Below are 286506 nucleotides of genomic sequence, written 5' to 3'. Positions count from 1 at the left end.
ACCGCCCTCAAGTGGCCGTTCTTCCGCCGCTGCCATTCGCTGCGGAGGGAAGACCCAGGGGCCAGACCACGAGGCTTCCCGGCGCAGTGAAAAAGGAGTGCCGAAATGGCGCTCCTTTTCAAAACGCAGAAGTGGTGCCAAGAGGGGCGAAGCATGCCCTCGCGGCGTCACTTCCGCCATGACATGTCTGGACACTATGCGTCCAAGACGTCAAAATGGCGGCGCCCATGTGGATGGGTGCCATTTATGATGCGCTCCGCGCGTGTTGGGACCAGGAACGGTTAGGAAGGGGCGACTCTTCCTAACCCTAGCACACCCCTTCCTAACCCTAGCACGCATGGAGCGCATCATAAGTGACGGTTTCTAACCCGCCTGAGTGACCTTGGGCAAGTCATTTCTCTCAGCCTCAGGGGAAGGCAAAGGCAAACCCACTCTGAGCAAAACTTGTCAAGAAAACATTATGATAGATTTGCCTTAGGGTCACTGTAAGTCAGAAATAACTTGAAACCACACAACAACAACAACAACAACAACAACAACAACAACTACTACTAAATAAAGTAATAACAAAGCTTATTAAAACAACGGTAGTGACAACACAGAAGCTAATGTATTCTGCAGGGAACTGAGGGGGGTATTAGTGAAACAATTATACCCTTTCGAAATTACCAGTATCATTTCTGACAGCTAACCTTTGTATAGTTCAAAGCTCCTCTTTCCTTCTGAATGGTTCTTCTGAGGAGTGTAGCTCAGAATACATTGCAGATCATTCATATAAGGCTCTAGGGAAAATTTCTCATTAATGGCATTATTAATAATTGTCACTAAAAAGACCCTAATAGCATCCGATGTAAATGTAGTCATATGACTCTACCTTTATTATTGAGAAAGGACAGATGCATCATTAAGTCCCACAGGTCTTTTTCTTGGATCTGTACAAAGTGAAGCTTTTCCTCTCAGAAGCATAAAATCTGAAGGAAATGAAAAGCTGTTAATTATAAATTCAAGATTTAAAAGTCTTGTTTTTCAATTAATAGTCAGTGAGGAAGGACTGGGTTCATAACTCCTTTTAAGTTAGTGCAGCTTCCTAATTTACTGAACCCATTAAGATGTTCAAGATGAAAAACTAATCTAATCTATTGCATTAAGAATCCAACCCTGCTGGCTCATACTCTAGGCCTTGTCTTCTCAAAAATATTCCCTGTCCTCCAACTGTCCGAATTTGGCAAGAAAAGTTGTAATGCCCATGATGCCAAGTATTGTGGAACTTGGCTTTTCTCAATTGCCTCTTCTTGTGCTACAACCCCTCCACACCTGGTAAGCTGTCCACTCTGCTGATAAAACTGTTGCTGCAGCAGGGGTGGACAACTGATATAGGTCTGTGGGCCACTTTTATATTCCAGAACCCCCTGGGGGACATGTATATTATAACAAAAATAAAATTAAAAACTCAAACTGGCTAGAAGTTCTCCTCTCATTCTCAAAATAAGCATTTTTTTTTTTTACGTCAAACAGTACAGGGAGGCCTTGAAGCAGCTATAAAAGGTAAGTGACTAGGCTTCCAGGAGCAGCAATACCCCCTCCCTTTTTGGCCATTAAAAATGATGTTTCTAGAGGTGTGAAAGGCCATAAAAACATCATTGGGGGGAGGAGGGACATTTGCCTCCAGCGCTGTACTTTGCTCAGCCCTGGTGCACAAAGCATTCACTAAAGTTTCCAAGAAGAGTGAATCCTGCTAGAATATTCGGAGCCTTTTCATGATGGGTCATGTGACATTTTCAATGTTATGATAAGAACAATCCTGCCAGAAGGTACTCAGTATATTCTTAAGTATTGTGTTTATATTCATCTGCAGTTTTCCCGTTCCTGCTCTTTCTTTTTTAAAAAAATGTCCCTCAGGCTATGTAATTCTTTTGTTGGATTTTATGAAGTCTTTTGTGTTCTTCATTAGTGCTGTCAGACACCAAGATCTAAAGTTTTCTTCCATTCTGTTTAGGGTTCTAAATGATACTGAATTTGATGCTAAAGAACAAAGCATAGGCATGTTATAATGTCACATGCTATGTGCACAAATTGTACTCAGACAACACTGTGCAGCTTTGCTCCCCCATCCCACCCCTTGAAGAATTCCTGCAGATGCCTCTTACACTCATAATTTATTCTCTACACTACAGTAATGTGCAGTGCTGCCTTGGCATTCTGATTTCAAACTACAGTTGGCTCCCCATATCATCCTGTATCCATGGATTATACCATTCATGGTTTAAAATACCACCCCTGAAAAAAAATCCAAACCAAAAACCTTGATTTTGTCATTTCATATGAGGGGCACCCTTTTACTACTCCAGTGTAGAAAATGAGACTTGAACTTTCACAGAAGTCAGTATCCATGGGAGAGTCCTGGAACCAAATCTCAGCAAACACCAAGAGCTCATTTTATTCTCTTGCCATTATGGGAGATATATGGTATCACACAATTTTAGGAGGGCATTGTGTTTGTACCTGTGGAGCTGGGGCAGTTGAAAATAGTAATATTTATAAGGGGAAGAAAGGTAGCCGTGTTAGAGAGAAAAGGGAAGAGTGTGTGTGAGAAAGACAGGCGTAATCAAACTTTTTATTAGACAATAAGACTTGATTCAGCATTAATTCACATACTTAGGTCACCCCTTCAATGAGAGGTTTTCCTTTCAGGAAACCATAACTGATAAAACAATAACCGATTACCATGAGAATAAAATAGCATGAAACCAGATAGAAATCTAAATTATTTTAACAGCAACATCCAACTTTGATAAATATATTTAGTAACTTTACAATAGCTTTAGTTTAAAATGACAGGGTTTGAAATTATAAATACTTTTAATATCTCTGCAACCTCCTTTCTAATAGAGGTCACCCTTATTAAAACTCGTCTTAACCTGATATTTGCTGGAGCAGGGAGAAGATTCACTTGCCTTCCAGAATTGGAGAGGTCAAAGTAATATATTGGAAGACCACAGACCTGGCGCACACTCTCAGCTACCTCATGCAAGATGGGATGATTCAGTCCTATAAACACCTTTAAGTCCCATGGGCATTTAATGGGAGAATCAAGCATTTATATTAGTCTCTTCCACGGAACTCTATTGTGATTTGTAAGTGATTAACTTTGAATATTTGCATAAAATAACATATGGCTTTTTTCTTTCTTTCAGATTTCTTTTTGATTTATTGAAAATTACACATGATTTTGTCCCCTTTTCTGCCAAATATGTGGTGCAGTGAACTGGTGCCATGGCATCACAAGGAGCATTACTTTGCGATCTTTCAGCCAATAACATAAGTATATCTACACAGAATCATAGAATCATAGGATATTATCCCATTGACAAATAACCTGACTGCTCCCTAATGGGATGCAGGTGGGTTGCAGGATGCAGTCAGTATTATCACACGTAATTTGCCACTACTGCCACTAGGTGACTGCATCACAGCTGCATCCTGGGCTCAGAGTGTCTTTCACTGTCAAACAGCTCTTACTGCCAGGATGTTCCTCCTAAGGTTTAGGTGGAACCTCTTTTCCTGTAGTTTGCATCCATTGTTCCGTATCCTATTCTCTTTAGCAGCAGAAAACAAGCTTGCTCCATCCTCAGTATGACATCCCTTCAAATAGTTAAACAGGGCTATCATATCACCTCTTAATCTTCTCTTCTCCAGGCAAAACATACCTAGCTCCCTAAGTCACTCCTCATGGGTAATGGTTTCTCATGTTATGGAGCAAAAGAGTGTACCATGAGGGCACCATTTGAGTGGTAATCCTGTTCTCTAATTTAAAAACACTAGTTCCACGCTCAGTGTCTTCATGCGAATATTCCCACTTAGAACATCAGCAGCATATTGTTACTCCAGTTCTCCCTGAGAACATTTTGTGGCACACCTCGCCACTTTTCAACTCTCATGGCTTCCTATTTGTATTCACTGCATGTATGACACTTCTATATAACCTTGATGAATTAAAAAATGGCTTATCAATATTCAATCATGCTACCTCATTTGTCCATTTTTTCCTTCTTTCTGACATTTCCAAGTTGAAATTGGTACTGGTCTAAGTAAATGGGATTAAAATTGCATATTCTCCCTTTTAAACTAAAATTAAATCAGTCTGCCAGTCATGTCATGCTAAAACACCCCAGTTTAGGAGGGGTGCTATAATGTATAGTGGCGGATGTAATATTAGCAAGTGTTTCTTTTCATTACCATGCTGGTCTTCTGGCATCTTATCAAACATCTGATTTAATATTTCAGTGGGAAAGTGAAGCAGTGGCAGGTGTAGTCTGTCCAATGTCGTTTAGTATTAAAATTAAATTTTCAGACTTGCCAGTAGCTTTCATGAGGCTTTATCACAGAGTGATAAGGAATCTGTTTCTTGGAGTTTCTCACATTTGTGTTGTACATCTGTTTGGTTCATCATCTCTTCATTTGGAAATCCATTCAAAAAAAAAACAACAATTTTTGAATGCAGCTAAGCAGTTAACAGTGCCGCTTTCCTTTGGAGTCACTTCCATTTCATAATAGTAGCTGAACAGACTGGAGATGTGGAAACCTATCTACCCCATTCTCACTGAATTTCTCAATTTCCCACTATTATTCTCACTTCATTCCTATTTCTGTATCAGGTTGCAAGTTATTCCTCACCTGCACAGAAACTTGTGTGTGCATGCCTTTACTCTGCATGTCTCTCTAAGAGTTTAGGCATAACATGTATTTATATAATTGCCTGTTTGTTGGTCTCTGAACACCTTCTCTCTTCCTGAATTAGTAAGCATGCAAATAGTCTGCATCTCTCTCCCTGCCATATGTTTGAAGAATGCATGTTACAGAACCTCTCAGTACACTGTGTTATGAAACCCGTAATATTGGTTAATGAACATACTTCCTATGTTTTTGCAAAGATGACTAACCAAATTATTTTCCTGTTAGACCCAGTATGAGGATAGAGGTGGGGTGGAACAGATTGTTGCTCACCATCTACTTGTGAATGCTAATTATTCTGCTTGTTAGATACATTGCTATTTCACATCCCCCCACATATTTTCAATATGTACTTTGCCATTGTCTATTGCTGGCTAAAGACTTTACCTCATGAGAAAAGAAATGGAACCAGTTGGGAGAGTAGTGGCTTTCTCCATACCACTCTGCATGAAGTCATAGCACTTTTGTTCTTTTCCTGAGGGGAGACAGTCATCCAAATGTGCCTTTTGCTGAATGGGATCCATTCAACAAAAGGCACGTTTTGGTGATGGTCTCCCCTTGGGAAGAGAATGGAAGGGTTACAAGGGCATGTGGGGCCACTACTCTCCTGATCATTTTCGCCTTTCTTTTCTCATGTGTTAAAGCCTTAAGACTTATGGAATCACATGCAATCCAACAACATTTGTGGGTTGCATGATTCCCACCTCTGTTCAAAGGCATTCGTGCATGTTCTTCAATTGTATGACTTTTGGATTGTGCATATTTTAAAAATGTTATACATGCTTTTCTGCACATTATCCTTTGCAGGCCATACATATAAATGCCTTTTTTAGGCAAGACGTCTTCTGTTCTGGTGGCAGTCTTGGAAAATACAAAATTAATAATTTCAAATGGAAATATAATTCCAGTTATTTTCCTTATCTAAATGAATCATAGATCTGGGTTTCTACTATCATGGTTTGGGGAGTAAAGCTACATCCAACATCGGTACAGCTAATAGTCTGAACATGAAGCTTCTGAAAGTAAACATCTCAGACGTGTCACTTTCAGAGCTAAATTATTCAATCAGCTCACCACATTTGCAGATTTGAATTTTATGGATTTTATTATTCACAGATTTAATTGATATATTCTTTCTAGGAATCTCTAGGTCCTCCAGCATGACTCTGCTGGAAGTTGACCATAGAGTTATGCTGGAGGACCTAGAGATTCCTAGAAGAAACACATCTCAATTTGTAGGACCTCCAGAATAGTTCTATGGTCAGCTTCTGTTGGATGACCCAGAGATTCCTAGAGAGATGTCCTCTTGGGTTAAAAAAAAATGACTTTTTTGTTTTTAGTTTCCCCACTTCATGAGGGTCCTGTTCCTTTGACCCCAGTGACTGTGGAGGGACCACTGTATTGCATTTTTAAAACTTCAAGGTACAATTATCTAAGTTAAAATGAGCAATAAACACATGGCACCATCATCTCGAAATGTTGCTCACCATTTAAGAGTATTGCTTCCTTTCAATGCATTGTGGTCGTTGTAGTTATTCTTTAATTTGTGTGTGTGTGTGTGTGTGTGTATTACAATTAAAAACATAATAATGATACATGAAAAATAGACAGAACCATGCCTCAAGGAGTTAAATTGAAGCTGAGGTGACTCATCAACAAGCTGGGAATGTGAAAACATGAAGTAGAATTCAGTGTGGACAGATGTCATTATGTTGTTGTTCCTTACAGTTGAAGAGAAGGAGAAAAGGTTAAGTTAAAGGAATTGTGATGCAAAAGTGTATTGACCTGCAATGAGGGATGGATGGATATGTCTGTGTCACTTTCCCCCATATTCATGCATAATTCCATCTCATCCATGCACCCTCTCCTTTTCTACATTAATCTACTTTTCTTTTCTTTTTTACAAAATGCATGAAATGTCATATTTAAATATGCTCTTAAAAATATGCATTTTAAAACATATTGGCTGAGATCCTGCAACCACACTAGCAGATTGTAAAGTTCTATTAGGGATAATGGTATGTCTTCCCCCTTTCTCACATACTCTACCTGTTTTGTGGCTGCTACAGCTATTAGGGCATAGATTGGAATTATAGTATGAAGTGGTGTCCAGCTGCATTATTTCTAAAGTATAGATGACCCCCAAGATAGGCAAGATCATGAAGGTTTTCAATCATTTTTTACAATTTTTCACACTTCAGAATTGAAACAGTGTATTTTGTGCAAAATACCCTTCTTTATATACAAAAATGTAGGGGGTTACATACACACCCCAGTTTTACAAACACTTAATGTGCAATTATTATTATTATTGTTGTTGTTGTTGTTGTTGTTGTTGTTGTTGTTTTGCAGAAAGACCTGAATTACAAAAAAAGAAAAAAAAATGTCACGATGAGCGGCCATTTTCTCAGTTGTGTGTGTAAAGATGGGAATCCACTCTTTCTGACTCAGAATGGCAAAAATTATTAAAATCCCTATTATTGTGGTTGTTATTATTCGTTACATTTCTAAAGTGTTTCTAAGCATACCATTCAGGGAAGGACCAGCCTTTTCTGCTGCATATATTGCAGATGAGTTTGTCAATTTAAATACTGGTATGCTATGATAATTCATGCTGCCAAATCATGTTGTTTAAAGAAGGTTACTGTTTTCATCCAAGTGGGAACAAAATGAAAATGAGAACCTATTTTCAGAGGACACTTACAGCTTCTCTTCATATACCAGTAATTATTGCATGCCAACCTTATTGCTCAGCAAATAAAATAAAATAAATAAATAAATAAATAAATAAATAAATATGATTATAAATTACTGCTAATTTTGAAAAGTCTATCCAGATTATACAGTTTTAAGATTACATATTAACTAGTATTCTTTTATTATCCCCATTTTAATTGAATTGGATTATCTTCACTGTGGTAAAAAGCAAAGCTTCTTATTAGATTTGCCTCCTGGATCCATCTATTACTGCAGAGAAATTATTCTTCTCAGCCAGTACTTATTGCTCAGTTGGCAGTTCTGTAGCCAAGCCATGTTCTTAAAGAGTCACACAGGGCATTCACATCCTAAAAAATATTTATTTGGAAACTTTTATCTTTAGTGGAATTTAGTTTCAAGTCAGCAGGAGTATGCAACTCACAACTTGGGAAAAATGACTCTGCATTGAAACTATACATTTATTTTATCAAAGACATACTAGGTGGATCATTTTCACAAATATATACAAATGTGTTTTGAGCCTGTAGTTTCACCGATCCATTTTTAGTCTCATCAACCAGATTAAAGGGGAAGTCAAAAAACAGATTGAACCATTCTATGAGTAACATGGATTTTATTAAATGCACTGATCATTGATAGATGCAGAAAATTAATTAAAGCAAAGAAAAGCTCAAGGCAGAATTTCTTGTGTTGTAAGGGCTTCCAGAAATGCAAGGAATGTGTTGCAGAGGCCAAAGTTCTTGAGACGCCTGTCCACTTTCAGCCATGAGAAGAAAGCCAAAGTAAAGTTGCATGGGTATAGACTACAGGTTTTCCCCCCGATGCAGCCAGAACAGATAAACAAAACAGACATAGCAAAGAATATCCCTCTACTTCAGTGCCTTAAAAGTGAAGGAAGGGAGATAATGCCTGATTAATATTCCAGCTAGAAGTGTGTATGAACTACCTGATCTCTAGAATGCTACACACAGAATAAGGAATTCAGCACACACCTGAAATCCCAGCCGCAACACCCTTTCATGTACATGACAACTTCTAGCATGACTTCTGTAAACAAATCATACACTTACCTATCTTCCTGACAATTTCTTTTGTATGTTGGACCAGTACAAGGTGCATAAAAATGCCACATTTCATCTCCTCTGCTTTGAATTTGTCTGTCTTTCAAGTCTTAGCATATTTTTTTTTCCATAAGGATATCATTCTGCAGTCACATTTTCCAGAAGAAGACTTTGTGCTTTCAGAGACAGCATAACTTACCTTTTGTCTTTCAGAGATCCTTGCCCTTTTTAACCATTATGGAAAGGCTGGGGGTAAATGGCAGAGCACATACTCTAAAGGCAGGAAGTCCTAGGGGATGTTGGATTGCAGACAATGAAAAGCACTGTTTGTTTCACCATCATCTTTTGTGAGCTGAGTGTGTGCCATAAAATTCTCCTTGCTAGCTTACTATGAGTAGTGGAGGCTTTGATGCCCCCTAATAGTGCTTGGTGAGTTTTCTTTTGGGAAACACTATCTGTCATTATTGATCTCTTTTAGGAGCACTGAAAAAGCTTCCAAATACTAAGGATAATCTGGAATAGTATAAGATCCCACTATTATATCATAATCAAATAGTTAAATCCTTGAAAGTGGGTGGTAGTTCATAAAAGAAAGGCATTTACTGAAAGAGTTAAGCTCAGTCTCATGTCATGTTAAGTCAGTTAAAAACTGAGACTGACTGGGCATGGGATTACTGCCCTCCCTATCATTCTCTTAGTCTTTGTCAGAGGAAAAAACAGGCAATGGCAAGGTGGCTACATTTGCTGACAATGCCAAATTATTTATGGTGATTAGAACAAAAGTGGTTTGGAAACCTACTACAGTTTTCCAAACTGTGGGAATGAGCATTAAAAACAGATATGGTTCAGTATGAAGGAATGCTCATTGTTGTGTGTCAAGCTAAAAATCCTTCTTTCAGGTATGTACCCATAGGATCTGAGTTGATGATGTTATGGTTTCATGTTATGGAAGCCTCCTTGGGTACCATTCTGGGAGAAAAGCAGCATATACATGAAACAAACAAACAAATAAATAATAGCAACGGATCAAGAAAGAGATCTTGGTGTTGTGGTGGACAACTCAATGGAACCATCAACTCCACGTGTCTGCTGTAAAAGAAGACAAGTTCTATGCCAGCCAAAATTAGAAAAGAAGTGGGAAATGAAACCACCTTTTGCAAATCTGTGTCACCCGTACACTTAGTTCTGGTTACTGCATTGTTACTACATAGTAATATTATAGATTTGGAACCAGCATGATGTAGTGTAGCAAATTCTGGAGACCAGGATTCAAATCCCCACTTGGCCATGGAAACCACTGGGTAACCTTGAGCAAGTCACATCCTCCCAGCCTCAGAGGAAGGCAAAGGTAAACCCACTCTGAACAAATCAAGCCAAGGAAACCACATGCTAGGTTCACCTTAGGGGTGTCATAAATTAGGAATGACCTGAAGGCACACAACAACAACAACAACAACAACAACAGCATTAGAACGGATGCCGAAAATGGGGGACATTATTAAATAGTTGAAACTATTCCCCTGTAAAGAAACATTGCAATGTTGGGAGTGATTTACCTTAGGGGGGAAAGGGCAAGGAAGGGGAGAAATGGTAGAAGTAATTGAAATCCTGTGTTATATTGATGAACTTGAAGTTCCCCCATAACACCAGAATGCTATGTTGGGGAATGTGTGGTCATGAGCTACATGTATCCCAAATCCTCTTTGTGGCTCTCTGTACCCCTCAGGTTTCATTTCTTTGGCTTCCAGGTCACTTTCTGATGTAGAAAAAAGGCCTCCAGCTAAGGTGGTGGTGATGGATAACATGGCAAAATTGTCTCCCACTCTCTAGAGGGGGTGCAGGATTTTTTGCTTTGTTTTGTTGTTGTTTTTGATGTTTTGTGGTATATGTGAGGTCTCTTAGGGATCCTGATAGTTGTCTGCCATTGTTATACAGAAACAATTGCCCATTCAAAATTCCAACATGCATTTTGGATCTGAAAACTTTCACTCAAATTTTCCATGGTTGTAAATAACCATCTGTGAGGGAATGCCGCAAAACAGCAAGTAATCACTGTATAAGGTTAAAAATGAGCTCTCACTCACCATTTTGAGATAAATGGAGATGTCCCTGCAAGGTTAAGAGATATGCTTGCTGCATGAGAGCTGCTAAGGATATTTCTGAAGCCTTTACCCATCTGTCACTTAACAGAGGATACCTCTTATATGGAAGAGGAGTAATAGGAGGTATTTTCTTCTTGCAGAACATATAAGTACAATCAGACCTCCTTATCCAGGAATTTAGTATTTATGGATTCTACTATCCATGCCTTGAAAAGATCTTTAAAATATTCAGAAGCGAACCTTGATTTTACAATTTTTATAAGGGTACAACAATTTATATAATGGGGATTGAGCATCAATGGGTTTTGGTGTCCATGGGTGGGTGGGTGGGGTCTGGAATGAAGACACAGTGGATTTCAACCTATAAGCCAAAGTCTCTGTGCATAACAGGGGTAGCAAAGTGTAGTCTATGGGCTTCATGCAGAATCCAAACCCATTTTGAGCTCCCCAAGAGTTGCCCTATATTTCTTCCTATTTGCTTTATGGCCTGGTTTATGGCCTGATTTCCTGTGTTCAAAACAGTACAGAGAGTTGAAACAGGGCATAGTTGTTTCCAGCCTCACATAGGATGTGGGAGAAAGGGTGGGATAGAGGATGGGTGGATGGATGGATGGTGACAGTATAGCCCTCTGAGATTCCAACAGTGGGCAGTGTGATCTCCACAATTCCCTAGTAGTTACCTAGCCCTAATGCAGAGGCATATTTGCATTGCCATATGATCCACCATGTCTTTGCCTCTCTCTCAGTCTTTGAAAAGGAAACATTGCACAATTGAGGGCATTCTGTTTAGGAACCACCACCACCCCACATTACAACTTATTCTAGGTGTCAAGGAGTGGCACACATCCTGTTCCTGTAGTATGGGTGTGCCATGGTGGAAGACGTATCAGTCTGAGTGTACAGGCTTTTTATGTACAGGCTTTTTAACAAGGAAACACCTGTATCAGAGTTAGATATCATTGCTATTTTGGACAAAAACTTCCAGAATCCCCTAAGGAGTATGGCCACCAGACACTAAGAGTCACAATCCCCAAAAGGAACATTTGTAAACCTATCAAGATTTATGTCACAAAGCACAGCTCACCAATTATATCCCTTGTTTTTAAAGAAAAGATCATTTCACAAGAGAGCACCCAAACGGTAATGTGATCTTTTAAAAAGATGTGGCACTTAATGCATTATTGCCCATTACTCACATCTTGTGCATATTTGCTCTCTGCAGCAAATATTACCATTGGGGTCATCCTCAAAGTGCCTATTGCTGGCAATTACTTGCTAGGAAAATTCAATATAATATTAATGAATAGAGTAGTGGGGAGGGGAGGCTGTCAGTATAAAGCACTAGTATAGAAAACCCATATCTGGTCGAGTTTTTATCTGCTGGAGCCAGAGCCATGTTTCATTTTCTCAGTGTCTCCCAAGTGCTGCCTGGGAACGGATGGATTCGGTAGGTATTTACTGATATGTGAAAAATTAACTTCCTATTCACTGTCTGGAATTTGCTCTGCCAGTGGGGGCTGGGAATTGATGTTTGGGGAGAATGATTAGTGTCCCTCACAAAAGTAAGACAATGGTTGTTGTGACCCTGGCTTGGCCTTTCTTATACCTCATTTTACATCCTGATCCATAGAAGCAGCTGAGCTGACTTTTTCACTCTTTTGTGTGGATGCTGATGGAGGGAGTGGCAGTCTGCAAGTTAAGTCACCAAAGACTTTAGAAAAAAGTCTTTCACAAAACCACCACATAAGAAGTTGGTGTGTGTGGTCTGATGTTAGGAATATCTCACCTTTGTCTGGAGTTGTAGCTTCCTCCTTGGATAGTACCAGAATAGCAACAAGAGCAACATGTAGAGAGTTTGACTATGGGCAAATCTCTTTGATGGAACAAAAAGTTAAACATATTGAGCCATGAATGCACCTCCTTGCATCATAGCCATCAGGTAAATGCTTGGAGACAAAGGAAGGCAGATATTAAAATATGTGTGAAGTGAATAGAAAGGTTATTGACATCATATGCAGTGGACTTCATGTTGGGTATAAATCTGTTTCAGAGCTTTAGCAGCACTGCTACATACCAAAAATGATTTCAGTCAGACATGCTCATTTCAATGTAAGCTTAGTAGCAGCAACCGTTTTTGTTGTTGTTGTATGCCTCCAAGCCATTTTTGACTTATGGTGACCCTGAGGCAAACCTATCATAGCATTTTCTGGGCAAGATTTATTCAGAGAAGGTTTGACATAGCTATCCTCTGAAGCTGAGAGATTGTGCTCAAGGTCACCCGTTGGGTTCAATTTCTGCACTATATAAGTGAGTGAAAATTAGCCATATTTCTAGAATTTAGGTCAGTGTCACATCTCCAATCCAGCTTAATATTACAATTTCTGTTTTGGTATTTCTCAGCTCCTGTGATCAGTAACTAGGGCCTAGTTCCCATTAAGTCAAACCATTTCATGGTAGTGAAACCTGGCAGGCATCATGTGATTGAATATTCCCAGATAGATAGTTAAGTGACCTTGAGGTGCCCCACATCCCCACAAGCATACAAGTGGTATTTGAGTTTTAAAAGAATTTTTAAAAAATGGTGTGGTGACGCACACCTCCAAGGTCCAGCAAGAGGTGCATGTGGCCCTTGGAATTGAGGTAGTTCTCCATCCTGCATGAGGAGATGATCATTTCATGATCTGGCACATTCATCCGTGACAGAGGTGTGTGACTGAAAGTCTTGGCTGGCCATGGAATTGGTGGAAGCTTCAATAACACAGAAAGCTGGCCATAAGGGCAAGCAAAACATTGTGTGCAATTGTGCGTTTTCCCCATTTAAACATGGAACAGATTGTGGTACAGGGAAAGAGTTTCCTGATTTGAGCATTGAAAAGTAATATAAAGTTTATATAAGGTAACCCATTTTCTTCTCCATCATTCCACAGTCCATCATCCTAGCAGTTTGCTCTCAACATTGCTTGCTTCCTGTATCAACTGAGCTGTAGGAGATGGGAGAGGAGCTGAGATGACTTGACCCTTAGCACTTCATTAAACAAACCCAGCAGGCAAATGAAAAGACACATGCTTTTTTTCTCCCTCTGCATGACTCCCATTCTGTTCAGGTTGTAAAAGCATGGAAGAGTGTTGTAAAAGCATGATTTTTGAAAAAAAACAGACTATTTCACCTTGGTAAATAGGACACTTTTACAATACTTTTATGACCTCTCCCATGGTTTTACAACTGAAAGAGAATGAAAGAGAACAACATCATGCAGAGAGAGAGAAAAAACATGCATATCTTTTTGTTTGCCTGCCAGGTTTGTTTAATAATGTGATAAGGCTCTTCATGTGAGGAGGTAACATGAAGAGGATTTGACTCCTTTCATCCACATGATTCCTTTGATGTTAAAATTTTGCTCATCCTTAGCTGATTTCAACAAACTCAGGAAAATACTGGGGGTAATCCTGTAGTCAGTAATGGTAAAAGAGAAGGAAGTTCAGGATGGATGGGAGTTTCTCAAAAGGGAGATACGGAAGGCACAATTTCAGAGTTCCAATGAGAAGGAACAATGGCAGGTGTCTCAAGAAATCGGGATGGATGGAAATCAACAAGGAGGAATTCAAGCAAAGAGCTAGCACATGTAGGGGTAAAGTCAGAAAAGAAAAAACACAGAATGAACTCGGGCTTGCTAGAGCTGTTAACAACAACAAAAAGGGTTTTTATGGAGTATTTCCATAGCAAAAGAAGGAAGAAGGATATGGTAGGGCCACTGCATAGAGAAGATAGAGAAATGCTAACAGGAGACAGAGAAAAGGCAGAATTATTCAACACCTTCTTTGCCTCAGTCTTCTCAGAAAAAGAAAATAGTGCTCAGCCTATGGAAAATAAAGCAGAGGGCACAACAGGAGAAATGTAGCACAGAATAAGTAAAGAGGAAGTACAGGAATGCCTGGTTAATCTAAATCTGGTTAATATAAACACATTTAAGTCTCCAGGACCAGATGAACTACATCAAAGGGTATTAAAAGAATTGGCAAATGTAATCTCAGAACCATTGGCAATATTTCTGGAGAACTGGAGAAGTCCCAGCAGACTGGAGGAGAGTAAATGTTGTCCCTATCTTCAAAATGGGAAAAAAAGAGGATCCCAACAATTATCGTCCAGTTAGTCTGACATCAATACCAGGAAAGATTCTAGAGCAGATCATTAAACAGAGTCTGTGAACATTTAGAAAGCAATTCTATAATCACAAAAAGTCAACATGGGTTTCTGAGAAACAAGTCATGCCAGACTAATTTGATCTCTCTCTCTCTCTCTCTCTCTCTCTCTCTCTCTCTCTCTCTCTCTCTCTCTCTTTTGATAAAATTACCAGCTTGGTAGACAAAGGGAATGCTACAGATATAGTATATCTTGATTTCAGTAAGGCCTTTGACAAGGTCCCCCATGATATTCTTGCAAACAAGCTAGTAAAATGTGGGCTAGACAATAGAACTGTTAGGTGGATTTGTAATTGGTTGGCTGGCCAAACCCAAAAGGTGCTCAAAAATGGCTCCTCTTCATCATGGACAGAGGTGACTAGTAGAGTGCCACAGGGTTGTGTCCTGGGTCCAGTGCTTTTCAACATCTTTATCAATGACTTCGATGAAGGAATAGAGGGCATGTTTATCAAATTTGCAGATGACACCAGATTAGGAGGAATAGTGAATACCCGAGAGTACAGGATCAAATTTCAAAATGACCTGAACAGATTAGAAAGCTGGGCCAAAACTAACAAAATGTACTTCAGAAGGGAGAAATGTAAGATACTGCACTTAGGTAGAAAAAATGAAATGCATAGATATAAGATGGGGGACACCTGGCTTAAGGAGACTACATGTGAAAGGAATCTAGGAGTCCTAGTAGACCACAAGTTGAACATGAATCAACAGTGTGATGTGGCAGCTAAAAAGGCAAATGCGATTTTAGGCTGCATCAATAGATGTATATTGTCTAGATCAAGGGAAGTAATAGTGCCACTGTATTCTGCTTTGATCAGGCCCCACCTGGAATACTATGTCTAGTTCTGGGCACCACAATTCAAAAAGGATGTTGAAAAATTGGAGTGTTTCCAAAAGATGGCCACCAAAATGGTGAAGGTTCTGGAAACCATGCCTTATGAGGAAAGGCTTAAGGAGCTGGGTATGTTTAGCCTGGAGAAGAGAAGGTTAAGAGGTGATATGATAGCCCTGTTTAAGTATTTGAAGGGATGTTACATTGAGATAGAGCAAGCTTGTTTCTACTGCTCCAGATGCTAGAACATGGAACAATGGATGCAAGCTCACACCTCTCAGAAAATTAATCTTGTTATCACAATTGATTCTGCATGGAATGTGAAGTTATGTACATTTATTTCAACAGAAACATTCTTTGAGGTGGCAAACACAAAGACATGACCTTGCACCTGGCTCAAGCTGCAGAAGAAATGGGGCTCTAGGGAATGTAGCATCCTTGTGTAGATGCAGAAAGCCAAAGAAAAGAAGATCTTACAAAATGATGGTTAACTTTAAGCATCTCTCCTGAATAAATAACCTCTTCTCCACAGACGGATTCAGCATGTAAGATTTCCTTTGATTGCATTTAGCCATGTTATAAGTTGTAACAAAAGGGAAAAGGCATAAAGCATCCCATCCATAGAAATAATTACTGTGTTATGCAAGGCTCTGCAGGGATCAAATAGGGAAGCTCTTAAAGAACATAAGAAGTAAAGGGATGCAGCCAGTTTTAAAAAGAAGTTAAAATCATTCCATTTTCACATGTGTAGGAGGATAACACAATCAAATAATACTTTAAAAAAAAACATTTTTAGGGAATATAAAATGAGCATCTGCTGAATTGCAGAAGAAGGCCATTGTCATTTAATTTCTTATTTGTTGCAAGATTTTCCCCCCATAAATTCCTAAAGCTTGATACTCAATTTTTAAAAGAGGCATGGAAATCTTACGGGCTTCCAGATATTGTTTTACAACAACTCCCAGCATCCCTAGCCAACATAGTCAATGATGAAAGCTGCAGTTTTCACACATCTGGACAGCTGTGTGATTTTCAATTCTGCTTATAAACAATTTATGCATTGTGTTTTCACCTAAAGATGCCATAGTAATCCACTGCAGATCAATTTGAGTAGGAGATTTAAAGATCCATCACCCTGAAATCCAAAGAGGAACAGGTTTTTTTTTTTTTTTTTGGTGTGGATGTAAATAAACATAGAGCTCATCCAGACCAGTTTTCCAATCTGTGAAATGTACTAAGAAATTTAAACAGATGTAGTAAATGGCTTTGTCACAGTCAGTGTTGTGTAACTTTTATAAAGTGTAGCAAGTTGGTGTAGAGAGGAAGGAAAATAAGTTATCATTGGGATCAAATTCCTTACCCCTCCTCTCCGTAATGCAGCAGCCCAGCAGGTCCTCTTCCCCAAGATATAAAGAGAGGATTCATGTGGAGTTGTTAATGAATATATCCTGGAAATTGTGTGTCTGTTGCTCAGTGCATGCATGCCCACCTAAAGAATATGTGTTTTATAACAGCATGGGAGGTGGAAGCAGGGAAGATCCTCCCCAAATTATGATGCTATAAATCTAAAAAAGAGAGAGAGAGAGAGAGAGAAAGATCATCAAAATGCTTGTCTCCCAGGTCAACAACCTCAAGTGATTATTTGTGGAAGATGAGATAGACTTCAAGGGGAGACAGTCACCAGAATCCTGTTAGTACCTTATGCCAGTGTAATGGTGTGTTACACTGGCATAATGGTATACTTTGCTAGTGTAATGGTGTGTTAAACTGGCTTAATGGTGTGTTACACTGGAGAAATACTGTGTTTCACTGGTATAAGACACTTTTTGAAGATGTGAATAGTAACAGAGGGATTGGCAGAGAAAGCCACCTTCCTTGGAGAGCTGCCCTGACATTGCCTGGCTTGCTTTTGTTCCTGAGAGACAGATTTTGATGTTGCCCCCCCAACTCTCTTCACTGTGCCTATGGATATTTTACCCTTGCCACCACACTGTCACCTATGCCAGTGTATTTATGCTCATCAATAGAGCTGTAGCTTCAGTGTGCTGAAACATTCTGTGAAGTGATATATACTCCCTTGGGCTTGGCCTATATACTCTTCTTCAGATACAGTGCAAGCACACATTGGAGTCTCCTTAAAACTTCATATGATGGAAGCTAAGAAACAAGGGTGGCCATATGTCCTCCTTTTCCTAGACATGTCCTACATTTCAGCCTTCTGTCCAGGAGGGATCCAAACTGTCTTCCATTTTGAGCATGACTAAGAAGCATGAATTTATATTTATATTAGTGTTTTTAGCTCTTGTTTTGTAATGGCCTACATTTTACAGTGACTTGTCCTCCTTTGCTGTTATGACATCTGGTCACCTTGTAAGAAACAGCATTTCAGCACAGAGCAGGAAAAGCAAGAATGAAAAAGAAACATAGAAAATACTGAGGCATACTTACATTTTAGCATATATATAGCACTGTGTCATATGCTTTTTCTGTACATTTTCTGCTTATTATACCACACAAAGAGTGGAACAATTCATGTATATAGTTCAAGAATAGGGGGGAAATAATTACAGAAAAACTATCGAAGAGGCAGTGAAGAGGATGACAGTAGTCCTTTGATGGAGTGTGCATGGAGTGGCTTACAGCTGATTCATACATCACTGTTGACTACTGATATATCAGAAGTTTATGTTTGCTTTGCTTGTTCACTGACCTTTCTCTCACACTTCTGACATTTACTATATAGCAGCCCCCCAATCCAGTGTAAACTAGTTTCTACTAAACCACATTCAAATGGCATAGGCTAGTTGTGACTAACTTCTTTCACTGATCTCATCAGAACTTGGTTGCAATTTAATTTTAACTAGATTAGAGCCAGTAAATTCATTCCAACTAAAGGGTCATTTAGTAATATTGCACAGTACCGGGATCCCTGTTAACAGTTCTGGGCTACGATTGTTAACCCCAAATGAAGTACATTCATTCAATCATGGGAAACCTGGTGACCCTGCAGTTAAGTTCCTGCTCTAGTTGGACATTTCTATTTAAGCTGTATGCCTCAATTTTTGAAGTTTTTCCAGTAGGTTTATGTAGACTTTAAGCAATCTAGTGGACATGATGGGATCCTGCTGAGCCTTAACAGCTAATAGCCAAAAGAACAAACAGCCATCTCCAGGGGCTACTACTTGAAACCTACCAAAGAGGAAGGATCTGTAAAAGTTCCAGGTGGTATAGAAGCATGAGTAGAGTTGCCACACTAAATCAATCAACTACTTCAACTACTTTTGTTGAATGGAAACTATGAAAACCTTTGGATTGGGAAATCATGTTTGGAATAGTTGGCAAGAATATTGGTGTGGAGAGTTGTTCTTCCAAATAGAACTATGAGGTATCCTGAAAATTCCCTTAGCCTTTAAGTTGGAAGTAGTTCAGTGAAATAAGCATGTTTTCCCACCCCTATCTGTTCAGACTGTGGGTTCTTTGCCATTTGTTAGCTGGTCTGTACCTGTTTTAAATTCCCTTTTAATCATCTTCTTGCTGCCTGGGTGACAAACACATGACCAATGGTAAAAACCATACAGGCAGAGTCAGCATTAGCACTTCATGTAAGCATTCTTAAGTACCGGAACCTCAGATTTTTATACAGTAGACTGAGCAGGCTCTCTGTTAATCTTTTAGGCTATTTATGATAAGCAGTCATAGATGTATAAACATACAATTTACCCTTAGGGGGAAGCATAGACATATATTGACATATATTCACTACGTTACAGCCAGATAAGGTGTTCCATTTGCATAAGGACTACTTTATCCAGAATACATAGAGGAACATTTCCACCTTAAACAACACAGCTTAACCCTTTACCCACTAAGAAATACACTCTTATCTCTTGAGGAACTATACATTTCTAAACAGGCATTTGTAGAAAAAAAAAAACCATACAGATATCCAAGCGGTTAATAACCCTATATCTAGCAGCATTTATCATATAAACATCTATAATGGCATCTATAATTCATAATGGGAATATATCTGTTCAGATAATAAGCATAGCTAACCTATTTGAGAGAAGAGTATCTCTTACCAGCATGGTCTCAACAGAGAACTAGAAATAGTAATATCAGTGGTATCAATCTGCTTTACAGTCACATCTATGTAGGAGGTGGATGTTCTTACACAGAAACCAAACTATCTGGCTTCTATCTCATCTTTACTTTTTTTATATCTTCCATAGCCTATCAGCTTATTTATTTTATCCACTAGGATAAAACACACTTACAGGTCTCTATTTATATAAACAATCAGGAGCTTATCACATGAAGAAATAAGCCGGTCAATTTAGGATCTGGGATGCTCCCAGATGTTATCAGACCTAAATGTAGCCATGATGCCAACACCCGGATGCATCCCGGGTCAAAGCCTCACTCAAGCAGGACTTTTTCAAAGTCAGAGAGTTTCCAACTTCAGAAAATGACCAGCTGAACAAGGCTTCAACTTGGGATGCATCCAGGCAGCAGCACTATGACGGCAAGATTGGCAGTGCTTTAGGTCTGATAACATCTGGGGGCATCCCGGATCCTGAATTGAACGCAGATGAGGTAAACCAGCTTAATTCTTTGTGTGATAAGCAACTCACTCTCTTCCTTTAAGCTGATACAACAGGTACACTTGGCTCTTGGCTGCCTTCCATTGGATTGCATCAGCCATCAGTTTACCAGTTGTTTCCTTTAGTAGAACACCTATCTTGGGTCCATTATAAGTCAATTCACTACTTTTGTTTTCTTATCATTGTGGAAAGGTAGGTTGGCTTCATGCTGAGAATTAGGCTCTCTTGGTGACCTGTGTGAACACACACCCACAGAGTACACAGAGCTTCCTGCATCATATTTTATGCTCTTTAAATATACTATTCACGTTTCTGGGTCTTAAGTGTTACAGACTAGAACCCAAATCAGTATGCAACCTGTATCAATAGGAAAGTGGTAATGAGAAAACTTTCAAAAGTCAATAATAAAATTCCTGAGAAACAGCACCACATAATGACAGAACTTTATTTTTAAAAATCATTGTCCCAATGGTCAGCCTTTCTTTCCTTATGTAGTACTCTGCTTACATTGCAAAATCATCATATAACATTGTTTCTCAGAGGCATTTATGATCCCATTCTGCATTCTAATTCTAAGAATTATTTTAGCACACATTCCTCCAAGTCAACATGTGTCAGCCAGGAGGCAATTGTACCTTGATTTCCCCCCTGCCTTTTGGCCAGAGCAAAGGTCATAGTGTTGGAAGCTCTTGTGTGCTAGGAGACAATATATAAATACTCTGAATAAATACATAAAGGTCCAATGAATGTGGGTGCTAAATTTTCAAGCAGACCCAGTATTAAACACCAATAGGACACGCACCTCTGTTGCAAGGTCTTGGCTTAGTCCAAACAGATGCAGCCGGCATATTGGATCAAGCTGAGTGGGGAGCCCTCCAAACCAATCCTGCCTCTAATTTGTCCAGTAATATAGGATTCAGATGGATGTCCATGCAGCACATCTATTCCAGTTGTGCAGCAGATGAAGCACATGTTTCCCAAACATCTGAGCAGTACTGCTTCAGTTTTGGCTAAATTCCATTTAGTTCAGATGCTCATACATTTGACTACAACTTCTAGGCACAACTTCAAAATCCTGCAGCTAGCCCTGGTGGCTTAGTTAGAATAATACAGATTGTGAGGTCATCAGAATGCTGATGCTGCCTTAAGCACAAAGCTCTGGAGCCTCTCTCCCAGTGACAGGGATGTGTAAGTCACTCAATCCCAATTCATTGTGCTTCTCCAAAGATCCTGAGGCTTCTTTTTTGTTTGTTTGTTTCTCACAAGGGGATTTGTATTCCCCCCCACACACACATTAAAAATGATGTGCATTTTTGTGTGGATTTTCCTGGATGATTAGTGCATGTGTGAATTTTCAGCTGCACATATTTTTAGCTACTGACATTTTTCAAATACAGTTATAGGTTTTGTGGTTATTTTATTTCTTTGAATGGTACAGCAAAGACTTGCAAATGTGTGTATTTTGGAGGCAAGGTGCCATTCCTCACACAATGAGTCTTGGGAGGTACAAAACTGACACTTTCGTTGAAATTTTCAAAACAGGTGAGGTTCTTTCCCTTTGTCATTACTCACCAACTGAGGATCCCAGTTGCTCCTTCCTATTTTCTCTGGTTGCTGAGATGCGCACTCTGGATGTCACTGAAACTATTGGTGTGACAGATGATTGTGGAGATGAGTGTATTGGGCCAGTGAAGCATTTAACTGTGTATCTGTCAGGGGGAATCCTCTGTTGGATTGCACAGATTTTCAGCCCAGTGGAGATGGAAGTTCCTTAATTATTATACATGGTGAAGGCCTTCACAAGGCTTTAGTGTTGATACTCCATAAATACATCAGGAAAGGCAGAAAAAACATGCACTGTAGCTAGAAAATGGCAAGATTCTGTGGTGTCTAGGTTTCCTATTCTTTTAACACGAGCCATTAAATAAAATTGAGGTGCCCTTCCTCTGTTCAATGCAGTCCATTCTCTCTTTTCTGGCCACTTTTAAAATCCCTTTCCTGGTTAAAAAAAATTAAAGTATTGAAAGATAATTTTTTTCTCAAGGCCTGCTGAGGAATACACCAAATATCTAGTACTGTGTGTACTATTTAATATAAAGGTGGGATTGATTTTATCAGATAAGGTGCCATTAATTTACAATGAAATCTTATGCATGCCTACTTAGAGGTATAATAATAATAATAAATAAAAGCTTTATTTATATACCGCCCTTCTAAAAAATCAGGGCAGTGTACAACATATTAAACAATACAATACAATAATACAATAAAAATAAGAATACATTCAATTAAAAACATCAATAAAACAATTCCAGCCAGCTTGCCTTTGCTGACGAGAAGAGGAGGGGGAGGTATTCAGGGCACACATTAGGGGTATGCCTGCTTGAACAAAAAGGTCTTCACCCCTTTTTTAAACTGGGCCAGGGAGGTGGCCAAGCGGAGCTCAACGGGCAGAGAGTTCCAGAGGTTGGGGGCTGAGGTGGTAAAGGCCCTCCTAGAGGTGGAAGCTAATCTGACCACTGGAACCCTTAACAGTTGCTGCCCAGATGTTCTGAGTGTGCGGGGCGGATTGTATGGAGAGAGGCGGTCCTCTAGGTACCCTGGACCCAAGCCATTTAGGGCTTTATAGGTAATAACCAACACCTTGTATTGCGCCCGGAAGCGAATAGGCAGCCAGTGCAGATGTTTAAGCACTGGTGTTATATGACTGGCCCTGGACGTGCCAGTGACCAGTCGGGCTGCCATATTCTGCACTAGTTGCAGCTTCCGGGTATGGTACAAGGGTTGCCCCATGTAGAGCGCGTTGCAGAAATCCAAGTGAGAGGTTACCAGAGCGTGTACTACAGTTTCAAGGTCCCTCTGGCCCAGGTAGGGACGCAGCTGGCGTATCAGCCGAAGCTGATAACAGGTGCTCCTGACCGTCGCATCCACCTGAGATGTAAGGTGGAGGGATGAGTCAAGGAGCACCCCCAGACTGCGTACTGAGTCCTTCACAGGAAGCGTGATCCCGTTCAGGACAGGTGGAACCACCGCCATCCCCGGGCCAGGAGAACCTATCACGAGTACCTCCGTTTTCTCTGGATTCAGGCTGAGTCTGTTTTCCCTCATCCAGCCCATTACTGACTCCAGACAGGCCACGAGAGGAGAAATGCCATCCCCGGTCACTGCATCAGTCGGAGACATAGAGAAGACTATTTGGGTGTCATTAGCGTACTGATAACCCCGCGCCCCATGTCTCCGGATGATCTCTCCCAGCGGTTTCATGTAAATGTTAAAGAGCATGGGAGACAGAATGGCTCCTTGAGGGACCCCAGATATAAGGGCCCTCTCATCGGAGCACACGTCTCCCAGCTGCACCATCTGGAACCTCCCAGAGAGGTAGGACCGGAACCACTGAAGCGCAGTGCCCCCGATTCCCACCTCTGCCAGGCGCTCCAGAAGGATACCATGGTCTATGGTATCGAAAGCCGCTGAGATGTCCAAGAGCACTAACAGGGACACGCTACCCCTGTCCATGCCCAGACGGAGATCATCGACCAAGGCGACCATAGCAGTCTCAACCCCGTAGCCCGCCCGTATAACCCATTAAATTCAATGAAACTTGCTTCCAGGTGAAATGGAATGAGATTGCAGCCTTAAAAAAGTAAATCATGTTTCTATAGGAAAAAGGGATATGGCACTGCTGTTTTCAAACCTAAACATCCATTATTTTAATGGTTATGGGTGACACCTATTTTATTTATTAATATTATTCTAAGAATTTTTATATCCCATCTTTTCAGTGAATTAAGCTTTAAAATCAGAATTAAAATTCATGAAAAATATTAAAATCACAGCTTAAAATACATTTAAAAAGAGCAGAATCAGCTGTAAAAGATTCTCCCTGAATGGTAAAGTTATAAGCATCTTCCTTCATAAAATGAGTGTGCTGGCTTTAAACCAGGGCTGAACAAAGTATAGTTGTACCTCTGGCGGCCTGCATTCATCATTCCTAGCTAGCATAGCCAAAAGTGAGTAATGGAACATCATTTGGAAGGTTACATGCTGCTCAGCCAGGCTTTATATATCAGTAAGTTCCAGAGAGAGGACACCCTTCCAAAAAAGAATTTGTGCTATTGAGACTAATACTACTGGTTCTAACCACCATATCTCTGAAGATAATACTCTCTGGACCACAGCCTCATTTGGAGAATCCCAAAGTTTAAAAGAAGCTGATATTCAAAAAGGAGGGAAGTGCTCATTGACTTTAAATCAGGGAAGCATGCCAATATCAATTCCTCTGTTCAAAAAGTGAGATCAACAGGTGTTTAGGGCTATGTTTTAATCTGGTTAAACAATGTCAGTGTAAGTTGTATGATTTACTAAAACTTCATCACAATAAATTCTCTTAAAATATGTAGATACACCTTTGGGAAGGTTAATAATTAATTTTACCATCCTCACCAGAGTCTATATTGAAATCTTACAGACATTTGAAATGATGCCTTCAGCCAGAGCCAGAATTATTATTTACAGAACTGTCTTTGAAATACAGACAGCAAAATGTTTACCTTTTTCTTCAAATTAGTGTTTTGTAACCTTTGACTCCCCAGAAATTTCAGAGTTCAGCTCCCTGAAGCTCCAGACACCTAGTCCAATGGTGATGAATTCTTGGAGCTGTTACCCTAAAAGGTGGTGTTGGTGGTGAATCCTCACCAACAGTGTCAGCATTTTCTTAAAATTTGGGGGAAATTATAGCTCAAAGGGAGGCTTGCAAGAGGAGGGTAACTTCAGGGATCTTTTCACTGATGTATACCAGTACTAATTGCAGATAGACTCCAGTTTGCAGTAAATAGGAGGATTTTATTTAGAAATGCACAAAGGTGTGTGCAAACATACAAAACCAATGGAACCTTAGGAACCAAACAAGGCTAACAGAAAGACAGGGAAAGCTGGAGAGCAAGAAGTTGGGAATTACCAGTCCTGAAAACAGGTCCACAGAAAATGGAATGGCTCAGATGGTGTCCAAGGGTTACACAGAGAGAGTGGGACCCTGGATGGTTTAACAGAGCTGGATATGGGGACAACATTGCTATGCTGGGGTAAATATTTATATCCTATCTCATACCCTTGAGAGGTGCTTGATGTTACCACACGGTGTAACAAAGGTTTTATGGTTTCCCCATGAAACTGACAATGGGGATACGATCAGCTGATGGCTTTAACTCTGGAGTGACAAAACATTTATTAGATTTGAGACAATCTTTGGATAGTCAAACAGAAATGATGAATAGGGACACATCATGAGATAAGTGGAGGTATGGTCTTTGACTGCTTTTCTGATTGGATTTCTTTTGTCTATATTGCAAGAGGAAATGTGAAGTGCCTGGGAGGTGGATGGAGTGATCAGCACACCAATTTAGCATTTATTTTAGTTCTGTCTAGGTTTCCCACATGTCCTTAGGTCAGTATGACTCCTTCCAAGTTTTCACATGACTTCTCAAAATATGCCTGACTCTAGATATTAATTATGAAACCCCATATCCAGTGAGAAGGGAGTAGGGTATGCTAACATATCTGAAGTTCATAATAATAATAATAATAATAATAATAATAATAATAATAATGTTGAGAACCACTGCTTTGGTTTATTAGAACTCAGTATCATGTAGGAAGAGATGGGGAGAATTAAATCAGGGTGGGGCAACTGTGGCCCTCCAGAGATCACTGAACTGCAATTATCATCATCTTACACTATTGGCCATGTTAGCTCATGCAGATGGGAGTTGCAATCCAACCCAGGAGGATCTCACATTACACACTTCTGTTGTACTTGATTTTATGGATGATAGGCATATGTTCATAGAGAAGTCCAGTTTATGCCACCAGGAGTCAAACCGCACAGTTATGGAACTATAATTCCACTTTTACTATCATGACAACATCATGTGGTCTCCTAGTGTTGGTAATTTGATAACCAACTCCTCTGAAGAAACTTGCTAAAAGAAATCCTATGATAGGTATCCAACAATTTCAACAAGGGCACAAAAGGAGCTCTTGGCTGGGACTTCCAATATTCCTCCTTGAACTAGATGTCATAGGATTCCATAAGATGAAACTATAGCATTTAAAGTAGCATTGCAGTGTTATAAATGTGTAGTGTAAAGGGGCCCCTGGACAGTATTGTTTCATGCTGAGTAGAATTTTCTGAATTCTACCATATAGGACTTTTTAAAAAATGGAATAACCCTTTAGCTAGACATAAGTAAAGAAACCAAAACTTGGGAGGGTGTTTATTGGAAAGACCTATAAAAGTGCATACCTTCTAATGTCTTTGAAACATTAGAAATGCAAAGCATATTCACTGCTTTCCCCTTCAGGGAAAAATTCATCTCTCACGCACTCATATATATTCTCATTCATTCATTCACTCATTCATTGTGAGCTTGTCTGATTCCCATATTAGATATAGATTGCTGTCATGGACATGCACCAAAGCAAGAGCAAATATCCTGAGCAATTTTTATTATTATTATATTTTTGCTGAACTGAAAGGGGTGGGGGCTATTTTAATGGTGTTATTTTTAATGCTTGTCCATATTTATTCATAGGACCTCTGTTTCCTGGGAAACACCATGAGGAAGCTCTTTGTTTTTAATTCAGAGGTTTTTCATAGCTTTATAAAAGGCTGCTAGGTCTTTACCCTCCACCATTATGCTAGAAAGTTGACTGTACATTATTCAGTGGTTTTACTCTTGATTTGCAAGTTTCATTCTATTCTAAACATATTTTTAGAAGTATTGTTATTGCAGAAAATTGTTCTTTAGTTCAGAAAACCACAATGCTTTTTTGTACTTTTTGGAAGTATATATAACAGCTAGTTATATTAAACTGTCCAGAATGGGAAACAGTCCCTCTATATCCACTAACACATGCAAGTATTATTCTCTCAACAGTGTACATAGAGTTTATACTTAAATAATAATATCGACAATAGCTATCTAGAAAGTTACATGAAAATTGTGCTCTGATTTGCATGTCACAAAAACACATCGTCCAGTTTTTGACGTGTTATGATTTGCAAACCAACCATTGCTAACAAGCCATAGTTAGTTTACTGCCACAAACCATAATCTGAAACCATTATTTTTGTGCAGGTGTGTTTTGCTTATAAATTCTGGCTCATTTAGACCACAGATTGTTGTAACAACCCACTCTACAGCCATAGCTTATTGCTGGCTTGTTTCACTTGCTTCCCACTCAGAAACAGATGCTAACAGAAGAAGAAGAAAAGTAAAGAGAAGGAAATCATACATGGGGATAGGAAGCCAATTCCTTTGATTATCTGTTGTTTCATTTGTAGCTCAAAAAACCACACCATGGTACATGGAAATAGAATATATGCTACAAAACTATGCAAACTTAGCTTATTGTCTTCTTTACATTTTATCATATCGTTTACAGCAAATCGTTCAGATATTCCATTTCTAATAAAGATGCTTTCCATTGGCACAAAACCCTTCTCCAGCAAGTCTACCCAAGTACAGTCGGCCCTTCTTATATACAGATTTTTTTATACATGGATTCAAGCATCCATGGTTTGAAAATGTTCAAAAAAAGTATAAATTTCAATTATCAAACATTGATTTTCCATTTTTTATAAGGGACACCATTTTGCTCTGTCATTATATTTAATGGGACTTGAGCATACACGGATTTTGTTATACACAGGAGATCTTGGAACCAAACCCCAGCGTATAACAAGGCTCCACTGTACATGTCAAATGTCCAGCTGATATATTATCCTACTTGAGAGTATGTATTTTCCCTGGAAGAAGATTAACCATCCATTATGAAGCCAAGCCCTCCCTCCAGTCCATCTGCCTTGGTCCAGGCCTCGGAGGTAGAGAGGAACTGCTGGACCTCTTACCCTTTCCCTCCACCACTCTCTTCTCCTTCTGTGTCATGTCTTTTTAGATTGTAAGCCCGAGGGCAGGGAACCGTCTAACTAAAAAGATTGTATGTACAATGCTGTGTAAATTTACAGCACTTCATAAATAAAGGTTAATAATAATAATAATAATAATAATATGACAATCACAAGATAGATGCTGGAAAATAAAGCAAAGAAAGCTGGTTCACATTATCATTGTGAACATGGAGTAATATGCAGCACAGCAATTTGTGTACAGTTACAATTTGGGAAGTTACTGTGAAGATTCAGGCTTGTTTCCTAAGACTAACTTTGGGGGATTATTTTTATGGAATGCTTTTCACCTTCCCCCATTCCTGAAGTGAGAAATTTCTCTGTGAATATTACCCGTAATAGCTGAGAAATTCATATTCCTCTGCTATTATTATGCAATTCCTTTGCTAAATTCACAAATCAAGATGAAACAAATGGTGATGTAGAGCCATGGTAACATGGAAGTTATCATTTGAAGTTATATGAAAGAGCACTAGTTATCCATGGCAAGCACCCAAGTTTTTGTTCTGCTGTTGCCTTTGGTTCTGCAATATTATTAAAAACAAAAATAATTACCAAACCAATTAGTCCTGAGATGATAATGGGTCAAGGATACTATGCCAGTCATATTTGTTTCAGCATTCAGGAAATGCTGCCATGTGCAAAAATAAAGTCAAATGAGAAAAGTCAAGGGACAGAAAAAACAGAAATTTTAAAACTATAAATATCACTAAACAGGAGAAACAAGACCCCCCCCCCCAAGGCCTTGTCTTCTCTTGTTCAAAGTTAACCTTTTTAGGACTGTAGATAACAGCCGTTCTCTTTTAGCATATCCCATTCAAATATTCCTTCATTTATATCTTAAAGCATTTCACTTCCCATAAATTTTAGGTGATGTGTTATATTACTCCATGGTTATTCTTGAAATAATCATCCATTAGGATCAGAGCCCAGCTAAAACTCTGTCCACGTTGAAATAATTCTGCTAAAATGAAAATTAACCACCCCTAAAAGATAGCAGTCACAACATTTTAAATCTAGTTTTGACTAAATCATGGGGAACAGATCATAGTGTAATTTTAATAGAAAGAAACCAACAACTCATATGGGATCAAATGATATGGCAAAGCCATTATCTGCATGTTCTGCTGGTAATCCTCCCAGATGTGCTTGGCTAGCTACTACTAGAAATAAAGGCCTCAGTCCAATTATATTTGCTTCTGAATTTGAATACACACCAAAAGGAATGAAATGTGGTATGATGCAATGATAACAATTGCATATATATCTGAATTTGTTGTTAATCTGGTGTCACATTAATTCTGACCAATGGCCATCATATCTTAGAGTTTTCTTAGTGGGTACCTTAAAATGTATTTTGTTTTTGAGTTTACTACCTCATTGGCAGAGCCTGCATGGTGTAATAGTTTGAATGTTGGTCTATAAATCTGGAGATGAGGGTTTGAATCCCTCTTTAGCCATGGAAAGCCCCTGGGTGGCCTTGGGGCAGTCACAGTCTCTCAGCCTCAGAGGATGGCAAAGACAAACAACAACAACAATAACAACAACAACAAAAGTGTAATAAGTGTGTGTTTTTTCAGCAAGGATCTGCTAACTTTGAACCAACCATTCCTTGATAAACAATAAGGATGCAGGTGTATTCTCTCTGTGTTGTTTTCCTTTTTTCTACACTTTGAAAATTGGGAGTGACTAATGATCAAGATGGAAAGGTAGTTCTTGCTGTATGCTTTTAATCTCCCCAGGAGGCCTTGACTGCTATCTAAACAGCCTAGAACTTGTCCCAGAGTCTCTTCAGAGTGACCTGCCCTATTAAATGTCATTGGGCCTTGATCCTTGCAGGAATGCAGCACCATATCTCTCAGTGCCAGCTACCTTGTTGCCTAGCAACACTCAAAACAGAGCAAAACCTACTGTTTAAAGTGGAATGTAAAAATTAAGAGGGAATGAAAATTCCACTTGCTCTTGTTATTCAACTGATAGAGGATGTTTTCATGTTTACGAAGTGTTCATGTTCATGTCCTTAATAGGGCCGCTGCATCTTGTAGATTTGTGTGGTCTTCCTTAGCTGCTCTATTCTTAATCTTACTATTAATCTGCATGGTAACACCTTCTTTAGGCCAGAAGAGATCTGAAACACACACACACACACACACACATGGAGAGAGAGAGAGAGACTATGCAAACATTTGCAAAACTCACCATCTAATCTAAATCTGAATCTTCAGAGCCCACCTTCTAACGTGAACTGTACTACTGGACATACCAGTAAACCCAGTCCCATTGTGGCATTAGACTTGCCAGTTTAAGTGGATGTGTAAGTAGGGTTGCCATAACCCGGCTGCAACCGGGATTGTCCCGGTTTTGGTGGCACCGGGCCCCTCCCGTCCCGGGTGCTGCCAAAAACTGGGACAACCCCGGTTGCAGCCAGGTTGCGCCGCGGCCAGGGCCTTGCTGCTCTCCTCCTCCTCCACCGCGCATGGCTGTGCGGTGGAGGCGGAGGAAGAGGAGGGCCGTGCGGCCCGGGGCAGAGGAGGCAAAGGTGGAGGCGGCACCTCCTGCACGCAGCCGCGCCACCTTCCCTGCCTCCCCACAGCCTCCTCCCTCCTTCCCAGCCTCTGAGGAGGCCGAGGCCTCCGCAGAGGCCGAGAAGGAACACGGGGGGCCACTGCGATTGCCGCGATCGCAGGCGACCTCCTCCCTCCTTCCCGGCCTCTGAAGGGGCCGAAGCCTCCACAGAGGCTGGGAAGGAGCGCGGTGGCCTCTTCCCTCCTTCCCAGCCTCTGAAGAGGCCGAGGCCTCCGCAGAGGCCGGGAAGGAGCACAGTTTCGCATGTTGTCCTACATTTGTCCTACATTTGTCCCGGTTTGGAGGTCCTGACTTATGGCAACTCTATGTGTAAGGAGCAAAGTGGCCTTCACCCGCCCACCTCTGCCATTGCTTTTCTCACATGGAGAGTGATGACCTGAAGAGGAAAGTCTCTTTTGTGCATAGAGCTTCTTCATGTGACCCAAATAGTCATGTTTTCAGGGTTCTGGAAAAATAAGTCATCTAGATTGCATGGAGATCCTCCAAATGTGGAGAAAGCTCCTCTCTTCAGACTGCCACCCACCATACATAGAGCATAATGGTGGAGTCAATTGAGTTTGTATACTCCCTTTCCTTGCCTGTTTTCTTAACTGGAAAATATAATTCCAGAATGGAACTTCCAATGCTAGCTGAAACTAGCTGAAACTGCTCAGTTTTTTATTGCTTCCCTGCTCTATATCTCTCACTGTGGTCAGGTGTTTCCCATTCCTATTTCTCAAGATAGGCCTAGACATTTGGCTTATTGAAGTGAAGGACCCGATGATTTCCCATACATCTTTCTATATACAGAACTCAACTGGTCTGGCTGCTGCATCTTATTCTAGCACTGGAAATGATATAGTGTCCTCCATTGCTTTTGAGGGCATCAGGCTAACTTAAGGAATACAAATGATCGGATGTAAAGGCAATGCTAATAACTCTAAAACTGTAAATAATGCATAAGTTTAACTAATGAGAGGAGCTAATAAAATTACATTTAGCAGTTTGCTTGCTCGCCAAATCTGCAATAAAATAATTGTGCTTGCTTAAAAATAAGATTAAAATGTGCAATATAATAACAAGAACAACTTTTATTTCTAACTGCTTTAGAAATAAAAGAAAATATAATAATAAAAAAGAAGATTATGGTCAAACCAAAATTCTCCATATTCCTTTCTTTGTCATGTGCATGCACACCTATGCACACACAGAGATGAATTACTAGATAATGTATTTTGAAAAATGGATCATAGTGAGAAATCAAGACCATCATAACAGTGAAAGGCAATGGGGAGTGACAAGAAGAATAGGTTTTACTACCTAGGCGCGCACGCGCGCACACACACACACACACATATTACTACCCCAAAGTAACAAATTAAAAGAAAGGCACACGGAAGATTATGCTAAGATAATCAACAAGGCAAAGGTTTGAACAGCTAAAAGAAAAAGGCTCATAGAGATCAGACCCAGGGATTGTGCAAACAAGGGCCATGGCAACCATACACCAAAGCCCCTATCCAGCCTTTCCAGGGTGTGAAAAGCAGCCGCAAAAAGCAGCTCCTTTCTGCACCCTGCAAAGGGTGTGATAGCCATGGCTATACGGCACTCTTTCAGGGCTGCATTGTGCGGATGCAGTGCCAGAGGAGCGCTGTTAAGTTGAATACAGTGTGGTATGGGGTGCGGCATCACAGCACCCTGGAGGCAGAGCTGGGGCATACATCGTGGAGACATTACGCCCCGACTCTGCCCTCCAGCTGGCCTTTCAGGCTGGTGTGTCTCAGATGGCAATCAACAACTACAGCTCTGTCAAGTATCTGTTAATAACTGTTCTGGTAAATGAATTAAGAGCTGCAGGAGACAATGGACCATACAGACTCTACTTTCAAGTTGTGAATAAACAAAGCTCAGCCCTTTACTTTCCCCTCTGTGCCACACCATCTTGGTGTTTACATTATATGGCCACTGTACTGGAGATCTTTCCTGCATTTTCTTGCCTTAATTTTAACTATCTGAGTCAGATCAAATCACTCCAAACTGACTGTGCCTCTGTGGAACTAAATTCAGTCTCATTTGATATGATTGGAGATTGTACAAATCTGTCCAAATTTACACAATTTGCTTGGGAATTTCTGACTTGGCTGAACTGGTTGCATAGCCCTAATTAAAATTATTCTTAGTGGTGCTGTTCCTCTTTGTCACTCGCTTTTGTTTTTCCAACTAGCTTTTACCCATCATTGAAATGTTAGCAAAGTTTTCAAAGAATACGCAAACTACTTTTTCTTTCTCTTGGCACACTTCCATTTGTCTTTTCAGTGGTGCATTTAGGCAATCTTAGGCTCCAGGGCCTTACCACAAGTAAGCACATATTCTTTAGAGAATAATATGTATAATTTTACTTGATGTGGTAAAACAAATCTACTGGGTTTACCATATATAATGCTTATTCTGCTGGTTGGAGCCCTGGATGTCTGCTCCCCAATCCTGCCCTGGTGGCACCATTGTTTCATAAAGAGCACACTTCCATTCTATGGAAACATCACTGTACTGCTACATTATGTTGTCAACATTAAGGCTGGATACTATTAACCATACTGCACATGTGGTCCCTTATATAATGCATGATGGCATTACAGATGGGAAGAATATTAACCATAAACTGTTTCTTTGCTGGAAAATGGGTTTCCTGACACCCAGGAAATCTCATCAGGAAGAAGAATACAGTGGTCATATTCTTGCTCAGTTTAAACCCAGTATTTGCATGTCCCAAAATATTTGGAAAATCATTCTGTGCATATGTATATATTGATTTTTTGTATTAGAATTGTGTGGATTCTCTCTCTCTCTCTTTCACACACACACACACACACACACACACACACACACACACCTGTTTCTAGACTGTCAGTGAAAACTCTAGCAATCTGCCATAATAAAACTATTACTGAAAGAAAGAAAAAAAACTTGCACAAAAAAACAATATTGCTGCAAAGAAAGTATAGCTACACGTCATACAAGGCGGCTATTTTTTTGCATTGAGAAATGACAATCTTGCACAAATGGCACAAGTGGCTATCTGGAAACAGTTTATTTTCTGCATACATACCATTCGTGTGTGTGTGTGTGTGTGTGTGTGTGTGTGTGTGTATCTGTACAGAATAACTTCCCAAAACACATTGAGATGTGTGAACACTCAGCAAGAAGTACACAAAAGTGTTAATTTTCTCCACAACAGAGAGAAAACTGTGGGAGTTATTTGTCCTTACTTGCAAAGATGACATAGAGGAATATTAACATCCCTAGGTGACATTAACTTGCTGTGGCCTCCACAAGTGGTTATATTGCCACATGCTTGATTATACTGCAAAAGGTTAGAAGTTTTAGCAGCCACAAATAATGAGCTGCCCAAGTGGCTGCACCAGATGTAGAAGTTGTAGAAATTCAGAATTTCAGGTAATACCAACAGGTAAATTCTGCAAGGCTGAAGCATAGCTTCTTCTATAAAAGATAAGTAGGATGATGTCCCAGCAGCCCATCTCTGTCTGATAATATTCACTATTGGTGAGAGGCAGGAGAATCAATACTGTACAGTTTCAGTGGCTCTGTTCTTCCACCAAAAAAAGACATCAAAGAGAAAAGAAGATGCCTGCAAAGAGGAAAAAAAGTGCTCTGTCTTGAAAAGAATGCTTTCTAAAGAGGCATACAGTACATGGGCTTTGCCTGGATGCACAGCAGATGCAGCCTGAACACGAGGCATGATAAGGCAACCTCTTCAGTAGCTATAGAGGGGTCATGAAAGTACAGCAAATTGTTAGGAGTTTAATTTGTTCTTGTTGTATTTTTTACTGCCAGGGAGAAAGAGAGGTGTTTGTGGGATTTTCTGCCCCATGCCAAAATAGCTTGCCTGGATTTAGGCATGACATACCATTGAAATGGGTGAATTAGGAAGAATGATTTGTTGCTCTGTCTCAGGTAATAAAATGCTTTGGATAGCTGTGCAGGTAGAAGGATGTACTTGTAGATTTACAGTGTATACATTTTCTTTTGGGTTTTGTTTTTTTTTAAATTGGGAGAAGTAGCTAATACCCCAGAGGACAGGATCAAAATTCAAAATGACCTGAATAGATTAGAATGTTGGGCCAAAACTAACAAAATGAACTTCAGCAAGGAGAAATGTAAAGTATTGCACTTAGTCAGAAAAAATGAAATGCATAGATATATGAGGGGGACACCTGGCTTAACAACAGCACACATGAAAGGGATCTAGGAGTCCTAGGAGTCCATAAGTTGAACATGAGTCAACAGTGTGATGTGGCAGCTAAAAAGACCAATTTGATTCTAGACTGCATCAATAGAAGAATAGTGTCTAGATCAATGGAGGTTATAGTGCCATCCAATTCTGCTTTGGTCAGGCCTCACCTAGAATATTGTGTGCAATTCTAGGCACCAAAATTCAAAAAGGACGTTGACAAGCTGGATTGTGACCAGAGGAGGGTGACCAACATGTTAAAGGGTCTGGAAACCATGCCTTATGAGGAGAGACTTAGGGGCTGTGCAGACCACCCCTAAGGGGTGGCCTGCAGCCACCTTCAGATGTGCCAGTTCGGGACCACAGCAATCACATGCAGCATCCCTGATCTGACCTTCCATGAGGCAAAAACGGAGCTGCAAAAAGTGTCTCCTTTTTACACCCTGGAAAGGATGCAATAGCCACGGCGAACGGCTTTAAGGCACTCCTTTGGCGCTGCATCGTGTGGAAGCAGCGCCAGAGGAGCACTGTGATGCTGCATGCTGTATGGAGCAGTGCGTGGCCTCACACCGCCCTGGGGGAAGAGTCGGGGTGTGCGTCATGTGGATGCCATGCCTCAACTCCACCCCCAGGCTGGTCTTTATGGCTGGTGTGCACAGCCCCTATGGGAGCTGGATCTGTTTAACCTGGAGAAGAGATGGTTAAGAGGTAATATGTTAGCCCTGTATAAGTATTTGAAGAGTGTCACAGTGAGGATGAAGCAATCTTGTTTTCTGTTGCTCTAGAGAATGGGACCCAGAACAGTGGGTGCAAGCTACATGAAAAGAGATTCCACCTAAACATTAGGAGGAACTTCCTGACAGTAACAGTGGAACACATTTCCTCAGAGTGTGGTGGAGTCTCCTTCTCTGGAGGTTTTTAAACAAATAGTGGATGGCCATCTGTCGGAGATGCTTTCAATGTGTATTCCTGAATGGCAGGGGGTTGAACCGGTTGGCCCTTGTGGTCTCTTCCAACCTCATGATTCTATGATTCTAGGTTGAATACCTTGATCTCAGGAACTAATCCTGCTTCTTCAGTCCTCAAGTCAAAAGAAGCTGTTTGAACATAATGTGCGTTTATGCATACACATTATTTTCTGTTGCTGCCATTGCTGTCAACTGAGTTGGAATGACTTTTGTAGACACTCCAAGGAATCTGCCAGTCCCACTCCTCTCCTCTCTCCTTCCCCTCTCAGTTGTCACTACAGACTGTCCCCAGGCCTCAGGTTTTGGGTTCTGAAATCTCAGGGACTGGGATGCTCTTGACCAGGCACAGACAATGGGAATGCTGAACTGAAGGATGGTCCTTGGAAAATTGGACCCTGTGAAAAATCTTCATGAATTGTTTCAGCTCAGGTCCCACCCCACTTGCATTTCAAGCCATGGTGTCTTGTTTAGAACTGAGGATTGGATTGAGTGGATTAATAAGATATCAAAGGCATCTGTGACTGAATCTGAATCTGTGGCGTTTAGACATTGTTAGTTTAAAAGTAACCACAACAAGAGTGTCAGCTGAATTATCTTGCTTAGATTTATGTATATTGTTTCTCACAAAGGTGCTTGGCTGACAACCTATTCTACCATTGTATGGATGTTCAGTTATATATTTTTTGGTGGTGCAGGCAGACCTGAGAATCTATGTGTAATATGTAAATATTGTCATGTACATATATCCATGTACGGGAGGCTGAATAGGATAGGAATACAAGAATATGTACATATCACATAACATGTGTATGTTACTAGTAGTGTAGCACATGGGGAGAGAAATTCTAAAGTAGGGATGGAGAACATGTGCCCAGATGTTGTTGGAATATAACTTCCATCAGTCCTAGACAGCATGGCCACTGGTGAGGAATCAGTGATGAAAGGTACAACCCAATAACACCTGGTAGGCCACATCTTTCCTATATTTGGTTTAAGCCTTCATTCTCCATCTCTCATCTCACTATAAATCCCCTCCCCATGCAACAATTAAAATTAGCGGAAAATATCCCATTAGCCCTAAGATCATGCATTTGAGCCTGGTGTGTAATCTTTTTTGGAAACATGATGTTATTATTAATCATATTGTTATCATAATATGTACTTCAGGCTAAGAATTTACATGAATTCCAGATGGGGTCTTTTTCTTTTCTTTTTCTTTTTAAAGATTCCATCTTTTTAAAAGCACCATTTCCCTTAAATGTGAGTCTTAAGACTTTATTGCATAAATGTGACATCCTTATGGTGAGAGTTGCATGGGGATGTCCTTTTAAAATGTGTTATACTTTTTCTATCTTCCCTTCCCATTCATGTTCTTCGATAAACAAAACAAAAACAAAATAAGGCCCCCATTTCCCATTTCTTCTAAATGATTGCTTTTGGTGAAGGCATTTAGCTGAAAGAGATGTGGACTGATAGCAAAGCTTGGACCTTAAAAAAGCACTGTAGGGATAACAAAGAAAGTGCAATCAGCTTGTCAATACAGGTTGGATTCAGATTGATTCTGGTGATAGAGAGGGATAATAGACATGCATTTTGCAATTGAAACCCCACAAAATGTTTTTAACGTGCCCCCTAGTGGTTGTACTTAATTTTGTGTTGACTAATTGCAATGTTTCTGGCAGAGCATTTTTGTGTGTACAGGTATCCTTTGCACAATATAGAATTCTAAATTTTTCTTCTTCCCAATACACCAAATGCAAGGATTGCAATATTTTCACATTATAAGTAGGAATTTGTGAGAAAGCTGATATCAGTCCAGGATGTAATGGACTTGCTGTTTGAATGCCCCCTGGTTGGCTACAGTAACTTCAAGAAAAATAGACCTATTTGAGAAGTGTGCATAGAAAAGTGTGCACATTTCAGATGCACGCACATACACAAATCAATTGTACAGTTTAAAATATATGCACAAACAAGTCGTATTTGGGAAAAAATAAGCAGAAAGAAAGAATGGGGTTGATCTAAACCTTTATGGGAAGATAACTAATATAACTAGGCAGGTTTATAACTATATACACCCATGTATAATTATAAACAAATATTTGTTGTTGTTGTTGTTGTTGTGTGCTTTCAAGCTGCTTCCAACTTAGGGCAAACCTAAGGTGAACCTATCATGGAGCTGTCTCGGCAAGATTCTTTCAGAGGAGCTATGCCATTCCCTTCCCTTCAGTTCTGCATCCATAAACAAATAATTATGCATATGCACAAAAATAAAGTCTGGATTTTCCACCTCCATACCTACCTAGTTACAGTTATAGTGTTATATTTTTGTTGTTTTCTGCCTTCAAGTTGTTTCTGATTTATGGTGACCCTAAGGTGACCCTATTATGGAGTTTTCTAGGGCCGAGAGCATGTGACGTGTGGCTCAAAGGCATCTAGTGGGTTTCTATGGCCAAGCAGGGATTCAAACCTTTATATTCAGAGTCCATGCTGGCTCTCTATTGTTTTATATGTATTGTTAGATATAGTTATAACATATCTATAGTTATAACATTATACACACACAGAGAGAGAGAGAGAGAGAGAGTACTAGGGGGGTATGGAGGCAAAAAATCTAGACTTTATATCAATGTGCATACATAATTATTTGTTTATGGGCTCAGAGTTCATAAATCACTGACAGCAACAAGTCCACAAAAATGAAAAAGAATTATTTTGATACAGTCATATATAGTCGGCCCTTCATATCTGGGGGTGGATGGATTCTGTTCTGGACACAAACACACACACACACACACACACACACACACAATGGATAACAAAAAATGCAGGACCTCAAGTCCCAATTGTTCCCAATGGCACTGAGCTTTGTGTGCTGTCATTAAGTTGAATAGAGCCGGCCATCTGCAGATGCTCAAATTCATGGATGGCAAGAGCCAACTCTATGGTTGTTCGAGAATAAAGATATATAACTGAAAACCAACATTGAAATTGACCATGCAATTATATTTCTGATTTCTGTGTATGGTTGTGAAAGCTGGAGAGGGGAGAAAGTTGATAGGCTTTATTGGCCCTCATTCATTGGTGTTAAATTATGGATGCCTTCAACACACCAAGCCCTTGTTCAACACAGCAAACTCTTTTTTACAGAAAGATCATCATTATTTTTGTGCATTTTCAAAGGAAGCGAAAGTGTGGGCAAGTGATTTAGGATTTCATCTAGAACAGAGATGGGCAACTATAACGAGAGCTCCCATCAATTCTGGTTATTATTTTGGCTGGTTTTGTTCTTTTTTGGAAGATGTGGGGAACTGGAATAGAAATGCCTATGTGTTTTTAGTGGTTTGGAGCCATTTGGGGAGGTTGGATAAAAAAAAACCTACTTGGAAAAAATGTTTTTGGGGTCTATGGTTTTGGGCATAATTCAAGGGAAATACTTAGGGGCTCCAGGGACCACATGTGGCCCATAGGATGGACTTTTCCCATCCCTGATCTAGAAGCTTTCCTTGCCCATTCTATATCTTTTCAGAATTAATGCACCAGCACTTTGACTAGAGGAAGTTTTCTTAAGACAATTATGTATTTACTTATCTGTAAGGCTTATATACTGCCTTACCTTGAAAACATGCAGGGAAGTTTACAGATGGCTCCTAGGCGGTCTCTTATCAAGGCAGCTCACAAGGCCAGACCTAGTTAGTCTCAGCAGTAGAATGTTTGTATCATGACCACCCCAACTACCATTTCTGTTTCCTCCTTCCAGAATGGTCACATCGGTAATTCCACCAGTCAGAGATCAGGCAGTGAATGACATCACAAAACTATGTATCTTCAGATAAATTCTAAAGAGGGTGAGCACAATAAAAGTAAGACAGTACAGTACTATTAAAAGTGGAAGTCCACAGATCATTGACTATCCATGAGCCATCTGTGCTGGTCCACAGCAATTTTTCAGGAAACCATGTGACTACTATAATAATATGGCACAAATATGGTACTGCTATATTGAAAGGGATGGGAATTGGTGGTCCGCCACATCAGATACTCTGACAGGAATCACTGTAAGAGCTAAAGAAGGTGGTCAGTGATAATGCCTGTATTCATGCATCTACTATCAATGCACATGAAGATTTACAGAATAACATCAGTTAAAAAAATAAGTGGCATCTGTCCTGAGGAACATAAATAAGTGGTCTCTATCCTGAGGAACAATTTGGATGGCAGAATGGCTAAGGAGAAGACAGAAAGTGAAGAATGGAGGAAGTAGATGATAGTTCTTATAAGAGCAACATTCATCAAAACCAAAGCCCAGCTCTAGATTAGAACATTACTACATAATGCGGCTGCCCAATTCATCAGGCAGGCCATGTTGCCACCGGGAGCTTTACTGCTGCAAGGCTGTGAACAGGTTTGGTCATGCCCCAGTGTGCCTTGCTGGGGTGCTCAGGCCTGAGATTGGTGGCCAGGGTGGAAATGGGAGGGACATCTGCCTCCCGAGGCCTCTCCGGGAGGCATGGGGTCCCTCTCTATGGTCTCCCCGGGACCTCCAGGGCGGCCAATTCGTCGACTGGCCTTGGGGGCGGGGCAACTTCCCTCCTGGCTCCTCCCACATACTGGCTTATTTAAGGCCACGTGGCTTCCTGCTTGGAGCCATTTTGCTGCTCGCTGCTATTGCTGCTTGGTGCCATCTGCTGCTTGGTGCCATTTGCTGCTCGATGCTGTTGCTGCTCAGTGCCACCTGCTGCTCGATGCCCTCTGCTGCTTGGCTCACCCACCCACCCTCCCTTGGGTGCATGGTTTTTCATGTCACAACTTCAGGGGCGGCAGCATAGGTTGTGGATCTGGTGAGCATGGTTTCCAGGGCTGCGTAGCACTGGTTCGGGAGTCCTTTTGGGACACGTGAGCGCTGAGGGCATGTGTTGTGGCCATTGTGGGGGCCACAGCATGACAGCGTCTCCTGGTGACTAGGGGCTTGATTAAATATATGCGATCGGATGGTTGCATGGATGGATATATGGCGTTCCCTTAGCCCCTAGGCCATCCTGAAGCCTGGCCGTTACCAGGTATTACGGTTCATCATACAACAGCGGGTTGTATGATGATCCAGATCCAGACCTCATGCTTTGGGCCAACCCTACTTTGCTAGCTGGTTGCTTAATAAAGTTGTGGCCTTTCCTCCATATAGCTGGCTCCTGTTTTTCTTGCAGCGGCGGCCTGCCAGGCAATATCCATATAACATGCAGCAATGGTCCCATATGGGAAATAAATTATCTGGCTCCCTCTTTTCCACCTGCCTGCCTTCCTGCCTTTGATTCCTGCTTCTTTTTTTTTTTTTTTAAGTTTCCTCTGATTCTGAAACACATGTAAGGTGACATACTGGGACACATACTAATTATGTCGATATAATTATTGGCCTCTGATGAACAGTTTTCGTTACCCTTGAGACTAGAAGCTGCAGTGATGTTAGTTTTTATGCTTACAATGCCATACCAAGATACCCCTTTTACAAAGTAACTTAGCAACTGAAAAAGTTGTGTTTTTTAAATAAAACATGTTATTTATTTATTTATGCTAATTACTTATCTTCACTGGCTGGGATAGTGTTGTCTTTTTCCTACTTACCCAATGTATAATTATTCCTTATATAATGTAGCATCTTACTGCAATTATAGAATTCTCCTTTGGCAGCAGGGTTACTATTTATTTTTTTACTTTTAAAAACATGAAACAGTGCAGGGCAGGAGTCTGCTTGTTCAGTTCCTTGCTTCTAGCATATCTTGGCAGAGCAACAGAACACAGCTGGAAATGTGGCAAGCTGCCAGCTACATTTCTGCAGTGGTTAGACATGAGATGAATAATTTTGTAACTTCTTTCCGATCGCTGAGATTTGTGAAGGATTTTGCACATTTATACACTTTTGTACTTTGTTTGCCACATATTCATTTGTATAAAAAGGATCTCAGGTTTTTCAGCAGAACCAACATTTGGCCACACAAATAATGATGGTTTTTTAAAATCAATTTTTTGACAAAAAAAAAAGGTCTGTGTTACAGGAAACCTTGTTGTACATTGGCCATTAATATTGTGCAGTGAATATCATCTTGCCGGGGGGTGGGGGGGTGGGGGTCTTGACATGTGGAGAATGGGGCAAGTACTTTAAAAAAAATATTTTAAAGTAGACAGTTGTCTTTTTGACAATCTCCTAAATCAAAGTAAGAGGCAACTCTCCTCCTAGCTTTCCTCCAAATGATATTTGGGGCATCAGAAGAACTAACACATTGATATATTATTTTTGCTCTTCTTGTGAGTAACATCTCTCTGGCTTTTCTTTGCAAATGAAGATTCAGGAAGGACGCATCCCACGTTTTCTAGAAGTGCGTTGATGACTAAAAAGGCCAATCCGAGATAAACAAGTCCGGTTGCAGAAAGCACAGCAGAAAGTCTCCTTGGGTGGTGTTTCCGGGTTGTGGTTCTGAACATAACATTTTTTTTAAAGTGATATTTCCAGCTCCATCTTCTACCTGCCTCTAAATACTGTGACACTGGTCTTCTATACATGCTTGTCTGGAAAAATATATAACAATGAAATTAGCTGTCAGATTTCATAAATATTGTGCAGTGAATATCATTTTCTGGATTTAGTTTTCAATCACACAACATAAGAGTGATATTCTGTCGTTACGGATGGCAGCATTATTATCCCAAAAAAGCCATATCAAAAAACATGCTGCCTGTGAGCATATGTCAGGATTCATCTGAAATGCTTTTCAGCTTAGTCATAGGTTGTCTTTTAAAAATATTCAGGAGAATAACTTGCTAATTATTAATGTGCAGCCTGATTCTGTTTACCCATATGTATTTAGAAGTATGTTGGGACATGTGAGAGACAGTAATAGATCTCCCAAGTAGAGGAATCAGAAACTGAACAAGGAATCCCATACCTGTCCATCCACCAACAAGACACAACCAAAAAGAAATATAAGCATAGGGCCCAAACAGACAGGCCATGTAAAGCTGCTTTGGGTCACTTAAACATGTTGTTTAAATGCTGCATGTGTCCTAAGAGTCTAGAATAATACATCCATACAATTCTGGTATTCATCTAACACTCATTATTTGCTTGTTTGCATCTTTAGTATTTACAATTCAGTTTCCCTTTCTAATAAATATTATCTATAAAAAAACCTATTAAAACTAAATTTATAGTGATTTCTTTCTCTACTTATTATGTTATACCTCTTTTATACTTTGATTACATCATACATCATATCCATTTTAACAATTCATCTTATTTTAATCCCAGAAAAAACTGTTTCTCCTCATTTCTGTGTGAGGTATTCTAAACGTTTCTCCCATTCCTATGTATATTCCTTTGGACTGTTCACTTTTATCCATTTGTAATACAGTTTATCCATCACCTTAAATAACCAATCGTCTATGCTTAGAGAACAAGCTTTTTTTCCCCAATTCTTGGCATACACCATTCTTGCAGCTGAGACCTAAATAAAGAATATTTTCCCCCATTTTCCCCCCAAATTAACCTCTAGTATATTTTTAAAAAATCAGACTGCAATCTCTTTCTTGCATTATTTTCTCAGTGACATGGTGGTTTTGAGCCTAATATCCCTTTGCTTTTTCACATGTCCACCACATGTGAAAGAGCAAACCTTTCGAATTACATTTCCAGCGGTTTTGGTGACAATTCCTATATATTTTCCCAGTTTCACAGGTGTTAGATACCACCTATAAAAATGTTATAATAGTTTTCCCTAATATCTTGATTTTGAGTATATCTCAGTCTCTTTTTCCATGCAATCTCCCACTGATCAAGATCCAAATTGTAGCCAAGGTTTTGTGACCATTTAATCATGTTGTCAGGACCCTATTTAAAGACCTTTCTTTGCAAATATTAAATTTGCTTTAAAAAAAGAATATAAGTTGCTAGCAAAAGGTCAACAAAAAGGTGCCAACCTAGCCTCCCTCTGTCTAGAAGTAGTCACTGAAAAGGCTCTATTGTGTAACACAGATTAATCTGATTTCCTCACACCTTCTTTACTGAGAAGGAAGAATCACATCATAAAGTCATCATAACTGTTGTTGGTTTGTGCCTTCAAGTCGCTGTAGTGGTCAGTAGCTAAAAGCTAAAGAAAAGCATTTGAAATTGCTTGGCTATGATTGTCTATGACTGTAATTTGGGGGTCAGGCTAGATAGTTACATGGGGATCTATAAAAGGACAATAGCAATAGTTAAGTTCTACTTTTCTGTTTATGTTAAGACACTTGTTTAAGAAGATTCAGTTTCCTCTTTCATTAGCAATGTACCAATGTCCTGTTCCATAACATCTGCTTTCCTGTTCTGTCAATAATATGTAGAAATATAGAATGTTTTCATTAGTAAAGAACATTAAGAAATTACCTGAAGGGATGGGGAAATCGGAGGAGAATAATTTCCTGATTTTGTGTGATTCTGTATAAAAATGTGCTGCCACTGTGCACCTGTGCTCAGTAGTCTCTAGAAAGCTATTTCTCTGCTGAGACCAGTACCGTAAATAAAGAAGATCTGTTTTCCTACTTCGTGTGGTGTCTGAGCATTGATCCCCAAGTTTCTGCTTCATCGCAATCATAAGGTAAACCTATTATGGGGATTTCCAGGGATGAAAGGGTGAGGATCTCCCAAGATCATCCAGCTGGTTTCCATGGCTGAGCAGGGAATCAAACTTCATAGAATCATAGAATCACAGAGTTGGAAGAGACCACAAGGGCCATCCAGTCCAACCTCCTGCCATGCAAGAATACACAATGGCCTGTTACAGACAACCAAAATAAAGCTGCTTCGAGTCACAGTGGAGGTATGGTATTTGAATGATGCATGCGTCCTAAGAGTCCAGAAGTCGCATCAAAGCCATGCTCCAGCCCTAAGGACTGGAGCGTGGCTTTGGTGTGGCTTCTGGACTCTTAGGACGCATGCATCATTGAAACACACTACCTCAACTGTGACTCGAAGCAGCTTTATTTTGGCTGTCTGTAACAGGCCAATAAAAGCACCCCAACAGATGGTCATCCAGCCTCTGCTTAGAAGAACAGACTCCACCACAATCTGAGGAAGTGTGTTCCACTGTTACTGTCAGGAAGCTCTTCCTAATGTTGAGGTTCTGTAGTTTGGATCCATTGCTTCATGTCCTATTCTCTGGAGCTTCAGAAAACAGACTTGCTCTATCCTCAGTATGACATCCTTTCAAATATTTAAACAGGGCTATCATATCACCTCTTAACCTTCTCCTCTCCAGGTTAAACTTTCCCAGCTGCATAAGTCATTCCTCATAGGGCATGGTTTCCAGACCCTTCACTATTTTCATCCTCCTCCTCTGGACACACATTCCAGCTTGTCAACATCCTTTTTAAATGGTGGTACTCCAAACTGGACACAGTATTCTAGGTGAGCCTGACCAAAGCAGAATAGAATGGTAATATCACTTCCCTTGATCTAGACACGATACTTCCATTGATTCAGCCTAAAATTACATTGGCTTTTTAAGCTGCTGCCTCACACTGTTGACTCATGTTCTACTTGTGATCTACTAGGATTCCTACATCTCTTTCAAATGCATTGTTATCAATCCCAAGAGTCCTATCCTATGCTCAAACCCAGTTGCATACAGAGAGAATAAGGAGATTATCGCACACCTGAAAAAAGTGTATTACCACTGCCAAATTTAAGCTTCATTCAGCCTGTACCCTGGTGTTATTGCACTGCTTTTCTCCCCAAAACTGCCATCCGGGTACAGCCACACTCCAGTGTGAGTCAGTGAACTCACTTCAGCAGCCAGTTTTCAAAGTTTGGCAGTGGTAAGATGCTTTTTTCAGCAGTGTGATAATCTCCTAAGACATTCTCAGGAAGGCGACAGAAACGGTGTCCAAAAATGGTGGTTTTTAAAGAGTCCCTAAAGGGTATACTGTATTTTAAAAACATATATACTATTTAAAAGAATATTTTGTGTGTGTTTTAATGAATGACAGGAAAATGGCATGCAGAATGAAACAGAGAGGAGAAAACATGAAAAAGAACAAAAATAATAATAAATTAATAGACAAAATAAAGAAAAGGGGTGTTGTGTCTAGCTTCTCAAGCTCTGGCTTTTCACATTTGTGTTTTAAACAGTAAATGTGAATGAAAGAAGTAAAAATGACTCTGTCGGTTTAGACAAATAAAGCCAATTGCAGACAATTCATCTCAGCTTGACAAAAATATCCAGGGATTTCCTCAGCCAAAGTCACCAACACGAGCATCCACTCCTCTAAGTAAAGCTGGCAGGGTAAGTATATGTACTGGTCCTAAATCTCTCCAGAGTGAATATTTTCATTTCAGTCTCTTTGCTTTAGTTATTTGTCTTATACTTTGGCACTGACTTCAGATTAGCAGTTTGATTGCCAGCAAACTGGGGCTTCCCACTTGCTTTTTCATTTCAAAAAGAGCATTAACTTTAAACATTTTGAATAGCTTTCAAATCTCTCCGGAGCAGTATCATTCACTACCTAGAGGGTTCATTTTCTTCTTTGTGAGTTAAAGCCCTTCAGAGCTGACAGTCTGAAGGCATTTCTCTGATCTTGCTGAGTTAGCCTGCTAGGACTGCAGTAACCACACCTGTCAATTATCTTGCCCGTTCAATATAGCACAGTGTAACAAATGTTCTCAGGTAAGGTCCATTTCACACATTACATAGTAGTAAACCTAGGTGACACTTTACAAAGAACTGGAACCAAATCAGGCTTCTGGGTTTATGTAGTTATATGATATATCATAGAATTATAGAATCATAGAGTTGGAAGAGACCACAAGGGCCATCCAGTCCAACCCCCTGGCAGGCAGGAAATCTCAACCAAAGCATCCCCGACAGATGGCCATCCAGCTTCTGCTTAAACACCTCTAAGGAAGGAGACTCCATTACACTCCGAGGGAATTTGTTCCACTGTTGAACAGCTCTTACTCTCAGGAAGTTCCTCCTAATGTTGAGGTGGTATTTAATCAAGGCTATCATATCACCTTTTAACCTTCTCTTCTCCAGGCTAAACATCCCTAGCTCCCTAAGTCGTTCCTCATAGGACATAGTTTCCAGACCCTTCACCATTTTAGTCGCCCTCCTTTGAACATGCTCCAGTTTCTGTGTCTTTGTCATGTGTTAGATGCATTCAATACATCTACACTTAAAAAATATCTAAAAATTAAAAATTGACAGTTTCTCTTTCTCTCGTATTCTTTCCTTTAAAAAAACTCAGAATTAATTTTGTGACATTTCCTGTTTTACCAACAACAACAAAAAAGGTCTCTCTTGGACCTAAAATGGCCCAGGAAAGACCAAATATGTGATGGCAGTATATTCACATTCCATGATGGTGCTGGGAGGGGGTCTAAAAATCACTAGGTGGTGGTTATGTTGCAATAGTAGTAAAGTTTTCATGATGAAGGTGCAAAACACACTGCAGAAATAATCCAGTTTGAGACCACTTTAACTGCCCTGGCTCAATGCCAGGGAATCCTGGGAATTGTAGTTTATTGTGGCACCAGAACCCTCTGACAGAGAAGTCTCAATATCTCACAAAACTACAGTTCCCAGAATTCCCTAGCATTGAGCCAAAACAGTTAAAGTGTTTGTGTTTGGGACCAAAGTTACATTTGTAGTGTAACTTTATTAAGTCTTTATTTTTGGAAAAAAGAAATTAATTACAAGTGATGATTTATTTGTAATTTGTTTCATCCAAACATAATTCAATAAACATTTCGTCAATGAATGAAGATGTTTGTCCTTGTTATGTCTGATGCTAATCAATTGAGCAACATTATGAGAAGGGGGAAGCTCAACTCCCTCCTTACTTTCTTCCTCTACAACATGAATAATCAGTCCTTTTTCAGTTTGATCAGGGCCATCTTTTATCCTAAGATACTTTAGAATAGTTTAGAATTTCCTTGTGGGGATCACTGTTAAACTTTTCATCACTGTGGCTACCATTTCTTGACTTGATTTTTGAGATGCCAAATACCCCTCATACAGATGTTGAAATTTAGATGTGCGACTTTCTATAGGAAGTATTGAAAAGTACATTCTTGCAAGGGCAGTGTAGCTATGGAATAACCAGATGTACTTCCTGGTGTGTCCATTCAAATCCTCCATGAAGAATATAAATACACCACCACATCTGAAATGTGATATTCCCAAACACAGGTCCCTTTGGGAGAAATTGTTCCATTGTAGCACCACACAGTAATTTAGAAGTATATTTATGGCCTTGCTTGTATGACCTTTGTTTTTTCATTGAACCCTCTTTGGCAGATCAAGCAGCATATGTCAGACAAGCCAGCACCCCCTCCCATACCCACTTACAATCCCTGTGTTTCACAACTTATGCTGATAGCTTGTGAACACATAGCTGGTCTTATTGTTCTGTACCTTGCAAAGTACATGTATTTTTACTGGCATAAGAACCCAGAAGAAATATTTCCTACCGGTAAACCCAAAGCAAGCTGTGGAGTAGGCTGAGATGGGGATGGAAGTAGAAAATGGTCAGACAACTAACATAGCAGTGTAGGTAATTCCCCCTCCCATTTTTTCTGCCTTTGGAGGAAATGAATGATTTTTTTTAGTTGATAAACAAAGAAGTTCAAGTACAAAAAAAGAATAAGAAAACCCATGACATTGAAAAGGAACAACCAGTTTCATTGTGCATAGCTGATCTGCCTGCCTGTCTGTCCGTCCGTCCGTCCGTCCGTCTGTCCATCCGTCCATCCATCCATATAAAGTGATGATAATAGGATCAGTATGGAGTTGTTTTACATATGTCCTGCATTCAAGGCTGTAAGTCACTGAAATAAAAAGCCTGGGACCCTGTTTGCTTAGGGATCCCAGTTTGCACCCTGTGGGACCATAGGAAGAAAATTCTTTCACATCAGTGAATTTGATTTACCTTGCCTCACAATTTCTTGGAGCATGTGTGAAAATATATTCTTCTTAAATAACTCCTCTTGGGCTATTGAACCAACTGATAACAGACACTAATAATACAATAAAAATCAATCTGGAGGCACAAAAATCAGAAGCTTCACTGTTTCACATCAGTAAAAAGATTTTTATTCATATATTTTTCCAAGTGGTAATATGCCGGTTCCATAAAATGCTCCTATTTTTTCCCAGAGGTTGTGTTATGGGTTTGCAAAAGGCACAAGATGCTGCTTGCTCCTGCTGAATTTTATTGTGAATTTGCAAACCACTGGCAAAGAAAGATGTCCCTGTAAATCTGCCCTGTCTCAGATAAACATATGAGATGGTGCCAACTCTCTTTCTCAAAAGTCCTGTGGCACCACTGTCAATATTTATGTCCAAAGGTTGTGATGTAAAAAGCTCAGATCAGTGTTAAGCAAGGTATGAAATTTTGTGGGCATTGATTTCGTAAATGTCTCATGTAACCAGGGATTTTAGAAGAAGGTTTTAGCATAATTTCCCAGAAAGGAAAAATAATAGTTTCCTGTTTCAGTCTGTCTTTAAATGAAAATAAATTGGCTTACGTAAACCAGTTTATGTAATGTCTCTTTTCAAAGGAAGGCTTCTCCTCAAAATCCCATAATAATGAATATATTAGATTAGATTTTTGCTATCAGTAGTGACCACAGGTCAAATATTGATGGCTTTAAATGAACAAACATCCACATATAATTAGTGTGTGTGTGTGTGTGTAGATTACTCTTCTCCAGTTAAGTGATATGCTACACAGCATGGGGCTGGTCTCTATGGCCCTTGTGGTCATTTCCATGTATTCCTGTATGGCAGAGGGTGGACTATATGACCTTTGGAGTGAATTTCAGCTCCATGATTCTATGAAATATAATACCCTTTGACAATTTATTGTATAAATACAGAACTATATGTTATGTGACCAGAGAGTTCTATAAAGGATCCAAAGATTGTAGATTTAGGAGGGTAACACAAGACTTGAGGACTCTTTCATGGGTCCTTGGTACAGTCCACTATGCACATTACTGAACCGCCTTTACAGATTGAAAACTGATGGTCAAAATTGGATAAAGAAGTCTGATGGAAGAGAACCAGTTACCACACACCAAAGGAAGATACTGTTTTAAATGGGGAAAAGTATGGAATTTGGTAAGAATCCAGCACTCCTCCATTGCATTTGGTGTGTGCATATTGTTATCCCTTTCAAGCATTTAAAAACAGGAGTTCTGTGTGTGTGTGTGTGTGTGTGTGTGTGTGTGTGTGTGTGTGTAAGTCACTAGTACAGTCTCCAGAACTGAAGAAGTGAGGTCAGTGGAAACCATTCAATAACTCTTGGGCACATTTTTGGAAGCCATGTTGGCCTTTGTGAAACTCCTAAATGGTGGCTGAAAGTCCGGGGATAAGTAGCCTAAAAGCCAGCAATGAATTAGCCTGAAATCACTCAGAAAAGAATTTCACAGATTGTTCTCATAACTACAAACCACACCTCAGAATGGTTAATAGGTTGTCAGAAAATGATCCAAACATGGCAGGCAGGGAAATTCTTATGAGTCAGGATAGTCTGAGAGTATCTTGGGCCCAGGCTATATGAGAGCCAGTACATCTGATCGCATCTGAATGCTAAATGTTATCCAGCCTAAAATGGCTTGCTTATATTTAAACCCAAATGAAATACTCTGCCTGAAATCTGTCCTCATTAGCAACTCTTTTTCTGTGTTCTGCACCAGTAGCAGCTTTCATATTTTTCTTAAAGTGGCCCCATGAAGAGTGCCCCATAAATGCCCAAAGCTGCCAGAGGCTAAGAACCAGCATAGCTGCTGCATAACCATCCAAAACTCTAGATTTTAGGAACATTTTAGGAACAAAAACCACCCAGGCATCTAGATTTATGCCTAAATCCAAGAGCACCTCCAAGCTGCAAACATAATTTGTCACCCCCCCCACACACACACACACAGACACAGAGTGTTAATCCCTCCCAGCACAGGAGGCAATTGGGGCAGGATGGACAACATGTGTCCTATGAGCTGCATGGAGCCCATGCAATCCCCCACCCCTATTACAGTCCCCACAACATCTCTGCTGTCACATAATGCCACTGCTATCATATCCTGCCACTTTGAGTCCCTGTGTTGGGAGAAAGGTGTGGTGGTGGTGGTGGTGGTGGTGATGATGATGATGATGATGATAATTTTCACCACCAGAACCATAGCAGTTTTCTCCCTTCTATTGACTCATTTAGCAATAGAAGAGTGAAAACCAACATATCATGTGGATTCATATGGTGCAGATGGAGGCTCTGGTACCCTCCTTCCCGATAGAATTATTGAAGCTCCTGACGAAATTCAAACAGGAACAACAGAAGCAGCAGCAGCAGGTAAAAGGTGCAGCCTGAAGCATTTGCAATGGCACAGTGTGAGCCATTAAATGCCCACCACTGCACTAAATCAAACGAGTCTTCTGACATCAACATGTATAACTTTTCTGCATGTAGCTTATGGCTGCTTGGCTTTATCTAGTTCTTTGCTGGTCTCAGACATGGAATTTTGAAACATGAGAGTCACATTTAGATTGATATATAGTTGTTGAAGCATGATAAATAAATATATAAAGAGAAGGAATATGTAGCCTTGTCTCCTCCATAATTAGTTACGTTGCTCTTCTAAACATTGAAGGTGTCTTTTTGAACAATAGAGCCTCTGATTTCCATGGAGTTGCTTATGTAACTTCAAATCTTCATTTCCCAGGATTTTAGCTTATGGAGACAGCCTCCCCAGATATAGGTTACATTCTCTTCAGATCTTCTACCTGTAAGGTTTCATGGAACTATGGAGAGGGAGACAGAGGCATGTTACACACTGCCATTAAAGTACGCGCAGAGCGCGTACTAGGGTTAGGAAGGGGCAGTGCAGCTTTCCAGGCAGCTGAGGCCCCGATACACCGGGGAAAGGGGCGGTCTGTAACCCGCCAGAGCAACTAAACTCATACTCCTCTCATCTTTACTGAATGCCATACAACATGGCAGAAATGGATAGACTATCCAGTTTAATGAGTGACAGAAATTTGGAAACATTCAAAAAAGACTGGAATAGTGTAATGATATACTTGAATTAAAAATGCTGTGGGATTTCAAAAATAAGAAATCCAGTCTAATGGTAAGATAAAAAGGAAAAGTATAAATTGAAAAAGAATGTTGGTAGCATTAGAATAAGGGAGAAGCTTTTCAAGGAACTACATGTAGTTTGGGATTTTTAATCCAAGCATTGCAGGAAAAGAAGTAAATAAATGCATTTGTATGTGATTTTTGTCCTTGGATTGTTGGTATTTGTGTTGTTAGATGATTTGTATAAGGAATGTATGATGCTTATTTTATTTAAAAACTTCTCAATGTTGCAAAAGCCAATTTAAAAATTAAAACAAAAAACAAACAAGCATCAGTAATATCTGAAAAGATCTCATGTTGGAAGATCAGGTTTGTTCTGAGACCCATACATAGGTTTCACTATAGTGAAAAAGCCACCCCTGAATGCCTCTATAATGGATAATTATTGGCCAGTGTCCAACCTGCCATTAATTGTCAAGGTGTTGGGGCATGTGGAGGCCTCCCCACTCCAGGGATTTCTGGATGAAACGGATTATCTAGAGCCATTTCAATCTGGTTTCAGGCCTGGCTATGGAACAGAGGCAGTGTTAGCTGCCTTGTTTCCTACACAGGGGACTGGACAGGGGGAGCGTGTCCCTGTTAACTCTGCTGAACCTTTTAGCAGCTTTCAGTACCATAAATCATGGCATCCTTCTCAGACACCTCTCTGGGATGGGACTGGGAGATGCTGTTTTACAGTATCTCCCTTGTCTCCTGGAGGGGTGCTCTCAGAGGATGATGCTGGAGGACTCCTGTTTAATCCCCTGGCCATTGACCTATGTGCCCCTCAGAGTTCCATGTTATAGGGCAGGTACTGTCAGGCCAAAATAAAGCTGTTTCAGGTCACTTTGGAGATGTGCTATTTAAATGATATACACATCTTAAGAGACTAGAAGTGGTGTCAAACCTGTGCTCTGGTCCTTAGGAATGGAGCATGGCTTTGGCCCACCTTCTGATCTCTTAGGATGCATGCATTTTTTAAAGGCATACCTCCAAGGTGATCTGTAGCAGCTTTATTTTGGCCTGTCCATACAGGCCTTTTGAAATTTCTGGGAGAGGTTGTCTGGAGTTTGGGCTGCCATCAATACATGACCAACACCTAACTCTACTACTACTTTCTGCCCCAATCCAAAGGCAGTCTTAAACCAGTTTCCTGGTCCTAAACTAGTGTTTGTCATCAGTAATGGACTGGATAGAGGCAAACAAATTGAAACGTAAACTAGACAAGTCAGAAGACAGTTCAAGGAAAAGAGATTCAGCCTGTGTTCAGTGGGGTTAAACTCCCCTTGAAGAAGATGTTAGCAATTTGGATTTATTCCTGGACTCTGATTTTAACCTGGAGGCCCAGGGGTCTGTGGTGGCCAAGATTGCTTTACTGTATTATTATTGAGAGAGACATTTTTCAGATCAGATCCTTTCTGCAACTGACTGATGACACTGGCTTTCTGCCAAGATTGTGTAATTCTGGATTTCTTCTGTACATCTTTGAAGGCATTCTTTCATATAGAAATAAAAACAGGTCTGGACTGCACTTCATTGAGAAATCTGCAGATAAATTAATTCTCACAATTTCCCTAACTTTGTTTCCTCATCCTTTTGAGTTTGTCATTCCTGGAGATTTATCAGAATTTCACAATATGCAACAATGACTATATATTCTAAAAGGCCAAACTCTTCTTAAACAAACATCTGTCATTTACCAAAAGGGAGAGAGATGTTGTTGTTTTTGCACAATCAGTGTCTGTTCAGTTGCTCAATCCACATTTTCTATATAAAATAAGATCTCAGTGCTGGAAAAATTAGTTTTGGTGAGCCTCATCTAGAACACCTGAAATCTCAGAGTAAGTAAGTGATGGCAATTTTATTCTATTTTGTTCTTTCCGTTCTTTAGTCAGGAATTTTATCATTTGTAAGAGGCAATTTCACTTATGTATCCATTTTCTCAGTGCTGAGAGCAGAATGAACTGTATGATTATTATTTCTGTTAAATTGTTTGCTATTGTGCTATATTAATACATTATACTATTTTTAGACTAGTCCTAAAGCCGACTATGTCTCATCATGAAAACTAAACAGGGTTAGCCCTGGTTAATCCTTGGACAGAAGACTGCCAACAATTATCAGGTGTTGTAGGCTGTATTTCAGAGGCAGAAACTGGCAAAATCACATCTGAGTAGTCCCTGCCTTTAAAAAAAAAAACCTAAGAAAATGGTGGGGTTGCCGTAAGTGAACCGAAAGCATTTAACTTTGTCTTGGCCTGAAATGACTGAAAGCTAAAAACTTTGCTCCTCAAACATGTTTTACTCTTTGCCCTCTTGAAAAAAACCTGGTTCCCACAGATGGTTTGAATTGCATTGCCTATTATTCTTAACCATTGGACATGATATCTGGGACTGATGGAAACTCTAATCCAAAACATCTGGAGGGGCACCTGGCCCTTTTGTCGTTAGTATTACTATGTTGCTTTTAATGCTGTTTTTAATTGATTTTATTGGAATGTTTTTATAAATAATTGTTCGCCGCTTTGATCAAAATTTTGGAAAAGCGGGTTACAAATAAACTATATTATTATTATTATTATTATTATTATTATTATTATTAGTGAAGTCCATGGTAAAATCATTTGTATCAATTTTATAGAAAGAAGAACTTTTTAAAAATAACCTTTGAAACTTGCCTCCTGTCTGAAGGAGGGGGCACAGTAGTGTCCAGCAGGTGAAAGCTATACCTGTTGGCCATTGTTTGAAATCAGGAATCCGTTGCCTTTAACCAAGGAGGACATTGTCAAGGGACCTGTAGCACTGCAACGTAAAACAAGCATGCTGGCTGAATGTGGCTAGATAACACTCTGTTTAATTTTCACAGGTGAAGACACATTGAAAGATGCTTCCATTTCTGATGCTCAGTGTTCTTCTTTTGGGAACATGCCTGGCCAGTCCACATGCTATGGGTGTGAATGACGGTATGTCCATATGTGAGCCTGAGGAGGGACCATAGGTTAAGGTATAGCCAAAGCCTGGAATTTTTACTTTTGACTCCCAGAGGGAGACATGGTGGACATGGTGGCTGGGAGTTTCTGGAAGCTGCATATCTTTTTTCAGTTTCCAAATAAAGTTGGACCTCTCTATCTACAGATTCTCAGTTCACAGCTTGAAAATATTCCTTTCCACACACATACACATCCAAAGAACAAAGCTTGATTTTGCCATTTGATATAAGAGACACCATTTTACTACACCATTTTATATAGTGGGACTTGAGTATCCACAGATTTTGGTATCCACGGGGAGTTCTGGAATCAAATGATAGCAGACACCAAGGATCCACTTTACACACTTGCTTAAGATGCAACAGATCTACTTCATGTCAAAACTTCTGCTTGTTCCAGCTCTCACAAACTGTATATGACAATAGGAAATCTGTTTCTGACATGTATCCATATCACCTTAGACCATTAGTTGGGACTCAGATGATTAACATTATGTTGTTGTATGCCTTCAAGTCATTTCTGACTTATGGAGACCCTAAGGAAAATCTATCACAAGGGAGTTTATCACACAGGCCCTAAAACAGGCCTGTAGCATTCAAAAAGGGAGCATGATGGGAATGGGAGGCAGCTATAGAACAGATATTACTGCACCAGAGAACGCTGCAGCCACCGCCGGAAGTTCCCATCATGTTCCAGATGCATCCCAGAGGGGCCAATTTTGGGGAACACTTCTAAACCGTTCCCAAAAATCAGCCCCTGGGGAACGCATTCGGAATGCAATGGGAACTTTCGGCGGTGGCTGCGGCGTTTTCCAGTGCCATAAGATCCATTCTATGCCGCCTCCCATTCCCATTCTAGGGCCTGTGCGATAAACTCCAAGGTTTTCTTGACAGAATTTGTTCTGAGAGGCTTTGGCTTTGCCTTCCCCTGAAACTGAGAGAATGTGACTTGCCCAGTATCACCCAGTGGGTTTCCATGGCAGCTTAGGAATTCAAAACCTCTCCATTCACTTATGTGGTCCTCTGCCCCTACCATCTGAAATGATCCAGTCCAGAAGCAAGTTTGGCAACTTGGTTGCTGTTGTTGACCATTATGCCTGAATTGGAGATGATAACAGGAAGCAAAATGGATAGATTTTTAGATGCATAGTTTTTCTTTGCAAGGGGAAAAATGACAAGAAGGCCCTACAACGAGGCAGGATGAATCTGCCACTGCAGGCAGCAGATTTGGAGCATCATAGAAATGATGAGTAAGTTTATTGGCTATTATTCTATTTTTACAACAGGAGAGGATGATAGGTGTTTGTCCGTGTTTTTTTTCCTGACTCATGTGCCAAAAATAACTTGACTGACTTTGGGCACAATGGACCCTTGACTTGGGTTGATGAATTATGTCACCTATTGCCCTGCCTGAGGCAGTAAAATTTCTTGTGCTAACTCTGAGAAGGGTCACATTGTATTAATTACTGGAGTTGTCTGGAACGTTCAGTCACCACTTGTTTAAAGTAGGAGTTCTGTTGCCCAGTGAAAATAATACTTTTTTCCCTTTTAGAGATCAACCATTTGAAAGAAAGACTGGATAATCTGGATAAAAAAGTTACCTATTTGGGAAATTCTTTTATCACAGTGCACAGAGGTAAGATAACTAGAGATATCCCTTATCCAAAATCATGTATAGAATCCTACTTTCAAACTCACTTACCGTTATCCATGAACCCTGCCAGCCATGTTAAATTGTGCTTATTATATTGGCTTTCTTTCTATTTGCTTGTTATCATTTTATTTTGTTTGTAAATGCATTTATATTCATAATTTTCAGCAGTTTTTCGCTCATAAAAGAAATTTAGTGGGGAGGAGACAGGAAGGGAACATTTCTATTTTAGGCCACTGACTTCCAAACTTTGTACCTCTGGAACAGACTTTCCTTTTTCTTTTCTTTTTTTGCCTCCAGGGAGGCTCAGATAGATTAAAGGAAACATTTCTTCACATTATTTTTAACTGTCCTTGAGTTGATCCTGACTCATGGCAACCTTGTGGATGAGACATCTCCAAGACCCCCTGTCCTCCATTGCTTTGCTTAGGTCTTGTATATTCAGTACAGTGACCTTCCTGATTGAGTCTAGCCATCTGGTGTGTGGCCTTCCTTTTTTTCTGCAGCCTTCTACCTTTCCTATCATTATTGTCTTTTCTAATGTCATACCTTCTCATTACGTGGCAGCCTCAATAGGATCATCCTGGCTTCCAAGGAGAGTTCAGGCTTGATCTGTTCAAGGACCCATTTGTTTGTGTTTTTAGCTGTCCATGGTATCCTCAGCACTCTTCTTCAGCATCCCATCTCAAATGAATTTTTTTCTCCTTCTGATCTTCTTTCTTCACTGTCCTGTTCTCACATCTATGCATGGTGATGGGACGTATAATGGCTTGGACGATTCTGAGTTCAGTACTCAGTTCTTTATCTTTACATTTTAGGATCTTGTCTAGTTCTTGCACCTCAACGACTAACAAGTTTTACTTGGTATCAGATTTCATAAACTGCAATTCACTTGAACAGGTGCAGTTGGACTTCAGGTGCAATAAAACTCATTGCTGAGTGACTAATAAACTTTCAGAACATCGTCAGTGTTTCGACCTTTTATAGTTAAAGTGGTATAAATGCACAACCTCTTCTCATTATACCATCTCTCTCCCTTCCTCTCCTTTCCATTGTACACACACACATACACACAAAGGATGTAACCTTTCCTAATTTTGTTCTCAAAGGAATCAATGAGTAATTTTATCACTTTTCTTCCTTCTGCAACAAAGCATTTGAAAAGTGCAGATAGTTCACAGTTCAAGACTTAGGCCTGTAGAGATGGGGAGAAAGGAGCACCGAGATGCCGCTGCTTTCTCCCCCGGAAGTAGACCACAGCAACCAAATGCTGCAGCCTCCAGGTGCCTTAAAAAGAACCCGCTCTCAGCGGCTTTTCTTTTTTTGCTGTGTGCAGGGCACCATTCCCACCCACATGTGCACTGACGATGTCCATGCGGCTCCACACTGTTTAGATGTGGCGCCACACATATGTCATCATGGTGGCCCCCGTGTGGACAGGGGTGAGCCATGATGGCACGGTTGGGCTCGGGTGCATGTGGACACTCCACTCTACCGAGCCTTAAAATCAGCCCCAGGCTGGCACTTTGCACCAGTCTGTACCGGGTCTTTCTCTGTATAAAATTCACATGTTTGTACAGTGGGTGTGGTTGCACAGGAAACAGCATTTTCTGCATTGAAGACAAAACTGTTTCCTCTGTTTAACATAAGGTAATTTTGAACAGGGTAAGTCCCAAACTCAAGATTTTTATGAATACAAGATTCTCCTTGTCAGGATTTCCCAATACTAATGAAACACTTTTCGACCATATTTCAAATAGTTGCAATATTCTCTCCATTCCGAATATGCACAAACATACACAGAATAAGTGTGGATATCCTGGAATCTGAGGAGTAATTTTCTAGAACATCTATGCAACATTCATCACAGTTTTTAAAAAGTGTGCTTAATCTGGCTCCTTTTTTTTACTTTGAAGGAAAAACAGCTTTTGGGCTCCCATCCAGAAGTTGCTTCTGGTTGGATCATAGACTCAGGCTGGTTCTCTGCTGATAATGCCTACTTGCTATGTGCCCTCAAGCATGCTGGAAACAGTGCTTTTAAGGTCAAAGAGAGGCCAGAGGGGATGACTTTTTGAGCAGGGAATTGGCATGGGGACACAATCCAGGTCAGGAACCATGTCTCTTACCAATGTAATGTGTCTAGATCAAGCTCACTTTTTAAAAAAAAGTGTGAATAATGTTGGTTATAGTTTGGCCTTCATAAAACAACTCTGTATATTTATTATTTCCTTTATTCCTATAATGCTCTCCCACAATGGCATTCTGAATCCCTATCATCTCCCCTGGAGATGACACAGGTTGTAGTCCAACTCAGAAAAGGTACCTGGTTGATCTAAATACCTTTACCCACATCTATTGCCAATGCTCCCATGTTCCTCCTCTCTCCTTTGCGTTCTTCATCCCCATCATTCACATTTGCATGATCATTTCCTTGAGGCAAAAACCTAACTATTGATTGTGTTGCTCTGTAGAGGTACCCAGTATATTGACTACTATATTAACAAATTAACTTTCTCAACAAGATTTTAACAGGAGAGTTTATAAAACAACTGAGTATTTATGTTGTACTTCCAGCTCGGTCTTTTGCATCAGGCAGTGAAAAATTATACACCACCAATAATCAAGAAGGGAACTTTGAAGTCGCAAATGCCACTTGTATCCAAGCTGGGGGTCATATTCCATCTCCAAAGAAAGAAGGGGAGAACAAAGCCCTGCAGAGTGTCTTAGAACGTCGCAACAAATCTACTTTCATTGTTGGCCACAATTCAGCAGATTTTGCTAACTGGGCCCCTGGAGAGCCAAACAACTCTGATGGAACAAAGAACTGTGGGGAAACTGACAAAGATGGCAAGTGGCGTGCTGCATCTTGTGAAGAGAAGCACTTGATAGTTTGTGAATTTTCATTTGTCCCTTAACTTTGGTTGGGGTCTAAAACCACTGTGGTATACTGGAGAGGGTGTTGGTTCAAAACCTCCATTCATTATATATATTTCTCCCCTCCAGCTCATTGGATGACTGTTATCCTACCTATCTTCTAAGGCTCTTATAATGATAAAATGGAATAATGCCTATGTATGCTTCCTTGAGTTTTTCAGTGAAAAAAATGGCATATACATTTTCTGAATAAATGCATCATTCTCACCTCTCTGTTATGTTGGTTATACTTTAGTACATCATGGAACAACCCTGGCTACATAAAATATACCTCACATGGAAATGCCTTGATTCTTTGATGCTTAAAAAATAGTCAGGTATTCTCCCAGGGCCTATTTAATACATGTATGTGTAACACTATCTTAAAAAAAAAAATCTTCCTGACAGAATAGAAGAATAACAGCAATTATCAATTAATTTGATCATTCTGGCTGGGTAGCTGACTACGCCTGAAAGGTTAACATAATACAAGGGAAGAAACTGACTAATATAATTGTCTTGGGTGTTTAATTGGGGGAAAGGTTTCTGTCATTTGGAAATGTGTATTAACTTTTCTCCTCCAAGTTATTCTGGCCCATCCTAAGTTCTCAAGGAGGGACAGGCTACAAATAGCAATAGCATCATCCTTAGTGTCTGTTTTATGTGAGTATTTTATCAGGTAATATAAAACCAAGCAAGGGTAGCCTTATTTACATTATCATGGCAGTCAATGTACTGGGGAAAGCCATCCATTTTGTACAGTTGCTCCTTCCAAAGCATCTCTCATGCATGTTGCACTCTCCCTCCTCTGGCAGGGGAGTATGTGATGGGTTTAAGTAAGACCACAGTCATATATGCAAGGATTCCAGGTTTTCCTCTGGGGAAGTATCTTTTGTTCTACAGACTAGGAGTGAATGGAGGTGGAGGTGGTTGTGGGAACAAACTTTAGCATAAGCACTTCATATTTTAATATACGCACCCTTCCCAGAAAAATATGAGGTTGGGACAACTATTATTTTTTAAATGGAACAGTGCAACAAGATCCAGTTCCATCGTTTTTCAAAGTGACATAACCACATATTAATTCATTCATTTATTACAACTAAATGCATTCCTTTGTTCCTCTATCAACAACATTTCTATCCCAGCTTTCTAATCCAGCTAAATTCAAGGTGGGAAAAGCCAAGAAAAATATAAAAACAAGTAGAATTAAATAGAAAATAGACTCAATAAAACCAATCCATTCATGACAGTCAGTCTGCATCTTATTCCAAATGCCAAACTGCTTTTTCTACTGTTTTTGCATAGTTATAGCATATAGCAAAATATTGCAAAACATAAAATGTTACATAGTTAATACAGATCATGTTCATATGTAGAATATAAAAACCTTATAGTAAATAATATCTATTTAAACTTACCTTAACAAAATTTTCAAGCCACATGAAAAGATACACATAAATAAAGGTTAATAATAATAATAATAATAATAATAATAATAATAATTTTTGTACAATGGTTTGCAATCAGTAAAACCCTTATTGCATGTGGATTTGTATAAGCACACACATTTGTCCACACACATGCACACACAAAGATTAACCTTGTGAAAAGTGATGCTCCCTAAATAGGAAAAAGGAATGGAAAGTACACACATTTTACCCTCACTGACATTATTACCTTCCTAAGTGGCTAAGATGATCCATTTGACCAGCCTTGGAGTTTGTTCCTCACTTTTAATAAGATTCATTTGCCTTGTCACATCACCACATGTAACAGCTTGTGACATTGCTCTTACATCATAGTCAGTTTCAAATGCTTGTGTATCTAGGGTCATTTTGTGAAAGAGGGAGAAGTCTCCCTGATCAATTCATAGTGCTGAAGAAACAATAAGCAGAGGAAAGCCACTTTGAGTCCTAGTTTTGAGGCAAAGGTGGGATATAGATGATGGCGGTGTAGGTGGCAGGGATGGTGAGGATGATGCATTAGTTAGAAAAGATCAGAAAATCAACCACACTTTACATTCTTAAGGTGATATTGATAAATTAAATCAACCATATAATATTACATAATATTTGTGGCTAAGGGTTATTACAAGTAAAGTAAAATGACAAGATCATTGCATAGATACATAAAAGGAAGCAAAGAATAATGTTAATATAGAGAGGTGATTTTTATTAAACATTGAAGAAACATAGAAGGAAAAGCTGAGAATAGGAGACTACAGAATACAGAATAGGACACTAAAACAGAAGGAAAGAAACTGACTGATACACGTTTGTACTCAAGAACAGATGCTTCTTACAAATATCATCAAGACAAATATTGAAACAACTATAGATAGTAAATGCCATTTATATTAAGAAAAAAATGAAATAGTTGACCATCTTATTAGTTCTTTCAGCAGCATCACACAGAATGAATATAAGAAATACCATAACAAAGTGGTTCCAATTATACTTTGGAATCTATGCACCCATAAAAAAATCTGCCATTTTCAAGGAACTACAGTGTATATAAGCCTGAAAAAGTTGTCAAAAATAGTGAAGTAAAATTGATATGGTTTCTAAGACTCAAATTGATAAACAATGGGATATAATATGTCAGTAGTTGACAGTGGTTGAGAAAAAGAAAGCCTGGATTATAGATGTGGCAGTCCAAGGAGACAGGAAAACTGAAGAAAAAGAGCATGAAATATTGAGGCCTACAGACTGAGCTTTAGCACCCCTGGAAAAAGAAAATAGTTGTGGTTCCAGTAGTGATAGGTAACCAGGGAGCAATTCCAAACAGACTGACAAAACATCTGAATTAAATTATAGTAGATAGAATCACAACAGCACTATTACAAAAAGAAACACTACCTGGAACAAGCCACATTTTTAGCCAATGATACATCAATAATTCCTAGATTCTTTGAGACCATCTGAACCATTGATCGTGTTCAAAACTGTATTCAGTAACACCTGATAGACTGTGACACAGATGAGAACAATATTAGAAATTGTACTGGGGGGAGTGATGATTCTCACAAATTATAATGTCAGGAATGTTTCAGAGACATAAAATGAGCCAATCCTCTCTTCCCCACCCCACTCTTTGAATTCTAGAGAGGTTCCTAAAACTTATTGGCTGAACCCTATTAGCTAGACCCACCTGGAACAGACCCATTGAATCAGTTGCTGAATCGTAAATTCCATTGATCCAATGGGTCTGTTCTCTTTAGTGTGTGTCCTTCCCTGGATGGACTCCCCAGTACTACTTCCAAATTTCATTATGGAGTCCATTCTGGAGAAAAAAAACTCTTAAGAATTGGGTGGTGGTGGTATTGAACCTCCAGCAATGAGGAGGACCTGGAACCATGAGGTAGATGGCTTATCTAGCTGCAATGGCAGTGCTGATCCATGGTGTCTAGTCACCTTGCTGCCCCCCACCCCATACAGAAAGAGACACAGGTTTTTAAAAATTACCTACAGCCTCTTTCTGAACTAGAGCAGAGCATACCAGAAAACACATGTGATTTCCAATTAAGATCTTGTAATAAGAGATAGTGACAGTTTACTGTTGGAAAGAAAAAAATCTCCAGTGAATGGGTATATTTGTCTTCCTATATTTAATAATGCCTTCCATTATTAAAGTTTCATTCTGTTGCTTGTCGCTGCCAGGAGGATCACTGCTTGTTTGTCAGCTCATGCAAGTATTAAACAAGTCTTGATTTATTTATGACAGAAATAAAGATTTACAGAGCATGTGGATTACCTGTCAGATTCAGATGTTTAGCAAAGAGTTGGCAAGCAGAAGGTAGGGTGCTTTGGAACAAACAAATAAAAAAATCTTTAACGTAGTCAATACCTTTCTTTGGTGTAATAATGTTTTAGGAAAAGAAATTGCTCCAGCTCCAGCTTTTGTTATAGATCAGATACAAAACAAAAGCCCTGCTCAACAGAAGACTTAAATTGGGGAGGGAATAAATGGTGCACATGCAAGCCCCCATTCCCATTTTTTGGGGTGCTATACAGACCTTTTTAACACACAACAGGTCTAAAGGGGATTTCCAAGGACATTCAGGTACATTTATTTAAGAGCCACTTTGCAGTTTAGTAACCCTGCCTTATTAGAGTTCTGAGTATGCTGATCCAATGGTTAAAAACTCTTTTTAGACCTTCATCAACGAACTTGCAAAAGTCTATAGAGCAGCTACTGACTGTACCCAGAGGTGTTGTGGATAGGCTTGCATATCTTCTGAAACTCAGAAAAGTCCATTTGGGGGATGGGATTTGTAGTCCAGATTTTTCAAGCTCTGATGTATTCACATTATCCCATTTTCTCCCATCCATATTCAGGCAAACACCTGGACAAGGCTAAAAACCAAAAGGGTCAACGTTAGGACAGTCACCCCATTCAATCATTATGCCTTTTCCATGAAATGAAAACTGGCCTCATTCTAGCATCACATCCTCTGCCAGTCCTCATCTATTTGTATCCCCATCTATTTATATCAATGTGTTGAGAGGAAGTATAGAGTGTAAGCTCTGCTCCCACAAGCTAAGAATGGCAGGGGATCCCCACGTGTGTAAGTTCCCCAAAGTGAATATGATGGTGGTGTGGGGCAGAACTGGTAAGGTATAGGGTGGTGGAAATGCAGATGATGGGCATGATCCTCCCCTTTCCCCTAAACAGCAATAATCAGATGAACACCTGCACAGAGAATTACAGGTGAACACTTAGATGGAGAATCCATCTCTTCTAAGTACAGTTCTGAAAACATGTGCCAAGCTCACATGAATAAACACAGAGATTTCTTTTAATTAGAACAGGGATGGACAAGAACCATAAATTTCAATGATGTCACCCACTTGAGGGGCAGAGTTCCAATTTAATTTCTCATAGTGTCCTTGAATGATGCTAGCTTGAGGCTGTTGTGGGATATTTAAAGTGTTAGCATGCAATGAGGGCCCAGGTTATGGTTCAGTGCCAGTGGGTCATGAATGGTAGTTGCCTAAGCTGGGAATCCTGGTCTTGAAAGGGCCATTCTTCATACTGCAATCACACTTCACAATTAAGAAATCTATTAATATCAGTAGGAGAAGAGGATATTCAAAACTTCTAGAGCAATATCTGCTGTTTTCAAATGGAGAAACCAATTCAACAGTTGACAGAGGGTTGGCACAACACTCAGCTGAACAACGGAATCACAAAACCATATAATTATATGATAATCATCTCTTTATTTCTTTACTTCTGTCACCCAGCCTGTCCTGAGATATATATACCATTTCTTATTTTCCATCATATCACATCCTTAATATCAGTCTAATTCTGCAACTGCGTCAGGAAGGGAGGAACACCACCACAGCTTTGCCCACACAGATTTATTTGCGGTAATTATTCCTTTATCTGTTCAATATGCCCTTCCCCTAGTTCTTATACATAAGAATATCATTACAATGGGTCATTGTCAATTGGGAGTGATAAGAGATGAGGAGGACAAAGAATAGTTGTGTTGACAAATGTGGTGTTAGCAATAAAGCCATATCCTGGATTACTTGCTGGTTTAATAGTTATGTGAACTCATAATGCTCTTATTTATGGTGTGCATTTGTCCCATTTAGATAGTGATCTGTCCCTGAGTTTTCCTTAGGAAGCTCTGAATTATCCAACCCTGCTGCTAGTAGAGAAACAACATTTACTAGCCCACATTTCTGCATCAGCCAGCTCAAAGGTGAGAGAGAGAGAGAGAGAGAGAGAGAAGCAGAGGCAGAGACAGAAATGTTTTCAACATTGTAAGTGTTTCATTGTATGGTTCTCTACAGGAAATTCTGATTTGCCACAGGTAACCAGGTAACCATGGTGGTACTTTTCTGTGATGGTGGAATTCCATGCTTCTATTAGACAAGAGGCTATGCTGAGGCTGAGAAGCCAGACTGAATGTGCAAAACAGCTACTGGGATGATTACTGAAGAAAGTCAAGGAAGAAAGTGCAAATGCAGGTTTACAGGTGGATATTAAGAACACAAAAATAATGACTACAGATGATTTGCATAACTTTAAAGTAGACAATGAAGACATTGAAATAATTCAAGATGTTCCATACCTTGGCTAAGGGGCTGAACAGACCTCCCCTTTCTTTGCTGGATTGGGGCCAGAGCAACTACATGGCACAGCCGCATTCTGGCCTTTCCACAGTGCACAAAGACACCTCAAAAAGTAGCTCCTTTTTGTGCAGTAAAAAGGGTGCCATAGCCGCCAGTGCTGCAGCTTTTTGGTGTTCCTTTGGCGCTGTGTCATCTGGATGCTGTGCCAGAGGAGTGCCGTGATGCCACTTGCCATGACACCCCCTGCTGTGTGGAGGAGTGCATGGCATCACACCAGCATGGGGCTATAGTCGGGGTGTATATCATGTAGACACCATGCCCCACTCTGCCCCAATGCCAGCCTTTATTGTCGGTCTGTCAAGGCTCTCTGTCATTAATCAGAATGAAGAGTGCAGTCAAGAAATCAGAAGAAGACTAGGACTTGGAAGAGCAGCTGTGAAGGAACTAGATATGATTCTGAGAGTGCAGATACATAATTAAATACTAAAGTTAGGATTGTCCATGCATGCCACCATATTTCCTATTTCTATGTATACTTGTGAAAGCTGGACAGTGAAGAAAGCTAACAGGAAGATAATCAATTCATTTGAAATGTGGTGCTGCAGAAGAGTTTTGTGGATTCTGTGGACTTCTAAAAAAAGAAATAAGTGTATCCTAAAGCAAATCAAGCCTGCAATCTCCCTAAAAGTCTAGATGACTAAACAGACACTATCATACTTCACTCATATCAGGAGAACATATGACTCACTAGAAAAAAAAATCTGATGCTTGATAAGATAGAAAGCAGTAGGAAAAAGGATTCCAGTTGGATAACTCGATCTAGGAAGCCGCAGCCCTTAGTGTACAAGAGCTGAGTGGACTGTTGATGATAGAGTGACTTAGAGGTCACTCATTTATGGGGTGGCCATAAACTGATGTCAATTTGGCAGCAGTTAATAACCAGAACAACAATCAATAAACTCTTTATTATTCACGATCTGGGATTATGCTTACCCAATACATCCGATTCCCAGTGAAGATTGTTGTATTCATCCAAGACATTTAAATCTCCCCCCCCCCCATGGCCCATTCACACAACAGAATTATAATGCTATTGTTCCACTTTAATTACCATGACAACAACATATTGAATCTTGGGACTGGCAATTTAGGGAAAGGCATTTAGAATTCTCAGCCCATGTACTCTAATGCCTCACCAGACGACCAGTTCCAAGTTTCCATTGGATGGACCCATGGCTGTTCAAATCGAATTGCTGTTGTTATGTGCTTTCAAACCATTTCTGATTTAAGACAACCCTAGGCCAAATCTATCATAGGGTTTCTTGTCAATGTTTGTTCAGAGGGGGTTGCCATGTGGTTCCTTTGAGGCTAAGACTTGTCCAAGATCACACAGTGGGTTTTCATGGCTTAGCAGGGATACAGATTCATAGTCCAACATTCAAACCACTACACCATGCTGGCTATCTCAGTTGAAATAGTACTGCAATAATGATGTGGTACAAATTGGCCCTTGGTTTTAATGTTCTGGTGATACTTTCATATGCATGGTCTCACTTTTAGCTAGCTTTTTCAATATGTTCCTTGATGATACATGAATCAATCAATCAAATAACAGTTCCTTGGGTTCTAACTTCCTGTGAGTTAAATTCCAGTCATTAGATCCTCCCTGTGATAGAAGGTGGTAAGGCAATACTTGACAGTTTCATCCTGTGTTCCCTGGAAAATCTGTTTTCAGATTTCAAAGTTTCTTAGGAAGATGATGGAAGGTGATACATGGGAATCAAGGGGAGAGAAAGAATAAAGTTTTTAAAAATCACATCCTGCTACACTTGGCTAGTGGGAAGTTCCACTAGTTCAAAATCACTTCCTTAACTGGAAGGAGAAGAAAAAGAATGATTATTTTCAGTTACAGAAGGATTTTAGGACTGAAGCCATGGAATCTTCAATTTTTGAGCAAATCTCTATCACTGAGTGAAATGAAACTTAATATTTTATAACAGCAGGGTGATTCTGAATGACACCTGCAATAAACATATGGGAGGCACAAAGCTTATAGAAATGAAGCAGCTTTTGGATGCCTTATAGTTTACTATTGCTTAACAAAATCTTTGGTGTATATATATATATATATATATATATATATATATATAAAAAACTGTGTGTGGTATATATATGTCTCAATGGGATGTGGACGGGATTACCAATAAATGACCAGAAAATATTTGAGTTCCTCATAGTCCCAGAACAGTACATCACATTGTGCAACTCTGTAGAGCTGCTTATTCAGTTAATGTCATTTTTTTTGCTATAAGAATGCCATAATTTTGCAAAACCCATTTCTAATGGTATAAGAGAAACAGCTTGTAAATTTAGAAAAGAAAGTTTTGTGTGCTAGAGCTGTTTTGGGTTCTCTCAATTTGTACCAAAAATACCAAATACTTTTGTCCTACAAGGGTAGGATACATCACAGCTTGGACAAATTACTCTTCTAAGCTACAATTCCTAGAATCCAGAAGTAGTACGGTTGGGAGCTTAGTCCATTAAGTAACCTTTCAAATTCTGGTACACAGCCTATGCATGCAGACTCACTTTCTATCAAATTTAATTCTTGCAATCATCAGATAATCTCTGGTAGCATATGCCTTTGGTCCAGGCTATTGGAAGGACCATATTATCTCATACATGGCTTTGAAATGTCCAGGGGGCTCATCTCTCAGTCTTGCCAACCTCAGAAGCACATCTGATAGAGAAAGAAGACAAGTCCTTCTCCGTGGCTGGTTCCAGGTTGTGGAGCTTTCTTGCAAGTTCTCAATTTTCATTGTCCTTACACTACCAAGCAAAGAGTTTTAACTATTCAGGAACACTTTTGTCAGCTAAATGGATTTTGAGGAAGGTTTTTTATTGTGCTGTATCATTTTAATGGTGAACTTTTCAATCCGTTAACTCTATTGTGTTTTAATATTGGGAAAGAAGTATCATAAAATATAAATTCCCCCCACTGGGAGAAAGGCAGGGATACACACGCACACAATTACAAGGCAATATGGCTCTGGAGGACACAGATGACGCTGACTGAGACTTGGAGAGCCACTTCCATTGTGAGTTGATACCACCGAAGACATGGTTCAGAATAAGGTATCTTTGGGCCCGAACAGACAGGCCAAAATAAAGCTGCTTTGGGTCACTTTGGAGGTATGCTGTTTAAATGATGCATGCATCCTAAGAGGCCAGAAGCTGCATCAAAGCCATGCTCTAGTGCTAAGGACTGGAAGGCAGCTTTGGCATAGCTTCTGGCCTCTTAAGATGTGTGTGTCATTTAAAAGCATACCTCCAAAGTGAACTGAAGCAACTTTATTTTTGCCTGTTTATTTGGACCCTTTATGCACTATATATCTGGCAGGTTAGCCTTGCAGGCCTGTCTCCCATGAAAGCAATATGTATGAGGCACCATTAACATTCTATGTGTGAGGGTCCACTTACACACAGCAAGTTAATGTTGCCCTTGTGTCCTGCCAATGACCTTCTCTATGAGAAGCAATGTGTTGAGGTAGCCCAAATCGTGGAAAGTTAGACTGTCTGCCACTGAATATGCTGGTGGGGAATTCTGTGTTATAATCCAAAAGAGGAACTTTTCTGAGATCTGTTGTGGTCTATGGTTGAACCCAGCAGGGCTCTCCTGTCCTTATTTGATCCAGCAATTACCATACATTAAATATGCATGTGTAAGTGTGTTCCATATCAGTCACTTCTACCACTGGATATTGCCTCAAAAACAGTCCATTCAAATGGGATCATTTATTTCATGCCGTCAAGAGATGTCCGGTAATAAACAAACATTTCTACATTCCCTTTCTGCTTAATTCAAGCTATTACTTATTTGTCTTTCTTTGATCCCAGCGGGACTGTTAGCCATATTTAGCGAGCTCTTGAGCTAAGTGTCTACTACTAGCAAGACTTGCCCTGACATTGGGCTGCTTAGGTGATTTGCCCAAACAGAAAGTGGTGATGTCGGCATATTGTTCCAGCCTTGACAAATGTTCTAGCATAGCAACAGTGGAAAATCCCCTCCCTTCTGCTTCACACTTCCTATCAGCTATGCAAGATTAATAGTGGACATCAGCTCTGGAGGGTTGCAGTCAGATTCCTTGTTAAGTATTCTGTGAGGTCATGTGATTGAGAAACTAGAGCCTGTGTTGCTTAACTCAGAGCCTATAAAAGGAGGGCTAAACTCCTAGTAGATTATCCCTGTTAAGGTCTTCATAGAGCACTAGAAATTGCAAAGAAAGTGAGTGGATTGTTAATTTGGTTTTTTAATGTGTCTGAGAAAAATTGATAGATGATATGAAGGCTGCCACCAGTTCCATATAAAAACTGGTCAGTTTATATCATGCTCAATGCATTTGATTAATTGCATCCAGGCTAGATCTTCTCCTGAATTCAAGCTTCACTGATAAGCTATCTTTTGATTATTAAGTGCTTTCTGTGTTCACGTCTCTCTGTGCTTATCTAATAATTACCTCCAGCTTTAATGGTGACTTGATATTTTTTTGTTGTTGTTCAACATCAGCAGTATAATTTGTTACATCTCCTGATCTCTTTGTTTAACACTTTCATTTAAATAGAGTTGGGAAACTGTCTTCTGGAAGGCAAAGTTGGGATGTCTTGTTGCAAAAGAAGATATTCCTGTACTGTCAGAACTATTGAAGAAGAAGGGGGAAATTTGGCAAGTCAGGACTGTGATAGAAGTGGGGGAAGGGAGAGGCTGTCTGTGACACCCTTTTCTATAGAATTGAGGACTCGGTCTTTTTGCCCTAGCCATACAATTACATCTATATTTGTCTAACATAGCTTTGGATCAACAGAATTTAGTAGAATGGGGAGAAAGTAATAACTTTGTGCTAAAGTGTGCAAAATTGGGTCTAGTCTCTGGCATTTTTAGGCAACACTGGGAAATGTTACATTTGTGGGCTGTGCCTCCTAGAATTCTTCAGACAGCATGGCCACTGGCTGGGGACTCTGGAAAATAGAATCCAAAGAAGCAAGTATTCCAAGCACTGGTTGAAGGTAGAACGAGGAAACACTTCCTCATTGAAACACTAGAAAGCCAATACAAGTCAATAGATCGCTTTCATTTCTTTGCAATATAGCACAACTCAGTTTGCTTGAACTAAGAATGTCTTGAGTTAACACTTTCATCTTTCTTCTCTAAATTCTTTCCCCAGGTCAAACCAACAGACAATGCTGAGGCTTGTAACAATTTGTGCTTTGGTTTGGCATGCATCATCAGCAACAGCCCCAGTACCACAGCAAGTGGTACAATCCTGGGATCGGAATGCCTGTTCACTAGTTGTGTGTGGACCATCTGAAAGAGGGTTACCAGGGAGAGATGGGAGAGATGGAATCCAAGGACCAAAGGGGGAACAAGGAGCACAAGGTATGGAAAAATATAACTTTGGCCTGTTACAGACTGCCAAAATAAAGCTACTTCGGGTCTCTTTGGAGGTATGCTATTTAAATGATGCATGGGTCCTAAGAGTCCGGAGGTCGTGCCAAAGCCACACTCCATTCCTAAGCAATGGAGTGCAGCTTTGGTGCAGCTTCCGGATTCTGAGGATGCATGCATCATTTAAATAGCATACCTCCAAAGAGACCCGAAGCAGCTTTATTTTGGCAGTCTGTAACAGGCCTTTGTAAAGGTCTAAACCAGGATAGGCAACTGTGATGTGGATGAGGGCCACTTTCAGGTTGGACAAGTATTCAAAGGTCATATTTATTCTTGTGGAGTTTTTTTTTTAATGAACTGAAATGTTGGATATTTTTGAGTTGATTAAAATCAATACATTAATTTTATTAATTAAAATTAATTCTTCATTAAATATTAACTTAATTAAATTCCTTTTAAAAATAAAATATTTTTATAAAGATGATTATGATGTTACTAGTGCATCTATTTCCAAGGTCCTTTCTTGGGCTCTGGTACTCTGCTGTGGTTTTTCTTCTCAATGCACCACCTTCTTCCTCTTCCTTGGCCATTGATGCAGTGACAGGGCTAGTAGTGGAGGGTGGATGAAAACATTGTCCCTCCAAAAATCAGAATTCTCCACTTCCTCTTCATGATTCCCTGCCCCCTTTAGTCCCTTTATTCCCTAGCAGTAACAAAACTTCAGTTGTGCATTTAGAAATAGAATAAAGGCATCCAAAGTAAAAGGGCAGTCAAAATTACTCAGAGATTGCAAACACACCCCCACAAAATGTAAGCGTTCTAGGTGTGATTCACTTTTAGCATCTCACTCTCTGCAATGGTAGGAATTTGGGAACTGAAAGAAAAATTTGTTTGGGTGTAATGGTCTCATTCCCCCACACCAATTACTCCCGTCATCTGGTACAACCAGGACTAGTAGTGAAAATGCGGACAAAAGTAATGGGTCAGTAAATGGGACATGTGGCACAGGCAATCCAGTAGCTCTTCATATCTTAGCCCACTTCTCTTGGTACAGCATTACTACTACTACTACTACTACTCCCCATCATCATCATTTATATCCCACCTTTCTGCCAGCAATGGACCTTTAGACTCAAGGCAAATAATAATATTTTCTAAAACAGTACAGATTTTTTTTAAAAAAAGAAAAACCAAAAACTTTTATAACAGAGTAAATTAAAAATAATTAAAAAGTAATTAAACTATTTATAAAGTTTAAACATTAACCATCAAAACATTTGTTGCAAGACTGTACAAACCATAATTAATTCAGCAGTTAGTATACAGGTTTCTTCTCAGTTAAGAGAAGGCCGTCTCTGAAGCAGTAGAAGGTGGTGAGGTGAGATAAGCTGCATCTGCAGTGCAGAAGTAATGTAGTTTGACACCACTTTAACTGTCATGGCTCCATCCTATGGATTCCTGGGATTTGTAGTTTATTGTGACACTGTGTCTCTCTGACAATTGTGTCTAAATATCTCACAAAACTACAAGACCCAGAATTTCATAGCATTGAGCCATATCAGTTAAAGTGGTGCCAAACTGCATTCATTTGGAGGAGACAGTGTAGGTTTCTTGTAAAGATTGCTGATCATTTCATTAAAAAAAGGAAAATATACACACACACACACACACACAAACCAACCATTCCAATTTAGCTTTATTGTTGCTTTCTGCTACAATTTTTGCAGTGGACACACACACACACACACACACACACACACACACACACACACACTAGTTTTCCTGGGAGGCTGGAGAGGCCACAAGCGCCTAAGAAATCTGCATAACTGAAAAAGTGGCCCCTCAGCAAGATGCTCCTTATTTTCTGTGGCCATAACCTTTAACAGCTGTATGTATTCACTGTAGCTCAAATATGATATTAAACACACCGTGAAAGGATAAATTCATTTCATAGTGTGTTTAATATCATGTTTGTGGCGGTTATACTTTGGCCATATCATGAGGAGGAAACAGATCATTAGAAAAGACAATAACGTTAGGAAAGGTGAAAGGAGGTAGAAAGAAAGAAAGAAAGAAAGAAAGAAAGAAAGAAAGAAAGAAAGACCATATGCTAGATAGATGGACTCAATTAAGGAGATCACAGGTATGAATCTGCAAGAATTTAGAAGAATGGTGAAGGATAGGAAGTTTTGGCGATGTCTCATCCACATGGTTGCCATAAGTCAAGATCGACTCAAGGGTGGTTAACAACAACAGCAACAACAACAAATGAAATGATAATACAGCCCACAGAACATCTTAAATCAATTGCTCTTATTGCCTCTTAGTTTAATGTGCATGTTTTACAGTAGTAAGTAGTAGTAAAATTTTATTCGGTCACTGACCAATACAAAAATTGACAATACAACAATTACACAGTAGAGTTATTAAAAATTGTCTATACAGTAAATCCTACTACTGTGAGTGCTAAATGTTGGGGGCAGGGGCAGAGAATGCAGCAGGGGGATTCTAGTGAAAAGTGTTGATTAAAAGATAAGCTAAAAGTTTTCTCCTTCACTTCCATTTAGCTCGTTGTATGATGCTGCTGGATTTCACTAGCTTACTGCACCACTGATTTCTAGCAGAGGATCATTGTTTATCATTATTTTTTTTCCAGGGGAGGGAGGGAGGTGGATGGGCATATATGGCTTTTAGGCTGGACTTTGCCCATTCCTGGTTTCAATGCTAGAGGTCCTAATTTTGGTTAATACATTAATGGAAGACTCCTGCAAACCATGAAATTCCACAGACTTTCAATTAAAAGATGTATTTGATGTAATTCCCCCTCCGAAGAATCCACAACTGCACTCCTAATTAGCTGCTGAGACAAGTCATCAGTTATGCTTAAATGTTTCCATTTGGGCATCAGTGGCTCAAGGATGGCTAAGTTTCCTGAAACCCTTTGGATTTTTAATATATACATTCTGAATGCAGCTCCAGTTAGTTGTGACTGGGTATTTAATTAAGCAGAACTGATGCTGGGGTAGGCATTGAGGGATATCTAAATATGTCAGCAGGTATATCAGATGTGCATTATTCATTATTCATTATTCAGAAAAAAACAACAACCCTGGAGTCATGTCTCAAGGTGCTCAATAGATGAATGATTTATTAATAAAAAGCCCAACACATTTTGGCCTGTGTATGTTCTCAAAGGCCTTTTTCAGGGACTATATAAAATCATAAACAGATACAATGCATAAATACATAATAAAATAATGCATATCTTTTACAGTGTATAAAAAGATTATTACATTTCTACATTGCATATGCCATGTACATAACTATTTGAAATTTAACTTGGAGCTGAAACTCTCATAACATTTGGTAGACAAAAAGAAGAAACATGTGAATTGAGACTAAAGGGTTTTTTTGTTTTGTTTTGTTTGTTGCTAGTTAACATCCAAGGACACCTTGGTTGCATCTGCAGTGCAGAAATAATTTGGTTTGGCACCACTTAAATTGCCATGGCTCGATGCTATGGAATTTCTGGGAACTGTAGTTTGTTGCAACACCAGAAAGGAGGAATCCAGAGAATGAGACAAAACAGGGCTTTGGTGCCGAAACAAACTACAGTTCCCAGAATTCCATACATTGAGCCATGGCAGTTAAAAAGGGTGTCAACCCAAATTATTTTTACAGTGCAAATGGATACCTGAAAGAAATGGATCCATCAGAAAACCCAAGAGGATATTTATTACATTATTCAGATGTGCATCAGAATGTATATGTGAGTGCAATATGTCTACATAGTGTTGCTTTGAGCACAATATTTTTCTAGCGTCTATATCCACCTGTACTCTCATAAATTTAATCATAAATTATTGTAAGGTTATTTGTCCTACTTTTACAGATGGCAGTCCAAAAATGGAAAGAGCCTTAGAAAATATTTGAAAAATGGTTCAAAAACCATGTTTCTTCATTTTCAGGAAGCACCGGCAAGAAGAATCCTAGTCTGATGAGAATCTTCACAGTTTGGGACTTATTCTGTGCAAAATTCACACATGCTATTTTTGCACAGGAAAGATCATTTTCTGCTCAGGAAGTAATATTTATGTGTGTGGTATAGCAGTTTGAGCATTGGACTACGACTCTGGAGATCAAGGTTCAATTCTCCATTTGGCCATGGAAACCAACTGGGTGACCTTGAGCAAGTCACACATTCTCAGCCTCAGAAAACCCTGTGATATGTTTGCCTTTGGGTCAACATAAGTCAGAAATTACTTGAAGGCACACAAACAACAGCAGTAGCAGAAATATATGTTTACTGCACAAAAAATATATGTGCAGAAAAATTATGTCTTCTGTACAATAACACCATGTGAGAATTCTGTATAGAATGTCCCCAACTACAGTATTTTCTGTACTGTTAATAGCATTTTTCTGCTTTCTGGGAAGAAAATTCTGTTACTATGCAGAGCTACTGGGCCCACTCCAAGTCCAGCTAAATGATAAAGACCCATGAGCAGGAAGAAAAGGTTCCTTGAGCTTGGATTCCCATATGAGTGGGTTATGAGACCCACTGCGTGACCTTAGGCAAGACACATGCTCCCAGCCTCAGAAGAAGGCAATGGCAAACATCCTTTGAACAAATCTTATAAAGAAAACTCCATGTTCAAACCTCCTTTGAACAAATCTTGCAAAGAAACAACTTGAAGGCACACAACAACAAGGGACAAGCATACAAAAGGTTCTTGTAGTGCCTTTCAGACTAACTGTGTGAAAGATATTGTAGCATAACCTTTCATGGGAGGAGGAATTGGGGGTTTAAACAGCGATTATCCCATGCAAAACGCAGTATCACAATTAAGATTTTCACACACATCGCTATTAAACTGGCAATAAACAGGCACTAAATAGGCAATAAACAGCAACAGATCATTTTTGGGATTTCCCCATGAATGATTTGTTGCTGTTTATTGCCTGTTCAATAGTGTGAAAATCTTAATTGTGATATCGTGTTTTGCATGGGATAATCACTGTTTAAACCCCCGATTTTGCCCGATTTTGCTCATGTCCATAGACTTGGTCTAGTTTCTCAGATGCATGGATCAGATGCATGCATCTGAGGAAGTGGTCCAAGTCTACAAAAGCTTATGCCATAACTTCTTTCACACAGTCTCAAAAGCTCAACAAGATCCCTTTGCATACTGATATTCCAGACTAACACAGCTATGTCTCTGAAAGGGACAAGTTTATGTACTTCTTGCCTCTGGTGGTGCATGGTTGGGACTCAATAAATTTCCTGAAATAAGCTTAAGGCAGAGGTTAGAAACTAAACAGTACAAGTGTTATGTTCAAGGCTTTTCTTTAAACATAAACCATATTGGGCTATCTCACTGTTCCTGTTTCACACCATTACACTTACATCCTTCCTAACCTTTCCCTGAACTCTAACACATCCCTCTCATACTACTTCTGTTAAATGCTAAGCTATTTTTCTACTTCTCCTTTTTGGCCCCTTCACAATATTCTGAGCGCTGTGATAAGCTGAACCCAGAACTCTGCAAGCTTTGTCTGCTTTGTCTGTCACAGTGTCCTATTCTGGATGTAGACAAAAAGTGAAAAAAATACACATTCTGATTAAGTCTGTAGTAGGAAAGCAATCAGTAATACATGGACTTGGATTTTGCCATTGATGTGTTTATACTACTGGACCTGTCTCTGTGCTACATTTAATGGCTGGTGACCTAAATCCAGCATAATATTCACAAAGAAAAATACTTGCTAAATGAGTTCTTTTATGTACATTCATCCTTGTGGTTTTGGGGATACTAACAGTCACACAACCACTTTTGCAACTTGATCTGCAACTGGTTGGACAATTGGAGACTGTGTTGGATTTCCCCTTTGTGTAAATTTCAAAACCAGTTTCTCTGAGAACAATATCATTTATACTAGCAGAATGAACTAACAATATTAACTGTCAACTTTTACAAGTCATGGGTCATTGCAGTAGCTCACAATACTCTTTGAGCAAAACCTTTCCTAAGCGTGAAGTCAAAGGCTTTCATGGCCAGCATCCATAATTTTTTGTGGGTTTTTCAGGTTATGCAGCCATGTTATAGAAGAGTTTCTTCCTGATGTTTCCTAAGCATATTTATTGATTTTTTATGATAGTTTATAGCTTGTAACTACCTTACATGAGCTCAGTCTTTGAATGACTAACAATTAATGGATTGACTATCCTGCTCACCTTCATGAACATGGCCTCCTATTTGCTTTATCTACTGCCCAGGTGCTGCATTTGACAGGAAGCCTCAAAATGTTTCCCTGTCCTTCCTTCATACAATTATTTACTTTGAATTGGACTTGAAGTGGGCAAGCTTTCAATAAAAGATGCCTTCAAATAGAAGACTGTCCTTGAGCAGCCTTTCAAACAGAAACCAGGACAGAAGACCACCATAAACTAGGCTGAAGACCACAGATTGCCTACATCCACACTAGTTCTCTTTAGACCTTTTGCCATGTTAGAAAAGTCGATCACTCTACCTTAATAGTAGATTTAAGTTTTAGTGTGTCTCAGAGTTTGATGGAAATTTCACAGGAATCAAGGAGGTTCTTTTCCTCCTAGTTTGAGAGGTTTTGTTATTTGCTTTACCTCTGTGTTCATTACACTTCAAAGTATCATCTTCTATCTGTGAAGCCAGTGCAGGCCGACAGTTCACCATGATGAGAGAAGGAACGTGTACAGTACATTTGGACAAGGGGAAGAGGGAGGGCGGAGAGAGAGAGAGAAGGAAGGAAGGAAGGAAGGAAGGAAGGAAGGAAGGAAGGAATAATGTGTTGTCTGCAGTGAGATACAGAGAAGGTTTTCCAGACATTGGGTCAAAACTATTAGATAATTAAAATGGTAACAACAGCCCTGTCCCATAATTCATGTAGTAAGGTGGCATTCTTGAATTCCTCAAAATGTCTCAGTGACCCTCCAAGTGACTGAATGTTTATTAATGCAGTTCTTAAATTTTTTATCAAACACTAGGACTGCAAGGACCAAGAGGGATACTTGGTCCTCCAGGAAAAGTGGGCCCAGCTGGACCAATAGGACAAAAGGGGACACAAGGGGAGAAAGGACCAAAAGGAGATGCCGGAGAAATGGGTAAGAAGTGCCTTCAACCAAATGAATTGTTTATAACATTAGATTAAAGTATACAATGCAAGATATGTGCAGCATACAACCAAAGCCACTTGTCATTATAAGCAGAGCATGTGAAAGTTACTTTTTTATTACTTATTTCAATCCTTTTTTAAAACCCATGCCTGTCCCTAAACATTATTAAAAGTCATTCTTACCATTGGGAACATGGAATATTTTTCCTGGATGTATACTGTGGAAGAGAAAACAATCCCTACCTGTGCGGACTACAGACAGATAGCACACTTACTGGTGCACACATGCAAATGCACATGGGTTTCTGAAAGGGAATCTTGCTATATATTCTATGTATTTCTGCCAATGCTAAAGTAAAATCATTGAATTCAGTGGAGCTTACATTCTGGAAAATGTATACTGAAGTACAGGAAATAAAAAGAGAAAAATATAGAATACAGTACTTGGATATTACTTTTATTATGTTACATTTTGTGGAGAGTGATGGTGTTTCTTGGAACCTCTTGCAATGTACTTGATAAAGAGGAGTACTACCAATGTACTAGATTAGAAATTGGATCTCAGTTGGAAGGAGGGAAGAGAGAGATGGGAAAAGACACAGGAGGATATAAGTAGTTAACTCAATAGCAAGGCAGTATCACCTTGTCATACTGCAACAAGCATATTTACATAAAATACCAGGAGAAGTGAGGTAAAAAACCTTGAACCTACAATAATCACAATGATTTGATGGGCATCACAACAAAAATCCCATCTGTTGTGCATACTAACTAAAGAGATCTTAATCATGAGCACTCAAGAAGGGGATGAAACTGGGCCTTCAAATACACTGATCACAAGCTATTTAATATTCTTAACCATCAAGTGGATAAATGCTATTCCAATAAACTCTTTCCCAGGACAAAAAGGTTAATTAATTACTACGTCTGTGTGGTTTTCCCCCCTCTTTTGTTGCCAAATCTATATCTGAAAAGGTGCACTCAGCTTCCTTATCTGCTTCCAAAATGACTTCATTGGAAAAGAAATATCTGTGAATGAAGACATTATCTTGACCCGTAAAGTGATGTATTTTGATTATAAATTGTGATCAGCTTTATATGATAATTTGCACATTTTACCTGAGCAGGTCTTAACCCCAGTCACCTTTGCCTGATGAATGTTATAATCAGGAACTTGAACTCATCAGCCATAGAAACACTTCTTTCAGTGGTGTGTTCTGATTAATAATAGCCCATTCTTGCAAACTACAGTGTATTAGATGGGGTTGAATGATTGCTGTTAGAAGTGCAACATCTTATTCTCTTACGTTGTTATCAGCATTGCAAGCTAACACAGTACGTCATCGCCTGTAGTGTCATTCAGATGACCAGTGCTGTGCTAATAGCAGCCATTAATTTTTCACTGGCTGTGGCAAAGCCTTAAGGTGTATGAATGAATCTGTTGGAGACTACAGGATTGGACACAAAAGGCATAGTGCTCAGGGTGGCCTGTGTAATATTTGTATTAGCTCAGACAGCTATGATAGTCCAACATATGTACCTGCATTAAGTCTGGGCCCCAGAGAAGTTTACAATTTACAGTGTGATGATGAAGAAAACAGAAGGATGAATAATAATAATAATAATAATAATAACAGTAATTGTAATAAGCAAATGCAATTACAAGAAGTTGAACTTGTGATAAGGAGGGGATGGCACCCTGAAGGAACTTTTACAAGCCCAAAAAGAAAAGAAAAGTGTAATGCTGTTCCAGAGAGCCTGCAATCTTAATGATGGGAGAAATAACAACAATAAAAAAGCTATAAAAGAGAAAGTAAAGAAATGTAAAGGTAATGAATATGCACAAATGGCATTTCTGCTGTAGGAGAAACCAAAAGGCAGAAGGAAGTTGGTAATACAGAAGTGTTCTGGTATCAAATTCTAGGTACATAGGATATCAAAAGAAAATTCTCACAAAGGGTATAAGAAAAGGGGCATAAAGGTAGCAGAACTGTAAGTATGTAAGTAAGTAAGTAAGTAAGGCTAGAAGACCAGTCAGGGAAGCAGTAAGGGAAGCAGTAGTAACTTTGTATTGATGTTCCATAAGTTGATTGCTGTTGATAGTTAGCAAAAGATGATCTAGCTTACAAAACCAAGATCTTGCAAGACTAGTATACTTAGTCACCAAAATTTCGATCTCAGTGCTGGGACTTCAGGGCCAGCCTAAGATGTTTTGCAGCTTGAGACAGAGCAGCAATTGCACCCCACTCACCCAAGTCAGCATGCCTAGTCAACCACCTTTTTGGCACAAGAGGTGGGATATTTCATTTCATTCCATCCCTCAGAGGAAAATACAATAAAAACAAAGTGCCATGCCAGGAAGGAATAAAAAGATGCTGGGTGCAATACACAGCGGCATTATATAAAAGAGATAACAAAATTAAGGACACATGGATCAAAAAGCCATATAAAGCTGAACCACAAATTCTAAAAAGAGAAGTAGAAGCTGCAATAAGAGAAATGGGAAAATATAAATCACTGGGAACAGATGATATACTAATTGAACTGATTCAATCCACACTGACAGAATCAACACCAGTGCAAACCAATATATGTCAATAGATATGGAAAACCAAACAGAATGGAAACAATCAATATACATTTAAATCCACAAAAACGAAGACACAGAAAACTGCAGCAACTACAGAACCATAGCTCTAATATCTCATGCAAGCAAAATTATCCTTTAAATTGTAACATAAACTCCAACCATACATGGAGAGAGAAATTCCAGAGGTTCAAGAGGGGTTCAGGAAAGGAAGAGACACTAGGGACCACATTGCAAATATACAGTGATCAGTGGAGTGCACCAAGGAGCTCCAAAAGAAAATCTGCATCTGCTTAATAGACTACAGCAAAGCCTTTGACTGCATTGACCACTAAAGGCTATGGAACGTCCTTAAAGACATGGAAGTGCCATGGTCCTATTATCATGTATAGATATCAGACCTGGATAGTTAAGAAAGCAGAAAGCAGATAGAAAGAAAATCAGGTCATTTGAAATGTGGTGCTAAAGAAGATTGCTAAGGATACCATGGACAGTCAAGAAGTCAAAGGGTGCTAGAAGAGATTAAACCAGAAATCTCTCTGGAAACCAATATGACTAGACTATGGCTGTCATACTTTGGCCACATCATGAGACAACATTGGAGAAAACAATAATGCTAGGAAAGATGGAGGATAGCAGAATGAGAGGAAGGCCACATGCTAGATGAATGGACTCTATAAAAGAGGTCATGGGGATGAATTTGCAGGAACTGACCAGAGCAGTGGAGGACAGGGAAACTTGAGATGTCTCATCTACAGGATCACCATAGAGAAGCCACAGGATAAAAAAATCAAAAGTCAGGCAGGTACAGTTGAGGATGCATGTTTCCCAGGCAACAGTTTTTGACTGGTCTAGGAATTCTTCTGAGTCAGGGAGAGCCAATGAATGCAGTACAGAGAACTTTCTGACCTGCAGTTCACAGGTTCAAGTGCTCCCATCAGCAGCTTCTAGCACACTGCAATGCACCATGGTGAGTCCAGAACCTGGGAAATTCCTCCTTTGACTACAACTCCCCATGCTGGGGCCAAGCTGGCTTGTCTTTCTTGGTGCTTTGTTTCTCTCTGTCAACTCACATCATCTATTTTTGAACAGGACCACGAGGAGTCCAAGGTCTGAAGGGTCCTCCAGGAAGTGTAGGGCCTATTGGATCAAAAGGTGATACTGGCCCACAAGGTGAAAGAGGTGTAAAAGGAGAAATAGGTAAGTCTGTCCATTGAGTAGATGGATATCTGAATTTATACTGGAGGAATTAATAAAATACACTGTCTAAAATTTAAATAATCACAACTATGTTTGCATGCCCAGTCAGGCTTTGGGGTTCTGTGTCTCCAACTGCAGTCTCAGGACCATTCCAAAAGCTATCTATGATGTCACAGAGATTTATTGTCCTGGATCTTGTACTGATGATGATGGAAGTCACAGAGCCACTGAACCACTGGGGATGCCTAAAATGGTTTTTTGAATCTTAGCTGTCATTTTTAAATAAATCCATTGTAAATGTTTACTTCACTGCTGTTTTTCAAATATGTACTAGTTCCAAATTAGAAATGGGCAAAGTAATCTAAATGTCCATACATTTAACATTTTTTCTTCCCACCTGTTCTCTATGCACATGCTTCCTGCATGTCTTCCCACAAACAAATGAAATAACAGTAAAAACTTGGTTGGCTGATATCCCTCAAGCTTGACTCTCCATTGTTGGGTAACAAGTTAACATCCCAGGAGTGTGTGACCCACAGCAGGTCTAACTCTATTTCTACATGTCTGGGCAATAAGGTAAAAAGCGGAAGTTATCAAATAGGGAGAAGGAGGAAATGTGAAGTCAACATTTATTTGAGATCGACTTCAGCAAAATCAGTTCAACAGAAACTCATATTTTCACATTCCTTTGTTAACTACTAGCTTAGCCAACTATTTGATTATACAAGCAAGAAGAGATTATCTTTTCCACATACTTATAAATTTGGGTGTACTGTACAACCACATGGAAAAACGTCAATGCAAACCAATCCCTTATATGAGGAGGGCAGCAACCAGTTCCGTGATGGTGTCAATTTACAAGACAGTTGATAGATTATAGCTCTGGCTCTCTGTATAACCTAGTATCAGGGCTGTACAACTTGAAATTTCAGGTGGCAGCTCTGTGGTTTATTATTATTTTTTAAAAAAATCTAAAGAACTCTTCACATATATATATATATATATATATATATATATATATGGATTTCGCATGTTAAGGAGAGGGATTCTAGCCTAGTCTTCTCTATGAAATGCCTGATGCCTACATGTAGAATGTTTGAGTTCATTCATATCTAAATTTCTGGTGTGCAAAGCATTAAATTATGTGGATCTTCAATCTAAAGTGGTACAGTCCACACACGATGATACCATCTTGGAGAGAAATGGACTCAGGAAAGGCTGGTGGTTTTCAATAATTTTTTTCAAGGAGGCAGAAAAATATAAAATAGATTTTTCTCTCCTACAAATGTCAGCTTCTCTCATATACTGATGCTTGATTTAACATCTTGTATGCTTTTTTGACACTTAGTGTTTAATGGTTTGTCAGTAATGACTTAACCAAGGCAGCAATATTCTGAAAGAAGCAACAGGATTTTATAGCAATTTAAAGATTAAGAACTGTATTATGGAATGAGCTTTTATGGGATAAGGCCATCTTGTCATATGTTATCAGACTCTTGTCCACAAAAAACATATGCTGTAATGTATTTATTGATCATTAAGGTACCAAAATGGTTGTTTTGCAGCAGCAGACTAATGAAGCTGTTCTTCTAGAAACAGATTTGCACTATCTCCTCCAGAGAATAAATCATAAAAGCAACCTCCCTCAATCTGGTGCTCACTGGAGATGAAAATATTTGTTTATTTTGTTCTTGCATGCAAAAATTAATGATTTCCAATGCTTTGTCTGCACCAGAGATTTTAACTTTGTGTTTGTGTGCATTTCTCCACTTTTTTCATGGATTTTCTCCACACTTCTTGTGAAATAAAAGTTTTCACAAAACCTTAGCTTTTCTGCAAAATAATTTTTTTAGACAGAAAATGGTTTTCATGCAAAATACACTGCTTTCTGTGCGAAATGTTATTTATAATATAATAACAATTATTGAGCAAAACAAGTCTTTTCACAAGTGAATTTTTCACCAACAATGTCTCAGAGTGTGAAAAAATTCACATAATTGCAGGATGGCTGAGGCTGGGGAAAATGTGTGAATATCCTTTGTATCTCTAGTCTCCTCCAAAGGCCATGCTTTGATGATAGGTGACAGGAATTGTAGTCCAGCATGTCTAGAGGGCACTTGCTTGGAGAAGTCTAAAACAATATATCTATCCATTTTATCTTTATATGAACTGGGACTAATTTGAGATAAGTTAGGCCCAGTACAGATGGGCCTTTTAGCACGTAAGGAATACATGCTAGGGTTGCCTCAGGGCATCGCTTACAGACACCCTGCAACCCTGGTACGTATTCCATACATCAAAATGGTGGCACCCTGTATACACGGGCGCTGCCATTTTGATGCGATGGACACCTAGCATCCGCATGTTGCTGCACACTTGTGATGTCACGAGTGCTCCATTGGCACATTCAGGCGTCACAAGTGTGCCGGGAAAAGAACCTGCTTTTTGCAGGTTCTTTTGGCTCCAAAAGGGAGTCGTGCGGTTTGTCTGCTGTGGTTTTCTTGCGGAGCAAAGCAAGGCACCAGCAGACAACCCTTTTTGGGCAGTTTGTATCCCGCCTTACTTAGTTTTATTTCTGCAATCGCTCTAAAATATCTCTCACTTGGAGTCACCTCCCTTCCTCCAACAATGAATATGATTGCAGGTCTGAAAGGAGTCACCGGAGCCCAAGGTCCTCAGGGCAAAACAGGGGCCCCTGGCCCCAAAGGTGATCGAGGGCCAGTGGGTGAAAAGGGAGCAAAAGGAGACGTAGGAGCCAAGGGTAAGCTATGAAAATATATTAATGTATTAAAGGTGGAAAAAAATAATATTTATTACATCCCTAATACCTTAAAAAGAGTTCATCTGAGCAAGTATATTTGCTGCCCCAGAAAGCTCTTGAACAGACACAAGAAAGCAGAGCACACACTTTTCAAATGTGCCATTGGCTGGTGGCATTTGCAGCCATATGAGCTTGCTAGAGCCATCCGCAAGCCTTCTGTCACAGTTTTCCTTCTGTCCTGAAAACCTGTCCAGTCAGCAATCCTGGATTGCTCCCTTGTGATTCCAAACAATGCATCAACTGTATTTATCTCATGGAGACAGTCCTTCTCAGGAATACAGTGATTTGCAGGACCTACTAGATCAAACAATACATCTCATACTGGTCCTGTAATTATACTTATTTGATGCCATGGGGAAAACAACCACAAACCTGCATACTCATTTAAAAAAAACACAAATCTTCAGTCCTGAACAGGAAGTCTGAGCAACTAGTGGTCAGACATTTTAACTCAAATCACCACAGCCTTTTGGATTTGATCCTCTTTGGAACTGAGGTACCCTCTCATTCAAACATTTTAACACAAAATTTCAAGATCCTTGGATTCAGGACTTGAACACTACATGGTCTCATCATAAACAACAATACAACATCCACTTAAGAATGTTACTGAAGGGGTGTTTTAAATTCCCACTTTGTCTACAAGCTCACTTTTATTTTAAGCACAATGGAGGAAGGTGGAAGCCAACATTAATTGAAATTTTAAGTTCTGTTTGTTAATCACTCTAATAAATACCTTCTTTTACTTTCTTTTATATCTTACATAGGGTTACAAGGAGCCACAGGACCACAAGGGCCTGTGGGGAAGACAGGCCCTCCTGGACCAAAAGGAGAGAAAGGTTCTTTAGGTGAAAAGGGTACAAAGGGTGACAGTGGTCTCTCAGGTACGATTAAGTGGAAGAACCTTTGTTTGCTTGTTGTTAAACAAATCCCTTTACCATCTGATGAATACTATTCTTTCATTACTTCCTTTGGCTCCCATTTTTAGCATGGTAGGGTTTTACTATCCATGGGGTATTTGAAACTCAGCTGTTCTACAGAATTTGCAGTGAAAAAATAAAATCTGCTTGCAAGTTGGGACTGATACTCTCTTGTTGACTTAACTTTTTTTTAAGAGAGAGAGAGAGAGAGAGAGAGAGAGAGAGAGAGAGAGAGAAAGAGACCACTCCAGTGATAACATGTTTAGATAATATATTTATTTATAGCCTATTCAGCAAAATTACCGATTCCCATGTGAAACTCATTTTAATATCTGATATCAGGGATGCTATATGTTTCCAGCCAAAAAAAAGTTTTATTCTGAAAGAAAGCAAACAAATTTACTTGGTCCTCCACATTCACTGGGGGTTAGGGGTGCAAGGCCCCCATGAATTTGAAAGAAACATGAATACCCCCCCACACAGAAGCCAGCTAGGGGTGAGTGGGGAAAGAGGAACAGGGGTGCACACTCCTATTTTCCCCCATCCTCCAGTCCCTTTAGGCTCCCCACCCTTTTTCTGGGTGAATGGGTACCTGCCTTCTCCAGGCTCCCACCCACCCAAGAAAGAGGCTTGGAGGGGATGGATCCATCCCATCCCCTTTCCCGGGTAGATCGGTGCCTGCCTTTTCCAGGCACTCACCTGCCCAGGTAGAGGCTTAGAGGGGATGGATGCATTTCCTCCCCTTTTCCAGGCATCCATCTGCCCAGGAAAGAGAGTTGGAGGGGATGGATCTATCCTCTCCCCTTTCCCCGGTGGATTGGTGCCTGGGGAAGGCAGCAATCTGACCAGGAAAGATGTGGGTTGCCATGCACACCCTTTCTGGCTTCTCCCTCCCTTCAGGGCTTTTTTCCAGAGGAGAAACAGGGAGAAGGAGGAGGAAGAGTGTGCATGTACCTGGCCTTGACCTCAAGAATAATCAAAACAGCAAGTGTCAAAGCTGCGCATTTGGAGGGTCGAGTGTAGATGTACATGTAGGATCAGCCCAACTATTGGGTAATGGATGGGAAAGTCTCAATAACTGGCAGTTTATTTTTCTTGTGGGATGGGTTGGAGTGCATACCGATATTACTATATTTATTGTGAGTATATGTGCATTTGGGAGTGCCATTTGAATCAGCAAAAGATATGTTGGTTCAGTACTGTGAAGATGTCTTCCACCACATGATGCTACAGTACTATATTTTCCAGGTGTTGATTTTTCTGTTCCTTCCTTAGAGGTCAACCTTATGAAAAGACAGGTTGCTGCACTCGAGGGACAACTAAAAGCCCTACAAGCCAGTTTCTCCAAGTATCAAAAAGGTAAAATGTTGAATGTAATAGCAGAAAACACGTGAGAAAGTTAGTAGAAAGTGGTGAAGGTGTTTAGTTAATCATTAATAAGCTTTAAAAATCCAATTTATTGGCATTTCTGTTAGAAGGGGGAAAATAACTCTTGAGTTATAGCACCAGTTTAAGATCAAAGCTTGCATTAAAATCTTTACAGAATAAAGGTGGGAAATGATTTTATTCCCTCTGCTTTTGTCACTGTCTTAAGCTTGAGAGAGAAGGAAACAGGTACAAGAATTTTTGAAAACCCCATTTCTCATCCATCCCACCAAAACTATTGTTTCATTATCACTTTCCATGTCTCTTATATTCTCCTCTCCTCTTCCTCACCCCAACTTGCTTTAGCTTAATGACTCCCAGCAAGAATCATTGTGTTAAAATCTACAAAAGTCAATTTTCTAGAACAGCTTGATAATCTCTTTGCAAGGGGTAGGGAAAGTGTGGCCTGTGGGCCACAGGTGGCTGCACCATTGAAAACAATAGCAAAACTCAAAACCGCCCAATGCTTAAAAAAAAAAAGTCCCACTGATTTTTTTTTCACATCAACACAAAACTGGACACCATTTTATTATTAAATACCATTGTATTTAATGGGATTTGAGCATCCTTGGATTTTTATATCTATCTCATCAGATACCAAGGGCCCAATGCAGCCTATTATGTTTCCAGAAAATATTCATAGCATTTACAAAAAGCTACAAAGAAAGGTTAAAAGCCAATGCAATTTTCTTTTTTAAAGAAGATATTTCAGAACTACATCTCCAATAGCCACTTTGGGCCCTGGTCACAGACATGTCCATCATATATTTTCAGAGCTCCTATTTATAGCGACAGCTAATAGCAATAGCAAGTACATTTCTATACCACCTATCAATGGACTAAGCACTCCCTAAGCAGTTTACAGTGTGTAAGCTAATTGCCTCCAACAAGCTAGCTACTCATTTTAGTGACTTATGAAAGGATGTAAGGCTGAGTGGACCTTGCAGGTCCTGGGATTGAACTCACAACCTTATGGCTTACAGTACATGCATTTAAGCAGTGCACCACCAGGGCTCCTTTATAGCTAAGGAGCAGTTTGAAAATCTTTGGACCAGGCTGTGGTTCTCTTGCTTCTACAAGTGGTGGATCAACATGTTGCTAAAGACCAAAAGAGGCACTGACAATCGCCATTCCATCTTTTTACCTTTAACAAATGGATGCAGTAGTCATATCAGTCTGGTGTGTGGATAGGGCTGGGGGGGGGAGTTCCAGAGCTTGTGAGCAGCCACTGAAAAGGCCCTTTCTCTTGTTGCCACCAAATATGCCTGAGAGGGTAGTGGGGCAGAGAGAAGGGCCCCTCCCAATGACTTCAATATTATGGAGGGCTTGTACAGAGAGATACGGTCCTTCAAATAGCCTGAACCCAAGCTGTATAGGTCTTTATAAGTCAAAACCAGCACTTTGAATTGTGCCCAGTAACGGACTGGCAGCCAATGGAGCTGTTGCAATAAGGGGGTTGTATGATTCCTGTAACCAGTCATAAGTCAAAGTTGACTCAAAGGCAATTCACAACAAGAAATGCCACTGACAGGACACCAGCTGGCATGTAATTTATTTTCAGGGACACGGTCAAATGCAACAATGAGCCAGAATTCAATGAAGCACACCCTGGTTTAGTATTAAGTACAAACCCAGACAATGGCTGATTAACCCCTGACATAGAGATTTACATACACACCCTTTTTGTTGTTGTTGTTTTTGTTTCAGTCGCAACATTCCCAGGTGGCCGAATTGTTGGCAACAAAGTGTTTGTAACCAGTGGCTATGAAGGCAACTTTGATGATCTGAAGCAGAGGTGTCAGCAAGCTGGAGGCCAGCTTGCTTCACCCAGGAATGCTGCTGAGAACACAGCAATACAAGAGATTGTTGTTCTGTATAAGAAGTCAGTGTTTCTTGGGATAACTGACATCCAGACAGAGGGGAGATTTAAATACCTGAATGGTGAGGCCATTGTCTACTCCAACTGGCAGGCAGGAGAACCCAATAATGATAAGAGACAGGAGAACTGTGTTGAACTCTATTCAAATGGCAAATGGAATGATAAATCCTGTGGGGAAAAGAGGCTAATAGTCTGTGAATTTTAGCCCATCCATCATACAATGTTCAACCTAATTACATTGAGGCCCTCAAATTTTATTACTCCATTTACTTTTTATCAGTAGGTATTAAAATAATAACAATTTCATTCAGCTTCACACAATTCCAATGAAGTTGGTTGTTGGTGCATGTATATAATTAATGTAACCATTAATGTAGAAGGGCCTCTCTTCTACTAAATAGTGATGAGTGACAAAATCAGAACCTTGCTGCAAAGGCCAGTTCACCCATTTAGCCTCTTAATGAAGTCCAATTATATTACTGTGCATTGTATTATCATAACATGTCCCCATTTTTTTGAGAGGTTCTAGGAGAAGAATTATGAAGCCTAAAACCAATTGCTAATCACAACTAAAGGAGTTCTATTGCATCAATGGTAACTTGATGTATCAACATTTATGTGAGTTTTGTTGTTTCTAGCTGGGACTAGCGATTTTGTTAGGTCTAAGTCCTAACAGAGACCAAATTGTAATTAACTGTAATTAATTAAAAAGGAAAGGCAAACTGATCTTTCTGAAAACAAGCAGACCTTAATAACAAACATCAGGTCTCCAGCAAAGAACATGTGGACTTCCCAAGGCTTTACCCACTGGAAAATGTTTTCCAGTTAGAGTGCACATTTTTTTTCACCTTTGTATTATCTCACTTCTGTCAACATTCAGATTGTAAACTGTTTGTAGAAGGGCCTCTCTTCTTTTGCCTATCACTATTTAAAGTAATTGCATATATGGTCTGGAATCCTTTGCCAAAACACACTGCAGAAATAATGGAGTTTCAGACTGCTTTAACTGTGCTGGCTCAATGCTAGGGAATTCGGGGAGTTGTAGTTTTGTGAGATCTTTAGCCTTCTCTGTCAGAGAGCTCTGGTGCCACAACAAAGTACAATTCCCAGGATTCCCTGTCATTGAGCCAGGCCAGTTAAAGGGGTCTCAAACTGGGTTATTTCTGCAATGTGCTTTGGACCTTAGTTAAGTAGTGTCTCCTGATTCAACTCCCCAAACCTGATGGAAACAGCACTCACTCATGCTCCAACTGCCAACAGAAAGGGCCTCCTTCTCCCCATGTAGCTGATGGACAATAAAGTAGGTTGAAGGAGGGAGTTATGATTGTGGCAGTGATGTCAAAATCATGACAGGGCAGTAATCATGAATACAAAACAGGTGAGTGTTTCATATTCATAATCACTATTAAGTCATAATTGTGGCACTAGTGTCATGATCATAACTCCCCACTTCCCAACCTATTTTACCAGCCATCAGCTGCATGGAGAGATGGAGATCCATTCTACTGCTCATTGGAGTGTCAGTTAATAATGTTTCTGTCAGGCCACAAGAGGTTACTTATTTAATTACATCTAACTAAGTAACTGACACAGGGTTCCTGCCATTGTTAGGAAAGGGGGGAAATCAGTAGCATCAATTCTCATTTTATGGAATTAATTAAAGCATGTTTTCAGAAGGAAATGGAAGGTCCCCCAAATCTAAAATCTAAAAAAAAGTGTGTGTATCTGTTTGGGGTGCATTATTTTAGATATGTGTGTGTTGATTATTACTTACATAATATATGTTTGTATTTATTATTTGGGGGAAAATTCATTAAATAAGATTTTTCGCTAGTAAACAGAAGTATTTTTCATTATATGCACACACACTGCTATGAGTGTTTATTTGAGGTGGAGATGGGCAATAAAGTATTTAATCATGCTGCTAATCAGGGATACATACAATTTTCCATCTATTGTTCTTTCTCATGGTCTCAGAAACCACCCATGTAATTTGTACTGTTTTTAACTAGTTGATTTTAATTTTGTTTTTTAATATATATATATATATATATATATATATATATATATATGGGCCACTTCCACCCCATAACCAGGTCATCATTGTTGGTTAGGATCAAATCTAAAATAGATGATTTCCCTCTACTTCACAACATACATAAAGTGTTGGGATGATCACAGTGCATGCCAGTGGTGGACCTGGGGTTGGTGTCACCCACTATGGAGTCGGAGGCAATGGGGGGGGGGGGTTAGACTGCCATGGCCTCCAGAAAGTACTGGCTCACCCCAGCAGCTACCACTTATGGAAAGGGTGGTGCCTCGGCCTCCAGAGGGACATTTGGGCTCCAACATGGCTGCTGGACCAGCAAGAAAGGGATGCAATACCCTTTCTCACTCACACAGCAGCTGTGCCAGTCCCACCAGATGTAGCACTCCACTGGTTGATACCTCCCTCTGGGGTGTCATTCAGTCTGGCCTGCACCCCTCCCCCCCCAGTGTGGCCCACAACTGTCTCCACTGATGCATATCACTCATCCAGTAATAGAGCAATAAAATTATTCTATTTCCTATCAATTCCTTGATCTTATGAACTGTAATTCAGCCTCTTTCTCTTCCCTCTGAGAGTAAAGGTATTTGTGACTCACCAGTAGTGATGTGACAATAATTCACCATGGATCGGTAAACATACAAATTGTTGATTTCTCAGCTGCTTTAATAGTTATATGTACAAGCCAAGAAATTTGCCACAGGATCACCTAGGTGTGAACATTTTCAGATGGTCCATTTGCAAATTAAGTAAATGGGCAGGGAATTCTCTTTGAAATTAGTTTTGTTATGTTTTATTGTTTTACTGCATCAGTGCAATAAAACACCAGGGGTGCAAGAGTGTGTGCATTTTTTGCACTGGAAAAGTCTAGCAAGTGACATAGCAAACTATCTTGCCAATGAGGTATTGAAAGTATGTGTTGGTGGTGTTTTTGCCGTGACTGGATTCAAATTTGTCAAAGTAAAACAGAAAATGTCACATAAGGGAGGGGGAGCAGCCCCTAGCTGGTGTAGCAATGCTGAAGAATGGTAGGAGCTGCAGCCCAACAACATCAGGATCTTGGAAGCCATGCAGGGTCCATCAACCCTGTTTCATGCTTGCATGGAAGACCGCCAGGGAATACCAGGTGCTGCAAGTTAGCTTTCAGAGGAAGGAACTGAAAAAATCACCTTTTCAGGATTTTTCACCTAAGTATACCCTATGAAATTCACAGGTTCACCATAACTGGATGGGCAACTTGAAGGTGCATGTGCACATGCATAATACACACACACACAGAGAGAGAGAGAGAAAGAGAGAGAGAGAGTTTGTAATCTCTGCAGTCTCTGGAGTTGGATGGGCCATCTCTGGACCTATGGCATAGCTAGCCCAAGGCACCAAAGGGGGACAGGGTAAGAGATGAGTCCTAGAGAACACTGCATTCTATGCATTCCTGTTCACCAAATTTGATTTTCACTAGGGGATTTGTCACATTAGCCTGCTGTCTCACAGCAATTATGTTGTTGAAGTAGACAGGGACATACCGGTTTGAAAACAATCAGTATCACACTTTTCTGCAATCACACTATTATGATGTTTTGATGATCCATGCTTTTGGGCCCGCTTTTCCACACCACCTCACTAACCTCACTTTTGTCTCCATATATGTCTTACCCAGTACACACGTTTCTTTTGATTTTATTTATTTATTTATATTGCTGTGATTGCACAATTATGGCAAAATGATAAAAAAAGAAATGAAAAGAAAAGAAATAAAAACTGAAAGGAAAACAAAGTAAAAGCAACCTCAACCTGCTTGGGAATATCAAGGGGAAGAGGAGAATTACACCCACTCACATTACATGACTGCCTGAATATCAGAAGTGCTGCAGAAAGGACCTATCACACCAAAGGAAGTAGTGGAAAAGCAACAATATTGGGAGCCATTGATGGGTTTTCCCATTAACGAAAAGGTGTGTTCTACCATAATAGAAAAAATGGTGTCATGTGATAAGTACCAGCTAGAGACACTATTATCCTATTTACCAGTCTCAGGGAATAAAGTCCCAGGAAACTGGCCCATTACCACTCCAACCTTAGAATGAATACATACAGAATGGTATACTGAACCATCCATAACTGAACAGAAGCAGAATGATGATCCTGGTCCCACATGTCCTCAGATTAGTTCTTTTATTAAATAACTTTCCACATTCTGCTCAGCTCTTGGGTCCAAAACAGAGCTTGGAAAACCCCTGCAGGGAGTTTCTGGGGTCTGTAGTCCATAATAATTTTCCCAAGCTCTGCCAGAGTGGCACTCAGCTCTCTCTGAGGTAATCTTTATTGGCACATTACAGTCAAAAGAATCACGTGATGCTCGCTCTTGCAAAAAGCATAAAAAGAACTATGTGAAAGAATAGTTGAGAAATAGCATCTCTTTTTCTATTCATCTGTATAACACACCCTCCTTTTTGTATATTGCAAAGAATGTTCTTGATCTATAGAGTCATAGCCTGTTCTGCGAGAATGGCTATTGCCTTTGGGACATTATTTTTCAATAAAATGCAACTGAAAAATTGAATTGTATTCTGAGCTGGTTTGAAATGATATTTAATACTCCCAGAAGTGTGGAAGGGGGTGAGTCCATTTTTTCTTGGCAGTTTACTTTGCCAGTTGAAAACACATTGATCAATCCCCCCAAAGATATTTCAACAGAATATGTTGTATGCAAGGACAGTACAGGTTGAAGAGTTTCTATACTGTTTATACTTGGATGGGGAGAAGGCAGAATAGTGAGGGGGTGGGACCTGAGCGTTGCCCCCTAGAATTGCTATTGGAAGACTGAGTGGGCAGGACCAAAAACAGAAATGATTTTTGGAGCAAAGTAAAAAGTCCCTAAAATGTGGCTGTTTCCAATCGGGGAACTAAATCTGGACACATAGAATGCAAATTGGATCCCGAAAATAGAAGACTTTCAGGAAATCTGTGATCTAGTAGGGGTAAGGTAAGCAAGAGAAAGATTGATCTTTTTACAGTCCACTGTAATTTCTTCAGCTAAATTCCCTCTCAGAAGTGAATTACAGTTGTCTATTAACCAGACAGACATATGTCACAATACCTGCAAGCATACTGGGCCAAACAGTCAAAGCAATTCTGTATTTAGAAGTTCCTATTTATTTCAGTGGCTCTTATTTCCATGTAGCTGGCTGACTTTTTTGCCTAATTAATGTATTTATAGACTATCTAAATGTTAAGATTTTTGTCATGCAACACCTGTGAAAAACAATGACTGCCCAACAGAGCCTTTGAGATGGTATGCCTCCATGTTTTGGTCACAACAAATGGTCTTAATGTCTTCTTAAAAAGTTTTTAAAAGGCATTTGAAAATGTATGTGGAATGAGCTTTATTCATACTGTAAAGTGATTTTTTAAATTCTCCATTACCAATAATGTAATTTTTATTTTTCAATTTTTGAAATTGCTTTTTTATTTCTCTCATTGGTTACATCCACACTGCAGAAATGCCACTTTAACTGCCATGTCTCAGTGCTATGGAATTCTGAAAACTGTAGCTTTTTGTGTGACCAAAGCTGAATTTGGTGAGACATTTAGGCTTCTCTGACAGAGAGCTCTGGTACCACAACAAACTACAATTACCAGAATTGCATAGCATTGAGACATGACAGTTAAAGTGGTGTCAAACTAGATTATTTCTGCAGCGTGAATGCAGCCCACATGAAGCTTATATACTAACCATCTATTACCAAATGCAAAATCCCTCCACTTCACAAATGTCAATTTAGTTTCTAATACATTTATCATAACAATTGAACTCTGGTTTTGTAGTTTTTCAATTGTTGAAAAAAATGGGGTCTGTTGGAGTAGCTTTCAATATTTTTCTTTTAATTTCAACAAAAAGCTTTTTTGCTTCTGAAGAAAACCTCCCACTGTCCCCTGTTCTGATTTGGAATGTAGCAGGTTCAAAGTTTTAAAGCTCTGCTAGCAACCATGTTAGGGTCCAACTGAAATTTCTCATGACCACTTAACTGAACTATGCATACTATCCATGTTTGCATGATTTGTATCCCATCTAGTCAGTAATGGGTTTTGAGGCATGCCAGATTTCAGATTTCCACATTTGGAATGCTCAACCTGTATGTGCAATCAGTAATGTTTATGCATATTCACCAATCAACTCAAATTCAGGGTGGTTAATTACAATGCCATCAGTCAGATTTACATCATCGCAACTCATTATTCTGGTCATTCTAGAAGTTTGAATTCTGTTCTGAGCTGACCATGCAATGGCCAAAATCCCCCACTTAAAAAACTTCCTTGTAAGCAGGACAGTCTGCCTCCCCCCACAAACAGCCCATTTCCACGTTGTCTGAGAGCAGGAGGATGAGCAAGGACAAATCCAGCTATTTTCCTGTAGGTACTTATGTTGCAAATGCATGGTTTACATAGGTCTATTGAGGACTATTGACAATCCCTATAAATACCTACAGGAAAATAGCTGGATGCATCCCCATTCATTCCCCACCTTTAAAAACATGGGTATGGCTGTATTGGAGAGTTGTGCTGTTTATAATATGGGATTTGGGGGAAGGACTAGCATTAGGAGACATATCTATAGAGATATAACTACTTGATCTATGTAGGATCTTGTCCTATATGTTCAATTTATGGAACACTGGTAACTCCAGTTCATCACCACAAACATGGTTGCCTAAACAAAGATTTAAAAACAGACCTATAAGACATGAGTCCTCCAACTGGAGGAATGAATCTGCCAGTTTCATTTTCTCATACATTCCGTTGTGTTTTTAGAAAGCAATTTTTTTTCACATCTACAAATACATTGTGAATTTTGGAATGTATTTATTAAAAATGTTTCAAAATAAATTCTTATCACGGGCAGATTATTTTGTCAATGTACATTACTAAGGTAACTTCAGAAATGCTCATGCTGTGAAAGATCTTTCATTGCTGCTTCGTGTGCCTTCCATTTGTTTTTAACTCGCGGTGACCCTAAGGAGAACTAACCACAGGCTTTTCTTGGCAAGATTTGTTCATGTAATCCTTTTAAAGTGATATAAATATTATTTCAAAATCAGATATCCAGGAATGAATTCCCTTTGGAGTTTTGGCTATCTTCTCCTGGGAGTGGCATTGTCACAAACGACCAGTCCAGATCAATGCAGATGTGAAGAGAGAGCAAATATATGCTCTTTTATTCCAGGAACTCCTGGAATCAGTGGCCCACCTGGACAGAAGGGTGATCAAGGTACAATTATACTAAAGTTATTGAGATGTGTTTGCTAAAATATTGGGCAATGCCTGTAATAAGGTCTTTGATCAGGGACTAGATTTACTGGAAACCCATTCTGAGGAGGGAGTGAAGAGGGTTAGGGTCATGGCACTACTTCCACTATCCAAAGCCAGAAACCCTCCCAAACAAGATTCCAGCCTGCCTTTGTCTTAGTACTATCCACTCTAACCAAGTACCTCTGTTGCATCTATGTTAAAAACTGAGCAGATAGAAATATTTTGCCCAGTGACCTATTACTGATCCTTAGAGAAGCTTTGTGGCACAGCGGGAAATAAGCTATTATCATTCAATCTGATTAAAAAATAAATAAAAACAAACTGCCTACTAATTATTGACTAATAATTATACAATCCTGCAAAACCGAGAGTCTTGCGTGACCTTCCTTCTTCATTGAGATCTTGGGTTATAAGATTGATCAATTTGAACAATCATTTATAGACCTTGGGTATCAGTTTCTATTTTCTTCTTTTCATTTGTCCTGGTTCTTCTCATGCATCTAAACACTGATCACAAGGACTCCAAGGACCTCCTGGAAAAGCTGGACCTCCAGGCCCTAAAGGTGATCATGGACCAGTAGGTGACAGAGGACCAAAGGGAGACCATGGAGGAAAAGGTAGGAGGCTAGATTGACTTGAAGTATTTCACTTGTGCCTCATTGATGAACAATGTGACAAACAAGGATGGAAATCTTTATAAATCATTCTTTCAAGGTTATCATTTTTCTCCTCAATGCAAGAAAGTCCTTGAAAATGGTGCAGTTTTGTCCGACTATTCACAATATAAGGACTTGTTCACTCTCAAAAGTGCACATTGGTATTTGCACAGAAAACAATATTTTCTGCTCAGAAAGCAGTATTTTCTAGATGGAAATGCCAGTTTCTAATTAGAAAACAGAATTTTCTGCCCAGAAATGCCCATCTTCAAACACATTTGTTATTTTCTATGGAGAAAACCGCATTTTCTATGGATAATATTTTTGTGTATGTGCAATTGTTTCCTGCACAGAAAAAAATAGCCTAACACTTTTTCCCCCAGCAAATAAATCCTAAAGACCAAATACATTTCATTTCAGCAAATAAATCTTGATCTTCAAAGAGTCTTTTGTCTGTCCAAAATTCTCTTTGGCTGCATCTACATTGCAGAAATAATCTGGTTTGACACAACTTTAACTGCCATGGCTCAGTGCTATGGGATTCTGTTGTCTACAGTTTGCTTGTTTCAACAAACTACAATTCCCTGAACTCCATAGCACTGAGCCATGGCAGTTAAAGTGGGGACAAACTGGATTATTTCTGCAGTGTTGATGGGGGATTTGTCTGGGATTCACAATACTGAGCAAACCCATTGTTCACCTATCATTCTAATATGTATGAATCTTCTTTCCATCCCTAGTGGATAACCATAACGGGCATCAATAACACCAACACTGAGTTTGTTCTTTTGTCATGAAGACATGTTTGCCTAGGGACAGGTTGTAATTTTACTTTTTTTGTATTCTTCTGCCAAGTGGATAATTGAATAACAGACACCTCCTCCTCTTCTCTTCCTCCTTCTCTTTCTCATTATTATCATTTGGTTCATAACATAGCACTAATATGAATTCTTTAAAACATATCAAATAGTATAATTTCTGTCTATCTTATGGCTGCTCCTTAATCAGCTGCATTCTGCATCACCATTATCTAAGCACTGTGTGTCCTGCTCCAACAGTATGTACTCACAATTAACTAGGACCGTCTACACACATGGCCTATTTTAGAAAGCTGGAATTGTACCTAGTAGCTACTTTTGAGGAGAAGAATGAATTACACCAATCATCAATAGAGATGTAAATCTTCACTTGTTTTCTTCTTGCATGCAAGAATGAGTAAGTGGAAATGTTTTTAGCTGATGGGTGAGATTACGGGGATTTTTGCTTATGGTGCTTCCCCCCCCCCCCCCATTTTGGATATTTTCTTTTTTTTAATCAACAACATTTGCACAAAAGCTTCTTTTCGAGAAAAGATAGTGTATTTGCACAAAATGGACTGTTTTCTGCACCGTGAGTTGTTTTGTTTCTATCTCAAGATTTTTGTGCAAAAATATAATACCCTCATGATTTCTGTACAAATGATTTCTTTGCAAGAGAAGTCCTGAAATGTAAAAAAAGCTTGTGTTGGTTGACCATTGATGAGTTGTCTTGATGTGTTGAGACACTTTCTCATCAAGAACATGAAAATTTACTATTATTTATATCCCTAGTGTCCAGTTTCTCCCTAATTAGCAGGAATACAGTAATACATAATCTGTAGTGTTCACTTCTCAACTGTGTAAAATGTTGTACTAAGACACTTTTTTATAATAATTTCTGAGTGGAGGCAAATTATCTTTCAAGTCAAACTTGCAATTTTTAGAGGGGGGAGAATAGTTCCTTTAGTTCTCATGCTTTAAAAAAATAATACTAATCAGGCAATGTTTAAAGAAGTATCTTATTCTTTTGTTATTTAGAACTTCAGCACCTTCAATCTGAGGTGACCACTTTGAAAGAACAACTGGAAGATTTGAGAAATGCTATCCTCAGAAATCAAAATGGTGAGAAAATGGAATAAACTAGGGTGTCATCCGTTCTGCAGAAATAATCTTGTTTGGCACCACTTTAACTGCCATGGCTCAAAGCTAGAGAATTCTGGGAATTGTGGTTTTGTGAGACATTTAGACTTCTCAGTGAAAGAGCTCTGGTGCCACAACAAACTACATAGTTCTTAGAATTTCGTAGCATTGAGCCATGGCAGTTAAAGTGATGTCAAACTGGACTATTTCTGCTGTGCATATGTAGCCTGGATTGAATTGGATGTGACAGTGATTTTGTGTGTGTTGTTTTCAGTTGAATACCCTGAATATTTTTTGTCTTGTTTCACTTCCATCTGTGAAAGACAAAGACAAAGAATTTATATGTTGACCAGTGAGCTCTTTAATCCAAAATGCTTGAGGTCTAATTTATCCAGTTGGTGGATTTGTGATTAAAAGAATTGAGAACTCTAGCCCTGTACACACCGGGCATTAAGGCTAGCATGGGGGCAGAGTTGGGGTGTAGTGTCCTCATGACGCATGCCCAACTCCACCCCTAGAGCCCCCTGTCATGGTGCTCCTTCGGCACTGTGTCCATACGAGGCAGTGCTGAAGAGCACTGTATAGTCATAGCAATGCACCTATTTGCAGCTCCTTTTCATGCCCTGGAAAGGCCATATTGGGACCACAGCGTTTGGTTGCAATGGCCCCATTCCAGCTGAAGAAGGGGCTGTGTGCCACCCCTTAGGAGCTGTATGTACAGCCCCTCTGTTACTTTAAGTTGCAGATTCAGTGTATCATCTCAGCAAAAGAAGAAGAAACATGCTTTATGTATAGAAAGATATAAAGAACTTTATCGCACTATCCCTAGAATGGTCCAATCACATTCCAAAAAGGGGGCGTGATGGGAAAAGGATGGGGCTAAGAACGGTGCTGATGCCACTGGACAGGGGAACACTGCTGATGCCACTGGACATTCCCAAGGACACAATTTTTGGGAACTGTTCAAAAGCATTCTCAAAAATTGCGCCCTCTGGAACAGATGTAGAACATGATGAGAATGTCCTGCGGCAGCAGCAGCATTCCCCTGTGTGATAAGATCCATTATTAGCCCCATCCCGTTTTCATCACACCCCCTTTTTGGAACACAACGGGGCCATTCTAGGGACAGTGTAATAAAGTTCCATGTCAGGTAGGAAGGACTGAACTGAGCATGTCTGCCACACCAAATAAACCTCAGCCATGTTCAGCACTTGTATATCTTTCTTCACAGCCTGGAAAAATGACATTTTCAAGCAGCCTTTTCCAGATCACCACAGCCAATGTGACCAGTGGCTCTTTTTAATCATTTTCCCTTACTTCAAAGTTGAAAGGTCTGAGTGAGAGCCTTTCCTGACTGCCTGAGCTATGTTGGTGGATATGGCTTAATATAGGGTAGAAAAAATGATACTTGTTAATAAGGACTTAAATCTAATTGTCAGCCCCAGCTAGAATAGGCCCATTTGAACCAATGGGCAGTTGGTCAGTCAATTGATCTGTTCTAGTTCAGCTAATAATTGGATTTAGGAAAAAATAGTAAGATTCAATTTGCTATAGTCCAGCAAATAGTTGACTATAGACCTGGGGATGCAAAACCAAATATGGAATGCAATTGGCACAACAATATAACTTTTCAAATATATACAGTTAACCATCTCAAAAGTATAAGGAGATTTAGCAACCATTTGACCATTAGTAGTTTCGACTGGCTACAGGCATATCTAACAAACAAAGCCCCACATTGACTCATTCCTACATTGAAAATCAGCTGTCCCCCCCTTCCCCTGTTGGTTTAGATTAGTTATGGTGTGCGTGTGTGTGTTTGTGTCTGTGTGTGTGTGTGATGCGTTGCATAAAAATATTAATGAAAATATTGATGCTCCCTCTAAGGCTGAAGTCCACTCAACACTGTCTTACTAGATGAAATAGTTGTACTATTTAACACATGTGGCAAAATGCACTGTGCCCTTCATTGACGAAGTAGTATTACCTATCTATATCTCTCTAGTTCAGTGGTTCTCAAATGGTGAGGCAGAACCTCCAGGGGGTGTGTAAGAGTTGCTCAAGGCGGGCTTGAGACTTGGAGGCTATGATCCCTCCTCTTTCTCCTTCTCCTATTTCCAAATTTGTTCATGTGTAACATTTACACATGCATTGAGCCAAATATTTAATTTACTTAAATAAAACTGTTCTAATTTGAACAATGTAATTTCCCTATAAAATGTTAAACTATGAATATACATGAATGTGTGAAAGAAAATACACTAGATAAACAAAATATGTTTATTCATAGACTACAGTGAGTAGAGGTACATGGCACCCATATGTAGATGTAAAGGGGATCCCAAGGGTAAAAAGTATGAATACCACTATTCTAGCTCAAAAGATATATTATATTTAAGCCGATTAGCTGCCTTGAATCCCATTTTGGGAGAAAGATGAGATATAAATACCATAAATATTATTTTCTCCATAACTGTGGGTTGGCATGAATGAAGGGTCTCGTCAATATTGTATCCATTGGTAAACGCATGAGATATTTCTTTACCAGTTGGAGGCAGCTCTGGAGTCTAGGAGGCCACATTAGTCACAGAGAACAATAGCTTAAAATGGATTAGAAATTCAAGAATTAGAAATGATATTTTTGCCTGGCTGATGGATTCTGGGAGTTTTAATCCAAAAAGTAACTTTCACAAGCTCTGGTCTCAGTTTTTTGTGCTATATGTCAGCTCAAAAGCACTTTCCTTTTTTTGTTTCTAACTTATGAGTGGAAACATAGGAGTTTATTACGTGAGATGGATCCTGTGCAGAAACAGGATTTAGAAATCCGGGGGGGAAAAACTTGCAAAAGCCCAGACACGCTGGGATTAATAAACAATAACACAACATTAACCCAAATGGAAACTCAACAAAGCCCACTCCTTTTTACTTTTGGGATTTTCTGAAAGTAAAAAGGAGCAGGTTTTGTCTACTTTCTGTTCGGGTTAATGTTGCATTAATATTCATTAACTTTTACATTATGTGAAAATCAACCAGCTTTTGTGGGTTGTGTCCGCTTTCTGTTTGGGTTAACCCCCGGCATCATCTGAAAATCTACCCACTTTTGTGGGGGTTTTCCAGTTTAAAATCAGTTTCTGCACAGGATCCGTCCCATGTGATAAACTCTATAGAGGGCTCCATAGCTTAGCAGTCTTCTCTGTGTGGATTTCTCTAATCAGGGTTCATCTACACACTAGAAATAATGCAGTTTGATATCCATCCTGTGGAATTCTGAGGTTTGTAGTTTTATAAAGTCTTTAGCCTTCTCTGTCAAAGAGAAGTTTGTAGTTTTGTGGTGCCTTACAAAACTACAAAATGCACAGTTTTATAGGATGGAGCCATGACAGTTAATGTGGTGTTAAACTCCATTATTTCTACAGTGTAGATGCACCCTGAGATCCACAAACTGCTGTGGAATGAAATACCTAACCAAATCTGGAAAACATTTTCCTGAAACTCTGCATGCAAGTTTTTTGGACTTCAAGTGACGGAACCAAAACTCACTTACTGATCCTGTGTCCCCTTAGCTCACTTATTCCCAAATGGCAGAAGTGTTCATCAAAAGCTCTTCAAAACAGATGGCTCCCAAGGCAGTTTTGAGGCTTCCAAAGCCACCTGCTTCCAGGCTGGTGGTCAGCTTGCTTCCCCAAGGACTCCTGCTGAGAACTCAGCCATCCAGCAAATAGTTGCTCGACATAACAAGGCTGCATACTTGGGGATGAATGACTTGCAGTCAGAAGGCACATTTAAACATCTGAACGGTGATGAGGTAGAACACACAAACTGGGCAAACGAAGAGCCCAACAACGCTGGAGGGAAAGAGGACTGTATTGAAATTTACCTGGATGGCAAGTGGAATGACAGGTCTTGCAGTGAGAGACGGCTAATTGTATGTGAATTTTAATATCTCCCCTTATAGTTGAAGTCCTCTGCACAACTACAACCTGGTATAAGATCTTAAAATCAGTCATATTTGGGAATTCACAGTGGGAACCCTGTAGCTGCTCCTGTCACCTAGGAGCATGAAGTGACCCATTTGGCAGAGCTTAGATAGAGAGTTATTTTTTTTTCTTTTTATAAGAAGGAATATAATGACATGAGAGCAAGGGTGATACAGTGGTTTGACTGTTGCACTAGGACTCTGGGAGACCAGAGTATGAATCTCTTCTTAGCTCTGGAAACCCATTGGGTAACCTTATGCAAGTCATACTCTCTTAGTCTATGATGAAGGAAATGCCAAACCATATCTGGCTAAATTTTGTCAAGAAAGCCTTATCATATAAGTCTAAGTCAATTTGAAAGCATCTTATAACAACAACAATGTAATAACTATCCACAAGTTAGCAATGTGAGGATCATGCTCTGGGACCCAGTTTTTTCAAGGTTTCCTCAATTTCAAATAAGTTTTAACTTTTTAAAGCTCAAAGTAATGTTTTTAAAAAGAAAATCTAGCACATCAGATACAAGTATTCTCTCCAAGTCTTCTCAATGGTCTCATTTTTTACTTGCATGTTTGGTGAGAAATGTTCAAAACTGGGGACCACTTCTCCTAAATTTATCTCCCTATACAGTCCATCCAGAACCTTAAGATACTCCAGGGAGAGCTTTGTCTTGGTCCCACCACCATTACAGGTTCATTTCATGAGGACATCAGTATCTGCCCTCAGCCTGTGGAATTCCCTTCACTGGCAAGCAACAACCTTTCTGGTCAAGAAGGCTTTTAATGAGTAACTCCAGGGTGGGTATGCTCCATAGTGAACTTTGTTACACTTTTGAATGATTTCATCCTTTTTGAAATGTAATGGTTTAAATGTGGTGTTTTTATTTTGATTATCATGTTTTTACCCTTTGTCAGCTGTCTTGGGTTCCATGCTGTGAGAAAAATGGCTTATAAATAAAACAAAACAAACAAGCAAACACTGTGACAGGGTGGTGTCTGAAGTACATTACAGGAAATGATATTAAAAACTTCTGTTGCATATCTCTTTGCCTGTATCTTGTGTAGGAGTGAGTGAATGGGCAAAACTTAACCTTGTTCATTTTGAAGTCTAACCTCTCTGGGACTGCCAGGTTTTCAAAATAGCAATAAGGGATGATCAAAATTCATGACATGTGGTGCTGACAATCAGGATGCGGCTATTAACAAGTGTTAATAAACTGAAATATGAAATTCTCTGTAAAATTAGCACATTGTCCACATTCTCCAGCCATATTATACAATGAACAACATTCTGCCTTTATGAAAATCCATATTTGTTTCCTCTTTTGGCATGTTTCCACAGTCCTGAATCTGTCTTAAACCTAAAAAAAAAAAAAAAAAAGTCTTGACAATTGTGGGGTGAATCAGACCACTCTGAAGGAGTGCCTTTAAGCTACCCTTTGTGAAGGTGGTTTGGGGCTGCAGCAACTGCACACCACAGCCCCAGTCTGCCTTATTGTGAGCTGCCCCTTTTTATGCCAGGAAAAGCCAGCTTTTCCTCCCTGTCATGACTGGAAGCTGACTTTAAGGGCTCCAGCAACGTGCAGCATATAAACACTGCACCACCGGAGCACCCAGAACCCAGCTCATGTTCAGGCACTCAGGCAACTTGTTCCTACTGCCTAACCACCATCTAGTGTAGTAAGATCCAGTGATGACAGTTACAATCAGGCTTCTATCCCGCTGTTTAAGAACAGTGTAATAATGTCCTTATTTGTGTTTAGTCCTCAATTTTCTCTCCCTTCTCTTGAACTGAGACAAAAGAGTTGGACACCAAATCATGGGTTAAAGTAAGGCCACAACTTTAATGCAATTACGACATGTCATACATCAATCAGTCTGATGGATAAGCCCACCGGAAGAGATCCATTTTGATGAAGTGCTGAATGCCTCTAAAGTATTGATGAGACGGATCTCTTCCAGTAGGCTATTCCATAATTTTGGAACCACAGCTGTAAACACCCTATGGGAAGTTGTCTTTAACCTAGTATTATGATGTTCAATGGTTCAATGATCAACAATTGATCATCCTCGCCAGCCTAGTAAGGATCAGTGCAGGTCTTTTCAACAGCCAGTCTGTTTTCTGAGGCCTAACATCAACCTGCCAATTTAGCTTGTGCCCGATGTCCCCACTTCACCTCCATACCTGCCACACGAGGTTCTAGCCTAGCCTGGCACCCCCCTCCTCCCACTCCCAGTTCCTTGGATGAAGTGCTGAATATGCTAGCCAATAGAATCCAGAGATCACAGTCCAGATCAGAAGAGAGATGGACAGTGTTACCCCTGTATAGGTGCCCCCATTCCATCCAAATTCCTGGGTGGGTAACTGGAGTGCCATTGTCCTAAATGAAGTTACCGATGGTGTGTTTATTGACATTGTGATGTGCATTGTTAACTGTGGCATTTCTCCTAGCGCTCTGCCACACCCATTGAGCTATTATCTTAGTCTACAAGATGATGACTTCCAGGAGCAGGTATTTGATATAGTGCAGGTCGTCCAAGATTATCCCAATGAGCTGTAGAGTGGCATTTTCACAAGATCTTTTCTAGGTGAATAAGGATGATGTTGGGTAAGGTTGTGTCACCTCCAGCTTCTATCTTTCATTCATTTATTTATTCTGGTTTTTTTATACCCCAGTTTTCTGCCAGAGCAGCTTACAGGGTAGATCTTCCCACCCTGAGGCCTTGCCATTCAACAACCGAACAATACACAGATTAACATGGAAAGCACTCCTCCCACCCAGGGTCACACACTATATAAATACCTCACTCACTTCCATGCCAGCATTCTCTGGACCAGATTAGAGGGTGGTCACTTAGCTCAGAGTTCACTTAGATCACCTGACAGTTTCTGTCATGGAAGATTTCTAACATTTGACCATTTCTGATATGGTGTATTCGATTAAAAAGGCAATCTATCTTTTGTATTACAGTTTGGTGTTATTGCTAACATAGAATGAGAGTAAGATCACAGCATTACAAAAATGTACAGTTTAACATATAAATGTGTGGGATTAACTGCATTCCAAAATTCTTTTACCCTGGGCATTCAACCCACATATGTAGATAACAGCTGCTATTTTTACAACCCCTTTTGGAACTTGGTGGGATGGTTTTAAAAATTTTAGAAAATTGGGTAAATATAAGGTACATTTTCTTTTACAGATGTTAATCTATACTTATATGGGAAGACCAAATGTGTGTCCACTCGGTATCTGAAATTTTTGTTTTTAATTCTGATTGCCAAAATGAATGAACAAATTGGCCCTTCCATATGTATGTTCAAGTAGGTATTTGTATATGCTTGCTGCAGTCCTGTTTTTGTAAGGTTTATCTTACTTTAAATGAAAGATAGCAACCATGGAGTTTCTTCCAGTGAAATAAAGCCTGAGGCAAGCTGATATATTTGAAATCAAGTGAGGTTACTTGGTTGAAGGGAAGTTTTTTTAAGTGTCATTCTCTTCTCCTCCACTTTTTAAGTGCGTATTCCACCACATAGCAGATCTATGATGCAATAAACTCTTCAATGTTTCCATTTTTTAACTTATGGGAAATGTTCATAAATCTGAAATGGAGAGTACAAGAGAAAGTGTTTCAGTATTAATTTCTTGATTAAAACCCAAGCAGATTTTTCTTTGTTTTATTCAACCACTGTTCTAGTACTGACTTACATGTAACATTTAGATGCTGCTGCTCTGTTTTAAAGTTAACGTTTGTATTGCTGCTGCATTAAATGTTGTCTGTATTAATGCACGTACAACAGTGTTGCCCTTCCTATGTGGAGACGTGTTAGCATACCCTACACACACACACACACACACACAGAGAGAGAGAGAGAGAGAGAGAGAGAGAATATATAGCTTCATCTTTTCGTATTTTGTTATCTAGAGCCAGGCATGTTTTTTGAGGTCATGATGCCCTTTGGGAAAGACATGCTGACCTGAAGACCTGTGGAGGATCTAAACATCACTAAATAAAGGTTAAATGAGTTTTCTGATCATTCCATTTTCTCCCCCCCCCCCCCAACACACACACACACTCCCCAGGCTCTCTGCATATCCTCTCATAGTAGAGACTGTGTGAGTCCCATTACAAAGCAGTTACAGGCCACATTTCCATCTTACCCTGGGCTGTGTCCCTATTTACCTTTCTGATCCATCCATTCATCCATGGGTTGTTTCCAATCCATTCAATGTATTGTTACTCCAAAGTTAAAGCTATCAATTGTTCCAGAATCCCATTGTCGATTCCCTTAGAAGCTATTAAGTCTTTGTTACAGTGCAGGATAGCACCAAGCATGCCTCAAAGCTAGAAATCAGATATAAATATTGGCCCCACACAGGGACAATTCACTATTGCAGACTGAAGCTCTGTCACACAGACCAGAGCTCCACTCTCTATATAGCCCTCAGACCCCATCTGAACCACTCTCTGTCTTCCATGGAACCCTCCCTTCAGGACTGGTAATTATCACCCCTGCTAACTCCTGATTTCTTGCTTTCCAACCTTTCATGTCCTTCTTTCTGTTAGCTCCATATGGTTCTTGAAGTTGCGTTGGTTTTGTGTGTTTGCATAGACTTTTGCACATTTCTAAATAAAACCTTTTATTTGTGAAATACTGCAGCCTTTCTGCAGTTAGTACTGGTATACATAGCTGTAAAAAATCTTGTAAGTTACCTAACCTCTCACAGGCCTCCTGTTAGCTAATAAAATTCCCCAAATTACTAAAAAGATTATGTTACTGTTTTTGGGGATCCCAAGTCTCCCTACCTTTTTGGCTAAGAGACGCAGATTTTACATCCTGGTGCCAAGGTTCATATGCAACTTCTATTTTTGGACTGTCCAGCTTAATTTTAGCAATAACTTTCCATTTAGGTGGTTTCTTTTTATTCATCAACAATCCATTGGACTCCCATATGGCCAGATCATCTCTGTAGGCCTAGTCTAAATACATAGAATCAGTCACAATTAATGTGGGTTGCTGCTCTTTAGTTGTTCCATTAAGCTGCTATTTCCAAGGCGGTTAGCTCACCATACTGGGCTGAATGATAACAATTGGGAGTTTTCCATTCTTTCAAGACTTGCATGTGTCCATTGATCCATTGAGCTTTAAAACATATTGCTGCTGGAGACTTGCTTTTTCCTGCTGTCTTGGATGTGGCTGAAAAGTCATCTGTATACAAGATAGCAGCATATGCCTCATTAGGCTGTTTCTCAGCAAGAAAGCTTTCTTTGCCTGAGCATAGACACTCATGTTGGAAAGGCAATCTGTGTATTCTCCAGTACCAAAGCCCAATTTAACCATTGTTTATTCACTGCTTTGCTTTCATCGACTGCAAAGTCTATAATCTTGTCATTATTCTTAATGTTGAATAAAGGTCTATTGGCTGACCCTGGACTACATCATCATCAATCAAAGTAGCCAGATGAATTGCCAACAACAGTTTATTTAATGGTGTGTATTTCAGTTCAGCAATCTTAAAGACATATGACTAAAATTTTAAAGGTCACTGATACACTGCTGTCTTGGATATAGACTGTACCTTCATTATTGGTCAAGTTTTTAGATACCTCATTTCCAGTGCAATAACATCTGCTATAGCCATCATTACGTATGTAACATCATTTCCAGCTGCCATTTAGGCTGATTTCCAGACACTTTTTTAAAATTTAGGTGTAAGTTATGGGGTGAGCTCTGAGAGGTTGGGAAGTCAATCACAGCTTTTTCACAGTTTTTGAGACTTTTGTCAAGTTTTCAGGTGAAAAATCTCCCCAAATCCCCCCCCCATTACATTTTGGGGGAGATCAGGAGGCTATGGGTAGAGGCTTCAGGGGCTGCCCTTAGGAATGTCTGGGTTGCAATTTGCCATCCCTGTTATAGGCAGGGATTGTGAAAGGTGTTGTTGTTAACTGCCTTCAAGATGATCTTGACCTATGGTAACCCTGTGATGAGTTTGTATTTTTGCCTGTCCATGGAATAATAGAATCATAGAGTTGGAAGAGACCACAAGGGCCATCCTCGACACTCTTCTCCAGTACCACATCTCAAATGAATCAATTTTCTTCCTATCTTCTTAACTGTGCAGCTCTCACATCCATGCAGGGTAACAGGGAATACAATGGCTTGTATGATTTATCTTTTTTGCTGAGTTGTATATCTTTGCATTTTAGGATCTTTTGTAGTTCTTTCATAGCCACCCTCCCCATTCTTAATCTTCTTCTGATTTTCTGGCTGCAGTCCCAGTTCCTATCAATGTTTGATTCCAGATATGAGAACTTTTTTTACTATTTCTATTTCCTCCTTGTCTTATTTGGATTTCTGTAAGTTTTCCGTTATCATGATTTTTGTTTTCTTTATGTTCAATAGTAAGCCTGCCTTTGCACTTTCTTGTTTGATCTTCAGATGCACATACAAAAGGGTTCCAATCTTGAAGGATAAACTTCCATATTAAATCCTCTCAGCCTTCCATTCATACTTTTTCCAGCCTCCACATACACACACCTTCCCTTCAAATGTTGTTGAATTCCTTTGCCATCTTCCTGCCCAAACTGTAATTTTTCTGGGCGGGGGGAAGAGGGGAGAAGTTAGTCCTCTTTCTCAGTGTTTGTTGCAACACTGTTTTGCCAGCCCTTTTAAAAAGTTTGCTTTGCTTTAACAAACAACAGCTTGGGTTTCTCCATTCTTGCTTCATCTGTCCATTTCTTCATCAGTGAGTCATTGCTGGGTATTTTCTGGGGTCAGGAAATGGACTCTACTGGAATTCACACTGGCAGGTAAAGAGTCAGTGAAGCAAGTAGGCTATAACTTTCTTTTTACAGATAAGGAACAATGAGGTAATCAGATTTTGCAAAGTCATACAGAAAGAAAAGCTGTGAAAGGTAGGTGGGTGATTTTTCTTTCCATGCTTTAAAAGTAGTGACTTTCCAAAATGCATGTTTCAATTAGAAGGGGTTTCTAAAATCCTTTTTATAGTCCTCTGGTGCCAAAATCTTCCTTACTTTTGACCAAGGAAACTGAGAGTTAAGGGACTCATATGACAAGAAGTAAGCAAACCCTGATAGGTGAATCACTGGGTCTCACAGCATACCACAACATGTTGAGGTACATTAGAAGGTATGCCAAAACATGCATTTTCTGGCAACTCAGAGTACACCATGTTTGTATTTACATGTTAGCAAGGTTTACTTTTTTGATTGATGCTTCATATAAAATACAAATGTGAAGTATTCAAAACCTACTCAGATCAAACCATTTCTCAAGTATGTGACACAATACTGTTTTGTCAACAAAAAATAAGTACAACAGACAGCCTGGTAAACGTTTGCATTAGGTATAAATTCAATATGCACCAGCAATCTGAAAATGTGTATATACACACATGGACACACTTCATGAAAGAGGGATCTTTGGTTTGAATTAATCTAGTGTGCATGTGCCTTCAAGTTGAATTGAATTATTGAATTAGAGTGACCCCATGCATTTCACAGGGTTTTCTTAGCCAAGGAATACTCGGAGATGGTTTTGCTAGTTCCTTCCTCTGAAATATAGCCTACTGTGCATGGTATCCTATCTGATATAGGAAACTAAGCAAGGTTAGTTCTGGTTAGTACTTTGATGGTTAGTATTAATTACCTAATTGCTATTTATTTTGCATTAAATTAATGGTGGCAGTGGTTACTTGTAACTCATTTTCTTAAACACTTGTATGCATAAGTGATTTTATATTTTTGTTTGGAGAAGATGCCATTCTTTCAAACTTGAGCTCAGAGAAGCATTGTCTTTACTCCTGCTCCTACTGAAATGATCAACTCTATAAAAAAAAATCATTTTTCACATTTCTAGATTTTCTCTGGCATTACTATACTGTAAAATCAACATTGACTGAGATTGTTAAAATCTAGTCCATATATACAATGAGATACCTAACAAAGAAACTATAATGAAACTTTGATGCTACTTCAACATCCAGCACATGTATAAACTAACAATATAGAATAAATTCCTTTAAAAATTTAAATTGTGCTGCTTAACTAATGGAAGTAGTAAAATGCAATATTATTTTAAAAGTGGTTTCAAATGGTATGAAAAAAGTAGTAGAAAAACTGTCTTTGTTTGCAGCTTTGTATATATATATATATAGAATAAATGTCTAGAACAATTATGGATGAATTAGCATTGACTTAAGCAAGTTGATTTACTGATCTGGACTTAGGACCTTATCGCACACACATTCTGGGGATGGAAGGAGGATGCTCATGTGCGCTTGCGTGCTGCAGAAAACAGAGTTTATCGCACACAAATACGTCCTCCAAGAGGCCCTGTTCCATCCCCTGGCATGCACCCGTTCGTGTCCAGTCCTGACGGGCGTGATTTTTGCCTGATGGATCCATCAGCAAAAAATCACACCCGTCAGGACTGGATGCAAACGGGTGCGCGCCGGGGGACGGAACAGGGCCTCTTGGAGGACGTATTTGTGTGCAATAAACTCAGTTTTCTGCCAGGCGCACGCGCACACGAGCGTCCTCCTTCAGTCCCCAGAACATTTAAAATTGTGCGTGCGATAACATCCTTAGAAAAGTCACTTTCCAAACTCAAACCGGTGATCTCTTTCAGTAAGATGCTTGCTTCTGCAAAATGAAGGTGCTTCTTCTTTCCAGTACATGAACTGTTTATCCCAGTGGTTCTCAGGCTTTTTATCCTTGTGCACCCTTTTACATCCACATCCAGACTTTGTATGCACACACCCTACTTGGCATATTATATAAATAAAAATATATTCATAGTTTAGTGTGTGTATTCTTGTTTACACATTCTCATATATTCATATTTTAACATTTCATAAGGGAAAAAGCTCTCCTCCTCCTCCCTCAGACAGAGGCACCAAATGTCCGCCTTGCCTTTCCCTTCCTCTTGAGGACAGAAAAGGTTTGGGAGGAGAAGGAGGAAAGATCAGGGCCTTCAAGTCCTGTGCCCTCTTTGAGCAACTGTCGAACACCCTGGGAGTCCCATCCCGCAGTTTGAGCACCATTGGTTTATTGCAATGTACATTAATTAGATTAGCCAAAATTTTTTTTGCAGAATTAAATGTCAAAGAGCACTAGGGAATAGAGATTGGAACTACCTGCCAAACCTATTAGTCACATTGAAATCTATCCAGGTCTCTACCTGCTTCTATGTTCTTGAACAGTGGCTTAGGTCAGGTCAAACCATCATTACCATCATCCATTCACTTTCCTGTGGGGAAAGCAAATTTTCCTCTATTATAAATTCATTTAAACATTATTGCCAGTTTCCTGTAAACTATAAAATAAAATATAAAGGGAGGCTCTGCATATATTGTTGAAGACACAGGCTGCTGCCACACCTCAGAATCAATGCAATTTGACATTGCTTTAACAGCCAGGGCTCCATTTTATGAAATCCTGGGATTTGTAGTTTGTTATGTCAGAAGAGCTCTCAGACAGAGAATGCTAAATACTGTATCTCACAAAATTACAAATCCCAAAAATCCATAGCATTGAGCCATGACAATTAAAGTGATGTCAAACTGCATTATTTCTGTAGTGTAGATGCAGCCGTAATTCCCCCCAGTTCTCTGAGTGTGCAGTGACCAAACAAACATTTATTTGCAATAGGGAAAGTCAACTCCAAACTATTTGTAGGAATGGAATAGATTGGATTATTAATTGGCTTAGCAACTGTTGACCTAATTTGTTATCTACATATGTAACTATCTCTTTGGACCTTAAGCCCTTTCTGATGGAAAAAGCAAACAAGTCCCCACCTCCTGTGAGCAGAGAAAAATAGATCTTCCCTCATTTAAGAAAGAAGTGTGCCATTACGGAGTGCGAGGGGGTGGATACCACAATGGGGGAAGCCAATGTATTCTTTGATTTCTGTGATTTTTCCACAGCAGGAAAAATGCTGTTCTCTGAACAGAAAGTTGCTTTCTTCACAGAAGTATTATCTGAAGTGCTGTTTTCTGATGAGAAAAGAAGCTGCATGTGCAGAAAATGTCATACCATGGTTCATCATCACAGAATAAGTCCAGAACTTCAAATAGTCTTCAGTAATGCAATTTTAGATTCAGAGGCATAGCTGTGTTAGTGTGGAACATCACTGTGCAAAGGGATCTTATAGCACCTCTGAGACTGAATTAAAGAAGTTGTAACATAAGCTTTTTAAGACTTTGTCTAATAGACCAAGGCCAAAAACAGATGGCCTTAAAGGAGTGGCTCTGTGCCATCCCTTTGCTTGCCAGATTGGGGTCGCAGCAACTACATGCTGCAGCCTCAATCCAACATTTTTCCAGCCCCAAAAGAACTGTAAAAATGCCACTTCTGCATTTCTTCGGCACAGTGTGTGTAAACACTGTGCTGCAGAAACGCTGTGATACAACCTGCCATCTGGTAGGGTGGGCAGTGTGATGCTGCTTTGGCGGTGGAGTTGGGGTGGGCAGAGGGTTGTCACCCTGCCCCCACTCTACCCCAATGCCAGTGTTTCTTGGCGATCTGTACAGCCCCCAAATCTCCAAAAGCTTATGCTACAACTTTTTTCACTCAGTTAGTCTGAAAGGTGCTACAAGATCCCTTTCCATACAGTTTTGATGACTTTATTGCCACAAGAGGAAAGGTGGTAAAACTATCTGTTCTTGTTTATGGGTACAAAATTTACAGATTTGCATCCTCATTGTCAAATCTCTGAAGCCGTAGCGTATAGTACCATGAGAGCACCAATACAATCCAGCCTGGCTTTTGGGGGAGTGGCAGGAAAATGGATTTACCACCATCACCCATAGCAGGAGCAATACCAGCTGCCCCAATGGGAGTGACCCTCTTTCTTTATTTCCATACCATCACTAGACTCAGCCCTGAGTTCCCAGATGGCACAGGGGAAGAAAGCATGTGTATGGAGGGTTTAGCAGTTTCTGTCCTTTATTCATGGGTGTTAGCCCCAGGGGGAAAATCCATGTTAGCCAGGCTTTCCTCCAGATGTTGTTGGACCACAACTGCTAGCATTCCTCACCATTGGCTATTCTAGCTACAGATTCTGGAAAATGCCTTTCAACAACATCTGGAAGGTTCTAACACTCCAGAAGACTGGAGTGTTAGAAAGCACATTAGAATACACTCCTGACATGCTGTTTTCTACATGACTTGAATGGTTCATGGATTTGGGAATATCTGCCCCACCATTGGGCATGACATGTCCCTGGTCAGGCCATAAACTATCATTGCTGTGAGAAAAGATATGTTTACAGGGAGGAATCATTCAGTCATTAAACCCTCTCTTCTTGAGTCTGAAGTGACACAATTCAGACAGACCTACAGCCTAACAATAGGTTGCACTGTTGTTTTCCTCCCAGAGATCTTGAGATATGCAACTTCATTATTTCTGCATCCTTGTGTTGGGAGTGACACTTGCAAGATCACTGGACCCTGAACCATGCAGATGTGAAGAAAAAGTAAACACGTGTACAGTTGTCGCTGGGAGTAATGGATTGCCAGGCACTCCTGGGAGTCCTGGGCTACCAGGAAGAGATGGCAAGGATGGTGTTCAAGGTGAAAAAGGAGAACAAGGTAGAGTAAAAACCATTTGTAAGTGAAATAGATAAGAGATAGGGAAAGTTACTTTTGAAGATTACAGTCCAGAATCCTGTTGGCTGCATGATTCTGGAGATGATTTTCTATAGCCTAAATCCAACTATTAGTCCTAACTAGAACAGACCAATCCAATCAATTACTGAGATGTCTAAGGGAAAACTTGACCATGTTGAAAACCTATATCCAGTTGCTACCCTCAACTAGAATAGGCCCGTTGCATCAATGATAACTTGGTAAGTCAAATTTGGTCTGGGTTTTATTGAGTCAAGGAGTCTACTCTGCTTAGAACTAGCAGCTAGATTTAGATTGAGAAATGTTACTTTCCCAAGCTTTTCTCCATGCTAAATTGTATGAAAATCTTGGGTTTCCACTCCTAACTTCTCCCCTCCAAGATCTCAGATATTGGGATTGGCAAAGAATGCCAATCACTCTCCTTGAAAATGATGGAAAATGTCTTATTTGTTCTTAATTATGTTTTTTAAATAATATTTTTATTTGCTTTTTAATTTCTGTAAACTAATGTCCATAGCTCAATCTTTTAAAAATTATTATGAAATGCACTGAATTCCATCTTGGGAGAAAAGGCTGGATATACATTCAATAAATAAATGAAATAATAAATAAATTGTTGTTTTGTGCCTTCAAGTCATTTCCAATTTATGTTGACCCTATCACAGGGGTTTCTTGGCAAGATTCGTTCATACAAGGTTTTCCTTTGCCTTCTTCTGAAGCAGAGTGTGTGCAACTTGCCCAAAGTCACCCAGTGGGTTTCTATGGCCAAGCACGGGTCCAAACTTTAGTCTCTAGAGTTGTAATCAAACACTCAAATCATGGCACCACACTGGCAAATCTCCATTTTCTTGCACAACTTTGTCCCAAGCAAATATTTATTTGTTCATATTACCAAGAAGAAAACAAATATGTCCACCAATTATGTTTTCTCACTCATGTGTCCTTTCTGTCCAATCCATTAACTGGCAGGATTACGGGGGATGCAGGGACCCCCTGGAAAAGCAGGACCTCCTGGTACTAAAGGAGATACAGGAGAGAAGGGTCCAAAAGGTGATAGTGGGGGCAAAGGTAAGGCATGGTGAAAATACAAAGAGGTTTGTATTAACTTTGCCAGTTTTTCATGTGCAATACTATATGGGACATAAAAAAAGTTTCTCTGACTCCATCCACACTGCAGAAATAATCCAGTCTGACACTGCTTTAACTGTCATGGCTCAAGGTTATGGAATTCTAAGAAGGATAATTTGTTGTGGCACCAGAAAGTGGTGTTTCTGGTTAAAGCAGTGTCAAACCACATTATTTCTGCAGTGTGGATGCAGTCACTGTTTCCTCCTAAAGAAGGGAAAAATAGGAAGAGGGAGGAGGAAGGAATCTATTTTCACTTTTATTTTAATGTGAGGGTTTATGGATTTCAGCCCACTACTTCAGATGCACTGATTTTGCTAATTTCCTCTCATAGGAAGCAATGATTAATCTGGGCACTTTTTTTCTCACCAAAAATAAGTCTTTGGCAACGGTGCAAATTTCAATGACTGTTTGCAGCTCAGAAACTATTCTGCACATAATTTGCATGTGGTATCTTTGACATTAAAACAGAATTTTTCTGCACAGCACAAAATTTTTCATAATAATTTTTTTCACAGAAAATGCTGTTTCATATATAGATAATGCTATCTCCTAGATAGAAAATGTTTTCTGTGTAATAATAATAATAATAATAATAATAATAATAATAATAATAATGTGAAATTTTGTACAGAAAAACTGTGAAGACTCTGAACTGTGAAGATTCAGATCAGTATTGATTTCTCATTGTCAGTGCTACCTAACACACAGGAAACATAATTTTAAGCTTTTTTCAAATATTTTAAATATTCTTTCCATCCCTACCAGATATATTAACGGTTGTGAGGGTGGATTCAGACTGTAATAGGATACAAATTTGATGTTAGTAATGGTAATACTCAAAAGCAAGTGGAAAAACATTTTAATCTTCTTAAATGCCAAGTAACAATGAAAGAACAAAGACACTGTAAGGGAAGATTGGTGAGAGAAACAACTAACTGGGGTATATTCACAAATTCCACTACATTAGCATAACAATAAACAGAGCTAATGATTTCCTGGCACACTACAAATATTAATATAAATGTCTCCTCAACCATAAATATAATAAGGGAATTATCCCTGAAGAATAAAAAAGAAAAGGCGCAGGGACGTAGCCAGGATTTTGGGAAGTTGGGGTCCAGACTAAGTGCCACCATTATAATGGGGCTTGGGCGTGGCGGCACAGCAGCAAACACCATTCATTGTATCTAATGGAAGGGGGGTCTGGACCCCATGGACCCCCCCCCCCTGGCTATGTCCCTGAAAGGCGGGGAGAAATGTAGCAGCATCTTTCAGACTAACTATTTGTTTGTTTGTTTGTTTTGGGCATGAACTTTCATGGATATAAACCTACTTACTTCTTTGGATCTTACAGAGTGATAATAAATGCTCAGGTAGAAATCATATTTACACAGTTGTGGGAGTGGGAATTGGGTGAAATGAAGTAGGATCCAGAAGAATGCAAATCATGACTAAATTTTCAAAGGGCTACACAAGGTCAGCCCTTTGTATCCACAGATTTTTTTCATCCAAGGATTCAACCATCCACATCTTGAAAATACTTTTAAAATTTATAAATTCCAAGAGGCAAACCTTGATTTTGCCATTTTACATTAGGGACACCATTTTACTACACCACTGTATAAATGGGACATGACAATCCATGTATTTTGGTATCCACAGGTAGTCCTAGAACCAAACCTCATTGGATACCAAGGGCCTGTACAGGTCTATCAGACTATACAGGACTGTCAGATCTTTACAGTGGTCAGTTAGTGCTGATATGTGAATGCAATAAATCTGCTTACCAAAAGCCAATTCCCTGAAAAAGTCACTGACTTCTGGGCAATTAACATTAGATAACCAGATTTATTGCTTTCATATTTCAATATTACTAACAACTTGACAAGCCTGCATTATTTCACATCCTTTGAAGGCTTATAATTAGGATCACAATTTGCCTCACAACCACGAAACTGATATATATCTGCTAGCTTAATATTAATTTCATCAGTGCCTCAGGGGAAGTAGATTGAAATCCTTGAAAGATCACACTGAAATAAAGCACTTAGTCTTAAGGGTGCTGCTAGATCCCTTTTCTCCTCCCTCTCCTTTCCCTTTTTAGGCTGAAAAACACTAACATGGTTGTCTCTTTGAAAACAGACACATGGACAGAAAAAAATGACAAGTCATTGGAGGTATACAAATATTTATTGCAATTTGCGAATGTAAAAGACTTACATTACTGTCTTTAAAAAAAGATGTTTGACTGATGACAGCTGTAACTACATTTTGGATAAACCAGCAGGCTGTGTAATTCAATGATTTGTCTTTAAGCAGTAGATTAAGCAAGTAAAGTATTAGTTTATTGATTGATTGGAGTGAATTTTGAGAAGGAAACAAACAGTGCAAGATACAGCCTCATGCTGAGATACCACCAGTCATACAAACAGTGCATCCACATGAACACAGTAATAATGTATGAGACTTATTATTATGTATTATCATACTGGTATTTTTCAGGCTATACAAATCATAATAATGGAGAGGTACTCATTTACACAAATGCTGTTCCACATAAATCTAGAAATGTCCTCATTCATTGTTAAGGTACTCACTTGAGACTATTAGGAGGGATCTGGCAGCTCTTCAGTGTTTGGTAAAAATGAATAAATGTATCATTCAGATTGTGAAATTGAATCTTTATTATAATAATAAGCAAAAGATGTCTAGGAGCAAGGATAACATGAATCAGAGAATTTCAGTTTTGCATGGTCTCCTTGTGTTGCGATCTTATCCTTAGTTTACTTGCAAACTTTCAGAATTTTCCAGTCTTCCATTTGGTTTGTGTCAACTTTTGAGATTTTGTTTTGAGATTTCTATTCATACAAAACTTTAGACACATTTCCCCTCTCTCTTTGCAGCCTCATATGCAATTATCCCTATTAGACATATTTCTCCATGTAGTTACTGTATCGTAATATAATCCATTCTAACCCTTATTTTCTGAAATAGTCATATTTTTGTGAGTGCTTTCCCCTAATACTATCCTCCAGTAATTCCCTAACTGTGGATATCTAAAAGAAAAATTTCTAAGCTCCACTGTGAAGTCATTACTCACCCACAAAATTTATTCTCCAATATGGCCATTAGTCTTGGCGTATTAAGACTAGCCAGAATCCTGTATGGGATTCGCATGTGTGTACACACTGTAGTTATTTTGCTAAGCGGTGAATACCAGCCTTATCCCTGACCCATCATCGCTTACTGTGCAGTAACTACTGCAATCAACAGGGGTCTGTTCTCCTGTCACTTGGGAAGCAACTGACTTGTATTCCCATCCTAAGGGTGATCTCTGGTGAAAAAGCCCAAAACATGGTCCTTCTCACAATTTCCCCTCATGTCAGAGATCACTAGTGGGGATGGGAACATCAGTCATCTGCTTCCTAGGTGACAGGGGAACAGACCTTCATCAATTGCAGTGGCTGCTGTCTGGTAAATGGAGATTGGGGAATATTCACAGTACCTATGTAGCCCCTAACCTAGAGGCTCTGTAGGGACTGTGGATACATAACAGTCATGAATACATAACTATGGCATCTGTAACTTCCATAGAGGATACCAGCCTCTGTTTGGAGTGACTGGAGATTGGGGAACTTTCACAGTCCCTATGTAGCCCTTAAGCTAGGGTCTATGTAGGGACCATGAATACGTAACAGTTAGGAATGCATAAGTATGGCATTCATAACTGCCATGGAGGATTCTAGCCTCTATTTGTTGGTTGTGCTTCAAGAAAAGATATTATCTTGTATGGAAGAAAAAGAGTAATATTTTGCTTGAAATAGATCCTCATTACTATTATTTTTAAATTTTTGTATTTTAACTAGAGCTTAGGAGTTTATCACATGGGGACCATATGTACCTCCATCCCGATAATGATTAAAACGTCCATATCCCGCAAAAGCATGCAAATGCGTGAAAGATTTTCACACACAGAAAACAATAACATGTTAGAAGCTCATTACTAAAGTGAGAAAGAAGGTAGAATGCGCATTTGGTTTTCACGCAGATGCTAGTAAATCCCATTGATGGTTTGGGAATCGCGTTTTTGTGTGCACAGAAGAATTAGTTGTGTCACCAGAAGAAGTCACCAGAGTATACATGGCAGCAAACAAAATTACCCAGAGAAATCAACAATTTTATTTACACAATTTTCTTTATAAAATTTCCCAGAAATGGTATCCAGCTTAAGTAAAAAGAACAAAATATTACCCAAAAGATAGGAAAGGTTTTTTTTAAAGCATAAAATGCTGCTTTCTTCTTGGAACCTGGACACAATAAAGCAGCACCAGAAGTAAGCTCACCCAAAAGAACCATGGGAAATCTGGCAACAAGTACAAAAACTATAAGAAACCTGTGAATAAACTGCAAATAGCTTTCACACTAGAGCAATTATGCAAAAAAAAAAGATATCATGAATGAAATGGAAATGAATTCACAATATTTTCCTGAAAATGACTAATTACTGGTTCATGTCTCTTTCTGATCGATTCTTAGTGGTTTGCTCACAATGTGGTGTGAAAACCAATTGTGCAATTGCACCTAATAGCATGGATAATCACGGATTCTTACTCTTTTAAACCTCAAATTTTCCCTGTGTGATAAACCGCTTAGAAAAGTTACTTTTTATTTACAATAATATCTGAAATATCTCTGCTATCTAACATTTCCAAACCCCATCTTTTCCAATATCTGATTTAACACCAATGAACATAATCTTGTTCTTTTACCCTTCAGAACTGGAAGTTCTTAAGACTCATATTAGTGCCTTACAAGCAGAACTAAAGGCTTTGCAAGTAACTACAAGTAAAACCCAGAAAGGTAAGAGCTGAAGTTGTCTGTGTACCTTTAGCAATACCTGCGGATCTTTTCCCTGATAATATATGTTGTTCATGTGATAAAACTATATATGTAAGCAAATAAATTGAACCATGTATCTGGCTCAGATCTTTATATTGGGCTTTTATGATCAAAACTGGTGTTAGAGGAATTAACTTTGTTTGTATTTTCTGCCAGCCATTCTAGGCTATATTTTCCCAAACAGTACAAGAGTTGGAGGCAAAATATTTGCAACCAATGGAGCTGAAGGTGACTATGCATCTTCAAAAGGAATGTGTGAACAATTTGGTGGCCAGCTTGCTTCTCCAATGAATGAAGAAGAGAATAATGCTGTCCTAAAACTTTCTACAATGCATGGAAAGCATGCATTTCTTGGCATGAATGACCAGGAGACTGAAGGCACTTTTAAGCATCTAAATGGTAACCCAATGGAATATTCAAACTGGGCAAAAGGTGAACCCAATGGGGAACATGAAGACTGCATTGAGATATATTTGAATGCAAAGTGGAATGATAATAGCTGTAATATAAATCGGTTAATAATTTGTGAGTTTTAATCTGACATCTTTTTCTAAGTGTTTCTAAATCTACTGTGGCAGGCTTCATTGAGCTACTATTTAACTGGGAAAGATCTCCCCTATACTGAGATCCAGGAAACTGTAAAATTTTCAAATGTCATCATGAATGTGCAAAAATCAAATATTTGAATATGTTGGACTAATTTATAGAATTTAATATCACATTTGTAATTTCTAATAGCACTTGTAAAATCAGCATCTTCAAAGTTAGTATATTCATTAGCACACTCATGTACATCAGTGTTGTACTTTGAATAATATGCTAGAACATGAATGCTGTAAATATAGGTTGCCTATGCTTATGAATATTTAATTGTCCATTTTAATATGTTAATCATTAAATACTCATGTATTTACTAGTTCATGAAATGAAGACCTTGGAGATTACCTGCATGGCAGCGGGTTGGACTCAATGGCCCTTGCAGTCTCTTCCAACTCTATGATTCTATGATTTATTAAAACTCTCAAAATGGTAACAGGGCAAAGTATAAATTTACCAAAGTATAAATACAGAGCAGCTGAAAAATGATTTAATCATATATTAATAAAATCCATATGCCACCTTTCCTCTAAAAACCTCAGGGAAGCACATACAGGCATTACTTAATGTTATCACTACAACAGTCCTACAAGGTAGATAGGCTAAGATTGAGCATGAAGGGAAAATATAAAAAAATTATGAATGAGGTTTTGAACCAACACCCTCTCCACTACACCTCAGTGGTTTTGACCCCAACCAAATTTAGATAACAAAGGAAAATTCACAAACTGTTTTCTCTTCACATGACATAGTATGCCACTTGCCATCTTTGTCAGTTTTCCCACAGTTCTTTGTTCTGTCAGCATTTTTTGATTCTCTGGGGGCCCAGTTAGTAAACCTCTGCTGAATTGTGGCCAAGCATGAAGGTAGATTTGTTGCACTGCTCTAAGACATTATGTGGGGCCTTATTCTCATTCTTATTTCATTCTGTGGCAATGGATTTGTAGTGGCACAATGTGAGCCATCAAATGCCAAAGCTGTCTCTTATATCCACTTTTATTTATAATTGTACTGAAAGTACTAAATTAGAAGATTAGACAAAACCAAGATAAAAGGAAATAATTACAAACTATGCGCTTTTGCAACCTCAAAGTTCCCCTCTACATTATTGGTGGTGTATAATTTTTCACTGCCAGATGCAAACAACTGACCTGGAATTACAGCACACAAATGTTCAGTTGTTTTATATGTGATCCTAGCAAAACTTTACTGAGAAAGTACATTTGTTCATATAGTGTTCAATATACCAAATGCCCCCACAGAACAACTTAAGCAATAGTTAGTTCTATTCTTCAAGGAATCTTTAATGTAAAAGTGAATGTGAGTGATGAGGTGGAGCAACAATATGACTTGGGAGCAATGGGAACAAATGCAGCTAGAGACATTTAGGTCACCCTTCCTTAATATGACAACTCCAAGCATTTTGGACAATAGCTCCATCACCTCAAGGATAATATGATGGGTTGCTAGTCCAAACCATCTTTAAGGCATCAGTTTGGGGAAGCTAGCATTAGGCTTTGCTTCAGCTGGGGAGGGAATGTAGGAGAAGATGGGTGAATTACACTAGTTTCTGAAAGGGCATTCTAGGAACAAGTCAAGCATGCAAGGAAGAAAGGTGTTTTGTCAAGGCCAAACTATAAGCAACTATAACTAACACTACTCACATTTCTTTAAAAAGTATACGTAACACACCCTCTTTTCATTTAGAGAATACACAACTGTTGAATCCCACCTGGGGACATGGCTCTTGATTTGTATTGGTACCCTATGACAAATACAGGGACCATTTGATTACACACACGCACACAAAATAACTTTACTAGCTCCATTTTTAGGCATAAGTCAAAGTGCTGGTTTTGACCCTTAAAGCTCTATGCAGCTAGTCTATCTGAAAGACAGCATCTCCCTATACAAGGTAACTCAAGCATTAAGATCTACAAACTTCACAGGCATGTTTGGCGAGGACAAGAGAAAGAGCCTTCTCCATGATGCTCCCAGGCTGAGCAAGTCCCTTCGATGGGAAGTCTGATGGCCCCTTTCCCTGCTCTCTTTCTGCCAGCAAGTGAAGATCTTTTTACTCAAGCAGGCCAGTGAAAGTTAACTTTACGTACCAGTAGTATGCATGACAGAGACACAGTGGCTCAGCAATTAAGATGCTGACTTTGACAACTGCAAGATTGATAGATCAGCAGTTGAAGACCCAAGTGCCGCGAGGCAGAGTGCATTCCCATCACTAGCCCCAGTTTTTGCCAACCTAGCAGTTTGAAAACATGTAAGAATACAAGTAAATAGGTAACACTTTGGTGGTAAGGTAACAGCATTCCATGCAATCATACTAGCCACATGACCATGGGATCATATTTGACAATGCTGGCTCTTTGGCTTAGTAACGGAGATGAGCCACACCCCCTACAGTCAGACACAACTTGACAAGAATGTCAAAGGGAAAACCTTCACCTTTAGTTTGTATGAAGTATTGTTCTGTATTTCTTTGTTAAATTATATTTTCAATGTGTATTAATCTATTTTAATTATGTTTTTTTTTTGGGGGGGGGGAATTATATAATTATTTAATTCATTTTTTAACTTATGTAACATAGAACTTTAACATATCCTTGTCTGAAATTTCTGTAACCTGCCTTGTATCCCACCCCAGGAGAAAGGCAAGGTATAAATGTAGAAAGTAAATAGATAAATAAGAACAGGCCAAGGTAATAAGGTGTTCATAGCTGGGGTGAAACTGGAAGCAATGGTAGTGTTGTGAAGTAGTATTATTCTATTCAGCAAAGAGTTTAGTGGCACCTGATGCCAAGTGGCAGATGATGAAGTGGGCTGCAGTCCCCAAAACTATTCCAAATATTATTATTATTATTATTATTATTATTATTATTATTATTATTATTATTATTTATATACCGCCCTGTGGCAAACCAATCCGGGCAGTTGACAACAGTAAAATATAAAATATAACAATTAAAAACACTTTATCCCTCCCCCCCTTAAGACAATATTAAACAGTATAACATATTAAAAACACAATATCAAGCATAAAAACAGCAATTAAAAAAACCCTAAAAACCCTGATATCCCTCTGTTGATCCTCGACCATCACTAGGATGGGGCCACGGGAGGAATGAGGGAATCAGGGAATCTGGGCCGGGATGGTTAGTCTGGAAAGGCCTGCTGGAAGAGATCCGTCTTGACCGCTTTTTTAAAGCTGTCTAATGGTGTTATCTGACGGATCTCATTCGGCAGGTCGTTCCAGAGTTTGGGGGCGACAGCAGAGAACACCCTCTGGAAGGTCGCCGCAAGCCTAGATTTTAAAGGCTGCAGTAAATGAAATGTGTTAGTCTTTAATGTGACACAAGAATCTCTGTCACTTTCCTGCAACAAACTAACATGTCTACCCTTCCCCATCAAACTATTAGGCTGTATTTGTATTTTTCAAATATTCTTCCCAGGAACCATGGATTGTCTTGGAAACTTACCAAGGATACTCAGGTTGGGGGGATCTGTAATGGAAGGTAAGATTCCTTGAAAGAGACTTGAACTATGCCCACTGCTAAGCAAATCTTCTCAACAATGTATATGTGCAGTTGGTTCATTCTACAACATGTTCCCAATTCATATTTTGGTTTGCATACATGGCACTTGTCCAAGCCATGGCTTGCAACTTTACTTCAAGCCATTATTTTCCATCTTGTTTGCAGTTTGTACAATGAGACAGCTAAAAATAACTAGATGTGGAACTTCAAAATGTACTAATAAAATAAAATATCAAATAACTAACTTAACTGTAATATTAATCATATAATTCATTCTATTCACAATGCTGAGAAATTCTGTACAGAACTTAAATACTATCGAAGATATCACAAAAATGATACAGTTCTTGTTTAAACAACAGAAATGAGAAACAGTCACCATCACTCACATACGCTCAGATTTCTGGTGTTCTAGATGAGGTTCAGCAAAACTAATTTTCTGGACTGAGCAACTGAACAAATTGACATTTCTCTGACTTATAGTAACTAAGCAGTTGTTTGAGAATAATTTGGCTTTGGGGAATACAGACCAATCAGATAGTTTTATGATTCTTCAGCAAACCCCAAAGGATGAGGAAGCAAACCTAAAGATTAATTTGTCTGGGGATTTCTTGACGCAATACAATATAGTACAGTTTTTGTTTCTATGTAAAGAAACTTCTTCATGAATACAAGGAAGAAATTCAGAATTTCACAGTCTTGGAAGAAAACCAATGTCACCAAATGTCAAAGAAAGGGATTGTTTTGAAAACAAGCATATCATATATAGCAAGAAGATTAACAGCAAACTAGGAGCCAAACAAACTAGCAGGTCACTGATGCTTTAAAAACTTATATGGGTTTCAGAGAAAACCCTGTCTTCCAATGAGCCCAATGAAGGCATTGCTTATGCATGCTGAATAAACATCAAAGGAAAGGAGGTGTTATTCCCCTGTTTCCCTTTCTCTCTAGTTGCACCAACTCCTATATGCAGATGGTGTTAAGTCTGAAGAGGAAAGCCTCCTATGTCTAGGGATGCTCTCTGATGCTGAAATCCTGGAAAATCACATTTCCCACTCATGTGCAGAAACTCCATGGAAAATGGATGCTCTCTGGTTCAAAATGTTACCTTCCATGTGTAGGAGAGCAACAGAATTGATTGTGGAGGAGACAAAGCTACACATTCCTTCTCTTCACATGTTTGTTTATCATGCTTCAACAACATCTAAATGTGACTATCACATTTCAAAATTCAGTGTCTGAAACCAGTAAAGGGTTTGATAAAGCCAAACAGCCATAACCTAGATGTGTACAAGTTGTATATTTTGATGGCAGAAGGCTCATTTGATTTAGTGCAGGGATGGACAACTTTGTGGCATTTGATAATTATTTCAAACTGCTCTAAGTTCTTTTTTTGGTTAAATGTAATCCTAACTATTTAACTTTTTTTTCCACTTTAAATCCAGATTTCTAGTTCTTCTTCCTTTGTCATTTTCATTGTCATCATTACCGTCTTTTCTTTATTTATCTTGAAGTCTGAACAATGATCAAATTCTCTTAATGTCACCAGAGGTCTCTCCATATTGTCACTGGGTTCTTCCAAAAGGGTAACTAAATTGTCTGCAAAATTATTTCCTGTAATTATTTCCTTTTATCTCGGCCCCTTGCATTAATGGGTCATGTCCTGTCTTCTGATTTAGTACTTCCAATACAATTTTAAAGAAAAATGGAAATAAAGAACAGCCTTGATATTTGATGGCTCACACTGTGCTATTGCTAATGCTTCAGGCTGCACCCTTCATCTTCTGCTGATGATAATGTTCCTGCCAAAATTCAACAGAAAGTGCAGTGGCTCTGAATAAGGGTTTTAGAGCACTATGGGAAACCACAGGGCAGATTGGTTTTCTTTATTCCCTTGCTAAAGGGATCAACAGGAGGAGGACAAACTGCTGTGGTTTTGGTGGTGCCGAAAGTGGTGGCAGAATATGTGATAGGTCATGTGGGGACTGTAAAAAGAGGGTTCCATGGAGCTCACAGGGCACATGTCCACCTTGTTGCAGTTGTCTCCTATCCTGAAGAGATTCAGACTTAGGAGGGGGGCTAAGGCTTGCAGCTTGGTAGTGCTTGAGAATCCCTAGATGGGTTTGTTGTTGTTGTTGTTGTTGTTGTTGTTGAAACTCAAGCAGTCTTCTACAGTTTTGAATGGCCATGTGGCAACTGTGCAGGTTCCTGGTTTGCCATGCACTCTTCATGAGAACACTTTTAAGAAGAATATGAAACTTTTTTGTAGTTCAGAACATAATAAACCACAGATTGCAGGAATTCAATGCTAGAAACTCTGGCTACTGAAAAAGGGAAACAGAAGAATCAGTTCATAAAGAAAGGTTTTTCTGAAACACATCAGCAGGACAAATACAAGCCTTTTTTAAAAAAAAACAGCGCACAGCTTAACAATGCTTTGTGCCACAAAAACACCAAAATACATCTCTCGTTTTACTCATATTTAAAGACCTGAACAGCCTGGGACCAAGATATCTCAAAGCCATCCTATCTTATAAGGGTTTTCTCCCTCCCATAATTAGATCATCTTTTGATCTTATTCTGCTATATCCTCCAGTCTGACATGAGATTGTAACTATAAGGAGCAGTTTCTTTCCTCATTCATAGCAAGCTTGTTCATTGCTGGCTTTTAGGTTACTAATAAATATTTTCCAAAATGCAAGTCTGAGACAGTAATTGTTAATATAAGCCTCCTGTTGCTTATCATTATACAGTCATGGGTTTGGCTTCTTTCTCTCTCCCCCCCCCCCAGTTGTTAATATTTTATGCCTGCAAACAATTAATTTATTTGTTTAGCATATTTTAAATTACCAAACCTTTCTTATTTAAGTCAACAACCAGTATAGGCCAAAAGGGGGTATACATATTTAATATAAAAATATGACAAGATGCAACTATGTTTCCTCTAACATTTTACTTAGGAAATACTCTTGTTTGCGCTTAACCTCTACTCTAATATTTAGGAAAGCAGTCTGGTGAATACCCTTCCAGAATATGTTTCTGTAGGCTGTAATGAAAAGAGAGTGAGTCAAAACACTAGACACAATTTTATTTGTTAGATCATATTAAACATATTGAGTAGGTGGTGAGGGTGAAGAAAAGGACTGTGAAGATCACTGACTATATTCTAGCTCACCCAGCAAGTTACATGGCTGGTTGTCCTGCATTTGATCACTGTGCATTCAACTCTTCCTAGAGCCTATTCTCCTGGTATGTCCACCATTTAGGATTTCATTAAGTCCAGCATGGTTTCCCAGGCCTAATATCTACTGGCTGTAATGTAATTTATTATTATACCAGTATATGTGCGTTTTTGGCTGTGGTCAAAGGAGGTATTCAATACCTCTTTGTGCAATGACTGCCTTCTACACATTGCAATGGAACTTTTCATTGTTGGAGCACACTTCAAAGGTAAGCCTAATGACTTGCTGGAGATCCTCTGTTCTTTTCTCCCAGCTGTGAAACTACAGGCAAATGCTGGTCAGGAGCTCCTCTGGCCTCTGCTAAACACAAACTGACCATGAGAGAATGCTGGAGTACTGCAAGTGTCCATTGTACTGGAGGGGAAGGTAGAAGGGAATACCCAGCTTTAATTTCTGCCAGTAATTTAAGATGTCTGCTATTTCTGGATCTTAGAAAGACAATGAATAGCTATAGTGTTATATATCACAATGAAAATCTATCATGTTTTATTATATGCAGTTGAGGAGAGAGCAAGGGAAAGAAGAAACAAGTCATACATTTCTTGTTGTTTCATCAAACAAGCCTGACCTGAAGTTGTCAGTCTGACCTGAACTGACACAGTCTAGCTATTGGTTAGAAGGAGGCTTCCTGAGCCTATATAGCTGCAGTTCTGTCTTTTTCAGCCAAGTTAGAAGTGAACAATCAGCCTGCATCCCCATTTGAGAAAATATCCATCAGGTCAAGGTGGACTCATAAAAACAGTCTTAGGGGCTATACAGATGGGCAACATGCAGCTGCCCCTTTTTGCCCCGGATCAGTGCCACAGCAACCGCACGCAGCAACACTGACCCTGAAGGGAGCCAAAAAAAAAAAAAAAAGCTGTGAAAAGTGGCTTCTTTTTAGCTCTCTGCAAGGGGATTCATATGCACACTGGCATGCCATGATGATACCCCTTCAGCGCTGTGCCATTTGGGTGCTGCACCAGAGATGTGTCATGATGGCACATGCCATCTAGAAGGGTGTGCACCAAAATGGCACCCAGGAAGCATTCTTAGGGCTTGGAGCGAGTGGACGCTCAGCCGTCACCTCACTCACAGGCTGGGACAAAGTGCCAGTCTGTATAGCCACTTAATTTCTCAATGAGCACCTCATACCAGTCGTGACCTTTCATTCAAACTCCTTAAAAGACTTCAATGTTTTATTTTTCATGTTGCTGTTCTGATTCAGGTACAATTTGGGGCTTTTATAAGAAGATTTGCCACTTCTCAAGAAGTAATTTGGACTGTTTATTTTTGCCTGAAACAGAAATGACTCCCAGAGATTCTATATCTATGTTAAGAACTACGACTATAGCAGATTCTCTTTGCCATGGTGCCTCTGGCTCTTTCTACAAAAATTTTAACTCTTTATTCACTGTTGTACCCACTCTACTACATTGACTAGTCAAGGATCTGTTCAATTCACTCCAGAATGTTTGTCATCTTAGATATAAACATAACATTACTTTAAATATAAGACCCCTAAATGTTAAACAAAGACTTCAGTGCCAAAACCAAGTTAGCCTGTTTCTTTCAAGAGCATGTGTGAAAACAGAGAGAAAGGGGGAAAGCAAATAAACATGCCTTACTGGCAACCCCAAGCATGTTTTTAAAACGGATAGATCTAGAAGTGTGACCACCAAAATAGAAATCATAAGAAAAGTGGAGATTGGTGAAATTCAAAGTCATCTGTGAGTGCATTTTGGTAAAAGCCTCTGGGCTGAAACTAGGGACTTTATCAGGGAGAATGCAAAAAGCAACTATTTGTAGGCAAAAAGAAACAAAAGCCTCACTCACTGATGGATGAATAAAAGACAAGACAGAAAAATAAGAGGTAACAGAAAAAGGATCAGAATCCTGAATGCCACTGTTCAGCCTCTTGTACACAAGAAGAAATAGAACTATTGTAATAATCAGTGCAAATAAATAGAAGACAATACAAAGAGTAGAACCTCTTTGGTAAGATCTGAGAAAGTGAAAGGGAACTGAAAAGAGGATGTTATATGACAAACAGGGAGGGGGGGCACAAATGATCAGGGAGAAATAAAAAGAGGAGGGAAGCAGCACATTGAGGAACACTATTAAAATGAAACAATGTCAGATACCTTCAAGGAAGAATCAACTGAAGATGAATCCATAATTTTGCAAAATCCAGTTCAAAAGGCTCTCCAAGCATTTGAGATAAATAAATCCCTAGGAACACATGTCATTGCACTTATGAAGCTGGTTGATCAGCTATGGATTTCAAGTTATGGATCAGTAAGTCAAATTCCAGTTCTTCAGAGAAGTTTCATTGCTGCAACGGGTTAATAAGCATTTGCTTTCCGTCAGAAGTTAAAAGCTTGATTGATCTTTGCTTCTATTTTCCATGACAGGACAATTGTTTCTTTGTGTTTAGGTTTCTCTTGTGAGCCACATATACTGTAAGGCAGTAACCCGGATGTCACAGTCTTGTTGAGAAGTTTTACTGGAAAGCAGCAAATTAGCTCAGGAGAAGGTGCCTTGAAGATCGTGAGCCAGAATATTTATTGTTAAAATGGTTAAACAAAGTTATATAATTGATAGCCTATAAATGGAAACTGGAATATCTGCCAAATTATTCTCGTTCAGACTTCTGTGGAACATGGTCATGACTCCTAACTAGTCATTTGGATCCTAGAAAGAATTTCAGCAGGTATAAATTATTTATATAAATTATATATATATATATATAATGATTATTATTTTTAGTGTAAACTAAATTGTTTAGAACCAACATTGGCTTATTTTGATTTATTAATCCATGTGCTCATTATTATAATGGATGTGAAGGGAAGTAGAAGAGGGTTCCCTATATTACAGGAAAATGAGAGAGTAGTTCTTGTTTCGGTATGCCCTGTCAGGACCATCATATAGCATAATACAGTATCTATAGACTCACTCCCAGGTGCCTATTACGGTGTTTAGTCATTTCTGCTTCCCTGGAAACTTTCATACGTGTGCAGATTAGTCCTGGTATGGAAACAGTATTTCTGCTGTCACTTTAGTGTTTCTAGAAAGTACAGGATATATACAATTTGCTATAAGAGTAAATAGCACCCACTTGTACTGGAGAAATTGCATCTATGTGCTCAGGGACCTTGCATAGACAGAAGTGAATTAGAATTACCTAATTAGGATAGGAATTAATTGCGTGGGGTCGTTCTACAGACAACTGAGGTGCAGACCCATCTCAACTGAGGTGCAGATTCCACCTCAACATTAGGAGAAACTTTCTGACAATAAGGGCTGTTTGAAAGTGGAACACACTCCCTCAGAGTGTGGTGGAGTCTCCTTCCTTGGAGGCCTTTAAACAGAAGCTGGATGGCCATCTGTTGGGGATGCTTTGATTGAGATTTCCTGCATGGCAGGGGGTTGGACTGGATGGCCCTTGTGGTCTCTTCCAGCTCTATGATTCTATGATTCTATAATTCTAGTATGACAGTTCACCTAACAAAAAATTTTAAATGTCCTTTTCTTTTACTCCAGACCATATATCTAGACCATGTTGGTGCTTCTAATTCTTTCTTCACTTATCCTGGCTGTGCCCACCCAAAAAACTACCAGCTCAGCTGCACGTCGCATTGTTCCAGGATGGTTTCCAAATGCTTGTACGCTAGTTATATGTTCACCTCCTGAGAGAAGTTCCAAGGAAGAAAATGGAGAGCAAGGTACTAAAATTTTCAAAGGGACAGAACACTCCTCCTTGTACTAGGATGAGGGTAGACTATCTTTGTATTATCTTGGTCCACCTTGTTCATCTATAACAGGTCCTGGAGACAGAATAGTTTACATTTCTCGAGGACAGGATCTATAACAAAGATGGCATCATCTAAAACAGCCGTAGTCAACCTGGTGGCATTTCAGGTACGATTAGATTGTTGCTCCCAACATTTCTCACCATAGGTTATACTAAGTTGGGCTGATGGGTGTTTTACCATGTTAACCATCCGATCAAAATTAAGTTTCCCCAATATGGAGTACATTTGCTTTGATGGTATGTGGCAATTGGATGAAGCAACATACTTCAGCAACAAAATGCAACTTTGTCTTTTAGGACTTTATCACATGAGCCTCAGTTCCACCTCGGTCTTGCAGCAATTGCATTATTTAAAAAAAAAAAACACCTCAAAAACATGCCAGTTTGGGAACTTTTAATACTATGTCTCTCTTCAATAGTGGGGCAGGGCTTTTTAGGCCATTGATAATTGCTGCACACTCCCTTCCTCATTCCCCCTTAACCCCACTTTACTGTCTTCCCCACTTCTTTCCCCTTCCTCCTATCAGAGAAGGAGTGACTGCTGCCTCATGAAGAAGAAGTAATTCCTTCTTTGGCAGCCTGGAGACACATAGAGAAGCCTATTCTGAAATAGGGAACGGCAGAGAAAGAGGGATTGGGAATGGGACACTGATCCACATGACTGCCCAATGCCAGAATAGTCACACTAGGAAATTACTGCACTTGAAATGCTACAGCAAATGTTTGGGACCTTATTGATGGGTGTTTCTCATTAATAAAAAGAAATGTCTAAGAGTGGAGCAGCGACAATATGGCTACGACACCATATGATGAGCATTGCCAAAGACACTAGTTTCTCATTTTAATAGAAGATGTAAAGGCTTGTGTGATAAAGTTCTCAGGCTGCACATCCAAGAGCAACACAGAATTATATGAAGATTATTTGTGTTCATTGCTCTTTTTCCTGAAGCTAGACATCATTTCATATCCTCAACATTTATCTTCATTAAAACCTGATGGGGATACCAGGGGCCAAATAAGTGCACCAAATGCTGCTAGTATACTATCCTGCACTAGAGCATGCATATAAAAGTTATTTGAATCTCACTGGGATAGCAAAAAAAAAATACATATCTGTGAGGGTAATTGGCCATAAGGAGTGAGATTTAATGGCAAGATTCTTCTAATAGTTAGCCCTAGAGATTAAAATGAATTGTATATTGTTTTGCCAGAACTTGTTGGACTAGTATTGTAAGACACTGACAAATCTTTATAAAATATTTGTTCAAGTTTTTCTAGTACTTTAGTTCTCATCCTGCCCCACCATTGTAAACACTATTCAGTTACTTCATATGTTCAGTTGCTTCAGCTTCAGGAACATTAAGGTTACAATGTTATGCACTTCCCATGCATAGGATTCAACTGTCAGATTTGTCTCACTCTCCTTAAGGATGAATGCTAATGATCCCCTACCACTTTTTTTCTGCCTTGATAAAATTTACGACAGAGTGCATAAAATAGTGAAATGAGCTAAAGTGAGCTGACCATCAAATAGAAGTAGAATTTAAAGATATAGCTGTGTTAGTCTGTAGAATCAGTATGTAGAGAAATCTTGTAGCACTTTTGAGAGTAACTGAAAAAAAGAAATTGGCAGCATGCAATTTTGTATACTAAAGTCTACTTTGGTGCGAAATACATCGGCATAAAAAGCCATCTTCCAGGCAGCTTAGGGGGATGGTGCACAGACGATGCATGCCTCCAAGATGCCCAGAAGCCTGCTTCAAGATAGCCAGACACTCACACATGGGCTGACTTCCAGGTGCTCCATCCACATGGTGCTTACATGCTGCACACCACCAGACTGGCTTCAAGCCAGCTTCCAGCTTCAGCAGGCGGGAAAAGCTGGCTTTTAGCTGCCCCAAAAATGAGAAGCTCTTTGCGCTCCTTTTTTGGGTGGCTTCAAGGTGGCTTGGGGCCACAGTGTGCAGTTGTCATGGCCCCAATCTGTCTTTGGAAGGGGCAGCTTAAAGCCACCTCTTCGGCACGGTCTATTTGGTCTCTTTGTCTATGACAGCCCATGCTGCCAACCTCTTTCTTTCTGTTACTCTCAGAGGTGCTAAAAGATCTCTCTACATAATGATGATCAGTTAACTATGGCTGAATCTGTACTGATGGCCAGTCCCCTGGCCATCAGAAGGAAAATCAAATACTGACCTCTGACTTCACCACAGTTTATTGAATTGTTTTTAAAGTATGTTTTATGTTTTAAATTCCACACAGTTTAATTGTAATTTAAGGGGGGGTGGGTTGGGGGTTTGGACTGTATATTTTAACCTTGTAAGCCACCCCGATAGCATTTTGTAGAGAGGTAGAATATAAATAAATTTTATTATTATATTATTTTTACTGCAGAAATAATCCAAGTTCACACCAGTCTAAGTGCCATGACTCAGTGCTAGGGAATTCTAGGAATTGTAATTTTTTTTGTGGTACCAGAGCTCTCGGTCAGAGAAGCCTAAATGTCTCATAAAAATCCAACTCCCAGATTTCCATGGCAGTTAAAGTTGTGTCAACCTGGGTTATTTATGCAGTGCAGATGCAGCCCATAAGTTACCTAATTCTGATATAGCTGTTAGTCTGAAATATCAGTATGGATCTGAAGATGCAGTCCAAGTCTACCAAAGCTTATGCTACAACATCTTTTGCTCAGTTAGTCTCAAAGGTGCTATAAGATCCCTTTGCATACTGATATGTTAACATGTCTGATGCCTTGCAATGGCTGGTATCAAGCACATTAAGCAAATACCTGGATGCTCCAATTAAGTGAGCAATTATCATCATTGTGGCAGTTCAGAATTTTTCTAATGGTGATTACGCAGACCTGGAGAACTCAGAGAGTTTCAGGGCAATTTGCTCTTTCCAGGTTTTTCTCAAATAGGGATGGACACCTCTTTCAGTTTCAATTTCTCTCAATATCTTGGTCTTCCAGTTTGAATTCACTTGGTCTTGAACATTTTGAATGTATCTAATATTTAATTCAGTTCATCCTCACTTTTGATCATTTAAAGTTCATTTAAATTCATACACATTTTTGTGTGCATTGTTTTTTACACATACATTTTATACACATTATGTCAAATACACCAATTTTTTCAAGCAATTTCTCTAACATGGTATATTTTAGTGTGTTTTTCACTGATAGCTTCACTTTCATGAGCACTTTTCACCAATTTATACATTTTGTACATATTTATGTCTGAGATTTAAACAGCCATTATCCCTTGCAAAATGTGATATCAAACTTAAGATTTAATAAGCATTGCTATTAAACAGTCAATAAAGAAGCAATAAAGAGCAACAAATTATTCACAGGGAAATCCTAAAAATGATTTGTTGCTGTTTGTTGCCTCTTTATTGCCTGTTTAATAGTGATGTGTGTGAAAATATTAAGTGTGATATCACGTTTTACATGGGATAATCACTGTTTAAACTGCTGATTTCCCCCCAATTTTCCCCGTGTGATAAAGTCCTATGTTGCATGTGCTTTTGTGATCTACTGGAATTATTTTATTGGCTGTTCAATGCAGTTTTGTACTTGTCCAAGTGATGGGGCTTAATAGTGAACTTAATAGTGAACAAGAGTATACCTACCAACCTTCCCTTCCCCTTTTCAGAAATGCCTGCTACCAAAAGTCATGCTCAGACATATAGAGGCAACATCTTCCCATGACTTAATCTTATGTTAAACAGATACCTGTGTAAGTAATGGGGCACATAGTCAACTTCTCCAAAGGTATTGATTGTTCAGTTTGAATTTCTCTTCCTTGGAACTACCCAGAACCCCTCCCAGAGGTATACATTTAGCTATTAAAATGCCCTTAGTCTTTTCATGAATTAGCAAAAGGAAACATCAGTTGAAAAGCCATTCCAGAAAGGCCCTGGAGTGACCTTCTCTCAAGTTCTTTTGGTGATTTATACCTAGGATCTTGATAAGTTCTGTTAATTAATGGTTTGTATGTTTATTTTAATATAAAAATACCTATTTCTGTATTCCTTCCTGATTGGCACTAATAAATGTACTTAATTGGAAACCGAAGCTGATTTAATCTCTTGCTTTGTCTCAAGGTTGGCTGCACACACATATTGGCCATATTGGTAATTTACTGGAGAAAGACAGTTTCTCACATTTCCAGTACACAGAGTCATTAAAAACGCAAGTGGTGATGCAAGCTTTTGTCTTAGAGGACCATGGGCAAATAGTCCCTGGCAGCTGGTCCTGCTTCAGGGAGTGCCAAACACCCATTAGACATTCTGTCAAAGAACTCTTGGCTACACTTCTCAAGCAAAATCTTTTGGTATTAGGGACAGCATTCTGATGGAAGAATTACTGTATAAGTAACCTCCCATGATGGGCACTGCATGAACAGACTTTTCTGATAAAATCACATATCAGTTCACCTCTGTAATATAGAATTGTATCTCTATGATAGAATTACCAGGAATTCAAGCACTATGGGGACCACCCACCACTCCTGGACCAAAAGGAGGACAGGGCTCAAGAGGATACAATAAACTTCCAGGTAAGTACATCTCCGCCAATATTAGTAGTAGAAGTAACAGCAGTAGCATTGCTAAGCAATTCACAAAAGACAAAATTAGCATTTAAACATCTGCTAGAGCTGATAAGTGTTGGATCCTAATACCTTATTTCTTTTCTTATTCCTGATTATGTGAAAATAAATACAGTTACCACAAATCTGGGAAGTACCTGTAAGTATTTCATTTTAGAGGTTGTGGGATCTAGGTATCAGCCGTCTTCCCCATTAATGGTCATGCTAGTGAAGAACTGAAAAAGAGGGGCCAACGCCAGAAAACTGTTAGCTCCTCCACAGGTGCAACCTTGGTAAACAACACACAAGAAGGCAGCTCCTCAAGTAGCAATACTTCAGCTCAGGTAGAAAGAGCAACACCACAGTGACATGGATGTAAAGAGTACTTGAAAAGTTGTTCCACTTTTTCAGCTGCTTTTGAAAAAGTCTCATTTCTCTCTCTTCATCCCACTTCCACCTTTTGTTCTCACTTCAATTGTTACAAACTGAGTTCAAAGTGCAAAAGGAGTTTGTACTCAATTAACTCAGCAGGGAGTTGAGGAGGGAATGGATCGGGTCTTGTCCTTTAATCCTAGTAGATTCAGGCAAAAGCAAACTGCTGCAGCCTCTCCTGAATTGTGCATTCTTCCTCATTAATAACTTTTGCAATATTGACCACACTCTGATTTTGCTAGGCCACATGTGTCCCAGTTTTGGTCTGCAAAATATTGGAGAATATGCAGTATGTATAAAATATAATTATTTGTGTAATGTTGTTTTAATTCCACTTCCAAACAACAGAGGAATTAGTTTAACTCGCAATTCACACACTCGTTAACTGGCTGAGAACAATACGGTCTAAGATTCTTTTTATCTGCAAAGTAAAACTTGCTTAACCAGTCTTTCATGGCAGAGAGACTACCTGGTAGAAGACAGAACACCTATTGTTTCACCTGTTAAATCTTAGTATGCCTATCTTAGTAAGAAAAGGTTTACATTCCCAATTATGTACACTATTTTTTAAAAAGACTACAACTATGCGAGCAACTGAAAGCCAACTTGTACATCCAAAATCCACAAAGCAGTGACACCTTTATTTGAACAACCAAAATGCACAAACCTCATGATGCAAGCCTTCAATGCTCCACTGGCTACCCCTGAATATTTATTCTGATTTTTGGTATGCATTAAGGTTGTCACACATCACTCTTTATCCTATATTTAGAGGCAAGAAAGTCTCTCCTATTTGTACATAATAGTGGATACCCAAATCCCATATTCATAATGTTGGTGGGAAGAGTGAGTGTCAGCCATGTATACAACAGACAGACCTCCTCCAGCATTTGGTATACAACAATGGCTTTTAATTAAAATGCTGGGGGAAGTAGGATGTTGCACCAATAAAACTCAGTATCTCACCCTAGCAGTTGGCCAGCCATCACAACATTTTCCATTGGTCGGGGTTCCCACCAGATTAGAGATCTCACAGAAGCTTGGAACTCTTCTGAGAAGCCATCATTTTGAAAGACTTGAGTGAAATCTTTTATAGGACTGCTTCATGTGGCAGCCAGTCCTGTCCCATCTCACTGTTTTGAAAAACTGGAAGTCCTACTGTAATTATCAGACTTTTCTTAGGTACAAGAATTTTCAGATCAGCGATTCTGCTGTGTTTTAGTAGCATAAAACAGGGGTCACAAATGCAAGGACCAGCTGGTGCTTATGGCCAGATCAGGATTTACTTGGGTCTTTAAAGCTCTAGCTCAGACTGATCATCCTTCTCGCTTCACCTTCCTGCCTTGTCTAAAAATTGCCAGTCCTGAAATATTTCATCTACAAATGTGAATTGCAGAGGTGGTACATAAGTCAACAGGCACATGCAAAATTCTGTTTATAAGCAGATGCATATTCTCCAACATACCAGAAATGAAAACTGATACACATGTGGCCAAATAACATCTGAGCGTGGTCAAAATGACAAAAAAGTTTATTAAGAAGGAAGAACACACAAGCTATTAAGAAAAAGAGCCCTCCCTCCAGTCCATCTGCCTTGGTCCAGGCCTCAGAGGGAGAGAAGAACTGCTGGATCTGATCCCCTCCCCCCCTCACCTTTCTCTTCTCCTTTTCATGTGTTTTTAGATTGTAAGCCTGAGGGCAGGGAACCGTCTATTATCCCCTCTGTTGTAAGCCACCCGAATTTTCAGTGATTGGGTGGCATATAAATAAATCCTATTATTATTATTATTATTATTATTGACTGCAACAGTATGATTTTGCATAAGCCTCCTGGGAAGAGCAAGATTCCACCCCCTTCTCTCCTTTCCCCTTCCTGCTAAGTTAATTGAGTGCAAATGGCTTTTGCATTTTGAACTTAGTTTTCAGCAGCTGAAGGAAACTGAGGACAACAAGGCAAAATGAGAGGAGGACAGAGAAACCGTGACATTTTTTTAAGTAGCTGAAAAAAATGGAACAGCAGAGAGTTAACTACGACTGTCCCTGCCAAATTTGGACAGTTGGAGGGTATGCAATGGTGATATCCAAGTGCGCCGTTTAGAGATCTGAAATTAGCAAATCTGACTAGGGTCCAAAACACAGTGTCAAAATAATCCAGTTTGAGACCTCTTTAACTGCCCTGGCTTAGTTCTAGGGAATCCTGGGAACAGTAGTTTTCTGACATATTTAGCCATGTCTGTCGGAGAGCTCTGGTACCACAAACTATTAATCCCAGGATTCCCTAACACTGGGCCAGGGCAGTTAAAGGATTCTCAAACTGGATTATTTCTGAAGTGTGTTTTGGACTGTAGAGAAACACAGGCATAACAGAACATTCAGGGCAGCCAATAGGAATGTTCTATTATGCCTGTATTATGAGCGAGTATAAAAAGGAAGAGGAGCCAGTTACATTTTGGGAGTGTGTCAAAACTTGCTGAGGCAAGAGGTGGTTTTAGAACTGCAAGGAGGTGCAGGTAGGATTAAGGGATTCAACCTGGATGGGATTCAGACTCCCAGACCAGGAGAAGAACTTTAGAAGGGACAGGAGTAGTCCAGTTTTAGAGTGTGTGTTAGTATCCTGCAGGATTTATAGCTAGGAAGAGTGGGAAATATTAGAAACCACTTGAGAAGTGGATTCATAAAAGAGGAGCTAAGATTAGGAAGCTAAACTGTGTTTATTGTTAGTGTAACAAATAACCTGAGGAAGTAACACCTAAAAAAGTTGGGTATAGGTTCTGTGTGAATCAAGACAGGAAAGAAATATACAAAAAGTCAAGTGAGAGAAAGTAATAAATTTGTAACAATTGAAGTAATTCATACGCTGTAACATAAGCTTGAGTAACATCCATTAAAAAGATGCAGTTATAAGTCATGAATGTAAATAAAGTTCCTTTATTTGTGTTCAACAAAGAGTTACCGGAAATGCTTTACAAATAACGTCAAACACACTACCAAGTATTTTAAAACATTAACAAAAAAATAAGCACATCTAATAATTCAAAGACAGTTCAGTTAGTGGGTGGATAGCTATCACGTATTATTTGGTGCCAAGCTGTGGGGTTTTAAAAGATCCATTGTGCTGGAATCAGAAAGAGAGAGAGATCCAGTGGAGTGTGGTCTCCACATGGAACTAAGACACAAATGCTACTGAAATTTGCTTTCATGTTAGCTCACAATTATAGCTAACATATAAGGACATTGCTTTCCCCAAATAAGAATTCTGCCCCAACAAATTAATGTTTCCTTCATTTCCCAAATTTTTAGCATTAGAGTGAACTGCTGAAAATCAATCACAACTAGAATTCTACCTTCAGTGTGTTTGCTTTCCTTTGGTTACTATGCCTACCTCTTTTCTTTGGATGCCAAAACTATGTTTCAGAAAGCTCGAATAAATTTTCCAATTGCTGTAATGCTACAAATTTGGGGACTTTAAAAAAAATTGTGTGGGAGTGGCAGATTCTTATTTGGAAGAGGTAAGGCTCTCTGTTTGCCCCACCATCAGTTACATCCCTGTGCTAGTTAAGTTTATAATGTGTACATTCATATTAACCTTAGAACTCAAATTCTTTTGGCATATCAACTGCACAGACTTAAGATGATCTAATAATTTCACAGTGTGGTTTTGTGCAAAGGGAGCACACACAACACTTAACATAACAGCCTAAAGGTAAAACACACAAACAGAAGAGACATTTGTGAAGTCGGAGGCTTTCATGGCTGGCATGCATAGTTTGTTGTGGGTTTTTCAGGCTATTCCTGAAAAGTTTATTCCTGATGTTTTACCAGCATCTGTGGCTGGCATCTACAGAGGAGAGATATTTGACAGTTTGTAATGGCTGTAGTGATCCTTGCAGAATTCTGTACATTCTTGTTTATGCAAACAGTTTTATAAAAGACATAACCACTCATTGTATACTGTAGGTAGAAGCAGTTCAAACTGGAATTGATGTGTTCTTTCATAAAGCATGTTTCTTAGACACTGATACCCATAGTGACTGATTTAAAAAAAAAATTGCTTGTGGAAGTTGATGTTGACCAGAAAGTCTGATGCAACTGTTTCGTCATTCAGAGCTTCAGTTTCTTCAAACCCAGATAAAGGATTTGCAAGCACAACTGGACATTTTCAAAGCTGCAGTCACCAAAACTCAGGAAGGTAAGAAGGGTAGAGTATGATTTTGTTGGTTCCAATGTGATTTATATTGTCAAGTTTTGTTTGGTTTGAAGATTTCTTCTATTGACACTATTAGATTTTGCATTTTTAACAAAAGCAAAAAGAATACTGTGATTAAACAGAAATTATAACAACTTCAGGAACTGGCAAATATAAGCATTCTCAATTTTCTTCATATTGGCAAGAACAGAGCTTGGTGGTACTATTTGAAAAGCACATGACTTTTCTGCACTCCTTTGCTGTTGCATCATGTAGATGCAGTGCCAGGGGAGTGCTGTGATGCTGCATGCCATGTGGTGCAAATTGTGTGGCACAGCGTGTGGCATCATACCAGCCTGGGGGCAGAATCAGGGTGTGCATCATGTGGATGCCATACTCCGACTCTGCCCCCAGGCCACTCTTAATGGCTGGTTTGTACAGCCCCTCAGTCCTCAATTTAACAGGCATTATTAGGAAAAAAATCATACAGAAGAGGTGATTCACATGTGCATGAACATAATTTTATTTCTGTGCCTTTGGTGACCCGAAATATACTGTGTGAACTCACTCCTCTTGATAGGAATGTAATGATGGATCTGTAATGGTCCTTTCACACTGTCCCAGGCCTAAGTACAGCTCAAAGTCAATGCAGCAGAAGCAAACTTGCTGAAATCAAAGATGGGCAGATCATACTGTTCTGGAGAAGAAAGACAACATTTCAAAATGTCAAAGACAGATGGTTAGTCTAAGACAGTCAAGGACATAGGGCAAAAAAGGTTGCCTAACTAGTAAAATGTATTGCTTAGCCATGAAATATCATAGCTGTTAGAAGAGCTGATGGGTTCAGATGTGTGTGTGTGTGTTCTGACATTACTGAGGTTGGTACTAAAGCCTAAAAGGCACCCATGTCCCACCATGTTAAACCTGCCTGATTTCTTGATCAATCAGAAAGGTTCTGGCTCCTAAGCATTTCTGTCATATCCATACCAACACTTATGCACACATACACATTATGAACTAATATTCAGGCCATTGACAGGAATCCTTTTACATTACAATGAGCTCAGAGGGAGGTAGGGAGGGAAAGAGGGAGATTAAGAGACAGAGTTCAACCTGTGTTGATAGCATTGTTGAAGCTATTACAAAGTATAAAACAAAAATCAAAACAAGTGTCCATAAAATTATTAATCTTGTCTTGTTCATTTTTTGCAATGCAGTTTGACTATATCTAACAGAGACCCATTAAAGCTTACTTATGGGGAACCTTTCCCTTGTCATTGAAATCCAAAATCCTACCACTCCCATCACTGCATGTGGCTCTTTGCAGTGTAAACAAAGCATATGATTTGAAACCATATGATTCTGTTTCCTCCTAGTTCTCCTTGCCCCCAATGGTGTGATTGTGGGTGAAAAAATACTCAAAACAGATGGCTCCAAGGGTGATTATGATGCTGCACAAGCCAACTGTGAGCACATGGGTGGCACGCTTGCTGTACCAAGGGATGCCGCTGAGAACAAAGCCCTCCAGAAGATAGTGACATGGCACAACAGAAGAGCAATTCTTGGGATCAATGACATGGCAACAGAAGGCATATTTAAAGATCTGAATGGCCAAGTCATTCAATACTCAAACTGGGCACCAGGAGAACCAAATAATGCTGGCAATGAAGATTGTGTAGAAGTGCATCCAGATGGCAAGTGGCATGATAGAGGTTGCACTCTTGAGTGGTTAGTCATCTGTGAATTCTAAAATCTATCTATCTATCTATCTATCTATCTATCTATCCATCCATCTATCTATATTTATATATATATTGCAAAAAATAAGAACATCATCAATTTAATGGGGAACAGGTTGTTTTGATTGTATAAGCTTTTGCTTTGAAGAATATGTTAAATACACGCTTTTCAGCATCAGTTTTCACTCTATATAGTACATTTTCACTGCATGTAGAAATATGTACTGCTCAGCTTTCAATGAATTAATAGAGTCCCACCAACATTTGTTGCTTCTAATTTTTCGGTTGTTACCCAGCTCACAGTATCCCAGCACTACATCTTTTCAAATACATTCACTTGAGCAATAAAAAAAATCTGAGAGGACCAGAGTCTTCTGACAGTGGAGTGAAAGAGAGGCCATCGCTCAGTGCAAAAGATCCCAAACTTTGTCTAATTTAATGTATTTCATTATCTCCTGCTTAAAAGCTAGTGGGTTGTATTATTATTGTTATTTTTTCTTTTCTGGGTTTTAGCTGGTATGATCCAGTTGAGCGGAAACTGGATACTTCCAACTGTCTCAGTTTGACAGGGGCAGTCCCAATTAGTCTTCCATTATCCTACTCTTTCAACTGCTTTTTTAAAGTCTCCATTTTTTCTTCTCCTCCCACTTTCACCCTTTCACCTCCATTTATTTCATTTGTTGCACACTGAAATATCAGCACAAAACGACAGGTAAACATAAATATCTATATTCTCAAACTAGGCCTCGTGAAGTATCAAATTCATTTTTACCAATAATACAGTTGAGCGTTGCCTTATGCAGGGGATCTGTTCTGGATGTTCCTGTTCTGTTCTCAGAAGGAAATGGCAAATCTTTGAATAAATCTTGCCAAGAAAACCCTAAGTTAGTGTTGCCATAAATCAGAATCAGCTCTAAAATACATAACAGCAACAACATTCAGCATGGTATCTTAATTATTCAGGCTTTCTCATTGGACACACTTTGGGAATCAATCAGTGGGCTATAGTAGCGATCCCCAGATTTTATTATTTATTTATTTATGATATTTCTACCCCGCCCTTCAGCCCTAAAGGCTATCAGAGCGGCTTACAATTGTTATTTTTAATTAGACGGTTCCCTGCCCTCAGGCTTACAATCTAAAAGACATGACACAAAAGGAAAGGGAATGGTGGTGGGAAAGGGGATGCGGTCCAGTGGTTATTCTCTCCCTCTGAGGCCTGGACCAAGGCAGATGGACTGGAGGGAGGGCGCTTCTTCTTTAGGCTAGCCCTAGTGGAACTGAGCCTGCCTGGTCACTCCCTCTCAGGCCGAATGATGACAGTTATGGAGGGAGGAGTCTCTTCCTTCAGGCTTTGATGGTACCAGAAACCTGTGGGATATAAAGTCAAACATTCCCTTATTTACAGCCAGCATGATATAGTAGTTTGAGCACTGGACTATGACTGGAGGGTTCAAATCCCTACTCAGCTATTAAAATCTGCTAGGTGACTTTGGGCAATTCATACACTCTCTGTTTCAGAGGAAAGCAAAGGCTACACACACACACCCCTCTGAATAATTCTTGCCTCAGATGTTGCTGTCAAATAACCACAGTACAACATGTTGGAAGTAAGGCCACAACTTTATTTGCAAACAATTGGTAGGGTTGGCACAAAGCATAAGGTCAGGATCTGTGCAATCAAACCACCCGATGTAGTCTGATTATCCAAACCGGGCACCCACCCGGTGCTTGGGATGACCTAGGGGCTAAGGAACACAACTTGACCGCAAACCTTGTCTTGCACTCACCAATTCACAAAGCCCCTAGTCACCGGGAAGCGCTCCTGCGTTCTGGCCCCCGCAATGGCCAAACGCCTGCCCTATTCGCCCCCAGGTACCTATTGACTCCCAAACCAGAGCTCCATAGCCCTGGTACCACAACATGCAGATCCTGGCCTATGCTGCCACCAAGTTGTGACTAAAAACCACCTAACAACAGCGGTGGGCGGGCGGGAGAAGCACCAAGACTTGCTCCCTTCCACAGCTTGGCTCCGTTCTGCTCAAAGCCAAGCAACCGACTGAGGGAAGGGGCCAGCAACACGGCCTTAAATAGGCCTAGGCCCCTCCCTCCCTGCGTGCTGTGCGGGGCCCCGCCTCCAAGGCCCAGCCCACCAATGGGCAGCCTTGGAGGACCGGAAGCCCCGCACCAACGAAACCGGCTCCCAGAGCATCGCGGAGCAGAAGGGCCGCCCCTTCCGCCCCCGCGCACCAATAGGGAGCCAGGCAAGCCCCAGAGCACTCTGGGGCTTGTAGTCCAGCTGCGTCTAGCGGCAAAACGGTCTGCCCGGCGAGGCGGGCGACCGTTGCTTACCATCAAAACCCCATCATAGTTTCACTTTAGGGTAACCATAAGCCAGAAATAGCTTGAAAGCACACAACCACAACAACAGCCACTCCCTTATCCCTCCACTGCAGGATGACACACAACCTTGTTCAGCCCAGTGATTGCTGGCCAACCTTCAGCTGCTCCAGCCAACATAGGTCTCAGGGATTTCTAGACTTACAATACAGCACCATCTGGATGGAAAGAAAATTGGTGGCACCTGGTCTATGGGCACTCTGTGAAATTTTACCCAAGTGTTGTACTTAAATCCCAGATACTTGGTGCAATGAATCCAACATAATTTTGTCCCTCCCCATTTGATCATCCATATTTTCCACTACTATTCACTTATTCATATGAAAGGATCTTAGGTAACAGTCTAGGTCTACAAATGGAAACCTCTACCCATAGTCATATAACCACTTAAGAGTCAGTATCTACAAAATGATATTGTTGATTACATGGAAGGTCAGCCATGGCCTAAATACCTTAGAAGTACCAGATGCCATCTGATCTTGGAAACTAAGCAGGGCCAGTTCCAGTTAGTAGTTGGATGGGAGATTGCCAGTGAATGTCATGTGATGTAGGTTATATTTCAGAGGAATGAATTGGCAAACCCACCTCTAAGTATTCCTTGCCTAATAAAATGATTCTATGAAAATACTATCAAATTCATATGATCACCATAAGTTGCGAGGCATCTCTAATATAGGGGTTCAGGGGTGGGAAAAATGTGTTCTTCCGAATAGAACGCAACTCCCGTAAGTCCTAGTCAACACAGGCAATGGTGAGGGGAGTTGGAATCCAATAACATCTGGGGGGCCACATAATGCCTACTTCTCATCCAGGGTGTGTACTCCATTTGTCCATCTGGCAAAGGGCATCAAAGAATTGAGGAAGGAATATTGAAACTAAAATGATCAATAGTTTGGAATGGTCTTATGGGTAGAGAAATTTGGTTGATGTCTAAAAAGTGTCTCAAACTGAAAGCAAATGCTAGAGCTCCAGGATTGAAGTTACTTTTAGGTAGACTTGGCTGCAGACACTAGAACTGGGACAGAGATATTCTTAGATAACAGGCAAACAAAATATATTCAGCTATAATACACCTACAAATACCACAGGCTGAGGCAAATAACGTGGTATTTTTTACCAGGAACTTCCTGAAAATCTTCCAGAAAAAAATCTGGCTAACACCAGCTATGGACAGAGTGCTAAAACAACTGACTTTGGGTTGATGTGTTAAGGCCATTCCAATATTAAATTTGAACGAGGCAAAAAAATGGTGTCTAAATGTTCATAGGAGCCTTTATTTATTTATTTCCTAATGGTTAGGACCTAATACAGCAGCAAAAAAAAAACTTTTTCCAGGAACAAGAAAGCAAAGAGTTTTGCCCTATTGCATAACATGGCTGATGTCCCACTGGGAGCCAGGTAGAGAAAAGAAACTACATTTGACATCACATGGCACAGAAAGAAAAAGTAGCATACTGAGTTGCAGAAATCAAACCACAGTAAACTTTTAACAGTGCATTTGGTAAAACTCTAGAACAGAAAACGCTGTGAGGGATTGTATCATCTGATTAAACAAAAGCAAGTACAGGTACGTCTTAATTAAGGCATCCGGAATATTTCAAAATGTTGACATTAAGCAGAGTATATTTGCTTTAGATGTTTAAGTTATGTCCAGGGGCAGCAATAAGCTGACATTTCCATTGTATTTTACTAACAGAAGTGAACATCTGAAAATTATAATCTGTTCGCAAAATCATGTAATTGCTCGTCATTTCTTCTTTCCTAGGGATTGTCCAGAGATCCCTTTTTCTTAAAATTTTACTCTAGTGACAGATATACACCCAGAGAGAGAGAGAGAGAGAGAGAGACAGAGACAGAGGCAGAGACAGAGACAGAGAGAGCAAATTTAAAAAGAAGCAAGAGTCCAACGTTTAAGAACTATCTATATTCAAGAAAGAAACTGAAGAGATGAAAAAAGTAACATTCTTTTAATATATGTGTGTGTATGTAAATAAGGCTGTTCAGAAGGGGTAAGAGATTCCCTACCTCTTCTTTTCTGGTGCTGAGAAAAGATTGGGAATAAAAGAGAAGTGGGTTATGCAAGAAGTACCAAGACAGAAAAAAATCATGATTTTGGATTTAAAAGAATAAAATGTAGGTAGAAAGCTAGAGAAATGCCATAGGCCTCCTTGGCTGGTAGGATTTCTGGAAGCAAGTCCAAGATGATCTGTGAAGAATTAAAAACTCTTGAATGCATCCATTCTTCTATTTTGGCTGGGAAGAGGGGCCATGTTTAGAGTTCAGGGTGGAAATATTTTACTGAATATTATTCTATGTGTTTTGTTTTATTACATTATTACCATTATGTAGAACATTGCATATTTCAGTCAGTGTCTTTGATTTTCAAAGACAAGAGGAGGAGACCATGGGGAATCAGCGAGACTATACATTTCAGGCCAAATTAATTTAATAAAGCTATTCTGTGTACATCTGTTCAGATGTACATCCCAGTGTCTTCAGAAAGACTTGCTTTGGACTGTGTAACAACTGAATTAAATTGAACTCAACTGGCTTGAATTCCAATGTGTTGGTGTAGCCACAAGCTCAGTTCAGGACAGGCAATAAATTTTGCAAAGTCATATGTGCAGATATTAATGTAAGACAAAATGTTCCTGAAACTTTACTCCTTATACATAAACCTGTTACCAGAGTGTCAATTGTATTTTGATGAGAAAGCAAACAGACTTTATATATAAGATCTCATGCCATCTTTGTAACATTGACAATCATTACAGAGAAATAACTAACATGAAAACTTACCTGACCAGCTCTTCCTGAAGGAACAGCATAGCTACCGTGTCCTTGGATCAACAGTCGAAGGGAGCTTAGATAAGAAACTTTAGAAATATGCAAGATACTATGCTATAAAGACCTAAAGCCCAGTGAGACTGCTGTCGAGGCTGGCCTTCTCATTAACCAGATTGATATTATCTTAGGCTAAGATAGGCAGATTTTGGGTGTCATAAAGGGACAGCAAATTGTTATTTAGTGTGTTGCTGTTGCAGTACACTGCCTGGGTAATTGAGGAAAGGTGCTTGTGAAGTGAAGTTGAAGGCTTTCATGGCAGGCATCCATAGTTTTTTATGGGTTTTCCCCCCACATATATCAAAATAACTTGGCTGGCTTTGGGTAACTGTGCTTCTTTACTGAGTGCATGGGCACACTCTTTCCTGCTGTTCTTCACATAGTGAAATTACTTTGACTATCCATAACTGCAATGCTGTGGAGGGGGGGAGACTTTGACAAAGCAATGTGGTAAAATGATTTAAGCTCTAGCTCAGTAGTTCCCAAACTTCAGTCCTCCAGATGCTTTGGACTTCAGCAGAATTCCTGGCAGTTGGCCAAACTGGTTGGGGTTTTTTGGAGTTGAAATCCAAAACACGTAGAAGACCTGGAAGAGTTTGGGAATCACAACAAAATCTAGCTCATAATCCAGACAATTACATCTCCTGTATAATAAGCTTTACATTTTCTGGTGCTCCCCCTTCTGTTCCACTACTGATCTCCAAACCAGAAAATGATTTACTTGGTTTTTTTGACAGAACACATAACAGTGGTGAGAACCCTAGGACCTGGCAGGTTTATTCTCCCTTGTTGCCAGGCAATATTCTTCATAGGAAATATTGGCAAGGTTGTCTGGTTCACAAGTAATTTGTGAATGACAGGAGCCTCAGTGAAATGTATAATTACCTGGTTTGAAATGTAAACTTATCTCTGTTCAGATGTTCTCTAAGAGCTACAGCAGTAACTGCATAAGAAGGGGAAGTGTGCTAGCTCTGTGTCCCTCCAATGTTGCATCTATCACTTTCCTGATAGGAAAAGGAGTGCTATAAAGAGGAGAGCCTCCCCATTCAAGAAGACTCTCCTCAGCAATAGTAGAAACTCAGTTCTTCAGCCTAATGGTTTACATGTGAGCAGAGGAACCCCCATGCAGCAAAAACATAAAAGGGATAATGCACTCCCCTGTCACATGTGTTTATTGGACCCAGGAGTGGTAAAATTTTAAGTGCAGGCTCTCATTATGACAATTTCAATGATGAAACAACCAAGGAGAGGCATTTTATCTATAAGGAAATCCATTTTGCTCCAGCTACTTTTGGAATTGTATCTACATTGAGTTCAAAGAGAGGAATCTAAGGTGATGTGGTGTTGTCAGTCCTTGATAAGGATAAAGTCCTCCAGCTTCAAACAAACAAACTCTAGTTCATCAACTCTGGTTGCATCTGCACTACAGAAATAATCCAGTTTGATATCATTTTAACTGCCATGGCTGAATGCTATGGAATTCTGGGAATTGCCATTTGTTGCGGCACCAGAGCTCTCTGATAGAAAAGGCTAAGGGTATCACTGCTCCATGAATTTTTGATTTTATTATATTTTTCTCCATGACCAACATAGCTACACCTAAATATGTTTTCTGGAAGTTTTGGTTTTTCCATGTTTCTTTTTTTCTTTTAAGTAAAAAAGTCCTGTTCTTTCAGACCTGAATCTGAAGAAATTCACGATTATGAATTTATTTGTATGAATTATGAAAGAATTTACAAGCAGAAAACAATATTCTCATCTATGCCTAAATTTGAAGCAGGGATGCTTTTGAGAACACCTCTCCTCAATTAAATATGGGTGGATGCTTGACCTTGTTCCTCTGCCTGACTGCTGTCCATCACCAAGAACAAAAATCCGCTTATGTACATTTGTAATTCAAATTAACCACCAGAGTATGCTTTATGGAGTATAATTGGCCACTAGCTCCACACATTCTTTGGGCTTGTCCGCTATTGCTGAATTTTTCATAGACACATCTTGAGCTTTGAAGGAACATCTTGTGCTTCTGCAACATACTTTAGGAAGTCAACTCTAGTTCTATGATGCTGTTCTTTTCCAGGTAAAAAGACCCTTGAGCAATGTACTTGCAAGCTTATTTCATCATTGTGCTGAGCACAGTGCTGGTGAAAACAACTGATCCTGACCAGTGCAGATGTGAAGATAAAGTGAATGCTTGCATTATCCGTGATGGAAGTCCTGGTGCTAATGGATTACCAGGCAGAGATGGGTTCCCAGGGTCTAAAGGTGAAAAGGGAGAGCAAGGTACTACCCTCCTATTAACACACTGGGTTGATAGTGTTTATTGTGATTAGGAAGGTCATCACATACAGATTGTGTCCTTATCAATAAAGTTCTACATACATATTCAGTTGAGGAACAGAGGTGGAATGGAGATGGACTCATCAGGTGAAAATGCAGCAAAAAAAAAAAAAAAAAGACCTTACAAAAGCACCTCAGTTTTTGTTTATATATACACATATATACACATATACACATAGGGACATGTACTATTATATATCTTCTAAGAAATAAATCCCAATTCAGCTGAGTCTTTGCCCACGCAATTTCCACGTGCACAGAATTGCAGTTCAACAGCATGAATCTAAAGCTCTTTTATGCAAAAGTCCTGTAATTCAACTGAGTCCATCTTTAGGATTGCAGCCTGACATACTTATTATATAACTATGGAGAATATTGCATTACCTTCACCGCCAGGATAGAACCAGGATGTAACTTTCTTAAGGCAGATTTTATCACATTCACCCATTGCCAGGCAGTGTGCAGCCTGTATTCAAGCTGGGCTTCTCTGGGCTTGTCTGACATCCTTTCAAGAATGAGAAAATCCCATTCTTGAGAAGCTGTGAGAGAAGCCTGAGTTGCATACAGGTTGCATACTGCCCAGTAATGGGTGAAGGCTATAAGATCTACATTAAGAAAGTTACATCTTGGGTCTATACTGGCAGTAAAGCTAACACGATTATCACGTTATCACATTGCCAATTCCCTGACAGGATAGACATAGATTGTAACCATAACAGACAGATCTTATCAGACAGCCCTGTACCAGGCAGTAGGTAGCCTGTATCCAATTCAGACTTCTCCCGCAGTTTTTCAAGAATGGGAAAATCCCATTCTTGAAAAGTTACGGGAAAATCTGGATTGGATATGGGCTGCCTATTGCCCAGCCATGGACTGTCTGATAATATCTGTCTGTTACTGTTACAACCTATATCTATCCTGGTGGGAATTAGCAGTGCAATAATCTACATAGTATTAAGAAAGTACCACATAATATAACAACAACAATCACAACTTTTGCCATTTTCAAAAAGCATCCTGCAATCTATTGGTGCCTATTTCTTTCAGCTATGAAATATAGTAACCAAGAGTTTTCCTGAAGCAAAATTATGCTCCTTTATTAATTTTATTTTGTCTGCTTTTGCACTTGATTCAATCCATGGGATGGCCAGGATTACGAGGGGTCCAGGGTCCCCCAGGAAAAGCTGGGCCTCCTGGATTGAAAGGAGATCATGGTCCCACAGGAGAGAAAGGTTCACCTGGAACTTGTGATGATTCAGGTAAGTTTTACTGGGTTAACAGTCCCCTTCACACCTTTAAAGCAAGGGGGGATAGCATGCAAATGCAGTGAGGACTGAAATGATATTGGCCTAAAATAGGCATGTTAACATGATGAGGGGATTCCCTCTCTTGCAACATTTTGGAATCCAGAACTGTGAGCTATGGAGAAGAAGGAGGAAGAGGGAAAGGAGGAGGAGGAGGAAGACTGGGGGTAGAACAAAGGGGGGGGGGGGAGTTTAATGTTGGCATCAAATAGTTTCCCTTTTGGATCAAACAGAGAGGAGAGAGGGTGATTTTTCTCAGGACCAAAATAGGCAGGTGCAGAAGAGATGAGCTTTTATTGTAGTTACAGCTAACATTACTCACAAGAAAAAATGTTGTCTGGTCCCCCTGCCATTGTGCTCTGGCAGATTTAGAGGCCTATATCCAATACAGGTGATGCAAAGACACTGGGTAGCTGGATCTAGGCATCCATTTGCCAAAAGAATGTTATGTTAGAGGCACACAACATAGGGACTGTACAGACTGGCCAAAATGGCTGATGTTGGGCTGGAGTGGGGCAAGGTGAGTGCACCCTGCATGCCACAACTCCACCCCCAAAGTGGCATCACTCAACCAGATAGTGGCAGTGTCACAATGTTTCTTCAGTGCAGTATTTAGACACGCTTCACCAAAGAAATGGGGAAGAGCCATGCGTCAACAGCAAGCACTCGCTTTTTCTGGGCCAAAAAGAAGTGGCATTTTGCTGCTGCTTCTTGGCCTGAAAAAACACTGGATCAGAGCCACAGTGTGCGGTCGCCACAGCCCCGATCCAGCATCCAAAGGGGGCAGTGGCAGGCTACTCCTTCAGGATGTTCTGTTTCATCCCATAGAATACCAGATATCCTTTACTAAAAAGAAGTAAAGGGCATCAAGGGGAAGCATCAGTGGCTGGCCCTGTGAGGGTGTCTGAGCCTTGCCAGAGTGTGAGATGTCAGATTCTGATGTCAGTATTGTATCAACACTTGGAAACATTATGAGTTTGGACTATAATTCTCAGAACTCCTCACCAATATGACCACTGTGCATATTGGCTTGGTGACTGTGGCTGGTGTAGTTCAAAAAAAGAACGTTTCAAAGGTCAAGTCTACACAAGGGGACCCCCCCCCCCCCGCCAATCTGTGCTGATCAGGACACATTGTGCATGGCATTTGCCCCAAATATGGAATGACCAAGGCCCATGATCAAGGGCCCAATCAGCAGCAAACTTGGGATTTAAAATGTCTTAAAGCGGATTTTTAAAACGCACAATTTAGTGTGGGGTTTACAGGAAAGTGGTGTATTCTGTGCACTGTCCAATTGATTCACACTGGACTGCGGAAGGGGAACGGGCAGGACAGATCACCTTGCAGGTGCCACCATGGTGCAGTCAGCTTGTGCTGCCTTTCCCACAGCTCCAGCATAGATCACTGCCAGTTGCCATATACCTTTCCTGCTTGAAATGGCTTTAAAATAATGATTTTTTCTGCTTGTGATGTGCCTAGCACTTCATCATAAATTCAAAGCACACAGCAAGGACTGGTGCAGAGGAGGCAAAAATGTTCTGGAGTGGCTGTGTGTGGGGCAGAAAAGAGTCCATTTGAACTTTTTCCTAAGCATAGACTCTCCCCAAGCTTTGCCCCCTTCTTTTCCATTTACACTACAATCTTGGCCCAATCTGAAAGTTCTGTTCTCTTAACATACATGGCTGCATCAGTACTTAATGTAAGACTTTGACCTAACAAAAATCTTTTTCCCCCCAGAGCTGGAGCTCCTTAAAACACAGATGAAGGCTTTACAGGCAGAACTACAGACTGTAAAAGAAGAGGTTACCAAAATAGTGAAAGGTAAATTGCTGCATATCTCAGTTGCAACCAAAGGTGGCAAGTGGTATGGGTTGGCTGTTTAGTTTCAGTTTCTTTTTCTGGGGACTGAATGAACCTTGCTCCTACCACAGCTACTACAATCCAACTTTTTATTCTGTAATGTATACTATGGAGTTCATCACACGGAGTTTATCCTGTGCAGAAACGGGATTTAAATCAGGAAAATCCCACAAAAGCGGGATCTGTTTCAGACAATGTCAGGGGGCATCTCGCACAGAAAGTGGACAAATCTCAGAAAACTGGGATTATTTTCAGATGACGTCCGGGGCCCTAACCATTAATCTGACATTAACCCACAGAGAAAGTGGACAAAACTTGCCACTTTTTAGTTTTGGGATTTTCCCAAAAGTAAAAAGCGGCCAATTTTGTCACTTTCTGTGCAGGTTAATGTTGGATTAATGCTCAATGCCCCTGATGTGTCTGAAAATTTTCTGCATGGAAGTTGGGCATTTAGCCTCCCGTGTGATAAACTCTTATGCTGGAAGAGCAATGCTGAATCAAACAAGGAATTAAGTAGTTATGGGTGTGGAATCTATAATATGCTTCATAAAAAGTGAAACAAAATATCGCATTTAGCTAAAATTAGGCAAGTCGATAATACACTCCTATACACACTCCTCCATAGAGATGCCAAGATGGCCAAATCCCTACTTTTCTTTGAGCAGCCGGTAAAAGCATTTTTGTGTCATCAAGCTTTTTCAGACTGATGAGGATAGGGATTTTAAATGCTGTGTGATTTAGATTTTAAGCTCTGTATATATTTTTTAAAAATACATTTTAAAATACATTTTAATATTTTAATGTTTTAACTTTATAATTTGATTGCTTTTTAAAATGTTATATTCTATTTATACTTTTAAAGTGTTTTTGTATTGTTTTTAATTTATATTGCTTTAAATTTGTGACTCTATAGCAGGAGAAAAGTGGGATATAAATAAATGAAATAATACAAAATACACACATACTCAGAAGTAAGTCATCCCCCATCCCATGTGAAGCAGGCAAATAGTTTAAATAACTAAGGAGCCATTTTTAAAAGCATTAAATGTGGGTCAGAGTATAACACAAATATACTTTCCAGACATTAAAGTTGAAGAAAGAGGTATTTGGTTAAGAACTTACCTTCAAGTTGGCTGATCAAATTTAATTTTTGACACACATGTATTCATCAGAAGCTTAAGATCAGCTCTCCAAAATGAATACTTCTAGCTTAGCATGTCCTTTCTAACTTCTTTCTAGCTCTGTTATTAAGATTGAAATACCATAATTTGATACTGGCAGAAAGTCTCTGTATTTTGTGTCTTGTTTTTTCCCAATCCTTTATTCTGGTGTGGTTTGATATTCACATGATGCTGGTAGCAACAATGACACTTATTTTAGCCACTGCTTTTGGGTGATATTTTGTGGCCAGTGTGGCCAATGCTCAGGGATGATGGAGCTGTAATTTTTTAAAAAAAAATCCTGAAGGGCCACAGGTTTCCTGCATTTGCTTTAGGACTATAAAGTCAACATCAAAACTTTTAAATTGGATTCCAGATACACTGGTGGGAGAGAACTGACATAATATATAACCCAGTCATTGAGCTCCAATATGTATGGCTATGTTTTGTACCAGCTATCTGGATCTACTTATTCTATGACAGTTTCAAAGCTGATGTATCAACCAGCGCATTCCTGCCTATTGTTATCACTTCAGTCAACAATAAATCCAGAAGGACCCAAAGCAAAGTTTAGTCCTTTGATATAAAGTTCAGTTCCATCCTATCCAGAAAAATTCCCTGGACAAAGTATTTCTGTCATATCAGAATGAGTTTCAGCTTTTTCAACCTCATCCATCACACAAGTTGGACCCTATTTTCTTGTTGTTGTTTTGCTACAGTCACTGTTTGTTGTTTATTATTTTAAGTTATGTTTTATATTGTAAACTGTTTAATTGTATTTTAAAGGGGTGCGATTGGAGGATATGGATTATATATTTTAATGTAAGCCACCCCGATTGTGTTGCATAGAGAGGTGGGATAAAAATAAATTTTATAACTATTATTATTATTATTATTATTATTATTATTACAACTGCTTCCAAGTACCTATGGGGCCAGAGTGTGTGTGTTCCCATGGCTTCCTTTAACTTAAGTTGAATATACACACTATCAGAATGTTGTTGTTGTTGTTGTTGCTATATTTATAGATATCCCACTTTCTCCCCATAATTTTGACTCAAAGTGGCTTACAATTTAAAAGCACAGGACAATTAAAAAGATACAAAAGTGACCTTTAAAACAGAATTAAACTATTACAATATTAAAACTGATCACTTGCTTAAAAAAACAGAATACAATTTAAAAAGATAAAATCACTTAAAAAACCAATTCACTGCATTGCAAGAATCCAGATAACTCCCCACAGTTGCCTGTTTTATAATAAGGAGGACAAGATGGGACCACACAGACCAAAAGCCAAGAGACAGAGCAAAGTTCAATAGAATCATCATCCTAGCCACTGTAACACTCTGAGCCTTAAATCCAATACAAGCAATGCAAAAGGAAATCATGATTAATGAATCAAAAGCCACTGAAAAGCCCAGTCACATTCTGCTTGTCTGGAATAGATTCAAATAATAAGAATTCTGTTGGATAGGGAAGGGAATCATGTGAGCCACTCAGAATCCCCCACCATTGGCAGTGCTCTCTAGGGTGGATGGAACATGCAGTCCAAAAACAAACTCCCCCGGAGTGTAGTGGAGTCTCCTTCCTTGGAGGTCTTCAAGCAGAGGCTGGATGGCCATCTGTCGGGGATGCTTTGATTTGGATTTCCTGGATGGCAGGGGGTTGGACTGGATGGCCCTTGTGGTCTCTTCCAGCTCTACGATTCTATGATTCTATGATTCTAAACATTTCAAGAGAAATGCAAACTGAAACAAATGAGCCCTGTGTAATGTTTTAGTTGTCACAAAGCAAACACATATCTCTATAAAAACTTACCAATTGAATAAATGTGAACAACAAAAGCCATGAGTCTGCTTAACACTCATTACATTGCATACACCTGATCCTGCATAATATTAAAAAACAATGAAGTATTAAAGGGTCTCACTGGAATTGAATGTGGTCATGTGCATGTTCAGAGGGGTAAGTAGCATATGGAGTCCTTTACCTTAATTACCAGAAAATGTAACAAACTTTAGTGCTGGTTTTTCAGATCCCTACAGCCAGTGAAGTTGGGAGGCTGCAGCTGCAAGATAAAATGTTTGCCTTTTCTGTTTCTTTTTAGCTCAACCTGTTCCTAATGGCACAAGGGTTGGTGAAAAAACATTCCAAACAGATGGCTCCAAGGGCGGATATGAAGTTGCTCAATCCAAATGTGTGCAGGCTGGTCATGTGCTCGCTTCTCCAAGGAATGCTCTTGAAAATGATGCTTTGCGTGAAATAGTGAGGACGCATAACACGCATGCAATACTTGGAATAAATGATAGGCTAATCGAGGGCACATTTAAGTATCCAGATGGAGAAACAATAGGATACACAAACTGGAGCAAAAATGAACCAAATGATGCAGGTGGAGAAGACTGTGTAGAACTTCTTGGAAATGGAAAATGGAACGATGTGCCTTGTGGTCATGAAAGACTAATAATTTGTGAATATTAGTTTAGATGTCATTACAAAGATTATAATGTTTTGTACATTTTAGTTATAACTTTCAGTCAGTAGAACAATACTTAGTTGATCAATCATCTGCCTAAGACCTAGGCACTAGCTGACCAATTAAAAACATTTATTTTTGAGTAAATTTGTGTACGAGTCTAACTTCAGAAGGGGGTGTTTAAAGAATTCTGACAGAACAAGAAATAAACTGGTGGAGAGGACATATTCAATGTCATGTTGCAGCACCAGCATTGAACCAAAACTGTCTAAAAAACAGAGATGATATTAGTTTGCAAAGGCACCTAGACTTGATCTGGCTATTAGGAAGAATGAGGCCTTTGCTTCAGCTCAAGATGATGGGGCAGCAATGACAATTTCCATGTTGTCTATGCTAGATTTTTTGGATCTTCCTGTTAGACTTCTTGGCTGTTGTTGTGTATGCTGCACAAACTCATCCCAACTACCCTAAACTATCCTGCTGCCGCATGCTTCATGGAGGACATAATCACATTGCCAGATTTAGCTCCTAGTCCATCCAGTTTCTGTACATGGAATAAGGAGGGGAAGCTATTTTTATTTTCTTTATATCTGACAGGTACATTTCCCCCTTTTTATTGTACATGATGTTTGGCATAGTTTTGATACTGTACAATAATTGTCACCTACAAACCTTTTTGCTTGAAAATGTTTTGTTGATGTAAAACTACACTGCGTTAAATCCAATGCTTTTGCAAAGGTGTTAAAAATAGAGCTGTAAAAAAATCTGTTCAAAGCAGACTCAAAATCTTTCTTTAAATGGATTTAAAGCTACCTTGTGGTTTAGAGCAGTGCTTCTACATGTGCTTGAACCTTTAGAAAGGGTTTTTTTTCCCTGCTCAGTGCAGTCTTTGCAAATTACCAACCAGGGAAATGATTCTCATTTATTAGACTTTGTGTTTTCTTATTTGAAGTATATGCTCTGAGCAACTGCTGCTTACTCTTAATGTACCATGCTTAATGGCATCACCAGGAGCCATTCCTAGGCCTCAGGGTTTGCTCCAGGGGTTGGTATTATTCTGACCTGGCAATCTAGTAGTGGCCCTTATCCGATAGATATCACTCCCAAAGGTTTACAGCCAATTTTGCTGAAATATCTGGAAAAGTATCAAAATCTCATACATTTGCAATGACATTTTTAAAACGATGTGTTTTATTAATGGTGTGTTTAGTACAGAAGCCTCTTGAAAACAGTATGAATGAAGAAAGCTGTTTTTTTTAAAAATTGTATCATGCTTGTACAATAACAATTTTAACAGCAAGATGCAGTTTAAAACTACTATTCAGGTGCTCTTCTGAGGAGGTTAAAAAACTGAAAAGAAGCTCTTCAATCAGCTTTTATAAAACACTGTAGGCATTTTTCTTTTTAAAAACATCAAGCACATTGTGGTGATATAAAATCATGGTGTATCTTTAACATCTGAAATGGCAGCAACCAGTCTGACTAATCCAGCTTAGTGTAAAACTGCTGAGCCTGGAGAAAGAAGACATTCTGTCAGGTTTTACAAGAGGCAATAGCAAGGGAAAAACCCACACATAAATATGTATGTCCCCAATAGGGAAATTCCCAATTCTCTTAAATAATAGCCTTTTTAAAAGGAGTTTGTGGCCTCTCGTGACATTCAGAACTCTTTAACTGTGGGGAGAGAGGTCAAATGTAGATCACTGCTTCCTTCCTTTGGGAAACATGGTATTGTTTGAGCAGCTATGCATACAAACTCTCTTCTTCCTAATATTTACCCTTTTTTTCTCCCTGCCTCCTCCCCTTCTGAAAGTTTCTCAATCTCACTAAACTTTAGAGTTTAAAAGACAGGTCACTCTAAAGAAACTTATCAGAAGGTTAAACCCTGTGTATCATGCCAGTTTTGATAATGATTTTAAAGTGTCAAATGTTACAGATTTCTATATGCCACCGGATCTTACTGGAAGAACCTATTTTGAAGGAGTGGTCTGAGAAGGTTATTCTTAAAATGTATCCTTGTTTTCCAGTAAATCAGTAGGCAAATTGCTTCTCGTAAAACACTGCATCCCATGCTAGTAAATGGTGAAGTATAAAGCCCCGTTTTGCAGCCCATAGACTTATGCAAGACTAAACATTAACTAAATTAACTAAACATGCTTTCCTAGGTAGAAGCTTTCCCCCCATTTTACTCATTGTTCTGAACAGAAGAGAAACCTCCTACTTTCTTTCTCAGTCTTTGCAGTACTTCATATCAAATCCCTTATATTATTTAAAACTGGATTAAACTGGGAGCTGGTAAGTAATGTTGCTTTAAATTTTAATTTCCACCACATTTACAGGGTGCTTTATCCAACTGATCTGCCTCCATTCTCTTGCTGCAGCTGAATGAATAGTGATAGTACTTCTTTGTGGTTTAAGGTTGCACAACCACTTAAATATAGGGCTGAATGATATAACTGATTAGTAGTTTATTTAATGAAATATTAGTGGATTGATTGGAGTTTCAGAGGAAGAATTTTGGATTTGATGTGTTCCTAAGTAGACAGAAAGTTTTTAGTTGGTTATCTTACAGTTCCTATAACATCTGAAAAAGACACTTTCTTGAAGATTTGGAACTATACACCTTTCTTCAAATTTATTTGGTTAATTAATGAAGTGGTTTAAGGGCAGAATATTTAGAATATTTTGCTGGTGAATTAGTTCTTGAATTGGACATCCCAGCATATGATGACTTGTGATTTCGGTGAAATCTGAGATAACGCTTAGTCAAATTTCTAGCCTTCTTGAGGCATTCACTTTTAAATATTTGAACAAAGGTATGAGAATGCATGAGTGTAATGCTTTTTCTGTACTGATGCTACATGTGAAACCAATACTCTTGACTCAATACATTAGATTAGTCTGAAGGGGGCATTGTTGCCAGACTGACAATAACTACAAAGCTACAGCCAGTATCCATGTAATCCAGACTCCAGAGTACTTTGATGAGTTAATGAAACTTCGCTCAAAGTAGTTCAGCCACAAAGAGTTAAGCGACTGTCGTACTAAGTTCAAATTTGGTGTGTGCCCAGCCCAGGAAACAAAGGCGGGATACAGACCACCCAAAAAAGGGCGGTCTGCCGCCGCCTCCATTTCCGCCGGCAGGAAGCCTCAGCCTCCAAACGGCAAGGCTTCCCAGTGGCAGAAAAAGAACCCGCGAAAAGCGGGTTCTTTTTGCGTCGCACCTGCAATGCCAAGTGCACAAATGGTGCACTCATGATGTCGCAAGCACCACGTGATGTGCTGACGCTACGTGTCCATCGCATCAAAATGGCTGCACCCGTGTGTACAGGGCACCGCCATTTTGACGCCCCTGTCACGTGCTAGGGGTGATGCCAATATGGATGGTGCATCCTCGGCCAACCTCTAGCACATGACGGGGACGTACTAAAGGCTTGTCTGTACAGGGCCATAGATTATTTTAAAAATATCTTAAAATGGGACAGCTTGATAACTGTCCTTTTCATATTCATTCAGTTGGGCATTGGGCCAAGAACAATGCTTTCTCATGTAGTGCTGTTGAGCGACAATACTTAATCAAACATTAACTAATCAAATTCATGTTCTGCCATTTAAATAACTCATTGATTAAAGGAGGAATAATTGGGATAGTTTCAGATATTTAAGAAAGTGTCTCTTTTAGATATTACAGGAACTCTAAGAAGATCTAAAATAAATTACAGTGGAAAACTTTTCATCTACTCAAGCACATATGAAAACCAAAATTATCTTAAGAAAACATATCTTTCCTGAAAACTGCCTCATAATGGAAGTCAGCATTCCAGTTTACAGCACACTAAAGTAGAACACTAAGGGATGCAGTGGCTTAGTGGTTAAGCTGCCAATTTTGATGACTGGAGGATTGGAAAGTTGGCAGTTCGAGGCCCAAGTTCTGCAAGCTCTTGTCGCTAGTCCCAGCTTCTGCCAACCTAGCAGTTTGAAAGCATGCAAAGTAGATAAATAGGTACCACTTCTCAGTGGGAAGGTAACAGCATTAAGCGGAGTTATGCTGGCCACATGACCACCAGAGCAGTCCTCGGACAACACTGGCTCTTCAGCTTAGAAATGGAGATGAGCACTGCCCCCTACAGTTGGTTATGACTAGACATTCATGTCAAGAAACTACCTTTACCTTTAACCTTTAAATCAGAACACATGGGATGAACAATTGGACTCCCAGAGATCTGTTCAGGGCTGAGAAAAGTTCCCAGTCAGGATAAGCTTAGTGAGAATTAAACTGACAGAGAGAAATGCATACCTGGGCTTGTTGAATGCAAATTTCATTGTTGGGATAGTGGAAGAAGAGAGAGAAAGAGAATAAGAACAAGCATGTATTCCATATATTGCTATCCACTGTTCATGTTGCTCATAGGACTGTATACATTCTCATCTTCATAATAGTGTGGGTGGGACTGGCCATTTTCACACATTTTGAGTCATACATTATACTGGCTTTCTGACAGCATGTCTATAACTGAATTAGGGCTATTTCTCCAACTTCATATAAATGTATTGGCATCCCTACCCTGTACCTTTCTTAGAAATGTTAGCCCTGTTCAAGTTTTTCACCTCGTGTGTAAATTCTGCACACAAGGGGGAGAGTGAGGATAAATACACTAACTTCATCTCTTTTCTCAACATTCTGCACATGGGGAGGGTGACTGTCTAAAGAGGAAAGTTCTCTGTTCCTCTGGAAGTTCTCCCTAATTTTTCCAGAATTCTGAAATCTGAAGGAAAGCCCTCATAGTTACTACTTCTGCTAAAGGGCTAGGAATTATCTGGCTCATCATGATTGTTGGGCTGCCGGTCCCAAAATTCCTCATCATTGGTTATAATGTCAGTAGCTGCTAGGAGTTGACAGTCCAACATCTAGAGGGCCCCATGATTCCCATGTCTGCTCTACAAACAATTGTCTTCCATGTACCAAGAGGAAGAAAAATGTTGAATAAGGGAATAGAGCTGAGACACTGGTGAATAAGGGAATGGAGCTGGGTTTGCTCCCCTCCTCATTCACCAATGCTTCAGTTCAGATTTCTCAAATGGTTAGAGGATTACACTGCTGGAGCTTCACATACTCAGAATAGTATACTACAAATGCACAACAACAGTACTGGGCTCTACATTTGACTCTTAGGTCTTTTATTTCATGGCTCAATGGAGTGAAATAGAAGCCAACAATAAAAAGCACTGGGAAATCCCAGTTTATAAGCAATGTTCTCTTGTTTCTGTGTGATTCTGGCTTATTTTATTTGTTATCATTTTCTTTTTATCAGTTCACCCTGAGGGCTTTCAAAACCCACTTCATTTTTGTCCTGTGTATTTTGTTTATAAAATTACATACAAAAGTTAACAAACTAAGTAGTGCACTATATCTATTATGTTTATACAGTGGGTCCTTGTTATCCGCTGGGGTTTGGTTCCAAGATCCCACATAAATAACAAAATCCGTGGATGCTCAAGTCGCATTAAATATAATGGCAGAGCAAAATGTTGTCCCTTATGTAAAATGGAAAATCAAGGTTTGCTATTTGGAATTTACACTTTTTTTGGAATATTTTCAAGCTGTGGATGCTTGAATCTATGGATAAAAAATCTGTGGATAAGGAGGGATGACTGTATACTCAAATACAACTATGCAGTTAAATACAATGGTCCCTCCGGATTCATGGCCTTGGCACTTGCTGTTTTCGTCATTCATGCGGCCAAGTCTGTGGCTCCCTCCCTCTCCCCTCCTTCTTTCCTTTATCCGGTATCTTCCCCCTAGCACTGGAGACTTTAATCAGAGCCCTGATAGTCATCAGGACTCTCTTTCCCAGGAGTGCTTGGGGCCCAGAATGCACATGTCCTACCTCTTCATCGCAGCCAATTGATGTTTTATGTACCCACTGGCTATGCAGGAGGAGGAGGCAGGGCATGTGCACACAAAGCCTCGATCCACTGCTGCAAAAGAGAGTCCTGATGGCTGCCGGGGCCAATTACAAGCTCCAGTAGATCGGGCTCCAATTAAAGTCCCCAGCACCAATAAGGGAGGGAGGGGGAGGGAGGGAATTTCACAAATGGACAAGTCCCATTGTCCCCAATTACACCAATGGGACCTTAATATTTGTGAAATTTTGAATTTGTAGGGGGGGGCAGAATGTATCCCCCATGAATCTGGAGGGACCACTGTATATCCAGTTCTACAAGAATATGGATGAAATTGTATTGTATACTCAGATGCATATTCAGTTGACAAGGCAGGACTGGAATTGGCCCAATGACATCTGTATACAGACATTCACAGTTGCATTTCGTCTCTTCCGGATCTCTTCCGGAAGGCCTTTGCTGAATAGTTCCCGGGTACTAGAAGAAAAATCTAACTTCTGAACTCTGACCTTACCTTAGTCACAGTCTATTGTTTACTGTATTAATTTTTTAGTATGTTTTAATTCTTACATCGTTTAATAGTATTTTAAGAAGGTGATTGAGGGATTTGGATTGTATGTTTTTTAATCTTTGTAAGCAGCTCTGATTGCATCTTATAGAGGGACGGACTATAAATAAATTTTATTATTATAATAATAATATTATTATTATTCCATGACAACGGGATGGTGAATCCATTCTGGGGTTTGATCTGAAACTAATGGCAGGGGGAGGGGAGCCATTAGGATTCAGTCTCCAAAACAGATTCTACAACCTGAATAACTCCTTTGAAGTTCAACCCAAAGCTCAGAGCAGATTCACCATCAGAATAATATGGAAGCCATCAGATGCCATTGGATATACATTTGAGTGTACCATTGATTTTCATTCCGTGGTTTCTGACTAGCAAGTGGCTATTTCCCCACCACCACAAAGGCTTTCTTTTTATGAGTGTGGTGCATAAAAACCTAATGTAATTTGTAGGGATTTAATTCTTTGTTCATTTCATTCTCAGATAAATCAATAAATCATTTAACAGTTTTCTTCCCACTGTGAGAAAGTATTCAGAAACTGCAGAGTTTTCAAAGACTTTTCATAGTTTGGGACTTATTCTGCACCAAATATCAGTGTGAGGTGAGAGTTTAGCACACACACATAAAAATATCATTTTCTGTACAGGAAGCTATATTTTTCCAAAATACTATTTTCCATATAGAAAATCCTGTTTTCTGTGCAGAAAATCTGTTGTTGAGAACTTGTTCTGAACAAAATTTGGAATCAGTATTTTCTTAAATGTTATTTCATACACAGAAAATGCTATTTCCTTTTTTTAAAAAATAATCTTTATTAAAGAAAATGCTATTTCCTGTGTATGGGGGGGGGGGGCATGCAAATTTTGTGCAGAGTAAGATGCAAATTGCAATGATTCTCACTAGTCCAGGATTCTCCTTGTTTAGGTTTCCTGATCTTAAGAAACACATTTTTCAACCATTTAAATATATTTTCAAATATTCTTTCTATTTCTAGTGGTCTGTACAAATTATAAATAGTTTCATTGCCATGGCTCCCAATCAGGTCATCATGGGAATTTTAGTTCTGTGAAGAGGCTGCGGATATTCAACAGAAATTGTAGTATCTCCCAAAATTGAAATTCCTATTAAATGTGGGTGATACCATAACCGTCCAAAGCTGGCTTCAACTTCACTCTAGCTGATCATGTAGATGTGCCCATAGTGCCCAAGAGATTGGGCAAACCCACATGGATAACTGTGGCTTTTTCAAATTCTTTGCTTTGTCAGCAAAAGAGAGTACTCTCTCACTTGTGTAGAGAATTGCAGAATGGCCAAGAAATGATAAAATGATGGCAGAAAATAATCGCCTCTTAACTTGTTCTCTTTCTAAGGTATTAGCAATGTATGCTCTCCAGCTTCTGAAAGTCCTAGTGGTGGGAGCATCACTGGCATGGGCCGCTGTTTCTGAAACAAACAGATGTGAAACAAGCACCTGCACAGTGATGGCGTGTGGCAGCCCAGGACTCAATGGTTTACCCGGAAGAGATGGAAAAGATGGTGCAAAAGGAGAAAAGGGAGACCCAGGTATAATGAAAATGATAGTGTTATAGCATAATTTTGTAGTGTTATATCATAATTGTTTTATAGGAAAAGGAGCATTAACAATAGTTTGTAATGTGATAGGCAAAATCACATTTGCTTCCCCCTTGTCGAATATGCTATAGGAATATTCCTATATGCTGTAAAATATACTATTGGAATATTTTAATACAGATAATGAGATATTTTGGAGAGAGGATCCAAGTCTAAACATGTAATTTAATTATGTTTCATATACAATGTATACACATAGCCTGAAGGTAATCTTGTACACAATATTTTTAATCATTTTATGCATAAAACAAAGGTTGTGTACATAAAACAAACATGTCACTCTCTCAGCCACCCATGTGGACAATTCTTGAGTATTTTGGATTTGAGAACTCTGGATAAAGGGAGACTCAACCTATACATGCAACACAGACAGCCTCAATCCAAAGGAGGAGGAGCCACATAAAGGCAACCATTATCACGGTGAATAGGAAATCAGATTTCAATTTATGGTTTCTCTTTGGCTATTTGTTGTGATTGTGGCGGTACCAAAGTCAATGTGATTTTTTTGTTTTATATTTGCATTAGGAGTTGAAGTGAGGGGCCAACAGGGTCCCCCTGGCAAAGCTGGGCCTCCTGGAATCCCAGGAATGCAAGGAAGCCCAGGAATTATGGGTCCCTCAGGCCAAAAGGGGCAAAAGGGAGAAGCTACAGGTAAGAAACCAATTCCTTCATGCTCTCTTGTACCTATATTTGGGTGTAACTACAAACATGAATAACTGTCTCACAGCATGTAAGGAATGGGCTGAGCTTCTCTCATCCTGTGAATTCTTCATGCCAACATCACCCAAAAAGCTTGATTGCACTTGTATTAAAATCTTTGCACTCACTATGTCAACTATAGAATATTCCCAAACACAAGACATCTTTTTCTTTTGGCCATGAGTGACTGGCACTTTGGAACCATTCTTCATCTATAGGTCTGTCTTGGAAGCAGTAAGCTCAGCTAATACATTTTATGGGGTCCTCATGCTTCTGGGGACACAAAGGTCCACCAGTGGGTTCACATGCAGTGAGTCACATGTCAACCAGTTTCTCATTGGGGGTTAGTGTATCCTGACTCTAACAGTTCTGGCAACACTTGAGCCACCTTTGAAACAATAATGACTGTTGATACACTAATATGAAGTTATCCACACACACAAACTAATATGAAGTTATAATGGTCCTACACATGGTGGCTTCCATGTCAACCAGACCATAGGATACACCTGGCTTCAGCAAACCTTACAGGCAATCACATGGAGGTTGGTCTAGTTATGTCCCACAAAGAATCAGAATCCATCCTGCAGATGTTGTCTCCCTAAGCAACATCCCTCATATAATCAGCTGGTATTTGTGGACACCAGCTGAGTCACCATGTTGGTATTAACTGGCAACTTCAAATTCTGGCTCAAAATGTCTAACTTCTCACAGTGAAGAAAAAGAGCAGCACAGCTACCATTTTTAGGTGGTATCTGTAGATTAACTGGCAAAACTCCAGATGGAGCTTTGACTGGAGGCCCAGTGACTTCAAGCTAGGTTACCATGCTCCAAGATCAGGGCATAGCCATGGCACCTGGTGTATTGAGGGGTTTCAGGATCTATGCTGAATATGTTTCAGAACACGATCTAAAGGCACATGATGTAGGGGCTCTGTTGAACCATAGTGCCATATGGTCAGTAGCTAGCTATCTGGGCACCCCATGTACTCTGCCTTGAAGTCCATGATGGAAAGAAAAAATGCTATAATTGTCACAGAAAGATAAATAATTAAGACCACATATTATAGATACAATTTATTGCTATAATCTGGATGGCAAATCTCCATTTAAACAAAATAGAAGTATTTGTGCTTAACTATATACTCTCCCATCCCCCTTTTACCTCATAGCTATTGACACAATTCAAACACAAGTTGCTACTTTGGAGAAGATGATTCAGACACTTCAAGAAGAGCTTAGAAAAACCAAAACACGTAAGAAGCAACATTAATCTTCTGTACTTTGTTTTCAACTCTATTTTAAAATATTTATTCAAGTGTATATATGTGTGAAAATAATAAGTTGATATTGAAGTTAGCATGGTGTAAATACCCCTTATACAGGTTGAGTCTCCCTTATCCAAAATGCTTGGGACCAGAAGTGCTTTGGATTTCAGATATATATATATGTGTATATATATATATATATATATATATATATATATATGGATTTTGGAGTGTTTGCATATATATAACAAGTTACCTAGGCAATGGGACCTAAGTCTAAACATAAAATTCATTTATGTTTTGTATAAACCTTATACACATAGGCGGAAGGTAATTTTGCACACAATATTGTTAATATTTTTGTGCACAAAACAAAAGTTTGTGTACACTAAAACATCAGAAAGCAAAGGTATCACCATCTCAGCCACCATGTGGACAATTTTAGATTTAAGAGTATTTTGGATTTTCGGATTCCAGATAGAGATAATCAATCTGTATTATGTTTTTAGTATCTTTCCCAGTTTCTGCTCATTGTAGATGTACAACAAGAAATTAATTATTAAACACAACAGTATAGTTGCAAGTAGCATAACTACAGAGCCTTGGAGAAATGGTCCCCACCTGATACAAAATTGCCCACAGGTTTAGCCATATACCAGTTCAGCTGCAGTATTCATACATGCACTTACACACAATATGCCGGGGCAAAAAAACCCCTTTTTTTTTTAAATGTTTTGTTTTGTTATTGTTTTACCACCTTCTGTATGGATCATTTTGGGGAATTTGGGGACAAAACCTTTTTTGGGGAGGGGCAAACAAAATCTTTAAAATTGACCTCAGGGCCCCTTGGGGCACAGAATGGCTGAGGGGGATGCATATGGTCCAATTTTCCATTTCCGTATCTATAGCATCGGATTGTTCACTTAAGAGGGGCACCTAACTAGCTACTAGATATGCATGTGATAGAAGCATGTATTACTATGCCAGCACTTTCAAAACCTTGACTAATTAATGTACATTGAGGTTAATATTATTTTTTTAGTATGCAAGAATTCTATTTATTTCTGTCACCATCCTATACACATTTAAATGTGACTGAGGTTTAATCTGCACTGTAAAATTAATTCAGTTTGACGCCACTTTAACTTCCATGGCTCAATGAAATTCTGGGATTTGTAGTTTTGTAGAGTGAGCCACTGTGGTATAATGATTTGAGTAGACTATGACTCTGGAGATCAAGGTTCAATTCTCACTTCACCCATGAAACCCACTGGGCGACATTGGGCAAGAGGTCACACCCTCTCAGCCTCAGGGGAAGGGAATGACAAATCTCCTCTGAACAAATCTTGCCAAGAAAACCTCATGGTAGGTTTGCCTTAGGGTTACCATAAGTTAGAAACAACCTGAAGGCACGCAATAACAATAAGTTCTATCAGAGTATCGTATCGTATCTAGATCAAGAGTATCAGAGTATCGTATCTAGATCAAGGGAAGTAATAGTGCCACTCTATTCTGCTTTGGTCCAGTTCTGGGCGCCACAATTCAAAAAGGATGTTGAAAAACTGGAACGGGTCCAAAGGAGGGCAAGTAAAATGGTGAAAGGTCTTGAAACCATGTCCTATGAGGAACGACTTAAGGAGCTGGGGATGTTTAGCCTGGAGAAGAGAAGGTTAAGAGGTGATATGATAGCCCTTTTTAAATACTTGAAGGGATGCCATACAGCTTCTGTAAGCTGCTCCGATTGCCTGAGTGCAGATGGGGCAAGATAAAAATAAATAAATAAATAAATAAATAAATAAATAAATAAATAAATAAATCAATCTTTCTGAGATTTCAGTCAATTGATGTACTGCATTTTACAAGCAACAACAAGACAAAGAGTACCTGGTGATGAGAGAGGAAAGGGACAAGCATTGGGAGAAGCAAAACGTTTATACAGCCCAGTTCCATCCAGAATAAAACATTTAAGGGTCAACTTTTAAAAAAATGTTTAAATGAATCATGTTCATGGATAATATGGATCAATTACTGTGTTTTCTGCAAGCTGTTTCCACACTTTCTCACCATATTATGCTTTTCTCTTTCATTCCAGTTCTATTGTTGCAGGGGGCAGTGAGCATTGGTGAGAAAATATTTGTTTCAACTGGCCAGCAAAACACTTTCTCCGGTGGGAGAGATTTGTGTGCGCATGCTGGTGGAGCACTTGCCAGCTCAAGGAATGCAGCTGAGAACAGAGCATTGACAGAAATCGTGAAGAAGAATTCAAAGCATGCTTTCCTTGGCATAAATGATATCCAGACAGAGGGTAAATTTGTGAATTTGAATGGAGCACCTGTAGGTTATACAAACTGGAAACAAGGAGAGCCCAATAATCTCAATAATGAGGACTGTGTTATATTGTTTGACAATCAGTTATGGAATGATGTTCATTGTGAATATAAATCACTGATAATTTGTGAAGTTTAGGCTATTTACAAAAAAAACTTTAATTCTGGAAGCACACATGCTTGTAGTTGGTAACATCTAGCAACTTTTTACTCCAGGATGAAGTATAGGGAAGAAGAAGGCTTTTGTCTGAGTTTGATCGATTGCTAGGATTTACCAAAAGTCACAACATTGATTGCTAAAGAAAGTTAAAATGAAAAATTTGCCTATCTCAATCTTTAATTGAGATAGGCAAATCACAAAGATGGTCCCGTCACCATCACAGGCTCACTTTGTAAGGACATGAGAGAAAGCTTTCAATGGCTGCTCCTACCCTCTGGGATTCCCTTCCAATGAAGGCTAGAATGGCCTCCTCCCTGCTTTCATTTCACTGGCAAGCAATACCATTTTTATTTAAGCAATCTTTTAATGGTTAAGCAAGAAAGGTTCTTAATACAGATGTGTGGATTACCTGCTTTTAACATTTGGGTGATTTTTAATCAGTTTTATAATGTTTTAATGTGGTGATCTTAAATTGGTTTTTCAAACTGTTTGTCAATATTTTTAATTTGTTGTTGGGGATGCTGTCTTGGGTCCTATCCTGGGAGAAAGGCAGAATGTAAATAAATAAATAAGATGGGTGAGGATTCATTTTAGTTCATTTCTGAGCTGAACTCATATAAATCTGCAAAATTTGAATGTGGGAACAAAGGAAACTGGCAGATTTGTCCATCCCTATTGGAGGAAGATGACTTTTACAGTGTTCTAAACTCATATGACAGGAGGGATGTTTTTGCTGTTCTACATCTTTTTTTTTTTTTTTGTTTATTTTTTTTATTTTGGTTTATTCTTTTGTTAAAAGAAAAATTTCAGAATGTTTAAGCATTACAGAAAGTTACAAAACATGTTTATGAATGAGCTATTTCTATCAATCCACCTTCAACTTGGGTAGAGTGCATGGCTGCAATCAATCTCCAGAAATATTGTCTAGAAGACTGTCATCTGCAAAACCAAATGAAGATCCAATTGGCTGAAATTGATTATTCAAATAAGTTTTTAACCATGGAAACCAATTCACCAGCATACCTAATATGTGCTTATCTCTTTCATGAGGAGGGATATGCTAGAGAGATTTTATTTTACAAAAATGAAACCTGCTGATGTTCCTTCCTCCTGTCTTCACTCCTCTTCCTTCTAGGTCTAACCATGCTCTTCACATGATGTTTTCTGCTTACAGCAAGTATGGTGATAATAAGCAGCCTTGCATGACTCCTTTGCCTGTTGGGAACCATTCAGTTTCTCTGTAGTCTATTATGGCTGTAGCCTCTTGTCTTGAGTATAGCTTTCTCAATAGAACTGTCAAGTGTATTGGCATTTACATGTCTTTGTGAGCATTCCATAGCTTTTTGTGATCAATGCAGTCAAAGGCTTTGCCTCTGTCTTTCCTGAACCCTCCTTGCACCTCTGGGATTCCTCTCACCAGGTGAGGTTGGAATCTGTGTCGCAGTATTTTAAGCATAGTTTTGCTTGTGTGGGAAATTAGTGCTATCGTCCTATAGTTGCTACAGTCTCTTGTGTCCCCCTTTTTGTGGATGGGGATGTATATTGAATGTTTCCAATCATTTTGTTTCCCATGTTTGTTGACTTATTTTAGTTAACACTAGATTCTGTATGTGTAGATTGTAACAGTTCAATTGGAATGTCTTCTTCTGTTCCTAATGATTTTCCCAATTTCTATTAATGAAGCTTACACTTCACTTTCTAGAATTTGAGGTTCATCATCATACGATTATTCATTCCATGTGTCATTCATTTTTTTAAAAAAAATATGTTACATAGCTCTTCTGTATACTGCATTCAGCATTTTTAAAAATTTCTTCTTGGTCTTGTAGTGTGTTCCTGTACTTGTCATATAGCATTCCAGGTTTTGGTTTGAACTTCCCTTTCATTTCCCTTATCTTGCTGAAGAGGTCTCTTGTTTTTCCTTTTTTGTTGTTATTTTCTTTGATTTCTTTGCATTGATTGTTATGGTAGTCCTCTTTATCCTTGCATACTAGACATTGAACAGTTGGATTTATGGTTCTGATTTTGTTCCTGTCTTCCTTTTCCTTTGTTTTCCTTCTTTCCTTAATTGCTTGTAGCATTTAATCTGTTATCCACTAAGTCTTCTCTTTCTTTTGGGCCACAGTAAGGGTATTGCTGAATTCTTCCTTTTTTATGTCCATGACTTCTGAACATAGTTCTTCTGGTTCCCAACTATTCCACTAGTTGTAGAACCAGCAAATATGGTTTTGTATATCCTACAATACCTATAGTATTCCACATATCTTTGAATTCTTTTCCACATGTTATGTGAGAATTGATTTCCAGGTGCAAATATAAGGTATGTACATGATTCAGAGAACTGTGGTGTCTTTGGATACATGCAACATGTGTGAGGCACCAAAAGAGTGTACCACCGATCTTACATGTATTTCCCAGTTTTGGTATTGTGTGATCATCTACTGAGTTTTGACTACGCTGACTGTTTCTGAACTATCTCAGAACCGCTCCCAAGCGCTCCCACTCTTATCAAGGCCAAATTTTCTGTGCCTCACTGTTTATTTTCAGCTCCTAAACTAGTCTGCAGGCTTCAGATATAGTAGAGGATTCAATTACAATTCAACAGGCAGTCCAGGCAACGTCTGTGTGTGGAATGATGCAGTAGAATACCTTGAGCCCTAAGCCATATCTAAGGAATCCCAAATAAATTTCGAAGGTATGCTAAAAGTTTCATTTGAAAATCACTGTTGCACCTTCTGTCTCGCACAGAATTCAAACAAGAACATTATCTATTTCTACATTTAATATATTACTGGTTTATCATATCTCATGTGGCATCTGGTTTCTGATAATGGCATTCTTTTAGCATAGATCAGGACAAAAAAGTAAGTCACATAGAGGAAGAAATGTAATTTCTGGTACTGGAAAATAACATGCATTCACTGAATGCAAATAGTACCTTTTCTGATACATAATGCATTTTTCTTGCCTCTCCTCACACCTCTCAATGCAATTCTTATGAGAAATTATGTCTTTATATTCAGTAACTGGTGTTTCTCGAGTATAAAAGGGGGGCTTCAAACATCTGACTGGGTATTTTGATTGGATATTTACATGGAGAGGCACCAAACACCTGTAAAATATGAGACTGACTTGTATATCCAATCGCAGAATGGTATTTTTTGAATCTATTCAACATTTAATTTGTTTCTGAATTCTGTAGCTGTAACATTGCAATTTCATTTTACCTAGGCAATGATTAAAGGGAAGTGAGAGGGGTTTTGGGAAAAATACCTCTATTGGCATTTCAAGGACTCTAAAAACATTGCTATAATCAAAGCTTTATATAGGCTGGCTCCAGATGGATCTTGCCTCAATCCATAAAGATCTTAGCCCCAATGACCAACCTGTGCTTATACTTTTTTATAAGAAGGGCTGGGAAATGTGTAACTTTCCTGATGTTCTTGAACTGCATCTTCTAACACCCCTTGCCAGCATAGGCAATGGTGAGGAATGTTAGGAATTAAAGGTCAGCACCTGGAGGGCCCCACTATTCACATCCTGAGTTTTAAGGGTTGCTCTTAAACCCTTAGAAAAGCCCTGAACTCAGTCACAGCAGCATGGACCTTTCTAGTGATTTAAGAGTTGTTCTAAAAGACTAAGGAAAGCCCTATGCATCTTGCAGGGGCACAGGACTTTTGCAGCCGACTAGCTTGGAATAGTTATATCATGTTACCATGAAACTGAAGACCTTATCACAATAAACTGCAATAACAGCTGGTTAATAGTGTTTGTTGCTGGGATTTACTATATGGCATTGCCTCCTTTCTGTCATTATCTTGGTGGGAGACCATTTGACATGTGTATCTTTTCATTCATGCAGGACTTTATCACATCAACTTTTTTCTCACAATAATTGTGAGACTAGTGAAGCAAAACAGGAACATAGCAGTTTTAAAATGTTGAGGATCATACTTTTCTTCAATCACATGAGTGCACTGCTTTGATAATCCATGATCCCTTTAGCACTGGCTCCACTGCCCTGCCTTCCATGACTTTCAGCACATGTGTGACTTTGCCGAGGTTGTTTTTGCTCTGTTTCTTTCAGGTTTTTTTTTTAATTTTTGCTTTAATTGTGTAGTTACCAAACAAAATTAAAAAGGCATGGAGTAAAAACAATCTTGGTCTGCTTTGGAACAGTAAAAAGGCAGAGAAGAGCAGATGATGAGGAGAATCATGCTTCTCCATACCACGTGACTGTCATCAATAGTTACTGCTCTGGAAGGGACCTATTCAGAGGGACTCATGGAATAGGAACAATATGAGGTGCCTATTGATAGGTTTTCCCGGTCAATAAAAGATGCACTACAGAAGCAAAGGAAATGAGAAGCAGCAATTGAACAGACATGATGTCCTGTGCTATACAGTGCGCCTGTGTCATACGTGGGCACGCTATACGCAAATTTGAGCTCATGCAGTTAGCTGCGCAAGAGCTTGCAGGGCGCAAGGGGCGGCACGTCCCATTGGAATAAATGAGGCATGTGCTCGTGGCGCGCATGCACCACCGCACCTCCATACCGCTACATGCATGAGCCCCATTCATTCCAATGGGATTTGAGCATGCGTGGAATTCAGCTTACGCGGGGAGGGGGGTCTGCAACAGATCCCCCACGTTAGCCAAGGGCATGCTGTATTACTGGTTTATCATATCTCATGTTTCAACTATTACCATTACATTCAGTCATTTATGGGAATTACGATTTGTGAATAACATCAGTACAAAAAACATTACTAAGGATTTTGTATAGTGTGGTATGGGAGGAAGTCAATGGGGGTGATTCCTTGAGTTGCCTCACTGAGTAATATCAGCCCTAATGAAGCCGCTGCCTGATTGCATAGTGCTTTTGCAAAGAATATTATATTAGCAGGACAACAGCGTGGTGTGATAAAGTCCATAATGTGACCATGCATGGATTCCAGCAAAAGTGGATGAAAACTAATTTATTTGTGCAAAGAATGATCTCCTACCTTTTTGCTTTCAGGAGCTCTGGTGGCGCAGTGGTTAAATGCCTGTACTGCAGCCACTCACTCAAAAACCATAAGGCTGTGAGTTCAATACCAGCAAAAGGGCTCAAGCTCAACTCAGGCTTGCATCCTTCCAAGGTCACTAAAATGAGTACCCAGATTGTTTGGAGCAATTAGTTTACATTTGTAAACTGCTCAGACACAATTGTATGAAGCGGTATATAAATGAAGCTGTTTTGTTTGCTTTCTAACTTCTTAACAGATCCCAGAATTTATATGTTAGAATGAGCAAGCTCCTGTTGCAAATTATTCCTTACCACAATAACAGAGGCATAACTAAGTAACATTACAAATGTAATGTAATTAAGGGGTTGTTGTTGTTAACTGCCCTTGAGGTGAACTCAGCTCATGGTAAGCCTGTGGATGGAACATCTCCAAGACCCCCTGTCCTCCATTGTTCTGCTCAGATCCTGCAGCCTTAGGTCTGTGGCCTCTAACTGAGTCCATCCATCTGGCATGTGGTATTCCTCTCTTTCTACTGCCCTCTACCTTTTCCATCATCTTTGTCTTTTCTAGTGATTCATTCCTTCTCATGATGTGGGCAAATACAACAACCACAGTTTAGTCATCTTGACTACCAGGGAGAGTGTGGGCTTGATCTGTTCTTCTCCAGCACCACATCGCAACAAAGGGATAACTTCACTCATTTTTGGCAGTGTAACTGTACTTCATTTAGCTACTTCTATTGTTGCAGGGATAGGACCTCCAAACTTATTCAAGCAGCATCTGTTTGAAACATCTGTTCAATAAAATTCAGTTTTTATTTCAACAAAAGCTTGTCTCCAGTTTGAATAACATCCATGTTACCATCATTATATGGTATTTTAAAACAAAAAGTTTTTTTTAGAAAAGGTCTGCTTCAGTTTGGGGACTCAACGTCACATTATTATTTTGGTGGCAGTCATGTTAAATCACTTCAATGTCATACCCACCCACCCCAAAAACTATTGTGACTGTTTTGAAGTGTTTTTTGTTTTGTTTTGTTTTGTTGATGATAATTGAGATAGCAGTAGGCTGAGTGATATATTCCAGTTTAGAAGTATTGTAATTCTTTTAATTGGAGTGTATACTACAGATCCTATTTTGCAACTGTTTCCAAACTTTCACCTTTGACTTCAGGACTCAAAGGAATTTGCAAACAGGAAATCCATGGAGTCATTGGATGAGCATCATTAAACTGAAAGGGGAAGCTAGTTTTCAGTGCATGCCTGTGTAGTGATGTATAACCACAAAATCATTTTTTTCCTTTTTAAACTTGCAAAAGAAACATAACCTCCCACCTGTCGTGTAGTTGTACCTTTATATTGTGATATGTGTTTGTGGTATAAATACACATAATAGAGCACAAATGATCTTTTCAAATTCCTTTTATTTCTCCCAAATTGCACAGATGGAGTGTATCCTCCTTTTCCTTACTGCTTCTGAGCCAAGACCAGATGTCTTTTCATAATCTGGATTGCTTCTCCTTCTCTCCTCTTTCTACCAGTAAGCAACAGTTGCTTTTCCCAGGGCTCAGGGAAGACATAGCTGGTGTAAATAATTCTGCCCTGTATTGGGGAATGCCAGAGATTGAAAAGTACCTCACAAGCACATTAATTAATATTTGTAAACCGAATGCAAACAATGATCAGTTCCCTACCACCACTACACACGCACTCACGCAGAAATAAATCAGGCTGAGTCTTCCCCCCCTCCCCACAATATATGAAGTAGATTTACTTACAAACATGAAATGTTTAATATCTCTCATGATGAGAGGCTCTGCAACATGTGAGCTTCAAATATGGAGAAGAGGGAGAAAAGTGCAGACTACAAAACAGAGGGAAAACAAGCTCAAACTAACATTACACTAGTCAGTGCAGCAATGCAGAAAGTGTGGCTAAGACCAACAAACAGCAAATTGCATGAACACATTTGTTGTTGTTCAGGGCCTTCAAGCTGGCTTCAACTCATGGCAACCCTGTGAAGGAGACATCTCCAAGGCCTCCTGTCCTCAACTGCTCTGCAGAGTTCTTTCAGGCTCATAGGCATAGCCTCCTTGATTGAGTCTATCCATCTGGTATATGGTCTATCTCTTTTTCTTTGCCTTTCCAAGCGTAAATGTCTTTTCTGTTGAGTCATGCCTTCTCAATACATGGGATGCCTATAATCTTAGAGAGATATGATTATTACAACTGCTGAGTACTGCCAAGCTAAGGCTATTATCTCTAACATTGTCCAGCTGGAAGTAGTAATTGGACTTAGACCTCTTGTGGACAGGACATGTCTCATTATATGAATCGCCACCCTGCAATGTCCTCATTTTGCCCTTCTGTAGCTTTACACTGTCCTCCTTTCCAGTGTCTACTGTCCTTTCCAACCCTCACTGCTTCTTTTGTTGTGATCCTCTGTAAGGATGTCTTGGGGGGAGTCCCAATATTAACTGTGAAAATGCCTTAAAGAAAATGCCTTACAAAAGTGAAATTTTAAAATTTTTCCTTAAGGTGGGAAGGTTGGAATTGAATACATTATTTGTTCTCCACTGAAATAAGGCAATATAAAAAGACTGTATTTATTTACCTACTTCCTTAATTTATACCCCACCTTTCTCCTCATATGGGGCCCTATTAGAGATATATAGAGTTGAAGAGTTTGGACAATTCTTTTGTGAGGCTACAACATATTTCACAATCTCCCAGTCAACGTAGTCCTTTGTCACGAGAGCCGGAGTCCCCAGATATTACTTTGCAAAGCTCCATGATGGTATTTATGATCGACTTTTAAAAACTTTTTTTAAAGAACTTTGTTGACTTTTTAAAAATAATACCTGACATATATATGTAGAAGTTTTCTCACTGACTTTTTTCCTGATTCTTTCTGTGTGGATGGTCCAGAGATTTTGGTTTAACAAAGGGGGTGGGAGGTAGTTGACACAATGAAATCTTAACAGTTTTTAAATTAAATCTATGTGACAGGGAGGGTAGGAATAAAAGGAATAAATCCGACCCCATGCATTATCTCCAGAATGGCTGTTTTGCAAAATGTAGTCCTTATTTAGAGGGCTATATGTACAAAGCTTTTAAGAGACATTTCTGCAGTCCTTCTTTAGATCTAAGGTTCCCCTTCCAGCTAGGGAAGAGCATCTCTTTTCATACAAGTTTTGCCCATACATGATTCAAGAACTTAAGTACATCATCATTCATCAATAGTTTTCTTGCAAGAGACCCCAGTGGGATTATGCCTTCTTAAACAATATTTTACTTCTGTTTATGTTTATACATTTAACATAAACTGCTACGGGAAATGGCATAGTGATTTACTTGATAATGTGAATATTAATGATAGAGGCCATGTAGAATGCTGCTTATGACTTGAATAAACAATCATACTAAAAGAATATCCATAGCTTTGATCTTTGGTGAGGAACTGACCTGCTGACAGAATGACTGTATCTCAACCTTGCTGGTATTTCTGTCTTTGCAGAACATTGCAGAGAATACCTTCATTACAAGTCCTGATACAGAGCCTGAAAAAGTTGTGTTTTGGATTGCAACCCCCAGCACCCCGTAGCCAGAAGGGATCAGAGGCTATATAAACTGGCAGAGTCTGTAAACTATAGTTGAAAAAAAGAAACTTTTCACACCTCTTAGCCAGCTTAAGCTGGTCATGCCTACTCTTTTCACTGCTCAATAATCGGAAATACATTTTCTTTTTGGTACTGAAAGATAGCTTTGTTAGCTGTTGACTCAGATGAGAACACACCCTATAATTTTATCTTTTCTTGTGAATTTAGCAATCCAGAGGAAAACCAACAGAGTGAACATCTTGTACGTACTTTAAGGAGGAAAAAGACTGAACTCCAGGTGCCTTGCAACAACATTCTGTTGGCCACAGTCCTCCAGTTACTCTACAAAAAGTAATATAATCAAAACTGGTGATACTACTAATTGTTGGTTATTGGCAGACTGTTCTTTTCAAAGAACCTCAGGGAGGGAATAACAGAGGGCACCTGATTCACTTCATGATGTGTTATTTCCTCCAAAAATGCTATCAGAATGACTCATTTGTGTGTGGAACACTTAGCTGCCTTACCACACAGTTCTTTCTCCCACTTCTTTCTTCTTTCTTTCTTTCTCTGTTTTTAACGTGTCTTAAATGGTTGGATATAGTTTTCTTTTCCCAGCCATTAGACTTTATGGAGTGTCCCAGCTGGCCATTTAATTTTGCATTAATTATATATTGGCTGTATTAGCACCAATCTCAGCCCTCACACAGGGTGCTAATAGGACTTTTGTATGAGTTCCGATTAGCCGTTTGCATAAGCAGGGAGGTGGGGGAGTGTTATAAGATGGTGTAACGTATCTCTTGGACAAAGAACAGAACAATCTGAGATCAACCCTAAATTGGTGCCTTTTCTTGTGTTTATAAAACTTTGGAAAGCTTCCACTTCCCAACCATCTAATATTATTAGTTACACACAGGAATAGAAAATCACCACAAGCCACATAATAAAATAAAGGAAATAGCTAGAGAAAACCACCAAAACCTATCCATATTAGTGTAAAACCATAAGTAAAACCAAATAAAACCATGCATAATCCATGATTTTAGAAAGGCTCTTTTTCAAGCTTGTGGAAGCACTAGTAAGACCTCTGTAGCTGCAGGCACATTCATGTGGGTATAGATCAGGAGGCCCCTCACACCACACAATTGTAGCACTGTGATTCCAGTTTGACTGCTATGGCAATTTCCTATTGAATTCAAGCATTTGAAATTGTTTTTTGGCTTCTAGTCCCTTCTGTTTTATGTCAAGCACAAGGCAACTCTGTCATGGGGTTTTCTTGGCAAGATTCATTCAAAAAGGGGTTTGCTATTGCCTTCCACTAAGGTTGAGAGAGTGTAACTTGCCCAAGTCATCCAGTGGGTTTTCCTGGCTGAATGGTGATTCAAACCCTGGTCGTGTAGAGTTCTAGTCCAGTACTTAAACCACTATACTACACTTTTCAGCCAGAGTGCTCTAGTGTCTTATCAAACTATAGACTCCAGGATTTGGTCATGGCAGTTAAAAGTGAAATATAGCACTATAATTGCATAGTATGGAAGGATTCCAGGGGTGTGGGGAAAGTGCAGCTCATGCGCCACATGTCCAATTTTGTTTTTACAACTGTTATACCCTTCTTGCACCCAAATGGAAAAGAAAACTTAAATCTCTGCTCCAGGAACCTTATCAGTATCAGAGCTGTTGCATACTACACTAACTTAAATTTCAGAACCATCTTCAAAGGCAGACTTATGCAAAGCTAATTACAATAGTCTATCTAGTTCAGATATGGCCATGGCAGGAGTGACTGAGGCAAATACCTCCCATGTCCAGGTTAGCTTGCCGCTGGTATACCAATCTAAGAGGCTAAAGCACCACCGCCACCACTTTCAATTGATGTAAACATTAAAAAGCATGGAAGCACATGTAGTGCATTTACATGAAAGATTTTCTTAAGAAGAGATAGTAAGGGACATTTTGGCAGTAAGGGATCAATGTTCCTGCAATTAGCAGACTATGAAGTAAATAGCTAGAACACAGCAGTTAAACTTTTCACTTCACTTCACTTATTTATAAATCCAGAAATGTGATAACTTTCAAACTCTAGCTGGGAATCTAATGGGTTTTTCCCTTCACTCCCTTTCTGCCACTAAAAATTAAGCAAACCAGTAATTTACCTTTTCTATTTTATTGGCAGTTTCTAGGACTATGACTTCTAGAACTCTAAAGCAACTTCTAGAACTCATATAAGGAAAGCTTATAAAAGCTCGAGCAGATTAGCCCAATTTTGTCATCCCAGAGCAGGAAGCATGCAAGCATTGGAATAAATTTGCCCCATGGAGCACATGCACCATCAATCCATCATTGTATCATTATCTTGAATAATTACTTTATCATCTCTCATTCACAGTGGCCTAGTATATCCTTGAATGCTCTCAATGCTAGTTGATGGGAGACACTGAGTGGTTTTCACTTGTCTAGTAAGGAGTTTGAGAGTTCCATAATTTATGCAGTTTGTTTCTATATACCCCTCTGAAGAAGGCCTTAAGAGTACACATAAGCCTTTCTGTTTATGAAACAGCACTTTGACCATCTTGAGTCATGTCTCCTGTTTTTTCTGTGGATTCCCTTGCATGCTCCCTAATTTCTATTTCTTCAAGCATCCCACAGGGACAAAAGTGAAAAGAGCAGAACCTTGCAGCAATAAATGGACCACAGTGAGGAATTCTCAGGGAACTCCTATCATTATCAAGGACTTTTGATTCCCACTTTCCAAGTCAGCCAAGTTAAAATAACCCAATATTTTCCAAAAATTAAATTCCAAAATGGCTTTCTGTTTGTCTTACACTGGAACTATCTAAGATAACTTTCACTAAGAAAGTCAGGAAGGTGTGTGCTGGGTTCATAACCCTTGTCAAGGCAAACACAAGCAAAGTCTGTGAAGAATCTTAGTTGCGTTGCCAACTTTCTCTCACAGAGGAATGAATCTCAGGACAACGAGGTTTTTCTCAAGAAGAGGTTTCTTTAATCTTTGGCCCATTCCTCATGGGCGTAAAGTACGTCCCCAGGACGTACTAGGGTTAGGAAAGGGCATGCTTTACGCACACCCCTAACCCTAGTTCATCCTGGGGACATACAAAATGGCGGCACCCGTTCTACACGGGCACCGCCATCTTGACACATCCCGTGATGGAAGTGACATCACAAGTGCACCATTGGCCACTTGCGGTGCCACTCCTGGGGTGCAAAAAGAGAAGCCGCTTTTTGCGGTTTCTTTTCGTTGCGTCCGGGAACCACGTGGTTTGACTGCTGCGGTTCCCGGATGCAGCAACCGGCGGCGCCGGAAGAGCGCCCATTTTGGGTGCTCTGTAACATGCCCTTGTTACTTAACTATTTACAAAGATTATACAGAGTATAAGACACCACAGATGCAGAGTGCACCGGGCCTCCCAGCCCCATCCAGGGCCTGCCTCGCACCTGCAGTGTGCTCTTGACTCCTGGCAGCACTGTCAACACTGCCAGGAGACTGAAAGCACACCCTCAGTGGGAGTGAGCCCAAGCTCTAGAAAGGGCTGAGAAGCAGAAGACATGCCGAGCCTTCCCTTCTCAGGGCCTGTTTCACCCTGTCTCCTGGGGAGAGCTCTGAGAAAGGACGCTTTTCTGTAGCACCAGAAGGCAGCACCGGGGAAGCAGCGGCAGAGAAGGAGGAACCTGTGGGGGAGGGAGGGAGGGAGGGAGGGAGAGGTTCCGGTTGGGGCCGCAGCCTTCTGAAGGAGTTCTGGTTGGGGGGCCACTGGCTGAAGGGCTGCTGTCTTCCTTGGCTCCAAGTAATGGGAACGCCAAGCGTTCCCAGCTTAAAAAGTGATTCTTCAAAAGGTCCCTTTTCATAGTGAGAATGAGGGACCTTTTGGAATCGTCTTGCATAGTGGGGTGGAAATGGCTTAGAACACAATTATACCCCAAGTGGGAATGACCCCTAAAACTGCTAAAGCATTAAAAAGACATCAGTAGAAACTGATTCAAGTCAATTTCTGAAATGTTGCCTGAGTCAAGATGTGATCAGTGAGAGGGGAAGGAGAAAAAACACAAGGGAGGGGAAGGAGGGAAACCTGGGATATTTCAAGAAAGAGTTTGGGTAAAAACTATGAATATGCTGGTAAATACCAACTAAAAAGAACTGAAAAGTCTCAATATTTCTAGGGCCTTTTTTTCCTTTCTGGTCCTTTATATTGTAAGGAGAATAAAGTAGTACCCTGTACTTTGAATGAGTCCTGACTGATTGTCCTCAAGAGAGTGCAGCTCACAGAGTCAATTTCCCTGACAGAACAAAAATACTTTTGCATCACTAATCATTTGAGATTTCTCCTTCCACCTCTATGCTAGTTCTCATCTTGCCACCACCAGGAAAAAGTGATCAGCTCCTCATGAAGGACACCTTTTTATAAGCATCTGTGAAAAAATATTTAGCGATAACAGCGCAATATCAGGGCTCAGGACAATTTTCAGCTTAGTAATTGGTTCAGTGTCTTTCTGTACCAATGCCAAAACCATGCCACCATTGTTATTAAATTAAAATGCCTTGATACTGCATGAAAATATTGGCATCTGATCCACTTCCCCATGGGACATGGTGGCAAGTGGTTAACAAGATCAACAGAAGGAAAAAGCATGTTTTTCTGGAAGCAAAACATGACTACAAATGTTGTTGATAATAGCTGTTAGATCATTGGCAGCACTGAAATTGATCTTTTTATTGGATGACCTTCCTGATATTTGATAAAGCCTCATCCTGAGTATTCCTGCTTGGGGGAAAAAATGGGATGGCAGTAATGAAGGATCACATCATTCTGAGCCAGTCTGGTTCACCTCCCACCATCTGGGAGTGAGACAAGCTAACAGCCCTAAGCTGGCTTTACCCCTGCCCTGCTTCACTCCCATGATTCCTTACAGGAATATCCAAAGTTGAAAAGGAGGCACACTAGTAGATCTATCCCAATGCCCAAAGTGTTAGAAGCAGCAACCTAGCATGTCTGTACAAAGTGGCTGTTAATTTGCATGCCTCTCTAAGTGATTAAGCATAGCATGTATCAGTCTGAGTTTGCTCATCTTCCATTTTTCAGTCTTCAGTTCTCTCTCCTCTATGTTTCAAGAGCACATGATCACTATGATGTGATACGCAATCTTTTATAATTTATAAGTAAACTTTCTTTCTTCCTTCCTTCCTTTCAAAGAAGATTAAGCTGAGTTATTTCTCTGCTAGGCCTTGTGTGGGTAGGAGTGGTTGTTACTCGCCTTCTGCTTGTGAACACTGCTTACTGTGCTTCTGAGATGTATTACTATAACTCACATTTTGTTGTTGTTCTGTCTGTTTGCTTTCAAGTCATTTCTGAGTCACTTATGGTGACCCTAAGACAAACCTATCATGAGATTTTCTTGGCAAGATTTTTCATGGGATGTCATATGCTGAGAGCATATGACTTGCCAAAGGTCACCCACTGGGTTTCATGGCTGACCTGGGAATCAAAGCCTGATCTCCAAAGTTGTAGTCCAGCACTCAAACCACTACACCAGTGATGGTGAACCTTTTACAGACCGAGTGCCCAAACTGCAACCCAGACCCCACTTATTTATTGCAAAGTGCCATGTCTCTCTGGCTTTCTAGTAAGAAACTCTGGCAAATTCTGTGCTAGAGCGACAGCGTGTGTGCCCACAGAGAGAGCTCTGAGTGCCACCTCTGGCATGTGTGCCATAGGTTTGCCATCACTGCACTACACCAAACTGGCTCACTCTCACATTCACCAAGACTAATTGCTACAAAAGGAGGCCAGGCAATCCTTTTGGCTCCTGCCAAACCTCTTGCAGTTGAGATCAACACCACATTCACAGTATATTGCCTGGAAGCAGATCTCTTATCCCCAATTCAGTAGGTTGACCCCACATCATCAGTACAGATCCTTAAATACGCCCTAGACAAATTAAAGTGAAGACTTCTTGCTGTCTGGTTCAACTGAGATCTCTCATCCTTAGCACAATACTGGGATCCCCAATTGGCTAGCCTGTCAGGGTGACAAGAAAGGTATGAGGTAACTTTGAGGACCTGCTCTTTATTGAAGAAGAGATTCCCATAAAATAAATTAGGATTTTATACAGTTTGTTACTATTTCCATGGATTTCTGGAAGCATTCTTTTCATTTAGTGTTTTGTGCCAAGAGAACCTGAGCTTCAGCAGCTAAAGGTCAGGCGAATGTTCTTTCTCTGTCTGAATCAACAGGAACGCATAGAAGGAGCCCTCTGCACAGGTGGACATTTTGTTCTTTACATTCACCACAAAGCTGAGGGTTATTGTTTCTCTGGAAACCGACAGTACCCTAGAACTTTGTATCTCTCAATGTGTGAGACATTTTCAGATGCTAATTGACCCTTAAGGTACATGATTACACCAAGTGGCTTATGAAACTATGTGCAAATACAGGAGTGGTCAGTACAAATCCAAACCCTTTGTATTTCCTTAACCATCATCTTATCTACTCATGCTGAAATTATCAGCTCAATTCATTTGTGACTGGAATGTTATGAGAACTGTCCTTTCCTGGGCCCAACCTTCTGGCCTAATTTGTAAGGAAGAATTCTAAGGAACCATGGCCTTATTTGGAAAATGAGATGGCAGGATCCTGAGACTGTAGAAAAAATGAATTGTATCATTTCAGATTGTGTAAGGGTAAATGACACACACAAAAAAATACTTCCTAATATTTCCCCATACACAAACATTCTTTATGCATTCTGAAATCTATCACAGCAAAGCTAAGGAGGTTTTTTTCCCCTTCAAAATATTACCTGTAAAAATATTTTTACAGGGAAGTACACTAATATAAAATAATTTATAATAAATGGTATCCATCCCATTAACTGTAACTGTATATTGTTCAGTCTACCCTGCCACCTAGGATTCTTCAGTCTCACTCTGCTCATCTGTAGACATCACCCTAGGATATGGCCTAGCCAAAAACCTCCTAGGCAAAGGCTGGTATCTGCCCTAGTGGGGTACTAGCAGATATGTTTAAGCTTCAGAGACTTGTTCTAACTGCTTTGAATCTTATTTTATGAGAACTACCCTCACCCCATGACACTTTATGAAACACTTTGCATGGAAAAGGGGTGTGGATGAAAAGGCGAGATAGTTGTCATTTACAAAAATGTAATACAATCCATTTATGGCAGCAATCAATTGGCCAGGATAATGTTGTAATCAGACCTGAATTTTGATATCTCTGAAACCACATGGGAATGTATTTGGACCTCACCTCTATATAAATCAAGATCAGCATTATCAAAAGAGGCAACACTAAAATTAATATATAAATGGTACCTAACTCCTGTAAGATTATCTCAGATAATAAAGAATGCCTCACCAAAATGCTGGAGGGGCTGTGACACTGCTGGCTCATTTGAGCACATGTGGCTGAACTGTCCTAAAATCAAAAACTTTTGGAATGTTATACTACATAGCGCAAATTTCTTCTATCATAAAACAAAATGTAACTTTTTGTCCAGGCCTTTTGTTGTCCATCTACAGTAAAAGAAACCGTCAGTTAAAACATTGCAAACTCATCACATTTCTTATTGCAGCGGCTAGGAATATAATCACAAGAAACTGGAAAACAAGGAGTGTACAAATAGCTGACTGGTGGACAAAGGTTTGGTTAATGGAAAAACTTCCTGACACCTTCAGACTCTGCAATAGACAAAGGAAATCAAACACCGTTTTTAAAGACTGATCAATTCTTATTGACCACATTAAGAACAACTCCCCTGACATCGGACCTCCTGCCCACCAGATTTCCCATTGGAAGGACACCTTAACTCTGAACCCACCAACCAGCAAAGCTTGAGTGACAGTTTTAGAATCTTGGTTACTGATACTACCTCCACCCAGATTGTTATTCTTCACAGTTTTTATATGATGCTTCAAGGCCTTTTGCTATTTTTGTATTCTTTATTTATATTATTGTTATAAAACAAATAAAATATTCAATTTTTAAGAAATGATAGCAAAAAGATAAGATCCAGAAAATAATTTAAGAAGCCATGAGAGTAACTACTATCTGAGTCACTGGGGAAAATGCAGAGGAGTGTAAGGACAAACTTACAAACCATGCTTCCATCCCATTCATTTTGCCTCACCTTATATCAACTTCTTTTGCATCTTGGACAGCCAGCCTGGCATAGAGATTTGAGTGTTGGACTGCAACACTGGGGACAAGGATTCAATTGTCCACTCAGCCATTAAACCCATGGGGTGACCTTGGGTAAGTTACACACTCTCAGCCACTGAGGAAGGCAAAGGCAAATCTTGCCAAGAAAACCCTATGATAGGGTCACCGTAAGTCAGAAATGACTTGAAGGCACACAACAACAACAACAACAACAACAACAACAACAACAACAACAAACATAAAACCAATACATACTGTGACATTTCTAGAATGGACTGTCTTGGCCTAAAATTATGTATTTGTTTTCTGCTTTTGCTTAGTCACATAGCGGTACCATCTGCCAACTCCCACTCCTGGACTGAAGAATAGGGCAGGGATATCCTAAATCCTGAGAAGGTCTTCTGTATAACAGCTATTCAACATAAAATAAATTCACCTGATAGTTCATGTTCCATTTTTTTAATTAAAATATGCTTTATTTCATATTTACATTCCATTTACAAGTCATATATCAAAGAAAAGTACATATTACATTTTCACATATAAATAGGAAGAGGGTTACTGTGTGTTTGACTCTAAGGCCTCTAGAGTCTAACTGTGTTGGCACCTTAAAATATGCCTCTACAATAATCAGAAATTCCATGACTAAAAAAGGCATAAAATCAACATAGGAAGAATTTTTTCTCAAGAGATAGATTTTGGAAACAATTAGAACTGAGGTTGGAAACTGCACCAAGAGCAGAGACCAATGCTTGCCTTCAAACCCAGGCCCTGAGTTGGCCATCACAGTTTTGATTTTTACTTTTATTTTCATCACGTCTTGGTTTTGATTTAACTTGACTTTTAGCTGATGTTCATCCCCTTTTGTGTATGGGGGGGAGGGTGATTTGTAAGGTGATGGGATGAATGAAACTAATCTGTCACATTCCCGTGGTCTTTGGAAATGGTTTTAGAAATTTCATATGGATCTTCACCTGATTTTTTTTTTAAAGGGGGAACAGTCCATGGTCTTTAGATGTATCTTGCATGGCTTGGAAGACACACACAAGAATTGGGGCCACATGTACCCCATGGTCCTAAACTACTGGAGTCGATGTGACAGAAAACCTGTCCCAAGATGTAAGGACAAGATGAGCATGTACAGTACAGGCAGAGAGATTCATCTTTTCCAGTAAGCAGGTGGATTTTCCTTCACATTTTATTAAAGAACTCTCTTGCTTTCCAAAAAAAGATGTTTTTTTAAGATGTTTCTTAAAAAGGCAGATACCATCATCATATGGTCCTTCACACTGTTTGAAGTATTTCCTGAGTCAATGAAGTGCCTAAGTGAAACAAAGATTCATTCAAACCCACCCTTATCTAACTTACGTTCTACATTCTACGTTCAGGAGGGTATATCAAATTTCCACTTAATTATGAAACCACCTATGCCCTAACTCTGTATAAATTCAGTTATCTGAAATGCTACCTTTAGGTTATATTCGTATAGCAAGGTAAGGTAAACTCAGAAATAGCAGTATGACTTCAATTAGCATTTAGCTATCAGCCTTACTAGCTGCAACTGTTATTATTAGATATTTCCTTAGAACACCTTGCATTGTCATTATTTTTGGTTTGTACTACTATGGTCTAGAGATTATTACTTTTTTTCCTCTTGTTCAAGATGAGCATAACTGAATCAATGCTACCAAAATATGTGAAAATGAAAACTACTCATTTTTAATATATTTCAGCAGGTAAGATGATTAGTTAATCTTGTAGGAATCACGTTGTACAACTTAAATGCATGTTCTTTTTCCAGCTGGTCCAAAATGAAGCTGATGCTTTATGTGGCAGTAATAGTAGCAGCTCTTTTCTCTCTGTGTCTTGGAGAAGACAAATGTGCAGGAGTTCCAGGAATCCCAGGGACCCCAGGGGCTAATGGCATGCCTGGAAGAGATGGAAGGGATGGCATGAAAGGTGATCCAGGACCTCCAGGTAAATACTTCATGCACAATGTCTTCTATTCCGAGATTAACTTGGCCCTCTCCCTGCACTCCTTCCACTGCTAGATAAAGACCTTGCTAGTAGATTGGATCTCCCTTATCCAAGATACATGGGACCAGAAGTGTTTTGGATTTCAGTTTTGGGTTTGGGTTTGGTTTTTGGAATAGTTGCATATATATATAGAGAGAGAGATCATGGAACTGGGACCCAAGACAAAACACAAAATTCATTTATGCTTCATATACACCTTATAAATCTAGTGTGAAGGTAATTTTATAAAATATTTTTAATAATTTTATGCAAGAAACAAAGCTTTGGTACCTTGAACCTTCAGAAAGCAAAAGTGTCAGTATCTCATCCACTTATGAAAAAGATTTTGGTTTTTGGAACATTTCAAATTTTGGATTTCTGGATAAGAGAGACTCAGTCTGTATTCAGATAGGTTTTTAGCATCTATATCAGTTTTAAATGAAAGAGGCTGTTGTTTCTTTTTATCTATTTGTTTACTTGTACTGTAGCCTGTTTGTTTGTTAATCAATATATATATATATATATATATATATATATATATATATATATTATCATCATCATCATTAGAGAGAGAGAGAGTTGTGGTTAACTTCCTTGAATACCATAGGAGAGAGGATAAAGGCAGAATATAAGTGTAACATATAATATAGGACCTGTCCAAACTATTTGTTACTTGGGTGTGTTCCTTCAAGTCATTTCCAACTTATGGTGAACCTATCACAGGGTTTTCTTGGCAAGATTTGTTCAGAGGGGGTTTGCCTTTGTCTTCCTCTGATGCTAAAAGAGGTGACTTGCCCAAGGTTACCTAGGAGGTTTCCATGGCAAGTAGGGACCTGGGAAAAAAAATATCCAGGACTCCCCATGGATACCGATATCTGTGGCTGATCAAGTCTTATAATATAAAATGGCAGGGTAAAATTTAAATAAAATGCCTCATATATAACATGGCAAACTCAAGGTTAGCTTTTGGAGGGGGGGGGGAACCTGAAATATTTGCAAGCTGTGGATGGTAGAATCTATGGATGAATCTGTCGACTGTACAAACGATTGGACAATGCATTAATTCAAATCTCTTACTGGGATCCATTTTTATAGTGCAAAGATAAATTCACTGAACCTTTCAAAGGTTTAAAAATATTTTTAAAATATTTGGGAAAGAATGACAAATCTTGATAAACAATAGAAAAATACTTTGGAAGTCATCTGCACCTTCTTTCAAGTGCTTAAAACATGAAGTAAAATAAGGTATCCAGCAATTTAGTAACTTGTGTTCATATATCAGTTGATTGTTACTTATTCGTATTTTAGCGATTAGGTGGGGAGATTTCTATCACTTCAGGGTCTAGAATATCTTCACACTATGGTTTATCACATGAGCCCTGTTCTCACTTCAGTCATATTAGAGAAAGAGGCTGGATGCATTCTGTTTTGAGAGCTTTCTTATCCCTTCAGCTACTAGACTGTCTGTCATGGACTCTCTTTCCCAGACTTCCTCTTAACCCATTATGCCTTACTTAACCTGCCTTTTGAGTTGTTGTTGTTGTTGTTGTTGTTTATTTCTCTATTTGATTGATTTTAGCATTTATGGCACTGTGGTTTGGGGGGAGGGGAGAAAAGAGAAAACTAGCCTGCTTGGGGCAAGTAGGGGAAGGGGGAGTGGGGAAGAGGAGAAGACACTGAGACCACAACCTGCCCAATGGGGGTCTGCAGCAGGAGGCTTTATTGTATGGTGGGATTAATGGAATAAATGCATGATTGGGAGCCCATTCGTGCAACTTCCTTGTGAATAAAGAAGGATGTATCTCTGAACCATGCTTTGGAGGCAACGTCAAGTGATCAGTATCACCAAAAGGACTATTTTTCCTGCTTTAATCATGGTTTAAAAGCTGCATTTGACAAAGTCCTGAAAAGACTAACCCCCCCCCCCACCCTTTGTTCTTTCTCTTTTAGGTCCTATAGGCCCTCCTAATGGTCTGCCTGGTGCTCCTGGAAGAGATGGACTTCCTGGTCCACAAGGGCTGAAAGGTGAACCAGGAGAAAAAGGAGAGAGAGGGGAGCCTGGATCAGAAGGTAAAAAGGGGATGGGTGACCTTTGTGTAATTTAGTTATCCAGGGACTGCATCTTTGCATTAGAGTGATAAAAATATACAGATTATGAGGAAAATCCAATGATTTTTTTGGTGAAATAACTGCTTCTGTCAACAGGGGTGGAAAGGGGGCATTCTGAAAATTATGGTGATGCCTATATTAATCTAAAGCCTAAACCATTCAAAATTCTTCAAGAAGATTTACAAATAACCAAAACTGGAGCAAGATACTGGTTCACAAGATGATTTTATTAAAAACATATGTGATGGCCAAATAATGCTTATGAGAGAAAAGTTTATCTACCCTCTCAACCTACTGGAAGGGTTCCCATATTTTCATGGCTACTCATGTTGCTTAGATGCACTGCACTCATTCCTTGTTCTGGAATTTCAAGCCAACGTTGTGTAGGAAAGCTAGTACTTTTAAAACTTAGCCCAAATACCTAAACATAATCAAGGCCTACTCCTTTCTTCATGGCAAAAGAAAGGGAGTGGAGCAAACACTCTGGCTGAGAATTTTAAATGCCCTTCTTTAAAGTGTAGTCTTGTGATTTCACAGGATGTTGCCATGGCAGTTACTAGAGAATCATAGTGCTATAGTTATGTAGTTTGAAAGTGATCCTTATTTCTGGAGTGTTCAGCTGTTTGTTAAGAATTAAGTGCAGACTAAAAGTTGTCTTCTAACTGATACTGTATAGCTAATGCTCCATAAAGAACAATATATCTCTATCAATCCCATGACAGACATTATCACAGTGTCCTGGAAACAGTTCATATAACTGTCTTTCTCATGCAGATTTCTTCTATGACTCACTAGAAAAGACAATGATACTTGGCAATGTAGAAGGCAATAGGAAAAAAGGAAAATTTCATTACTGATTGATAGACTCAATCACAAAAAACATGGTCCCAATGGCAATACTAGGGTTGGTGTCACCCAGTGCTGGGAGGAGTGAACTACATTTCTTGCTTGCCCAGCAATTAATAATAATAATAATAATAATAATAATAATAATGTTTATTTATATACCGCTTTTCCAAATTAGATCAAAGCGGTGTACAACAGGAAGTACAATACAATACAGTTGTTTCAGTCCCTCTAGATGTACCCTCTGGAATGTCACCCAGTGCGTGCCAAACCTTCTCACTCCCTAATGACACCACTGCATGGCCCTGAGTCTGTAAGACCTGAGAAGGACTGTTGAGGATAGGGTGACTTTGAAAGCTCTCATTCATTGGGTCATCATAAGTCGAAGTCCACTAGATGGCACTTAACAACAATATTCTTGCCACATGCTCACTAACCAAAATGCCTTTAATGGAAGATTAGGCTTCACATAGAACACAAGTTAGAAATGTTAAAGTGATGAAGCTATACATGCATACACACATCTAATATTGGACAAAAGAAACTGAAATGACAGTTTTATGAGTGTTTCTTCAAGCTTATAACAAAAAAGAAATAGGGAAATTGCTTTCTAGTTTCAATGCTCAGGAAATAGCTTCTTGAAGATATTCTCCAGTAGCTCTGGGAAATTCATAAGGGGTCACTGATGAATTTTCAATGATCATTGAAAAGCTGGGCTGAGATATTATTCAGTGAGCATTGAGAAACTGAAGTTAATTATCCTATGCTGGACATACTTAGTCCAGACAATATTTATACCAAAGACATCGACTTTGCTATGCAATTCAAATGAAGTGTTCTCTTTTTTATATCAATATGCAGGCCGTCCTGCTTTTCTTGATCCTGAAGTGCAGGAAATCCTTAGAAGTTTGAAGCAAAGAATCTTGAGTCTTGAAGGAGGTAAACTCTTTATGAATTCCTTTGCTCTGTGCTTTTCCTAATACTTTTTAAACAATATGTGCAAATGATCATGTGAAACTGTACCTCATAGGTAAGTTTAGAGAGGTAAATAACAGAGATAAATAACAGTGTTTAAGAGTGATTAAGATGTTTAGAGAGACTTCACTTCCCATTGGATCTGTTTGCTTGTTTGCTTGCTTGCTTGCATCTCTCTGTTGCCTTTGTTCTAACAGATTTTTCAAATTACAAACCAAATGTGAAATTAAGAGGACACAGTGGTAATTTTTCAAATTATTATCAACATCTGTGGGGAAAACACTCAGACCTATTAACAGGATGCTGAACGCTGCACCAAAGGAGTGTATCTACACACTGCACCAAAGGAGCACTGTAATGCCGCCCACCATGCAGTCAGGCAGGTGGCGTAATGGCAGCTAGAGGGCAGAGTCGGGGCATGCATCATGCAGCCCCCATGCCCCCACTCCACACCTACGCTGGCCCTTTTGGTCAGTCTGTTTAGCCCCTAAGTCTAGCATTCTGTTCCAACAGCTTGCAACCAACTGCATAGGTTAACCCCATAAGTAGACCATAAGTAGTGAAGCATTTTTTTCAGCCTTATTCCCCAACTGTCCAAGCATCAACATACTTCATTCACTATGTGAATAAGACATTCCTTTTGTCTGTCTTAATTCTTTTCAGTTCACAAGCTATCTTTCAATTTCCCTGGATCATCTTTTGATTCCCCCCCCCCCTTTTTTTAAAATCTCATTGATAATTTTCCAATCATCTTGTAAACTAGTATCCTCTGGTATAATAATAATAATAATAATAATAATAATAATAATAATAATAATTTGTTTTATTTATATACCGCTATTCCAAAGATCATAGAGGTGAACAGCAAGTAAGCTAATTAGCAAGTAAGCTAATTTGCAACCAACAGTCTGGGTACTCATTTTAGCGACCTCGGAAGGATGCAAGCCTGAGTCAAGCTTGGGCCCTTTTGCTGGTCTTGAACTCGCAACCTTGTGGTTTCGAGTGAATGGCTGCAGTACAGGCATTTAACCACTGCACCACCAGGTATGCTAGTCAAACCAGTAGATTGCTAGTAGTAAATAATTCAGATGGATACCATCTACACCTAGTGATTCATTTGTTTTCAGTGTTCTTGTTTCATCAGTAAAGTACAGAATTCAGTCTTTTGTCATCACCATTTGCTCCGTTTTATCAAACTTTTTTCCTGAAAATGTCAGTATAGACAAAGATGTCTGCCCAACATCTTCTGCAGTGCAGACACAGCTTTTCTAAGGATTCTTTGTCTTCCTTCCTAACTAATTTCACTTCTTGGACATGTAGTGGTCATCAATGGTCCAAGTGCCTACTTATCTGGTTTTCTTCATATGATGCCTTTAATTTTACTTATCAATGATCTTAAAGTTTCTGGCAATATACTTCTGGAAATCTTTTTTTCTTCTTTATTGTCTGCTTGCCTTTTCATTGTACAAGCTTTTTATGCTCCCCTTTCTCTTCATCTTTGGCCAAGACTTCATTTTCTTTTTCTAATCTTGGTGTGAAGACATTGAAAATCCCAAAGTAATATTTGAGATTTTATGAATTTTGCTATTAACCAAATGTTATGCTTCCTGGTTGTTCCAACAAAGTTCTTAGAATCATAGAGTTGGAAGAAACCATAAAGACCACCTAGTCCAACCCCCTGCCATGCAGGAAATCACAATCAAAGCATCCCTGACAGATGGCCAATCAGAAAGCATGTTAGACTGTATTTCTAATAAGTAAATTTTGAGAAAAAATGTTTTCAGAAGCATGTGCTTAAAGAAAAAAAGATTCTAGAAATCTGCTTTAAGCTGTTTTAAAAGGTGCAGTAGGTATTTAAAATGAAATGTATGTTTCATGCAGCAGTCAGTCCTCCATAGCCATAGATTTTTTTATCCATGGATTCGACCATCCACAGCTTGAAATACTTAGGGGTTGTTCTCACTAGGTGAAACCCCGCGTTCTGAATCGAATCCAAGGAGTGGCGTTCCTATTAGGATCCGATTTAAACCTAGAACGGTTCTAGAGCAACCCGCAATCGTCCCCACTACAAATCGAATTGTAGAGCGGAATAAAATTTTGAATCGAGTTTTCCTCATTTAACGCATGTTAAAAAAACACTAGGGTCCGACCTACGTTTTTCCATTGATTCGATTTAGGAACCGGGGCATTTAAATAGGAACGACAGCCTTTGAAATTGCGTTAGATGAATGGGAGGAGCGGAGTGCAATGGGGCTGTCCTTGGGGGAGTTGCCCTTTCTGTCCCCATCCGTCTGGCTGTCGCCATTTTTGCTTCCCTCACCCCTTTGTCCGCTGTGGTCTTTCAATAAGAGATAAGGATTATTTTTATTTTTTATTTTAATGGTTTACAGGCGCTTAATCTCTTCAGCGCTTTAAACACCTGAAGTCCCGGCTGCTCAAGGCTTCCCCCGGTGGATTGCAACCTCCCCACTGTGTGGGGAGAGCCCATTTCTAACGGAGGAGAGGCAGGGAAGGGATGGCTCCTCGCGAGGAGACATCTGATCTCGCCCAGGCAGGGAAGGGCTCTAATCAATGGGGGGGGGGGAATAGAGCCTTTCTCCCTCCCTTTCTCAAATGGAATCTGCCTTCTCCTCCAACCCTGGAAAGAGAATCTTTGGGAAGAGTGCTTCCTCCCTGCTTTTCCAGCAGCCTCCTTCATTGATCTCTGGGCTCTCTGAAGGGATTCTCCCATAGTTCCTCTGGAAAGAGCTTCGCTTTGCCAGAAGCCTCTCCCATTGATCTCTGTGCTCTCTGAAGGGATTCTCCCTGGCTGTCTTTTGGGAGACATGAAGAGGGGATGCTGTCATGGAAAACCTATCCCATAGTTCCTCTGGAAAGAGCTTGGGTTTCTTAAATTCGCTTTCCTAAATTCGCTAAATTCACAAACAGTCAATGAAATGGAAACGATGTCAAAAGATAAATCGCTTCCAAATATTCCGGATTAACGTTACGTCATTCTGACGTACTATTGATTGACAGCTCCAAATAAGGTATGGAGGGGAAGAATCGCTTTATTTAAACACCGATTTCATGCCAAGTAGGAACGCTTGCAGGTAAAAACTTCGATTTAAATAACCAGATGGGAACGATGAACAAAGCGATTCGGATAGCGGGATAAGAACAGTGTTATTTTGAATCGATTTTATTAAAAACGTATTTTAAATCGTTTCAGATCTTAAGTGGGAACAACCCCTTGCATACATATATGTTCATTCTAATAAGCAAACCTTAGTTTTGCCATTTTATATAAGGGAAACTATGCCATTGTATTTAGTGGGACTTGACCATCCATGGATTTTAGTATCCAAAGTGGGGAGAGTCCTGGAACCAAACCCTAGCACATACCAAGGGCCCACTGTGTACTTTAAATTTACTGATCTATAGTTTTTAATCCTTACATTCATTAGATGATGGCTGCAAATGAAATGACTTCCATGTATGAATGTCAGTTGTAATAGTAAATAATAAATAATTATGGATTGTCTTCTCTCTTGCAGTTCTTGCTTTGAAAGGAATGATACATAAAGCAGGAAACAAAATATTTGTTACTAATGAAAAAGTGGTTGATTTTGAAACCACACTCCAGACATGCAACTATTCTGGGGGGTCTGTTGCAACACCCAAGAACGACATGGAGAATAATGCTGTTTTGGAGATTGTGAAAGAGATAAATCAATATGCTTACCTGGGAATCAAGGAGAGCACTGTTCGAGGAGAATTTGAGTATTTGGATGGGACAGCTATGAATTATACCAACTGGCGTCGGTATGAACCAAATGGCAAGGGAAAAGAAAATTGTGTTGAGATGCACACCGATGGAGGCTGGAATGACAAAAAATGTAACCAGTATCGTCTCGTTGTCTGTGAATTTTAAATACATTTTTCCATTACAAAATTCTGAATTACAAAAAATGAGCCAATGTAATTGTTGTGGGTTCTGGGGATTTTAATACATCAGTTGTCACAGGACAACAAGTCACAGTGGTCTTTGTGGCAGCTGAAATGGTCAATTAGGTACAAAGCCATCATTAAATTAGTAGTGTAAGCATGGTAGAATCTGTTGCCTGTTATGGAATTGATGAATTTTTGGTGCAGACATGGCATGTGGAGTGAAGAAGATCAAGATTGCCAAGACTGCTGGATGTTGATTTAAAAATTAAATAAAGATTTCTATATTACTTTTTCTCAAAGATGATGAAATCCTTACAAAATGAGATGTGAAACAAAACAGAAACATGATGTTTAAATGCACATTTAGATATTTTGATCACAAGAGTAATGTGATAGGTGATCTTCATGGATTGTTTTGGAGGGGGCATGGATTTTATCTTTCTGTGGACTTGAATAATTGGCAACATTTCTATGACATTAAGAAATAAATAGATGTCTGAGTATAAATATCAAATGCTCTTATATTTTATTAAACATAAATTTAGCTGTTGTCAAGATTTCATGCATTTATATTACACAAGGGACTCATTCAGCATGATAATTAGTTGCTTCTAAACTGGCACAGTCACTGAGCCACAGCAAACCATACTGCACCTGGCATCCAGTGATGGCAACCATGGACTCGGGGTCCCCTATTCCAGTCCAATAGTGTTTTTAGAGGTCAAATTGAAAACCAGAGTGGATTTACAATCCCCACTGCGATGATAGCCACCAGCCACCAACATTGTCTGCCCTGACCATGTAGTGTAGGATTACATCAAATACAATAAGTTACAGTAAATACAATACACACCTCAAAAGGAACACATTCAGTTCAACTCAACAAATTATAATTTGGGTTGTTATTTTTTAAAAAAAAAAAAATCCATTGCTCTAAGAAGATGATATTGAAGGGTAGCCATTTTGGCCATATAGGGAAGTACAATAACATCCAAAATCCACAAAAGAAAGATACCTTTCTTGGGCCAACCAAAATGGACAAAGTTCATGTTACAGGCATTAAAATTCCACTGGCTTCTTCATCAGGGAAAGGTGTTAAAAATCATACATGAGGGGGGAAATGACAATATTAGTTACAGGCCTGCGTTTTGTCAAGATACTGCTGGTGTTGTTCTGAGTTCAAATGATATGGAGGAATATGCAGGCCATGTGAAATGAATGAAATTTATTATGATGATTGATGACCAGCATATTCTGGCCATGTGGTACTGGGATACAAAGTATTTTAAAATCCAGGAAGTAAAATTTAAGTTCCATTAGCAACACAAAAATGTACTTCCTTTGAGATCCAGTATGTTGCTGTCTCTTGTAAGGCTACAAACCCCTTTGTTAAGTAAAGAACACTGAATCTCTCAAGAAAACTTCATACTTTTGCATTGGGAAAAATTTAAGGGCTGTTTAGTAAACTGTGCCAAAAGGGTTTGTAGCTTCACAAGGGATCTCAAAAAAGTCCTTTTTTGTGTCACTAACGGGATTTAAAATTTATTTCCTGGACTTAAAAATACTTTCTCACCTATTACCACTTGGCCAGGAGGAGGAATGGACGGCATTGATATCCCTCCATACCGTCTCAATTCAGAATAACACCAACAACATTTTTACAAAGTGCTGCCCTGTGACTAATGTTGTCATTTTTTCCCTTCTGTATGATTTGTAACAACGTTGCTTGATGAAGAAGCCAACCAAGCTTTGAAAGCTTTCAACATGTATTTTATGCCTTTTGGTTGGTCCAATAAAGTATCACTGTCTGGTAGATTTTGGGATGTTATTGTACTATTTTACAATATTAAACAACCCCAAATATTAGCGAAAACAATCACCAAAGAGGATATATATCATGATATAGACCCAGCATGATGTAGTAGTTTGAGTGCTGGACTGGGATCCTGGAAGACTGGGATTCAAATCGCTGATCAGGCTGAGAAATCTACTGGTATACCCTGAGCAATGACACTCTCTTAGCCATAGAAAAAGGCAATGACAAATCTCCCCTAAATAAAGCTTGATGGTGTATCCACACTGTAGAAATAAAGCCGTTAGACATCACTTTAACTGCCCTCACTCAGTGTTATGGAATTCTAGGATTTGTAGTTTTGTGGGATATTTAGAAATTCATTTATCCTTCTCTGTTTGATGGGTCACCAGAGCTCTTTCACAGGTATCTCACAAAACTACAAACCCCAGAATTCCTAGCATTGAGCCATGAAAATTAAAGTGGTGTCAAACTGCTTTATTTCTGCAGTGCGACAGCAGCCTGCTTAGAAGTTCCTACGATAGGTTGCCATATGTTGAAGTCAACTAGATGGCACATGGCAGCATAAGCAGCAGCATCAACAACAACAACGTTATGATGCTCAGGGAAAAAAACATGAATAAGAAATGTACACTCTGTCCTCATTGTAGGGAACTGATCTTTCCCTAACCGGCAGCTTGCTCACAGACATATTGTAATGATGATTAAAAATTATCTTTAATGGTTGCCCTGCGACACAGTAATGCTCAGGCGGCAAAAAGAACAGCCTGAACACTCTGCCTCAATACCCAACTGCCTGAAGTTAATTACAGATTATTCATGCAATATATATAAATAGGCATCAAGTATTTGCTGAGAAAAATAATTTCCAGTGGAATGTTTGAGAATCAGGATGTCCCCTGCATCTAAAGAGTGTTTGGGAGCTGGTCCAGATATTCTTGCATTTCATGTGAGAAATTCCATTATGAGGCATTATTTATAAAAAGGCTTAGTTCCACGTTGCATAGCAGAGAACTTTGTTTTACTAGGTACCTTAATAAAGATTGCTCTGTATTTGGAAGTTCACTTATGAGGTGAACCCACCCATAGAAATCCTTTGATGAAGCAATCAAAACCTTTTTCTTTTCTTTTTTTAAGAAACTAGATCCACTGAACATAGTGGGGCTTGTGTCTGAAATGATATTCTCAAATTTCACTGTTAATCATGTTTTGGGTTGCTTTCTTGCGAACTGTAATTGCCAACTCTTTGGTAAAAGTAAAGAACTGGCTAGGCTTGGAACAGAATTGTCTTCTGCATTCTTTGCAGTGTTAACACAAAAGGTGAAAAGGGCTCAAATGTGATTTAAAGGTCCCACATGAAGAGCAGCATGAATTTAGCCATCCTCTGTTTGAACACATATCAGCTTTATATATGTAAGATGCACTTTGGAGTTTGCTGCCTTAGTCCAGCATATTTAAATGGCTTTGGTGGGTTTGGAGAAGCGTAATAGTATGTTCCTGTTAAGAAATGTGTCCTTTATTTGTCCATAAGTTGCAAAGCAATTGATGCCCAAATTTTCCATTATTAAACTCAGTGTTCAAAACAAGCCACGTCAACTTTATTAAGATACAGCTGCCCCTCCATATTTGCAGCTTTGACTTTTGCAAATTTGATTATTTGCACATTTGAGTAATATATTCTCTCTGGGAATCTCTAAATCCTCCAGCCAGACTCTAACAGAAATTGACTGGAAGTAGAGTCATGCTGGAGAATCCAGAGATTCTTAAAGAAGTGTTCTTTCAAGTTAAAAAAAGTGGATTTTTATATGTGGTTTTTTTCCCCCACTTTCACAGAGATCCTCTACCCGTAACTCCAGCAAATGTGGAGAGCCTGCTATATTATATATTTTAAAATACAGATATGATTAAGGCCTTTTAAAAATACTAAAAACTGAAGGATAATAATTAAATTATTCTAGGTAGGAATCTTTAAAGCTCATCTTAACTAAAAGGATATTGAGACAAGCAGAAAGAAAATAGCTAGGCTGTCCATACAGAATAAGCTCACAGTTTATGAGCAGCCACAGCAAAGGGCCTCTCACGAATCCCAACCAGTCTTGCCTTAGCCATAGTAGCCAGAATCATCTTACCATCAGTCAGAGCATTTGGCACACAATGTCTTGATTCTATCCTTGGCCAGTTTAACATATCTCCTTCCAGTTCCCAGCTTGCACACCCCACATTCCAAAACTCTCTCCGGCATTCATATGGTCATCCATCCACACTGGACTTAGGCAACTTCTTTCCTCTGCTTTGCCCTTAGTCTCAAAGGTGCTCAAAGGTCTCTTTGTATTCCGATACTTGATCCTATTTTGTTAGTGAAGATGGACAACAGAAGCTCTCCATCAAATCTTCGCAACAGACAAGATGGTGTGGAAAGAGAGACAACTTGACCCTAAATATTTAGGTTTTCAAAGCTAATTATCAACCCTTTGAATTATTCTAAGAAGCAAATTTGCCTCATAATACATAGAGCCACCACATACATATCCCTGTTTATTTACATGCTTAGAGAGATACATTCCCTATATCTCTGAATTAGATGGAAGAGGACACCCCTGTCCTTTACACCATGGAAGATGGTAACACACCAAAACTGAAGGATGTAATTCCATCAGTATTTCCATCAGCATTTCAAGACAAACTGATCTTATGTGCCTATTGTGAACTCATCAAGATGAAAATACCATTATTCTTCAAAGTTCCCACTTCTCCAAATTACAAAACACAGTTCCTGGCTCAAACTTGGACTGGATGCCCCTTGCGGTCTCTTCCAACTCTATGATTCTATGTATCAAAATGTGCATTTTTGGATTAAATATATTTATAAATGGTAGTTTGACCAAAAATATGACTAGAAATGTATACATTCTCATAAAATACATTATTTCTAATGATATTTTCTCTCAAACTATATATACAAAATATGTCAAATAAATACATATGCAAACACAAATTTTCATGCAGATGTCTTTTTAAAAAAGAAACCACACATTAATGTATATGCAAGACAGAACAGACATTAGTTATGAAAAATATGAAACTAATGCTAGAAGTATCCCTAATATTTCATGGCTATGATAAGCTCTTATTAGATTTTGGATTTTGTGCAATAGTTAATTTGTTGCTTGATTGATTTCAGTCAACCATGTTAGCACAAGGGCCTCCAGATAGATTGTCTTCTAAGGCCCTGATTTCAAGGCAAAAACCAGAGCATTAACTAAGAAATTCACCCAATGGTCTAGCTATAGTCTTCCTTAGGCATTGCATGTTCTAGGTTAAGTGTGTCCAGTTACTAATCATTGTTTTGTTCTGTGGACATACAATGGTAGGTGGGTAAATAATATATACAAAAGATGTGTCTGTTATACAGAAGTGTACAGAGAACAGCTTGTAGCTTATCTAAATCATGTCTGTGTTTGGACAGGGTTTTCCCCCCATGGTATTAAAAATCACAAGGGACATGTCATTATTTATGAATTAGATTAAGTGGTATGGAAACCTTATACTTGCAAACAATGATCAACAGAAATATTTTTTTTCCCCAAAGATCTGTCCCCTTGTCTAAAAGCTATATTTCTCAATGTGGTAGATCTTATTTCTAAGAGCTAGGGAATTAATATTGTCTGTTGACAACATTCAGCTCTTGTTAACTCTTTTTCTGTGGTAAAGAAACTCTGTAAGTAAAAGGAAGGGGAAGGCTATAGAACAAGAACATATATGTATCAAATAACGCATACTATAAATTGCTTCTTTCCTTGTTTCTACAGAATTGTCCAGTAGACCAAACAGGTAAGTCAAACACCTCTTTTAAGTCTACATTTTAATCCTCACTTGCCTGATTGTAAGTCACATGAAATGGAATGAAACGTACTCCTTGAATGGATATTTATAGGATTGCACTCTTAAGTGTGGATTTAAATGTCTTAAATTTATCCACTTACTTTGCAGTGAACTCACTGAGCTCAGTTAATTTTTATAAGTTTTATTTACTGTCTCATTACTATAAATTATGATTATTTGTTTTACTGAAAACAAAGAAGGGCAGTATAACATATATTAAGCAAATGAAGCAATAAGTAATTTACTTCTGAATAGAGTTGCGTAAAATTGTGTTGTAAATTATATTTTCACCCAGTTATTTTGATTATTAATCCTAATAATATTTTATGGATACATCTTAATTGCCAAGAACATAAGACATTTGTACAGAAAGGGCAAATGAAGGAAAGCAGAAGTGTGAAACGATCTTTGACGAAAAAATAGTGATTAAATACATCATTTCTTACTGGCATTACTTCTAAGGAGTGCCCTCATCATGCCCTCATAAAGAGATGTATTTATCATAGGCAATTTAGACAGATTATAAAAAAGCAAAAGCAAATGTCATATTTATGCAGACCAGCTAAACCTTCTGTCGGATATACTAGTGCATTCTTTCCTGGATGATTTGGCTTTGGCTTTAATAATTGATAACAGTCCAGAAACTTACATTGTTTGAAAAGGCAGTTAAAACGTTTTTATCTCAGACTAGTAGATCTGATTACATTCAACTTGACTTCCATCAGCTGTACTTGATGCAGTTTTTGTTACTCGCATCAATATAAGGAGTCTTTTCCTCCTTCAATAAATAGCCTGCAAACAGAGGATCTCAATATTGCCTTATGTCCTATGTTGACAGTATGTCTGAGGCTATTCTTTCTCACTCACCACCGGCAATTGATAGTAGTAAGTGGCCAACAGCCTCCAGAGATGTCTCCAGAGATGCCTATGGTGTCCAAAATATGTAATCGCCTCCCAAAAAGACAGTAGTGGTAGTGGTGACTAAAATGATGTATTCATATACAACTCATGTTTTCATCACCTGCTTTTGAAGATTTTGGAAATAATTCCATTTCCAGTCAATAGTTGTAAACCCTGGCCTCCTTCAGTGTGTATTTATATCCCTGGTATCCCTACCATAGGTGACTGTTAACAGCTAAAATTATTTCATATGTTTTTTTTAATGCCTATTGTATTGAGAGCCTACCTGATCATATTTTGATATTTACAAGATCAGATATAAAATAATACCCAAAAAATCATTTTACTGCAAATCTACCTGTCTTGAACACATTTTTCTTTGTTCAGTTGACTGGAAAGGATGCTGTCATCACAGCTGGTTCATATCCTAGCAGTAGGAGCTGTCTTACTGGTCTCATGCCATGCTCTGGAACCCTGTGTAGGTAAGTCTGGGGTCAGTGATCAGGAAGATCTGCAAAATGGTGCTACTTTTAACCACAGGTGGGCTGTCGTCCTAGATGTGTGTGAGGGGGGAACCCTCATCCTGCTACTGCCAGTTGGACACTGTCAACCCTTTCAAGAATAGTTTGTTGGTGCATTTCACCACTGAGTTTTCCAGGAAAACCTTTCCAAAGACAATTCTTTGCAATGTTTTGCTTTGTTTTGTTTTGGTAATCCAGCCATGGAAAGGCAATGAAGTATGCAACAAAAATAATATGGACAAAATATATTAATAGCAACACACTCAGGATGGCTACAGGTTTACTACATGGCTCCTTATGATCTTACTATACATGCATTAGATATGCACCATGATAGATCACTACTTATGCTGGTGTATCTAAATAGGTACAAAGGGGCAAAACAGACTTCCCCTTTGTGCCACCATCCAGTCAGCTTCAGTGTGTGGAGTTTTGATGCTTTACGCTCTAAAGCTGCTCTGAAGCCAGCTTCATGCTGCCCAGCTGCCTACATGTGGACCAGCTTCAAGGCACTCTGGTGGCACAGCATTTACACACCACATGCGGCCAGAGCACCTGAAAGCCAGCTTCCGTCCATGGCAGGTCAGAAAATCTGGCTGTTTGCCGGCCAAAAAGGAGCATCTTTTTGCTGCTTCTTTTCGGGCAAGCAAGAAGTCAAACTCGGGCCACAGCATGCGATTCCCATAGCCTCAATAAAGCTTTCTTGAGGGGAGGGCTTCAAGCCACCCCTTTGGAGTGGTCTGTTTCACCCCTAAGTTGGGAAAAGGGCTCATTTGTACCATTCGACCAACTGTTCCACCAGATTTCTAGATTTTCTCTTTTTTAAAACTTTTTTTATAAATAGTACACATTATTACACACGTCTAAAATTACTCATACCTACAAAAGATAGATTACAGATAGTAACATATATACTGTATACTGAATATGATCAAATTTGTTTGTCCACACACCCTGGTCAGTTTGGTTTTGTTGTTGTTGTTTCTAAATTTCCTGTGAAGTGACAGGTTATTAAAACTACAGAATGGAATACATTTTTAGTGATCCTACTACACTCTTTGGAGGGATGTCTTTAATTTCTGCAATTCAACTTTTCAAAACTCAGAGGCATACTGCTTGTTTGCTACACTTCTTGAAGTTTGAATGTGTCACTGTCATTGTTGTTGCATGCCTTCAAGTCATTTCCAACTTCTGGTAAATCTAAGAGGACCCTATCTTGAGGTTTTTACTTTTTTTTTCTTTATATTTGCCTACAGATCATCAGAGTAAGGTCAAAAAACATCATCCTCATTCTATCTTGCTTTCAGATGTCATCAAATAGCTAAATCCAATCTGCTACCTGGCATTGTTATAAAAACTGAATCAAAATGAAGGCAAGAAACTTAGGCCCTGTACAGACTGGTGCTTTGGGTTTTGTAGGGCTGGGCGTCCACGCGCGCCCAACTCTTCTATTGGCATGCAGGCGCCATGACTGCACGCACCTGTCCATATGGGGTTCACAACAATGATGTCTATGTGGTGCAATGCCCAAACAGCACCTCACTGCATGGACATCATCGTTGTTCACAAGGATGGCAAAGGCACCCCACAAGCAGTGCAAAAAAAACCGTTGGGAGCGGGTTCTTTTTTGGCGTCACGGAGGCCGCAGCGTTTGTCTGCTGCAGCCTCTATCTGAGGGAGATTTCTCCCAGTCTGTACAGCCCCTTAGTTTCCTAGTCTCATTTTGACAACGTGGGTTAAAGTTAAAGGATAAAATGACAACTAGCAGCACTGGAAAGTACAGTCACCAGCACTGTGAGGACTTTTCTACATGCCAGCAGCAAACCAAGTGAACATTTTTATACAAGAAGGTTTTATCCCATCTTTGCTGCTATTGCAACCTTTAGAGAAAATAGGTCTAAGCAGGATCAGCCCCAGTTGGTACTTGGATGGGAGACCACCAAGGAATACTAGGTGCTGTAGACTATAGAGGAAGGAACTGGCAAAACACCTTCAAGTAGTCCTTGCTTAAGAAAACCCTAGGAAATTTATGGGATTACCATACATCAACAAGCAACAGCAAGATACATACACACACACAAATGTCTACTCAAAGACATTTGACTTAAGTTTTATAAACAAGCTTTTTGAACTATAATCCAGATACTATGGGTGGCATTGGGGGGAAAGTGTTTCCAGAATTAAAGTGAAATTGCCATTTTTGACATTTTGAAAAATTATACCTTTGGCACCTTTGATCTTTTCATACCCATTTTGATCAGCATGAACTTTGCTTTAAGTGTGTTGTTGTTGTTGTTGTTGTTGTTATTCCCATCATGATGTAAAATGGCCCATCAGGCTGACAAGGTGGTACAGGTGACACTGTTTCTTTGTTTGCTGTACAAAATAATATTGCTGTCCCTCTAACAGCAGAATCACATTGGGTTAAATAACTCTGGAATGAGGATTACTGGATGGACATACACTCTTGTAAATGGATTTCATATCTGTGATTGTTCTTATACTAGAAAATTTGAATTCGGAAGCTCTTCTAAAATATGTACGTTTGCCCATTTATCATACTTGTGTTTCCCTTCAACAGGCCCCCAACATCCTCCTGGAACAAACTGTCTGCCTGGTCCACAAGGGCCAAGGGGCAAACAAGGCCAGAGAGGAGATCCTGGACCACCAGGTAATAGAAAAGCCTGTTTAAAATGGCATTTAAGCCTTAACCACTGAAAATGAAAGTCTATGCACATACAGCCATATGAAAGCTCTTGTAGAACCTGGAACCCATGGGAAATCCATGGAAAGGCTTCTCTTTTCAGATGTGCAGGGATGTTTTTTCAGTATAGGGATCAGCCAGTTGTGAACCTCCCATATGTAGGTTCTGGGACTGGATATATAGTGTATCACTTTCTTAAAATAGCTACTGCCAAGTGCCTAGAACATGGTCACAGAGAGATGGAATATGAATGTATATACTATCTCCTTCCTTGGATAAAATCTTCAAAACTACCTTTCACACACACACACACACACACACACAAACCTCACTTCTTTATAAGTGAAACTGGTTCTTTTTCTTCTTTTTCTTTTTTAAATCACAGCTACAATCCTGCTTTGGGAGACATAACTATGAGACATAGCTATGATAGTCTCCTGTCCAGTCTCACTCACCACATTTTCTCTCTTGCATCCAGTCCCACCAGTGCACCCACATTTTTCTTTGCAACAGGCATCTACAAGGATCTCTAGAGGTTCTCCAGAGGTCTCTGAAGATAATGCCGTTGCTCTCCAGAGGTCTCTGAAGATAATGCCATTGCTCTGCATCCAGATATAGAAAGATAGCTGGGTATTGGTCTGCTGTTCTCCCTACACTCACTAACCAGAATATGATTGAATTTGTGGGGAGGGATGCAAATGAGAAAGAGTAGGTTTGGTGCAGGAAGTTTAGTCATTGTATGGATGGTAGAGAATTCCAACTTCCTCAGTGAGTAAAAATGTGAGTAACAATGCCATACATTGTGACCAACAGGATGTAATCCCAAATTTTGATTCAATTTTGATAGGAGGTCAGGTACTTCATGATTGTGTGGATGTTGTGAGGAGAGAAATGGGGTGTGTGTGTAATTCAGTTGTTCTTCGATGGGCTGCAACTTCCATGATCCCTAAACAGCACAGCCAATGGTGAGGGGAGATTATGAGCCCCTTTTCCAGTTATATATCATACAAATCAGTGGACGTGCAGAAACAAGGAGTTGAGCAACAACAGAGGTAGAGTTTGTTGGCATAACTGTCCGGGAAAGCAGCCAAAGGGCTGATAAGGCAGCTAGTTCCCAAACAAACAAACAAACAAACCCCCTCCCAGCACAGCAAAGTCAGTGTAAGCTACACAGTCCTGGAGATTCACAGTAGTTCTACCAAAAGGGATTACCAAGAGAATTGTCAGACGGTCCGAGGTTCAGGGCAACAGATAGGCAGGTCGATAAAGCAGTCCAAGGTCAAGGTTTCCGGGTAGTCAAGACAAGAAGCCAAAGGAGCCAGAGACAGAGTCTTTCCTCTAAAAGAGTCAGATATCCACTGGCAAAGAACCACACATGCTCCAGGTGCTTAAGAAGGCAAGGAGCCGGCCTTCAGCTGTGTCTGATTACGAAGACGCTTCTGATAAAGCCTCCGAGATCTTCGAAGGCCCTCTCTTTCTGCTCGACGCTCATTGAAGGTAGGCACACTGCCCAGATCCTCCTCCGTGTCCACAGCCTCGGCAACAGGCAAACTTGACTGCTGAATCTCTGGAGGGGCCATAGACTCTGCTCCAGCAGAACTAGGGCCAGCCTCTGGCTCCTCCGTTACAGGTTCAAGCCCCAGGGGCTCTGGCTCCTCCATTACAGGTTCAGGTCCCAGGGGCTCTAGCTCATCCTCTGAGTCCTCCAAGCCATCCTCCAGGCTGGGCATGACAATAACAGTATTCACACTTTGGAGATTGTCAGGTGGGGGACCGGGAGAAAACAGGGAGTAAAAGGCATACTCCCAAAGTCATGCAGTTGTGCAGAAGATTTTCAAATGATGCCATGCTCATCCAGGATTTATCTCCAGAAGATCCAGGAATGCTCCAGCAACAAACCATTTAGGGGGAAGTCTCAGTAATGGTTTAGTTGCAGGAGCATTCCTGGATCTTCATGGAATAAGTCCTGATTGAGCATGATGTATCAGAAAATCTGGAAATCTTCTGCACAATCACACGATTATGCTGGAAATATCTCCTTTACTCCCGGCTTTTTTCCCCATCTGCTAATCTCCAGAGACAGAATGTCTGTGTGGTTTGCCTAAACTATGCAAGAGACAATGGGTTCATCTTAGCTTTGCCTAAATGTTTGGTTGAAGAAGTACAAATCTAAACATCTTATTCCCAAAGTTTGTTAACTTTATTTGTTCTTTTTCTTGCCTGTGGATCTCAACACTCTCCACCACCCCCATTCATTTGTGCACCTTCCACGAGGTGCACCCTTTCCATTTTCAAGTGCCTTTCACTACTACTGTAGTTTATGAAATAATCACAACCAGGCTTTTTTTTCCAGAATGCCTCTCTGTTGAAACTCCTCTAAATCAGAGCTTAAGAAAAGTAGTTTTTTATTCAATTGCCATTAGTTTTTTTACAAGTAGCATGGCAGTTTTTTTAATAATAATAATAATAATAATAATAATAACCACAATGGCCCAAATATCAAATCTCATAATGTTTTTGCAATTATAAGTAAACAGCCTCTGTTATGTGAAAAAAATGTAATATTTATTCAGTATTCAAAAGTAATGAAGTTGGCCTTTATTACTCGAAAAGGTAACCTATTATGAGCAATGATGTCACTTTTAACACCTTTGTTCCAAGCTCTGCACTATATAAGTGTTCTGCAAATATTAATGCTAATATATATGTAATCCTAGAAACTCTATCGAGGAAAAGGAGTTTGAAGCATGCCTCCAAACTGAATTCTCCAGCACTGAGTTGGTAGTAGGCTGCAGTTATTTAAAGAAAAGTCTCTGTATAGTGTGAAAATCCATATAATATTGGACTTGTTCAGGCCATAAATTCTAAGCTACAAGGATGCTGTTTAATACAAAGTCCTGGACCAGGCTACAGCTACAGAATGTTAATTACTTTTTTCATTGCCCCTGCAGAAATGCTTGTGAATTTAGAAGATAATTCTCACTCCATTTTTAGTCATGCATGAAATGTGTATTCCCAGCATCAAACTCCACAGGCCTCTGTGATATCATCAAACCACTAGAGGGGAGCATAGCCCTTAAAACTGCATCATACTTGTTTCTTTCCACAAAAGCCTTCAGGGTTTTGCTGTTCATAACACTTAAAGGAAATGAAGTTTTCTACTCAAATCCAATCCGCAATGCAGCATCCAGACAGCACAGCAACAGAGTGTGCTTTAATTTTAAAATATTAACTCACACCCCATGAATCTCTCGCATCAGTTTTCCTTCCAATCAGTGAACTGATAGATCAGATATGAAGTATTCAAACTTTCTGTTCTTACAAAATCTTCCCTTCCCTCTCCTTCCTGCCACCAACTGTTTTCTCTTCCAAGGAACACTTGAACAGAGCCTAGGAGTATTTGCAGAAAACAAAAAGGACCTCCCCCCACCTTCCTGAGAAAAAGCTGCTGTGTGAAATTTTCCTGTTTAATATTAAAGCCAGCCAGACAACTATGCTTTCCTTCTTAATACCCCATTCCATTCACTCCACCCTGTCTTCCATTTTTTCCAGTCCAACAAACACTCACATGCAATAAAGCTATTGGTGTTATAACACCACAGTTTGCTCTGTCCTTGCTGAGCTAGTTGGTGGCAGAGTTGTCCCTACCCCCACCCCATATTTTATCCTTTCGCAAACCTGAGCTTACCCAACTGCACCCATACATGCCTCTTCTTTCTCAGTGGCCCTTTTTTGGCTCTACTGCTTTTCTAAATCAGCACCTGTTAGAATATAAGGCATCACTTTTGTTGTAATGTGTCTTCAATTGATTCTGTTTTACAGAAACCTGTTTTAGGGTTTTCTCAGAAAGAGAATTGTCATTGCTTTGATCTAAAGCTCAGAAGGTGTGACTTGCTCAAAGTCTTCCAGTGGGTTTCTATGGCTGACAGGGCTTTAAAATTCTTGTCAATCCTAGTCCAACGTTCAAACCACTACACCATGCTGGCCATCTGGAAACAGTCTAGGGCACACATTTTACACAGGGTGTAAACCATGGGTGAGGGACATATGGCCCATAGAATGGATCTGGCCTGTTGTCTAACTTAATCTGGCACATTTCTGTAGCAATATACATACTCTTTTCTTCCACCTGCACAGCATTTCTCTTGAGAAGTGTTATTTAGGCTTTACAGTATGCACTCACAGTATGCACTCCCTCCAACTGCATGGCTTTCCCCATGTGAAAGACAAGAAAATGAGAAGGTGGCTAGAAATACATAGGATCTCTTGAGGCAATAGCATTAGCCAGATAGCCATGTTTTACCTGAATCCCAGTTATGCTACCCTGTGCCAACAAGTGGTCAAGATGCCAAACTTTCTTTCTTTAAAAAAAAAAAAAGAGTAGGTCTTTAAATCTTGTAAAAGCTGAGAAAAACGAGAGACACACCACAAGGGCATGAAATGAGGTGAGAGGGAAAGTATGAAATATAAGAAGGCAAGACGCATAAAGAAAGGAATTCACGAAGCAAGGGAGAGGTGTGCTGTGAGAGTGCAAGATTAGTTGAGGGCGAGATAGGATAGCTAGCTATGTGAGCAACAGAGCTCAAGATGCAAGCAAGAAGGATATACCGAGGACACACGTGAGGAAATGGTGGTAGTAGAAGACCTGGAAGAGCTAGAGGTATGAATGGCAGCACACAAGAATCAAGTGAGTGACAGACTGTGAGAGCATGAGGTGCAGGAGGGAGTAGGAGAGAGTGGAGAGCAAGTGAAGCAAGGTGAAACAAGTGCAGGAGCACAATGTGCAAGGGCAGGGAACCCTTCTAGGGTACAAGATGAGGCAGGAGATGGAGTAGAAGGGGAGAGGGAGAGGGAGGGTGAAAGATGCACTGGTGTATGCAAGGAGAAAACGAGGCATGATGAATGACATGGTGCAGGAGAGGGAGATGTGCTGTCACAAGGTGAAAGAAGGATGGAAGATGGTAGGACATACAGCAGCATATTGCAAAGAGAGGGGAAAACATAGGAGGCACAATGTGAGTCCAATGGCAGTGTGGGAGCAAGTTGAGAGTGCAACAACAGAGGCAAGGCAATAGCAATAGAGGGGGATGTTCCCACTAGGTGAAACCCCGCGTTCTGAATCGAATCCAAGGAGTGGCGTTCCTATTAGGATCCGATTTAAACCTAGAACGGTTCTAGAGCAACCCGCAATCCTCCCCACTACAAATCGAATCGTAGAGCGGTATAAAATTTTGAATCGAGTTTTCGTCATTTAACGCGCGTTAAAAAAATACTAGGGCCTGACCTTCGTTTTTCCCTTGATTCGAGTTAGGAACCGGAGCATTTAAATAGGAACGACAACCTTTGAAATCGGGTTAGCTGGATGGGAGGAGCGGAGTGCGATGGGGCTGGCCTTGGGGGAGTTGCCCTTTCTGTCCCCATCCGTCGTGGCTGTCGCCATTTTTGCTTCCCTCACCCCTTTGTTCGCTGTGGTCTTTCAATAAGAGATAAGGATTATTTTTATTATTTATTTTAATGGTTTACAGGCGCTTAATCTCTTCAGCGCTTTAAGCGCCTGAAGTCCCGGCTGCTGAAGCGCCTGCATCTGCCAAAGGACTACAAGGCTTCCCCCGGTGGATTGCAACCTCCCCTCTGTGTGGGGAGAGCCCATTTCTAACGGAGGAGAGGCAGGAAGGCAAGCCTCCTCTCGGAGAGGCATTCCCTGCCCGCTTGGGCTCTGATCTCGCCCAGGCAGGGAAGGGAAGGCTCCTCGCGAGGAGGCATCTGATCTCGCCCAGGCAGGGAAGGGCTCTGATCAATGGGGAGGGAATAGAGCCTTTCTCCCTCTCTTTCTCAAACGGAATCTGCCTTCTCCTCCAACCCTGGAAAGAGAATCTTTGGGAAGAGTGCTCCCTCCCTGCTTTTCCAGCAGCCTCCTTCATTGATCTCTGTGCTCTCTGAAGGGATTCTCCCTGGCTGTCTTGGGAGACATGAAGAGGGGATGCTGTCCTGCAAAACCCATCCCATAGTTCCTCTGGAAACAGCTTGGATTCCCCAAATTCGCTTTGCCAGAAGCCTCTGCCATTGATCTCTGTGCTCTCTGAAGGGATTCTCCCTGGCTGTCTTGGGACGTCTCTTGCTCTTGCTTTATTTGGCTTTCACTCTCTCCTCTCTCTTAGGTCTGCAGCCTCTTGACGCTGGGATCGTTCTCTTTTCCCCTTTTCTGTCTTGTGTCTCTATCCCACTTAAACTGACTGCCTTCTCCTCCTTGATCCCATTTTCCAACCCTGGGCTTTGAGTCTCTACCCACTGAAACACACTGCCTTCTCCTCCTTAATCCGATTTGGCAAACACACACACACACACACTACAGACAGACAGACAGACAGACAGACAGACAGACACACACACACACACACACACGATTACATATGAATACTCACACACACACATGCATATATATATAAATGCATACACACACAAACATAGGTATATATACACATATATATTTGTGTGTGTGTTTGCACACATGTATATATTTATGCATATGAGTGTGTGTGTATGTGTGTGTGTGTGTGTGTGTGTGTATAAGGTAATTATAAAGTAACAAGTTTTTGAATTTATGAAAAAACCCTCATCTGTAGTTCCAAACCCACTGTAGTAATAATACAGTTTGAGACCCCTTAACCTGCCCTGGCTCAGTACTAAGGAATTATGGGAACTGTTGTGTTTGTGAGACATTTATCCTCCTCTGCCAGAGAGTGCTGGTGCCATAATAAACTACCATTCCCAGGATTCCCTAGCACTGAGTTATGGCAGTTAATATGGGGAGACGCAGAAGAGGACGTTTGAGCGATGAAGCGCCTTCATTGGTCCATTTGGGGGGAAAAACCGCCAAAAATACATCGATTCACAAACTGTCAATGAAATGGAAACGATGCCAAAAGTTAAATCGCTTCCAAATATTCCGGATTAACGTTACGTCATTCTGACGTACTATTGATTGACAGCCCCAAATAAGGTATGGAGGAGAAGAATCGATTTATTTAAACACCGATTTCATGCCAAGTAGGAACGCTTGCAGGTAAAAACTTCGATTTAAACAACCAGATGGGAACGAAGAATAAAAGTGATTCGGAACGTGGGATAAGACCAGGGTTATTTTGAATCGGTTTTATTAAAAACGTTGTATTTTAAATCATTTCAAATCTTAAGTGAGAACACCCCCGAGATCATCCTAGGGCAAGGCTTTGTCCCAGTGTTCAGCTCCCTGAGGTGACTACCTGATAGTACTGCTCTCAGGAAAGGAGGAGCTTGGGAAAGGCAAAAGATAGAATCTTCAGATTTTGGGGATCTGGATCCAAACAATGATGAAGAAGATAGGAGATTTGGAGTATGGTTCAGGCTTTTGAACTGTTTACTCACACTTAAGTTCTACTAAGTTAAATGTGCATAAGAGAGGAGGAATACCATTCCCCTCTAAAATGTAAACTCTTTCAGAAAAGCAGCTACAAATGTGAGAATGTAGAAAGGAGTTAAGTTCAAGGATGGTGTTAAGGGATGGAAACATCTGCCACATTGGATTAACACATTTTGATTTTTTTTTCTTGCATCAAGGGAATTTTTTAAAAGTTTCAAGAGGGGTAGCTGTGTTAGGCATTGCAGCAAAAACAATCAGATCTAGTATCTACCTAAAAGTATCTAGACTAAGATGTTTTATTTGGCATAAGGTTTTGTGGACTGTAACCCACTTGATCAGATGCATGGAGTGATGTCTCAATTGGCAATTAATTTTATTAATTAATTTATATCTCACTTTTCTGTTACTACTTTATATTCAAAGTGGTAATTGAGGATGAGTATCATACAACCAATTAACAACGAAAATGAAACAAATACTAATTCTTCTTTTGTTCATAGGTCTGCCTGCTTCTCAGGATGCTAAACTACAAAATGATCTCAAGAAAATCAAAGAGAGGATCACCAAAATTGAAAAAGGTATGTTTAAAAAAAACTGCCTATTTAAACAATGGTGATTTGTTATGGTGCCTATTTTAAGTAATATAATTACTGTCTGGCTTTCATTTTAAAAAAACAACAGCACTTCAGAAGATGTTATCGACTGAGCCATCTCCAATGTTTTCCACTGTACAATTCAAGTAATTAGATTCAATTAATTTTACAGAATTTCCTTATATAGGCAAATCTGCATGCAAGAAACCAGTATGTCAGAAAGAAGGTGAGGTCCCAATCCTCCTCTCTGACATCTAGCTTTTTGTGTGGAAGGATATATATACCATACACTTAGGTAGTATACATACCTTTGAGAGCCATTGTAGTGCAGTGGTTTGAGAGATGGTCTAGGACTCTGCAGACCAGGATTCAAATCCCAGCTCAGCCATGTAAATCCACTGGGTGACCTTGAACAAATCACACACTCAGCCTCAGAGAATGGCAATGGTGAACCCTCTCCAAAGAAATGTGTTCTACCAACAAATTCTGCAATTTCTAAAATCTCAACAAATTCTAAAACCGCATAGGCATAGACTTGGTTCAGTGCAGCCCAGCTTCACAGTTATGCCCAAATCTTCTCAGGGGTTTGGTAAAGGAATGAGATATACCCAGCATGTTACCCTTCACAACTTGTGGTGTGGTAGAAAAGCTAAGCTGAAGGAACCTTTCTGAAATCGGCATTATTGTTGTTGATGATAGCTGCCCCCAAGTTGGCAATGACTAATGGTGACCCTATGGATGAGACATCTCCAAGCACCCCTTTCCTCTACTATTCTGCTTAAGTCATGTAGAATATAGCACAGTGTTATTTCATTTAATTCTTCCTATGAAAAAAATATCTGTACCATTCTTGCAGGTGGAAAAATGCTGGTTTTGCATATCACACATTTTGGGAAAAACCCAATATTTTGTGCAAAAATTATTCAAAATTAAATAATGACTTTATGTTCTTAAAAAGAACATGTGTTGCTGCAACTGGTTAATTCTATCAAATGGTTTGGCCATCCCTGTCCCCCTCTTGTCTGAATGTACACCAAGGAGTTAAATAATCTGTGGCGCGTTATAGACCGCCCCTTTGGGGCGGCCTGTAGGCGCACCTTTCCCCGCCGGATCAGGGCCTCAGTGGCCAGAGCGGCAGCCGCTGAGGCCCCAATCTGCCGCTTTCCGGGCTGCGGGGAAGCGGCAAAATGCCCCTTCCTCGCAGCCTGGAAAGGGGTGTGCTTGGGGCTTCAAGCCCCAAGGACACCCCGCGGTGGCGGGGAGACGGAGAAAGGGGCCATTTGGCCCCTTTCTCCTTTGGTCCGCTGGGCGCAGCCGTCTGAGGGCTGCGCCCAGCGGACCAAACGAGGAAGGAGCTCCGAAACGGAGCTCCTTCCGGGGTCGTGGAAAGGGCGCCCTAGGCGCCCTGCTGTGACCCCAATACGTCACAACCGCGTGGCCTCGTTTGGAGGTGGCGCGGTCATGACGTATCAATGGTGGCAGCCGTGTGGAACGGCCGCTGCCATTTTGTGCGTGCACAGCGCGCACTAGGGTTAAGGCAGTGCAGAAGCACCGCCCCGCCTTAACCCTAGTACGCGCTCCACGCGTACTTTTAAGCCCGTGTGTAACGGGCCTCAGTATCATTTGAATTAAAGCTTTGTTGTTCACATGCATTTCAAATGCATTCAGTAAAGTTGGGCGGGGGGGGGGGGCTGCCAAAACCCCACTTAAGTGAGGTAATCTATCTTGAGTTTTTTTCCCTAAGTTTCCTAAAAGATTTGCATTATAGGCAGATAGACCTGGGATAAACCGGGATAAAACTCTGCATGATTTAAAAGTGTTTTGAATACATCTGGATCATTGACTCCATCTTTATTCGATTGCTGACATGTGTGAGCTGAAGAACTTGCAGATATGTGCATAGATGCAGTTCTAATTTAAAAAGTAGTGTGAGCAACAAAACTGAAATGTTTTACTGAGAGGGGTGGGATACAGACCACCAAAATGTAGCGTGGCGGCAGCAAATCTAGGGTTAGGGAGTGCACACCATTCACACGCTCCCTAACCCTAGGACTTACTCCGTACGTCAAAGTGGTGGTGCCCTGTCTACATGGGCACCGCCATTTTGACGTGACGGACGTGCCGCGTCCAAACGGCACGGCACAGGCGTGACGTCCTGGGGCCCTTTCAGTGGTGCCAGAAGGAGCTCTGAAACAGAGCTCCTTTCCCCGTGCATATCGCTGGCATGGCCCTTAAATGCCCGCGCCAGTAATATGGAAGAGAAAGGGGCCACTCGGCCCCTTTCTCTCTTTTCCCGCCGCTCACAAGGGCTTACAGTCATTTCAGTAAGGTGTCTCAATATGCCAAGACACCCTTTTTTCTCAAGGACCAGGGAAAAAGTGTGAATGTTCTTTGCATTTCTAGTGACTAACAAGCTCTTCTGTTTTGTTTCGCAGCCTTGACTTTGAATGGAAAGATTGTAATAACCAGCGATAAGCTGTTTGCCACCACTGGGAAGACAGCTGATTTTGACAGCACAATAAAAATATGCAAGGCAGTTCAGGGCTCCATTGCATCTCCAAAAAACAAGGAAGAGAATGATGCTATTATGAGCTTTGTGGATCAGTTTGATACATATGCATATCTAGGCATTACTGAGGGACATATCCCTGGGGAATTCAGTTTCCTGACTGGGAAACCCCTGAAATTTACAAACTGGTATGGAGACGAGCCCCAGGGCAAAGGTGTGGAAAAATGTGTGGAAATGTACAATGATGGCACCTGGAATGATAAATTGTGCAGCAAATTCCGCCTCACTGTCTGTGAATTTTAAACTAAACTTCACTGCAGATCTAACTAACACAATATCATTGTTTTTTTTGGTTCACTTAATTTAGGGCTGCATCTATAAGTCAGAATAACTGAGTGTTTCAGACAATGTTATTTGATTTTTGTGATTACTCCATGTCAAACAAGGGGGAAATCAATAAAACACTAATGCATTTCACTTTGCTTTCCTTTTTGTTTCTTGCGTACAAAGGCTGAGCTATTTCTAAACCAACAATGCCAATATCAGCCTAGTACAGTAACAGATATGCAATTTCTGGAATAGGAGTTTAAGAATACAACAATGAAAATTAGAAGTTGTTAATGTCATAACTGTCATAAAAATCTGTCTTGCTCTAATAGAGGTGTGTATTCAATGGGCCCTTGATATCCGCTAGGGTTTGGTTCCAGGACACACACACCCCATGGATACCAAAATCCATGGATGTTCATGTCTCATTAAATACAAGGGCATTATGAAATGATATCCCTTATATAAAAAGGTAAAATCAAGGTTTGCTTTTGGAATTGATATATTTTTTTAATATTTTCAAGCTATGGATGGTTGAATCCATGGACAAAAAAAGATGGACTGCACAGAGGGGCCCTCTTCTTGCTCTGGCTAGCCCTGATGGAGTAGGGCCTGCCTCACACGCTGGTTATGAGAGATGTAAAATACAGTAAAAGATAATACAGTAAAAGATACAGAAGCTGTGGCGGGGGAGCAACCTGAAAAAGACTCAATTCCTTCATCATGTTTGATATACCTTCAGGGTATACGCAGAAGAACAAATGGCATCCCAATTCTAAGCCTAATTAAGTAATGTCTAAGGTTGTTCGAACTGGCACCAGAGGCAGGAAAATCCCACATATACCTTTCTCTGGAAGTAAAATACATCAACAATCAAAAATAAATAGTGAAAAGTCTGTTGCTCTTTCATGATACTCTAAGGTTGTTCTCCTTATTGGCAGGGCCTAACAGTAGGATCAGTCCATATCAGTATGGCTCAAAAGTCTTTTTGTTTACAGGTATCCCTCCCTCTCCAGTCTCCATCTTACTCTCAGTACTGAATAATACCCTAGCTAGGTTCTCAAAAACCATACCACAGGATAAGGTGACTCTAGGCTCGTGGGGTGAACATATTCATCATCAAAATGTGCCAAAACAAGTGTGGGCTGTGTTCTGAGTGTTAGTGACAGTCCTTCTCCCTCCAACCACAGGCTACTGGTATAGCGATACCTTATCCCATATTCCATCCTTGCCAAGACATCCATTTATTTCAGTTGAGTGGGGGGCTTTTTCTAGACAAAGCTCTGTATATTTAAAACATGGATGACAGGCAGACATTCAGAAGGCACAGCTTTTCTTAGCACTGACCTGTACTGATAGGGCACTCAGCACCAGATTATTTTTTTCTTCCTCACATAATCATTTATGGGTCCAAATGTATAATAGGGATGGGCACTGTGTGTTCCACTAACTAGTGTTAAGTTGTAATTATCTGATGTAACCAGGATAAATAATGATGTGGGAAGGTGGGGACTGTACTCCAGCAATATGTGGAGGACTCTAAATGGCCCATCTTGTTCTAACAAGGGAAGAGGAGGAAACTGTTTCTTTGGAAGTGTTCACATCACCATGTTTTAAAATTAGGCTTGCATCTCTTTTTTTTTCCTAGTCATGTTTTCCCCCATTAGCTTTACTTGTTGAATTTCTACCTCCCACACAGCTGTTAAAAATATAGCATGTGTTTTAATGTTCCTGGAATAAAGAGATCATTGAATTGCGCTGGTTGCCCTTTCCAAAAAGGGTTGAAACATTTTACCAATTCTTTCAACCATGCCTTTAAAGCACCCTAACTTGCAGCTGGAATGAGATTAATATGACCATATAGATATTGATGGTGAACAAATCCCATCTACCCTAGGCCAACAATAGCCAATGGTGAAGAATGCCGGGGATTTCAATCCAACATCATCTAGGGAGGTACATGATTCCTCCACTGATCAACATACACAAACAAATGGTAATAACTGTGGTGTGAAAAGCTTCACCTGCTGATTTCTGCAGCCCAGAAAGCACAAAAACAGGCTAGGTTATTATTTTGTTCCAATGGTAAAACTTCTTCAAATTGGGGAAATACTATTACTGGCTAGAAACACATTTCTATGTGAACACCTTCCACCCACAGATAAAATAAGGTGACGTAAAAGGGAACATTTGAAGACCATTGCAAGAGACTTATCTTAATATCATCTGGTTTTGTAAGCCCACTGGCAGGTGTTTTCCTCCCATATAACCTATTGCTGCTGGGGCATAGCATTTCTGCTAAGGGTGATTCAATATTGCTGCCATTTAATGATGCATAAATCACCCTATAATTTCTATTTTGTTTGATCCTGAACTGTTTACTTGACCTGGGATTTTCAGTTGTTTGTTCATGTTAGTTGTTGAATTATTGAACAGTACAATTTCCTGGCGTCTGTGCTTGTATTTGCACAGCTTTTCAGATTATTAACATTGATAATACTGTGCTAACCATGTCTTTTTTATGTGCCTGCACATTTTGTTTTCTATCATGTATAATATAATTGATGTAGGGTCGCGCAACGACTAGAGCACAAAAGCGGGTCGCGCAACGACTAGAGCACAAATGGCGAAGACATCAGCGCTTGTCTGACAGGACACTCCTTCGCTCTCATTTAAGAGCTTATGGAGTGGCAATACGTGCAGCAAAGAACTCCTTCTATGCTGCACGTATTGCGTCCGCAGAGTCGCATCCGGCAGAGCTGTTCAGGGTTGTGAGGGAGCTAATTCGACTCCCTCCCACCCTGAGCCCTATCTTGGAGCCATCTAAAGCCTGCTGCGACGATTTTAACAACTTCTTTGCGGATAAAATCTCTCGGGTAAGGGCTGATCTCGACGCCAGTTTTTGTGCAGATCCTATAGGAGAGGTGTCCGAAGCGTCCGTGGTCCCTGTTATACTGGATCACTTTGAGTTTGTTAGTACCGATGAAGTGGACAAGATCCTCCGAAGTGTTAGGAGGACGACTTGCTCTCTTGATCCCTGTCCCTCATGGTTGGCAGCTCAGGGGGGAGATGTGGTGCGACTAATGTTGCACCACATAATTAATACATCTCTAAGTGAGGGCCAGTTTCCATCTAAATTAAAATCAGCAGTGGTAAAACCCCTGCTAAAGAAGCCCTCCTTAGACCCCCTGCTTCGTAATAATTATAGACCAATCTCGCTGCTACCTTTCTTAGGGAAGGTGATCGAGAGAGCAGTCGCCTTCCAGCTTCAGTCGATCTTGGATGACACCGATTTTCTGGACCCATTTCAAACTGGCTTCCGGGCGGGCTATGGAGTTGAGACTGCCATGGTCGCCTTAGTTGATGATCTCCGTCTGGGCATGGACAGGGGGAGCGTGTCCCTGTTAGTGCTTTTGGACATCTCAGCGGCCTTCGATACCATTGACCATGGTATCCTTCTGGGACGCCTGAGGGAGTTGGGAATTGGGGGCACTGCTTTGCAGTGGTTCCATTCCTACCTCTCGGGCAGATCCCAGATGGTGGAGCTGGGGGACTGTCGCTCCGATAGGAGGGCCCTGACATCTGGTGTCCCTCAGGGAGCGATCTTGTCCCCTATGCTATTCAACATTTACATGAAGCCGCTGGGAGAGATCATCCGGAGACATGGGGCGCGGTGTTATCAGTACGCTGATGACACCCAGATAATTTTCTCTATGTCTCCGACTGATGCAGTAACTAAGGTTGGCATCTCTCCTCTAGATGCCTGCTTGGCGTCAGTAATGGGCTGGATGAGGGAGAACAAACTCAGTGTGAATCCAGGGAAAACGGAAGTACTGGTGATAGGCTCCCCGGTTCCTGGTGGTGAGATTTGTCACCCGGCCCTGAACAGGGTCACGCTCCCCCTGAAGGACTCGGTGCGCAGCTTGGGAGTACTCCTTGATTCGTCGCTCCAGCTGACTTCTCAGGTGGATGCGACGGTCAGGAGTGCCTGTTATCAGCTTCGGCTGATACGCCAGCTGCGTCCCTACCTGGACCGAAAGGACCTAGAATCTGTTGTACATGCTTTGGTAACCTCTCGATTGGATTTCTGCAATGCGCTCTACATGGGGCAACCCTTGTACCAAACTCGGAAGCTGCAATTAGTGCAGAATATGGCAGCCAGATTGGTCGCTGGTAGTTCCAGGTCGGACCATATAACACCTATTTTAAAAGATCTTCACTGGCTGCCTATTCGCTTCCGGGCTCAATACAAGGTGTTGGTTTTGACCTATAAAGCCCTAAATGGCTTGGGCCCAGGGTACTTGGAGGACCGCCTCTCCCCACACAATCCACCCCGCACACTCAGAACATCTGGGACCAAATTGTTGGAGGTCCCTAGGTCTAATCTGACTCAGACCTCACAGAGGGCTTTTACCACTGCTGCCCCTGTACTTTGGAATAAGCTCCCTGCAGAGCTTCGCTCCGCCGCCTCGTTAGATGTTTTTAAAAAACAGCTGAAAACATATCTATTCCGGCTGGCCTTCCCACCTTAAATTGTTTGTCTGTTTCTCCTGCCCCTTTTTTTTCTCTCTGACCCTGGACTGATGATTGTTTTTGCATTTTTCTACTGCCCCTGATATATGTATTTTTTACTTATCGTTTCCTGTTCCTGTCTTTGTAATAATGGTTTTAATGGTTGATTGAATTTTACCTGTATTGTAATGTTTTTTATAACTTTGTAAGCCGCCCTGATCATTTCTTGGAAGGGCGGGGTAGAAATAAAATTTATTATTTATTATTATTATTATTATTATTATTATGTCTAGCATAAATGATACTGTTTTACATGTAATAACACCTTGCAGTACCAACCCAACACATTATGCTATCTTAGGTAGAGCAGCAAATGTCCCTTTCCATGAGTCAAGAGGTATAGTAACCTCAGCTTGTCAGGTTATTTTAGTATCAAATGCAGTAGGTACCATCCTACTACTAAAATATATATTCACAATACATTAAATAGCAATTTGCTTCTCTTTCATGACACCCAAGATCTGCAGCCTAAGGCAACCATCTCACTGTGCCTATCACAGGGCTGGCTTGGTCTTCTTATGTTCTTATATGCCAAAAGGAGAACCAGCCTTGCTTCTCACTTTGTGTACCTTCCCCATCATAGTTACCACTGTGGCCAAGGAATTGTAATGCATTTTTGTACTAGCTACTCTGACAGATAGAAGCTCCTTTCTTGCGTCAGAAAATAATGAGTTTTTCCTTTCCTCCAGCCTCATGCTGAGAATTCTACCAAAGGCTGTATTGTTAGAAACAGACTTATCAGACACCAGGTCCTCTTGAATTAAGTGGAAAATTACTTCTACACCACTATCGAATAATGTAGAAAGCCTATTTTTAACATTCTGTCACATTTCTAGCATATGAAAAGTGACAACTGGATACGGCAGGAGCAATATGTGAGTCACTTTTATCCAGGATCATCCCATGCTGCTGCAGTCATGTTCAAAGACCCCAGTCACTATGTATGATGGTGCATATCCCTTCCTAGAACTCAATCACAGATATGGTGGGGGTTCATCCTTACGTTGTAGACAGAAATGTGAATGCCCACAGGGAAGACTATTTTGAAGACTATAACTCCCACAATCTTCCCACCAGCATGGCCAATGGTAATCTTTCTGAGCTAGTCCTTACCACCCAGTCATCACTGCAGATCCTCACAGATCTGCATATATGAGCAGTCCCTGAGGCTTATCTCCTTGGCGTGAACATTTCAGCAGATCATTTCGGCACACCAAGTTGCTCTTCAAGCCAGAAAAACAGGCCAAGCTCCTTTGGTTTTGTTAGATGGCAATCTTATAATGGGAGGATCACAGCCCTGCATAAAATTATTAGTCAGTGTTGGAGTGTGTGTGTGGGGGGGGGTAGATTTTGCCTGCTCTCTTTGCCTCAGTTTTTATATGAGGATCAAATCTTGTGAACAAAGGTTAGACAGTGAAGTGTATACAGTTATAGGCTTGGTTCAGAATATCTGATCAATGTATGAAGCCATGTCGAAACTATAATAACAATCAAGTGGAGCCCATCCATTTTGTACCTTTGCAGTGTGTCCTAAAATATTCTCCTGCAACTAGCAAAATCATCACCTTTCTCTCTATTCCATCAACTTCTCCAAACATGGAAACATCTCCACTTCACCTGTCAAGCTGATTCTGCGGGGAAAAGAGCATTACTATGGGTCTGGCCTGCCCCTAGAAGCATATCCTTGGTATGAGAGGGCATCTGTAGACCTACCTCAAAAGGAATAATTTTTAAGAGAGACCTTCACAATTCCTCAGAATGACACCAACCTTCCCAAAGACCCTTGTACTCCCTGAGTGTGGAGGAGTGGCCTCCCACGATTGGGACACTGACACTGATTCATGAAGTCCTTCTCCACTAATCTTTCTGCCTCTTTCAACTTCTCCAGGTAAACAACCTTGACTTCAAGGGAACAAACATATTCCATGAGGCTCATCAGGAGCTTCTGCCTAGCAAGTAAAGTACCATGCATGTGACTCAGTGCAATAAAATGGATGGTTACCGTACCTATGCTGGTTTTCTACCTGTCAAGCTGGTTTTTGAAATTCTTAATTGGTTTGTTTAACTGAAAAATGAAGCTACTAGCAGTTGAGAGAAGTGTCCTTTCTGTATCATCAAATTGCTAAACATCTTTAACTTTGTATGCTCCCCCCTCCCAATAGTTTAGTGACTGGGGCAGCGATACTTCATCAGTGGGCCTGCAGTGAGCTGGATTGCCTCCAAAGCCTGTCCTATTTTTATAGCTCTGATAACTTTCCCTCAACTGCAGGGTGCTTTAGCTGCTGGTTTGCATTAACCTCTAGTGTGGAAACTAGATGTGTTGAGCCCCCTGGGGATAGAGGGTTTTTTTTTTTATCAAGGAAGAAGATAATACCCAAAGGCATTAAGGTAATAACAGCTTTATTTCACTTCCTTTTAAAAAATAATTCCCAGTGAGGAATTTGCTTTTCCTCCTCCACAGCCTCTGTACCTTGATTTGTCATTGAGGCTGCAATCTAGTATATGCACACCTGGAAATAAGTTCCCCAAAACTGAAGGGAGTACATGCACATGTATAGGTTTGGATTGTTTGTCTAGTATCCAACTTGAAACAATGGCCAAGAAGGTGGCAATGTGAAAGCAGACCATGATGATAAATGCTATCTGTTCTCCAGCAACTGATATTTATATAAACTTAGGAGATAGACTGCCTGGGGGTTCCACTTCACCATCATAACATGTAGTTACATGCATTATAACTGCATTATTAATGCAGTCACTTACAATAGTAGTTAATGCAATCACATGCATTAGTAGGGTTAGTCTCCAAATAAATGTGATCAATGAGGCACTTTGATAAGTAAGACCTTTCAAGAACGTAGTGTTTTTTTATACTAGTCTCCATTATCACCCCTGTGAATTCTAGGAATTCTTGTGAATACTATGATTAGATTTGTCACATCCTAATGGGTGGTGGGTTTGAGTGTTGGACTAGTACTCCAGGAAACCAGGTTCAAATACCCCCACTGAATCATGTAAACGAACTGGGTGATTTTGGGCAAGTCACATGCTCTCAGCATCAAAGGAAGCCAAGAAAGCCCTATGATAGGTAACATTCTGTCACATTTCTAGCATATGGAAAGTGTCAACGGGATATAGCAGGAGCAATATGTGAGTCACTTTTATCCAGGATCATCCCATGCTGCTGCAGTCATGTTCAAAGACCCCAGTCACTATGTATGATGGTGCATATTCCTCCCTAGAACTCAATCAGTGCATATGGAAAGCATATGGAAAGTCAAAGTCAATTGGCAAGCACATTAACAATAACAGCAAAAACAACTGGATATATATATCAACTCACATACATTCCTTTTATGTCTTTCCAGATGTTACTGGACTACAGCTCCTGTAATTATTGTTCATTGCCCTTGCTGTCAAGAACTGAATAAAGCTAGAGTTCAACAAGATCTGGAGGGACACAGGTGCTTCACCCTAATGCACAGAAATCAGTAATTTATTATTTCCTGCATTCTATTTTTTGTTACAGATTTGAGGCAAAAACACAGATCAGTTCAAAGTTCATAGAATTCTATGGTTGTCATCTGTAGCCCTTTCATCTCTCATTAAAATTAGCTAGAGCAGAGCACATAGTGCAACATTAATCATAACAGCAATAATGTTTCTTTTGCTTGTTTTCTTCATTTAGTCCATTTCCAGAATAAATGGACTTTAAGGGCAAACATATAAATGACTCACTGTCTTTCTTATAAAACCTCTGAGGAGTGCTAAAGCCAGTTGTTCAGTCTGTCACTGCCATTCCATACATGCTGTGAAAAGCAAACCAAGCAAAACTAGACTAAAATCTGCATGGAAATTTCCTTAAAAGGATGATGTTGCTTTAAGAACAACTAGATGGGAGGTGATACTTGCACTCTGCTCAAATAGTTACCTGTTTGTACTCTTATGTCAACTATTTCCCGATCCCTGCAGTGCTAGAAATGATTAGTTTCCCTAGCTTTTTGACAGCTGTATTAAACAGGTAGAATGCAGATCCTTTTAAAGAGGGTGGGGTAAGTTCTTTACTTCAGGTTGAGAGCCCTGAATGGAAACCTACGAGGAGTAATTCAAGTTCAAATCAACAGCATTTGGAAGGAAAAGGGTTTTATAGAAAGCAGGTAAGACCTGAAAGACCAGACTTGTAAATTATACTCTGTCTGCCAAGCCTGGTAAGTGGTTTCTTTTTACTACCAATGTGAGAACCAAATTGAGATGTGAGGAAAGGAAGGGAGCTTTACCTTTTCCAAAATCAGAGCTTTAGAAGAAACATATCACAAATATGACCAAGAATAGAACTCCTGTGCTTCTAATAATAACACAGTAGATAGAAGTGTGTAGGTGCAGCTTAGGCTAAGCAAACTTGTTCCTACTGAAGATCCCTCTTCTACAAAACAGCTACAAGAAGAAAGAAAAGTTTCTCTTGCTCTCAATCTCAACCCCCTAAGTGTGTGAATAATTCACTTTTTAAAAAATAGTAATTTATGGTAAACCTATCAAAATTAATCTACTATTCTTCACCCTTATTCTTAAAAGATGATCTCCTTTCCTAATGTTGCATTGCGAACATATTAATTTAGATGGTATTGATGGTGCAGTCCAGTGACCATGCATGTGAGATGTGAACTGGAAAGATCCTGGGTAGAAATTTCTCATTTTCCACTATCCTTAGGCAAGCAACTAATTCTTCTACACTTTGCTTCATCTGCAAGATGGAGATAAAAATATGTACCTACCTCAAGGACTACTTTCCATTATAAGGGACAGTGTATAAAATGCATTATGTGAAGTGAAGCGACAGGCATAGAATGCTTTCAATACATGATATTTGCCGTAATTATAAATATTGATGTTATTCACTGGCTGGAATTTATTTTTATTTTTATTTTTACATGATTGTTAACAACAAGTGGGTTACACTTCTGGGTTAGAATGCTGTTGGTGTTGAGGAATCCATTATAGGAATCCATTATACCTATATGTAGTTCACCTTTTTTGTGCATTGTATAGCAGTAGTGAGGCCAAGGCCAAGAAAGCTGTTTTGTTGGCATGCATCTATACTATAGAAATGATGCGCTATGATATCACTTTAAGTGCTGTGGAACTATCCTATGGAATCTTGGGATTTGTAATTTTACAAGGTCTTTAACCTTCTCTGCCAAAGAATGTTGGTGCTTCATAAAAGTACAAATTCCAGGATTCTATAGTATGGACCCATGACAGTTAAAGTCGTGTTAAACTGCATTTTTTCTACTGTGTAAATGCACCCATACCAGCTTGAGAGGAAGCTTCTAGCTCCCTAGTTCTCTTCAGTGTCTTGCTTCTGTGTAGGACAGACACTTTTTGAAGACAGTCTTCACAGAGCATCTTTAGCTCTGAGGATCTACCTAGAACCCAAGTAATAAAAGTTCTCTGCCTTGACTCCTCTGCAACCATACACATATCCTTTTTTATTCCTGCCGCTACAATGCCCTGCATCTCCACCACCTATTCTGACTCATCCATGCCAGACAACAGGATCTTGACTCTCGCATTTCCAATATTATAATGTTTTCCTTAAAAATCATTTCTGTGCCTGAAGCTCTTTAGAACAAGTACACAAAAGGGTCTGTATAGAGGTATAGCTATGGGGCTGGGATCAAAAAGAAGTTGATGTTCTTCCCCAAATGAAATGTTCCTTCACTTCCCAAATTTTAACACTGTGGTGATTTAAAACTTCACTTGTCGAGCATTTAGAAACAGAATGTATGTATCCAAAGAAAAGAGGCAAACAATATTACTGAGGCAATGGAACACAGTAAATATAAAGGTCTAGGTAGGAATAATTTTCACAGTATCATTCTCTGCAATGCTAGAAGTTTGTGGCTGAAGGAAAATTTCATTGGGGAGGAAGCAGAATGCTTATGGGGGGAGCAATGCCCTCATTTCTCCCCACTAGCTATGCCCCTGTTTCCATATATCACCCCATCCCAAAAGAAACTGTCAATTTTGTTAGTGTTATCTTTTGGGGATTTAAATTATAGGTATTTAATTTAATTTAATCAAGGTCACCTAATACAACAGGGTAAGCAGCCATTCAGCATTCATCCTTTAATTTCTTTACAGTAGTAATAGGTAGCATGTTTAAAAAGTGGATTTCCCTTCTCTTTGTCTGTGTAGAGGGCACAAACAGGGTTTCTAATTACTGTTAGTAAATGTGGAATCAGACTGAGACAGTTATTCCAAATACTAGACTAAAACCCAGAATGTGTTTTTGAGATTTTGGAAGAAAAATGTCACTCCACCCAAATGTCTGCTGCCAGATTTAATGCATCTGATCAGCCAAATGCAAGAGGCAAGGGGGCACATAATCACAACTGGATTGTGCTTTTCCCATCACTCTGCTATCCCAGACTTTAACAAAACTGCTGCTTAGAGACAGGATGATCCCTGACCAATCTAAACTGGACTGCAAAAGATTAGAAGGAGGGAAGTTTAGAAGTACTAGGAGGCCATGTCAGAAGAATAAAAAGGAAATGCTTTCCTTTTGAGGCAGAAGCCAGTAGAAGCAGTTGGGGTATGTCTCAACTACTCATAGGCCATGAAAGGGGTCCTGGCTCTATATAACTATACTAGTAAACAGGAGACAAGTGTTCAGTTAAGGTGTAAAGACCACTGTGTGTTTCAATAGATTGTAATAAATAATTATCAGGTTGTTTGAAGATCACCAAGTATGAAAACCACCAAGCACTACTATTTCCTATATGCAAAATGTGGATGAGAAGCATCCACATGTATTCAAGAGTACTTTTGGGGGGAAATATTATTGTATTACTTTTGTGATTTTGTTGCATGATAGTATTTTTAGCACCATGTTTGTATTAGTGGTAAAAGTACATTATGTTTTAACACTAATTGTATTATATGGCCTTCAGAGCTATTGCATTTAAGTGTCTACATTATTATACATTCAAATATTTGTATACATTCTTTTTTTAAAACAAGCCATCTCCAATCTCCATGTAAGAGAAGGAGATGCATGGGGAAAATGTTGGTTGCCATTTCACCTAGAATGCCCTGAAACAAAGTGCTCAGAGATGCACTAGTACATGCATAGTAATACTAACCTTGCACTGACACCATGTACAGCAAAATTCGCCAGTATTTTTCTGTCTCCAGGGAAAATTTTATTTAACATATTCAACTATTTTGAATATGCATTCAAGAGTGCCTTATCACAAGCGCAGCTGTTTCCACAAACATGGGTTCTCACTCATGTACTTTTTCCTGATAGGGTCACATGGTACATCTATACTGTTGAAATAATGCAGTTTGACACCACATTTAAATGCTGTATCCTATAGAATCCTGGGATTTGTAGTTTTATATTGTCCTTAGCTTTTCCACCAAGTAGTGTTGGTGCCTTACAAAACTATAAATTCCTGAATTGTGTAGGATGGAGCCAAGGCAGTTAAAATGGTGTCAAACTGCATTATTTATTCAGTGTAGATACACCTCCATTCTCATTTGAGGAGTGCAAGGTCTGTAATTACTAAGATATTCACCCAAGAAGGAAGCAGAGGGAAATATTTTATAACTCAGGATTACCTTTATTTGAATATGGAGACAAACTGTACAAAGCCTGATTTCTATCTGTTTTAAAAGTCATGAAAAGAAGCTGTAGTGTTTCTCCAGAGGACTGCCAAGTTCTCAGCCAGCCACCCTTTAGGAGCTACAGGTCTAGGTTTAACCATCCAATATAGTTTGGTGGTCAAACCTATATGCATTGATAGGTTTTCAAAACATCTGTTCCCTTCCCCTGCCCCATTGCTGACAATTATAAATCCTGTGTCCTTATTTTTTTTAGGGTTTCATTTTTTTGTCCTACTCTTCCTCTAAGAAACTCAGGATTCTGTACACAATCCCTTCCTTTTAGGAATCAATAGTTCTTTGCTGCATGGGTGTATTGGCAGGTGGCTCCCAGGTTGCTGGGCAGTGAATCCATTCCTGGTTTTTGCCAGGCTTTAACTAAGTCCTATCCTTAAAATAGGTTCAGCACCCTGGACAGCTCCTTTAAAGCTTCAGGGGATTGATCATCCTCTGACATAGGAGCCATCAGCTGCTATCTGTGCAGGTTTAGCAGGCTGGCAACCCTTGGGTCCTCTTCATTTCCGAAATCATAATGTCAGAATCACTGTAGCCTTGCTGAAAGCCATCAAAGTGCAGTAAACTCTTGGATCCATTAGTCTTCTTGTATTTTATATAGGAGACCCTAGATGACCATTGCTCTGAGGGCTGATCTATATGTTACATTAAATAAGTATATGTACTTCCTTATGTGAGTTCTTACTTTAAAGGGAAAAAAATACAGCTATAGTGTCCCGTCCCCCCCCCCCCCGCCTTCCGATTTGGGCCAGAGTTGAGACATAGCCAGAGGAGATGGGTCACCCATCTGCACAGTGGCCACAATGAAATCCTCATACAAACATCTTAGCAAAACATTCACTGAGTATAATGTGTAGTATGGCCCTGAATTTCTAGGAGGAATGGGTGATTTATGAGGCAAAATACTTCTGGGCCCCACAGCACTGTTTCGAGAAGAAATACGTAGCTTCTGGGGGGGGGGGGGGGAGGTCAGCTAACCTGGAGAAGGCAGTGAAAGCAGAGAGTCAGAATGTCTCCTAATCTGTGTTGCCAATTTCTGGGGAATTCTGTGGAATTTAATCTCTTTCTGTTAAATTTCCATGTTTTCAAATTTTCCGGGGAGTTTCAGGGGATTTTGAAAAATTTAGGTCTTCAAAATTCTCTTTGACTTTCCCGGGGATTTTGAAATTCCCGCCCAAACATACCTTCCCTGTCCCGGACGTCCTGCCTCCATGAGGCCTTCCCATACTGCCTTATGGCCCCCCTCCCACAAGTCACCCCCCTTGAGGCCTTCCCCATACTGCTTTGCGGCCCTCATCCCAAACGTCCCACCCCCTTCTGGGTTATTTGGGGGAATTCCAGGGAATCTGGGGAACCAATCCAGGAAATATCTTTGAGAGTAATTGGCAACACTGCTTTTAATACACACACACACACACACACACACACATTGAATTACCAAATATAAAAATACTACCCAAATAAGCTGTTACTCTATAGTACCAAAATATTCAGCAGGTCTACTTAAAACATTTTCCTGCCTGAGGCACAGTAAGAAATTGCAGGGAGGCGAGATAAGACAAGATACATACCCACCATTTTGGTACATGAGGCTCTCCATCCCCATGGCCCAGTGTAGTGTACTAGTCCGACATGTGGACCTAAGATAAACTCAGTCATTTACCACCCCTCAGGCCCACCATACCACCACTTAAGCTGCCACCCCATACCCATTCCATACCTGGTGGAAAGTGGGGTGATGAGGATGGAAAGTGGCCACATCTGGCTATGTCGCCATAGATAGAAGCAAAGTACACTGGGGTATAATATACTGGTGCCTGCTGGGGTCTTAGTGGTTGATGAAACCGCTTTGCCTCTGGCTACAGGGACACAGACAAATGCTTCTATGGAGTTTATCTCACAAAGTAGACTGGGAGTTTATCCTGTGAATATCCCAGAAAAATCACATAATTATACAAAATGATTTCACAAAACGTCGCACAAAACCCGCTATTAAAGTGGTCACAAAGAAACATTAACATGCATTTTTTACTTTTGGGATTTCGGTGATAATGCATTTCCGATATCACTTTATTCGCATAATTGTGTGTGATAATCATTCACGCAATTACTTGCCATTTTCGCTTTATTTGCGGGATGGTTTAAATGCGCTTTAATCTCTCCTTAATGCTGAAATTAGTCTCAGTGTGATAAACTCTTATGATTCCCTCTACTCTCTACCAGACATTGAATGGCAATAGGGGGAGGGGGCATCAGCAGCAATACAGCAGATGGTGGGGGAATTTTGTTTGCCGTGAAAGGAGGAGGTGTATACCAATCCTTGCAGCAACCAAAATTAGATATATGCAGGCATAAAGTATGATGCCAGCCTGACGTCTAAAGCAGTCCTCTCACTTTTACCTAAAAGGACCAGACATGTATCTGTACAGACTTTGGATGACCAGAGACAAAGGAGACCATGATTCCTCTACCTTGACTGGAGTTTGGCGCAAGCTGACAGTTAGTAAACTAAGCCTAAGAAAAAACTCAGCTAAAAATTTAGGGCCTGAACAGACAGGTCAAAATAAAGCTGCTTCGGGTCACTTTGGAGGTATGCTGTTTAAATGACACATGCATCTTAAGAGGCCAGAAGCTGCACAAAAGCTGCACTCCAATCCTTAGGACTGAAGCATGGCTTTGACACAGCTTCCAGCCTCTTAGGAGGCATGCAGCATTTAAATAGCATACCTCCAAAGTGACCCGAAGCAGCTTTATTTTGGTCTGTCTGTTCAGGCCCTTACTCTTCTACAATACTGGTAAATCTGGAGTGGGGAAAGTATAGACTATATATGCAATGTTTGAGTCCTTCTTATGTGGCTACCCTCAAACAAAAAAAATCCTGTAAGAGCCAAGGACAAGCCTTGGTAGCATAATGAACTATTGGTGTCATTTGCCACCAAAATTCAGCTGCAAACCACAACTGTGTTATGTAAGAACCCTTTTAACAGTAAAAAGATGGAAGCATATGGCTATCCTTTCCACTTCGTATTCACCTCCAAAGTAGAATTAGCTAGAGTATTTTAAGCAGAGCTTAGAAAAATACTTTTTTCCCTTTCCTTTCCTTTTTCTTTTTTGCCTACAGCTCCCAGAAACTTCCAGCCAGCATGATCATTACAGATTTCTGGTGTTACGTTATTGGACACATTAATCCAGCTGAGGTACCAGCAAACTGGGAATCTGATTAAGTGGGTGGGGCAAAAGAAGAGCTTTTTAGCCTTTAAAAGCTGTGTAATAGAGAGAACTGCTGCGAGTTTAGCTTGTCAAGCATGACAAACCAGACCTGGTGAAATTCCCTTTTTTGCACCATTCTTTAGAATCTGGCAGCCAAGGAAGTCACAACCCTTAATCTAATGCATAATTATTCCAGCCAGTTAATGCTAACTCATTTTTTTAAAAAAAAATGGTTGGTGTTTAAGACACAAGTTCTGATGATCAGAAGATCGGAAGGTTGGCAGTTCAAGACCCAAGTGCTGCAAGATGGGATGAGCCCCTGTCACTAGTCCCAGCTTCTGCCAAACTAGCAGTTCAAAAGTATGCAAATGCAAGTAGATACATAGGTACCACTTCTCAGTGGGAAGGTAACAGCGGTGCAGTCATGGTGGCCACATGACCACCAGAGCAGTCCTTGGATGATGCTGGCTCTTTGGCTTAGTAATGGAGATTAGTACCGCCCCCTACAGTCGATTACAACTACATATTCATGTTGAGGGGCTACCTTCACCTTTTTACACGTAGAATAAAGGATGGAGCTTGTGTCCCTTTAATAATTGTGCTAAATTGGACATTTCAGTGTGTGTTGCTTGTCTGTCAAGCAACATCTGCAGAAATTTGCTCTTTTACAAAACTATTAAAGGAACATGAGGCAACATATGCCTGGTAAAATAAAGGGTATGCGCCTGTCCTTTCTTCCACCAGGTGATGCTAGTTAAAAACATGAGGACACCTGGAAATTCAGTCTATATTTCTGTTTGTCAGTATCTGTTTGTACCATTTTATCTTATCACCTTCTTAGGGAAAAGCTAGAAGAGGTTTCCCCCTCATACACAGACCATTCTTTTTTCCTTGGTAAGATGAATGGCCATTCAAAGAAAAATATTTATAGCAAACAAAATGACTTATATGTGAAATGACAAAGGCTAGATAACATTGTCCAGCAGAGCAGATTATGAGAATAGTGAATAAATACTCTCTGTAAGATACCCTTGTTGGCCAGCTGCTCTTATAGGAGAACACACTATTTTATTTCATGCCCACATAAAGCTATCTGCACATTCATTTTTGTTCCTCTGTAAAATTGTTGGTAATATTCCAACAGACATGACCTGGATAAAATTCAATACATATAGCACCTTTTACCTGATCAGTTTGCTGTAGAGCTTGTAATTTACAAGCCACAAGTTACTTGTAAGAAATTACTTCTACTACTCTTTCTAACCAGAACATAATACAGGCAGGTTACAAACAGCCATTAGGGACGTCCTGAGGACGTCCCAGTTTTAAAAAGGGGCGTCTCTTCTATACGCCCCTTACCCTATCACAGACTCAGTCCATACAAAATGGCGGCGCCCTGTTCATATGGGTGCCGCCATTTTGACGTAGCGGACGCTCTGCGTCCATACGTGGCGCCCCGGAAGTGACACCGCGAGTGTGCCCTTTGGCACTTGCGGCGCCTCTTCTGGGGCCTGAGAAGGAGCGCGATTTCCACGCTCCTTCTCTGCAGTGTCTAGGAGCCGCGCCGTTTAAAGGCTGCAGTTCCCGGACGCTGCAAGCGGAGGCGGAGCCAGACCACTGCTTCTCAGCGGTCTGTAACACACCCCCGTCACTTTCCAAAAGCAGCATAATTAGTGGAAATGAAGTTACTTTATTATCTAATGACCAACGTTTTCCAATTACTTTCAAAAGTTATGTTTCGAGAGCATTTTAAGGCATATTTAAAGAGGAGTATTTTGATAAGAATTTTTCAGTTTTTATAATAATAATAATAATAATAATAATAATAAATTATTTATTTATAGCCCGCCTTTCCTCAGATCAAGGCGGGTTACAAGAAGTGCCATTACAAGATAAAAGCACAGTAAAAACACAGTAAATATACATTAAAATAGCAATCACCAATACAATCAATGCAATCAACAACATAACAATATCCAGCTAGCTTAGGATATACAACAACAGTAACAGTGAGGGGGGAAGAGGGAGACTAACAGGGAACAGTTAGGGGAAGGCTTGTTGGAACAGGAAGGTTTTTAACTCCTTCCTGAACCGATCAAGGGAGGTGGTTGAGCGGAGCTCACCGGGAAGTGAGTTCCAGAGCTGGGGGGCTGAGATGGTAAAGGCCCTATGCGATGTTGTGGCATATTTCGAGTCTGGAACTCTTAGCAGATGCTTCCCAGCCGATCTGAGTGTGCGGGGCGGATTATATGGGGAGAGGCGGTTCTCCAAGTACCCTGGGCCCAAGCCATTTAGGGCTTTATAGGTAATAACCAACACCTTGTATTGCGCTTGGAAGCAAATAGGCAGCCAATGTAGATCTTTTAATACTGGTGTTATGTGGGTGGCCCTGGAAGATCCAGTGACCAACCTAGCTGCCATGTTTTGAACCAACTGTAGCTTCCGAGTATGGTACAAGGGTTGCCCCATGTAGAGCGCATTACAGAAATCCAAACGAGAGGTTACCAGAGCATGTACCACCGTTTCAAGGTCCCTCCAGCCCAAGAAGGGTCGCAGCTGGCGTATCAACTGAAGCTGATAGCAGGTGCTCCGGACTGTCGCATACACCTGAGATGTAAGGTGGAGCGATGAGTCCAGGAGCACCCCCAAGCTGCGAACAGAGTCCTTCAAGGGAAGCGTGACCCCGTTCAGGACAGGTGGACAAACCTCCAATCCCGGACCGGGGGAACCTATCACGAGCACTTCCGTTTTCTCTGGATTCAAACTGAGTCTGTTTTCCCTCATCCAGCCCATTACCGAGTCTAGGCAGGCATCAAGAGGAGAGATGCCAGCCCTGGTCAGTGCATCAGTCGGAGACACAGAGAAATATATTTGGGTGTCATCAGCGTACTGATAACACCGCGCCCCGTGTCTCCGGATAATCTCTCCCAGCGGTTTCATGTAAATGTTAAATAGCATGGGGGACAGAATGGCTCCCTGAAGGACACCAGATGTAAGTGCCCTCTTGTCGGAGCACACGTCCCCCAGCTGCACCATCTGGAATCTGCCCGAGAGGTAGGAACGGAACCACTGGAGCGCAGTGCCCCCGATTCCCAACTCCCTCAGTTGTTCCAGAAGGATACCGTGGTCAATGTTATCGAAAGCTGCTGAGATGTCCAAGAGCACTAACAGGGACACGCTACCCCTGTCCATGCCCAAACGGAGATCATCGACCAGGGCGACCATGGCAGTCTCAACTCCATAGCCCGCCCAGAACCCAGTTTGAAATGGGTCCAGATAATCCGTATCATCCAAGATCAATTGAAGCTGGATTGCAACTGCCCTCTCGATCACCTTCCCCAAGAAAGGCAATAGCAAAACAGGCCGATAATTATTATGCGTCAGGGGGTCAAGGGAGGGCTTTTTTAACAGCAGTTTTACGACGGCCAATTTTAAGCTGGCTGGAAATTGCCCTTCCCTAAGAGATGTATTAATTATGCGGTGCAACAGAGTTGTTACAGCCGCACCCCCCTGAGCCGCTAGCCACGAGGGACAGGGATCGAGAGAGCAGGTTGTCTTCCTAACACTTCTAAGGATCTTGTCCACATCCTCGGTACTTACAGACTCAAAATGATCCAGTACAATTGAGTCCACGGAAGCTCTGGAGACCTCTACTCTGGTTTCTGAACAAATAATGGCATCTAGATCAGCCCTTATCCGAGAGGTTTTATCCACGAAGAAGTTGTTAAATAAGTCGCAGCAGGCCTTGGATGGTTCCAAAATAGGGTTCAGGGAGGAGGGTAGCTGAGTAAGCTCCCTCACTACCCTGAACAGCTCTGCTGGACGCGACTCCGCGGACGCGATACGCGCAGCATAGAACACATTCTTTGCTGCGTCTATCGCCACTCCATAGTCCTTCAAAAGGGAGTCCAGCTAAGTCCTGATGTATCCGCCATTTGCGCTCTAGTCGTCGCAGGACCTGCTTCCTTGCCCGGAGATCTTCTGTATACCAGGGCTGCTTTTTGGAAGCAGGCCTGAGAGGACGCTTGGGAGCGATGCTGTGTATAGCCCTGGAGAGATCAGTGTCCCAGGTGGTAGTCAGGGCATCGACAGAATCGCCGTCAGATCCAACCATATACCCCTCTAGGGCTTCTTGGAACCATTTGGGTTCCATCAGCCTTCGAGGGTGGACCATTCTAATAGGTCCGCCACCCCCGGGGGGGATCTGGGTAGATGCCTTAATATTAGCCTCAACCAGGAAATGATCCATCCATGACAAGGCGGAAATGTTAGTTACTTCCGCCCACGGAGTTTCCATGTCCATACAAAAGACCATATCGAGAGTATTACCAGCGGAATGCGTTGGCCCCGTAACCAATTGAGACAGGCCCATGGCGGTCATGGTATCCATGAACTCTCGAGCTGCACCAGGTGGATTATAGCTGGCCGCAAAGGGGATGTTGAGGTCCCCCAGGACAAGAAGCCTGGGGGACTCCAACAGCAGCTCCAAGACCAGCTGTGTCAGCTCGATCAGGGAGTCTGTTAGCGCACGGGGTGGTATTCCTTTATCAGTTCTAAGTTCTGAGGGGTTTTAAGTAACAATAGTAATGAAAAAGTGAATAGTAACAAGAAGTCAGGGTGTTTTGTGGATTTTTAAAAAAATGTAATGATTAATGACAAGTTATTTTAAATGCACTATCTGTAAGGGGAATAAATTCCTTTGCAAAAATAGTTTGTCAAATTTGCTTAGGTGGCAGTCTCACTTATTTCACTTGGGATTATTCCCAGAGAAAGCCCCACCATTTTACTGGGAGACAGCCATATCATCACTATCACCTACTCATCACTACCACCGATTTAATTCTCTTGGACTCCAACCAATAATCTCCCACATACTTTCACACAAGTCAAAGATTCATAGTACCCAAAGATGGCCAAGCTATTTTTTTGACATTTAAAGAAAAAAAAATCCAGTAAAGAACATTAAAAAAATATAATGCTAACAGAGACAGAGAAGGAACACTCACTCCTCTATCATAACACCCCAAATCTGCTATCTGAGGTGGTTTCCTTGTATTGCCTAATGATAAATCTGATCCTGACTACACACTGCTGTTCCAAACCTCTATGAACTAGACAGGTTGGAAAAACTCATTTTTTGGTAAAAGCTGAGAGCAAGCATGACATAGTGGTTTGAGTGTTGGACTATGACTCTGGAGACCAGGATTAAACTCCCAGCTCAGCCATGCAACCTATTAGGGTGACTTTGGGCATGTTATACTCTCTCAGCCTAAGGGGAAAGCAAACCATCTCTGAGCAAATCTTGCCAAGCATTGCCTTAGGGTTGTCATAAGTTAGAAATGGCTTGAGACTCCTTGGCCAGCAACTGGGATCTTAGCAGTACCTCATCTGCCCAGGAATATTTCTATCCCTTCCTCTGTTCCTCATTTTATTTTGACCAGGCATCAGCAAATCCCTCATCAGCAGGAGTGAGTTTTATTCCAGTGATAAATTTCCCACATTACATGTGAGAAAATCACCAGCAGTTCACTACAGATAGGCTACTTATCTGTAGATTACTCCTGTGGCTCCTACGTGGAAATCCACTGAGAACAGGGACAATTTAGTGGCAAAGAAGCAGTGGACAGGGTGCTTTGCTATTTCACCACCTGTCACTTGATAAGCCTCATTGCTTCTGGAATTATTCAAGAGTAACATAAGTATGCCCTAGCAAAAATGGCAATGTTATGTGAACACTTGTATAAATATTAAGAAGAACAGAAAGTTTAGCTTTCCCTTGAGTTAGTAAAAAGGGCAGAAGTAAGTGTACCTTGGATCTTCTAGAAAGACGATACTGTGATTTTCAGATGACTGGTTCTTTTAAATTGTGTTTAAGGATATATATTGGATTGGCTCATGAGGATGGGTGCTTTTTACAAGGCTCATTTACTAAAACAGATTCTGTGAGTCACATTCCTTTAGGATTACTTTTAATGCACATACGTACAGCAAGTAATCATCCTGGCATCAATGACAGACTTGATAAGGTGATCCATGGTACAAGATTCTTGTCCTCCCAGGGGAAGAGCCCAAGCTCTTTGAAGTTGAAAAATTAGACAAAAGGGTAAAAGCAGTAGGACATTGTTGCATTTTAAATAGAAAGCCTATCCACAGGGGAATTTTCACTACAGGAAATGCAGAAAAGCCTCAATTCTTTCATGTAGAATCCAAAGGGTCTTGCGTGAACTCTGTCTTCTGTGCACAATGGTGTTTAGGAGCTTGGACCCAACTACTCAAGGGCCCCCCAAATTCATCTCCAGTATGTATGCTTTTTTTTTCCTTTTGTGACCTTTGGGTCAGCTCTGAAACTGTAATGGAGGCATGGATGGCAGAACTGTGCTTCGTGGAAAATAGTACATCTTTCATATATAAATTCAGCGCAGCATAATAATGTTTCTGCCTCCTTTGGCAATTTCTGAGCATGTTGTGTCAAATGATTTTATTATGGACAGTGGGGATGAATAAATATAAAATGATGAGGTGCATGAGTGGGACCTGTTTGTGCTTCCTGGAGACCACAGTGACAACTAGTCAGCCAACTCTAACTAGCTATGCTTTGTGACATCATCCACATCATACACAATCAGTGATTGGCTAGACTTGCCTATCTTTTTAAAAAAGTGTGAAAAGGAGAGGTAAACTTCCAGAGAAAATCCTTGATCCAGCTATATTTTGAAAAGCAGAATTTGTAAGCTTTGCTCTAGCCATGGTATCTTGCATACCTATGGAAAGACTTGTTGTAGCACTGTTATACACTATATATAGCATAGTTTGACTTCCTCCCATGAAATTTTGGAGTTTGTGGTTTAGTTAGGCCTAAGAGCTGTGGCTAAGAATTCTAGATGTTCCTCCCAAAACTGAAAAACTGTGGAATAATAGCACTAGAACAGAGCAGGATCTCTAAATCCTACAATATTAGATAACTATAGGCTGGTGTCCAACTTCCCATTTTGGGGCAAGGTAAGCATGTGGTAGCTTTTCAACTGTAGGCATTCCTGGATGAGGTGGATTATTTTGATCCATTTCATTCTGGTTTCAGATCTGGTTCTGGGACAGACACAGCTTTGGTTGCCTTGGTAGATGACCTGCACAGGCAACTGGATAGTGGGAGTATGACCCTTTTTGTTCTACTAGAGCTCTCAGCAGCTTTTGATACCACCAACCATAGCATTCTTTAGAGTTGCCTTATTGGGATGGGGCTTGGGGGCATTGTTCTACAGTGCCTTCATTGTTCCTGGCTCCTTTTCAGGCACATTTTTAAACAGATTTTGACCTATGAAGTCCTATATGGATTAGATCCAGGCTATCTCCCTGTATGAACCCATTAGGGTTTTAAGATCATCTGGAGAGACCCTCCTCTCTGTCCCACCACCTTCTCAGGATTGTTTGGTGGAAACAAGGAAGAGGGCTTCTCAGTGACCACTCCTAGACTTTGGAATTCTTTCCTAGAGAGGATGACCCTGTCCTTGCTGTCTTTCTGGCATCAATTTAAAACACTTTTGTGCTGCCAGGTCTTTACTGGAGAACTGAACCAGTTTAATTCTGTTTTAACATTCACTTTTCTATGTTTTAACTGCATTGTTCTTTTAATTTGTAAGCTACTTTGTGTCCCATTTTTGGGGGGGGGGGGGGAACATGATACCGATGATGATGATGATGATGATGATGATGATGATGATGATGTAATACTGCCCTTCTAAACCTTACGTTTTCAGGTTACAGCTTTTAAAATGTCCCAGCCAGCATAGCCCCTTGGCAACAGCAGCCTTAAAAGGTAACTTTTCCAAGTTTTAAAATGCAAATCTTCTATGACTCAAGTAGTTTAGGATGGAGCTGTAAAGTTAGAATTCAATGTTTCCCTAAGGAGAACAGAAAATAACACAAAAATTGGTGGGTGTGAAAATCAGCCTCCTGAACTTCTTAACCATTGAACTATGGCCAGAAGACCTTGAGTGATTAAAATGTTATACAATCAATAGCGTGAGTTTCTAAGGGGAAACTAGTTTGGTTGGCAGCATTTCAAAGGAAAGGAATGAGTGCCTACAAATTTGCAAAGTTATCGTTTGTATTTATGCCTTAGGATGGAAATTAATCACCAGGGAGGAAATTTGACCTTCTTAAGAATAGCATTGCACAATCTGGTGATGCAGACAACTCAATAGTTAAGCCTATAACAGAGAAAGTTGTCTTTCTTCCCCTTCACTGCCCACAAGGACCTTGTTTGTTGACAGACAGCTCTCCAATTGTACTTATGTAACAGCAAACAGGATCTGTGGTCATGCACTGCAGAAACACACTGACTCAGAGATAGGACCTAACTAGTTAGCATTAGATTGCTGAAAATGTTCTAATGGAAATGGTCTCTTAAGTCAATTAATTTTAATTATTTTTTTATTGACTTGATTTCAGAATTGTGATACTAACTTAAGCTATTGACTAATGAAAGGAGTGACAGTGCTTGAGAAACAACAAATTTTACATTTTCCATCTGCTATATCCAAAACGGGTTTCTAAACTACTTCTTCATTTTTGTTAGTCCTTCAGGTTCAAAGAATTACAATTGTCAGGATGCAAAATGCAAATCACATGTTCTCATTCTTGATTACAGTATGATAGCATAATTGATTCCAAGACTTCAATAGTTCAAACCAACAAATAGTAAGGAAAGGTTGGAAAGACGTGGGATTCTTTGCATCCCAATGATTTTCTTGTGTTATACAGAGAACATTGCATAAAGGTGTCTCATCCAATCCAGGAAACTCTTAATTCTGGGAACCTTTCTAGAATGCATATGGAAATCAGAAAGCTAAAGAAAAGGACAGGGGTAAGATGATGAAGTTATAGGTGAAGAAGAAAGAGTAAACAACAGAATGGCATTTGGTGAGGTGAGTGAGAAATAGGATTTCAAAAATTCCTGCAGCCATTCCCTTCTCTCTCAAGCTCAGCAAAAGGATAAGCAGAGACTAGGTTAGGCATAAAATCATGTCTGCTATTTTTATTTTTATTTTAGTTCTACTATGCTGAGGATATTAATGCAAGCATTTAACTTAAATTTAAATGACAATTTGGCACAACCTTAATAGATTTTCATATTTCTAACATAAATACAATGGAATTAGGCTTTTTCTATTAACTTTCCTATTACTACAGTGACTACTAAAATCCCCTGCAGGAAATTTCTTGGTAACATGGAAAGTATTATTCTAACTCCCTGTGTATGGATCAAGATCCATAATTTATCTCTCATAAAAATGGCTCGCTTTTTGTCTTGTGGTGAAATGACACTCCACTGAGGGAGTATGCTCCATGGTTGAACAGCTCTTACTGTCAGGAAGTTCCTCCTAATGTTTAGGTGGAATCTCTTTTCCTATAGTTTGAATCCATTGCTTTGTGTCCTAGAAGATTATCACACTTCATTTTTCGCCCAGTCTAAGCATAGGCTGGAAACAAGCTTGAACAGGTGAAAATGGGTGTATTTGAAGGGGTGATGAATTTCACCCAATCTGGGCATGGGCTTGAATGGATGAAAATAGGTGTTATCACATAGCAAAACACCACTGATGCCACCAGGAAACTACAAGCTGTCTCCCAGCAAAACTTAGCCTGCCGATTTTGCAAGGATGGAAAACTTCCATACTTCAAAATTGGTGGGCTAAATGTTCTTGGGGGATGGCTTGTAGTCTCCCAGTGGCATCGGTGGTGTTCTGCTGTGTGTTAGCACCCATCTTCACCCATTCAAGCCCCTTTCCAGACCGTGCCCAGATTGGGCAAAAAATGAAGTGTGATAATCTCCTTAGTCTCAGGAGCAGGAGAAAACAATCTTGTTTATTCTAAGTATGGCACCCCTTCAAATACTTAAACAGGACTATTATATCACCTCTTAACCATCTCTTCTCCAGTCTAAACATACCTAGCTTCCTATGTCTCTTCTCATAAGACATGGTTTTCAGACCCTTCACCATTTTGGTCACCCTGCTCTGGAAGAGTTGAACGATTAGAATCCAGGAGTGGGGAATTGTTGCCTGCCCTGATGTTCTGGAACACAATTCATATAATCCTTTACAATGGCCATTCTAAATGGGGATTCTGGGAGCTAAAGTCTAGAACATCTAGAAGGTCGCATGTTTCAACACCATACTCTGAACACTACTTTAAGCAGCTAAAGCATGGATGGAAATCAGGCTACCTCCTCATGTTGCTGGACTCAGTTCCAATCATTCCTAGCCAGTATAGACACCTACAATTTCAACAACATCTTAAGGGCCACATGGCTTCCACACCAAACCAAAGCTGTAATTATGGCAACCCTATGAATGAGAGATCCCCATGAGATGCAGTAATAAGCAACCCTGCTCAAGTCTTGCAAACTCTGAAGATGCCATCCACAGATGCTGGCGAAACGTCAGGAAGAAACTCTTCTAGAACATGGCCACATAGCCCAAAAAACCTACAAAAAACTATGGATGCTGGCCATGAAAGCCTTCAACTTCTCATGATTGTGGCTTTCTTGATTGAATCAATCCACCTTGCTCTTACCCTACTGATTTCCACTTCACCAAGCATTATCATATTTTCCAGTGAATCACATCATCTCATGTAGGATAATCTCTGTTTAGTTATCTTGGCTTCTAATGAGAGTTCAGACTTAATTTGATCTGGGACCCATTTAGTAGTCCTTGCAATTGATAGAACTTTATCACCACAGGAGCTCACCCCATCATGTGGCACCAGGGTCTTGAACTGCCAACCTGCTGATCTTGCAATCAACAAAGTCAGTGTCTTAACCACTTGAGCCCTGCATCTTTAAGCGCAATGTGTGCGAACATCTTTGCCGCAATCATGTGACTATCCTTGGAAAATTCCTGTTTAAACCCCTGATGTTTCCCTGTGTGATAAAGTCCATAGCTGCCCTTTCAAGTCCTAGTCTTCTCCTGCATTCTTGACTACAGTCACCATTTTGATTAATAATTAATCCAATGTACAGAAATACACTCTATGAAACAAAAAAAATCAAAATATAGACTTATTATTATGGTTTAGGAGAGGGGAAAAATATCATAAAGGCACCACAAGAAGAACCCGCTTTTTGTCTGCTGCAGCTCCCTCGTGGAGCAAAGCAGGGCAGTGGGAGACTGCTCTTTTGGGGCGGTCTGTATCCTGCCAATATGTGATATAAATCTTAGGGTAACTGTTCCTGTGAATTGTGTATCAATTGTTTTTGATATATTTATTCTTTAACCTTTCTCTTACTATTGTATTATATGCATAAAGTATGAATGGCATAATTCATAAAACAACAGCATCCCATGTGATGGAATTATTTAGTTCAGAGGCATGGTAAACCCTGACATTTGGCAAACACATCTGAAAACAGATGCTGGGTTGGTAGAGGGGAGTAAAAGGTGGAGAGGAGCTGGAATAATAGGATGGGCAATATGGAGCAGAACTGTGTGCACCGTGCAGCATGCCTTATGCTTTCTAAAATAGTCTGCTGTCCTGACACCACCAGAGCTGAAATAAGAATCAGCTTCCATTTTAGTTGGTTTTGCACGTGGAATGGGAGACAGGGGTGCCACTTGTCGTTTGCCCAGGGCAGCAAAATCTCACAGACCAGGCCTCTTCATTCCTTCTCTATCTGTCAGACCCTCCGACATCCATGCAGATAATAAAATATTATTCACAACACAAAGCTGCATCATATGAACCATCCCTCCTCCTTCTCCTTCCATAGTGTCTGGCTGATTGGAAAGACATGCACAGGGCTTTACTGAGAAATTATGACACAAATTAAGTGGCAGGATGGAAACAATTTTTGTATCACACCTTGTGGGGACCCTCTCATTTCTTGTATCTTCGCATGTATTCAACAGGTTTTTCTGCTGATGGTGTCTTTTTTAAAAAATGTATCTCATTTTTTTCTTTTTATATATTCTTTTTAGAGGCAGAAAACCACATAGCAAGAAAGCCATGGCCGAAACAGTCCTAACCCCATGGACAATTGTCTTGGTTATTTTTGCTGCAGTGCTGATAATGAGTTTTCTCATGTTTCTCCCTTCTGTTGTTGTGCTGATCTGTAGAATGAAGGCAGTCTCACAGATTTCTTTGGATGGTGCTGTGTAGCCTGCTTCATTCCAAGGGACTATGTGAATTTAGATGCTTGTGTGAGTGTTACTTGTGCGATTTTAGTTCAGCCGTGGCAGCCTTTTATGCATCTTATATATATGAAACAATGGATGCTAATACTGAAGAATCTGGATATAACACTCTGGATGGCTGGCATTTATCCATCCCCTTTGTTTCATTTTCTGTTTGGGAAGATTCAACATTATGGAAGGAAAGAATACCAAAGAGAAACAACTACAAAGAGAAGAAATTTTGTTGTTGTTGTTGTTGTTGTTTTGAAGCTCAATTTAAACAACAGCCCCACCAGAATTCATAGAAGAGTGCAATTCAAAGTAGTGGTCTGTGGATCAATGCCATGAGTCATCACCTGCCAGTTTCCAAGAAAGAAAGAAAGAAAGAAAGAAAGAAAGAAAGAAAGAAAGAAAGAAAGAGTTTTAGCCAATGGGCATGAATATGATGATGGTCCCTGGCACATTAAGAGGAAGAAGAAGAAGAAAAACCATTGCCCCATAGTAGAAGGGCAGAGAAGTACTGCCCTAGACTGCATTTTTTTCTGTTTGCTTGCTTTTTTAAAGTTACTAATGGGCTCCCCAGACAACCCCAAAGGGATGGGCTGGAGGTGCCCAGTTTCCCTCCGGAGGGACACTGCAGCAACCAAACTGTGTGGCATCCCTCCAGACCAAAAAAGCACATGGGGACATCATCATCAGTGCACCACTGGCGGATTGTGATGCATCCACTTTGCAAGCACAGTGGCCGGAGGTGTGGATGTGGTGCCACGCTTGCGTCGTGAATGCACACCACATATGGATGGTGCCCCATAAAGATGGTGCTATCCATACGTGTTAGGGTTCTGGAGTGTGCGTATGCTGTGTGCTCTGGAACCCTAAAATTGGTGAGGATGGCGCTTCCTGCCCATATGTCTCGGGTCATAGTCTCTCCTGCAAACCTTAACAGGTAGCAATTCACCTTTAATAGGTATTCAGAACCTTTGCACTGTTTAATGCTTTTTTTAAAAACTGCTTTTCAAAACCAGAAATGAAATGGTTTTCTTCTGGCTAGTTCATTGTTGTTTTTTCGGGGAGAGGGGTGGGGGGGGGGGGGTTGGACAGCTATGGATCCCCTAGGACAGTTAGTCCCACAGGTATAAAAACTGACCCCAGACCACAGTTGGTCCCAGGTATATTCCCCTCACTGATCTGAGAGGAAAACCTACGGAGTGCAATGATATTTATTTCTGAGTAGATCAGTATAGGATTAAGCTATCTTAGTGTCTTGGCATTGTGTGTACTTCACTTACCAGCAGTATTAAGAAGAAATAATGTAAACAAATGGAATGTGCCAAATATAAAGTTCTGTCTTTGTGTGTATCTTGTCTCCACTAATCTCTTTCTGCTAGCACAGGGCCCACTGGGTTGGAGGCTGTACATTTTCAAAATTAGCATCGGGTGGTATTCAGGACAATTTTTATGGTGCAAGCAGTTGTGCCATCATTATATGAAACCATGTGGCAACAAATTGGAAGATCTCTTATGTAACTCCTTTGTAAAACTCATTGTGGAAATGTGTAAACTAGCCTAATTTGCCCGAGTGTGGATTTTTTCCCCATACTTTAATGTTAAATTTAGGCCACTACGGCTGTGTACATAATGAATATCAAGAAATGAAAACTCAATCAAATATTGTATTCCTGAATGGGGCTTGTGCGCACGGTGGCGTGGCGGGGCACGCAGCCCATTCATTCGAATAGGACACGCCGCCCCTTGTGCCCCACATGCTCCCCGCGGCTTGAGCGTGTACGCTCAAAGCTGTGTATAGCATGCCCGCATTTAATGCGGGCGCACTGTATTTTAGTTTCCTCTTGAGATAATTATATAACAATTTACTTATATATTTTACAAAATGGATCATGATATTTTTTGCACTTTATTAACAGGTATTTTCTCTGTTACATTAAGTTTGGAAGATAACTTAGTTGGTTTCAGTTGACATCAGTTAATTGACAATGATTTCAATTTTACAGGATCTGGATTTGGTTTGCTTTTTGGGTTTTTTATGGTGTAGGGCAGCTAGCCCTAGTCAGCAATTATGTTTAAAATTTAATAAAACAGCGGCAATATTCAGTTGTAGCTAGTAACCTCTATGTTGGTGGGGTGGCCAATCCATACTGGGTTTTAGTATGAACTTTAAAATAGTTGCCCAAGCTGCTAAGTATATTAAAGAGGTAGGGTTAAGCATTTTAGACATAGCCTTTATGGTTTGGAAATCCAGAACACGTTCCCTCTCCCACTGATGTGCAAGCTACCACTGGCTATGCTATGAACTGGACAAGGTCTGATTCCGCCCATAACATTGGCTGTTCCCATTGATTCATTTCCTGAGTCACAGAAAAAGGATTATTTAGCTCCTGCCAGTGAACAACAGTTGAGATCTGAGTTGCCACTCACTGCCATTTCTCTGCCTCTTCCTTGGCTCCAGTGTAAGTATGACTGGCTGTGGTGCCTAACAGAAGAATTCTTTATGATATCCCTGGTGCTGTATCACCTACAGGAGAAGCGGGGCGGGGGGGGGGGGGGTGTCTTGAAAAAATGTAACTGGGATGCATAATAGCACACGTGTCCTTGTGAATGCAGTTATACACAGGGCAAAAAGAACATGGGAATTTGAAATTGACCTCAGAGACTGTCATCCTGTTAGTGACATAGAAGTTTATCACACTGGGGTTGATTTTGGCATTAAAAAGAGATTAAAGTGCATTTAAAGCATCTCACTAATGAAGTGGAAATGGCTAGTAATTGTGCGAATGATTATCACACACAATTGCACAAATAAAGTGATATCGGAAATGCATTGTCGCTGAAATCCTGAAAGTAAAAACATGCACATTAATGCTTCTTTGTGATCACTTTTATGGCAGGTTTTGTGCAACATCGTGTAAAATCATTGCACATAATTACGCCATTTTTCTGGGATATTCACAAGATAAACGTCTGATCTCAGTCATGTGATAAACTCCTCAGACAGGCCTAAGTTATACTGGATGGGAAGAGTGCATACTACTCACAGAAACCAACAAAGATCTGGAGCAATTGCTGAAGGAGGTCAAGGTAAGCTTGATGCTGAACATAAAGAAAACAAAAATAATGACCAAGGAAGATCTACAATAATTCATCCTGGATAATGAGAAAATTGAAATAGTAAAAGGGTTCCCATAGTTCGGATGAAGAAGTCATTTTGGATCTTGCAGTCAATAAATTAGATGAAGGCTGGGATTGGGAAGGGCAGCTATGGAAGAACTGGACCCTGGAAAGCAAAGATACAACTCTGAACACTAAATTGAGGATTCTCCAAGCTATCGTATTCCCCATCACCATGTATGGATGTGAGAGCTGGACAGTGAAGAAAGTGGATAGGAAGAAAACCAACTCATTTGAGATATGATGATGAAGAAGAGTGCTGAGGATTCCATGGACAGCCAAGAAGACAAATAAATGGGTCCTTGAATAGATCAAGCCCAAACTCCCCCTGAAAGCCAGGATGACTAAACTGAGGCTACTGTACTTTGACCACATCATGAGAAAGCATGAATCATTAGAAAAGACAACAATGCCAGGAAAGGAAGCAGAAAGAGAGGTAGATCACATGTCAGATGGATGGGCTCAATCAAAGAGGCCACAGGCCTGAGCAGGTAGGACCTGGGCAGGGCAGTGAAGGACAGGGGGTCTTGGAGAAGTCTCATCCACAAGGTCACCATGAGTTGAGGTAGGCTCAAGGGCAGTTAAACAATATTTTTTTGACAATGTGCAACACTGTATCCAGCTGATGGTGGTGCATGCAGGACTATTGCAGTAGCATGTTAAAGTACACAGATTAATATCTGAATGTGCATTGTTTTTATGGATTGCTACTGCACATTGCAGGTGCTTAGCAGGTTGTCAGCCATGTACATTGATCATTGATCCACATACATTGATATCCAGTATAGGGGCTGCACAATACAAATGTAATGTAACTCCACAGGTCACTATTTACACTACACTTAAGCAGTAATGACTCTTGGCCATAGTTTCCAGTTGCCACTTCCTATTACAAAAGGGATGAGCCTACCAGAAGGCAGAGTGAGAAAGCTGCACAATGAACTATATTGAATATCACGAAATGACAGCAAACTATTTAATCTGTTGTCACTGTACTTATATTATCATGGAGGGGGAAAGAGATGGGGGGGTCCACCTCGGATGGCCAAAATAATTTGGTTCACTTTGGGCAATAGGTACCTTGATTCTGCTTTGTCTCAGGAAGCAAAATGTCTCGAGACAGTCCTTTATTGCATAGTCGACCAGTTTTCAGACTGCTATAATGTTCTGCTTCAAGGAGAATGACAATTGGGGGGGGGGGGGGAAATAACCTAAAATTATCAGATCATAGTAATCAGATACAGAGACATTGTTAAGTCAAGCCTATCTTAAGTACATACCTTGTATTTACTAAAGGCTTACTGCCACAGGGCAGACTGCCCAAATCACTGACATTGTGCTGGCATTTAGAGGCAATGGACCAAATCAAAAAGACTAAGAACTACTAGAAATAGGAGAAATAGCTGCAGGTGAGACAAGCATATTGTTGGCTGTGAGCTGCTACCGCCTTAAGAAAAGCAGGACTAGCCCTACCATTAAGTAGGCTGAGGCAAGTGCTTCAGGCAATATATTTTTGGTGTTAAAACAAATGAAGCAATTACTTAATTTATCATTGTATTTTTACTGCCAGGGAAGAGGCAACTGCTTGTGGAATTTTCTGCCTTAGGTGCCAAAATAACCTGGTTGGGCTTGGTTACTGTATACCTCTTGCTGAAAATAGCAAGGGCACCATTTTCTGCTTTGCCTTGGGCAGAAAAAGTCTTGAGCACAGGCCCTGACTACAACAATTCCATGCAATGACATATTTATTTTATGCATCACATGAAAAGTGAGACATTATTCCATCATAGATTAGGTATGAATCAGGTAAGCCTTACTGAGTTGAGAAGGGATAGAGAGAAAAGACTGGGGCAGCCACAGAGACTTTTGAATACAGCAGAAGGAAACCTGACCATGGCTGGGAAGAAAGACCAATGGAGAACTAGTAAGCCAGGGAAGTGAGAAGGGGGACCATCCACCTTGAGGTTTATGCCCCTCAGCCTTACCTTGGTGTGGGATAGTATATAGTATATATAGTGTTGTGTGCCTTCAAGTCGCTTCCAACTTATGGTAACCCTAAGATGAACCTACCATGGGGTTTTCTTGCCAGGATTTGTTCAGATTTACCATTGCCTCCCCCTGAGGCTGAGAGTGTGTGACTTAGTTGGACTTAAATTCATAAGATCTGCTTGAGGTATATGCATGCAAATTGGTACTTCTCTCTTTTTGGAATAATAAACTCAACTCAGCTGTGGCTTTATTGAGGAGCTGGAAAAACACATATTCTGGCTTCCACCACCTGCCAAGGAACCTCTGAGAAACTGTCTCCCTGGAAGAACATCATGGCATGAGAAAACAAATGCTTTTACTCATCAATTGGACACAACACAGGACACTATCACATGACTGAAACTGGAAGTATAATCCAGTGTCATCCTGAACAGAATCATGTGTATTCATATTATTGCATGAAAGGTTATCACATGTGATCGCTGGCAGTCCGAATGCACTCCGAATGCAGTCACGCATCAATCTACAGTTAAGTAAATTTGGTGAACTAGCCAAGTCACAAACCCTGTTCCTAGGCAACTTCGCACTCAGTGCGCTGTTGTTTGGTATGATGTACATGTCTCCTTTGGTCTTGGTCCCCCCCCCCAATCTGGAAGGGGAGTTTCCCATGAAGCCATGCTGCAATTCCGCTTCAATTTTGCTTCTGCTTGTCCTTCAGCATTGCTGAGGGGAGCTGCTGCCTGTTAATTAAGAGACATGGACCCGGAGCTATTGGATAACCATTATATTCATGTTTTAACATGGCAAGAGTGAATATATGCTCATTTTAACATGAATAGAGCATGTTCTTTCAACCATTCTTCCCGCCCCCCACTGTCCAACCTCTTTTGTAAATTGTGGGGTTCCTTGGTTCCTCTCTCTCACGCACATAAATATGCTATGCTCCAATCATCTGAAGTCTCACTGAGCATGTGCAAGGATGCCAATTCGCAATTAAGAACCCACCGATGTGATGGCTTACTTTGCACAGAATCTGGGTCGCATTCGGGGAGGCCATTACAGCAAATTTAAGGTATGATAAGTAATCACATAATTGTGTGAATTTTCGAATGGACCTCACTATCTTCTCCTGCCGAATTTGAGAGCCTCCCATCCTGTTTGATAAACTCCACATCTTCTGCAATCTTGAGTTCCTCTTCCCTCCCCATTTTTCCTTTTGTGCCATGTCTATTAGATCTGAAAACTGGAGCTGTCTCTTCTTTTAATCTCTCTGCAGCCCATATAAATTTTAAGTGTCTTAGATTATCAGTTCATAAACTTTGGTCCTCCAGACGTTTTTGGATTTCAGCTTCCAGAATTCCTGTTTGCCAAGCTGGCTGGGGCTTCTGGGAGCTGAAGTCCAAAACAACTGGAGAACCAAATTTTAGGAACCAATTTGTTAGACTACAATAAAGTCCAGATTATGTCCAGGATTTAACCTTTTGATTGCTGTCAGCAAACTCCCTCCCAGGACCATTCAACATTAACTCACATGACAAGTACTGCAGAAAAAAGCAGAATATTCATTACCGAATGGGACAACTACTTTCACACAACCTCCTCTGAGAGCATCAAGATCCAGGAGTACCTACTATTGCTTCATTCAGCCCAGTCACATCCAAGTGAGAAATGGGTTTATTTATTAAAATACTATCCAATCTTTGGGAATGCAATGGAGGACAGGTGCCATGAGTGTATTTGAAGTCTCTATGACATGCCACAGCCTCCCCTAGTTCGACAGTGGGAATGACATATAGTAGTAGCATTACTGATTTTATTGCTTTCCGCCTGGTGTTAGTGTATGCTAACACCAGGCGGTGTTAGCATACATAAAGCAAGACAAAGCTACCCACATTACACAATGGATATTTCTCCAAACATATGGCCTGACAAACACATCATGTTTAATTTGGGACATGCTCTGCGGCTTCGAATGGAAAGGACAGCAAAACAAATAAGAAATAGAGAATTTATTTGACAAAGAAGGGCTTGTCCAGACTTGCTACCAACCTCATGTATCAGTTAGCACTGTTTCAACATTCTACCAACAAAGAAAAAAAGAGAATTTGATTTGTCATATATTTTTATTGACTTTTGAAACTGCATAGGTAGGAGAGTTTGCAAACTTTAGGCAGAGTTTGAAGTACAAAATGTTTTCCTTCAGCCCCCACCCCCACTGAAAAAAAAAAGTCAAGCGGATGATTTGTGGCACAATTTCTGGTGATTCATAGTAACATTAAGAACCCTCAAATGTACAAAACCTGAGAGAAAATCTTATTGTCTTTTCACTTTGCACAACAGAACAGTATGCAATGTTGGAGCTCAGGATAATATTCTCTTCCCACTCTCTTGCTGCATCCTTTCCACTCTGCCAATGGACATCACCATACTATTACATTCAAATACTGTGCTACTGTAGTATTAAAAGGAGGCATGAGGGCAATAGCTTCTCTATTTTGTTTCCAGCATTTAACATTCAAGGGCATACTGCCTTTGAATAATGACATCCCAATAAACTTGTGTGGTTGAGAGCAAGGGCTGCAACCAACTGATTATTATGGAAGGAGCTATCATGAGAAGGTTTGGGTGGGAGGTATCATGATACGATATGAGGAAAGCTTGTAAGGGAGACTCCCACCTCCCAGGCACCTCTGCACTTTGAGCAAAAAAGTGGGGGGGGGGGGGGAATATACATTTTCTCAGATAACGGCAATTTCTTCAATCGTATCTCATTGTTATCAAGATTCTGCCTGGTTCAATTTTCCCAGTGCTCTAGTCTGGCATGTCACTGCCTCTCCATTGATTTCATACTTCTCTAGTTAAGAATCTTTCTCCTTTCCTTTTAGGAAGTTAGAAGTGGTCTCATAATCACTTTGCTGCCACCCACAGAACAACAGTATTGAAAACATTAAAACCTACTGGGGGAAAAACATGCTTACATAACACTGTGCAAATTCAGCATTTACTAATAGAAGAAATTAACATCCCAAGCATATAGCTCCTGGAAGAGAGATTGTAGATTGACCTTATGGCACGCAGACCAGAGAGAATCTGAGTAGATGCAGCTTGTCATGGAAGGTAAGAAAAGCTGCACCCACTGAAATTCCCACTTAGTTTACACCACTTTTTGTTAAAATGTGATTATCCTTTGCCTTCCCCCAGACGGCACACCATTGACATGGAAAATATTACTTAGGATCAGTCAATGTCTAAAAAAATGAAATCAACAGATCCACCTAAACTACAACTAATGTGTAGAAATGAGGATAGTGTAGTGGTCTGAGTGTTGAACTAGGAGTCTGAAGACTAGAGTTCAAATCCCTGTTCAGCCATGGAACTCCCCCCCTTCCCAGGGTGACCTTGGGCAAGTCAACTCTCTTAGCCTCAGAGGAAGGCAAGGATAAATCTCCTCTGAATGAATCCTGCAAGAAAACCCTGCAATAGGGTTGCCATAAGTCGGAAATGACTTGAAAGCACACAACGATGACGTTGATATGGATTCAAGCTGTCAGAGATGAAACATTGTAACCACATCCATATTGTAAAATTATATCTTAAACCTATACATTTCTACTCAGAAGTAAGTCCCACTGAATTTGGTGCATCTTATCCCAAGGTAAGTGCATAAAGGACTGAAGTCTTAAAGTCCAAACCTATGCACGTTTACTTGAAAGTAAGTCTAACTGTGTTCAATTAAATTGCTATGATTAGACTCTCTCTAGGGCAGCCTTTTCCAAACTCTGGGATGATGGGAATTGTGGTCCAAAACATCCAGATGGTACATAGAGAAGGATGTTATAAAACTGTGAATACTTTAGTTGTGCGGGAAGAATTAGAGTTCTATAATGGAAATTCTCAATAACCCAATTAACTACTATTCCTAGATATGGGTGGTGGAACTGCATGTATCCTAGAACCAATATGGCCGTAGAGATTATTGGACCTGAAAGCATATCTACAAATTTTCTTTATTGCTTTGCTTTGAATTTCTTTTCTTTATAGCAATTAAACTGCCATGCTTTCATTTTAAAGTAGCCTGGAAAGCCTTAAGGGTGCTGAACATTCATTAGACATCCTTATGTCCTTCACAGCCTGAACTACAATTTCACCAGAAGAAGAAAACACTATTAAGCTATATTTAAGTCCAAAGTCTAAATAAGATGGCAAGGCCTTCTTCCTTCTCCCTACCCACAATAGGCTGCCCTAGGAGATGCCACATCAGTAACTCTCCCACATCCTGGTATCAGGTATGAAAACTAAGATATCCCCTTCTTATAAGGAAACACCTAAAATATCATGATGAATTCACCTCAGCTGTCAAACCTGTCTTTTGAAGAAGAAAAAGAAAAGAACATTACATTCACTTTTAATTGCCCTCACTTTCAAAGCATCACTCACTAATTAATATTGTCCTTTGATTAAAGTACCTTGCAGTTTGCTGGTTAGTGGCTGCTTTGTTGTTGTTTAAAAACATTGCTAGCATTTCATGGCAATTGCAAGCAGAACACAATTTCAGTTACTTAACAACTTGATGTTCAGGAACTGGACATTTTTTCTATAATAAATCAAGTCAAACATGGATTATACCACCATCTACTGGATGGTTCAACTATTGCCTTCTCATTGACAACAAACACATTGAGGGTAAAGTCTCTTTGCCTGTTTCATATGCAGTGGTGATATCCCAGTGACTATTATAAAATTTAAGTGGTTTTGAAATTTATAATAACAAAGGACAAATCAGTACCTTTCTTTTGACATGCCAACAGATTCTAAAAATCACCTAGGGGAAAGCACTTATAGAAAATAAACTGCTAAACTCTTGATGCAAAAAGATGAATCCATAAAGGCACTGAGAGGGCTAGCAGTTTTCCACTAGTGAAAAACAACCTTGCTAGCAAATTGAGCTCAAGATAACTGTGATTGGATTTTGGTTACGATATGTACCAGCCAAACAGGATCAATAATAATAATTTATATAGCACCATTCAATGTACATAATGCTTTTCATAACAAAGTAAACTATTGAGATAAGACATTCTGATACACAAAATTGCCATATCCTATTCCAAACAGAGCTTCCATTCTTTTTCGACCTCTCGCAGATTGAAAATTTTCTGGGTGCATCCTGACTAGGTTTCTAAGGTAAAATAAGGAACAGGGCTCCTTTCCTTTTAGTAGTTATCTAGAAAAAAGGAATATTAGCAGATGTTGTTTTTGTGACTATCATCTGGCCCTAACATTTGTTGTTTTAAGGTCTCACTTTAAAAAAAATAGTCTTTAGCTCCTATAGGAATGGAGTTACACAGCAAAATGTGAAGCATTGACAATCAATACCTGCTAAAATTTCATCTTCTATGCAGCTATTAAAAGGACAAGAGCCTTGCCTAATATGTCATTTGGCAACCTGGAGCCCAACTTTTAAAAATGCAGCTGTGGTAAGGGAAACTGTGCTTGCAAAGCCTCTGCCTTTGCAATGGTACTATTAAAGGCAAAATGACAGACCTCTTTCCTGGCTTATTAGTTCAAAATAATATAAAATCTCACACACGCTGATAGCAGCCACTTCTCTTCCCCTGCCTCCCTGATCCACAGTCCCCTATTCAAAATTCTTCTCATTAGGCCATATGTGTGGGTTTTTTCCTCCAAGCATCCATTTGGAGCTGGATCAAGACATTTCCTCTGGCTAAAGTAGAGCCCAAAAAAACTGTAACCCTTTCTGCATAACTAATATTTAATCTTGGTGCTCCCTCTGGACTATAAACCTTGCCTTCATTTATCCCAGGGGTGTGAACCATATATTCCTTGGATGCTGGTGAACTGTAACTTCCAGAATTCTTCACCCATAACCTCCAACTGTTGCAATTTTAGTAGGGACAGTTCTGATAAATCCTATGTCATCCCACTCTTCCAGCTACTTTAAAATGTCCCATTCCACTTTCCTGCTTTGTGCTCAGGTTTCTTCAATTGCTGTAAATTGAGTTCAGTGTGCAAAATAGTTCACACTCAATAAAAGGACTCTTGCCATTGCCAGTACAGATTCATAGAATCGTAGAGTTGGAAGAGACCACAAGGGCCATCCAGTCCAACCCCCTGCCATGCAGGAAATCCAAATCAAAGCATCCCCAACAGATGGCCATCCAGCCTCTGCTTAAAGACCTCCACTACACTCCGAGGGAGTGTGTTCCACTGTCGAACAGCCCTTACTGTCATGAAGCTCTTCCTAATGTTGAGGTAGAATCTCTTTTCCTGTAGCTTACATTCATTGTCCCTGGTCCTGTTCTCTGAAGCAGCAGAAAACAAATTAGCTCCCTCCTCAATATGACATCCCTTCAAATATTTAAACAGGGCTATCATATCACCTCTTAATCTTCTTTTCTCCAGGCTAAACATCCCCAGCTCCCTAAGTCGTTCCTCATAGGGCATGGTTTCCAGACCCTTCACCATTTTAGTTGCCCTCCTTTGGACACGCTCCAGTTTCTCAATGTCCTTTTTGAATTGTGGTGCCCAGAACTGGACACAATATTCCAGGTGGGGCCTGACCAAAGCAGAATACAGTAGGCTCAGATAAAAGCAAACTGCTACAGTCTCTCCTTGCTTGTTTCTTCTTACACGTTAATAGATTTTGCCATTTTGGTTTTGCCATGTTATTTGGTCACACATGTCTCAGTTTTTAATCTGTTGGAGGGTATACTCACCACTAGCTAGTTCAACAACATCCAAAGGATAGCACCATCCCCAACCCTGATCTATCCCCTCTCCTGCCTGGTGTCACCAGAAGGGGGCATCTTCCCCCTGCTGTAAGGCAGTGTGGTTTGTTTCTTTTTCTTTGTGGACTAGTGCAGTGCTGCTCAAAGTAGTGGTCTCTCTACCCAGTGCCAATCCACAAGCTACTGGCTGTTGATCCTCTGTGAGGCAGGGAAAGAAACAATTGTAGTTAATGGGCACAGTTAATGGTGCTAGTCCTTGGCACACTGGGTGGGGATAAACCCTGCCAGCCCCACATATCAGAAAGGTTAAGAAGCAGTGGTATAAGTGTACTGTCTAGTCTTTGCCCCTCAACCTTTTCCATTCCTTTTTAAAATAAAACTTCTCTCTCTCTTTTTAAAGCTTATTGCCTAATCTGTATCATCTCCTTCATCCTTCTTGTCTCTAGACCCTGTTCCCACTCTGCTTTCTAAGTCCTTTGTCTGACATCCTTGTTGTATTACCCCTTTTTGCTAACACCACACAGCCTCTTCTTTTCTAAGATTTTGAGTGGTTTCTCCTTCCATTGAACCATTAACCTTTCACTTCTCTCACAGAAACCACATTATTTCACTAATTCTGTTGCCAACAGTTTCACACTCTGGTGTGGAATGTCATGAACAACCATTAAATCATACAACTTGACCAACAGTGTCTTGCAAGCAACAGTTTTCCTCTGCCCTTTTATAGATAAAAATAGCCCTGCCTGGAATAGGCTCTAATAACTTTACCAGTTATGTAAGTATATATAAAAGGCACCAGGCATGTACCATTCTGAATGTTTTTGTCACAAAGCTATTACAAAAAGAGAAAACTAAACATTTTTACTTTAAAAAAATTACTGTAACAGCAGACAGCTGGAAATTAATATTTAAAGCCTGACAAAACCCCTTGGATAAGAAAAGACTCGGTTATAGGCCAATAATCTTCCTCCACATCAAGAGCCTACCAGGTCCTTGCAGTACCAATTCCACTAAGAAAAATGGTCCACAGAATTTCTAATTATCCAGTAACAATGAATAAGCTTCTTGAACTTGAGGGAATCTGGTTTCCCATTTGCGTATAAGAAGAGAGAGGCATTGGGCTGTAGGTCAGTATTCTAGTGTTTGATTGGGAGTCCCGGTTCTCTGTCATCTTTCTAAGCAGAACCAAAAAAATTAGCAGCAAAAGGAGAAATAAAAATGGTATCCCCTCTGCATATTTATCATGTGGGTTGAGAAGCTGAGAATACAAATGGTGGTAATTTCTATGAAAAGATCCTTTTTCCATTTTCTCAACGTAGATGATGGTCAGTGGAAGCACCCTTTGTAGTGAAATCCATTTCCCTTTAAGATTAAGGGTTGGGCCCAAGATGGTTAAAAAGCCAGTTTCTTGGGTACTTCCCAAGAGAATTCGCTTCTTCCAAAGTGACCGTAACAGGCAGTCTTCTGATAGATCGGCTTCCTCAAATCCAGATCTCTAATTATTTAATGTGGGGGAAGAGGAGGAGGAGGAGGAGAAGAAGAAGAAAGTAATTAACAGAGTATAAAATTATGACAAGTCAGTTTACTGTTTTTTTCATGGTGTGCAGACTGCCTGAAAGAAAAGAGATGTTTCACAGCAGCTGCAAGTACTGCTTTGAAAGCTAAAGATGCCTGCTTACCGAGCTACTTGCCACATATCTGTCAGAGGAAACAGCTGTCATGCACATGGCAATGGACCTGGATATTTATGGGGAAATCTATAGGATGCATTTGCATCAGCTTATTTCTTGGAATAGAATCATAACTATATGGATCACTTGTGGGTGCTTGCAGGAAAGTAGGTAAAGGAAAACCTTTCCTTGCAAATGCAGTGTTTTCCTGTGTGGATCTTATTATCAGTTGGTTTGGAGGGCTCCCAGCTTCTATCCAAAAGGGAGCTCTTCCTTATTAGTAAATTTGTTGTAGCCCCTTGTAAATCTGCCACCTGGTCAGAACTTGTGTTTGAAAGTAGGACTCCCCCCCTCTGCTGGCCTAATGCCATGAGCTGTAAAAGATCTGCTAGTTCCATTTTGATCATGAATCTGGAGCCCTCACAGACAGCAAATTCTGCACATACAAAAGCAGCAGCAGCAGAATCCCTCTGGCTGAGGAATAGAAAGGGGATGGATTAGGAGGGTGGATAGTATAACTCACCCCCATTCCAGTGAGGATGTGACTATTCTGGATACAGCTTTATGCTTTTGAAGGCAACCAGACTAGGAGTCATTCTGATGCAAGGCTGAGAAATAAGTCAGATTGTCAGACTGAGAGGTCCAGGTCCTAGTCCTAACTAAGACACAAAATATGCTGGTTAACCCTGAGCTGATTACTCTCTCTCTCTCCCTCTCTCAGGCTTACCTACTTCACAGTGTTGTTGTGAGGATAAACATAGGGAGGATGGGGACCTTATATACCACTGTGAGATCACTGGGGGAAAGGTACGTAATAAATTCTTATTGTTAATATATGCATCCACTGTTTGTCTTCTCAGTAATGGAAATTCTCAGTAGTAGATACTTTTGGATGCTTAAACTTTCAATAGGATAATAGATGTCTCCATCACATAGAGAAAGGTATTTGTAAAGTGCTTACTTGACGATGGCTCCAGGTCGAAGGTCAAAATTCTGGTGCACAATGTTCAGCAGCTCTTGCTCAGGTCTTGTGGAGGTGCCATAAGTGAACAGTGAGATGGAGAGTGGCTCAGCCACCCCAATGGCATAGGAAACCTGTATGTCAAAAGACACCGCATTTAGGCCTGTTTTGGACCTGGACCACCACCCTTACTTCTGGGAAAGGGCTCTAGCAAAAGATCCAATGGTACATATTGTAAGCACTTCCATACATTAAAATGCAAACTGCCTCACTTGTGGTAAAATTGGGAAGGAAGGGTCTAATGTTAAAAAGCAAAATGAATGGGCAAAGTTAAACCATCACAGTTTGGTACTGTCCCCCCCTTACAGGATTATTAAGAACTGCATAGATAGTGCAGTAAAAATGCTCTGAATACTCTTAAAAGTGATAAATAAATCTTAAAAGTGATTATCCTAAGTATGAAAGGCCTCTATCTGAGACACTGGAGAGCAGCTATCCAACAGGTAACACCACTCTATTAAGTAGTGATTTTATCTAATGCACTATGATCCAGTACAGGTTGGTATGTATTCGCCTATTAGATAGGGGGTGCCATTAAAAAAATAACACTCTTAATGTCACCTTTCCAAGGCAGAACTACTTGCTGGAGATACAGGGCTCACACTAAAAAGGCAACCCCATCTTTGGTTTTCATTCTATCATAAGTGACACTTCCACCAGGATTGGAGAATCTTGGTCTACACATCTGGCTACCACTCCTGCCAACCAATGGTAGAACATGGTAACAGTTGTACAGTACATACAGTACACAACATGTGTTGGGCCAAAAGGTCCTCATCTCTAATCAAGTCAGAGAATAAAATGTGTGAATATTAAGCTGTGAGTTTCCTGGAAAAGAAAGTTTTGCAAGACATGTTACAGTGCGAATTTATTACATGATGCCCATAATTAGGCATTTGGGAAAAGGGGGATGTGGGCCATGTTTTGTGACACATGTGTCCTAACAGATATAGCTGCGAAATCAGAAAGGGATGAAGAGGACAAAATGGAACTTACTTGGACCAGCACACGGCGGCACAGTCCTGCTTTCACCAAGGATTTAGCGACCCACCGGGCTGCATATGCTGCCGACCGATCAACCTTTGTGTAGTCTTTTCCTGAAAAAGCTCCTCCTCCATGGGCTCCCCATCCACCATAAGTATCCACAATGATCTTCCGGCCAGTAACTCCCGCGTCACCCTGCAATTACAAATGCTACGTCAACTTTTTTGTCTGACAATCATTTCGGAAATTTTATCAAGTGGAAGCTATTTATCAAAGGGCACAAAAGAAATTGAACTGGAAAGGTGCAGCAGATTGTCTCTTTATCCCTCAACCTGTTGCATCCCAGATGTTTGGGCCTGAAACTCCCATCATGCCTGACCACCAGTCAAGATGGCTGAAACTAATGGGAATTACAACACAAAATATCTGGATGGTCTCAATTAGGCAAAGCTGCTTTAGTCAAGTGTACTTCACTCACTTTTGGATCAATGTGTTAAGAGTTATGCCACTGATGCCTTTAACTGTGTACTATGAAACATTAACTATGCAAGACCCTAAGCAGATTATCTGTAAACACTATCAGTGGGACACCTCTGAATTTGGAGGGCAAGAGCAGAGTTATAGGTCTGTGCATAATATTATACACTGTTTCTCTGTTACAAGGCACACAATCATTAGACAACATCCACCATAAACATGCAACATTTTTTAAGCAGCAAGATAAGTATTATGAACAAAAATGCTACAATGGCTGTTTAAAAAAAAAGCAGATCCAAAAGGACTGGCCAAAATGGGGGGTGGAGCTGGTATTTTGACAAGCCTTCTAAAGCTGATGAAGGAAGTCACCTGATCAGAATCTGAAAGGAAAGAACTTTAGTACTCTTGGAAAATTCAACCTTTTTTGTCATTTCTGGAGAAGGCCAAACTGTGGATGATATTCAACAGACTTCCTAGGAGAAGGTCATATCAAAGAAACGTCTTGGTATGACTGCTAGAGCAATGGATTTCAAACTGTATTTAGGAGAAGCTCTGGAATTCTCCAGAAGCTCACCTGCAGTTCATAAATGAGATTATCCGTAACAGTAGAAGAGTTTCCCACCGGTGTAAATTATCTTCAGAGGTGGACAATGAGCCCAATATGCTCAACAGTGTATTCTCAATGCACACAGAGCAATAGTAAAACCCAATCAGCCTAGCCAGCATTCTGCATATGTATCCTAGCACATTTCTCAGAAGAGGCTTTCTACTTAAAGTATGGAATATGAAGAAACATATGTTAATGAATGCAGCACCAAATCTTGAAATTAAGCCTTATCTCAGGCTGTGATAGCCCTGCTAATAGGATGTGTTGGCTTAATGCAGCTATAGTACGTCAGCTGCTTTGTGCAAGTACATCCTGAGAAATATGAAACAATTGCTGGGTAAGATGCACTCGCTTGCGATTATGAATACAGTGTATATGGAGGGCTTTGACACTGAGGCATTGAATACAACTGATACCCAGTTTCACAGAACTGGCAAAGGAAAAATATCACCTTATTGATTCCTAGGCCCTGCAAAGAGAGGACACTCAGGAAGTGAGCACTGTATGCCTGCAATGCAGTATCTTTTGCTCAGTGGTGAATAATTTGCACAGAAGTGGTGTCTAAAATGGGGAATAAACAGGCTCCATTATTGGAAAATGAATATATAACATTATAATATTATGACAACAACCAGTAGAATCTCACTTATATGACCACAAATGCTGAGCATGAGAATGTTTGATCTATATTGCAGGGAAGCAGGAAGAGTGTGGGATGAAGGCAGCTATAGATAGTATCAAATATACTGCATGCAGCTCACCTTATAGAGCAGAAACTAGACATTTTTTGCTGGTACAAGGTACATTTAGGAGACATCCAACATAATGAAATATGATCAAGGCCATGATTAGTTTATATGTGAAATAAGCACACTAACAATTTAGTCCTAATGAAGACCTCTATTCTGGCAATGCAATCAAATTTTCACAGGAAAAAAATTATAAAGTGGCAAAGTGGAGTGTCTGAAGCTAAACCTTACATGTTCAGATTTGCCTTCTCTTCTTAATTGTTATGCACATTGGATTGTTGTGGTCTGTTTTATGCCTAGAAGATTCCACATTCTCAATGTATCAATTCAATTCCCAGAATCTTTTATAGCACACAAATGCTATGTGGAGTCTTGGAATGGGAATATTTTAAAACCTATATAGTTGAGGTGAGTCTTGTTTATTTTTTTAATATGTGACTTTGGGAGTGAGCTGCTCTCAGATTTAATTGAGGACAGATGTGCCTTAGCTAACAAAAAGGAAATAAATCAGAAACACTGTTGCAGCATAAATGTGTGACTCCAGTAGTTCAGAAATGCCTGAGAGAGGCAATGACAGAGTCTCCCACCATCCAAATCCAGAATCAAAAGAGTGAACACACACCTGTGGGCCACCGATAACAAACCGGCCACTAGGCTGAAGGTGGTAAACTGTTTTGTCATCCAAGTATCTGGCTGGAACTACGGCCCTGATAACATGCTCCTTCAGGGCCTTGCGCATGGCCTCCAGAGAGATGGTTTCATCGTGCTGCACTGAGATGACGATAGTATGAACACGCACTGGGATAACAACACCATCCTTTTGGACATACTGAACTGTGATCTGCAAGTGAATGAAGATGTGGTAAGAAGAGGAAATGTGAAAGAAAGAAAAGACAACACTACCACCCACTAAATTCTATCTGATATTTTCAAATAATTTCATACCCTCTGAAATGATACAATCATTTTGGGTCTCTCTGCACACACACACACCCTTGACCTGTCAATATCAGAGCCTGAAATTTTCAATTAAAAGCAGGTGTTCTGCCAAACAAACATAGGCATCATGTAGAGATAGAATTCCACTTGCAAGAAGTATTTTTGCCTGTGTAAGGTGATTCCTCTTTCCCACAGCAGATAGCTATCTGTACCCCATTGCACAGAGTTCAGAGGAAGGTCCTCATAGGTCACAGGGGGGTGGGGTAGGAAAAGGAATTGTAGAGTGCCTTTTCAGTAGCTACTCTCAGGCATTTGAGAGGCCAGGGTGGCTCTCTCCATAATGTTTTTCTACTGGCAGCACAAAACCTTTCTGATCCAACAGACTCTTGGGTTAAGACTGCAAGTGGTTTAAATAGTGTGCTATGAATTTTTGTCTGTTTCCTTTTCTACAGATACTTTAATCATATTTTAACAATAACTTTTTTGGTGGTGCATGCATTTTTTCTCTACTTGTAATTTTTATAAACCTCCTTGAGTCCCAGTCAATGAGGAAAAGGCAAGATATATGTGAATGAATAATTAAATACAATTGCAAAGACCCATTTCACAAATGTCTTTCCACTGACAAAACTGAAATTTAGTATCATTGCTAAGATATTCAATTCAAGTTTAGAGACAAATAATAATCTAATAATAATAATAATAAGCTTAGAGACAAATAAACATCTGCAGCAGGGGCAAGGAACTGTCCACACTCCATAACTTTAGGACATTAATAATAAATAATAATAATAAATAAAGTTTTTATTTGTATACCGCCCTTCCTTCAGATCAGGGCGGTTTACAGCAATTTAAAATACAATACAATGTAATAATAACAATAAAAGCATAACACAATTACAAAAACATAAGAACAAAAGGCCCCAGGGTTAGCCAGTCCCATTGCCAGTGCGGCGGAGGAGGCTTATAGGACCTTATTCAGGGAATGCGGTCCGGAACAGAAAGGTCTTTAGGTCCTGTCTGAATTGGGCCAGGGAGGTAGCTGAGCGGAGCTCTATGGGCAGCATGTTCCAAAGGGCCGGGGCGGCGATGGAAAATGTCCTCCTGGTGGTGGAGGCCAATCTCGCCCCGGGAACCCTAAGTAATTGCTGCCCAGATGTTCTGAGGGTGCGGGGCGGAATGTATGGGGAGAGGCGGTCCTTCAGGTATCCTGGGCCCAAGCCATTTAGGGCTTTATAGGTCATCACCAACATCTTATATTGCGCCCGGAAGCGAATGGGCAGCCAATGGAGATCTTTTAATACCGGTGTTATATGGCTGGCCCTGGACGTACCAGTGACCAGCCTGGCTGCCATGTTCTGCACCATTTGAAGCTTCCGGGTTTGGTATAAGGGTTGCCCCATGTAGAGTACATTGCAGAAATGTAGAGTACATTGCAGCATGGCTGATGAAAAAAGGAGTATGCAAGTTTTAGTCCAAGCATGTGGTAGGCCAAAAGTTCTCCATACCAATCTACAGATGTCCTAAATGTTTCACTTTAACTCTACACTTTTTGAAGCTATGGGCTAAAAAGCAGTTAGATGTTGGAAATATACAAAGAATCTTCATTTCCTTTATGACTATGTCAGAAATATCCCTTTGCTGAAATCACCCACTGCTTTTCTTTTCTTTTTTTCTCCAGTGGGAGCTTAGTTCCCAATGCAAAATAAATTTTAAAAATAGGAGAAAAAATAGGAGAAATAGAAGGAGAAATTTTCATTCAAAGAAACATGCTGCTTTACAATGTTGTAACATTCTGGAGGAATGAGATGGAGGAAAGACAACAAGTGGAAAACAAATGCAAATAAGATGCAGATTCAGGATGATAGCTGATCTGAGTGGTGCTGGATGGCCCAGCTGTGTACCTGGGAGTGCTTCTAGACTCAGTACTGTCTGGAGAGCCACATATAGCCAGCCAAGCTGGCCTTGAAGACTACTGTTGTCACAAGTAACTCAGTGCAGCCTCCTCCCACCCCTGGAAACCTCAATAGCATTTCCTGGGACAGGGATGGGATTAATGTGCTATCACTTGAGCTCTACTTGCATGAATCTCTAAGATCACAGCTACTGGAATTGGCCACATGGCATCCAACAGAAGCCCTACTTCCCTGCAACCAGAAAAGAAAACAAGGTGGCAGTCTTGGTTTGACATATGTGGTTTGAGCCAATGTGGTGACTTTGTATCCAACAATAGCAACAGCTATGCTATGTGGCCTAACTGGCAAGAATGGTTTAAGCTGAGTACAGAGACTTGTAAGGCAAAGGGTGCCAGAGTTTTAGTAAGGGATGTACAATGTTAACGTCCCCAGAGCTAAGGAAAACAGCCTTTACTGCTGTCAGATGAACCCATGATCAGTTTTTTTTTTTAAATTGTATAAATACTAGCCTTTCATGGTATATCTGATTAGTCCGTTGTTGGATCTCTCAATCCTACACTGTGTACACTTCTTCACTTCTTTATCCTATTTTCTGGCATTCAAAGGTGGCTACTTGTCTTGGTCCTAATACAAATCATAGGAAAAAATAAATTATAATGTGTACCTGGGTTTTGGAGTCAGGTCTTAGCCAAGGGAGGACACCACAGCGCCTTAGTTCAGCCATTTTAGCATTCAGTTTGTGAGCAAGCATAATGGTCAGGGGCATGCATTCTTCTGTCTCATCTGTTGCATAGCCAAACATCAGGCCCTACAATGGGAAAACAAATTTTCAGCAACCACAAGAGGAGGGCAATTTCTTTATTTATCATTTTACTCTCTTCATGAGATTCTTCCCACTCATAATCTGATGTTTCCAACTGCACTCTAATATCTTGCCATCTCACACATTCTTGCAAAGAGAAAATGCTGGTGATTTTCCTTTCATTATTGCCTACTGATATTTACAAATGTATAGTCTGAGTAGATAAAAAATGAATGCAAACACAGGTACTATTCACAAGCTACATACAAGTATCACCCTAGTAGTCTAGAAACTGCTTCTGCCAGCCCAAAATATAGAAACACCCATTAGGAGCAAACCCTAAATACTTTTCCAAAATTGGTCCTACTCTCCAATGTTGTTACACTTTATGAGCACCAGCCACAAATTATTGGAGTGCAAGACAGCTTCTAAGAAGCATGTGCTTAATTACTGTATCACTTTTAAGGCTGACCTACACAATCAACAGCCAACTCGAGTTTGAGTATTTTCACTTCATCTAGACAGCTCCTTCTATCTGGAATAGTAATCCTTTTCCACCTTCAGGAGCAGCACACAAGCAGCTTCAGGAGGGGTGCACATGGAATGATGAAGGGACACTCCCATAGCTAGCCAGATCAGCCAAATCAACCCCATCTATCAATGGGGTGACACACGTCACAGCCAAATAGCCTTCAGATTACATAGTAATATTCTGACCTGGCAGCTGCAAGTAAGGGAGGAAAGTCAATGTACTCAGAGGCCAGATGTGGCCCTTGCACCTATGGGTGCAGTTTCTTGTAAAAATGTTTTCCCTATACTAGAGTCTGATTCCCGAATGCACTACAGGGATTGAATCATAGCTACTTAGTAGTACTTCACGCTAAACAGTCCAGATAAGGGACTATAAGTGGCATCTGTGAGCTACTGGAAACAGGGATTACCTGGTCTCCTGCACCAACTTCTTCTTCAGTCCTGTGCAGATGAACACCCTGGGCAATATCAGGTGACTGTTGTTCCAATGCCACGAGTACATTGCAGGTTTTGTAATCAAAGCCTGTGGAGCAGAATTCCAAAGCATGATCACTTATTTTCATCTTTTTAAAAAATGACATGTTTAGCAGGATTGCATAGAGCATCTTTATAGGGGCACGCAGATATTTCCCTAACAGAGTTTAAAGGTTCTAGTTTTAAAGAAGATGTGAACATCCACAAAGGGAAGAGCAAAGCAGGATTGATGAAAAACTATCAACTTGCAATTGGTCCAAAATAGGCCTGGCTGATTACTAGCTAGGGCTGCATCTGCACTGCAGAAATAATGCAGTTTGACATCACATTAACTGCCATGGCTCAGTGCTATGAAATTCTGGGATTAGTAGTTTTGTGAGATATTTAGCTTTCTCTCTCACTCAGAGCTCTGGTGTGCCCCAATAAACTACAAATCCCAGAATTCCATAGCATTCAGTTATGGCAGTAAAAACTGTGTCGAACTGTATTATTTCTGCAGTGCAGATTTAGACCTCGGACGGCAAAATCTGAGCATATTCAAGCAGTGCTTTGTCACAAAATGTTTCAAGGCCCATTTCAAAGTGTTGGTATTAACTAAGGTTGTCGTACGTTGACCACGTCATGAGAAAGCACAACTCACTGGAAAAAAACAATAATGCTAGAAAAGGTGGAGGGAAGCAGAAAGAGAGGAAGTCTGAACCCTAGATGGATGGAATCTATAAAAGAGGTCATGAATATTAATTTGCAGGAACTGGACTGAGCAATGGATGACAAGGAGTCTTGGAGATGTCTCATCTACAGAGTCCTCAGGGGTCAAGATCGACTCAAGGGTGGATAATAACAACAACAAAAATTATCTTTTTAAAGTTCGAGTTAAACACTTGACTGGATTATCTAAAATACTGCTTTTCTCGTCATATCTTACAATCCTTGGAATCTTCTGCAGAGGCCCAACTCTGAGTGCCTCTGTATATGAAGTGATTTCATTTGGATTACTACAAGACAAAAAAGCATCTCCATAGTGCACCCAAGAAATAAATCAAACTTCCTAGAGAAAATAGCCACCACCTTTGTGGACCATTAAGCACTAGGTGAAGACCTTTTATTCAACAGGGCCTTGAAACAATGCTTGTAGTTTGGACCTCTCAGTTGTTTGTTTGTTTTAATTTGTATGCCACTTTCGTCTTTCAAATTTGGGAGAAAGCAGAATAACAACAATAGTAGCAGTAGTATAATTAAAAACACATGTTTTAAGTTTGTGGGTTGCTTTTGGTTTTTTGTTATATGTTACGTTATTTTTATGTTCTGTTTTATAACCAAATATTGTAAAATTTATTTGCTTGAGCCACAAAGAGAGCCTTATGTTACAATAAATGCCTATCTATTCCAAATAGAAAGAGTGCTTAGTAGGATTATTGATTGACTGGGATATTTTCAAAACAATAGAAACATAAAAGTCCAATGCCTTGAGCTCTTTAAAAGTGAGCAGGACAAAAAGCTTAAAATTTTTGTAGGCTATAGCATAGACCAGACATTCATATCTGAAGTGATAAGAGAGTAAAGAGATAATAGAGAGAGCTTCACTGTGATAAAATTGGGCTGCTTCTATTACTAAAATTAGAATTCCCTCATTCACTTTTTATGGGAACAGGGCAAAACTATGAACAACAAATTTGACCCCTCTCGTATCAAATCTTGCTGATTCAACTGCAAGTGAAAAGGAAAACCCATGACTGGACTTTTAACAAACCCTGAAATACAGACCTGGGTGACAGCCAATTTATTCTGAGCTGCAGAATGTATAATGGTGGGTGCTTAATCGATTTTTTTCCCTTATGTTGTTTTTGTGACCAAAAGTGCACAAATTCTCGAGCTGCTGCATGTCCTGTGAGGGACAAAGATCCTGGAACTGCAGTTATCCCATGGGAGCAGGGGAGATACTAAATTACAAGGGATAGGGTTAGCCAACTTCGTTGCTCAAAACAAAGTGAAATTCATCTGTAGGGAGCTATTGGTTTGTTTGTTTTCTAAATCTGGAAAACTGCAGCTCTCCTACATAACATGTAGTTTGTCTCTGAATGGGATGGTTATGGGTCCTACTTTACAGAAGGCTGTTCTTCATTTATCAAGAGCATCTCCATTTTGATGATATGTACTGCATTCTTATTTAAATGAGAAGTATTTATAAGTTTGCCTCTAGGCACACAGTTAGCACATGGAGATGATATGAAAATATTTAGCTCACTTCCCATGCATCTGTATACCTCAAGGGTGGGATTCATGTGGTTTTCCAGATCCTGTTAGACTGCAAGTCCCAGGAGCCTTAGCCAGCATAGCCAAGGATGAGGAATGCTGGGAGCTGCAGTCCAACAACATCTTGATGGTCATTTGATTCTCACCATTGGTTGTTACTGGAGTTTATCACATGGGAGGAATTTCTCTTAATTTCGAATGAAAAGAAAGTGGGGCCAGAATGCATTCATGTGAATTTGCTAGTTCAGCAAATTTACGTGAATTTGAACTGCATTCGAACTGACTTCCCATTGCCCGAAAATAGCTTGTTATTGCCCAAAATTGAGTGTGATCACCTCTCACATAACGTTAAACCCCATGATTGCGTTCAGACTGACTTCCCATTGCCTGAAATTGAGTGTGGTAGTCTATCACACAATAACTTTAAACCCCATGATTGCATTCGGATTGCCATTGGATTATACTTCCAATTTCCCTTGTCTGATAATGTCCACTGAAAGAAGTCAGCACTACAAGATGTTACAAAGGTACCAAGGCATCGAAAAGCATATTTTGTTACAGGTGAAAACCATAAGAACCAATGCATTCAGCTAACAGGACGTTTTGAGTCAAACCTCCTTTATTTTGCAGGAAAGGATATTGGTCCCCATCTGTACCTTACACTGGCGGGTTACAGACGGCCCTCAAGGGGCCGTTTTCCCGCTGCCGCTATTTGCTGTGGAGGGAAGCCCCAGTGGCCAGACCGCGAGGCTTCCCCGCGCAGTGAAAAAGGAGCGCCGAAATGGCGCTCCTTTTTAAAACGCGGAAGTGGCGCCGCGAGGAGCGGAGCACGCCCTCGCAGTGTCACTTCCACTGTTACACGTTTGGATGCACAGCATCCAAGATGTCAAAATGGTGGCGCCCATTCGTAACCCTAATACGCGCCTCTTCGTAACCCTAATACACACGGAGTGCGTCGGAAGCGGCGGTTTGTAACCCGCCAAAGTCTTATCTTTAGTCTTTAAGATACAAAAGTGTGTCTGGTCTAGAGATGTTAGTTCATTACCAGAAGGAGAGATGAATAGCCCTTTCCTTCCACTGTTGCATCGAGTAGCACAGAAGTATAGGTAATGAAATGTCCAAGTCTGACAGATAAAGAGAGGCTGCATTCTTTTATTCATGTACTGAACTGGCTCTGGCAGCTTCTCTCAGCCATTTGAAACCCAGCACTCCAGGGTTAACTCCTTGTGGGAGGGAAGGGCACTCCAGCCAACTGCTTGAGTAATGCAGCCCCTTCTGATAATCCTGTGTTGCTCGTTCACAAGCAGATCTGCTGGCAGGCAACTCTAATATGCCTCTACAACAGATATTTCTGTCTGTTCAAAATCACATATGACCCCAGAGAAATGAGCATCTTTTTAAATATCAATACCTTGCTTAGCTGTGATAAAAACTGAGATATGAAGCAGCACTGAGTATATTTGCATTTTATGCTGAACTATGGTTTGGGTCAGCCACCACTGATCTGTTTCTCTTCTCCCCTTTTTTTGGTTCTGGTTTCAGGGTGGGCAACTGAAGAAACAAGTCAGGGACAAGCTAGGATTGTGTATTTAGCAATAATGATAAGCCATGGTTGAAGCAAACCAGACTTCATAAGTCTGATCATTGTTTGTAATTGTAGTTTACAGTTGCCTAATAACCCATGCACACCAGAGCATCCTAGTTCAGTGCTCACCAGTTCAGACCCGACAAATTCAAAGCACAGTCTGGCTAATGGACAAATCCAGACATGCCTTCTTGGGAATGGGGATTGAAACCACTATTTCAGCCCAGGAGGAGTTTGAGGAATCAAGCCCTGATTATCATAACATGTCAGGGCCTGAACTTTTATGTTTAAAGAAGTATCCTTCCTTCACACATTCATATGTCATAAGCTTTGTTGCCTCCTCATCTCAGAATCATATAACTTTTGACTTCACATTATTTCCATATATTGGCTCCTATATAGTACATCTTTAAGAAATGTGATGAGCTAAACCAAAATTGTCTGTTTTGTTAAAAGTTTGGTTAACACCAAAAATACAATTGAGTATTTACTTCTGCTCTCCATAATAATTCTTAATGTCCACACGTGCATAACCCTGGCACATGTACCATTGCTAGCTGCCACTGGGCACCAGAATTACTCAAAAGTAACATCACTACATTGTTTTGCCTTCAAGAATCCATACATATGCTCACTACTGCTTGTGGGAGCTGCAGTCCAGCCACATGTTTTCCCGACTATTTGATCCCAGTCAACATTACTAAAGGAGTGAAACCTTTCATAAATACGTAGGGACACTCACAAAGGATGCACATGGGGTCAGCCTTGAGATAACCTTTGCCCGCCCAATAAATAGTTTTCTCTCTTCCTTATGAAAGCAGCTGGAGTTCACTTCATGGCAATGTTTGAGCATTCCTCAGGCACAATTGCATCAGCCTCTTTCCTCCTTTATTAAACAGCTTTACTGAGAAGGACTTGTTCTACAGCTTTGGGGTAACCAGAGTAGCCATGTCATTCTGCAGTTTGCATCCTTCCATTTTCCACTAACCTTTTGCTGAATCATCATAACCTATGTTCCTAATTGTGTCTCGGACGATCTGCTGGTAATCCACTACAGCTCTGGATGTGATCTCGCCACAGAGTAGCACCATCCCAGTTTTACATACTGTCTCTAAAGGGAAATTGAAAGACATAAATGTGTTAGTCTGGAATATCAATATGCAAAGGGATCTTGTAGAACCTTTGAGGCAACTTCTTTCTTTCACTTAGTCTCAAAAGTACTACAACATCAGTTTGCATTCCAAAAGGAAAGGAAACACATTGAAAACCCTGAGGTGGAAAAATCATTGACAAAATGACCATTCTGTGAGCTCTTTGCTCTACAAGCTTTTGAGGTTGCAATTTTTCACTACCCTTTCACTTCTTAAACAACTGTGATCTGTGATTTCAAAAATGTACTAATGTTCTCTCTCTCTTCTTCCAAGGAAGTCAGGGCAGTGTATATTGATCTCTGGGATTTATGATTATCCTCACAACAATCCTAGGAGGTGAGTTTGGCTAGAGATAGAGAACCTGTGGCTTTTCAGCTGTTGTTAGACTCCAACTCCTATCAGTCAAAGCCAGCACAGCTAATAGTCAGGGATAATACCATCTGGAGGACCCCAGGATCTCCCTACCCCTAGGTTAGGCTGAGAAATAATTACACAATGGGCTTTTAGGCTTTGGAATCCCTATCATGAATTAAATATTCCAAGTCAGTGTGGTGTCACAATTAGAATGTTGGACAAGGACTTCAGAGACTTCATATCTATTAAGCTTTATCACTAACCTGTCACTATTTCTCAACATGACCTACTGCAAAAGTCTATTGTGAAAATAAAAAATGTGTGCTACCTTGGCTCTTTAGAAGAAAGACAGAACATAAATATCACAAATAGATGAATATTATGGGTAAAATCCTGTTCTGACATTATACAGCAATTCCCAAACTTTGGTCCTTCAGATGTTTTGGACTTCAGTTCCCAGAAGCCCAACCAGTTTTTCTAACAGTAAGGATTTCTAGAAGCTGAAGTCCAAAACATCTGGAAGACCAACATTTGGGAATCATTCTGCTAGAATAGAAATGCTTACACAATGCTTATGCATTGTTGCATAACAATGGGATCTTGTCTAACTATGCTGGCATACATATGTTACCGTCATGCTAGAAATTCGGGGGCTGTAGGAAAATTTTGATGGAAGCAAACTTTTATTGGGGCCAGCTCCCTAATTTTCGTCCACACATAGCTATATCCCTGCTTGAAATATATGGGTCCTCCATTTCTCTCCCATCCCATCTCTTTTAACTGTGAGCATTTTGCTGGTCAATGAAGCAGAGAGGCAAGATCTGCTAAAAGAACTGGTCTCTTACCACAAGCAACCTTGGCATTTGGATCTTGCTTCAGATGGGCATCAAGCACAGCATCACTAATCTGGTCGCAGATCTTGTCTGAAAGAAACCAGAGTGCAGTGTTGATTGAGTAAAAAGAAAATATGGACTACATTTGTCATGCTGAACTGTGGAGGAGGTGGTGGTGGTGGTGGAGGAGGAGGAGGAGGATTGTATGACTATTTTCATTTCCTGGCACATACAGATGTATTCAATACAAATCAATTTTCCACTTATAGGAAGAAGAAAGAAAGCAAACCAAAAGAAGCCAGCCCTTCAGCTCTTTTGTCGAGCAAAAGGTAAAGGCAAAAAGAGATGTGAATATATTCTTTGTAAAACCAAAGTCCATCTAAAGTCTATTTCCCTACATGCACATTGGGTAGAGAGATGTATCTGAATTGCTCAAAGATGGGGTGCTATTCCCAGCTTCCATAGCAGTTATTCATCGCTATACCATCTTTGAGAAGACTAAATACCCTAAAGGCAACAGATCGTATCTGATCTTAGAAGCTAAGCAGAATCATTACTGCTTAGTACTTGGATGGGAGACTGCCAAAGAAAACTAGGTGCTTTAGGTGCTTGAAGGCATGTGCATGCACACACACAAACACACAACCATGGTTGGTTTGATAATCAAGAACAAATACTGCTGTAGCAAAATGTTGCTTTTGTCATACATACCTAGAGAACAAACTAATGAGCATGCTGTGGTCACCTTCCTGTCAAATGAGATTATTCCAGGGTCAGGGCTTGGAAGGAATAAAGTCACATAGGAACTCAGTCAATGTAACTCAGGGGCTGTACAGATTGGGAGAAAGGGGCAGCAAGATGCCACCCCTTTCCCCTCCAGATGGAGACTGTAGCAGACAAACTCAGCTCTCAAAGGGTTCTTTTTAAGGTGCACACAATGATGATGTCTGCGTGACATGGTGCTGTTTGGGCATTGCGCTGCGCAGATAATAGTAGGGCGGGGCGTGTGGAATGATGGCACCCGCACACTGATAGTAGGGCTGGGTGCATGTGGACGCCCAGTCCTACATAGTCTTAATTTCGGCCTCAGATCAGCGCAAAGCGCCAATTTATACTGGGCATTAGTCAAAAAGAAAGAAAAGATGGGAATACCTCTGGAAATCAGGTACTTTAAGGTCACAACTGTTGGTGTCGGAACAACAGATTTTAGGAGAAGTAGGACCGTCCTGCCCTTCTAACTCATACTGGGGTGGAAGAGAAGAGTGTTCACTGGGCCAGCCCCACCATTAGACAGGTGTCCCATCATTAGACAAGCTTTAGACATTACAAAAGGGAAGCAACTTATTAATCATTTGCTTTGTAAAATATGGCCGGTACAGAGCGCCCAAAAAGGGCAGTCTACTGGCACCCTGGTTTACTCCGCAAGGAAGCCACAGCGGAGAAACTGCACAGCTCCCTCACTGAGCAAAAAGAACCCATTAAAAGAGGGTTCTTTTTACGGTGCCATAATGGCGCACTCATGACGTCATTATGGCACTGTGATGTGCGGACGCTAGGCGTCCATTGTATCAAAATGGTGGCACCCATCTGTATAGGGCACTGCCATTTTGACGCCCTTGTCACATGCTAGGGTTGAGGCACGTGTGGGCGCAGCGCCCTCGGCCAACCCCTAGCATGTGACGAGGGCACCCTATAGGTCCATCTGGACCTGGCCTATACTAACACCAACAGAGAAAGATTCTTTGATTTTCTGTTTTAGAGGCCAGCACAACTCTGCTGGTTACTATGAACCCTTGACTTGTATAACTGCATGGAGGGGTACATTTGCTGTTCTGGCTCAGGGGTTGAAGTGTCTTAACCCTTCCCAAACTGTGTAACAGATCAGAGAATGCACAACAGAAGGTTGTAGCCCTGCTATGTAAAGGAAAACCTGGCCCCAAAAAACAGCCCCTTGTGTCTCATGACATGTCTACATGGACCAAATGAATGCCTGCCCCCAACAATCCTCATGGTGACTTGTCTTCACAAGGTGGGCCAAATCCTTGATTGTAGTGTAGACTGTCCTCACAAGGTCCAGTTGCACACTGAATGTACCCTATCCCTGCCTTAAACCAGTTTAAAATAATTAAAAAGAGTAAAACTATTTACTATTTTCTCTGAATTTTGCAGGAAAATCTAGCACTCTGTAGCAATGCTGGGTGGCTGTTTATACACATGTCTCCGCTGTGTCACCTGGCACCGCCACCATTGACATGAGTCAATCCCTCTGAGGTTAAAATGAGGTGCCTAGCCATTGATGCTGGGTGCCTCATTTCTGACCTCATAAGGACCAACTTGTGCCAGCCACAGCAGCAGCAGGCAACACAGCAGTATGTGTGTATAGACAGCTGCCAGGTGTCACTACAGTGTCCAGAGGTAACAGGGAGGGAGGGAAATTTGAGGCAATTCCAGAGCCAAAATACTCCAGGACAGTGGCATCACTGGGGGTGTGTGAGTGATGAATCAGATGACAGCCTAGAAGATGGGTGATACCTACTCAGATCCTCCCCCCCTCACCCAGTGTACTTGATCGTTCATTTTGCAAACTACTGCTATAAACCATTTCCTCATCCTCTTGTACTTTTGGTGCATGACACAGAACCAGCCAGGCACAATGAATGTTTTAATTTGGCTTTCAAGGCCCTAAGTTTACCTTTTGGCTTTTAAGTCCTTAACACCCTCTTTACTTCAGACTTGTTTTGTATCATGATTTTTTTATATCTAAAAAAGCCTCATCCTTAACTTCACTAGCGCTTGTACTGTGAGCCTATTTGCTGTCATGAATAAAGAAGTCCTCATCCAGCAGCTGAGAGGGAGTTGTAAATTTGACATGTGGCAATCCTATACCCATTTGCCTGGGAGTAAATGTCAATTAACTCAATGGAACTCGGGAAAACATATGCAGGACTGCATGGTTAAAGTGGCAGCTATTCCCAGAGCAAGGCAAAGGCCCAAAAAGAGGCTCCATTTTTAGCCCACGCTCAGATCTGGGACACCAGATATTTCTACACCTTGTAGGTGGTGTTATATGAGAGGATTGGCCAAGATGAACTCACTGATCAGTAATTTCTCAGAAGTCTGGCTGTGTAGTCAGAAGCAGAGAGGGCTTGCTGCATATAACTTCAATTGGGTCATTATACTAGCATGCCATGTGCTACTGCAAAGAAATTACATAATATTCATAACAGCATTGGTTTATCTTCGGTTAATTTGAAGCTTCTTAAAACTCTCTGCACATGTTTCTCGCTGCACTTTTATACTTAGAAGAGAAGGACCACAGTTCTATCTATGCCTAGCAAGAAATATGTCCCAATGAATTTAGTGGGTCTCATGGCCAGGAAGTGGGATACAACCAATTATCGGGATCATCTTCTTTGTTGGTATAGTTGTTGCTGTTGTGTGTCTTCAAATCATTTCCAAATTATGGCAACCCTGAGGGGAGCTTATAATGGGGTTTTCTTGGCATAATTTGTTCAGAAAGGGTTGCCATTGCCCTTCTCTGAGACTGACAGAGTGTGACTTGCCCAAGGTCATCCAATGGGTTTCCATGGCCGAGTGGGGAATTCAGACCCTAATCTCCTTAGTCCTAGTCCAGTGATCACACCATTCCCCCATGCTGGCTTCATGTCATTCTCCTGCCTATGCCCCAAATTTTAGCTTTAGATAATAGTACAGTGGTCTCTTGGTATCCACTGAAGTTTGGTTCCAAGACCCCCCATGGATACCAAAATCTGTAGATGTTCAAGTCCCATTATTTACAATGGCCTAGTAAAATTGTGTGCTTTATAGATAGGGGCAAAAACAAGGTTTGCTTTTTGGAATTATATCTATATTTATTTCTTCATTCAGGCCATGGATGGTTGAATGCATTGATAAAAAAAATCCATGCATACGTAGGGCTGACTATATTTAAAGTGGGGCCTTGTTATCAGAGGACCTACCATCCACGTATGTGAGCATCCATTGAAGCTAATGGCAGTACATGACCACGACCACACTAGCAGGCAAGTACATGCCACACTGCCATTAGGGCCAATGAAACTTGAGGTCCAGAATGGATCCCCCATATATACAAAGATCCGACTGTACTTCTGTTGTCATTTTGAGAGGGACCGAAGAAGAAATGGAAGGATTTAGGGGAAATGGGGGGCTTTGGGCTGCTTGTGGGAATGAAGTAGGAGTATACAGTTGTCCCTTCTTATACATGGATATTTTTATACATGGATTCCAGCATCCATGGTTTTAAAATGTTCAAAAAAAGTATAAATTTCAAATATCAAATTTTGATTTTCCATTTTATAAAAGCGGCACCATTTTGCTCTGCCATTATATTTAATGAGACTTGAGCATCCATGGATTTTGTTATCCACGGGGGATCTTGGAACCAAACCCCAGCATGTAACAAGGGTCCACTGTATTTATATGTTTGGTTTTCTGCATTTGTGTATGTGTGTGGGAGGGAATGCCCAAAAATGACACTGACGTTTTTAATAAAAAATACTTTGACCGGGTTTGGAGACTTTGGGGCACTGGTGGTAGGTTTCAGAGGCCAGCAAAGTGGGCTCCATGAACCACTGGCAACCCACAGACCACACTTGTGCCCACCTCTGACCTAGTAAAAGCTAGGGACATCTTTCTCTGAAAGGTTAAACCCATTTTAAAGAAGCAAGTTTCATGAATAAAGTCTGATGATAACAGAGGCAAAGACGCAGGATTCACAACTAGTCCACCTTCTTGTACCTTCACAAACACAAACAAGTAACACAAATACTAAAAGTATTTTAAAAGACTACTAGAACACTTGAATTCCAAAGCATTACAGTTCACCCTGGGGGCATTCAGGAAACAGAGTTCCTATTTGATTTTGTAACCCTTCAGGTCAAAAGTGCAAGGCTTACGTCACTTTCTGCGTTTCCCCCTCTTTCAGCGCGTGAATCTAGTAGTGGTTAAAGTAAAGGAGAGCCATTTGTAACACAAGTGAGCCCTCTGGTCAATTTAAAGTGCATATCTGTGCTATGAAATGGTCAAAGCAAGTCCCAGTTTAAACTGCACATGTGAAAATACCCTTAGATGTTTCTTACCCATTAAACAGTAAGTCTGATTTTTCTTATTCTTTCTTTTCTTAGCTGTGAACATCCTGTCCAAATACATCGGGGTTATGAACCTTTAGATATTTCATACCATACAATCTCTTAGCACTGAACATTCTATGCAGGGCTGATGGGAATGACTGGTTTATGGCAAGTTTTGTCTCATTTCCATTAAACTGACTGACAGGAGTGTACTGAGCAGGGAAATTATAGACATATCCGATGAAATTCATACGGAAGTAAAACTTTGTGGGTAGTGGTAGTGTTTCAGTTGAAGTTGTGCCAGTGTTCAGCTTTTACAAACATACCAACTTTTTATTGCCAAAACAAAGTGGAGTGGCACTGGATAATATTTAGAGGAATCAACTGCCCTAGCATGACATGGCCAAATTCAAAGTGTGCTTTTTCTCAGACATTATGTAACTGGGACAGAAAACACTTTCAAAGGTTGACACTGCACTTCTTATTAATCCGTTGCAAATACAAAATATGCATGGCTAAAACAACAAATCCCTAGCTGATTTTTATCACACTTGTCCTCTCTAGATATTTTATATAATGAAGCCTGGTGGTAAGCATGGATGAAATACCTCTGACTTTTACCATATGTTTTTCACAGGATTGATCACAACTTAAGCAGTTAAATGGGAGCAGCCTTCCCCTGAGTCTGAGAGCATATGACTTGCCATGGTCGCCCAGTGAGTTTACTGGCCAAACTGGGAATTGAGCCCTGATGTCCAGAGTCGTAATTCAACACTCAAACCACTACAATCAGCCAGTTACACTTTACTTTTACATTCATTTCAATTTCTTTTTTATATCCCAAGTATGAAGAAATTTGCAAATTCTGACATATTCTTATCAAAAACAAACCTAAGTGACATTTTTCTTCTGTCCTTATTTTAGTTTGCCTGATTGCAGTTCTTGTTATGGTTCACTCTATGTCAGATCACCATTTTTGTCTGTTACATTTGAGGTTTTGTTGTGTGTTGTTTACTATGTGTATATGTGCCTTGAAGTTGCCTGATGTATGGCAACCCCATGAATTTTACAAGGTTTTCTTAGGCAAGGAATATGCAGAGATGTTTTTGTCAGGTCCTTCCTCTGAAATATAGCCTGCAGTACCTGGGATTCATTTGTGGTCTCCCATCCAAGTACTAACCAAGGCTTGCCCTGATTAGCTTCTTAGATCAGATGGGATCTGGTGCCTTTAAAGTATTTAGGCCACTTTGTTTTTTACTGCGCTGTAGTATTACTGTTGGACAGCAGTGAAGAGCTGGAGACAGGATATTCATGTCCAATGAAAGATATGTTTTCAGTGATTTTACTTCTAGTTCTATCATACACAATGTGTCAATGTATATATTCAGCAGAACCAAGTCGTATTTATTTATTTTGCCTGGCTCCAGCATCATAGGCTGCATGTAGGAAAAGGTGAATATATAGATATTCAAATATCTCTTATTTGTGGAAGAAACAGAATACACTGCATATCACCCCATAAAGAAATATATGCTTAGTACATTTCCATAATGTGCTAATTTTTGTGCATACAGATCCATCACCTGCAGCCTGAAGTGGTATAACCCAGGACATAGTAGAACTCAGCATCAACTGGCCCTTAATTTGAGATTGAGAGGACATGAATTAAAATGTCACCAATGGAGAAACTGGATTGCATGACAAGATGCCTGGCTTGCATCATCCACCACATTGCCCTTCTGTTTAAATGACACACACATCTTAAGAGGCCAGAAGCTGTGCCAAAGCTACGCTCCAGTCCTTAGGACTGGAGCATGGCTTTGGTGCAGCCTCCGGCCTCTTAGGATGCATGTGTTATTTAAACAGCATACCTCCAAGGGACCTGAAGCAGCTTTATTTTGGCCTGTCTATTCGGGCCCCTAGAGAAGTATTTGAAAAGTGGATAAAGCACCAGAGCAACCTGCTGGAACTTAAAAAACAAACAAAAAAACCCTGAATTTCAACTAGAGGAAATGAGTCTGGTTCACACACTTCATTACATGCTTCCCATACATTGAGTGTTAGAAAACCTGCTCTTCATCCCATCTTTACAAGATGTTAAGACTGATGGGAACTAGTGGTTTTTTCCCCCCTTAGCACTGGCCCTCATATGTATCAAATTCACAAAGTCTGTGTGGCTTCATCATTATTAGGGTTTAAAAAAAACTTTGAAAACGACTATATTTCAGTCTGGATTTTACCAGTTACTTCACCTAGAGTTATTTTTAAGAGGCATGTTAATTTTAAATGACTGGGCAATTTTATTGTTTTATTTGAAACTTATGTAAAAATATCTTGTGAGGTCTTTTATGTCTTGAAAGACAATTTATACATCGGCGGACTTGATCCATGTTGGGGCTACTGCTGAGAAACATCCACCTCTGGTTCCCATCAATCTAACATCTTTTAAAGATGGGACAAAGAACAGGGCATCTAACATTGATCTCGATGCATGGGGAGGCTCATGCAAAAATGTAAGAACAGGGCCCATTTCCTGCAATTCAAATTCACAGATCAGGGTTTCTTTGGTTTTTCAGTTTCTAAATCTATACATGACTATGTTTATATTGATCATTCAATGATTTCCTTATGTGAATGAGCCAATGTGCAGGTAACATCACAGATGTTAAGCAAATCAGGCTTAAGTCACACACATTTTTAGGAAACAGGGACAGAGAAGAGCAAGGTTCATTTAAACATCAAGTTTAAATCCCTTTATGTGTAAAGGTTCAAATATGAATCCCAGATCTAATCTAGACTGCAGAAATAATGCAGTGACTCTACTTTATCTGCCATAGCTCAATGCCACAACAAACTACAAATCCCAGGATTCCAGAGTACGGAGCTATGGCAGATAAAGTGGTGGCAGGCTACATTATTTCTACAGCACAGAGTAGACCCAAGAGTTTATAAAAATAAAGTGAGACACAAGACCAGATCAGCACCTTGGCATCAAGGCCACTGAAGAAAAAATATGGATGTAAGTACTTTCCTCTGTTGTCATTACCTCTGTCGTCGTCATCACAAAACCCTCTTCTGTGTTGTGGAAAGGGACTGTGCTTTTGTACTCTCCCCAAGTTTTTTGAACACAGTTATTTGGGCACAGAATCACCAGTTAATACATTGCAAAGGGGGTATGAAAGTTAAAATGCAGACAAACTCTGCAGTGACCTCTCCAAGAGAAATGAATGTTGGCTCACCATCTATTAACCTAAAGTGCAATCCTACTGGGTCCCAGGAGGGAAAGAGAAAATGCAGACAAACCTTGACATCCAAAGCACCATCAGGAGCTCATCAGCAGGGCAGAAGCTGAGTGTGCCATCTCTTTCCTCCTTTCTGGGCCTTGTTGTAGCCATTTTAAATGGTTATCTAAGGGATATCAAGGTCCAGGGCTGAGAGGAATCATCAAGGGAGTTGGGTGCTGAGGATTTAAAGCTACTCCCAGAATCCCTTTTTATCATTATCACCATCATTATTTTGTCTTCTCATGGTCATAAGGGACAAAAGCAACAGCAGTGGTCCATCACAGTCAGGAGGTGGCTTCCAAGGATCTCATAATAAAGAGGACATTCAACTAGATATTATCACCTCTAAAACCACAGGATCATAAGCTAAGGCAATCCTTTTGTTTTTGATTTTAAAATCTGATCATTGCTAGACAATGCAGGAAAGACCTGAATCAAGCCCTAGGGTTCCAATACGCACATGTGTGTCAAAGATAAGCCCTACCCTCCTGCACTGGCCTTGTGCAAAGGAACATTTGTTTATTTGCATCTGCTGTTAGCAGGTACCTTATGTTCTCATACGTACCAGATAAAATAAACTTGCATTGAGACGTCAGCATTCCGAATTTGGCAGATCACTGCCCACTGCCTGCTTGAGCAATTCTGTATTTTTAAAATCAATGATTTGTTATCCTTTCACAGGTACTAGGAAATGGCCTGAACAGCCAGTTCCCGCAATCCTCCTGGCCATCGCCACTCATGTTGTTGAGGACAAGAGAGGCAGCAGAGGTATCCTGCATTACTACTATCAAGCACAGCTGCTGTAGGCAATGATTTACAGTTTCACGATATATGAAGCATGTGGGAGAATTTCACAAGGCGTAGAAAGTGTACAGCCCAAGACAAGATTAATGTACACACAGACACAAACTTAGAGTTGGGAGAGCGCCTTTCCTAGACTGCAGCTCTCAAAATCCCCCCAGCCACCATGGTCAGAGATCATGGAAGATTTAGAGACCTGCAGTCCAAAAAGGAGAGAGACAGCATGGTGTAGTGGTTTGAGCATTTGGCTATGGTTCTAGAGATCAGGGTTCAATGCCCTGTTCGAGAATTAAAAAAAACACCCTGGGTAACCTTGGGCAAGTCACACTCTCTCAGCCTCAGAGGATGGCAATGGCAAACGCTTTCCCAAAAAAATTGCCAAGAATACTCTATGCTAGGTTCACCTTTGGATCACCGTAAGTAAAAAATGACTTGGAGACACACATGATTGACAACAAAGTCCAAAAAGAAATGTCCACAAGCTCAAACCAAAAGCTTTTAAACCTTTCGAGAAAAAGCAGTAGAGTGCCAGAGTTTGAAATGTCTTCAGTTCTGTTGATCTAGGTACACACAGATCGTGTTACTTACACATAGATTTTCACTAAGAAACTGAAGTAACTTTGGCTAACAGGGAACACGTGTGCTATCTCTGAAGCCAACATATGTGTCTGAGAAAATATATTCACTAGTTGTAGGGCTTTTAAAAATTCATTGTGTGGTGAAACAATTATAAGCAACTCAGCATTTATAAATCCCACTGATTTCCATGAGATCCTCGGGCTGCAATCAGAGGCTGCATCCACATTGCGTTAGACACTTTAACTGTCATGGCTCAATGCTATGGTATTCTGGGATTTGTAGTTTGTTGGGTCACCAGTGATCTCTCATAGAGAAGAATAATGTCTCACAAAACTACAGTCTCAGAATCCCATTGCGCTGAGCCAGGGCAGTTAAAGTGGGCTCAAACTGGATTATTTCTGCCGTGCAGATACAGCCTTAGACATGTGTACCTGGATGTTAGGCCACTGATCTCAACAAGACATCCTTCCTAGCAAGGATATAAAGGATTCCTTACAGAAGATGTGACCGCACACTCCTCAGTCCCAAAGTGGGAAACCCTCAAAATGGCATGCCATACTCTTGAAAGTGTGCAAAAGTCCCCAGTCAGGGTTGTCTGTTCTTTTCAGTTTGTTTTACACTTTAAAACACTTTGAGCACCTGGACAGAAAAGCAGACTGTTGTTGTGGTAGTGTGCCTTCAAGTCATTTCCAACTTCTGGTGACTCTAAGGCAGTGAACGTATCGTGGGTTTTCTTGGCAAGATGGGTACAGAGAAGGTTTGCCATTGCTTCCTCTGAGGCCGAGAGCATGTGACTGAAGCAGCAGGTAACAACCACACAACAACAAGGATAGCAACCAGGTGGCTGTTGGTGAGTGATAAACCACACACCCCCACAAACACACACACTTCCATGTTTTTAATTGTACTGATCGTTTAATATTTGTGAGCCGCTCTGGGTCCCAGTTGGAGAAAGAAAAAGGAGAAACCAGCACCATCTCCCTGCACCTCCTGGGAAAGCTATCATCATCATCATCATCATCATCATCCAGCACTATCTGCCTGCATCTCCTGGGAGGGTTCTAATAACAACAACAACAACAACAACAACAACAACAATAAGCCAGCACCATCTGCCTGCATCTATTGGGAAAGCACAAAGAAAGAAATAGCCAGCACCATCTCCCTGCATCTCCTACAAAGACTCTGATAATAATAATAATTAATAATAATAATAACAATAGTAATAATACGTCAGCACCATCTCCCTGCATTTCCTGGGAAGGCTCTAATAATAATCATGAAGAGGAGGAGGAGGAGGAAGAAGAAGCTGCCACCAGCACCATCTTCTTGCATCTCTTGTAAAGACTCTCATAATAATAATAATAAGAAGAAGCCAGCACCATCTCCCTTCATCACCTGGGAAGACTCTAATAATAGTAGTAGCAGCAGCACCACCACCACAGTTATCACTATCTCCCTACACCTCCTGGGAAGGCAATAATAATAATAATAATAATAATAATAGCAGCAGCAGTACAGCCAGCAGCATCTCCCTACACCTCCTGGGAAGGCTCTAATAATAATAATAATAATAATAACAACAACAACAACAGCCAGCAGCATTTCCCTACACCTCCTGGGAAGGCTCTAATAATAATAATAATAATAATAATAACAGCAGCACAGCCAACTGCATTTCCCTACACCTCCTGGGAAGGCAATAATAATAATAATAATAATAATAATAATAGCAACAGCAGCAGCACAGCCAGCAGCATCTCCCTACACCTCCTGGGAAGGCTCTAATAATAATAATAATAATAATAATAATAATAATAATAATAATAACAACAACAACAACAGCCAGCAGCATTTCCCTACACCTCCTGGGAAGGCTCTAATAATAATAATAATAATAATAATAACAGCAGCACAGCCAACTGCATTTCCCTACACCTCCTGGGAAGGCAATAATAATAATAATAATAATAATAATAGCAACAGCAGCAGGACAGCCAGCAGCATCTCCCTACACCTCCTGGGAAGGCTCTAATAATAATAATAATAATAATAGCAACAACAGCACAGCCAGCAGCATTTCCCTACACCTCCTGGGAAGGCTCTAATATTAATATTAATATTAATATTAATATTAATATTAATATTAATAATACTGTAGTCAGCAGCCCTAGCTCCCTGTCTCTCCTGGAAAGGCTCTAATGATGAGGATGATGAGGATGATGATGATGTAGTAGTAGCCTCCCCCCCTCTCCTCCTTGTCCCTCCTGGGGAGGCAGCCCTTTCCTTACCTGGGTGCCCTTCGCCCACCGACTCGGAGGTGAACATGAAGGCCCCGGCGTCCTCGTTGAGCGTGTAGTCCTCCAGGCTGCCCAGGATCCCGTTCATGGCTTGGGGCTTTGGGGCTGGATGAGAGTCCAAACAGCAGACAGAGCAAAGGAGCAGCCCTGGTCTTCCCTAAAGCAGCAGCAGCTCCTCCTTGAGCTTGACTGAAAGGCACACAGGCTGGGCTCCTTCCTTTGGGAACCTGAGGGTGCTCCAGGTGAGACCTGGGCTGCCTGGCTGTTGGCTGGAGCTGTCACTCTGCTGGGGCCCATATATAGAGAGAGGGGGAGTGGGGAAAGTGAAAGTGCCTTCGTCATCAGGGGGAGGGCCTTGGGAGAACCCATTTCCGGGCAGGGATTTTGGAGAGGGGGGTTCCCTCCTGTCTGAATGGACCCCCTTTTCCACCTTTTACTGGGCAGCAGCTCCCAAAGCTGGCAGCCTGGCATCATCATCATCATCATTTCTTTATATTCCACCTTTTCCCTGGGAAGCAGCTCCCAAAGCTGGCAGCCTGGCATCATCATCATCATCATCTACTTATATTCCACCTTTTCCTGGGGAGCAGCTCCCAAAGCTGGCAGCCTGGCATCATCATCTTCACCATTTACTTATATTCCATCTTTTCCTGGGGAGCAGCTCCCAAAGCTGGCAGCCTGGCTTCATCATCATCATCATCATCATCATCATCATCATCATCTACTTATATTCCACCTTTTCCTGGAGAGCAGCTCCCAAAGCTGGCAGCCTGGCATCATCATCTTCATCATTTACTTATATTCCACCTTTTCCTGGGGAGCAGCTCCCAAAGCTGGCAGCCTGGCATCATCATCATCATCATCATCATCATCATCATCATCATCATCATCATCTACTTAAATTCGACCTTTTCCTAGGGAGCAGCTACCAAAGCTGGCAGCCTGGCTTTATCATCACCATCATCATCATCATCATCACCACCATCATCTACTTATATTCCACCTTTTCCTGGGGAGCAGCTCCCAAAGCTGGCAGCCTGGCTTCATCATCATCATCATCATCATTTATTTATATTCCGCCTTTTCCCGTGAGAATCCAGGTGGACAAATATAAAAACAAATTTTAAAAAAACCTTTTATTTATATCCCGCTTTTCACAAAAACAATCCAAGCGGCGTACGGCATATTAAAAACATACAATAATATATATATGTAATATTTCCCCCTCCCCTCTTTAAAAAAAGAATTAAATTGGTTAAGATTAAAAAATTACAGCCAATTTACAATCAAATACAATAGAATATCAAATTCACATTTTT

The 286506-nt window shown here is 40.1% G+C and overlaps 9 protein-coding genes across 17 annotated transcripts; 8 read left to right on the top strand and 1 right to left on the bottom strand.

Annotated features, from left to right (window-relative positions):
• Positions 1-53944: 53944 nt before the first annotated feature.
• LOC149318908 (phospholipase A2 inhibitor alpha-like protein) lies at positions 53945-59916 on the top strand. 2 transcript variants are annotated; one of them, XM_089510663.1, is made up of 4 exons: positions 53945-53977; positions 55002-55098; positions 56677-56760; positions 59350-59916. In XM_089510663.1, exons 2-4 carry the CDS (start codon positions 55020-55022, stop codon positions 59688-59690), a joined length of 504 nt encoding a protein of 167 aa, XP_089366789.1. In that variant the 5' UTR covers positions 53945-53977; positions 55002-55019; the 3' UTR covers positions 59691-59916. The 2 variants fall into 2 exon arrangements, with proteins under 2 accessions (XP_089366789.1, XP_089366788.1); XM_089510662.1 differs by having other exon boundaries at positions 53945-53981.
• A 10081-nt stretch (positions 59917-69997) lies between these two features.
• Positions 69998-91096, top strand: LOC149318907 (uncharacterized). The gene is made up of 8 exons (XM_089510651.1): positions 69998-70065; positions 71003-71214; positions 78245-78361; positions 82052-82159; positions 84804-84920; positions 85748-85864; positions 87176-87259; positions 89033-91096. The coding sequence occupies exons 2-8, from the start codon at positions 71019-71021 to the stop codon at positions 89407-89409; spliced, it is 1116 nt and encodes a 371-aa protein (XP_089366777.1). The 5' UTR covers positions 69998-70065; positions 71003-71018; the 3' UTR covers positions 89410-91096.
• Positions 91097-94156: 3060 nt separating this feature from the next.
• Positions 94157-125200, top strand: LOC149318906 (pulmonary surfactant-associated protein D-like). 6 transcript variants are annotated; one of them, XM_089510656.1, is made up of 6 exons: positions 94157-94234; positions 96348-96517; positions 97077-97175; positions 99050-99133; positions 102715-103076; positions 114533-114604. In XM_089510656.1, the coding sequence occupies exons 2-6, from the start codon at positions 96358-96360 to the stop codon at positions 114539-114541; spliced, it is 714 nt and encodes a 237-aa protein (XP_089366782.1). In that variant the 5' UTR covers positions 94157-94234; positions 96348-96357; the 3' UTR covers positions 114542-114604. The 6 variants fall into 6 exon arrangements, with proteins under 6 accessions (XP_089366782.1, XP_089366778.1, XP_089366781.1 ...); XM_089510652.1 differs by lacking the exon at positions 114533-114604 and adding an exon at positions 103759-104168; XM_089510655.1 differs by lacking the exons at positions 94157-94234; positions 96348-96517; positions 97077-97175; positions 99050-99133 and adding exons at positions 115752-115850; positions 120687-120770; positions 120966-125197 and having other exon boundaries at positions 103059-103076; positions 114533-114746.
• A 2553-nt stretch (positions 125201-127753) lies between these two features.
• Positions 127754-143135, top strand: LOC149318905 (pulmonary surfactant-associated protein D-like). The gene is made up of 5 exons (XM_089510661.1): positions 127754-130885; positions 131719-131900; positions 136459-136548; positions 141116-141199; positions 142573-143135. The coding sequence occupies exons 2-5, from the start codon at positions 131735-131737 to the stop codon at positions 142944-142946; spliced, it is 714 nt and encodes a 237-aa protein (XP_089366787.1). The 5' UTR covers positions 127754-130885; positions 131719-131734; the 3' UTR covers positions 142947-143135.
• Positions 142845-157469, top strand: LOC149318904 (pulmonary surfactant-associated protein D-like). 2 transcript variants are annotated; one of them, XM_089510660.1, is made up of 5 exons: positions 142845-142924; positions 150260-150462; positions 151671-151778; positions 153561-153644; positions 156954-157469. In XM_089510660.1, exons 2-5 carry the CDS (start codon positions 150279-150281, stop codon positions 157325-157327), a joined length of 750 nt encoding a protein of 249 aa, XP_089366786.1. In that variant the 5' UTR covers positions 142845-142924; positions 150260-150278; the 3' UTR covers positions 157328-157469. The 2 variants fall into 2 exon arrangements, with proteins under 2 accessions (XP_089366786.1, XP_089366785.1); XM_089510659.1 differs by lacking the exon at positions 142845-142924 and adding an exon at positions 146790-146902.
• A 2073-nt stretch (positions 157470-159542) lies between these two features.
• LOC149318903 (mannose-binding protein-like) lies at positions 159543-170524 on the top strand. Its single transcript, XM_089507922.1, has 5 exons — positions 159543-159617; positions 165169-165361; positions 165956-166081; positions 167301-167384; positions 169489-170524. The coding sequence occupies exons 2-5, from the start codon at positions 165178-165180 to the stop codon at positions 169860-169862; spliced, it is 768 nt and encodes a 255-aa protein (XP_089364048.1). The 5' UTR covers positions 159543-159617; positions 165169-165177; the 3' UTR covers positions 169863-170524.
• Positions 170525-178681: 8157 nt separating this feature from the next.
• On the top strand, positions 178682-197066 carry LOC149318902 (pulmonary surfactant-associated protein A-like). Of its 2 annotated transcripts, XM_089510648.1 has the most exons (6): positions 178682-178842; positions 187676-187854; positions 188485-188660; positions 190650-190769; positions 192516-192593; positions 196166-197066. In XM_089510648.1, the coding sequence occupies exons 2-6, from the start codon at positions 187688-187690 to the stop codon at positions 196540-196542; spliced, it is 918 nt and encodes a 305-aa protein (XP_089366774.1). In that variant the 5' UTR covers positions 178682-178842; positions 187676-187687; the 3' UTR covers positions 196543-197066. The 2 variants fall into 2 exon arrangements, with proteins under 2 accessions (XP_089366774.1, XP_089366776.1); XM_089510650.1 differs by lacking the exons at positions 178682-178842; positions 187676-187854 and adding an exon at positions 188161-188176.
• Positions 197067-202120: 5054 nt separating this feature from the next.
• LOC149318901 (pulmonary surfactant-associated protein A-like) lies at positions 202121-217332 on the top strand. Its single transcript, XM_089507921.1, has 5 exons — positions 202121-202203; positions 203542-203636; positions 206257-206346; positions 214279-214356; positions 216807-217332. The coding sequence occupies exons 2-5, from the start codon at positions 203555-203557 to the stop codon at positions 217181-217183; spliced, it is 627 nt and encodes a 208-aa protein (XP_089364047.1). The 5' UTR covers positions 202121-202203; positions 203542-203554; the 3' UTR covers positions 217184-217332.
• A 34679-nt stretch (positions 217333-252011) lies between these two features.
• Positions 252012-285444, bottom strand: LOC149318900 (S-adenosylmethionine synthase). The gene is made up of 9 exons (XM_089510647.1): positions 285179-285444; positions 273125-273202; positions 271763-271885; positions 266873-266985; positions 265794-265937; positions 262897-263115; positions 260454-260636; positions 259398-259531; positions 252012-258261 (listed from the first exon to the last, which is right to left on the bottom strand). Exons 1-9 carry the CDS (start codon positions 285273-285275, stop codon positions 258159-258161), a joined length of 1194 nt encoding a protein of 397 aa, XP_089366773.1. The 5' UTR covers positions 285276-285444; the 3' UTR covers positions 252012-258158.
• Positions 285445-286506: the final 1062 nt, after the last annotated feature.

This window comes from Sceloporus occidentalis, unplaced genomic scaffold (assembly GCF_023333645.1).
Source record: "Sceloporus occidentalis isolate IW3139 unplaced genomic scaffold, rSceOcc1.0.p SCAF_2, whole genome shotgun sequence".
NCBI lineage: Eukaryota > Metazoa > Chordata > Lepidosauria > Squamata > Phrynosomatidae > Sceloporus > Sceloporus occidentalis.
Note: the sequence above shows the minus strand (reverse complement) of the source record. Positions and strands in the feature narration are given on the sequence as shown.

Excerpts from the sequence above, each read along its gene's own strand:
- LOC149318902 (XM_089510648.1), top strand. The coding sequence starts at position 187,688 with ATGGTCTTTAGATGTATCTTGCATGGCTTGGAAGACACACACAAGAAT. Across the intron at positions 190,770-192,515 it reads AGGGGAGCCTGGATCAGAAG|GCCGTCCTGCTTTTCTTGAT; the intron begins GTAAAAAGGGGA and ends ATCAATATGCAG. Across the intron at positions 192,594-196,165 it reads AATCTTGAGTCTTGAAGGAG|TTCTTGCTTTGAAAGGAATG; the intron begins GTAAACTCTTTA and ends TCTCTCTTGCAG.
- LOC149318907 (XM_089510651.1), top strand. The coding sequence starts at position 71,019 with ATGCTGAGGCTTGTAACAATTTGTGCTTTGGTTTGGCATGCATCATCA. Across the intron at positions 78,362-82,051 it reads AGGAGATGCCGGAGAAATGG|GACCACGAGGAGTCCAAGGT; the intron begins GTAAGAAGTGCC and ends ATTTTTGAACAG. Across the intron at positions 84,921-85,747 it reads AGGAGACGTAGGAGCCAAGG|GGTTACAAGGAGCCACAGGA; the intron begins GTAAGCTATGAA and ends TATCTTACATAG.
- LOC149318908 (XM_089510663.1), top strand. The coding sequence starts at position 55,020 with ATGCTTCCATTTCTGATGCTCAGTGTTCTTCTTTTGGGAACATGCCTG. Across the intron at positions 55,099-56,676 it reads TGCTATGGGTGTGAATGACG|AGATCAACCATTTGAAAGAA; the intron begins GTATGTCCATAT and ends TTTCCCTTTTAG. Across the intron at positions 56,761-59,349 it reads TTTTATCACAGTGCACAGAG|CTCGGTCTTTTGCATCAGGC; the intron begins GTAAGATAACTA and ends TTGTACTTCCAG.
- LOC149318901 (XM_089507921.1), top strand. The coding sequence starts at position 203,555 with ATGCTGTCATCACAGCTGGTTCATATCCTAGCAGTAGGAGCTGTCTTA. Across the intron at positions 203,637-206,256 it reads TGCTCTGGAACCCTGTGTAG|GCCCCCAACATCCTCCTGGA; the intron begins GTAAGTCTGGGG and ends TCCCTTCAACAG. Across the intron at positions 214,357-216,806 it reads GATCACCAAAATTGAAAAAG|CCTTGACTTTGAATGGAAAG; the intron begins GTATGTTTAAAA and ends TTTGTTTCGCAG.
- LOC149318906 (XM_089510652.1), top strand. The coding sequence starts at position 96,358 with ATGAATTCCCTTTGGAGTTTTGGCTATCTTCTCCTGGGAGTGGCATTG. Across the intron at positions 97,176-99,049 it reads GGGAGACCATGGAGGAAAAG|AACTTCAGCACCTTCAATCT; the intron begins GTAGGAGGCTAG and ends TTTGTTATTTAG. Across the intron at positions 99,134-102,714 it reads TATCCTCAGAAATCAAAATG|CTCACTTATTCCCAAATGGC; the intron begins GTGAGAAAATGG and ends GTGTCCCCTTAG.
- LOC149318900 (XM_089510647.1), bottom strand. The coding sequence starts at position 285,275 with ATGAACGGGATCCTGGGCAGCCTGGAGGACTACACGCTCAACGAGGAC. Across the intron at positions 271,886-273,124 it reads AAATGCCAAGGTTGCTTGTG|AGACAGTATGTAAAACTGGG; the intron begins GTAAGAGACCAG and ends ATTTCCCTTTAG. Across the intron at positions 266,986-271,762 it reads TTATGATGATTCAGCAAAAG|GCTTTGATTACAAAACCTGC; the intron begins GTTAGTGGAAAA and ends TCTGCTCCACAG.
- LOC149318904 (XM_089510660.1), top strand. The coding sequence starts at position 150,279 with ATGTACTTGCAAGCTTATTTCATCATTGTGCTGAGCACAGTGCTGGTG. Across the intron at positions 151,779-153,560 it reads TGGAACTTGTGATGATTCAG|AGCTGGAGCTCCTTAAAACA; the intron begins GTAAGTTTTACT and ends TTTTCCCCCCAG. Across the intron at positions 153,645-156,953 it reads GGTTACCAAAATAGTGAAAG|CTCAACCTGTTCCTAATGGC; the intron begins GTAAATTGCTGC and ends GTTTCTTTTTAG.
- LOC149318903 (XM_089507922.1), top strand. The coding sequence starts at position 165,178 with ATGTATGCTCTCCAGCTTCTGAAAGTCCTAGTGGTGGGAGCATCACTG. Across the intron at positions 165,362-165,955 it reads AGGAGAAAAGGGAGACCCAG|GAGTTGAAGTGAGGGGCCAA; the intron begins GTATAATGAAAA and ends TATTTGCATTAG. Across the intron at positions 166,082-167,300 it reads GCAAAAGGGAGAAGCTACAG|CTATTGACACAATTCAAACA; the intron begins GTAAGAAACCAA and ends TTTACCTCATAG.
- LOC149318905 (XM_089510661.1), top strand. The coding sequence starts at position 131,735 with ATGTTGGTGCTTCTAATTCTTTCTTCACTTATCCTGGCTGTGCCCACC. Across the intron at positions 136,549-141,115 it reads AGGATACAATAAACTTCCAG|AGCTTCAGTTTCTTCAAACC; the intron begins GTAAGTACATCT and ends TTCGTCATTCAG. Across the intron at positions 141,200-142,572 it reads AGTCACCAAAACTCAGGAAG|TTCTCCTTGCCCCCAATGGT; the intron begins GTAAGAAGGGTA and ends GTTTCCTCCTAG.